The sequence below is a fragment of the Centrocercus urophasianus genome, unplaced genomic scaffold (genome assembly GCF_019232065.1).
Source record: "Centrocercus urophasianus isolate 14NV4802_14NV808 unplaced genomic scaffold, USGS_Curo_1.0 seq_22, whole genome shotgun sequence".
Lineage (NCBI taxonomy): Eukaryota > Metazoa > Chordata > Aves > Galliformes > Phasianidae > Centrocercus > Centrocercus urophasianus.
Window position 1 is genome coordinate 14,005,685 of NW_024884778.1, and position 288,358 is coordinate 14,294,042.

General features: G+C 40.2%; 3 protein-coding genes and 3 long non-coding RNA genes across 16 annotated transcripts in view; 1 reads left to right on the forward strand and 5 right to left on the reverse strand.

The window, feature by feature from the left end:
* The window catches only part of FBLN2 (fibulin 2), a 107,933-nt gene extending 58,430 nt beyond the window's left edge, over positions 1–49,503 (reverse strand). Inside the window, exons 1-4 of one of the 6 annotated variants that reach the window (XM_042823389.1) lie at positions 49,489–49,503; positions 48,734–48,791; positions 46,969–47,099; positions 11,212–12,677 (exon numbers count right to left, since the gene is read on the reverse strand). In XM_042823389.1, the coding sequence (XP_042679323.1) occupies positions 11,212–12,550 (1,339 nt within the window). In that variant the 5' untranslated portion in view covers positions 12,551–12,677; positions 46,969–47,099; positions 48,734–48,791; positions 49,489–49,503. Of the gene's footprint in view, positions 1–11,211; positions 12,678–17,835; positions 17,857–27,098; positions 27,219–36,547; positions 36,569–37,982; positions 38,093–38,309; positions 38,367–46,968; positions 47,100–48,733; positions 48,792–49,488 lie in introns of those variants that run through there. The other 5 variants (XM_042823390.1, XM_042823391.1, XM_042823392.1 and 2 more) reach the window with 5 other exon arrangements.
* Positions 49,504–49,770: 267 nt separating this feature from the next.
* LOC122162765 lies at positions 49,771–62,636 on the reverse strand. Its single transcript, XR_006169692.1, has 3 exons — positions 59,812–62,636; positions 58,055–59,228; positions 49,771–50,119 (listed from the first exon to the last, which is right to left on the reverse strand). It is a non-coding gene; the product is annotated as an uncharacterized LOC122162765 (long non-coding RNA).
* Positions 62,637–80,107: 17,471 nt separating this feature from the next.
* LOC122162763 lies at positions 80,108–96,095 on the reverse strand. 2 transcript variants are annotated; one of them, XR_006169688.1, is made up of 8 exons: positions 94,797–96,095; positions 93,430–93,553; positions 91,421–91,475; positions 86,808–87,020; positions 85,535–86,670; positions 84,452–84,582; positions 83,159–83,248; positions 80,108–80,317 (listed from the first exon to the last, which is right to left on the reverse strand). It is a non-coding gene; the product is annotated as an uncharacterized LOC122162763 (long non-coding RNA). The 2 variants fall into 2 exon arrangements; XR_006169689.1 differs by lacking the exons at positions 91,421–91,475; positions 93,430–93,553; positions 94,797–96,095 and adding an exon at positions 90,010–90,038.
* Positions 96,096–98,022: 1,927 nt separating this feature from the next.
* On the reverse strand, positions 98,023–123,144 carry HDAC11 (histone deacetylase 11). 4 transcript variants are annotated; one of them, XM_042823398.1, is made up of 10 exons: positions 123,071–123,144; positions 122,242–122,390; positions 119,117–119,217; positions 111,934–112,050; positions 108,629–108,671; positions 107,490–107,566; positions 105,761–105,823; positions 103,573–103,669; positions 102,270–102,448; positions 98,023–99,915 (listed from the first exon to the last, which is right to left on the reverse strand). In XM_042823398.1, coding segments are annotated over exons 1-10 (1,071 nt in total). In that variant the 5' UTR covers positions 123,073–123,144; the 3' UTR covers positions 98,023–99,672. The 4 variants fall into 4 exon arrangements, with proteins under 4 accessions (XP_042679332.1, XP_042679333.1, XP_042679331.1 ...); XM_042823399.1 differs by lacking the exon at positions 123,071–123,144 and adding an exon at positions 122,875–122,924; XM_042823397.1 differs by lacking the exon at positions 123,071–123,144 and adding an exon at positions 122,673–122,829 and having other exon boundaries at positions 119,117–119,214.
* A 1,755-nt stretch (positions 123,145–124,899) lies between these two features.
* Positions 124,900–142,855, reverse strand: LOC122162764. Of its 2 annotated transcripts, none has more exons than XR_006169691.1 (3): positions 142,707–142,855; positions 141,954–142,096; positions 124,900–126,262 (listed from the first exon to the last, which is right to left on the reverse strand). It is a non-coding gene; the product is annotated as an uncharacterized LOC122162764 (long non-coding RNA). The 2 variants fall into 2 exon arrangements; XR_006169690.1 differs by lacking the exon at positions 124,900–126,262 and adding an exon at positions 134,405–138,633.
* On the forward strand, positions 142,573–204,175 carry NUP210 (nucleoporin 210). The gene is made up of 40 exons (XM_042823387.1): positions 142,573–142,751; positions 150,317–150,453; positions 151,045–151,176; positions 153,768–153,864; positions 155,299–155,449; positions 158,035–158,167; positions 159,012–159,170; positions 159,637–159,705; positions 159,989–160,095; positions 161,077–161,217; positions 162,441–162,578; positions 165,499–165,654; positions 168,421–168,619; positions 169,825–169,970; positions 171,341–171,562; positions 172,819–172,992; positions 174,226–174,418; positions 174,713–174,819; positions 176,327–176,431; positions 176,557–176,658; positions 180,098–180,226; positions 180,929–181,056; positions 181,969–182,104; positions 182,424–182,486; positions 183,109–183,288; positions 184,646–184,726; positions 185,660–185,791; positions 185,985–186,143; positions 186,982–187,073; positions 188,381–188,555; positions 192,487–192,662; positions 194,329–194,546; positions 195,039–195,175; positions 196,056–196,179; positions 196,975–197,121; positions 198,837–199,087; positions 199,631–199,850; positions 200,396–200,491; positions 200,602–200,685; positions 201,690–204,175. Exons 1-40 carry the CDS (start codon positions 142,597–142,599, stop codon positions 201,788–201,790), a joined length of 5,652 nt encoding a protein of 1,883 aa, XP_042679321.1. The 5' UTR covers positions 142,573–142,596; the 3' UTR covers positions 201,791–204,175.
* The last annotated feature ends 84,183 nt before the right edge of the window (positions 204,176–288,358 follow it).

Consider the following 288,358-nt stretch of genomic DNA (forward strand, 5'->3'; position numbering starts at 1 on the left):
GATAAACTCCTTGAAATCTCAGGGTCAGATTTCAAGACTGCATAAAGCCGCTTCACCACACTACAAAGGGACTTCAGTGTTACCTAATAAAGGTCAGATCTCATAGCCTGTAGTGGTGCAGACAAGCAGCAGTGCAGGTGAAACATCCCACCATCCTGCTGCAGATGAGCAGCGTGCCCCGCCAGGCTGTGCTGGCATGCTGCAAGGTCAGCACTCACCCAAGTGAGAACAGTAACACAGTGCTGAAGGTTAAAGGTGGATCAGTTTCTGCACCAAAGACTTTAATTAATTTAACCTTTGCACTTGAGTGTGAGAATAAATAGTAAACTTAACTGGCATCTGCTGCACCATACCAGAATTTTTCAGGATACCAATCTATTCACACTGAAAGGCAAACATTGGTTGACTCTAAAAGCTTCCACTGACTTGAACGGCTCAGTTATATCCATCAGAAACAACAAAGAAACAAGTTGTATAACTCTTTTTCATCTAGATTGGTCAACTTTCACCTAATGCCAAAGTGGTGGGAGCTTCTGCCTGTCCCACAGTGGATTCCAGGCGTGCTGCAGCACAAGCTGTCTCCTGTTGAGCCTGGGGCCAAGCACAAAGGAGAAGGGGTACATGCAGTCCAGAGAGCATTGCTGCCCACTGCCATACCTGGGCAAGACACAACTCTGTATTTCAAGAATATATTTAAAGCACGTTAATTAGTTTACTGCAACAACCCAAAGTCTGAGACATGTACACAAGATCTTGGAAAGCCTACGCATTTATCTCCAATCTCACTTAAAGATACAAGCAAAACCACAACTTGCTTGTGACTACACATAAGCCAAACCAATTGAAATTAAACATTTATGTAACCTGGTAATGTGAAACAGACTTTGTACCGAACTCTCTTTTGATTTCAATGCCATAAGTTAAGACAATGCTTATCAGCTTTGACTGAGAACCAGTAAAAGTTTTATCATTAATACACGAGACGTTACTTAAGTGTGTGTTATCTTCAACAAAAACAGTTACTCAGAGTAAATATCTTACAAAATCCCTTGGCTAGAATAGTGTAGTTTTGAACCTGGAAATGGCAACTACTGGTAGTTTCATGAAACAAGCAATTCCAACACAAGAAAACTTAATGCAAATTGCAGATGAAAATTCTTGGATAAGGGAAAATTATACTAATCCGGAGCAGCTTATAGGCCATAAACAAGATGTTTTATAGAGGTATCTGAAGAATTGCAATTGTGCCTGCTTGTGCACTGCAGAGAAATAGCCACCAACTTGCTAGTTCCTTGAGCAAGTACCAAGTAGGGCTTTCCGTGCCACCAAACAGATAATTAATTGACTTTATATTCTTATCTACAAGTCTTCCTGCTAGAGATTTCTCAGGACCATTATTTAAAGACTTTTTAAATATCTTTAAACCAATTCAAAAGTTTCTCATTCTGCTTTCAATGCAAACCACCACTTTAACCTTAAGAAAAGAGTTGTAACAAATGACTTTTTTATATAGCAATCTCTGCTTTCATTAAAAAGACACTTTTTCAGTAAGGAGCTATACTTTCTGGAATTCCCTTTGCATGTGTCATGCACTTATTGACTCGCAGGAGGTTTGGTATTATGTATAACACATTCTGTTACAAATCCCCGGCAACGAAAAATGATTGTTTTCTAAGACTCTTTAGGATGATGTCTCAATCAGAACACGAATACAAGAAATATTTTTGATTCTTCACTTCATACAAGGTGCATAACCTTATAATGTTAACCCATTTAATCTGTGCTCGGAAGAGCATTCCAGTAAGTAACACATACAGCACATTTCAAAACTCCAACAGGAAGTAACATACATATAGTGAGAGGTACGACAAAGAACCTGAAGTATCCCCAGAAGTTTTGCTGCAAGAGCTGATTTTTCTCCTCAGTTCTGTTCTCTGCAAATAAGCCAGCTCTCTGGCAGGTGACTAACACAGGTGAAAGGATGCTTCCTTAACCACAAGTCCACAAAAGTTGGCTCTTCCAAGCCTATCGGAAGGGAAAGAACTGACAGGCAGCACAGGTGGAGGGGTGTATAACCAAGATGTTATAGTCACAATATAATTGTGTATAATCAATAGATATCAAGATGTTATAATTGCAATATAATCAAGAGAGTAAGGCAAAACCTACAACGATCACAAAAGAGAATAAGTGGAAGAGCTTACCCTTGGGTTGAGCTCACCAGAAGATACCAAAAGAGGAGATCTCCAGAAGAGATCCTTCCCATCTGGTAGCCAGCTCTTAAATAGGTCCAGGAGGGGTGGAGCCTGGCTCCACCCCTTCCGGCAGCACAGGTGAATTGCCTTCACCTGTGCTCCTCTGGCTGACTCAAGGCTCACCTCAGGTGATTAATCAGAGGTTCAGGCCGTGACTCAGCAGTTCCCATACAAGGGGATAAATCCACTATGATGTTCTGTGATAACCAAGAAAAGTATGAAAGGTAAAGATGCAGCACAGTTGCTCACCAACATAAGGGACAAGATGCACATTTTTCTTGAAATTAAATTTTTACATATTGACATCATACAAAATAAAGTTCATCCTAAAAAACGTATTTATCCATGAGACACATTCACATGCTCAACTTAAATTACCTTAGTGGAAAGGTATATAACACTGTAAACAAACCTAACTCTTGCAATACAGGCTGCCCGAGATGCAAGCAGAAGCTTGCCATAGGGTTGGTAAAAGCAAAAGGGGAGATTTAGGTAAGAAGCTGGGAGGATGTTTTTTTACTCAGAGGACAGTAAGGCTGCCCAGAGAGGTTGTGGGTGCACCAACTCTGGAGGCATTCAGGTCCAGATTGGATGGGGCCCTGGGCAGCCTGATCTAGCGTGTGACAACCCTGCCTAAGGTAGAGGGGTTGGAACTGGATGGGCTTTATAGCTCCACCAACATAAGCCATTCTGTAATTTTGTTAGTAGTTTTTAAACCCAGAACTGCTGGAACCATAAACATGTATTTTAGTATTCAGTAATTCAAAACTACAAATATCTCTGAGCCCTTGTAAATGCAAGCAGCATCCTTATAGCTCACAAAAGCAAAACAAAAGCAGCTAGCACTTGCAACAAGGAAGGAGAAGGAATTACAGTTCCACATTTTTACTTTTTTCCTTTTTGGTATTCAGACTGCACTCAGCATGAGCAGTCTGCCATGGGCAGCTGGACACATCTAACCTCAGCTACATGCACCTATCTGTGCACCTCATTTGCCCCTTGGTGTCCAGACAGATTGCAGTGAGCAGCTGCCTCCCTGTTAACACCCAGAGCTCCTGTGTTAGCCACTGTCCGCCACCTAACGAGGTACATCACCATCAGCAGGGTCCATTGATGGAGTAAATCCCAAGGCTCCATCAGGCAGTGAGCAACTGCAGACCCTCAGGCTCTATAACAACACTGCTTGCAGACCTGTTCCCTGCAATGTGCTTGTAGCAGCAGGGCAAAGGGCTCTGTGAGGCAACACAGCCCCCCTGCCCCAAGTACTGGCAGGGCAACATGCAGCAGGGTGTGCTGATCCAAATGATAGCATGACTGCTTTTTTCCTGTCCTTCCCTCAGACTTGGGCTTGGTGTCTGCAACACCAGTGCTTTGGGGTAGGAGTTTTGGACTTTCTGGTAGATTTAGAAGACAATCAGTCATCTCAGACACAGCACAGACAGATTGGGAATAGTCAATAAAACATAAAACCCACTCACACATAAGGAGATCTTTATAAAATCCCAATTACTGCTGGCTTGTTACCTAAGAATCCCTCAGAGGTAAGAGATATGGCTTGCTGAGAGGCCTGGGGTAATGAAATTACAAATCCTTTCATGAGTAAGCATATGCTATGTTCCTCTGGCCCACATTTTGAAACTGTTCAAAAGGTTATTGTCTGACAAAATTTGGAACAGAAATTACTACTTCTATTTGCTTCCCTCTAACAAGCTATTCTCTGTGTCAATACCTCAGTGATTGATTATAACACCACAAACACTACTCCAAATAAGTCTCATTTTAATTCTGTTTCTTAAGAGAAGTACTCTCAGATACGTACTATAAAGGTGCCATCATCTGAGATATCCAGGAGCCCAGGGTTCTTGTGTTTTCATGAGTTTAATTAAGTGGCACAAGACGACCCCCATCTCAATTCCACAGTTTGTCTCCAGCACATTTTAATTTCATAATTGAGATAAAACGTTCTTGCAAACCACAGATGAAACTAACTTATCACAAAAGATGGATGATGTTTACCTCCACAAAATAGGTACAGAGAGTGAGTTTCCAAAGATATTTTGATGCCCAGGGGTTTTAGGTGATAACATGTTATAATAAATTAGATGCTCAACTCCAGTCACATTTATTATTTCAACATATTGGATTTAAACTGTCTTGGTACCCAAATCCCATGAAGTTAAAGGATGCCTGAGAATACCTGCCTGTGTCCCATGTCACTATGGAAAACCCGTCCCAGGCAAACACTGCCTTTTGAGTTCACATCAGGGCCAGCAGTGAGGCATGCACTCCCTGCTGGAAGCCGAAGTTTCATCCCATTTCACTCCTTCTTCAAACATTGTCTGCGGGTGCCCTTGGTGCCAACACTTAGCACAGTACATTCCCTTATAAGAAAAAGTGCTCCAGTCACCTGAATGAGTAATAAATAGTACTTGTGCTTCAGGAAGAAGAGCACAGTGTATAAAATGTGTGTCAGTGGATGAAAACCTGACCAACCCACTTCATCGCACCAAGTGCTGAGAAAAAGATTCTGCTCTTCAGGCAAGATTAGCAAGACCTGAAGGAAAGTACAACTTCATCCCACCTTGTATCATACTCTGTAGCTGCCAGCCATTGTCCCCAGGAGTTCAGAGCCTTATGAATAAGATCACAGTGAAGTGAGCAGCTGCTCTGTTCAACTTTATGGAAGACAAAAGAAAACAAGAGACCCATCTTCTCCAACAGCTCAACTTGCAAGGTCAACTCGCAACAGCTTGTGACCTTTGGTAGGTATCTCCATTCTATTAAAGGGACAGATGATGACTGGAACAAGGTCTGTGGTGAGAAAGGCTTGGGTGAGGCTCACAAGGGGGATTCTTGCAAAAGAAAAGAAAGAAAAGTAAAAAAAGCAGAAAGAAGAATGCATTAAACTCAGAGCTTTGTGGATCACGTGGAACCTTGCCAGTTGGAAAGCCAGCAACAGCCTGACCTGCAGCAGCTCCCAAAACACACACAGGCGAGCAGCAGTCATGCAGCAACTTGTCTAGAGAAATCAACTAGGCACAAACACAAAAACATCAACACTGACCTAGAAAGCATGCCCCTGGCTAGGGCAAGTCTGGATAGTCACAATTCAGCTGCTGCCGACATGCCCAGGCCGGTAGGTTAGGTCAGCTCCTGGTTTGTGCTCAAATTCCTTAAGAGGAACGTTCAGAGCACTTCACATGAGCTCAGTGGTGCATCCACTGAAAGCAGGAGCTCAGTCACATGTGGCAGAGCAGCACCTGGAGATTTGATACCTTTGGCTACTGTTTATTTCAAAGTCTGCAAACAATTAGTGTGAATGCTCTCCTTTGGCGTGGCTGGGGCAGGGTTTGGTTTACTGTGCTGTGTTCACAGTCCCGTGCCATGAGCAGTGTCAAAAGCACACCAGCCTGAAGTTACTGCTCTCATTAACATAGGAATGTAGCAAGAGATGAGCAAGGGGAGAGGACTAAGAAGAGAAGCCCCTGGTACATGGTAGCATTCAGATACCACCTGATAAGGTGGGAATGACATTTTGGGCAGAACAACAACATCTATTTTGTGGTTCTCTCTTAAAAAGCTTCTCTATTTTATTGCATTTTCATCCCTTTCTTTCTGTAAGTACTCTTGCCTGTCTTACACTCATTGAAGCTATCTTCCTCCATTATCCCTCTCAAAGCTGTGCCTACCCAAGAGACAGCTGAACACTCGCCTGGGGCTGTAGCTCAGCCCAATTCATACTGCTGGCCTGGAGGCTTTTTTCTCCCTACATCCCACTCTCCCCGGGTTTATTTTTATTCTGCAGTTGTCTTAGTTTGAGGTTTCAGAGCTGATTTCTTCCTGCTGCAGAGAGCTGGGACCAAGTATATAATACAGATTTAAGCCTGAGGTACTGCAAGTAAACATGAAAAAACACATCACCTAATATTTAAAAGTACAAAGTAATTGCAGTTTGAGATTGTGCTTCCAAAGCTTCACTCTTTCCCACCCTCTGTGCCTTTTACAGCAGCAGCAGGATGAAGGGGTGAAGAGTTGGTGTGCTCAGGGAAGCCCTCAGTGCAGGTGTGCTCCACAGATCTCTTGTTTCCCATCTGTCCTCAGTTACTAAAAGCGAGGTCTTTTAGCAAACACGCAGTAGGTGGATGGCTAAAAAACCTGCCTACATCCCCAGGAGTTGCACAAGAGCCTCCCAATGCCTCCTTCTGATAAGGATTCACTTGCAATGACTGCTATTTTCCAATCCACTGATCTTGTCTCACGAATTTACTTCAGTTGGAGAGCAATTATCCTTATCTCTGAAAATGACCATGATAAACTCATCCACAACTGGTGATTTTTTTTAAGTGGAAAAACACCTCTGTTCTGAAACACAATAGTTCCAGCTAGACACAAATTGCTATTCAGGCTGCCAAAAGCAGAACGCAAATCATAAAACATTCACATCGAGGCTGCTCGCTACCTGAGCTACATTTATCCAAGGAACAGCACTGCTCTGGCAGTGCATGGGGAAATGGAAACAAGTAGGAAAAAAATAATAAAAACCTGACAGTAAGATCTTTAAATATGTTTTATTAAGCCCTTCCCTATTCAGGGCATTTTTATTATGAGGAAATAGGAAATACAGAAATTAAAACTCCCTCTGTTGCTCCTGCAGTAAATGACAGGATAAGATCAATGTTTGGAAAGAGACTGTATCAAGACTACAGTCTCTATCAATCTCATCCTTTCCCTTGGTAACAGTATTTAATTTACACTTTCTCAGCTGAGTAATTACCTCTACTTTACACTTACTATTCCTTTAGGAGTGGATTAATTAGCATTTGCCACAGCAGCTTCAATAGGTCTGCATGTGGCTGGATCTTCAGTGTACAAATGGGAACTATGACAAGTGCACTCAGTTTGAAGACAGAAGTGTTTCTACAGCAGAGTGGTGCGGGCTGACACAGAGCACAGGATGGTGAACCCCTGTGCAGCAACAGCCACCAGCCCTGCTGGGGCAGGTACCATCTGCTGGGCTCAGCTCCCCAGAGCCACCAGCGTTCCCTTGGGCCTGCTGCAGGGCCACTGGGAATGACCACAGCAGTGCCCTCTCCCTCCCTTGGCACTGTGAGTGCTGGGCTGCCATAGGGAGCCATGGGGCCCAACTCCATGTAGCACCCAGGTAATCAGCAGAACTGCTGCTTGAGGAAAGCTCAGAACATCTTTCCAGTATCTAGAGGGGGGCTGTAAGAAAGAAAGGGACAGACTCTTTAGCAGGGTTTGCTGTGACAGCACAAGGGGAAATCGTTTTAAACTAAAGGATGGGAGATTTAGATTGGATATAAGGAAGAAGTTTTCTACACTAAGGGTGGTGAGGCACTGGCACAGATTGCCTGGAGAGGCAGTGGTGCACCGACCCTGGAGACATTCAAGGTCAGGATGGAGCAGGTTCTGAGCACCTAATAGAACTGTACGTATCCCTGTTCAGTGCAGTGGACTAGATGGCCTTTAAGAGTCCTTCAAGCAATTCTGTGATACTAAAACAGTAATGAGGAAGAAATCCTGAAAGAAACGGCAGTTTGCTGGAGAACATGAGTGAAAATGCTAAATAGATAGCTTTGCAGGAGGTTGTGAAACACAGTGCGATAGCACACCTCATTGTACACACCTGTGTCTGACAGCAGCAGCAGCACGCAGACAGATTTGGCCCAGCCCAGACCTCACAGCCTCCAGCTGACATACAGATGGACAATGAAGCACAAAAGGAGAATGCGCATCAAAAGGCAAAATTAACCCGAGCACCTACTCACGTTGTTTCTATCATAAGACTGCATAAGAGGCAGCAGAGACTTGGCAGATGAAAGCTCAGCTACATGTAATACTGGAGTGAGATACAGAAAATATAAGTCACAAAGCCAAGTGATTAACCAGAGGCACCAGGGATCCAACCACTGATTCCAGGACACAGCCAATAGGAAGGGAAAAAAAATGCAACAGCGATCTACTCTAGGATGAATTTTCAGTGGCAACAAATGTTTCTGTGAAGACCCTTATACTTCTCTAAGCTCCCGGGAGAAAGAAATACTAAAATAAATAACAAAGTACGTAGAAATTCCCCAGAGACACAAAAAAATGTATCACTTGGGGACTTGGGAACCCAAATAAAGACAGGGGGAAAAAAGCAATTAAGATGAAATTTTAGTAAGTATACCGAAGATTTCAAGGAAGGACAACCTAAAATAAAGCAAGTCCACCCCCACACACAGACTGATGAGAAAAGCAGGAGAAGTCAGTTAAGTGCAAAAAGAACCGAAGCAATCCCCTAGGCCAGCTTGCTTTGCAGGGCAGCCAATGCTGGGCACACACAGCCTGGGGGCTCCTGCACCCCCATGCAGCCAGGCTGGAGAAGATCCTCCCCAGGGCTGCAGGCAATGAGGCTCACATTGCAACCCCAGAGCTGGGCCTACCCACACCCCTTGTAGGGCTAACTGTGTGCAGCCCCCAGGGGGAGGCTGAATGCAGCTGGAGGTGTGGCAGCACTTTGTTACGATAGCAGCAGCCCTGCTGGGGAAGAGCAACATGGCCATGCAGGTTTTAAAGATGAGAGGAAAAGATATTTGGCAATTCGAGCAGATTACACCACTTTGTAGTTAGAAATAACATGCACAAAATTTATGCTTTCATTCTACATCTGCAGGCAGAATTAATGTTCCTTTCAAGGCTGACTAATGTCTTCACTTGCCCTCTATCACCAGCTCAGGAATCACCAAAGAGACAGAAGATGTATGTGTTTTATTACATGGAACATATGGATCTGCTCACATGAGTCACAACCACATCAATTAAAAGAACACCGCCACCACAAGTGAAAATCCAGCAGTCCCTAGGCATGAGCACTGCAACTAGTCAGGTCCAGGGAGACTTCTGGTTTTGGGAAAGGTTCTGCAGCTCCCTCATAGCACATGGGCATCACTTTTTGTTACTATCCAGCAAGAACCTCAGCTAGTCCTGTGCCAGCCAAGCAGTTCCTATGGATGACAGATTGAAAGCATCCTAAGGATACTCCAAAATGTGGCAGCTAGTTCTATAGAAGACCTCTTTCACCCCAAAAGCCTTTCTTAAACTCTATTACTGAAAATTTAGGAATGTTTCACCAATGTCTCGTTTTTGAGAAGGGGAAAAAAAACCCAACAATTTAAGTAGACTGGATTAAAATTTCATCAGAAGATAGGTTCTTGGTCAGTGGTACTAACTCAGACCTATGTATAACACAACCTTGATACACAGCTCAGAAGAGATGTTGCGGTAGGCTGCAAGAAACGAGGGAAGAGCTTTAAGCATAGCCTGGCAGTGTAAATCTGAGCACAGGTGAACTCAGTGCACAATCTGGGCACCTACTTTTTGCCACTCACATTTCACAGAGCAGACACAGGTGTTATTCTTTCATTCAGGTTAGACAAACTGGAAGGTTGGAACCAGTTTACCCCTTGGATCATCAGTCAGCCAGGCCTAGGAGATTCATCTTTCACAGAACAAACGTATCTAGATGTGAAATAAAACAGGCATCTATGAAGAGAAGGTAGCACAGAGGTAAGGCTTGAAGCATGTAAACTATCCATCACATCACATTTGACAGCCTCCATCTGTTAATGACATCCCTCTGCATGGTATGTGTGTTCAGCCAATGTTTTCTCATTTCAAGGCACTGGGTTCAAGCTGCCTTCTTGGAAGCTGCCTGGCTTACTGTAATGTGGTAAAGTTCTGCAGGTAGAACTGATCTGTAGAGCATTGTTCTGCTGAAATCAAGACATCAAGGTCTGACTTGGATTATGGCTGCTATCGCTGACTATGAAGTCAACTTTTACAATAAAAACACACGTGAAAGAGAAAGAAGGGGCTATCATCTCCATTCATGGACCTCATACCCCTTTAATTTGGTAAACAAGGCATGCTGCTTACACAGGGACCGAGAGCCTCCGCTCTTTCTCAAACCTACCACCTCCTATCTCGAGTAGATGGACTAACATGTAGAAGGGCTACCTAGGTAACCCAGGAAGAAATATCACTGTCTAGGGAGTAATCAGTATTCTCGACTCAGACTGCAAGTATTATACATTTGAGTTCTCATGAGAACATTTTGTGCCACATCTTGAAAATGGAGATATTACTCTTGATTTGATGAAAAATGAATTGAAAATATGAGCTGTATACGTGCTAATTTATAGCGATGAAGTTTGCATTCATTACTGTAATGAGCACTGCATAAAGCGTATAATCAACATTCACTGAAGATGTCAAGAGGAATCCAGAGGCAGAGAGGAAATGCATACACTTGCCACAGTTGATCATAAACATCATCAACTTCCAGCCCCCAAAAAAATCCAAAGCAGGAGGCAGTCCTTTCTCTGTGCTAGTCCTCAGTGGTGTTTGAATGTGTCTACCAAGTTCTTCTACTAATGAGCTTAGACAGCCTTTCAGCCATAGGATAAATATTACAACAAGTGCTGTAAATGTTTGTGTAGGATGCACGCTGTGGCCTAGAAGCATAACCATCTCACTCCTTCCTCTAGTAAAGGATGAAAGCTACAAATATGATTACATTCAGCTGGTAACTGGAGAATCCAAACAGATAAATAATTAAATCCAATTTCTTTCCTGCACAGTAAAAGATTTCTCTGACCTTGCATTAGAAATGAAGAAGAGAAAATAATGAAAGGTAAAATCATTATCTGAAATAAAGTTAAAACACAGGAAAAAAGCATCCACAGTCTGCAAAATCAAAATAAGGCAAGCAATAGTGAAACAGTAGCAGTGGAGTCATATGAAAGACAAACCACCTTCTGAAAGAACTAAAAGAAGATAACTGGAGATTTGCTTGACTTCATATTCGTGTGGAGTGAAAATAAGGAAAGAGAAATGCCAATGCAAGTAAGTGTTACATAGACATCTACATATCTACATTGGAAATAGTCCTTACCTTCTGGTAATCTGGGGTTAGCGTGAATAGAGTTGGGGTCCCCAACTTCCTCAGGATGGTAACGATAAAGTGTCTGTGACTGCTTTTGGGATGACTGACTACGGTCTTCCTTTAGAGCAACAGGGGGAGAGGTTGTTGCACTGAACTTTACCTTGGGAAAGGCATTTCCCTCATGTGTTTCATGGGAAGATTTTGCTGAACTTGGCTCTGTTAAATTCACCTCTTTCAAGTCTAGATGAATACTGTTCCCTTGTTCTTCTTTTCTGGCATGCTTTTTCATTTTAGAATGGGGTGCTCTTTCATGCTCATTCCTTTCCTTGTCCCCCTGCTTTCCCTTTGGTCTCCTCTCCAGTTTCCCCAGCTGTTTGGGTGTCTCGGTTGTAGCTGTGGTGTGCTCCAGAGGAGCAATGGTTGTTACTGGGGCTTCCTTATACGTTGTTTGCTGGGGAGGTGCTGCAGTAGTGCTGGGCACCCTCTTTCGCTCAGTTCTTTCTGTGGCACTGCGAAATTCAGAGAGGAGCTTTGGTGCTGGTGTGGTGAGCGGAGTGGTTGTTTCCTCAGCATATGTATCAGCCACAGCTGAACTTGAAGGGGCAATGCTGGCTGGTAGGTAGTCGTAATCCTCGCTTTGCTCTTGGCTGATGCTCTCCTGTTCGAAATGGGAAGAATAGCTCCTGTATTTTTTTGGAGATTCCACCTGGGTGTTGTCTCCTTCCGGTGCCTCCTGGTCGTAGCTGTACGGATCATCGTAGTGCCTCTCTGGTTCATTGTCTTCAGCATCCATGGGACTCACGGTGTTTAAGGCGAACGTGTTACAGTCAGGAAGCTGGTAGCACATCAGCTCACCACCAGCATTTGGACAATGGCAGACCTTGCACGGGGGCATGTGGAAGGTATGTCCTGCTACGTATTTCTGCCCCTCGTGGAGGCAGCCTATTCTTCCACACTGAGGGCACCCGTCCGCTGGCACCACTGCATCAATGCAATTTGGGGGCAACTCTGGGCATAGCATGAACTGGCAGCTGATCTTACCCCCTCCCTTGGGGCACGAACACTCAGTGCTTCCAAAGTCCACGAAGTAAGACTGCCCTTCGGGTACTTTGCCATTGACGAAGCCCACGTTGACACAGTCATAGTACTGGTAGCCCTCACATGTGCAGCCGTGCTGCAGACACGTGGCACAGCACTCACCAGGCTCCAGCACATCGTCGATGCAGTTGTCCAGGGGCTGGCACTCCACACCTGTGCAGTCCCTCTGTGCATGGGAAACGCCGCTCCACAGCAGCATGAAGAAGGCAGCATTCAGACAGCTCCGCTGCCAGCTCTGGTGCCTATCCATAGTCTTCCCAAAAACACAGCTCCAGTCCAAAGCTGCACTTCTAAGCGTTGCTGGTTTCTTTCCTAGAAGGCTGTATATTCAGCTCTAATTCTGCAGCGTTTTCCCGAGTTACCTTTTCTCATGGACCCTAGAATTATGAAAGAAAACTCTGTTAAAGACTACACTCAGCACATATCCTGTTAAACATTAGAGGTCTTTAAAAGTTGGGATGAAATCCAACATCTGGAAACCTAAGTATGAAATTAATCATAAAGTCTTCCAAGCATTGTAGGCACTAAGTTTGGAGTTACAAGCTCCCTCCCCCCCCCCCCCCCGCTACTCCAATGCCTATTTCTAAAAAGAAAAAAGGCTTTTGCTATTCTATTTTTAATCTGCTCGGAATATATATGCATATTAAAATAAAAATAAGGTCCTTATACTTCGTGTCCCTTTGTTAAGTCATTCCTTCTAGGAAAAAAAAAATGAGAGAGATTTTTTTGGCAGATAATAAACAAATGGACAGTTGCTCCTCTGTAGATACAAATTTAAGATATTTAATCTTTTTGTTTTAATTAGAAAGATCCAAATCTTAAGGATCTTTCATGGCCAAAACTCAGCCTGAGAATTTGTCTGTTAACACATGTGAACTCGAAATAACAGCAGTTTTGTTCTGCCTCCTTCCTCCATTTAGCAATCATTTGCACTTCAGTTCTCAGCATTAACAGTTATTTTCTTGCCCCAGTGGTGCTAAAATAGAACTTCTTTGTATACTGCCGTTACCGAGTGGTTAAACATCATATTAGTTATCCTGCAATACATATTAGAGGCCGGATCCTCAGCTCAGAGGTTGGCTCAGTTCCACAGCAGGCCTGCAGTGCACGGGGGATTGATTGCATGCACTGGAGTTACAACCAATGCACAACCAACAGGCGTTCACTCCGGTTCAGGATGCACCACCAGTGGGAACCGCTTCTTTTCTTTTTGACAGCACGACTGTTCCTTTATACAGAACTACTACACTGCGAATAGAATGGCTATTTAAAAATCAAACAAATTGGCACGATAAAACTTTGCTAAAATGGGTTGAGGAAAAGAAAGTTGTTGTTATTTAATCATTCAATCCTTTGACTGTGGAAAAGTCCAAGGAAATAATCTGTTGGCCTTTACATCAAAAGCATGCTCAAAATGCTATACTACTAGCATGGAAAAGTAGATAAAACAGAAAAAAAAAAGTTTGTGTATAAGATTCTATAGAATTTACAATCTGATTATTTTTCCAGAACCCCTCCCAAAAAAAAGAAGAAAAAGAAAGACCCTGAAACTTTTATCTAGCGGGTTAAATGTAGACACACCACCAAGAACAATAAACCACACACGCAACAGGAATCCTGCCAGAAAATCCATTCAGAAAGATTACTTCTCCCATTCAAACCGGGCTTCCAACAAGTCTGCTTAGGCACTGCTGGAAAGCAGCCAGGCCGTGGGAAAAGCGTGCCTGTTCTGATAAGATATGGACAAACTGTGCTGAGAATTTCCACAGCTCCGTCCTGGAATCTGAATTACTTCAGTACGTCGTACAGAGATACAGTTCTTATAAATGAAAGGTTTTTACTACTATTTGAGTATATTAGTTCAGCATGCTAACGGACACCAACAATGAGAAATAAAAGCTTCAGAATGTATGCTAATGGCTTGGAAGAAGCTCACTTTTTCAGAACTGTTCCCAGAAGAAGGATATTTTGTCCAAGGGAGTATTTTGCAATAGGTGGTGCTGAAATTAATTTTTCAGGGTGCAGTCTGGGAATCAATAATTTATCCTACTTCCAGCAGCTTCTGCGGGTAATCAAAGTGTGTAATTATTACCTTGCTTTAGCCAGGGAACAAAGAATGGAAGGACAGTTAAAAATAAGCTCCCTCAGTAAGGTTCCCACAGCAGCCTTTTGTCATCGTTCCCTCCCATTGGTACCTCCTGGTGTTAATGCTTTGGCACATGGAAGTCAGTTCTGTTCCTGTGGGATCACTGCTGGTGCAGCTGTGCCCAGCCCTGCCCGCTGTTCTTCCCAGGTGCTTTGGGTGTCACAGCCCCACATTTGGCCATGCATGCAGGCAGGGCACTGGTTGCCCACAGCTTGTATACAACATCCACTTTTTACATCCAAACAGCAACTGTTCACGGTCCAAAACAGAAACTCCAAACAAGAAACCCCCAAATTAGCTCCTGTCTTGAGGTAAGAAGCACAAAGCCATTGATCCAGCCTGCCTAGAAGCTCAAGCACTGCTGAAGATTTACCAAGATAAACCTAGGAATAGCAGATTGTTTCCCCCTCTGCATTCTTCCCATCACCTCACAAATACAGTCCCATTTTCCTGAAGGACGTCCCTGACTGCCCTACGTGGTCCAGCTGCCTCCACCTCCTTGCTGCCCGAGGGTTTGCATGTTTGCCCAGGCACTTCCAGTTTTTCTTCTGTTATTTCCTTGCTTCCTTTCCTCTCACTCACGCAGAGGGCTGGAATGCTCAGGGCCATGATGAGCACCATCTCTGCTCCCCACCTTCCATACTTGCTGCTCAATGCCTTGTTCAGTCACTCAGACACCTTGTATCCTTTCTTGTTTGATACCCTGAATATTCAGTTTTCAAGCTACCAACCTCAAACTGATAAGGTCCAAATCCTTACAAAGCCTTTTTCTGTTGATAACATCACAATTTTCCTTATCCTCAAGCTCATTTTCTTTCATCAGAGACTTTTCGTTTCCGACTCCAACAAAAGCATCTCTTTTTATTCCTCTAAAGCACTGCATTTTCCCTGTACTTTCTCCATCTGTTCTCCACACCCTGGCTCCCCTCCGTGAACCCATAAACTTGCATATCATAGAAACAGCCTCTACGTCAGGCACAGAGAAAAAAATTGGAGTGAAGCAGGCAGACGCAACTGTTGAGCACCATTGAGGAAATGCTCCCACCTGAGCGAGAGAGCCCTGCCCAACCCACACAGCAGATGTGGGACAGCCTCTGGATCCTTGCTGCTGAAAGGGGCTCTGGGGACAGCAGCTAATTACTAGCTAACAGCATCAAAAGCTAGAGCTGTGAAATCGTAATGTCATACAATGATTCCTCAGCTCCTTCTTTCCACTCGATACCTAGGAAAGGCAAAGCACTTTATAGCAGCTTTAAAGAAGTGAGATGAACATGAAGGGCAAGCACATGTCTTAATGGAAAAGGGAATAAGAATGCCTCACGCTGCAGACGAAACCACTACCTGTGCACCACGACCTTGAAGGCTAACATGAGCAGCCACCAGAACTGCAACTAGCACTTTTATTTAGTCTGGGGACAGAAATTTACAAATACTGAGATTTCTGCAAAACAATATCTCAGAAAGTGATTTTCTTGAATCAAAGTCATAACATATAGTCAAAATGAAGAATGTTGACTTGATTAGTTTGGTATTACTTGAAAATGCTGATGAAACCAATGTGTTCCACACAGCATCCAGACATTTCAAATGTGCAAGATCTTTAAATTATGAGGAGTACTTTACTGGGAGATTTTTTTCCAGATGGTTTCATTTCAGTGCTAAACCATAAGGCTCATTGTAAGTAAGTAGAGGTGACAAGAGGTGCTTTGCTTCAAAGCCTTTACAGGAACATGATCTTTCCTGGTGAAGGTTGTTCCTGAGACAGCAGAACAAATGCAGAAGGTGTACATGTGTGAAAGAGATACTGCAGGATCAAGAGCATTCTTTCAAACGTTCATGGGAAAAAAAAAAAAGACAAGTTTATAAACAAAAAGCAATAAGCAGAATAAATTCAACCCACTGCAAAGAACACCTGCATGAGATGTCCAGCTTTGAAGAAGCATCTGTGATTTAGCCAGTCAGAGCTATGACAAACAGTGTATGCAGAATTATTGTTCTCTCTATCCTACCTCTATGTCCCTCACTAATGGGATAGTACTATTCCAGTCTTTGCTGGAATAGTAAAAGCAGCAGTAATGTTCTGCTATGCATTTTCTCCTTTGGAGCAGCATGCGGGGCCAGATGCAACCAAATGAAGGCAGAAAATGGCAGACAACTGCTCAACTTGTCCTGCACTGTGCCAGGGAGCACAGTCCCTGCAGGGAAGAGCTGTAAGATGCTCTGCTTGTCTGTCCATCTATACAATCAGGTCTCATGCATATAGAGAAGGAAGCCCACACGTACACTAATATGGTTAGATAGCAAGAAGGGAATGCAGTAGTGGCACTCACCACCTGTGCACAAATCAAGACAGCAATGCTATCAAGGATTCTCCCGGCCTCCTGGTGCAACCCAGTACAATCTGGCTCAAGTTGCACAAAGCCATGACCAAACACAGGCCCATTCTCTGATGCTGAACCTCTTCCCAACACATTGGTAAGAGTGTTGCAGTAGGTACAGTAGAGGCTGAAGCACAAATGCACACCTATATCGTACACACAACAAGGCATTCTGCTTGTGTATTTAGCACCTCTCCCCAGCCAGACCTCGCTGCTCTGCTGCAGCTGCCAGCAGCTCTTAAATGGCTGCAGTCATAGCTTAGACTACGAGTGGAAGAAGGGAGGGAATGGAAGGAAGTATCAATTTTAAAACAATCCCTTTAAAATGCAGGAGAAAAATGGAAATTTTTGAGAGGTTTTTCTTGTATGAGAAACAGAAAAACCCTAAGCCCAGTAACTCCTGGTTGGGCTGTGCCAGCCCGTGGATTAAACCTTCCTTTCACACCCTTTCAATCCGGAAACTTGTGATCTCACCAGGCACTGGAAGTGATTGCTGCTGGCTGCTCCCAGCCCATCTTGCTAGCAGAGGTAACTACAGCGCTATTCACCAGATGGATGAATGAAAAGCAAAGATTTCCTTTACTGCTCTTATGCAACATACAGTGTGCAGAGCCATTCCCTTCTGCCTAATTAATGAAACCTGAGATGAGCCAACCTCCTCATTTGGGGCAGCTGGGCTGGGTGAAAAGACAAGTACGATAAACCCCAGTGAAAATTCAATTTGAAGGAGCTGCCCTTTTCTTATTGAAAGTAAAGCACAAGATACTTAGTCACTTCAGAGTTGTCAACGCTCCAGTTCTTGGCAAAATCAGACAGTTTTCAAGAGTCATAGCTTTTGCAGGTGGTTTTCCTTAGCTTTATTTTCAATAAGAAATAAGTTACTGCAAACCTTCTTTTCATGGAAAAGCTTAAAAAAATGGACATTGGGGAGCCCAGAGGATCATTACTTAATTCAACAGAGAACTCAAGTGTGAGACAAACAAGAGTGAGAAGCACAAAATCATAACTCACGTGGATTCCTGAGAGCGGTTCCGACAAGACCTCCCTGCCCAGCACAGGCGCCCTGCAGAGATGCTCCTGATGCTCTCCAGGACGCTGCCCGTGCTCAAATCCAAACAGGAACCCAACACGCCAGAGTAATGGAAAATTATCGCCCAAGGTATTTCAGCTGAAGCAGCCAAGCGTTAGGAATAGTGACCAGGCAGCTCTGGGACATATTCCTCCAGAATGTGTAGCTTTCAAATCCATTTTTGAAGAACTGGAGACTAAACGCAGCCTTGTTCCAAGTGAATGACGGGACAAAGCTGTGGAAGGGAGAGTCATGTCTTGGGTGTAGTGCTTCAATGCTCCCCCTTGCTCCAGCCCAGCCCAAAACAACAGGGCAGGTATTTGGCTCACTGAACAGCAAAATTCTATGTCATTGGGAGTCACCACTGCAGTAGATCCAAAGTGACTCAGTGGGAGGATGGCAGCTGCATGGAGTGATAGAGAAACGACTCACATGGGGGAAAGGAGGGGAACGGCAACAGCATCCCGCCCAGCACACGTGGAGGAGCTGGTCCTCGTCCCAGCTCTGACACACTGGCAGTGGATTGCTCAGCAAAGGGGCTGTGTGTGGACGGGGGGCTGGAGCAGCCAAAACACGTGGAGTGCTGCTATGGCTGCAGAAAGCCTGCGCCACACGGAGGAGAGGATCATGGGTCCTGGAGCAGTGCAGACAGGCAGAGACAAGCAGGCTCTTAAGCCAGCCCTATCCACCTTTTTTTTAAACCTATTTCCCCATTGTGGGGCTGCTGGGCTTCCTAAAGCACAAGAGATCGAGTCTCTGTCAGTCCAGTGAAGATTTGGTTTCCTTCAGGACAATGTAAATGCCATGTCTGTGTACAGGAGGATCAGCATGCACTTGCAGCCAGACCAGGGCCATGCAGCTCTGCAGCAGCCTAAGTATTTAACTTTTAGTGAAAAGGTGTTTAATATCAATATACTTTTTTTTTTAAATTATTACTTTAATATCACCAAGTTTCAGCTGACTGTATATGAACCTCCAGAACACAATTAAATAATCCACGTATTTCCATAGCAGCCAAAAAAATCTGGGAACAGATTAAAGCAGAGCCAGCAACAGCCATTCAAAAACATTTCCCAAGGCGCAGCCAACAAAAACGTGTCAAAGCTCATAAGTTATGAACTAATTAGCACAGGGAGAGCTCTTCTGGCAGCACTCAGGCAGAGTGTGTCCCTGGGTTCCCCAGCACCAGGAGCAGCCACACATGGAGACACAGCTCTGCCACTGAAGCATCACCAGCACTGCCTCGGTGCTCCAGGCTCAGGTTAGCACTGTAACTACTGGTAGCTGCTTTGATGAAAGGAGGAAAGAAATTTTTAACATTTACCTAGCGAGTGATACTCTTCAGTTTTCACTCAGGAGAAAAAGTCCCTAGTTTTCACAGTATTCCCCATTATGGAGGACATTCTGATGGAAGCCATGAGTAACCAAAGCAGATCTTGTGCCTGTGTTTGGTCTCATAACCTGACTCCTCAAAAATAATCCTTTCAGGTCATGAGATACACTTCTTCACTTCCCTGACTTTCTCCAGGTTAATCCAGCCCTCTGCCTCTTCTCTCTGCTCACCAGCACTCACACATTTTCAGGGCTGCTGCTCACTGTTACTAAGGAATCATAGATATATTATGGCTGGAAAAGACCACCAAGATCATTGAGTCCGAAGGCCAACCCATCCCCACCATGCCCATGTCACTCAGTGCCAGATCTACATATTTTTTAAACACCTGTGGGGATGGCATCTCTACTACCTCCCTGGGCAACCCTTTCCATGCCCTGAGAAAACCCAGCTGCAGTCTCAATGACAGTAACATGCAAAATCTGAATACCTTGTTTTCACACACATCTCCATCCCCTTTCACCGTATCCAACAGTAGCACGTGATGATATTTAGAACTTTCTTTAAAGAACGGATTCAAGCTTTGGGTTTGTTTCCTTAATCCAGTCTTCTGCCCTGTGGGAGCCCGGCCAGCACTTTGAACGTCACAAGCCTTTGCAGTGAGAGTCAGTACAGACCTTTTATCTGGAACAGCCAAGATGTTTCCCCACCCTAAAACATAAATTAGTCAAAAGAAAACCTACTATTTAACCAACAGCACTGTTTTTTCACATGTACCAATTTGGAAATAATTAACAACTGTTCTCATTGAGAGAAGAGAGAAGGGAATGGCAACACTATTTTCCGTACTTTATCTGTAAGGCAGGACCTCTCACCAGCCTGAACTTTAACTTCAGAACTGAAGAATTTGGTTTGAAGCTCTCCAGAGTAACACAGAGGGGTTTACTTCATCTGCAAATTAATTTCAAATGAATGTCAAAACAAAATACTAATACTATAATTTTGTAGTAAATAATTTTTCAGTACGTGTCTTGGCCTTGTCATTGACATGATTAATAGTGAAACTCTATCTGCTGAGTTGAAAATAACCCTGACTGTAGAGCGAACATTTCATAGTCTCCTACTATTTGGGGTTCACAGTTTCTTCACATCTTCTATACAGAGTTCTGTCAACGTACATCTTTTGGTCCATAACACACACAGTTGCTGTCTGCAATCAGGATTTTCCTAGGAGAAGGCCATGCACGACATCTTCCAGACAAAATGCACAATGATTTTTTGCATTGTACTGAAGTCCCCCAGAAAGGCCTGGGATCAAACCTTTTCCCTTTGTGACTCAACGGGATCCAAATCTGTCCCTCAAGGGAGCAACAGGCTTTCAGTAACAACTGTAGCAACAAACCAACTCCTTTCATTAGCTACATTCAGCTCCACAGCTGAGAAAATACTCCTGCTCTCCCAGCTGCAGCACGCACCTAGCTGAGCCTCACAGGACACAAGGTGAACTTCTGCACACCCACTGTTCTGCCTGTGCTCCAGCTCTTAAATTAATAACACATAAGGACAGCACAGGAGGCCATCACTGACTTTGTTACATACAGAGAGGGCAATATTTGCCCTCTTACTCTGGATAAATGCTGTGGGAGAAAAACTGGGATAGGGAGCGGACGAAAAGCTAGCTCAAATTTACTCATTGAAAGCACACAGTTTGAGATCTTTATCGGGTTTTAGAGGCATTGCTCTTGAAGGCTGCTGTCCTCTTCACCTCACATTTCAAGGAAATGTCTTTGTCTCGAGTCATTGAGATTACAGCAAATTTTCCCAGAATTCTTCATTTCCCACATCTTCACAACCCTGGAACAGCCCTGAGCACATTCTTACAGCTGGAATCACCCCAGATTTGCTAGTTCTGCTCCTGACATTGATCCTGAGAGTTTGCTGCACTCTATTCAGAACAGAGAAGGGACGAGAATAAGCAACACGAGAAAAAACAATTGCCCTCACCATCACTTCTGTGTCCAAGGCTTACCAGGAGCGAGCCCAGAATGAACTACAAGCTCCACAACACAGCACACTGCATGTATCCTTTGGTATGACAAAGATAAATGGGGTTTATTTCAGCACTCACAAACATACCATCTCTCCACCCACATATGAGACGACGGACTGCAGACAGAGCACATCTGTGGTGAATGCATGTACCACGAGCCACATTGCCTATCATAAAATTAATAAAGTCCAGAAAAAGAAACAATGATCAATCCTCCAGCAACAGTTTCCTATCATATGGTGACAAAACAAATCCCAAATCAGTTATTATATACACACCAATTAAATTCTTTTGCTAGAGAAAAAAAAATCATTGTAATGCAGGAAAAACTAGAACATTTGGTTAAAATGTTCTCACAGAAATGTTAATTACCACAGGCATTAAGCAAACGGAAATCAAAGTCTACCATTTGTTGAGTACTTTTCAAAGTTTTAATGCAAAAAATGTGCTTGAAAGAAACCTTCAATTTTTCCTCGTGAATGAAAGCAAATCCCTGCAAATGAAGCCTACATCTATCATGCTGCTAATCAGTCGGCAGCCACAGATGTAATCCATCAAAACTGTTCCTGTGCAAACTTTCCATAGAAGATAATGAAATTAATTTGTTTTGTTGGATATCAAGATGTGAAAAGATGCCCACTCTGTTATGTCATCTTGGAGTCCTTCATTCAGACAACAACAAAGCCATGCATAACTAATAGAAGTTACTCTCACAATATCACCCATCTTCAACCCTGTGTTTATTCTTTGCTGATCCTCTAAGACTGTGAAGAGTTGAGTAAGAGAACTTGAGGACTGCTGTATGATTCTTGGTTTTGGAAAGTAAACCACAGATACATGGGCTGAGCAGGAGGGAGGGAACTTTTGCTTCTCAGAGGGCAACAAATCCTCGAGGTGACACGACAAGCAGGTTTGGGGCCCAGACACCCAACTCACAGACAATGCTTGAGACCTCTTATGGTATCTTCTGCAGCACACAGTGATGGGAAACAAACTGGATGTTGCCCAGTAGATGTCTACTTCCTACAGACACAGCAAACGAGCACCCTGCCAGAGGAGACCTGGGTGGGCAATGCCCTGAGCCATGTTAATCCTCTGGGAGGCACCAAGGCCAGTAATACTGCCTCATTGACTGAAGATTAAGATCTAGAGGTGTTCTAGATGAAATAGCCTCATTAAAACTCACTGACAACCAACCTGACACAGAGTTAAAGCTTTTCAGGGGCTGCCATAAAATTAAAGCAATGTACTTTGAAACTCATGTAAGTAGAATATCTAAGTATTATCTCAGTTTGAAAGGTGACAACATGCAAACACACACACACAAATAAATACACATACTTATTGTACTCCCCTCACATGTAAGGATACTTTCTTGGAGAGAAGAGCAGTGCTTTTTTCAGCAGACTGTACAGAATTTCATGCAGACATACTCAGTCATCACAGATAATTTGTTCTTCATCTAAACACTTTTAGTCAATTTGTGCCCCTGGATGCACCTATTTAGTTCTTGTGATCACAGTGATTTGTGGTTCTGTACACTATTTACCCTACAGACCAGAACAATATTAGAAGAGCAAGTGTTGTTTACTTTGTAAGTTATGAATTACATTTTCCATTACCGCAGGAAGTTAGTATAGATTGCTGTGCAAGTAAGCTACCCATAGACCTGAATATTTATCATCAACAAATACAAGTAAGCCTATCATAACTTGCAACTAAAGGTAGGGTATTCAAAACTAAAAATTTTAAAACAGGTCTTATCACTGAAAGAACCAAGCGGACTTACTATAATGTTTATGCAAGGAAGTCAAATACTTCTACATAAAATAAGAAGTAACATATACCCATCTTCTTGCATAGAATTTTTGGAAAATTAGAACACCGCTGATTTGATTTTCATGTCAGACAGCACCCAGACATTCCTCCTAAGATGGAGAGAGAATCCAGAGCAATCCACTGCTCAGAGATCTATTTTTGCATTAAATCTCATGCGTTCAGCTAACTCTCACTAACACAAAATGCAAACTGATTACTTTTTTTCATATATTACTTGGTAGACGTGCATATGATTTAAATAACAGGAATACTTCTTTTCCTTTGACAACATTTTTGTTGCTGTTTTTGTTCTTGGTACATTAAGATACGTACAAGTACTTTGGTCAGTGTTTCTCTTGTGATGGGAGGAAAGTATTTTATTTTCCAACTGAAGACAGCCTGCAACTCTAATATGATTTATGTATGGGGAAAGAAACTATTAACAGAAGGGAAGAAGAATGAGAAGATAACCACATCCCTGCTCCATGCTCATTATACACAGGCCAGAACAAGACTGGCAAGAGGAATTAAGATAGAAAAGTTGCTAGTACATACAAGACAAAATAAAGTCTCCCAAAATCACAGGACACTTGGTTAAAAGGAAAAAAAAAAAATTTTTTTTTTTAATGTTAACCCAAGTGATTAGGATTCTTCACAGTGCGAGGAGAGGTATTCCAGCTGTCCAGCCTTCCCTCAAATTCCTCTGCTAGAGTTCCACGGACGCCGGCTCTGAGCCTGCGGTAACGTGCAGCCATCCGGCAGAAACGGCACCTGCAGAGAGCCTTCCTGCGGCACGACCCCGCCGCTCCCCACAACGATTTGAAACGCTTTGGCAGCCCAGTCAGACGTTCACAACCATCTGACTGCCTGGGGAGGCGGGGAGAGGGAGGATTTTCATCTGATAGCCAATAGTTGTAAGAGTGCTACAACTTTGGCAGAATCATTTTTAAACACAAGTCGATGATACCGTCTTAGGTACAAAAAGCACAAAGCCAGATGGGTCCATTAATCTAAAGTCTCTACAGATCAATGCTTTAGTTTAACTTCAGTTTTATAGAAGTTACTTCACTGATGAAGCTGCTTCTTCCAGTTTGTAGAGACATGAGCAGAACTTTAGAGAGCAATTAATATTACCGACTATCCATTTTAGAACGGTACTGATCCCCCCCCCCAGATGCGAGCTTGTCTTTACGCACCTTATGGGGACATTTGGTGATTAATTCCCTTATTTTCACGTAGATAAGGCTGAAGAACACATGATTTTTCAATCTACAAAGGAAAACTTTACAAAGAATATGACCAAATTTTACAGAATTGTTAGAAGGAGAAATTCTCACCAAACCCGAACAGCAGAAGTATGTAGGCCAATGTGGAGAAAGGAATAATTCCCCCAAATGCTAGCTGGTAGAATTGCACTCAAGCTATGAAAAAATGGAGGTTCATCATCCCTAAGAGATTCTGGACACTTAGGAGAATAGCAAATGAAACTTCTTGCAGTGTTAGCATTCCAGTGTTTGGCTTCAGGACACACTTTTGCAGGAGGCGCAAGATGTGAATCACGATGGAGATGTTCTACTCAGTTCTTCTGGGATAGCTACATTATACACCAATACGATAAAGACTGTCAGGATTCCATTTTTCCATCACTTCAACAGTATTCTCAGAGAACAGCCAAAGTTCTATAAATCAAATAAGACAGAACTTTATTGCATGGAGACAAGATGAGAAGACATAGCTAATCTGTTTGATTGTAAGCGTAATGTTCTTTTTATAAAGAGACTACTGTCAGTATATATTGCCCATGTTCCATTCTTACCACTGCCTTCCAGATCCTCATATATATGATTTCCCAGTTGGGATATTTAAGTGAAGAAAATGTTCACCTTTAAACTAACATTAAGCAGTAGTTCTCCATGTTACCTCCCAATGCACACTACCACTTTAGATTACACACACTTTTTTTTCATTCATCAGAGAATTTCAAGATGTTTGACGGTACCCTGTTTATTTTACACAAATGTTATTCCTTTCTTACAGATGGATACGATCCATTGAAGACCTGAAACATTTTATCCCATAGCAAAACTCATTCAGTGTACCATCTGTTCTTCCTGCAGGGGCACAGAAATGCCAGAAACTGTTTAACATTCCATAAATTAAGACTATATAATGGATAGCTCATTGCTAAAGTGAAGCAAGGAATCATTTAGAACCTGATGACAGATATTTATTTATCTGGGATTTTGCCCTAAAAATAATGTCCAATATATTGCTTTGTGTTTGGTTCTTTAAAAACACTGCACACAACATCAAGCAGCAAAAGCATGTCACAGCCTAGACCACCTTAATTCTTGACTTTATCTCCACTTTCATCAGGGTCAGTGGGGTCCTTTCTAATGACTCCAGGGGGTTTGTGCTGGTCCAATGGGTTAGAACAACTTCACTGAAAATCCACATTCTGTTCTCATTTACCCTGGGATATGTCTGTTCTACGTGCAAGATGAACTCCCCAAGAGAACAGAATTCAATCCTTGAGTTTAAGAGTTTGTAAAATATGTCTTACTTTGTAGGTGTTGCACTAATATGAAACACTTACAAACACTTACATACATCTTTTCATTTATTTGTAAGAAACACCACTCAAAAACGAACCATTCTTTCTTATTCCTATCTACATCCAAATGCTAAGTGATGCAGAATTTTAATCAATAGAAGGGCTGGACATAAAATCCTGTTACGAATATGCATCATTTTGCCATCCATACAGAGAAATGACAGATTAAATACAAGTCGATAACCAAGAAAATAAAACACGCAGAAGAAATCAATGGTGCCTAATTGGAAAAAAATGGCCCTACGAGGTCCTCCGCCCAAGAGGGGCTCAGTGGCACGCTGCCCAGTGCTGCGGGTTCCTGGGGACACGGCATCCTCCTGAGCATGCAACCCTCGTCCCACGCCAGGAGCTGAGTGCCAGCTCTGCTCCCCCGGCTCAAGGCACAAGTTGCCCTTCTTAAACCACAAAGCTACGATCTATCAGTGTGTTTCAAAACATGTTAGTGAAACGGAGCAACCAGTGACCCTTACACACTCTAAGTGGTAAAAGATAGCTAAAGCTCGAGCTATTCGCCTGCAGAGTCATTAGTTAAGACTCTGTAAGTAAGCATATAGAATTATTGCCATCCCTTTGTGAAGCTCTCACTGTGCTATAATCAAATTCACAGAAAGAAAGCACTTTTAACCCAAGCCTCACCATTTCCAGAGACAATGCATATATATTTCTATCCCATCAGATCCCTGACGGTGGGGGAAGGGCAGAAGTGGTGGGAAGGGGGAAATGCAACTTGAGTAGTGGTAAGTGTGTCAAAAATTTGAATTACTTGGAGATATTTTGCAGCACAATCATCCTTTATGCTTGTGCAGCTCAGCTCATATGGCTCACATTCAGCCTGTCACACCGAATCACTGCTATTTCTTGACTTACATTAACAAAAACAAACCGAAGTTTCGCTTCAGTATGTGAGGTAAAATGCTCTCTGAATTCACAGTCAAAAGGCCAGAAGCAACATTAAAAATAACTGTTTTTGTAAGAAGCTCCCTTCTGAGGAGAGGCAAGAAAAGCCTGTGAAGATGTGACTAATAGCACTAACACACATGTGGTGCTTATGGAGAATTTTGCAGAAAAACGTACTGTAAAAAGCTTTGTCCCTGAGCAGAGTAGGCACAGCTTTAGCAGCCTTAACTAACAAAGCAAACCCGCCTCTACCTACTTAAGTCTTTAAACTCAGTTAAACGAAGGTATTAATCAAGAGTTTCAGAGTCTGACAAGCAGACAGAAAGTAAATCTGGAAAACAAAGTATGAAATCAGAGAGTAAACAGCCAGACACAATCTTTACAACTAGCAGAACGTAAGGCATAAAGCAAAGCCAGCACTCAGACAAAGTTATCTCATGCTTCTCCCAACAAATCTGCAACAAACATCCAGTTAGGAAAAATTTCTGCTGACCTGTGGATGCGCAGCACTGTAGATGCAGAGAGTTTTCCTATCACCTTTTGTTCCCAGCCATGTCAGCTGTGCTCTGCTCCAAGTGCTGCTCACACTCCCAAATCCCCTTTTCCAGCTCTATCTTAGGAACTGCCCAGATTTTGTAGTGTAATCTGAGCAGGGAAGTACCATGTGCCTATGATATGGTCAATTCACGTTTTACCCCCTGCAATGCTAAGGAAGCTGCTTCGCATTTCAAAGCCGTGTGACCGCCTGACCCAGGTATGGCCGGAGCACACAGGGCTGCCTCCTCCACCCAGATGGGGCTGATAAGCAGCTCGTTTCCAAACACCAGTCCCTAGGACAGGGACTTGCCCGGCTGCTGAGGACCACGGCTCCCTTTCCGCAGGGTGCAGTGCGCAGTGGTGGCACAGCCCCTACCTGAAGGAGTCAGCTCCCTGCCCAAGACCACCACCGCAGTGCTTTGGCCACTGCCAACCCCACAGCCAACACAAAGCACTGCACGGAGAGCCTGGTGAGGTCCAGCGAGCCCCAGTGAAGCTCAGGTCTGGGACCTCTGGCAGTGAGGACACTAAATAGGGCATACTGCAAGACCCCAACCACTCCACTCCAGCGTGGCCACCAACTAAATGAGAAGCCATGTCAGTTTCTTCTGTTAATAGAAGAAAGCTTTCCATCACAAACACATACACAAAAATAAAACCACCCTCAAAACTTTCTTCTATTAATTCGCTCATCAGTGTTCTTCTATTTTTATTGATCTATTTTTGTTCCCTGTTCACAGTCATTATCACCTTCAAACCTGCACTGCAAAGGATGAAATCTCTCTTCTTCCCAAATTCTGCACTGAGAAGAGTTAAACCAGTGGTGAAACTGACAAACACGTACAGTGCTGTGGTTCAGAGGTAGAATACTCTTTGAGTCTCATCACTCCCACTCGTCCACACCCAACAACACTGTCAGGTCCTAAAACCCAGGTGGTTTATAAAGACACCAATCTGGTGTAGATTTTGCTTTAGTGTTTAGATCTTGAAAAGCATGAAGCACAAGCAGTCAATGGCTGTGCTAATCCCCAACTTTCTTGAAAGAAAATTCTATGTAATCCCAATGTCAACACTGTCAAAGTTTCAAACATTTCTAAATCAAATTACACTGGGAGGTTGAAAGAGCATCCAGCCTCACTAGGCAAGGGCTTGCCAAAGAAATGAGAGGTTTCTACTGACTTTCTTGGCCAAGCCTCAGCAGATGGAGGGAGAAGCTATAGCTGCATTCAAACAGGTGAGAAAGAGCTCTTAGAAAACATTAAAGGGAAGCAACAATTGGGGATCTTGGAAAAGGAAGGATCTGAGACAGAAAGATGGCTCAAAAGAAGAAAAGCTCTCAGGGAACTTCAACTTTTGGCCAGAAGAATGCCAAACAATATCAGGCAAGGAATCTGCTTTTTAAATGCTCAGCCTTGTGACTAACACCTGCAAATACCTTGTGTGGGATTTTAAGTGCTCCTATAATGAATCTGCAGTTTCCCTTTCTTCTACTGACTATCAGATAAACCACTTTATTCTATAGCAAAGGTGCAAATTCCATCTTCCCTGTTGAATAACATAACTAAAATCAGTTATATTTAAAATCAGAATGTATATAAGTTAAAAATAACATACTATATTGGACTATTTTAGAGAAAAACATACGGTCTTCAATAATGTATTCAAGATCTCAATCAGCTTGGAAATTTGATCTTAATCAGTTGCAATGACTATTGCTTACAGAAATAAAACCAACAACAACAACAAAAAGGAAGTGATCTCAAAGGTTAGGAGTTAGGGCCAACACACTCTCCTTTGCCATCTGTCTGCATTTGTGTTCACATGTAGCTCTGCCAAGCACTGTAATCTCCACTGTGCCATGGGCAGCACTCTCTGGTCCTCACTCCATGAACAGTCCGGACTGATGCCAGTGGCCCCTCCAGTTTCCATACAGCCCAAGGACCCAGGGTCAGTGATGGGTGCTGAGCGCTGTGCAGGTAGGGCAGGTCACAGCTAGCTGCAGAAAGCCAGCTCTTTGCTGCTTCATTCCATTTGTCTGTACAACAGGCTCTAATTTGCTAAAATGACAATTAATCAAATCTTATTTTTGTCTGAGGCAGTTAATGAACAGGCAATTAAGTGTCTCAGTAATTCTGAAATAACAGAAGAATGCTCTCCAATTGACAACTAGCACCTACTTTACCATGATGCTGTCTTGTGTTGTTAACCATGTCTGACTGAAGAGGCTGTAGATACATCACTGAAAGGTCCTTGCACCCACACTATCACTAGGCCACCATTTTTCTTCTGCCTCAGACTGCCTTCAAGCCCTGATGCCTGTTCTGAGCAATGTGCAGACACTAAGTGCAATGTGTGGGTCACTCCTATGCCCCCTGCTGCTACTGCTGCTTCCTCCCAGACCTTTACTCTTCCTGCACCCCAGAGTGCAGACATCCCCTTCCAGCTGCAGCTCCAGCTGCCTACTTACACCAGTCCTTGTGCCCATCACCGCTCCTCATGTCTGTAGGTGGAGGGCAGGGTTAGGGAAAGGGTATGGGGCAGGGGAAAGGGTAGCACAGCCCTGAGCAGCACAGCACACCCACAGCCTGCAAGCCCATGGGGTATCACTGGCATCTGGTGGCCCAGCTCCTATCTTTTCAGACTCCAGACAAATCCAAGAAAGCTTAGTTCTGATCATATAAATCAGGATAAGACTAAGACATATAAACATAACTTAATGCAGTACTAAAGACACAAGGAAAGACATTTTTAAAACAAGCTGTAATCTTTTTTTTTTTTTTTTTTTTTTTTTAAAGCATTTCTTCAGTGGGAATTGTGCTGGAGCAAAGAATGCAAAACGTAGAAGCTTCCAAGAGGGGGTCATGTGAAATTACAGTATTTCAAGATTTTTCCAAATCACTAACATTTTGATTCCGAGTGCATTTATAAGAACCTGCCAACAAGCAATTTTTCATCATCACATCAGGCAACTTTCTGGACAGCTTGTAAATGACCTTCTCTGTTTCAGGTACAAAAAAGAAACCAAAACAACCATCACAACACTGTGGAGAAGTCGTGCCATTTCTGTAGAAACCCTAGTGATCCACAATGACACTGCAGATTTTTTTTGAAATAAAATCCATTTCCCCTCCCACCCCCCCAGATAAGAACAAAGAACATCCTTTGTTTCAGACAAAGAATTTCAGGAGAAACCACAAAATGTTCAAGCAAAACATTCAACGTTTGATTTTCCACCCGTTTTGCCAGCACTGTAAGTTTTCCCATAGTTCTAATATCAGTGTCAGTTAAGGAGGGGAGGGGAAGCAGGTCAGAAGGACTACAGCCACTCTGCAACTTAAAATCCACGCTCATTAAAGAGTAAGAACAGGACATGATTTGCAAAAAAAAAAAAAAAAAAAAAAAAAACACAACATTTTAAATTAGTTTTTGCTTATTTGAAAAAACAAAACATACCTCATTTGCACATCAGGAAATATCTCATTGAAAACCAGCTAGAAAAAGTTAGTAAGCATTGTTACACAAACGCTGCTGCCCAGGTGCTTGTCAGGAACACCCAACCCTGCATCCCATCCTGATGGCCAACCCAAATGTCAGAGGCTTTGTGCTCGCAGGGCGAGGGCCCAAAGAAGTCACTGATGGCAGATGTTATTTAGCCTCTTCAAATGAGTTTTAGAAAAGCAGGCTTAAAAAGAAATGGAAACATTTCATTTTAAACCCAGTGGAGACTGGTTTATTTAAAACACACACATGCTTGCCTGACACACACTTTGCTGCCTGAGTGTTTTTTTCCAGTGCAGAGATGTATCCCACTTAGCAGCACCTGGAACCTTAGCTGCACATTAGGACATCACAGTAGCCAGTAGTGCTCAAGCAAAGAAGAAAAAAAAGGCATTTCCAGCCTCAGAGTCAACCTTAGACCACAGCAGCCAAACCAGGAAATATAATTCACTGTGACACTGTCTAGTCTGGAGGTATGCTTCAGCTTCATGATAAACTGCTAACTTATTTTTTCTACTGTGCTGTACATGAGGATAGCTTTTTGTAAACATAAATCTACCAGTAAATATCCTTTTTGATTACTAGCTCACCTTGTTTGAATATAAGAATAAAAGCAATGCTCTAAAGGTTACCTGCTTGCCCAGACTGAGGGGATGCTATTGCACAGTCGTGTTCTTCTACACATCCTAAATACTCAGACACTTGCAGTACCCCAGGACATAGTGTACTAAAATGACATTTCAAAAAGAATGCAAAAATATTAACAAAAAGGAAGAGAGATCACTTCTTGTGCACTCCTGCTATTCTTGCTTGCATTTTACAAAAGCCTGCACATTATTTCAGACACTTTCCACAGAGCAAATCCTTCTGGCTGAGAGCAAGCAACCATGCCAAAAAACCAAACAGCGTGTCAGAGAGCAGAGTGCAGTTTTGGTTTTCTCTAAAGGCAAGCTGTAATGTTTCAGAGCACGCTGCAGTTCCTCTGAGCACACGGACCCATCTATGCTATTCCCCCAAATCAATCTGCTCTCTCCAGTATCAGATTATATCCTTTCCAAGTGGCCATCCAATTTTAATACATTAATCATACTCAGTCTTTCAAGATAATCAGACAGTGCATTATATTGATTATTCAACAGAGCTCCACGCTTGAGTTAGATTAGTTTAGGAAACTAAAAAGTGAAATAGGAAGAAGATGACCTGCTACCAGATGTAAGTGTTCCAGTAACAAGAATTGAATAAAAGGAAAAAAAAGACCTGTTGGAACCAGTGGGCAAGCTTTGGCAGATGAGGAAGAAAGATCTCTGTGGATGAATGACTTCCTGAAGCCTCAGCTGAGACCATGGTGCCCGCTGTCCCTCAGCTGCAGCTGTGCTGGTGCGAAGCCCTGCGCTGCCCAGCTCCCTTCTCACGTGGCCACTGAGCAGCTCTCACCATCCTCCCCACCGCATTTCAGGAAGAAAAAGACAAACCCAAAAGCCAGCAGGATTATCTTCGATAGTCTAATTAGTGGTTTGACATAATCCACTTGATTTTGCCTAAAGCAAATTAGGCAGCGCTCTCTGGAAGAATGCAGCCAGTAGATAGAAGGCTGCCGCCTCCTGCCAAGAGGCAGTGACAGCAATGGGAAGCAGTGAGCAGGCACTGCTGCTGCCAGGGGAGATGTGGCTGTGCTCAGAGGGGACAGGTAAGATCACCACTCATACGCCCATGCTTGCTCTCAGCTTCAAACCCTTCCACATGTGGAAACCAGGCCCAGCCTCAGTGCAAGAAGAGTAGCCAGCATCTTCTCTACCAACTCTATTAAAGGCCAGCAGTATATTCTGCAAAGCAAAATTGTTTTAAAACTGAAACAAAACTGGGCTTTGGTATCAAGACTAAAATCTGGCAGCCCGTTCTCACGCAAAATCTATCACAAGCAATACATGTGTGGAGGACAGCTGGAACAAATCCATGACATCTAGCGACATAGTAAAAGCAAACCCTGAACAAACAACTTTAAATCATTTGAAATACTGCTGTGAATGGATGAAACCTTACCGTGCTCACATGCTACAATAATTAATCATTTCTAAACAGTTGTTTTTAATTCTTAGAAAAAATCATCATCATTGGCAGAAACATTTGGGTTTTTTGTTGTTGTCATTGTCAGGGTTGGGGCTTTTTTTTTTCCCCCCTTTTCAGTGATATATTTAAGGCAGCATTCATCTGGGAAAAGATCTCAGGTTCTAAATGTATTCTGTCTCCTTTGTATCTCAAGTATTCGTGACATATTAGCAAAACTTCTTTACTAGCTCCCATCATTATATTAGTAACCTGGTATCCAAAGTCCAGTGAGCCATAAGGAAGAGCAGAAGTCCTAGAAGTTGCTTCTATAAAATGCTTAGAATGGGATTGTCACAGAAACATACACACCAAAATGCCTTTAATTTAAACAGCAATTCAAATCTTATAGGCATCCTTTAAATTACTCTATGCATGCATATCCAGTATCATCTTAAATGATTCACAGATCATCAGGTAACTAAGCAGGCCTCTCCTTTCAGGGGTAAATCAGCAAATCAAACACCAAACTATTCCATCTGCACCATGCAGACCCTCTTAAGCAGTGATCCCACCCCTGCTGACTGCTACAGAGCTCTGGTGATCTGTGAAATTTCCCAGAAAGGACTGTTAATGAGACCAGAACTAGGACTAGGGGATATATGCTGAGCTGAAGGTGAAGGACAGCATGAATGTGAGTGTATAGGGCACATTCTTTAAGCTAATTAAACTGATGCTGGGCAAATGGCTCAGCTCTGATTTAAGCGAAGCCCACAGGACACAGACGGCCTCTCCTGGACCTGGCTGCAGCAGGAGTTGGCTGAGGACCAGCAGCTGGCTGGTAGTCCCCCACCACACGTCTGGCAGGAGGGACAGAGCGAACATTCACAGCACTACTGCAGACTCAGCTAATTTAAGTCAAAACAAAGGTGGTTTGAGCTAACCTGGCTGACTTTGCAGCAAGGTAGATTAAGAACACCCAGAAGATCCCTCCCGCCAGCTCTTTTGGGGATATAACTTTTGCTAGTCATATTTTCTGTTTCCAAAAAGTATCCATGCCCCACGAATTGCTTTTTCTCCTTCCATCACCAGTCTAGACAAAATCAGGCTAAGATCCTTCTTTCACCAGACATGTACAGGTGTAGGGGTTAGCAGTTACTAAAAAGTTTTGCTGATACAGGAAAAAGTGAGCTCCTTGTCTCCAGGGTTTGTTCACCAAATAGCATCAAGAGTAAAAACCAGAACTGAACTGAAGGAAGCTTTATTCTAAGAATCCAAGAAAATAAAATCCTACCAAAATCAGCAGGGAAGAAGTCTCTGAAATAGAAGGTACAATTTTTAAACCTTCACTTTGCTGAAGTTACACTTCTCCATGGCTTTCTCTCCCCAGTGTCCCCTGAGCCCAGCCCACCCCACAGCAGCAGTGCAGCCGTATACAGGCATCCCATGGTGGGACCAGAGACTGCCTCCAACAGTGCCTCCACCCAGTCCTCACAACACCAGGCTCCTGGCACCAGTCTGGACAACTCGACACTCATTGCCTGCCTTCATTCATAAAAACGAGACCACACTGAGGAAAGCCACAGGATGCAGTGCACTCAGCAATAAAAGTCAGTGACATCTCCTGGCCACTGGAGGATGCCTGGAGGACACATCTGGACAACGACATGAGAGTGAGCTGCATGCATGGATTGTGACAGCGCTTTAACTTCTGTCTGGGTTTGGATTCAGTCCACAATGTTCATTAGCAAGCAAGTCAGACAGGAATATATGTCTCGCATAAAGCAGAACAGGAGATGTAATTAGCACAACTTAATTTTCATGAATAATACAGTAGGTTTGTAAGAAGAATTGAAAGGTAAGTCAAAAGGTCTGATCTTGCCCTAAGCATGTTCAAAAGAAGGAGCACAAATGGGCCTCGAATGAGCTGCAATTTCATAGACCAATTTCATATTTAAGTCGGATATACGTTTCTTTCAAGAGTTTGATTTCTTAAAGGAAGACCACAGTAATGTAAGCAGGAGAAAACAAACCAGCCGTTGGAAAGCCCCTCTCATAAAACTCTTTCAGCTCCTAATCAATGTGAACATAGAACTGGAAAGGACCCCCTGGGACATTAAATCCAAGCCTCTGTTATTGAAGGCAGCATGTCACGTCCAGCAAAAAGAAAGGTTAATATTGTGCCAATGAGCTGGCAGGAAATCCAAATTTCTAATGCAAGAGAATGAGGGGAAAAGCTAAACAAAAGTGAATACATGAAACCATAAAACTATATCAGAGCCTTATTCTAAACATATGGGCTGCTGGTACCTCTAAGAAGAGATAAGAAGTAGAATAATTAAGAGTCAAGGTTCTTTCTGCCACTAGGGATCTGCATACCATCTAAAAAAGAAACGCGTAGGTACAGTTCAGCCCTGGGACAGGAGAGGAAGGAGAGATCCCAGCAGGCACAGCCCTCTTCCTGGGTAATTTAAGGCACCTGTGACTACGGCCACCTCCAGAAAAGATTGGAGCATTCTCCAAGGCTGCTGGCTCAGAAGGGAGTCAAGCAATCCCAAAACACTCTAGGGCCAGCTAGCCACACTCTGATTCCCTCAGGATATGATGCTGAAAAGCCAGAAGGCAGCTGTAGGAAAGCTTGTGCCCAGTGAAGTCTCAACAACCACAAGAATCTCTGGATAACATAAGGAACTCTTCTGGTTTTGCCAGAAGCAGTTAAATTTCAGCTTTTACCCACAGACCAGGTGAAGAAACTCCAAAGCATGGGAAAATTCCCAAACAGCAGTTTGAAAGAAACTAACATTGTAAATATTTGTCATGTCCCAGAATAAAAGAAAGAAAGCAGCTGTGAAGGGCAGGGCTCAGTTTGATTCACAAAAGATATAAAATCCAAGGGCATGAGGATGACAATCAGGTTACTCTCCATACACAAGAGCCTCCACGTAGGCTTTGAGAACTGTGAGCAGATACCAAACACTACAGCAATGACAACCATGGAAGCCCTTAGAGGTAAAGTGCAAAAAGCAGTATTTCCAACACAGAGAAAGCAGGTCACAGCATGGATTTGGCATGGAGCTACTTTATGCTTTTGCAGATCCTGAGGAATAGGGATCCCCAGGACTAGAGCAGTTCTGGCCACATGGAAGTGCCCCAGCACCTCCCTTTTCATTGTTGAGGAACTATCCAGTAAAACAAAATATTTTATAAACTAACAAACAAACCACAATAACAGGGTTGAATACCAACCAGAGCCACAGCAGGTGGGAAGATGCCATCTCCTTGCACTACTGCTCCAGAGCTATCTGCCATTAGAGACAAAAGCCAGACTGGGGTGCCTGGAGGGCTTTGTGTTGCCCACATACAGAATAAAGCCATTCCCATGAGCACTCCAGTGCAGACTCCTGAATGGTCATGAGTCTTTTCCAGTGGGTCCACAGGTTCCCAGCTATGCACACCCAACCAGCTCTCACGTACACAAGTTACTGCTGCTCTCCAATGCTGCAGGTGTGACCAGGACAGAAGGTACAGATGACACTGAATGTAATTCCTGGTGCTGTTAGGTACCATGAGACTTGCTGTCCATCATCACCCTTGTAAGGCTACCTACCACTCAGTGCACAAGTTCAAATAAACACAGCTTCTGCCAGTTTTATGTAGATCAGATACATTTAGAAGACTATCATGACGTATAACCACCTAATGCAACTGAAAAGATGTTAAAGTGAGTGGACAGGTGGACAGTCAGAAGGAAGGAAAAATGTGAAGGATCTCTCTATTCAAGGAAACACCTGAATTTAAAGAAAAAAAAAACCACATTTTTCCTACTACTTAAATACACTGAGAGACTAGTGTTTGCCTACTCACTATCTTAGTGCAGCCTGCAAAGCAGCTTTGTGCAGCGGTCCCAGTCCAGGAGCTCCACAAGAGTGGAATCACTGAGATGTTACCAAGACTGAAGGGCTCAGCTCCTCTGCCACTGGCTTCTTGTCTTCACTGGAGAAGGTGAAAGGGAAGTAGAGTTCAAACCGGTGGATGTTTAACCTCTCTTCCAACCCAAACCACTCTATGATTCTACAATTTCAGTCGTCACACTGAACTCAACAAATCCTGCCCAGAGCCTTTGCCCATGAGACACAGCACATGATACAGTTACAATAATATGGCTGTTGAAGGGTAAAGCACCACTGGAAAAGGTCTGCCAACACACTAATGCCAATTAAAGGTGTGATTTTTGGATGGTATTTTTATGTCAACACCATCTCTATTGATGCTAGAGTAGCTGCGTCTTCAAAGTGATTGAATTTCACAGGTCCAATTGATAACCCTTGGGAAAATAAGCAGTTTAAAAAGTAGGTAAGACTTCTTTGGCCTCCATAGGCCTCATTCTGCCACTCCAGGAAAAATCTTTTGTATTGAAATTAGTTTCACCCACCCGAATAACAAAGGTGATTTACTACTATAAAGTTGCATCTTTCTCAAATATTTTTACACCTGCAAATTATATTGCCACAATCTATAGCTTCTACTGTTGTTAAATCACAGTTGAGCCAAGCTAAAAGTGAAGCCGTATCCACCACCTGTGCCCAGAGCCTCCCACCCAGCATCAGGGCAAGGATGCCTTTGTTTTAGCAAAGCCTTCCATGAGAAGGAGGTGCATTCAGGTGCTGATGATCCTTTACAAAGCCAGAGGCACAGACACGCCCTCCATCACCACCTCTCTGCTCAACACCTGCGGGCGCAAAAAAAACCCAAGAACTCATCTGCAATAACATCTTTTCCTTTGGTACCAAAGGAAGAAGCCGGTCCCGCTATGGCACCAGTGAGCTCAAGGGACCTTCCTGCAGGCAGCACAAACCACGCACCCAGCCCTACTTCCTCGGCCCCGCTCAGAGCGGACAGCGGGCTCCAGCACAAGGCTTCGTGCAACAGGAGAGCGCTAAGGTGAGGGGAGGCATGGGGAGCATGAGGGCAGAGAGCAGGCTGGCTCTCGCTCGAGTTTCAAGACAATACCGCCTGAGGCTTAATTGCTCCACCAGTGCTTCAAGGCTGCTCCCCATATCTTGACACAGACCCACGCTCTGCTCTCCTTAGGAGGCAGCAAGTGAGTGCTCGCACCCAGCTTCAGGAATCAAAAAACACCAGCAAAACCCGGCAGCGAGCACTTCTCTTAGTCATCCCATGCATTTTCTACTCTTCCTTGCAAACTTCCCGTTGGTTTTCGTTAAGCTCACATGAGGCGAGCGAGCCTGCACGGCTTGCAGACCGCGTTCACAGGGTAATTTTGCCAGATTTCCCCTACCTCCAAGTGACATCTGATTTGCAAACACTCCCACCGAACCGCAAGCTGCTCTCGCCTCCACCCAGGGAGTTGTTTTCCATAAAGCAACAGCTCCAAAACATCTACAGCAACTTTTTGTTACTGTTGTTTGACGATTTGCCACTTTCAGAACAACAAGAAAAAAGAGAGAGACGGAGAGAAACGAAACAGCATAAGGAAATATTTGCATATTTGTCCCGGTAGCCAGGAAACGGCTTTTGGATCGCGTCCCCTGTTCCGAGGGGCTGCAGCCGGCTCCTCTCCGCCCGGCACCGGCGGGCGCCCTGGACGGCAACGCGCCGCACTTACCGTGCTGCTCCGCTCCGCTCCGCCGGGGAAGGGGCGAGGGGACCCCGGGAGGCGGAGGGAGGGGCCGGAAAGCTGCGGCGGGGCTGCCCCTCTCGCCCGGGAGCGGAGCCGCTCCGCAGCGCGGCCAGCCGCAGCCCGAGGAGCCCGCGGAGCGGGGCTGGGCAGCCCGTAACAAGGAGGGAGGCTGTTTTGTAACGCTCACGTGAGGAAAAAGGTCTGCATCCCATTTCCTGGGTTTCCATTAAGAGAAATTAAAAATGAGCTGGGAGTGAAAACCGAGCCCTGCGCCTGCCGAGGGGCAGAGGTGCTTTGCCACCCGGGTTTGCCCACTTTAAGCCCGCTCAGTCAATCAAAGTCGGCTTCAAAATCGTGCTAAGGAGGGCTTTTCACTTCCTTTCTGCCCCACTGCTGCTGACTGAGATCTAAGCCATCCCTCACTTACTTCGCTGCAACCTGTCACAGGAGCATTTTGGTCATTTTGAGCCAAGTTTTTCCATCAGGATGGCCCAGTTGTCATATTATATGACGATAGAGACTAAATGTAAAGACCCAACCTGGTACAAATCAGAGACTAGACTTTGGGAAGAACCAAGTCAGCAGCACTACACACTGAGAAAACATCCCTCAGAGGGTCATAAGAATAACCCCGGTATCTTTCCCTCACCAAGCAGCAGGGCTGTGCCTGCAGGCCTCCCAGAAGCACCCTGGTTGAGCCACAGGCAGCCCGTCCCACCCTGCATGGCACACCAGGCTCGGTCCCCCTGCCCTTATGCTTGTGCAACACAAGCCACTACCAGCTCTTGGTCTGGCTCTAGGGCTGAGCTCAAGCTCCTGTGTGATGTCCTGGGACAGGCAACAGAGGGACACACAGACAGGCTTTCCATCTCCTCCAGCATTTAGCTATGGAAAAAAGGGACTGCCCAAACATCCCAGACATCCAGACCTGACTGCTCATCCTGCCTGAGGCCCGCTGGAGAGGTTGGCAGCCCACTGCTCTGCCCAGTCCTGCACAGGCAGGGCCAGAGAAACCCAGCACTCGGTGCTCCACCAAGACCTTCAGTGAAAGGGTTCTGTCCCAGCAGCCTGGCCTCAGCACAGGTAACTGAGACAGCTATCTGCAGATGGGTGTAGCTGAGCATCCACAGCCTGGCTGCTGGTTTCGGCTTTCCTGGTGACCGAGAGATAGAGCAACAGGTTTGCTGGCTCCTAGCAGCGCTGACTTGCTTCCCCCCATCTCTGCCACAGCAGGGGAAATGCCTCAGCATGCCCTCCCCTCTCATTCTAGCAAACATAGCCCAGCCCACTCTCACTGGCAGTAAAAACAGAACTTTACCTAGCAATTGGAGAAACTTGGGCTGCCTCTGGCCCTCAACAGCTCCCATTCACAGGCAAGTTTGAGATCTGCACTGACAAAATGCGTGTACAATTATGGAAAAGTAGCAGGGTAAGAATTTCCATTTCTGAATAATGTGGTATCCTGTCTCTGACACGGCCAAAGCTTGGGAAAGTGGGACTGCCTTATTGTGCAATGCAGCAATGTGTATGGGGAGAGGGGTTGCTGCCAGTCACTGCTGGACACCCTCAAGGCATGCACAACTGCACAAAACTGTTGTGCAACTTTAGCTAAAGAGAAAAATGCTATTTACTTTGTGAGGAAACAATCAACACTCCAAAAATGATCCTACACAGTCTTGAATTTCATCTGACTGAAGAAGGAATCAGAGAACGAACAGATGAATAACTTGCTGGAGGACTTGCATTTCTCTCCACCTCAGCAAAAACACACCATGAGCACTGCTGCTCTGAAGGTGGCATTTACAGCCTCCCTAAATCTTCTGGTGATAATCTATGTGTGCCACTTGCTGCCACCCTGCTGTGCCACAAGCAGATGGGAGGCAGCAGTCAGATGTTTCATCTGTACTTTGCACCATAGGTTTGTGGCTGAGGTGGGAGAAGCCCACATCTGCTGGCACTGTGTGCCAGGGTTCGAGTCACACTGGTTTGGGAAAGCACACAAAAGTCCACCCTGTGGCTGTGATAGTCTAGAACAGGAATTAAGGGGACTCCTGGAATCGCTCCAGCAGTTTTCACTGTTAGGGCTGTGATGGTTTCAGCAAGACGTAGCCTAGGACTGACATGTATAATCAGACTGATTCATACCTATGGAAAAAATTCAGCAAGCTTTCAGGCACAAAGATTCTTCCTCAGATCCAAGAGGGGATCTGAACCATACCCCTGTCTCCATCAGATCTTCAGCATGAAATTTCCTCACTTTGAAAACGTCCACTGACTGTTACCACCACTTTCGTTCTATCAACACAGACAGAGGCAGCAGGAGACCCTCCTAGCCGGAGGCAGCTAGCCAGACCCATGAAAGACAAAAGTTAAATGTCTTTCTCACCACTTGTGCAACAGCATGCCCAGTGCACTTGCTGTACCCAGAGGTGAACAGGTGAACGTACTGCAGTGAGGGACACCACTCAGTGGTGGAGGAAACAAACATGGACGCAGCACAAGTTGGTGCACCTTCAGGTGGGAGAAGACGCAGAGAATTTGTGCTCAGGATCTCAGGCTGAAACCTTAACTGGAACATGGAGTCCTATGCTGTGGTCCATCCTTAGGCATTGCCATCACTCCATCTTTCTGAGTAAAAATGTGGCTCAGAAATAGAGTAATTATTTTTTCTAAGATCTTCAGATCTTTTCAAATATTCTGCTTTGTATTCAAGTGACACTGAAGAACTGATACATCCAGGACTTAATAAAATGAAGCTAAAAGGAAATATTCATCATCTCCGAATGAAAGAAAACTGACAAAAGACAGTGTTCAGGGACCTAAAGGGTAAGGCAGGCCGTGTGAGTCCGTGCAGGATATAGAGTGGCCTTCACCATGGGTGGGATTAGCACATATCCACTTAGGGACTAGCTTTGGAAAGCTGAGCTAGCTCTTTGGAAGTCTGACTCAGGGAGGAAAAATGTTCTTTTGGACTTTCATTTGTCCATTTTTCACATCCTCAGCAATCCTGCAGCTCTCTCTGCACGGGGCACCAAACGGGAGAGAGCTGGTGTTGCATTTTCCTTCCATGAAACAGTCAGGAAAGGTGGACACAAAAGCCTCTATATGTGGCATTGTTGGGCTTAGAGAACTTGACCCAATAACAAGCAAATGGAGCTTTTCCACAAGAAAACCCCAAAGCAGAGGAATTCTCTCTTCTGACATAGGGGGTTATATTTCAGAATCCAAGACCTTACACACAAACAAAAAAAGCCATAAGCAATGATTTCCTAATTGCAGACCAGTGGGGACCCTACCAGCAGCATTCTCTACCCCTTTTTTCCTGCCTCTGTACATTGTAGGAGCTATTTGGCCACACCGACTCCAGAACTATCTCTTCCACATGGCTATAGCATTCCCACTGCAAAGCAGTGCTACTCTGAACAACCACAGAGCAGGGCTGAAAAACTGTCAAGTGTGGGCAGACTCAGACTGAAATATTTTCTCACAGGTTCTCATCCAACCACAGTTTTTTGTTTTTGGTTTTTTTTTTTTTTTCAGAGTTCAGAAAGATGTCATAAAGCAACAGAAAAACAATGCCTACTTGGACTAAGACAGCCATTTAGCAGCATGCCTTTTATTGCAACATAGAGTTGGGAAACACGAGAAATGCGTAGGTCACATAGGAACAGCTTTAAGCAGATGTGGCTGCTTTGAAATATCAGTGCATCAGTATTCCAACTCATTTCAAATCAGAAGAAAACCGTGCCATTTTAAGACCAGCCCCATCCAAACAAAGCCAATGTACTTCTGCTCTGAACATCCCAGTGGAGTCTCATACTGCTCTGGAGATTTTTATCACCGAGGCTTGCCAAGTCTTGCCATGACCTGCATGGTTGAACTCTTACAGTGGGGAGCTAAAGAAATGGCTTACGAGAGGATTCCTACTGTAGTGGGTGAACATGGTGTGAGAATTGTTTACTCTAACAGTTTATCATAAACTGTTTTTTCTGCAGTTGTTTGGCCAAACCCTTCACTCTCTTACACTTATTCAGTGCTCTTGGAGGAAGCTGCACATGTGAAACAGAGCAATGAAGCATAATTCTTTGAACGAGGAGCAAATGTGCCCTGCTGTGGTGCGCTGTTAATTTAATGAACTGATAAACTAAGAGCACTCACAAGCAGCATTCAGGAAGGCATTCATTCAGATTAATGCAAGTATCTGAAAGTTGTACATAAAGCAAACAAGAAATGGCTCCTCAGGAAAAATGGCAGGAAAACAATCTTTGTCTTGGAACTTGACTGGAAGCTATTCTTTGTTCTCAGCCTTCTGCACCATCAACTAATCCACAAAAGAAGCCATGGCTCTCATGGCAGACATGACTACAGGTACTGCTAACAGATTTTCAGAAGAAAACATGTCTGCGGCTACTGTGCCAGCATGCAGAGCCCCTCTGTGAAGGAGCACCCTAACATCTACAAACATCAGCTGGTCTGTGAACTTTTGGACTACTTGGCTACAGAGACAAACCCTCTGCCAAGATCAGCCTCTTCCTTTGCCCTCTGACCACAGAGGCAGGTATGACATGCTCTCTTCCAGGGCTCATTGCCTTCATTTTCATAATGTATAGTAAAGCTCCCAAGAAACTTTGGCTGAGTGCATCAGACACGCTTCAGTTTGGACTGATTTCTCATTATGCAGTAGTAGACAGACTTAAATCTGACAATAGAGGCATGCAGAGAGCGGGCAGATTTGCATTTTCCCGTTTCCCCCATTGGCCTCTCCTGTTTCCTCCTGGCAATCTTCATTCCTCTCAGAGGATCTCCTGAACATTTTGACAGTGAAGAAATTGAGGATAAAATTGAAACAATGAGCTCCTGCTTTCTTTTCCAAAAATGTTTCAGTATTGACCTTGAAAGTCATGGAAAAAAAAAAAAAAGATGAAGCTTTATCTCCTTTGGTGGTGAATGAGATGATTGATGTCCATTGTTCAAATCCTCTTCAGATTTGCTGCATTGAATTACGTGCAGGTTGTAAACCAAACAAAGCAGATATCCGAGATAAGAATGACCGCCAACATGCTGCATCATGTGCAGTTATCCTCCAAGTAGTTCTTCATGTTTGGATTCTAAAAAAATTAAGAAATGTATTGTATTGAAATGTCAGCAGAACATTACAAACATTGAAGGTTCCCTGCTAGGACCCAGAGCCCACGGGCTCCTCCTGTGTGGGCTCTTTTGATGTGGGTTTCTGCACCCACATCCAGCCCTGCAAACGTCAGTGGGACTCTGTGGGTGCAGAGATCTGTCAACACAGCACCCAGCCTTGCTGGATATAGCAGTAGGTAGGATGCAGGAGAGCAGTCAGTGTGAAAGACAAGATGGCTACAGGTTGCAAGAGGAAAGTAAATGAGCAGAAGCCTGGCAGCTGAACCATGAGCAGGGCTGAAACACCCAGTGAAGCTGCATACACACTGCTGCACTGTGTGACAATAGATGGCACAGTCCAGAATAATTCAGAGGTCAGGAGGAATTAAAAAGCATCTTTCAAAGAGCATCGACTGAGCAACCGACAGGCAGTAAAATCACCGAGGGACTGACAGCAATGGAAACACAGGCAGCAAAGTGCCCCCATTGGGCTACACCAGACCACTGTCTCCTGATCCTGTTAATATCTAAGCCCAGGGTAGGGATACGGGGCTCTGCTGAAGGAGTGGGGCTGCCCAGCTCTGTGCCCTGAGCAGCAGCCCTGCAGCAAGGGGATGGGCAGCAGCTGGGGCTGAGGGGGGATGTACAGCCCACCTGTCAGGGATGGAACTGGAGAGGCTGCAGGGGCAGGCGGGCAGCCAGCCAGCGTGACCAACTTTAAGCTTTCTCTCAAGTTTGTGTGGGGCTTTTTTTTTTTTTTTAAATTCCCTTCACTTTCAGCACAAGTGAGGACTTGCCGAGCTTTCAACCCAAAGTAAATTGTATCTTCTGTCATTCCTTTACTCGTTCCTTTAGTTTACATACTTGCCAACTACTGAATTTTACCTTTTCAACTTCAGCAGCCAGGAGCTTTTCTCTTCACGACAGTATTTCTGCTCTCATCAGTGTGAGGACTCATATTTGTATATCCACCTTCAAATAAATATTTCTTCCATTTGCTTCCATGATGAGCACATATGCACCTCAGGCTGCAGTACCCTCTAACAACTCGATGGAGCTGTTGTTGTTAGAGGCAGTGTCTCTGCCCACGTGTGCAGTGCTCACACCACAAAACTTTACAAAAATAGAGTATGTATGCTTGCCATGGCACAGACTGACCTGCGGACAGATCACAATACACTCATATTTCTGTTCTTGAAAAACCTGTGGTTAACTCCCATGTACACAACGTTAGTTATCTGTGGGCTTTTCACATGCAGCAGCCTCTGTAAGATTCCCTTATTTCCTAAGAATAAATTATTTTTTCAATGTTTAATTGTGGTCCTAAATATTCCCAATCACAAGCTCTTTTCTTCCCCCATCACATGTTTCATTATCAGTACAGGGAAGACTGTAGCCTCACCCCTGAGACAAAGCAATATTTCCATCTGATGTTCTGTGTTTCACGTCCCTGAAGTACCATTTTACCATTTCCCAGGTTTCTGCTTTCCCATATGGAGTTGCCCACTTTTCACACTCCCTGAGTTTTCAGAAAGCTGCTGAAAACATGTGGGTCTTCACAACCAAGCAGAATCATAAATGAAACTACCTCTGTCTCATCTTCAGCGCTCAGAAACACAGAGGGAAATGCTGTTCAAGCCTTCCCCAGTTCTTCACCTTCCATCAGGATCTCAAATCCCCAGCAGCACTTTCTGTCACTTCACTTGTTAAGTGGAGTTGTTGCTTTGTCCCATCTACTCCATTTATGAGGCATTGCTCACTCCTCATACACAACTTGCACTCAGAAGCCTGTTCTAATCAGCATCCAGATTTTCACAAGGAATCTGGTGTAACCTCAGCCACTGTGACCCACCAGACCAGGACAGAGACCACCGCTCTGATGAGAGCTTTCCAGCTCAGCCTATCCAAGCAGAGACTCGCTGCCAATGTGCACAGGAGGGCCCTGTGCATTTTAGAGATACAGCATGGTCTCCTCTGATAAAGAAGCACGTAAACTTTTATAATTACTTCACACAGACTATAGTTTTCCTCCTGTGGGTGAATCAAATAGAAACACTTGCATACTGCCCAAGATACTGGGGTCTATGCCTTGATGTCACCCTGAGCTCCTAATACCTGCTATGCAAATAAACTGATGGCCATTCCCTCAGCTGGTACAATGTTACCCTGCACAGAACTTGTTACCTGATGCTGTCTATTGTTTGGAAAGGGCATGACAGACAATTCCTTGCCATAACACCTTTCAGTAGCTATTGCAAACCATTACCGTTACCAGCTCTAGTCCACCCTAGTCCAGGAGTGGATCCAGCCTTGATGCTGGCAGAGCTGCATCACACCACCTGGCTCTGTTCACCAACAATACACAAAAGTGGAAACAGATGTGGCACAGGCTGCTAGTTGTACTGCTGTCTTCTGATCCCACAAGGAAAGAGCAGGTATCACCAAAGCAATCATTAATTTTCCCCAAAGCTATTCTCTATTAACAGCCTCAGCACTTTTTGCACAAGAAATTAGCATTATGTTGACTTAAACTCACTGTGTTGACAACCAACTCCAGCCTTATTTAACATACAATTGTTATTACTGATTTTCTTGCTTGCTTTAATGTGTAAACGATCCAAAGCAATAACTAAAATTGCATTTTGACAGCCATGTGGACGTGGGCAACTGTCACTAAGGTCTGGTAGACCATATTTCTTGTCCAGCTAGGACCAAGGTCTCACATTAGAGGCTTCCAAAATTGAATAACATGTAAAGCTAATAAAACCTTGAATCAGTGTGGAGGCCTGATGATTCAGTCTTGGAAAACTGAAGGCCATGTGAGCCAGTGAGTACTGACTCCTACCATAATGCATTTATAAAACGTGCAAAAGTTATAATCTACTGAGGCAAAGCATCCTTGCTGTTGTTGGGCAGCACAGACATGCAGCCAGCCAAGTTAGCAAAACTACCTCATGAGACCCACAAGGACTGCTTGGAGATGTCATCCTGCATAAATACACCTAGTTCACACAAAATCAGCTCAGTTAAAGGTTAAGTAGCACAACAGTTACCTGCTCTGGAAAATCCTGCTGAGGTTTTTCCTTTTCTTTTTCTCCTCTGTAGTTAAAACTACAGCTGAAGCTGAATCCATACAACAGATATCCCTTTTACAGCACGTGTTTCTGTGCTGAATTTATGGATGCTGCTGCATAGGGAAGTAACAAGACTATAATACTATGTGGCACTAGTCAGTTCACAACCACAGACCAACTCACAACTGCCTTGGAAAAAGTTCTCCTGTTACCACTGAAGGGAATAGATGACCCCTTAAGACAGACAGCAGCAACACCCCCTTCACAGCTGTCTCCAGTTTCTCTCCTGAAAATTGGCTGGGTGTTTTCTTCGAGATTCAGAGCACAGATGTAAACTATTTAGGGATATCCCCGTTTTTCCTTAACAATGCCAGAGAGAATGAAAATGAAGCCTGTTAGTTTTACAGCCATTAGGGAAAAAAACCTCTACAGTGAGGTCTGACCTGCAGCAGATGGGTCTGTCTTATCAGTGCAGTTTCTGGGGGAACGTTGCTCTGAAGTTTTCAGGCAGCAGTGGGCAGATCCTCAGCTGTGCACAGATCCTATTCTGGTGGTCTCCAGAGTAAGCATGCACCTTCAAAGGAATGCAAAAATAAAGGGTCACAGAAGGTCTTTTCTCTCTATAGATGCATATGTGCATATTCAAGATAAAATCTGTCAACTGAAAACTGGTATTACCAAGATACTATGGCAGCAGCTCATCGGAACAGCCCCACTTACCCATGTGTCACCTGCCGGCCCTCTGGGCTTTTCCAGAAAAGTTACAGCTGGCCCAGGCTTCACTCTTGCGTGAGGAATAGCAGAGAGAAAACCTGGAGCCCACTTGGATTCCAGCCTGTGCCAGCTTCTTCCACCAGGGAAGGACCCAGGCCGCCCCTATTTTCAGCACAAGCCCTGTGTGGGGTTCTGGTGAAGCCGGCCCAAGGCCAGCAGCTGCCTGCAGGACCCATCACAGCCATGGCTCACCCCTCAGCACACCGCTACTGAATTTCACCCTGAGGTGTGTGCTGGGTGCAGACAGTCCCTCCTGTGTCTGACAGGGAGCTGTGACATTTCAGCAGCCTGCAGGCCCCAGGTGACGCCACCAGCTCTGCACCTAAGTGCTGCCTGCCATTTAGAAGTTTCCCAGCAGAACTTTAGTCATCTCTGCACAAGATTCGGCAGGGCTGAATTTAAGCTTGCAAGCTGTTATTTACAACTTTTTTTATATTTTTTTTTTTTTTTTTTTTTTTTTTTTAAGAGAGAAAGAGAGAGAAAGAGATCTGTGCACAAAGCACTTCATGCAAAGTGCATGTGGGTTTGAGGAGTGGGAGAGAACTGCAAATAGATTCAGTTCTTCACCGGTTACCAAAATCCTGCTTGAGACATAAATTCACGCTTAGACCTCAATACAGGTTGTCTTAGAAACATGCAGAGACTTGAACTGATGTCTTCTTTATTTATGTAGACCTTTATCTTCAAATAAACCAATGTCTTGCCTTATGCAACACCGTACTGTAAAGAGAATGTCTTTCATCTCCAGCATTTGCTGTTATGTGGCAATAACAGCGTTTGCTGAAAAGCATCTTGATGTAATAGTAGTTTAAAGTTTATTTTCTAAACAGAGCCGTTGTTTGCCCATAAGAATGAAAATTTGCAATTCTCCTTTACACTTCACATACGATGAGAGACAGAGACTTAAAATCTTCCCGCAGGAGAGAATTAATTGTAAAGTAAAGCACTAAGTATGGCATTTATCTGAGATCGTAAAGGCTACAGTAATTAAAAAAGACTAAAACATATGGTGCACCTCATAAGGATGGATAGTGCGATCTCCCAGACGGAACCTTTTTTGGTTACTGAGAAAAAACAAGAAAAATGCAGCTATTCTCCCCAGTGTTGAAACGTAAAGTGAGCTTTAGTTGTGGTGAAGTAGGAATGGCATTCCCGTTTTAACTCTGCCAATCTGGAGGAGAATGATTTCCTTTCATCTGGTGAGCAAGATATGATCTCCAGTTTGGATCTATTAGTGCCTTTACAATCGGATATGAGGGAAGGAAGTTGTCATTAGTGGCTTGTAGCAGTCTGGCAGCTGATGTCAGCACATGACAGCACCATGCTGCAGCCAAAGGAATGTCACATAACCCTTATATTGCACTTAGAGCACTCTCCCCAGTGCTAGGTTGTATTTCAGTGATGTTATGGATGTAATGTGGAGCACAAACAAACCTTGGTCAGCTGACTGTCTCAGGTTGAAGGAATGCAATCTGATCTCAGAACAACAGACCTGGAAGTTGAAAATAAACAAACAAGAAAACAATTGCAAAACAACAGCAAATACTTGGGTAATCAGATAGTGCGCAGAAGGTGAAAGCCAATACTTCAGCTGGCATTAAAGACCAGTATAGCTCCAGTACATCATCACCCACTTCTCTCCATTCTGGGCTCAGTTCTTGTTTCATAGTTGCTAAGATCTGTATTCTCGCTTCAGAGCGCAGAAAAAAAAAAGACTAAAAACTTTGTGCACAAGTTTAAAAAGATGTTTTGTGAAAATCAATCCCCAGTTAGAGCTCTCAAGTATGCATCGAGTGGGGACACACAGCTTGGGCTGGCAAAGTGTCCCTTTTGAGGGGAAGTCACCTGCTGGCTATTTAAGCCTTCCATTGAGAGGGCACTATTAATTAAATAAACACGATGAATATTCACAGCTTTTAGCCTTTCAGGAAGGTAGTTTAAAAGGAAGTCAATTTAATGAGAATTACTGTGGCAGTGATAAGGAAAGTGAAGTTCTAGCAACTATGAATTTTCCAAGGCATTTCATAGGTGATTTTAAGTGCCCTATGTGAAACCATATGGACAGCATCAACACATTGACAAAGTGCTGCTGCTCAGTGCTTTGCTGCTGCTGGGTAAAGGAATATTTACATTAACCCAGGCATGAAAAGCAGAGCACAAACCTGATAAGATATTCAAATGCATCTTACCCAAGGAGAGGGAAAACAGAAGGCAGGTAAGGAAAAAAAGGGCACTTTTCTTCTTTGCTCTCCCTAAAAACGAAATCAGAAATTTAAGGTTATTAGAAAAAAGCAAGAAAGACTGTGACAAAATATATGAGACATACAAAAAGAAAATCAGATAACAAAACACACCCAACACCACTCAGCCAAGCATTACTTAGTGCCTGGTACATTATATATATATCACTATGTGTGAGGGGTTTCACAAGAAAACTGGGTCTACACACACGCTGCTTCCCAGATCACTTCCCAGTATCACTGGGGAAGTTGGCATCTATTGCAGAAGTATGTGAATATGGCATTGACCAAGAACCATTTTCCTCAACCCAAACAGCCATCATCACATAGAACTTCATCCCATGTTTCCTTTTGCAATGGATCCAAACTTACCATTCAGTTACTTTGTTCTTAACAGTACACATTAGCACCCAGGAGCATGCACTGTATTAACTGCACGCAACATAACTGCAGCCTCCATCCTTGCACCTCAGCTGGAACAGGGAGCTGAGGCCTGATGAGAGGCACGGTTTGGGGCGAAGGGCAGGAAGGTCCATCTCACACAAATTGAGTTTGTAGCTTCATTAATTCAAAGTGGCACCTTCAAAGGGAAGGAGAGGAATTTTGGCATACTTTTTGTTGGAGAGAAGCCTGAAACTCATAGCCCTCAGCGAGAAGTACTTCTAAGATGTAATTTGCCCAATTAAATGACATCACTGGCAGAGAAAAATGGGCTAATCTGTTAGACCTGCAAACCAACAACTATTAGTGACAGCAGCAGCTAAGCAGCTAGAACTGCAACAGTGCAGCTAAAGCCCAAACCTTTAGCAAAGGAACCAAAATTCTTCCCTGAGGAAGAATAAAAATATACAATGTTTCTTTAGAATTTATAGGATTATATACATATTAAACATATCTTTTCAGCAGAAGTAACATCAATCTCATAAGAAAATGAGATTTGTTTTTCCTTTCCTTTTTTCTTCTTCTGGGTAACCTGGAAGCAGTATGATTTCTCTGGTATTAAAGTGCTTTCCGACTACAACTATTTCTGGAGTCCTCAAATCCTACATTTTTAGTTTTATACCAGGAGAAAAATGCGTGTCTTGCATTTTTAGAAAAAGCTTCTCAAATGAATCTTTGTAGATCTGAATATAAATTAAGGCTCAGCTTCCTACATGATGGCAAATCTGTTCTGTAACTCCCCAACTGTCTGCAGTCTCCAGTAACTATAGCAGCCAGTAGGTATTCTCTCAAGTTCAGTTTGCTGCATTCACTCGAGTATGAGCTCAAAGGCAAAACGTGTTTTCTTCCACCAGATGCCTTCTTTAGATTTGATTTACATAAGGGAAAAGTGTGTGAGAAATATCAACATTTGCATTTTAAACGTGATCTTGGGATGTCCGTGGTGGTTCATTCATCTGCTTTTTGGCTCTTCAGTACATTCAGTTCACTTTTATTTGACTATAAAAACATATGGGACTCATTAGCTTAATGGTAAGCTTATTTATTTTTCATCCACTTGCTGGCACTTATTAAACTTCTATCTGTAGCAGGAGACTAGGTGAATTCTGTTCATATTCAATTTTTTCCATATCATAGGGAGTAACTGATCATAGCTAAATACCCAAGAAAAATGATGTTCATCTTGATTTTCAGCTTTTCTGGTAAGATGCTGTATCCTTCTCCTAAGCAGAAGCCTTGGAGAAAGAAGGCCAGCAAGGATAGTTGGAAGTACTTCATGAAGATGCCTGAGGAACTCAGGAATTCATGATCTGAGTGGAATGTCTTGTGCCTGTACAGACCCACAGAAAAAGAGAATGAAGTATTCCTACTGCAAATGGACAGTGAGAGCACACATTCTTGCCTGAGCAACCAGGCAAAATGCCAGAGAGGAGCAGACCCTTTGTAGGGGCTGGACACCCCTAGCTTGGCACAGGCTTTCAGCCTGTGTAGCAGCCCTCAGTGATGCTGGGCTGCTACAGACCCCTCCTTGCAACCCAGGGCAACCTCCACTACGGGAGCACAGTCATTGCGTAGGTCCAGTTCTGGCTTCCAATTTTAGCTCCGCCACAGAGTTCCTTAGAAATGTGTGCAGGTAATCTAACCCCCACAACGAGTTCATTGGGAGCATCCCTTTAAACTGAATAGTGTAATTTGACATCTTTCACCTTTTCGCATCCCTGAAGGAAAAATTTGCATATATGTAAATATATGTAAAATCATTAAACAACTAAGCCAGCTCCTTAGACACTGAAAAGACATTCAGCAGTCTGTGAGCCCCTCAGAGAGACAGTGGGAAGGAAGGCTGGCTGCCTGGAAAAGCTTCTGAGAAAAATGAAGCAGCTGTCTTTGCTAGGGAAGGACTACAGCAGCTATTTAACACTCCTAGCTAAGATCTCATGTCTAGAAAATGCACCACTTACCAAGTGTTACCGCTGCATCAAGCCCGGTAGTTCATAACCACAGACCTGTTATACCATTGCAAAACCACTCCGAGCATATCCCAATTTCCACTCTAGTTCAATTGACAAAAATAACAAAGCAGTTTTTGCCTCCCTAGTGACATTTATGTCACTGCTTCCATCATCATTTGTGCTTCTCCCCACTTCCTCCCACCATGGGCGACGTCTGACTGTTGCAGGACTGTGGTTCCCTTCCTGCACCATGTGGTGCCCACAGTCCAGTTCCAGTGGTGTCGTGCTGAGGCTTTTCTGTATCACGATTCCCCGCAGTGCTAACAACTTGAAAATGCTAACACCCACCTGATGTGCCAGAGATGAGACAATTGTTGAAAAATAAAGCGACTGAATTTCTAGTTTATCAAGCAGCCTTTCCTCTCTTCGGATTTCATAAAGACTCATGCTTTATCTTGCCATTGTTCCATCAACACTGACCAGCTTTAAAAGCGAAGCAGGTAGCAGTGATACAGGGCTTGTTTTCAAGCTCAGGAAGACCCCAGCACTGGAAATCAGCCGGCTCAGCTCACCTGCCTCCAATCTGCTTCCCAGAACTGCATCTCCTCACAGCTCACCTTAGCAAATTTAACCCTACAGTCTGTCAAAAGTACTTTCTTATTTAAAGCCTGCCTTTTGCATTATACACAAGGGTCTAATTTCTGTGCACTACTTTTCACATTGTAGAAAGAGAAATAACATGTGAGAAGGATTAAATAAAAAAATGGTTTTGCTTCAAGAAATCAGTTCTGTGACAAAGAATAATCACCTTCTAAAAGCAAATACAATGTTTCATTTCAAATTTGTGTGTATAGCCAGCATGAATATCTAAAATAATTCCATTAAAATAGAAAAAAAAGTCTTTCCAAGATAAACTACCCTGTATGCAAGAGAAGGGGAAGCTGGTCAACTCTTACATGCAAATTCTGTCTGCTGGAGAATAAATGTCCCCAGGGCCCAGAGATTACCTGGCTTATCCACCTAGCCTTGCTTCTCGTTCCCTCCTGCCTCTGCGTCTTCCAAACCAGAGGCCCCATTGGAGCTCAGGGAGTTGGAGCTGGCAGAAGCTTGTGTCATTCCATGGAAATTAGGAGGATGCTGAGAGAGCAAATTCTATTTAGCTCCAAAAGATAAAGCAGAAATCCAAACATTTCTTTAGAGGGATTTTGGTTTTGCATAAATCAATGTTCCTACAGGGATCCGAGAGGCAGAAGTGCCCTGCTCTCTGTGGGGTGCAGTGGGAGCCAGGCAGTGCTGGGCAGGACACGTGTACCACAAGGCTCCTCCTCCTGCCAGCCTGGGCATCACGCTCCTTGTCGTTACCTGACTTCCTCTAATTGCACACGTGGCCCTTGCCATTTCTGCAGCCTTCCGTGTCCACTTGGGCTGCAATTTCAAACAGTGTCTACATACTTACAAACCATCTGTAAAGGATCGTTAGTGGAGAAAGCCATGAACTACAACACTTAATATACAGTAAAGTAAGAGAGTGAGCTAGTTGCTGTAAGTCAGCCTGTCATCAAAAATGTCACCCTGGCAGCCAGGTCACCCAGTGGAGATTAAGAGCTCAGGAGTAACAGGACGGAGGGTCTGGAGAGTGATAAAAAGGCAGGTGCAGTCTCTGAGCTGCCCATCTATCCTGCCAACATCACGCTCCAGCCCCCAAGCCAAAATTAAAATGCAGGGAACAGCATCGCCTGTCCAGAAAAACTGTTCAAGTTAGTAGTTTGTTGCTGACATGCTGCAAATTTTTCCAATCGCAAAAAGTTGTGCACAACTATTGATTTCACAGGAGCTGGGATACAAGCAGTTAAGTAGTAGGTACAGTAATTATATACCAGTAGAGAGAAGGTCGGAAACAAGGCTCACTCAACATTTTGTTTGTACTTCTGGCATGTCAGTAACAAATGCAGCAAAAATGCCAGGGCAGTGCTAAGTCTGGAACTGAGCAGAATCTGCTGGAATGGCAGAAACTGAAAAACAGATTTAATGATTGCAGCTGCAGTCCCAATACCATCAGTACTAAGGCTGCGTTTTCATCATACTCAGACATGCAGGCAAAGTTAGTAGTGGTCTTAGTTATTAAAGGAATGCCAAATGAAGCTGAAATTAGTCTGCTGTGAGAACAGAAAAGACTGTGTAAAAGTTAAGCAATACAAGCATTCACTATGAGATCTAGCAGTTCTGGAGTAATAAAACATGGACACACCACAGTGTGTAGTAGAAAATCCACGTTTCCTCATGAACTTAGGCCCCACAACTCTTTTCTGCCCCAGCTTTGGTTTCCTGCCTATCCTTATATGGGGGATTGTCTTGGTGTGTGTTGCATCATGGTTCAGATCAAGCAAGATGCTTTGTATCTCTTTAACGGAATAGGGCCCAATACGAATAAATGTTCCCTTAATATTTTGAGAATTAATGATGCATGAGTAATGCTGAAGTCTGATCCAAGAAATGTTCCAGTATACTTGAATATTATCGAGTTTTTCCAAACACCTAATTTCACAAACTGCCCACAGAGCACTGGAAGCAACCAGTAGCCATCCACTGCAGCCCTGGGATCACCAAGCTGCAGACAGGGGGGCTGATGGGGCACCTTTCACACACACACCCTTGCTGCAGGCATCTGAAACACACTCAAACAAGTTATTTGCATTAATGTGGAGTTTGCAAAGAAACACTCCCTACAAGGCAGCCAGAAAGCCATGCACCAGCCTGCTCACATTGTGCCTGCAGCAGACCCCAGCGCCGGCTGACAGCAGCATGGAGCAGAGTTTGCAGCCTTGCTTTCTCCTGCTGACAACCACACGATTTCTGCTAGCTGAAAGTCTCCTCCTAACCAGTGCTTTCTGGAGTTGAAGAGTTCTTGGAACTCAGATGATCATATGGTGTGGCTTAATGAATTGCATGTTTTGTCTTGCTTCTGCAAGTTGATTCTTTCTGACTCGCCCAGTAGCGTTTGTCAGCACTGCCTCTCACCAAAAAGTTAACTGTGGTTGGGTTACTGCGTATGCAAATCTGAAGGTTGTTACCAGGAGAGGGGTGGAAGATGCTTCAGAAGCCCAATATCCCTTCTTTGAAGCAGTAACCAGAAAAGAACTATTACTTAAAGTGTGCTAACACAGATACAGCCAGTAACTGATCCCCTCCAGGTCAGCTGCAGCCTCCTTCCTTCACAGCCATCACCAGTAGCTGCTAAATTTTGTGGCCAGGACAGCAGCAGTGCCTGTACGATCTTGCACGCGTGTTTTCAAGAATGGATAGACTGGAGCCCTTTGAAAGGCGCTAGCAATTTTCTAAGGCTCTTTCCACGCACTACTTCAAATTGATCTCCCTGAGCCTGTTTTGTGGCAGAACTGGAGGTGATGGACACAAGAGGTGTGGTTGGGGCAGGACCAGCTACGTGCCCTCCGTGCTGCTCCACTCCGCAGCTGAAACTCGCCTCGGTGACCTCTCCTTCCCAACATAACTCCACTCTGCAATGCAATGGGAAGCTGGCCTGGCATGGTTTCCTAATGATCTGGAAATCTGTGGGAAATGATAATGTGTCGTGCACAGTTCATGGGGTGAATGTTTTTATTATTTATTTATTGCTAAGGGTATGAAACCAAAGGCAAGACAAGCTGAGCTCCCTCTGTCCTTGTCAAACACTAGCAATAAGGAGCTGTAGAAAAAACTCACTTCATCCTTCTGCCTAATGAAAACCATGCAGAGCTCTGCCTCCTGCAGCTCTTGGGAGTGAGGGGAGGGAAGGCAGGGCTGCAGCACTGCCTGAGGTTGGACCTTCAAAACCGATTTTTTAAAAAATGTGTGTCTCTTAGCGAGGGAAAGAAGTATTTCTAAGTAAAATTCACATTATTTTGGTGGATTTGCAGAATCACTGCTAGATTCTCTGCAGTAACTTGAACTGACTGGACAAAAGCCTTTAACAGAGCAAACTCAGAGCTTCATTCAGTTCCCTCATTTCCCTTCTTTGGTCCCAGTCTCACTTTCCAATCTCTGCAGCACCTCCCAAAACTTTATCTGCCACACAACAACCAGCATTTTGATTTTTGCTTTCTCTGTTTCTAACAAAGTTACCTACAATAAGTCTCTTGGGCACTTACTGCTCTAATCCCCAGCTCCGTATTCTCAGTGCTTCTGACTGTCTCCTCCTGACCGCAGATATTTAATGCACACAGTCATCTTTCAAACCCTTATCATTTACAAAGGTAAATGCTACAGCTGTGCTGGCACCTGCCCTGCTCCAACTGCCAGACTGTCCGAGCAGTAAATAGGCAAATATTTTGCTTGGCTGTACTGGTTGCAATTGGAACAGTTTTGTAAACCGTATGTAAAACCTTGAGCAATTAGCTCCTTTCTGTAAAACAGGAAGAAGTATACAAGAAAGTATACTGACTTTTTCTACCTTTTATGGAAAGAAAACTACTATTAAAAATAATAATTCACTGTATCAGCTGGTGACATTGCTCCCATAGGATAAGGGCCACTCTGGTAGCTGTAGTTTTGAGTATATATGTATGAAAATCACACCTGATTGTATTCATCAATAAGGGGACGAGATTACTTAAATAGATCCCTGAGGTGAAAAAGCAAGATTGTCCCTCCCTCGTTCTAAGAGAAAAGATGACAAATCAGTAAACATTTGTATTTTAAAACTGTGTGTCCAAAAAAAAAAAAAGCTGAATCTGCTACTGTCACCTTGACAGACGGACATAATCATGTCAATGTTTCACATAAATCCACGTGTGATGGGGGAAGTATATGTAGTTTATTCTGTTCCTGTACACCTAAATAAAAAATTGCTCCAGCTCTATCCCATCTCTACCAGCACAGCTCACTGTGCTGTTGTGCAACAGAAAGACATTTCAGCCAAGTGTAAACCTAGAACTGGATTTCAAAAATGTTGGCTTTTTCCCTTCATGCTGTCCTTACACAGGGAAAAATTAATAGTTTGTAGGTACCCGAGATCCTGCTGGCTTCACAGATGGGGATGCTTTGTATAGGCAACACATAGTGTGTCATATCACCCAAACACATGCTCCCCTCATTTACTTTTCACTTGGATGCCAAGAACTGGGAGATTTTGTAAGCTGGAACATGGCATGGAGACACAAACAGCCATGCTACAGACCTGCTTTCCACAGGCAAAAATCATACTGGGCTGCTTCCCTGCAGTGGGGATGTAAAGCCCTGCAGCCATTTGCATCTGCTCCTGGTGTCAGAAATCCCCATGCTCCTGCTGGGCTGAGAAGCTCCTACTGGGGGATGAGATTCAAAGGCACAGCTCTCCTCCCACCCATGTTACTAAGGGAATGTTTTCAGCATTCCCGTAAATGCCAATGGGTTTTCCCAAGTGGCAGCAGTGGTCTCCTTGTCTATCCTTTGGTTGAGCCGCAAAGAATCATAACTTACAGGTGTCTGCTTACAGTTCAGGCAGCCAGAGGAAATGTTTTGTGGCTGCAAAAGATTTAACACAACTTGACTGAGGTCACTGGGCTTGTTCCTGCTTATTTGTTCATGTGGTATATGGGAAGCAAGAGCTAAGAGAAGTATGATATCTCAGAATGATGTTGGCTACAGGAGAAGATTTACCATGCAGCCGATTCTGGAGCCATACTGGCTTCTGGAGGCAGGAAAGAGCTGATGCTTTGCATTCAGTGTGCTCTGAAATTCCTTATCACGTTCCCATCCCCAGGAACAACAGAGGCATTTCTGACACAGCAGCAGCCAACTGGGAGGAGCACAGGAGATCAAAGTTGTCGACTCGCACCCGGCAGCTCAGGCCAATGCTGTGCTGTGAACTATGTGACCCCCCTGAACCTGCTGAACCTCGACCAAAAAGCATTTGTCCTATCCCTGCATCTGTGAAGTCTTCAAAGAGCAAAGCTGGTTTTCATTAATTGCCAACTATTACTTTTTGTGAGCTAGTTTTCCTCCCACTTTTCTTCACTCTAAAAATTACCAAGAGTCCATTCACTCCATCACTACAGTGGGGCTGAGGGGATAACTCCAGCTTCTCTTCCAAATTCCCTGTACTGTCAGATGTTGGCACATGGCAACCCATCCAGCACATTGCCTACCTGAAATCCGAGAGAGCTGTGTTCTGAAAGAGGCTGTTCAGGAGCACTCAGCAGTCAGTGCCATGCCTCAAAATGAGCTGCGAGCCCAGGTGCATTCAGGCCTTGTAGAAATGCAGTCATCCCACCTGTTATCTGCGGCAGGAGAGAGCTTCTGTGATGGCTGTGTTGACACACGGCTGTCTTCCAGTGTTCCTGATGAGCTCATCAGCAGTCAGCTTGAGCCAGGAGCAGCTACTGCCACCATGTTGTAGGTGTGGGGCAGCCACTGCTGCCATGTTGTGGGCACAACGAAACCTCAGCTGCCATGCTGTGGGCACAGGGAAACTGCAGCTGCCATGTTGAGGGCTTGGGGCAGCCCCTGCTGCCATGTCGTGGGTGCACAGCAAACACTATTGTCATGTCGTGTGCATGGAGCAACAGCTGCTGTCATGTTGTGGGCGCAGGGCAGACACTGCTGCCATGATGTGGGCATGGGGCAGTGCAGCGCTGTGCTCTGGAAGGAATGAAGAAGCTGCGTACATGGCCCAAATGGTGACACCAGCAGGCCTCTGGAGATTGGTTGAAACATCTTGATCTTAGTCCATGGATGTCTCTTCAGCCAACACATTCCCTGTGTTGGTGATCTGAACTCTTTTGGCCTCCTCTGTTTTCAGCAAATACCACAGGCAAGGACCCAGCTGAGAGCTCTCCAACAATTTCTTTATCTTGTTTTTCTTTTTCAGTCCAGAAATAGTTTATCAGTCAAAATCAATCCACTTTGTAAAAATGTGCCTGGTTTGATGAACCTTTGATGAATTACAGTCCAAACTCAGTCTTCCCACCAGTTTACCTGCAGAGCTTCAGGACCACAGGCTTCTCGGTGTGCCCAGAATCCAAGTTGTGCAATGCAGACGCGTTTGCACCTGTGGCTTCCTGGGGCCCCGGGGGCCCTGAGGGAGCTGTGTGCTGTGGGTTGACCCTGAGCAGAGGCAGCTGCAGGCCCTGGCATCTGGAGCTCCAACTTTACATTGCCCCTGTGCCCTGCTTCCCACAGACTGCACAGGGTGAGCAGGAAACTCTCAGCTGAGAAACGCTGGGACTGTATTTCAATGAGAGCCCATTCCTGGTACCTACAAACTACCCTCTTCCTTCACAGTTTTCAAGATGAAATGAATTGAGTGTCTCCGGTACTTTCCTGCCAACGCAGAAATAGAAAAAAATAGATCTGTTAATTGTGCTAGAACAGAATTTCAAGTTCTGCAGCTTCCCCTGCAGCGGAAGTGCTGACTCGTGATCGCTTTTAGGCACAGCCCTATATGTTGGCCTGCGACTATGTTTCTGATATAAAATGTAAATATCTTCTTTTCTAAATTTTATGCTAATTTGCCTTTTTGCTTTACATAATTAGTTTCTTCTCAGTGGTATTTAAGAATATAAAATATTTGTTCCATTTTAGTCATCCATTAAATAACTGGTTTGCCTTTATTGGGTGGAAATCAGCACAACCATTTCCTTGTTGCCTAGGAAACTCATCTCAGGGTTTTCATCAAGTTAAAATGTCAGCAAGGTCCTCCTTTAGACGTTACCCAAAAATCACTGAGGACTGTAGCATAAGGACAGCATTTGTCTGAAATCCCCCCTCCCACTGTGAGTCCTCCAGACAAGGGATGAAGAGAAGGCAGATCGACATCAAAAAGTCTAAGCCACAGTATTGTAATCAGAACAGGGACAGCCTAACCCACAATATCTTGCAGATTTTTTTTTCCCCTTTCTCTTACCAGAATATTTAAATCACAGCATGCAGAACAGGTTGGGTGCTGCAGAAGTGATGCCTCCTAATCCTCCCCACTCCTTGAAAAGGGTGGGCTTGCAGCTTCACTGCATTCCATACAACGTACGAGCTTTGTTTTCAATTTATTTCTTTTTATTCAGGAGATAGTTCTTCTTAACATCTTTCACATCTTGAAGAAATGTCATATAAGTACAGCATGCATGGCTGAGTGGTAGTTTCCTCTCCCACATTCACAAGTTGTTCCTGGATTACAGGGCTCTTCGCTTAGCAATCACACCTTCAGCGGTGACAGAATGGGGTTTTCTTTCTCCCAGCATTCAGAGCTGAAGTTCTGATTCTAATTTGGTAGACCTGGGAGAAGCACTTCTATTTTCATTTATAAAAACTTGAGAGGAAAAGAACCAAAAACATTAATTAATAATCACATATTTCAAATCCCTCATGAGGCACATGGTAAACATATCCTCACCGAAGCAGGCAGGCAGAGAGAATTATCCACTCTTTCTTCAGTGGTTGGCTGCTCTTTTCACTGATGTGTCAATTCAAATAAAGGTCACAAAAAAAAACAATGACCCAAGATGAACACATAATTAGAAATAATGTCTGCTTATGAAATGGTATTTGATATTTCTGAGAGACAGATGCAATATAGTCTCTTCTTTAAAAAAAATAGTGCAAATGATCTTCTCATTGCTTGGTAACATTGACGTACTGGTGGGATTCGTGTCTCTCATATTTAATACTATGGTAGGATCCACTAGAAAGAGCAAAACCTCTCTAAATTTTAAGACAACCGTAAAGAGAATTTCCTCAGTATGTGTATTGAATGATTAAAATAATTCAAATAGGATATAGCAAAATACAACACAGAACATAATTATGTAAAAAATACACTAGCAAATAATGCACAGTGTTATTACTACATGTGCCAAAAGCACAGCACAACAATTTTTCAGAGCATATTGTGTGCAAGTGTACCAGCCTGCCCTGAACATGTTGGGGGACATAAAAGGTCTGCCAGAACACAGGACAGCATTCAGCACCAACCTTTGAGCACTTCTGCATGTTGTTGTCTAGTTTTATATTAGATATATTGTACCTGGGGGATGAGAAATATATTAGAGAAAAACCCTTATGATTAAAAAAATAAAAGTTATATGAAATGCCTGCAAGGCCTCTACTTTAATTCTGTGGTACGAAGTTGGAAGTCCATGAAGCTAACACCCCATATAGCCATTAGAGATCCCAAGACAGGCATTAGTAGACAGGGGTGGCTTGGGACTTTTTTTTATTTTTAATTCCTTTAGTTTTCTCCTACAGCCACACGATCTTGTGCCCTTTAGAGCACATTGCTGCAGGGTAACAGGAGCTCCTGCTTGTGTCCCTTCTCACAGCAGTGCTGTCCTGTTTTTGCAAGGCAGCACAAGAGGATTTCTTTAGAGACCTTGACCATCCTTAAAAAATAAAATAACAGTCCACAACCAGACTTTTTCTATCAATTAGATTTGTGAAGACGAACTGGAGGGCAAGGTTCATTCCAAGAAACTCCCAGTGAAACAGGTGGCATCAACACATTTTACCAGTGCACAAGGGAGCTGTTGCTGTTGTGTTTGTAACAACAATTAGAAGGCCTTCGCAGGTTTTTTCCAGTAGTGGGAAAACAGGCAAAGGATACAGAAACATGCCTGGGGATGAAGCTCAGCTTGTTGCATTCCTGATAGTCAAGGGTATGTCCCCAGTACAGGACAAGAGGCTTAGTATCTTTAGGAGCACTATTACTTCTTTTCAATCACCTCCAACCAAGTTACCCAATTAAACTGAATTCGGATTACAGTGCAGGCAAATGCTTTTGTTCCACAACTGGTCTTCAGCCCTTCTCTCCTGTGGTGTCTGCAGCAGCTCAGAGCAGGGAGCCCCACACGCCATGTGTGTGCCTTGAAGTGGTTGTGGTGCTGCCCAGGACAAAGGCATTCTTATCCCTCGGCGCACTACACTGAGGAATTTTGTCTACCAGATGGACTGCAGAGTGAAGAGCCAACAAGAGACAAGCTGTAATTCATAGTTTCCTTGAATTCCTCCCACCAACCACAGTAACTGGCATTTGTCAACAAGGAGTCGATGAACAATTGGTCACGGGAATAAAAAGAGCAGATTCCTGAAATGAAAAGAGGATTGCTACTGTATAAAAATATCAAAATTAGATTGGATCCGTCTTCTGAGAAGCAAGTAAAAAATTTAGAGACCATGATAAATGTTCAAATGTGAACCTGCTTAACTGTGGGAAAAGGCTACAGTGTGTGTCTGTGCTTTGACAGATGCTGTCAGTCTCCTTCTAAAATGAGTCATTCTTCCAAGACTCGAGCTATGAGGAGGCATTGCTTTCAATCCTTATTGCTAAACAGTCATTAATTTGTACGGTTCTACTATGAATGTGAATATAAGAGCAAGATGAAATTTAGGGATAGGCAAGAACCACAGCAGCAGCCCTTCTGTGTTTCTGCATAGCTCAGGTTCCCAAGATTACCACTCAGAAAGGGATGTGTTCAAATTCTGCTACACTTGAAGGCACTTTAATACGGCTCTGCAGATCAGAACACTTACTTTAAACCACTCAGCTCATTCAAAACCTGGTGTCAGCACCCCTCACCTCCCTGCAGCGCTGGGCTTCAAACACACATGTGGTTGTCTCCAGGGCCCTGTTGCTTCACAGATTGTGCTCAGAACACAGGGCTTCCAGGTCAAAGATTATATCTATAGAAACAATTTTGATATGAGAGAAGTATTCCCTGCAGGCTTTAAAAATATACAGTCTTTCCCTGAACTATGGTTCGTATCTTTCTTAATAGAATACAGCTGGCTTAAGGAGTAGATATATTCAAGAACAATTACTTCAGTGAGTGGTGGAAGTACCTCCCAAAAATGTATTTATATTCTATAAAATTGATTTATTAATGAAGGCATTTATTCATAAGAAACATACTCAGTAATGATAGTGACAATTAATCAAACACCCTATTTGGAATTACTATTCCACCAATTCTAATTGAGAGATAAAATGTCCTTTATATTTTTTATATAAAGTGCACAGTGAAGCAATTATTCAGGTACCTGTGCCAGAAATAGTTCAGCAGATTTCAGGGGCAAATGGATGCATCAAACAATATTAATTAAACTCATTTCAGCTAAAAAAAATGCAATGTTCTCCTTGGGGTTTCTGCAACTTTCTAGTTATTTTGCATTATTAATTTGGAGTAATGCTTACACAGAATACCAAGAGGAGTTTGACAGAAAATTAACACAGAGACTCCCCCAGAGATGTGAGATTTTTCTAAGCCAATTTTTCCTTATCCCCCATTAATGAATAATCATCTCTTTGGCAATGGTTCCCAGAGTAAAGGCTTGTACTTTGGATCCTGTTGAATATAGAAAAGCAAGAAGTGTCAGATAACATAGTATCAGGGGGCTTTATCTAAAGAAACTTTAGTGAGTAAATATCCTCCAGTGCACTGAGTCAATTACTTGTTTCAAACTGTTAGGGATATTAATATAGCTAGCTTCACTATAAGGGGAGTTGTACAGAAAGTAACATTAATTCTAGTTCTTCTAAAAATACCTTGATACCTTTTTCACATCCCTGCACATCCCCCACATCCATCCACACACTCTTCTGTCAGCCCTACAACCAATTAGTAAGTTCAGGGAGTTCTTTTGTCCTTCCTTTCTCAAACTGTGGGACAATGACTTCCACAGGGGCTTTCCTTGGATTTCATCACTCCATTTATCACAGGCATGGAAGGTGAGCGCTGGAAGACATTTTCCTGTTGCCCTTGTGCTAACAGGAAGCTGACCCCAGGGCAGCCTCTCATGAAGAGAGATTTCCTTGGGAAAATCTGAAACAGAGCTGCAGCTCAATGCCCTTCAGAGAACTGATGAACTCGCTCCCTTTGCTGATAACAGCAGAGCAGGGGCTGTGGCTCTGGGAGCATGCTCAGCTTGTCCCTCCTCAAGCTGCAAACCCTGCACTGCGTTTCTGCATAGCTGCCCCAGCATGGCCCTGCACAGGAGACCAGAAGCAGTAGGGAAAGGTTCTCAGGACCTGGAATGGTGAGAGACTGAGTCTGACAGCTCCACCAGCACAGCATGGCCAAAGCCATCTCCCAGGAAGCAGGATGTCTGTGCCCATGGCCAAAGGGCTCAGAGCATCCCATGTGAGACTATTAACAATAACCAAGTGCTTTTCAGTAGGTTTTCCTAGATACAAAACACTATTTTTCAATATAGTCACCACGGTTAGCTTTGCATTTTTGCCAGCAATGAAGAAGAGCCTGTATACTGTGCTTGTAACAACATGCACCAGTGGCAGTGTCGCCACCACCAAAACACAGCCCACTGCCTCGCTGTACTCATATCCACTGTTTGGTCTCCATAAATGTTCAGCAAGCATTGATGAAGTCAGTGGGTGCCATTTCAATTCCACTCTTTTGCTTCACCTGCAGTTCCCTATCAAACACCATTGTGTCAGCAAGAAAATGCAATGGAAAACTGGTGGGAACTTCCACTGCCATACCACCAACACCTGCTGCTGATGCTATAGGCCACCCTAATAAAATGGGAGGCAATATTTTTCAAGCAGTTCTCATACTCAAACTCTAGAAACCATAGTATTTTTAGTGCACACCATAAACAGCTTGTTAAAAGTAAACCTCTAGAAAAATTGCCCTGTCATACAGAAAGTTCTGTTTACAACACCTCTATACCCACCATTTACCACACTCAAAGTCATCAGTCTGAGCAAGGATTGCAGCAGTACGTCTGAGAAAACACCATGGAAAGCCAGTGCCAGCCCACACTTCTCACCGGGCACAGCTGGGGCTGGGGGAGAAGACCAAGAAATAATGAAGGCAAATTGTGCCCAGTGACCACTGTTACCCAAACACACATCACCTTTTGTAGGACGCAAACAAGTATGGCTTTGAGGCTCAGCCATTCCTCAAACAGGTGTATCTGTAAATTCAGCATCTTAATTATGAATAACGATAAAAAGACCAATCTGCTGCGGGCAAACCATCAGCTGTGGGCATCACCCAGTGTTTGATAAGCTCTCACTGACATCACTAAGCCCAGGATTCTGTTTGAGCAGTTTTGTCTTCTCCTGGAATAAAAGGCAAACCAAACAGAAGAGGTAAATGTACCGAGGAATCTGGCTCACTACAGGCTCTGGGTGGGCTCTGTATTGCAGAGGGCAGCTCTCCCCAGCTGCCAGCATTTCTCACTCTAGGCACAGGCTGGGGAGCCATCAGCAGGAGATAATACTCTGAATTAGGACAATATTTCCATCCTATCTCAGATTCTCAAAAGTATTAGTAAGTTCAGGGCAAAAATGGCATTTTTTTTCTTTTTTTGCAAGGACTGCAAGATGAGTTTGTTACAGATTGCAGAGATGGAGGATCTAAGTTACAAACTAAAATGGCTCTTTTGAGGGAGCTCCAGCCAAAGTGCAACTGGAGGTGGTATTCAGCCAAAGCTTATCAATCCAATTGCTGGGAGCTTCATAAGAGAGGCTCATGTGTTGCAATATACCTACCACTTCACTTGGGTGTTTCTGTTATCACCATCTTTTTGCCAAAGCAGCCTGGGGTATTAGAAGACAATGAGAGCAAAGAAAGTGCTTTCAAGTACTGCCTGTCTGAATGTAGGTCATTTCTCCTTGATTCAGGTGAAAACAAAGATGTTTTAAATAATATCTGCATCCCATAAAGGCTCCCTTCATGTCTATGCACACCAAGGAAGCAAATGGAGGCTTTGATAAGAGAAGTAATTGCGTGGAAGTAGTGTTGGGAATAGAAGAGGTAGAAAAGCACAGAGTATGCACGATATAGAATTATTGCATTTTTTACTTGATTTAGTACAGGATATTGTTCTAATAGTAAGGGGTAAAAAGAAATAATGATCAGTTAACTTATTATTAATGCTCATTTTCTTTTCCAGAATTGCCAGTGGGTTGAGTCAATTATTAAACATGACAGCAGGGCTTTAATATATCAGCTATAGATTCCAATCACAGCAGTCTAGTTCAATAACTGGTTTTTTTCTGCTTCATTTTAACTAATGGCATACTGCAGAAATTATTAAAATTCATCTTAGCACAAAAACCATTTAAAACCCCATGAAAAAAAATGGCAGCACAGCAGACCTCTGCTCATTATTTACCACAGAATTCAAAACAGCTTCTGAGGAAACATAGAGCAGCTTCTCTGAAAACTTTTCAACAGCCACAACGTGACCATGGAAGTTCAGTCAATGCCAAGAGTGCCTCTGACGAGCTGAGGCCCCATCTGTTGCCAATAAAGAGCATTCAGGCTTTACAGGAAAATAAACTTCCCTCTGACAATGTGAATTCCTATGTGGGCTTTTGCCAACAGATAGCTTGGCTGAGCTGTGGAACATCACGAGCATTGCAGCAGCCTGGCACCGATCCAGTGGGACTGGATCAGGCACTGCGGCCTCGCTGCATGCAAGCTGCCCCTCGGGTAATGCAGGGAGGATGGGCTTCTGTAGACAGGACAGTATCACCAAAACAATAGCAACAGAAGGGAGAACGTTTCCATTGGCACCTTGAAGCCAAGAAAGGGTCATCTTGTGTCCAAATAACATTTTGCCCCTAAACTATTGAGAGCAAAAGCACAAGACATAGTAATTAACCCACTCGCATGTTAATAGTTGAGAAAACTAAAGAATTAAGTAATAGCAAAGACTTTACAAGATCATTTAGGGGAACGCCACTTGAGAACCAAGTCAGAACAAATCACAGAACAACATTTTAACATCATCCTCTGGACACCGTTTAAAAGCCAGTAAGAGAAGATCATGGAAGTGACCGACACCAGTTTGTTAGAAATTTCAGTCCAAATCAAAATGCTTTTGACAAAATTCCTTTTGGCTAGAGGAGGCCAAGTTTTCACTGATGGTGCTTTATCATTCCATGACACTGCTAAAAGCTTTGTTCTGTGTGCTCAGTTGTTGCACAAACCAGCCTTTGGCTAACCAGGCCAAGTTTCAGTGCACAGGAAAACATTACTATAAACAGTGGAAATGATGCTCTAATTGTTGGTTTGCATATCTATCTGGTTAAATGACCATCTGGGGAAAGAAGTAGTACATATGTTAAACTAATCTACTTCATTTTCTTCAAGTAAATTAATCACACGGTATTATAAAATATTCCCTATTCACATATTGAGAAATAAAATTATTCCTCATTATTTTCATTCTAGCCTTATGAGAAATGATAAAGCCAGACTTTGATATCTATCTCTACTGTTATTACCTATTATGCTGCCAAAAGAGTGCTAAGGAAGAGAACTGCAAATTCCCTGTCACAGAGAGCTGATCTTTAGGACTCTGATACACGTGTGCCAGCAAGACAAGCACAGCTTCTTTGGTGCTAAAATCTTGTGTTTGGGGAGCACAGCAGTCACTGCCAGCAAGGAGGTGGGCAGCCAAACAAAGTGACCACAACCACCTGTCTGCATGCTATGAGAGAAGTTAAGGATCCCCTGTCTAGAGCTGCTTTGTTATTTCTGGTTCTTTCAGTTTTCAGGTTGAAGTTTTGCATTGCTGATAGTGGCTGACTGCAAGACTCCTGTAAGCAAGAGTCTTCATGAGGGATGCAAAGGAGACAGTGAAACAACAGGGATGGAGATACTGGTCAGGAAGACCAGGGGATGAGCAAAGTAGAAGCCAGAGCAGCACCAAAGGAGGGAGGTCACGGCCCATGATAATGAGCTGTAATAGTCAAGTCTTACTGGTTCTGAGGGTGGCAAGGTGGACCTGTGTGAAAAACCCTGGTGTCTCTTTTACTCCCCTTGTATTTCTCACCTGCTAAAGGAGCTGAGAAGGAAATAGCACAAAGCATACCAGAACATACTGTGTATCTTGTATAAATACAACACATATGTACATATGGCTCTGCATGTTGACACTTAGTAGATTTCTATTTTAGAATATATTTAGAAAATGATGACCAAACATACTGCACTATGCTGAAAGAAACACCATGAACTGCTAACAGAACTGCAGGCAGTGAAGCCATAAGGGAAATGGAGTTAAAGGAGCAAACGTAATAACACATGTACAGTCAATACATGTGCACAGTATTTTGAATTCCCCATCTGGTGAGACTTAAGTAAACAAGTCCTAAGATCTGCAATAAAAGATGCAAGGCTTGTTTCAAGTACAACTGTTCTTAAGCACAGAGTTTGTGCCAACTACGTGCAAAAACCTGGTCCAGACAACGTTGTGACAAGAGTTTGAGTTCTTCTATAGCAGTGAGCTCTCTAGATGTTCACTAAAATACATGTGGTTTTAGGTGGAAAAAAAAAAAACCCACAAAAAACAATATATATAGCACTCACTTTTGTTTCTTACCACTTGGAGGCAGTTGCTTTCACCCGTGTACTGTTCCTGGCTCCCCAAGAAACATATGCTCTCCACAAACTGTCTGAAAGGAGGTTGTGGTGAGGTGGGAGTGTGCCTATCATCCCAGGTAACAGTGGTAGGACAAGAGAGAATGGCCTCAGGTTGTGCCAAGGGAGGTTCACAGTTGGTTTTAGGAAAAACTTCTTCTCCAAAAGCATTAGGGCACTGGCATGGGCTGCCCAGGCACGTGGTGGGGTCACTGTCCCTGGAGGTGTTCAAGAAACACATAGATGCAGCACTGAAGGATGCGGTTTAGTGGGCTATACTGGCGGTAGGCGGAGGGCAGGACTAGATGATCTCAGCGTTCTTTTTCCAACCTTAATGATTCTGTGATTTTATTCCTGGCTTTCTAAGTCTCTGCTTGGGGTCAAGTGCCCAGTACATGCTGTGAGGACAGCATAGGGCAGCCTGTCCCTACCCACAGTCTGCACAGCCCCGGCAGCACAAGCACCACATGGAGAAGTGCTGCAGCACAGGATTAATAACCTCAACACTGAGCATCTTAAGGCAGGATCAACATCCCTACTCAAATCTCAGTCCTGCACTTAGGGCAAAAGCAGGTATGTTGAGAACCCCATCAAGTTCTGGCTGGCACTAGCACCTTTAATTAGCTGTTTGCATTCAATTTGCAAATTTCAGTTTGAAAAAAAAATTGAATTAATAAAAAGTAATACATTATTCATGAATCTACTCAGGCAATTTTATACCCTGCCATTCTAATTAACAGTAGCAATTAGAAAATAATAAATTGGATTCAGACAGTACTCCAGTCTCGGTTAATGTGAAACTTTCAAACAAAGTTTACAGGTGCTCCTTGTCTTTAATATTAAAATACTATAGAAATTATATGGTGATGCCCAAGGCCAGAACACTGTGGGGGTTGCTGCTGTCTGTTTCCCACCCAGCCATACCACAGGTTGCATATCTGATCTTAAAGGCAAAGCAGCAGTTGAGAAGAATGCCAAAGAAGCCAAGCAGGATGGCATTCGAGACTCAGTTAAGCTTTGAAATACACAGTTTGATTCACATTTCAAAACTGGGCTCATTTCCTCCTCTCACCCTGCAGATTACATACCCACCCGGACACGCTCAACGCATTTGACAGTATCTGACACAACATCCTTGTCTCTAAGTTGGAGAGAAATGGATTTGATGGATGGACCACACTTAGGCAGTTCTTTACTCAGAGGAAATTGAGGCACTGTCACGGCTGCCCAGAGAGCTGTGGGTGCCCCATCCCTGGAGTACCTAATGCCAGGCTGGATGGGGCCCTCTGTAGCCTGGGCTGGTGGGGGTTGGGGATGGACGGGCTTTGAGGACCCTTCCAACTCACACTGTCCTATGATTCTAGGGTTTGGACTTGTTACGATGGCTCTTGCTGTTTTGAGACACCTCTTTCTTGAGAATCTCCACAAATACACTTTTTAATTCCTTTGTTCACATGCTTGGTAATAGATTAGATGTTTGTTGCAGATGTATCACTCCACTGGACTTGTAATATGTTTGTGTGTGTTTGTGGTGTCAACAGTTTGTGTAGCGATGCAGTGCAGAAGTGTAGATATAACCAGAGCTGTCCTTTTGCTCATGTTGATGTCTGGTTCAGCGTTTCCACATCAATCAGAGCATTGAGTAACTAAAAAAACATTGTGAAATAGCTTGCCTTCCAACACTCCAGTGATAAGTGCAACAGGAACAACAAAATGCTTTTAAAAAGGCACATATATTCTTGGATAATTTCAGAATTACTCAATGCTCAAAGGCATTTCAGCTTTGAAATAGCACCTCATCCTTACAAATTCTGCAATGCAAATTGGTTGCTGAATGCCATCTATATATCAATTAGCAACCAATTAGCCAAAAAGCACCCCTTCTTGTCAATAACCCATCTTTAACTACAACTGCACATTTAGGAATTATATGTTAATGAAACATTTTCTCCTCTTTATAGTAATTAGTCAAGATTGCAACAGGCCATTTACATTTTAGTTAAAATCTGTGGTACCTGGGGCTGCTCCAGCAGTACCTGGCTGCTTAAACGGTTCTCAGGTTCCCCTACGCAGACCTGAGCCAGTCCAGGAACATTTTGTAGCCCTGGCAGCAAGAATGCTGTGATTGCCGTGCTCTGAAGCCTGAGGTCCATGCACTGAACAGGGCATTCTCCCCTCTCCCTTTGCTAAAGGCAGTCTTTGGCAGGTAAGAGCTCTGACTTGGGCTTATCTGAAGCTTCTCAATAACAGCTCTACAGAACGGTTTTCATAGAATCACAGAATCATTAAGGTTGGAAAAGGCCTCTAAGCTCATATAGTCCAACCGTTTTGCTTTCTCCCCTTCAGCCCCTCTGTCCCACAGCCACCCAGTCCCTGTCCCGCAGGGTCTTGCCAGGCACCCTGGGGACACCTCCTGGTGCACACACACCTTGTAAAAGCATCACAGACCGCTCGCACGATAGCAGCGTGTTTACATTGCTTGAAAGTTATGTCACTGCTTCCACCATAAAGTTATTTCAGGGGGCTGTAAGTTAGGTGCAAAAACTCACTTTGAGCTGGAACTTGGCGCGCACAGGCATGCAGACACACACAGCCAGATTTCTGGGAAGTGGGCAGAGATTTTGCATTACTTCTGAACTGTGCAGGTGCACAGGGTTTTCTGTGTGAGATTTCCACAGGGAGAAGCTGCAAAGCTCCTGTAGGACAGGGCCTGCAAGGTGGCTGGAGACTAAAACCACTGCCATTGCCTCCTTCCTGCCTCGGGGCTCTGCAAACAAAAGGCAGAAGCAGCCCACCTGCTGGCTGCAGGGGCCCTTAGCTGAGATTTCTCAAGCTCAGTCTAAAACTATGAGGGCATAGGGATGCTTCAGAGGCCCTACCACATACCAGTGCCACACTGGGGACTTTTTGGAAGCCTAAAAATACTAGAGACAGATTGAAGCGATCCTTGAAGCAAGCTTTGCTTCAGATGAGTTTGAATATACCACCCAAATGCTACTCAAACTGCTGTGGAAAAATGCTTTCATGTAGCCAGGACCTGAGTCACACATGGCCACAAACAGTGCAAAACCATTTGGCAGAGGTCCTTCCTGCAGGACACTGCAATTCCCGTGCTGGCACTGCAAGAAGTGCTGGTGGGTCTGCATGGGATTTCTTCCATCTCAGTGGAGAGAGTATAGGAATTTATAAGAAGCATAAGGGAAAAGCTATTCTCTAACAACCTCTTAAAACTTTCTGCAGAACAGAGCACGGATCAACTCTAACCGCAGTAACCTTTAGATCATTTGCTGTTTAAGGTGTTTAGCATACTTGATCTTTTATAATGAAACAATAAGCACATTTTCCTCACTTACTTCACAACCTACAAGTCTGTTGAAGAATAGACCAGAGTCGAAGCAGTTATTTGCCATGACATTTTTTTCCTCGAGTAGCTCCACCTTCATGTCATTTTTCCTGTGCTTTGCTGGGTTGAAAATCCATGTCTAGCCCCTGGGAGGTGAGTCATTTTCTCATGTGCTTCCACTTCTGCTGCAGCTGCAGCCTTCCTAGACTAGAGACAATGAACATATATAAAGGAGAAACACATAGAAAGAACAGTAATCATCTGGTAATAGAAGGAATGTGGTTGACAATAAGGGTATTCTTATCTAATCTCTTGCAACCTTAGTTGGTGATGTTAGTGGTTTAAGCATTACTATCTATCATCCCAACTGGAAATTATCTGAATTCCTGGTTCCACACATTGCTGGAGTTCAGGAACACATCACAGCCACTTCTTCCCACGGCACTATTAGAAGCATAAATACAGCAGGAATTCTGTTGGTTATCATGAGATAATCATCACACATCTGTATTTGTAAGACACAGGGCACAGTTTGGTGCTTCCTGGTCCCGAGTGACATGATCTCATAGCCACACACCCCTGGAGCTGTACTGAGCCCTTTATGGTGGGGAAGTATGCGTTTCTGTGCTGGAAGAACATGCACTTGGCAGCTCCTAGCTGTAGTGCAAAGTTTACGCAAAGCTGTTTGTTTCTTGTAAACAGATTTGTTTTCCTTCGGTGGTAGGGACCCAAGAGAATGCAATCTAGCAGCAAACAGAGAGTGCGTTCTTGCAGAGCATTAGCAGGGGACAAACAGACCTCCCGGCACGGGCAGAGTGCTGCCGTGATGGCTTTTACACGAAGAGGTGTGGTGAGTATGTAAGGCTAGCTAAGGTCAGGAAATCTTCCACTACATGTATGAACTCCCTGATGTTCGTTTTGCAGCATTTTCCAAGTGCCCTGCTCTGAGGCTGGGTGACAAATCCATGCTGCTTATTATTCCCAGAGTCTCTCTGTAACTACCTGGTCATTCTTCACAAGCTACAGCTGTGACCCAGTTCTCTGCCCTCTCATCAGTAGCAGGAAAGATTAAAGTCGTTATTAGTCTCCCCACTCAGGTAGTTCTACTGATACAGACCCAGACTTCACAAGGAACTACGGAAAACATCCATACCCAAAATATCCATCTGATAATACTCAGATCAACACATGCCCCACGCATCAGACCCCAAAAGGAGAAGCAAGGGCTGAGGCCCAAAACCAAACCCTCACAGGACTTCTCAGCGGATGTGGGGCACAGGGAGGTTCTCAGGAAGGAAGGATGGTGCCCACTCACCACCCACACTGTGGTCAGAAGGCAGCTGGAGCCTTGCAGGCATTTCAGCTCTTGCTGCTCCAGTCAGGTCGATGTCTGGGAACAGCATAACCACATCCATAAGTGTAATACTCAGAATGGCCTGCAAAACCTACTGGAAACATATTGAAATACTTAGGCAATTTTTTGCACTGCCTTCAGTTTTTCTCTGATACCCTGGTACCTGCACCAGGTGTCTCAACTCAACCATGTCTGCCCTTTGGCAGGAGCAGAAACAAACCTTTGGGGCCAGCTGCCCAACAGCAAGGGCACAACGAGTCCTTCAGAGCTACAGGTGTCCCCTGCCCACCACCCACCTGCAGGCAGCCACCAGCCATTGACCTCCCCTCTTGGTTCCGCCCCCTCTCCCCACAGCCAACAAACCAGCTCCTCACCCCTTCTTCCATCCCTCACTTCCTCTAAAGTCACAGGCTCCTCTGTCCTCATAGCCCAGGGAATGCCCTGTGGGCTCCTTTGCACACCCACTGTAGCCCTTCCACTTACTGGGGTGCAGTGGACAGTGGAGGTGGAGAACACAGCAGACATCAAGTTAAGCTTTTTACACAAAAGAGAGAAAGTAGAAGGGTAGTTAGTTACTGGGCTTCTTTTCATTCTTGTTTTCCCTCTTCCTTCTCCAGCAGCTGAGGGAGAACTGTGGAGGCTGTGACCCCTTTTTCTTTCACCCACGTAAAACCCCTCCATGCTCCTGAGAGAAGCAAGCAGATCTCTGATCCAGGCTCAAGCACACATGATCCTTCTGAGTCCTCACAAAAGCAGCACAGTGGGACCTCAAAGCAGTGCCACAGCACCTTGTGCCTGCATCCCAGCCCAGCCAAACTGCTGCTGCTTGCGGTGCCACTGCGAAAACTGGGGGCTGCAGAAACCCTGCACCATTCCCCTGGCACAGACCACCCTTCTGTACTGCCACAGCCACCTGGCAGTGTGCCACCAGGAACAAGGCAGAGCACAGTCCTAAGGAGAGAAACCAGCACCAGAGACAGGCAGAGAGACCCAGATGAGAGAGCAGAAAGCTGTGGTGCTGGAGCTGGACAGGGTGCAGAGCTGGCTAACAGCACTGATCTCTTCACGGTGCCCATCTCTAAACACCACTTACAAGCTATTACAAAAGTGTGGTTATGTGATCACTGCTTTGTTTGATTTCATACAGGGAAGAAGCAAATCTGTTTCACACGTCTCAAAACCTTGTTGAGGCTGCCCAGCACACTGGGTGGCCGCTCCTATTGCAGTCAGTAAAAAATCAGCAAACAAACACAATATGCCCAGCAATTCGATGTGGTGCTTCCTGCAGAAAGGATGCCAGCTCCTGATTCATGGGGCACACACACCAGTGCCGATTTTCATCTGGGAGAGCCACAGTGAATTCATAATGCACTTTTCCAGCTGAAATAATATGCAGATCTGTGTGAACCAAATGTTCACAGTGGGTACATTTTTCCTCTTACTGTTTCCAAATAAAAATCAAATATAAATAGCAAGAAACCAGCCCATCTCTAATAATGAATGGCAGCGTGAGAACATCAGCAGCCTTTCAAGTGAACAACTTTCTGGTACAGTGAATTAGGCTTTTCCTGGAGAGGAATAGAAACCTTTGTGTTTGAGAAATTCACTTTTTGACAAATCCATAGGCGATAAAAAGGAGCACATGTATACTTTCTTCTTTAAATCCTGACTCAGCTTTTCATTCAGCCTTCCATTCCTCCTAAAAAGCAAACATTCTGTGAAGCTCTGTAAGCCTGTGGTTGATCACTGATGTGAATCACCCTGCCAGCAAGGAGACACGAGCTGAAGGGGCACATTCACCCTAAGGCCCTCGCTGTCCTCCTTTCCTTCAGTCTGCCCTGCCCCAGGCCTGGCCCCAGCACCTGGAGAGCAGCAGGATGGTCTCTCCCTATCACACTGTGGGCAGTGTGGCCAAAAAAAAAAAACAAACACAGGAAAAGGATGAGTGAGGAGGATGAATGAACTGTGGTATGTTCTGCATAGAAGGAATCCCAAGCATAGCAGCCGCTGTCGTTTACAGGCTGCTGGTGGGTTCAGCAACACATGGGAGCAGCACAGGCCACAGAGAACATCCAGAGATGTCACTCAGTGAGAGACAGCAATGAGAGGACACCTCTACAAGTGGATCTAATAAACCATTCTCACTTCAGAACACCAGTTTTCCTTGCTGGGCCAGCCATCACCGTTTCGGGAGCACAGGACGGGAGGAGGACATGCAGACAAACAAGAGCCCAAAAGTCTTTAAAAAGATGAAGTTAGCTACTATCTTTGTTTCTGTTTTTTGTTTTTGTTTTTTTTTTTCAAAGAAATGACAAAATAAATATTTTTCAAGATAAAAACGAAACCGTTGTCCCACTTTTCCTCACCAGTGTCATTATCAAACTATTTCTACTTTTCTGGAAAATCAAAATTATTCTGAGATTTTCTGCAGAAGATAAAATTGCATCTAATTCAAAATTTCTACTGTAGGACACACTGAGACAGGGTAGTGAGAATTAACCTGCTGGAAATTTGCACCTGGTCACAGCCAAGGAATTTACAATCTTTACAATTCTAGTCACTTTTAAGGATATTTGAGGATATTTGTCACGGATGTGTTTGCAAATTCACCCACTGCGTATTTCTGGCCAGGTAATGCTTTCCAACACAGCATGATTAAGGCTACCCAGGCCGGGGCAGCCCCAGCTCTACCTCCCAGAGGAGGCAGCTGCCCACAGGCACTTCCCAGCTTGCTTTCCCATGGAACTTGCTTTATGCTGTAAAAGACATTACTTCTGCAAAAACAGCTCAGCAGGATTCGAGAAGCTTTATGCCCTTGTTTACATTAGCTTGTTAGATTCTCTGAATAAGGGTTTAGCTTTTGTTGAATGATATATTTCACCTGGCAGAAGAACTGATGCGCCATTTCTTTCAGAGGCTAAACTCCCATTGACTTTAATAGCTGTCTGGCCAGCTTAAGACCTGGAAAACCATTTAATGGAGCCATTTAGCACAGAAAAGGGCCTAATAGATGTAGGAAAAGAAGCTTGTTTGAACGTTGGAGACAATTAGAAGACCCCTTAAATTAGTCAAAGGCAATTTTTTCTCCCTCCCTCCTTTCCACAGCTTGCAAGCAGCAGGTCTGAAGAGTTCTGTTCTCCAGAAATGAAACAATGCTTTTACCCTGGAGAAAAGTAAATGCATTGTATGTTCCGATCGTCGTAAGAATGAGTTACTTAATAAAAATATGCTAACAACTTGAACTGTAGAACTGTTTCCTCAGATTGCAACACTATCTGAAGGATTTTTGTAAACTGCCATCCCTTGAAAGAGAAGCAGCACCATAATCTTTAAAGGCAGCAAGATACAACATCGCAGCCTGTAGATATCACTCTGGAGCCATGCAAAGCCACATGATAACCCTCATTTTTAAGACTTTTGATTAGGTCTAAACTGATATTGCTGTGTGCCTGGCATTCAGAGCCAACCACAAAATGTTCTCAATCTGAACAGGGAAACTACTGATGAAAAAAGCAGCCTGAAGGAAGGCCCTTGCTGCAGATAACCCATCACTTCCAGGATAAATGTACCATGCTGTAATGCAGCTGTGTGCACATAGGGATCAGAAATAACACCTGGCAAGGCACAAGGAGGGCAGCAAGCTCCCTTACAGGCTGAACAAGAACATGCCTTGCAGTGAGGCATTGCCAGCTGGAGCCAGGATTGCTGCTGGTGGGTCAGGACTCATGCAGAGCTGCTGCCTTGTCCATGACTGCAGCAGCCACAATGGTTAAATACAGCAAGTAGCATTTGGCCATCAAGAAGTGGTCAAACTCAGTTGCCTTTCAGCCTTGCTGGTCTGGTCCCTGTCCTGCCTAAAGCCAGTTGCACCCTGCTGTGTTGTAAATTTAGAGGACAAAGTGCTCTTATTTTCTCCATCCAGTCTGCTAGGGTTGTGACACCAGAATTCTTAAGAGAGCAGATCAGAGCAAGCAGAGGGTGGTAGCCCAGCTCTGAGGTGCAGAATACAAAGCTCCTTGTCTTGGGAGATAACCTCAGGGTATTTTGAGAGCACTGAGTAGCAGCCCCAAGCAGCACGAAGCCCAGGGACACAGTCTCTCATCTTATCAAAATATGTTGGACAGGGATGAGGAAGTCGCATGCTTTGCAACCAAAGTGCCCCTGCCTATGAGGGCAGCAGCTTTCTCTTTGTTCCTCAGACAAGTTCTGTACACTGGAAAAGACAAGAGGGATCAAACTCCCTGGGTGATTTCAGGTGGTAACCGAGCTGAGTCAGTTGTGTATGTCCAGTTAACACTAGTTTTCAGGAGGCAATCCTTGACTGTTTTCCTGTATTGCAGAAGACGAGCAGCCCTCATGATGCTGCTATCTGGAATGGAACAAACCTCATACATAGGAATGCTCAACTCTTGTTCTGGGTTGCAAACGCAGACTGAGATAAGTGCTCTGCATATGACTGAAAATAATGCCTAAAGCAAACATAAGACACACTGCTATCCACATTCTTGCAGCATGGTGCTTGTTGCTTACCGAATGCCCTCTATCTTTTTATTCCTACTGTTTAATTTTCTCTACCAAAGAGATGGCAGTATGAGCTGGAAGCCCCAGCACAGCCTCTGCAAAAGGTGTCAGGTACAGAAAATCCTGTATTACCTGCTCAGCTGCGCATGGACTGACTCACATGGTCAAAAGGGGATGTGTGCTTCAGGGCACAACACTGCTGTTCATACATACAGCCTAGCCTTTTTCTTTTCAATATATGTTAAACATCGCTAAAAAGGAAATTCATATTTTAAGGTTGAAATATCCTCCAACTGTCCCAGAGATAAGAAAAATTCCCTTACATATATACAATTAAAAAACTACAAATTTCCAGAAGCAAATGAAACGCTCTGCTCATTAGCCTTTTCTGTAGGGAACATTTCCCTTTCCTTGGACGTTAAAAGCTGAATCATTTCCTTAAGACAAACAAGCAAACCCAAGTCAAGGACAAAGAGAAACCCCCGCCCTACTTGCAGCAGCAAGACCTCTTGCTCACACAGCCCTGTGCAGCACGGGGCTCCTCTGCCTGCCTGAGCAGAGCAGGAGCAAGGGGAGAGGTACCTGTAGCACATCCCAGATGCAACACTGAGGTGGTGCCATGATAATTGCTCAGGACATACTGCACTCTTACCATTGCAGACTACGTATTCTTTGCCATGCCTTTGTTATATCCTTCTTTTGGAAAGCAGATCAGGTCCTATGCTCAGCTCCGGCATCACAGAGGAAGACGCACAACTGATACCATGTGATACAAAAGGGGGAAAGAGAGGTCAAATTTTTGATGCTATGTGTCTCTGTTTTAAAGTTTTTCATGTTATACTTAACATTTCTTCAAAGCTTAGATAGTTTTTTCACTTAGGTGTAAAAAAATTGAAATGTCTGTGACACCTTAACTGGAAAGGAGAGAATCCCCAACATGACCGTGCTGTCCATGCAAGGTCCTAACACAACCCTTGAGCAGATGTGCTCAGTACACCAGTGCTGGGTTCCCTGCCAGTTGCACATCATCCATCCAGGCTAACTCAAAGAATTTCTTCAATAAAAGCAAATCCATAATTCTGATAGAAACCTGCTTAGTTGCAACCAAGGTAAAACATAGACATGGAACAGGAAACAGTGTTGTAGTTGGACTCAACCACATGGTCAAATCACCTGAAACAAATCCCTCCCAGCTATCGTGGGCATTCTGAAACACGTTTGTTAACTTTGAAATGGATAATGAAAAATATCTTTTCCTAAAAGGACAGCTATATTGTTGTGTAATAAAGAACAGATGTCAAAAAGTATTTCAAAGACTTGAAAAAATATATATATGCTAGAAAAACAGTATATAAAGGCAAGAGCTCAGAGCTCTGCAGTGCAGTCCCACAGCACTGTGCCACATGTGCCATCAGGGCTCTGGCTGCCAGACCCCAAGGCTAGCACACATAGCTGGGCAAAGCCCCACTGGAGTGACCACAGCACAGCTGGGAATTGTTTCCCCACTGTAGCAGATTTCTCCTGGTGCCTCTGGTCACATGCAGGGAACTCAGATGTTGAGAGAAGCTTGCCTCAAAATGTGCAATGCGGGGCACGGCCAAGCCCTGGAGGTGTAAAGAAGTGTGGTGCAACCCCAACTGTAGTGCTCAGGAGAGCCAGGGCAGCGGGGCTGAGGAGCACTGCCAGCTTACAGCACCGAGCAACCAGCTCACTGCTTAAGCATGTGCTCAAAGAGCAAAGCTGAGATCCAGTTTCATGTACAGTTTTATTAGAGGCCAGGACTGAGGCCAACTGTTTATCTGGTGTCTGGCCTAAGAGCTGATAAAGACTTGGCTGAAATTTATATAATCTGCCATTAATAAAGGCAATTTATGATAGTCTGAAGCAAACACATGACCACCGCTGGCTTCAGTCATGGTACACTTAGCAGAGGCCAAACATTAGGCAGCACAGAGATGAGACTGAACTCACTTCTTGTCCTTAAGTGCTGATGCCATAGGTCAGCCTGAGACAAAAGATGGCGTAAAAGGTTCTGAGTTGGAATTGCCAGGCTCTGCTCATATAAACTGCTTTAGTACAACCCAGTACTGCACTCCATTCCACCCAGTGCACATCCACAGTGTCGGCTCCAGGAACCACCCTCCCATTGCAGTGATAAACCTGAACCTGAAGTGATAGATGGATGAGTTAAACACTACACACTACAAGTAGTTATGCTGCTGTGCAGCGGGATGAGTCACAGCCCATAAACACCTTTTCAGAATTAGAAACATCCAGATCAGAGACAGAAAAGCTATTGCATTGCTGCTGCATTGTGGTAATTTGTGAACAGGCAGAGAGGCTGTTGTGCTTTACATTTGCACTGCTCTTAGCCCAGGAGCCAGGATCCCAAGGATCCCAGCTCCCTGCAGGAGCCCAGCACTCCCTGTAAGAGTACTGGGTACTGCTGAACCCAGTACAACTGCTGGACACCCCAGTACAAAACACAGGAAAAACAGCAGAAAGGAGCTGACAGAACTGAATGCACAGGAACACTTCTGATTTTTATTCATAACCAAAACAGAATTCAAGGAAATATATTTGCCAAATATTACCCCATATAAACCCAGCTTAATACAAAGGTGCATATTCCATTGCCTGCAAAATATTAAAATTTTCACTTACCTATAACATACAAATCTGATGCTTACATAAGCTCTGCGTATTTAAGGAATACATATTGAAATGTACATGCACATTTATAGTTCAAATGCATCATTTAAAGAGTTCCATGTCCCTTTCTGGAAGCCAAGACATTTCTTTTCAAGATCTGTAATGAATGAGATCCAGATACAGGGTTGTTTCACATCAAGTATCATCAGTGCCAAAAGTTTCATCCAGAGAAAAATTCCAAGAACAATTATGCTGATCTCAATATCAAAGACCTGGTTCTGCTGTATTCCAAGCAAAGAAGGCATCTATGAACGCATGGATAAATCACTTTAAAAGTACATGTCAGAGGATATTAAAGGCAGGCACATAAAATAATCTCTAGAATATTGCTAAATGAGTAATTTTTCAATCGTCTTTTCAGGGCCTAATATAATGTCACCATGATTTAATGCTAAAGGATTCTAATATGTTTACTTATTTAAACATGGAATTTAATCATCAGAGCTTGATCTCTCCAGATCATCTGGCTCTATAGCAAAATTTCACTGAAAAGCATTTTAAAATTCATCTGGGTTCATTCCTCTCACCATCTCCACCTACTTTGAATTACTCCCATACATCAAATCAACGCCAAAATTCTTGGCAGTGGAAGTTACACCACGCTAAGATCTGGCTCCAGGTACGAAGCTGTCAGGAGTGAAATGTCAGCACTTTCTCCAACAGCTCTTCTGAAGCACCTGGCTCAGGTTCTGCTGGTTTGCCCACCCTGCTCCCCTGCTGAGCTCCCCAAGCACCTACAGCCATTGGGGTTGAGGCCAAGCACGTCCAACATGCGGTACTACTGCTGGAGAGAGACAAGAAGTCAAGACTCATGGGTTTGGCTACTTGGCATCTATTCACTCATTGAAGCTCAAGTCCTTCATGAATGGAAGCTTTTATTGATCTCAGGACAAAACAAGAGAGGAGTCAGCAGCAGTGCTGGAAGCTGAGGATGCAGTGTGGCACCAACAAGGGCAGGCACCACGTGTAGCAGGAGGCTCTGCTGTCATTAATGTTCATTTGACAGAGAGTGAAGTTTAAACAGAATCCAGTAGCATATACCCAAACCTGAGTCTCTCATGTGCCCCTTGGTGAGGTTGCATACTCACTGTTGGCCTGGTGCTTACAGAGAACCGAGGGCCATGAATACAGGCAATGCAGGAGCTGGGCCAGGAATGCCTGTGGTTGATTCATGGATTTGAACAAATGCCAAGCATAGAGGCCACAGGGAAGCTGCAGCTCTGACCTCTGGGAGGAAGGGATGTGGTTGAAGGTGGAGCTGGCAGGCAACATCTGAAGCACTTGCAGCACCTGAAGTTCCCACAGTACTGAGAAACCTGGGTTGTCTCCGGGCTCTGTTTTAATCTGCAATTCATGGCAGTTGGCGAGACACTGAGCTGAATTCAGCTTACAGCCACAAGCAGAAAAGAATTTAATTCAGCCTTTGTTGAAACAACGGCTATTAGCCAGTGATGCTATCTGCTTCAAGAACAAAAACATTAAATAGAACTTGGATGATCTGTAATACATATGTCATAATTTAAATTATGAGCACGTAATTTGTGACAACAGGCTTCACCAAGGGAAGATTGGGCCTGACCAATCCAGTGGTCTTCTATGATGGAGTAACAGGATTGGTGGGCAAAGGGAAGGCAACTGATGTCATCCATCTGGAATTTTGCATGGTCTTCGACATGATCCCCCACCAAATCTTGGCTCTATGTGGGACAGATACGGATTTGAAGGAGGGACTTTTCGATGCATAAGGAATTGGTTGGAATATTGCAGTCAGAAGGTAGTGATCGATGGCTCTATCCAGGTGGAAGCCAGTGACAAGCAGTGTATCCAATGGATCTGTCTTGGGACCTTTAAGATCTTTATCAGTGACACAGATGATGGGATTGAGTGCACTCTCAGCAAGTTTGCTGATGACCTCAAGCAGAGTGGTGCAGTTGATGCAGCAGAAGGAGAGGATGCCATTCAGAGGAACCTTCATAAACCTAAAGGTGACCCCACATGAATCTAAAGAGGTTCAAGCAAAGTGCAAGGTTTTGCACACAGGTTGAGATAATCCCAGATATGTATACAAAATGGGAGAAGAACTGGAGAGTAGCCCTGCTGAGAAGGACCAAGGGATCTTAGTTGATGAAAAACTGAACATGAGCCAGCCGTGTGCACTTGCAGCCTGGAAGGCTGATTGTATCCCAGATTCCGTCAGAAGAGGAGAGGGAGGTGATTGCCCCCTTCTACTCTGCCCTCATGAGATTCATCTGGAGTATTACATCCTGATTTGGGGCCCCCAGCTCAGGAAAGATGTGGAGTTTTTGAAAAGGGTCCAGAGCAAGGCTACAAAGATGCTCAGAGGGCTGGAGCACCTCTCCTATACAGATAGGAGAGCTAGACTCTCAGATAGAAGATACAGATAGAAGGAGCTGGGACTGTTCAGCCTGAAGAAGGGAAGGCTGCAGGAAGACCTCATTGCAGCCTTACAATTTTTAAAGAGAGTTTATAAACAGGAGGGAAGTCAACTTTTTATGCTGGTAGATAGAGATAGGACAAGGGGGAATAGTTTTAAACTACAGGAAGGGAGATTTAGATTGGATGTTAGTGGGAAGTTCTTTACTGAGAGTGATGAGGTGCTTAACAGGCTGCCCATAGAGGTTGTGGATACCCCATCCCTGGAGATGTTCAAGGCCAGGTTGGACATTGCCCTGGGCAATCTGATCTAGTGTTGATCTAATGACTAGCAATCCTACCTGTGGCAGGGGGGTTGGAACTTCATGATCCTGAGGTCTCTTCCAACCCAAGCCATTCTATTCTATGAAATGGCTGGTAACAGCAGTTGAAAAAGACATTCCATGATTTCAATAGTGAGTACAATATAAAAATATTCTGCTTCTAAATGACAAGATAATTAAAAATTGCTTTATAACATCTTGCCACGTATAGCATAGCATACCTGGCTTTCACTCACACACTGCATGGATCCGGTTTGCTCCCTGGCAGCACACGGGCATCCCTCAGTTAGACATACAAGACAATCACAGTCCTGGAAAGAATTACAGCTGTCCTTAATCCAAAGGGAAAGAAGAGCCCTCTAAATGATACAGAAAATTAATCACCACGAGCAGCAGAACTGCTTTGACAGCAGAAAGCAACAGATCCCAATGAAGGCCCATCCTTTCTCCACCAGGTGTGTCAGACACCAAGCCAGGGCTCAACTCCCAGCAGCCCAGTCTACCCCAGCCCAGTCCCACAGTGCAGCCAACATCTTCCTTACTGGATGATCTGCTCCAGGTGTGGCATGGTGAGGTCTTACAGCTCATCTACCCAGTTGTACTGAGCTGGGCTGCTTACTGACTTCTTTTCTATTATTATTTTATTATTAATTCTATGAACATACATAGAATCTAACAAACATTCGATTATGGCTGCTTTCACCACAGATTTCACTGAGTTCGCTGCACTCAGGCTCACTCCTTTAACATTAGCCCCACTGAAATGGAAGAAGATACAGCACTACATCAAACTGCAGAGATCGTATTAGCAGCTGGGGGCTGTGCTAACTCCGGAAGCGACACCCCCAGAGAGAAGAGCTGATTCAAGGCAGAAACACCAGTTTGTGTGAGCAGGCCTGGGAGGTATAACTAGAGGTCAAACTGCAGAGAGTACTGACCTCACAACAACAAAAAAAAAACCACCATGTTATTCGATGTAACACAGAAGAGAATTTGATGCAGTCCTATAGCAAGTCTTAGAGACAAACCCAAGTGCTCTCCTAATAATGTGAGCACAAACTATTTACATTTTTCATTGCTTATGCAGCTGGTTTGGATCTCCAGCTGTATAGAACCGATCGAGCTCTGTATGCACATCTGGACTGTAAGAGTCATTTATAGAGGACAAAATTCTATTTTTTTCCTTCTAGGCTCCTCTTTTAGGTTCTTTGCATCACCATTATTAATAAAATACAAGATTTTCCACATGAAGTGAACATTTTGGAGATCTTGTACAGAGGGAGACGCTGAAAATCAGCAAGATGCATTGCAGATAAATGTAAGCAGTTCCTATACAATGCACATGGGCATACCAGTATTGACACAGCATAGGAATTGACTGATGAATACTTCCAGACCATCATATTTCCTCACTGCTATAACACCACTTTATCAGAGCTGAATTCAATCTTAGACATCTCAGTGATTCATGACAACATAACGGAGCCAGCTCTGTAATTTAACCAGCAAATTACCTCTTTCCAATCTGCAGGGGAAGTGATGCACAGTATACAAGAAAATAGGCAGCTCGTGGAGGAGATGCATTTATCTGATTCATGAGGAAAGACGTACAAACTCGGTAAGTTCTTGGTACAACAGGAATGAGCTGTAGGATTGAACACAAGAATATTTACTACTTTTTGAGATATTCCTCATTGTTGGAGCAGTTATTTGAACGTAATCATGGTGTTTGAAGTCTAGATGCAGTCCTGCTGCTACCATGGGATCAGTTTATAATTACTGGAGTCAATGAAAGGAGCAGCAAATTCTGTCAGTTTTCCCTGAAATGTCTCTGTATTCCCATTTGGCTCAAATTCAGGAAAAAAAACAAAACCAAACACTATTTGCCAGACAGCCTAGTTTGGAAGCTGTTAAAGTTGTCTGCGATGAAGACAGAAGAACAAAAATTGTACCTTCTTCCTTCCCAAAGGAAGCAAAGCTGTGCCCCCAAAGACACTTTTTCAGAGACACAGAGCAGTAAGACAAGGCATTTGTTTTCACCTGGGGAAGAGCAGCAGAGCTGCCTTTCTCTGGGCATCGATTCAGCTCTTAAAGTAGAACCTGAGCATATGGCAGCACTGTAAATAGTTAGGGCACAAAACAAATAAATAAATAGTATCTGATAGCATCTGAGATTAACTTAAGCCAGCAGGAGGAAAACCTCTGCAATTTGGCATTAAACATGTAATGATTAATTTCCCCAGTAACAATGAGGCAGTGTCCCCTAGTGGTTATAGCACTGGACAGAGCCATGAGCCCAGCAGGATGCTCCTTGTCACACAGATCCTCATGGCACAACCTCTGGCAGCTCCCTCTGCACGAGTTCCACAACATCACTACGGTGCCTCACACATGACTTAACAGGAACTAAACAGGCCCAAGATGCCCAAACATTAGGTCCCAGTTAACGTTTATTGATGTCCTATTAGCTACGTTTAGGACCTTTTAATATTTTTTAAGAAGCCATGAAGTCAAAAACAATCTCTGAACACTATCGTGAGTGCTTCTATGAGAACAGAACAGGCAGGGTATTGAAAAGAAAACTGATAGCCCTTTACCATATGGGACCACGTGGAGATGATGCTGGGAGGCCCACAATATGAAATATGCCACCTCTGCTTCCCAAGTTTCTCATGAAGAAACAGTACATCAGGTCACTGTGAAGACTCCTGAAATGGTCTTGAAACATGCATCCTAGAATAAGGGTCTAGGAGACTCAGCACATCACAGAGTCAAAAAATACTAAACATACTCTGACTCCAGAGGAAATAACCAGCTCATCTTACTACAGACTTACTATATTAATGACATCTTTAGACCAGAGTGGCAACAAAAGAAGAGTTTCTTGGTTCTTTATGCAAATCACATTGTTCCTTCAGTTGAAAATGATTCCTGAAATAACAACTTGCTAGACCACTTTTAGCAGCTTGCTCGAAAACACTGTACCAAAGCCAGGAAATGTCTGCTGTGAGATTTCAGCTATGCTGTCAGCCAGCTTTAGAGCAGAGAACAGGTGCACCACAAACCTCAAGTAAAGCTTTCTTTATTTTTACCTGGGAAAAGAAAATTAAAAATCACATTCCATAAAAAGATCAGCTTGAAGTGGGTCTTGTAAAAATTAGATGTGCTGAAACAAGCCGGTATCACAGAGTTCCCAATTAGTCTGGTTATAACAAGGTGACTAACACAGGGGTTTTGAAGATCTCCACAGTGTTTTGAATTACACCAAGAGCTTCCCAAAGAATTGTTAACTTGTGATTTAGCTTCGATTTAAATGTTCAGACTGGTTAATTAATAATGTAATTAATTACATATATATATAGCAGATACATACTCATAACTGAATTTGTCTAATCCAAAGCATGTAACATACAGTAAGATAAATGAAACATTCACTCTGAAACTGGGATGTATGGAAATAACTAACCAGATCTCTACTAAGAGAATGCCATCTAGCACTTGCAATAAATATTCTCAGCTCATTGCAGAGCTGGTGGATTTCCAAGCAATCATGATTGTGATACATTGAGACACGTTACCAGGGGAACTTGATGAAATGCTACAGTTGAGAGAAAATTTTTGACCTAGTGGGAGTCCTGGAATTTCTCAGAGCGTTGCATATTTCTCTCTATTTCAGCCAAAACCAGCAGGCCAGCCTTCAACATTTAATGTTTCTCCAGAGCACTAACAGCTTCTACAATGGAGACAGAAAGTTTAATCACATTTTAATTGAGCCAAATCAGATTTCCAAATTCAACACACATTCAATAGACATTTCTTCCAGTTAAAATACAAAACCACTAGGCCTTCTGCAACAAGCAAGTAACTTACCAAAGATAGACTGGAGGGTTAAAATATAACTGCATGCACGTGAAAAAGACATCTTTTAATAGAGCTACCAAAGGGGTAGTTGGTATACGTTCTCTTCAAGGCACAGGATTTTCCTCCGCAGGACTACACAACCCATCTGGGCAGCTGGGTTCCCCATGAGTGTATGGTAGCCACTGGTCATCTCTCCCCTTACCATGCTTTTTCGGACTCTTCCTGTGAAGACAGGTTGAATAAGAGACGGTAGTAGGGCTGCCACTGGGCCAGAGAGGCAATTTACTGGAAGCAAACCAGGCCACACAATTATGGTACCATAATGAGAAGTAGACCAAGAAGCAGCTTATGAAGAGATTTATACAGTAGCTCAAAGCTTGTTGAACTGCATACTTTTAAAAATATTACTGAAGAATGCTTATTTATAAATGCAATAAAGGTTTAAATTTCAATAACACACCTCATGTTTTTTTGCACATTTAAGAGACCTGCCACAAATCTGTTATGAAAGGATACTAATTCAAGACCACACGCCTCTGCCAGACTCCATCAAATAGAATTCTGACTATGCCACAACACATACAAGGACATTCTTGACTTTAATTGCAATGATCATCCCACTGGTGTATAACTTTGTGGAAGCAGGTTTTAAATTGTGTCACTGGAAATAGTACAACTGTACAACTGCTGCAACATCACATAATTACGTCTCCCAAACTCAAACTGAATTCCATTGTGCAATACCATAAGAGAAAGCTGCCAGAAGCCAGCCATGTTCATTCCAGACAGAGTCACAACAAGCATGAATCTTCTTTCAGCTCTCAAACAACTACTTCCATTTCTGAGGAAATCAGCACTGCAGATCCCACTCCTCGCAGTACACTAAGATTAAACCATCTTAGGCATCAGGTAGCTCAGTAACCTACAAATTCAGTTCACTTCTTCCCTACTAAGTTCTGACATCTAATGCAGTTTCAGAAAACCTTCCTGTTCTTAGGATTAAGTAGCAAAAAAATAAACGAGAGAGGCATAAAGGTAGCAATGATTATTATTGATGTTTAGCCACACGTAATTATTGCACCTAGTTATGTTTCAACACTATTTCCCAAGACACACAAAAGCCCTTCCTAGTTCTATCAGTTTTCAATCCTACACTTAGAACTCTAAGAAATACCCAGATGCAGCAAAGAGGTTTTTCTGTCCATGTTTCCCTACAATACACAATTGGAAGCTGTATGAAATACTGAAGAACATACATTGCAGAAAATGTGCTACCAAAGATCATATACCAAAACACAGTCTTACCAAAGCACTGCAATCCTATTATTACTATTATTGTTATTCAACAAACAACCATAGCTTTTCCAAGAAGCAGTAATGCTTACAACTGGTCTGACAGTGTAAATGACCGCAGAATCCCATCTCAAGTTCTGATTAACAGTTCTGTTTATTTTTTAGAGCAGTCTTCTCTAAAAAGAGGGAAAATGTAATCCTCTGATTAATGACTAATATAACCAAGTCCTTCTATTAGCAGGTTATTTTTAAGATACCTAAACTTTTGTCTTAGCTGCTACGAGAGAAATAAGAGGGTATTTATTTCCCTCCTCATATGACTAAAGGAAATTTATCATTTGGTTGAAACAAAGTACTGCTATTTCCTCTATGGAAATGGAAACACTAAATCATACATTTTTCTCACATACCATATTTTGAAAGGTCTGCATTCTTTCACGTTTCAGACTCAAATGTTCCCACAACTAAAGCTTGTTGTAGAAGCATTTGACTCTTAGAGCACTCCCACCTCCAGTAACCAATCAACCCCAAACACTCCCCAGTTTTACATGTAGTCTTGTTCATCCAAAGTAAATAACTTAGTCTGTTCACTGGAGATTTATTATTTTAATGTGCTCGTTTCATTGTTGGCCTTGGCAGAAATGTCCAAGTTCAGGAGGAAAGATAGTGAAAATTGACAAACTTTAAATCCCAGTGTTACAAAATTCTACTAGGTAACAAATGGGAAAGATAATTAGCCACAGCACAAGCCATCACACACTTAATTTGGAGCCCTACCCCTATCAGATATTGTCACAAAGGTGAAATCAAAGAGAAAGTGATGGCCATCATTTTCAACCACAGGTCCTGGAACTCGTAAGAAACAAGGAGAGCTCTTGAAATCTGGGGGAAAAAAAAAGTCTCTATTCTCTAAATTCTGTGGTTTGGTTACACATCAGTGATTTATGGCATAAGCTGGACCAGGGACTGCTGTGAAGGAAATCGCCTTGGTGACAAAATACAATCCTTGTTTGCAGTAAAAACTGGCTGAACAGTCATCACACAGTGCCAAATAATTATATGCACACACACACACCAATAGCAAAGATAAGTTCCTCTACAATTTGTATGCAATCAAAATTGAACCACTGTTTTGTCACTTCTGCTTAGGTTTGTGAAGGGGAAGCTTTGAGACATCTCCATAATTCATGAGAAAATAGTCAAATAAGTATAAATAAATTAAATATCTTTTAACACTGAAGTTTCATCTTGAAATTTGTATTTTATTAGGCATAAAAGGAGTTCTATTTAGATGGGCCAGAACAACTTCCCCCCCTCTAAGGATCATTGGCAAAGCAAATTGTTTCTACAATTTGTGGCCTCACTTTGGCTCCGTATGTTAGTTATTCATGGAAGAAAGCCTCTCTGGTCATCAGACTTCAACTTCTCAATCACTGCAACTCCCTACCTTTTCTGTCATTTTTGTGGTAGCCTTTATAACTGTCAGCTGGACACAAGTTAGCAACATGCCCTTACAACCCAGAAAGCCCACCATATCATCTTGAAAAGAAGCGTGGCCAGCAGAGCAAGGGAGATGGCACTCTGCTCTGCCTTGTGAGAGCTCACCTGGAATACTGTGTACAGACATAGAGTCCTCAGTACAGGAGAGACATAGATCTGTTGGAGTGCGGCCCCAGACAAGGACCACAAAAATGATTTAAGTGATGGAACACCTCCACTACTTGAACAGGCTGAAAAAGCTGGGGCTTTTTTAGAGCCTAGTAGGGAGACTGAGAGTAGCCTGTCAGACTCCAGACAGGGGCTATAAGAAAGAAGGGGGGGGACTCTTTAGCAGGGTCTACTGTGACAGGTCAAGGGGAAATGGTTTCAAACTAAAGGAAGAGAGATTTAGATTGGATATAAGGAAGAAAATTTTTACAGTAAGAGCAGTGAGGCACCGGCACAGGCTGCCCAGAAAGGTGGTGGTTGCCCCTTCCCTGGAGACGCTCAAACTCAGGATGGATGGGGCTCTGAGTTGTAGGTGTCCCTGTCCATTGCGGAGGAGTTGGTCCAGATGTCCTGTAAAGGTCTCTTCCAACTCAATTCTATGATTTCTTCCTGTAAGAAACAGACTCAATGCAATTCAGGAACCCAGTTTCAGTAGAGCAGAATGCTGCATACATTGCAACACACAGATATGTTCAAAGAAACTTTCACGTGCAGTATTCTGTCACCAAAAATAACCCAACTTCTGGTTGATGACAGAGACTGGATCCTCCTGTCTTCTGCTAAAGAATAGCTTGAAAATTACCCATATAGAGTGCAAAAGAGAAGCAAAGTATTTTCATAGAAGCAGTGGAAGTATCATTGTGAAAGCAGCATACATATTTTTCAGATGTACAGTTTTATTCTCAGTAGAATTCTTCCAGATAGTCAAAGGAAGAACTGAGCCAGCCCTTAATTTGCAAAATCTTTTCCACCTCCTTTTAAGTAGATGAACTGCAAAACAGCTACAGCAGATGAAGAAAGATGAAATGTAACCAGAACCACAAGTATCAGATACACCAGGAGTTCAGTTTGGTGAACCTGAGCTACTGCCAACAATAGAAGGGAAAAATGAAAAGCAATCAAAAAACCAGAACATTTCTAAGTATCAGTACAATCAACCTTAAGCCTAAAATAGCCTTTGCTAGCTACCATTTTCTGATGTCCTCTGGGACTTCTCCCTGCCTGTGCCTTAAAGCATGGCTTTTGCCTTCAGACAGCACAGATAACAGTTGCTGCTCAAGAGCGAGCAATGGCATTATTTTTCTCTCCACTGTGAACTCGCAAACTAAAATAAACCTATGAGTCTCTATATACTCTTTAAACCACTGCTAAAACTCAAAAAACAAACAAAAAAGCACACCAACATTTCCAAGTGCCCCCTATCAACCATACCATAGGTCACCAGCAGGATGCCATGCACCTCCAGAACACAGGCTTCTAAAATGCTGTGACCATACTAAGTAGACTGAAAGGTGTACATACATTTTGCTGTCCAGTGTGGAAGCAGATCCTATCAACTCACTACATCTCAAAGATGGTATTTTACTGAGATGCTGAATTTTCCATACTGTGGAAAATTTCAAGGTCTTTGAACATGCCTCAAAATGAAAACAAACTCAAAATATGAGAACTATACCTCTTCTCTGTGACCATTATTGATTTCAGCTCATCCACAGTATGGTAGTTTTATTTTTCCTCTCCTGACAGTACTTTAGTGATAAAAACTAAATCAAATCCAACCCTCCAAACGCTGCCCTTGTAGAAATGCACAATAAATCAGGCCCGACTTTCTAAGCACTGACCTTGCCACCGCTTCGTAGGTGTCCACATTTGAGCTGAAGTTGTCCTTGTCCTTATCTGGGAAAAGATAGTGTGAATTAAAGCTTTTTTTCCCCCCTACTTGTTCTTCTTTTCTTTTTCATCAAACAGTAACTATTACCCTTTGCCATCCCTCTCTCATTCCTTTTTCTTTGGTAAAATTGACCTCAATAACAAATCATTCAAATAGAATTACAACATATATAGTTATTTAAAACAATATTTAGTAAGGCTTAAGTAATGACTGCTTACCCCTAAGGAAGAATAAAAGGTTTGGTCTTGCCTGCATCCTGAAAATATTTCATTTCAGCAAATAATCTGAAGAAGCTTTGGAGTATGAAAGTGAGACAGCATATGTAACTCTGCAGTTGTGAACAACATAAAAGCAGCCACATTAAAACACAGGAATGCCTAATTTCTGTTGTAGCATTTGGAAAAATAAAAAATAAAAAAATCAGCCTTCCAGCTTTAACAGGAAAGGATATAAAAAAACAGATGGCAATTGTTTTGAATGCAGTTCATTGTATTCATTTGCTGACTCAGCTTTATTTCTCATTGTAGACCCATTACATCAAAAACCTCAGGTACTTACAAATAAGATAGAATTACTGCAACTACACAGTTCAGAACATAACCATTATAGCCTGTTAACCTTCAGACAGTCACATTTACTTTTCTGAGGTCAAAATAAGGTAAGCTTTTGGAGTTCTTAATATTGTTCTCAAGCATAAGCAGCCAGCTCTAAAAACATGTCTGCAGTTCATCAGCACTCCTGCTGCCACACTTCATGAAATTCTTTAATTCAATCAGCATGCTGGCATGGAAGGATACACTCTTGCCTTGCACATTCCTGCTTGTGTATGCTGTTCATTTGGGCAAACAGCATTTTTATGAGCAGAAAGAAAGCAACGTGCACATATTAAACAACAAGCTCCAAAGTGAAAAGGCTCACAATGATCATTTATGTTACCTCTTCCTCTGTAAACCAACAGTGTACACACAATGAGGCTTTTCTTTTTGCAAATCAAATAAAGTATCTTAATTGCTAATTCAGACAGTTCACTATTTCTTATAGTACTGTTACTATCTGAATGGTTATTAATAATCATAATGATTTTACTAATGCAGTGCACTGAGACTTTAACAGTAACATGAGAATGGAGCCTTACATTCCCTACACATACAAGCCTTATGAGGAGTAGCTGAAATAACCGGGATTATTCAGTCTGGAGAAGAGGAGGCTCAGGGAGATCTTATCGCTCTCTACAACTGCCTGACCTGAGGAGGTTGTGGTGAGGTGGGGATAGGCCTCTGCTCCTGGGTAACAGCATCAGGATGAGAGGGAATGGCCTGAAATTGTGCCAGGGGAGGTTAAGATTGGATATTAGGAAAAAATTCTTCTTAGAAATCTAGAGCGGCAGTGGAACAGGCTGCCAAGGGAAGTGATGGAGTCACCATCCCCGGAGGTGTTCAAAAAAGGACAGATGTCACAGGCACGGGTTGATGGCTGGGCCAGATGATCTTAATGGTCTTTCCAACCTTAATGATCTATTATTTAACAAGCTAAAACATTCAGAGTGATAGCAACACTCCTGGCAATCCTGTAAGAAAACACCTGTCTATAAATATTGTATAAAACCAGATCAACGCACAAAAAGCTATTGTCAATTGCAAGGCATTCTGACATAACAGTACTCAGTACTCATAACAGTATCAGACTCAACTTTGCAGCTGCCATTTCATTCTAATCATTATTTAAGATATCACAGATCTCAAATTTAATTGTCAATTTGCAGACTGCATGGAAGAGTGGGTCTTACACTTCTTGCCATGTAAAATTTAGCAGAAGTTCTGCTGTAACACTTCAGGAGATGCACTGTAACTTCATAGCCTTGTACATATCCTGTACACAAACATAGCATGCTGCAATTCCTACAGACTCCCAGCTTCTGTTTCCACCATCTAAAATAATTATTTGACTTTCAGTACTTACTGTTGCCAGTTGTGTTTGGAGGTATGCGATGAATCTCTACTCTGGCTTCACAACCTCATTAGAGGGTATCTGAGATGTGAGTACAGAAATCCAATCTGTGTTCGCAGAATTTTGCTCTCTGATCCTAACATGGTATGAATAATTTTAAGTACATTATTTAATTTAAAATGTAAGTACAAATCCTTTAAGGACTATTTTCTCTTAGTTCCACATTTCACGCTGCTAAAACAAAGTCGTACAGAAATTGCGTTCTGTTGTTTTTGCTTTTTAATTAACAAAAGGTGACTCTTAGAAATAATGGGAGAGATCAAGAAATTTCACCTCAAAATTAATCTCAGAGCCAGCATACCATGAAGTTTAAACAATTCCTCCAGAAAAAGTTAATTTCAATATTTCTGTTTGCAAGTCCCAGTAGTTTAAAGACTTCCACTGAAAGCATTTTAGGAAATGGTTACAAACCTGCTTTAAAACATGGATCGTAATAGGCAGTGTACTGTGTAACCTCCTAAGGCTACCTGAAAACTGACATTAAGATATTGCTGAGACAAGGATCACATGCCCAGTGTTCAGAGATGTTATCATCCAGCCGTCAGGCTGCAGCTGGTGCTGCTGAGCTATGCAGAGAAGTGCAGCCCCTCTTACAGAGCAGCTATCATCTCCTTGGGGTGCCTGAGCTGCAGCCCATGCTCAACTGCTCTGCTGGACTGCAGCTAATCCATGGCTTGTGCCCATCTGAGAATTCTTATGAAGGCTACAAAAAAAATAATCCACACTTTTTTTTATTTTTAAGAAAATATCATTTGAATCTCCCGATGTTCAAATAATGAAGTGTTCTGGAAGAAGGGAAAAGCAGGAATTAGGAATTTTAATACAGAATGTCACCCACTTTTTATTCCTACAAGCAATGAGCAGGGCTGCATTTGATACCATTCCTTCCTCTAAGCCCAAGCAGCATTATCATATCAACCTGAGAGTGATTATAGCAGTTGCATCATGTCACCTGCAGCTATTCCTTTTTCTCTCTGCTTTCCATTAATCTGTATTTCTCTGATTATCACAGGATGTAGTCTTGGCAAAGACTAACTCATCTAATCTACAGTGGTACTCCAAGTCCTTGAAATTGAGAACCATCAAGACACACTAGCTTCTGGAAGTACCATAAGAACATCTCCATTTACTTCTGATATTTGTCAATTTGTTTTGCTTTTCAAAGGAATCAAGTTAAAATGGAATCTTCTTTCAATTGCTGAACAAGCTATTATGAATGATTTCTATTCAAGAAGCAAACATCTCATTCTCTACCAAGCTACTTAACCCAAAACAGAAAGCGTTATCAACAGAAGTTGCTGTGCATCCATGCCACTTACTCAGGCACACATGCAGGGTATCTGTATACATCCATTGCTGAGAATCCATACAGTAAGTGACCAGCAGCTGCTGTAACTAAGAAACAAGACAATTAAGCTTAAACTCCACTTAGCCTTCATGTTTACCTCTGTAAAATAGTTAAATGTTCTTGGTTACAATTTTGATGGGTGGTAGTCTCAGGAAAGATTAGTAAAGAATGAAAACAGAAGCTCTGCAAGACATAAAAAAAAAAGTAAAATAAAATATGCTGATATCTGATAACAAACAAACAAAAAAATTGTACCCAATTCATACAAAAAGCAGCTCTCAATGTCACATCCTATGTAAAGAAAGCACACTGCAATTTTTTACTCAAGAAATTTTCAGTTTCCTTGTCTCCTCTCTTCAATTATCCTAAATCCTTTTTACTCTCTTCTGTACTTAAGTAAATACAAGGGCAAAAGCACAGACAAATGACAAGCTACATTTGGCTAGCAGGATTAATTGTAATTTTTCTTACGATGTCAAAACTGAAAGAAAGGAGACATCTTTTCTCTCTTACAAAGCACTGCATTTGTTACAACTCTTCTAAGGACTAACTTGAAGACACTGCATAGATAAGCAGCATCCTTCTATGCTGGCCTCAGATTTATTTCCCTCATTTTTATATAACTCAGACATGGATTTCCAAAATAAAGATAATCTGTTCCAGTCTCTGTTCCAGCCAAGCTCAAAGGAAGTTACATTCAACTGCAAAACACAGAAGTCTGGATCTGATTAATGAGATGCATAACTAGCTCTATATTTGACAACATAGTTTAATTACCTGCAACATTAGTTCTGGAGGGAGGAAAAGGGAAGGAAATACGTGCCACAGCCCATCACCCTGGTCCAACACAATACCACAGGACTGCTATAACAAGGTGTGCCTTACAGCACTGACACTTTCCTCAAAAATTTTGCATTGATTCCATCCCCAGCCAGAAGTTTGGTCTCAGATTTTGGGAGAAATGTCAGAACTGCAGTGAGCAAGCAAGCCAGAGCCACAGCCCCACCACAGTGACCTCCTACTCTATCTCATCAGTTCAGTTAATTTGTTTTATCAGCCCATTTTGAATTCAGAGCCACTCAAATACGCAAGATGTAGCATTTTTGCACATTTGAGATGCAGCAGTAAAGTAAGGCAGCAGTTTACTTTTTCCTAAGCATCATCTAAAGGTGGATACCATATTGCACTGATTTGGGAAATGAACAGAACCAGTCTCCTCTTTTCACTGCTGCAGTAAGCATAGGAGAGAATCCAACACGGTAATAAGACCAAAATGTTATCTCTTTGTGGAAGGAATTAATTCTGTTCCTCTTTGAAGTAAGAAAAAAAATAATTAGCAAAGTTGTCAACACAAAGTATAACAGAAAGCAAAAAAAGTAGATGAGCACTGGATGGGAAATCCAAGAAATTAAAAAAAAACCATCAGGGTCAAATTAAAACTAGAAGCCTGGGAATAACACCTATTTCAAACTCAAGATAAACACGAGTACCTATCAAGCAACTTTGGGCCTTCCTCTAGTTGGGACAGTCTAAATTCAAGGTAAATTCAAGATACAGAACCACTTGGGATTAGGCCTTCTGTTTCTGACATGCTCTGCATTTCAGAATCAACCAGGGATTATAAGATCATTTCCCATTGACTAGAGATAATAAATGAACTTCCTTCTTTTGCAGGGAGATGCAGTTTTCTGGAACACAGAATATTTTCAATTGTTCAGCAACTAGCAGAGTACACAGCACCAAGATCATAGAGCTGCAGCTCCCTGAAGTCCGCCAGCTCTAGCTTTTGGCAGAACAGTGTGAGCAAAGACCATTTCCAAGATTATCAACTTATTAACATCTGGATTTGTCAGAGCATTCTCCCCAAAGTGACTATGCTGTAGGACACAATTACGTAGCATAATTTGTGAAGTACAAGAAATGAGTCACTTCACAGCCCACCAGAAAAGTATGCAGACAGCACTCAAAAGAACTGTATGCGTAAGAGAGGGCTGAGATACTGGTGTGCAGCAGCAAGGAAAGGTCAGATTTCAGAACCATCAGGTTCTTCAAGCTGCAAGGGGTAGGGAATCTGTGTGTCCAAACAGCTATTATTCATTGTAAAATGTCCCTGCCCTGCACACAATAAACTGACTACCAATCCATAGCATTATTATAGCTGACAACAGCGTTTCTCAAATTCTTCCTTGTATTTATGACAGAAGTCTGGGACTTCAGAATCCAAGGTGTTAAAAAAAAAAAAAAAAAAAAAAAAAAAATCAGAAGTCCAAAAAAAATCACATTCAAGTTGAAAGAGATTGATATTACCATCTGTATCTAAAATGCAGTCATTGTGAGATATTAACACAATGCACAGTGCTTTTAACACCAATTTCTACACTGCATATAGACTGTAAAACACAGAGGTGAGGAGATAGGGGTCAAACTCACCAGGCCAACTGTTAGATCAGAGACAACAGCATCAACTCCTCAGGTTTTTCAACACATTTCACATGTGGCTGACTGAAAAAAATTCTTTTGTACTATAAGCTTTTGGATGCATCTATTCTTAATTAAAGAATTTGAGTGAAAACCGATATTAGGAAAGATGAGCAACCAGCCTTTCTTCAGGAGATGTGTTTTGTTACACGTTAAGGCAGCAGTTGTGAAACATTCCTTCCTATTATGGGAAGATTTATAGTAAAAAAACGCAACTCAAAAAAAGGAAGCAAAAACAAAAAGAAAACCCCAAATGAATAGAAGTCCCACCTCTTTTCCCATCATCATCTGCTACTATTCAGCTTTCCAGCAGCCAGTTCTGATGGTTGCAGGTACCTGCAGATGTGTCCGTGACAGTGCTTGGTGCACCTTGTCCACTGGTAACAAGATTTGATATGAATCATAATGCACTAAGTTTAAATTCAACTTAAAAGTTTAGTCACGTCTAGAATGCAATATGGAATTAGAAAGCAACCTGAACACCTTATGATGACCTTATGATTCCTTTAATATTTACAGACGTAACTCCAACTTCACTTGAGAGGCCAACAAGGTAATTGCAAGAGAAGTCCTCCACTGTTGACGAACACTGTACTGCTCATCCTTGAGATATGCTGCAGTTTCAGCTACATTTTAACTGCCAAAAAAAGCACCTTTTTTAATGAAGTGTTTCATCCAAAATATTTACAGACAAAATAAGTGAAAAGCAAAGTCGCCAGCATTATTCAACATTATTTTAATCTTTACTGTGTTAAAGTAAAACAAACAAGTTAACACAAACAGAATATGCACTATTACAGCATTTTAGTTCATAGAAATTTCATTTATAATTTTATAAAAATTATATGAAAGAATACCAACATCTTTCAGTAACACAGTGTAGAAAAAAATAAATCTCCACATTAGTTGTACTCTGACCACCTATAATAAGAAGTTTAAAAGTGCCTTTTAACAATGGTGCTGCAAATCAAGATTAGTGCAATATGCCAAATCTGGTTTAAAGCAGCTATTTATAGCAATTGTGCAAATTCCAACCATTAATAAACATCATACATTTAAAAATGACATTACTGAGGTAAGTATTCTAATCAGAATGAAACATTCCTTAAATAGCTTACACACCAATTCTACTACATGGAAAACATCAAGAGTCCCTTCACAGAAAGGCTCAAACCTGAACAGAAGACCAGTGAATACCTGGAAGTTAAGAAAGCTCTTGCCAAATATAGAATTTAGTACATTTAAGATCCAATGCTACAAGCAGTAATTAATACATAATGTACCAACAAAAACAAACATTACAGTCAATCACCAATAATTTGCATCTGAATGCACTACTTTGTTCTCCTATCATAGTACCTCCTAGAACCTCCCATATAAGGTTATTACATTAGCTTACTGTAGAAGTTTCACAGTCTTTTATTTCTAAACACAAACAATTTGGTTACCAACTACGACTGTAGCTATGACTATCAGTAATCTTCAAGCAAGTGAAAAACGGTACTAGCTGGAAAAAAATTGAAATTTACTCTGCAAGGCTTATATATGACAAGTTGGTGATAAAAAGTATTTCATAATTCTACGTGACATTTTCTGCAACAGTTCTCAGAACACTACAATTAGGTTTAATTTTCTACTAAGTCAGAGTAAACAAACTACAATGCATAGTAACTACTGCCTATAAATGCAGGCCTCATTTCAAGAGGCAAAAATTACACTTATTGCTGATCCCTTACTGCCCATCTGCATACAAAGCCAAAGACATTTCATACTCTATTTTCAGTGTACTTAGAAGCAGAATCTACGTCACTGTAGTAAACAGGAACAAAATACACATTAACAAATGTTCATTCTGATAGGCTATGGCTTAAAAGCCAAGCAACTGAACTGTTCTCCATATTATTGCACTTGAGTGTTAAACTGAAAGTAAAAGACTGCACAGAACTGCTATAACAACCTTTAAAAAAGCAGTAAATACAATGCAGTATCTAAGAATAATACCAATAAGTTTAGTGCAGATTACTCCAGCCACTGTCTGAACCATACCACCAAATGGGCCTGGGAAAGTCCAACCACACAGTTCTTTGAACACAGTGGACAATCCATAACAATAGGAAGCAATTAAAGCTTTCTACAGTAAGATTATAAACTGAAACAAGGTACTCTTGAGTACATGTAAATTAGCACAGAAGGATTTGTTGCCTTCGCTCTAGACAGCTTCAGTAGTTAAACACAGCTAATCTGCAACTGTGTGCTGTCCATACTAGGTTATTTTACAGGCAAGCTCAGTCCTTTGTGAATTTCTTATATTAACCTTGGAAACTTCCTGCTCCTAAAACGCCAAATTTAAGGAAAAAAACTTTTAACCATCACTGCAGTGATAAATTGGTTAAGTCTGTTACAGAGTCCCTAATCATCTGTTCTACCTTAGGATTTTCAGCTTCGCTGGTTGCTAGGTCCTTGTCAATAAGCCCCAGGTTGTGCAAGTTGAGGATAGAATCAGCAATAATGCGGGCAGTCCTCTTCTGGTAGCCTCCAGATGTCACCATCAAAATTGGGATTCCACGGCTTCTGGCAGCCTTGAACACGACTTCATCTCTCTTCACAATTCCCTGCATGTTTACAACAGTTAGAAAAAACTGAAGTGGTACAATATGGTATTTTAGTTCTAACAGACTTAGTTGCTGGCTTATGGATTTGCAGTACGGGATGCTTAACAAGTAATTCAGCCTTGTATTTTGTATTGGGAACACAGAATTATTTTAAAAGCCTTGTTACAGACATTACATTATAAGCCTTTAAAAAAAAAAAAAAAAAAACAACAAAAACAGCAAATCTAAAATCTTTGTCTTAGTTCTAGAGGACACAACAGACAAAAGTTGCTTACTATAAATTCTTATAAGAATTCTTGCCCATGAGATATTAGGAAGTAAAAAAAAAAAAAACAAAACTGTCCACAAGCAAATGGAAAATTCAAAAATGTAGCTGAAAAATATTTTGCAAAACCATGAAATATAGATGCTTTTAGTTTGACACGACTCTGTAAACGAACAGTGGGTGCCAACACTAACAAATGAAAATCAAGCCAGAAAAATAAAGAATTATATCAGGAACAGATCCTGCAAAGAAGTAACAGAATTACAGAACGAGCTGTACACCTCTGGGGAGCAATCAGCAGAGGCAGAAAATGCTATCCTAAAGGAGAACTGGAAGCAGTCACTACTCATGAGAGCAGAACTGCCTCAGCAAATCCTCCAAAATCTCTAGTGGGTGCTCTCAAAAAACAGACATGGGTTTACTCCCAGCTTCTGCATGTTACTGGAAAAGAACACACAAAAATTGAAGATGACTGAAGCCTACTACACTTGCAATTTAGAAACAAGCTAGAGAGAATCCTGCTGCACATCAAACTTTCTGTCTATAGTGGAGGCCCATTTTGAGTACAATTAACACTACAGCGAGACTTCAAAACAAAAACAGCATCCACAACTGAAAACTGGACTATTTAGCTTTGAAGAGGCTCAATGTCTTCAGTTTTGGCAGTTCCACTAGGCTAGGATTTCCAGCTTGGTGAAACACATTAATCATTCCTAAGCCAACAAGATCAGAGAAAAGAAACCCTGCCCTCAGTTCAGAAACTTTTCTCCATCAGATGTCTGAAACAGCAGTCACACAAAGAAATGGCACACATTGCCTTTCACCTCTTCTTGTAAAGATGGAGGGAAGGAAAGGTGTAATAATTTTAGTGACATTTTATATAAACAGCACCCAACTGGCTACAACTCACTGTTCTTAACAATTAAGACATGGCAGAAAAAAAATTGAAAAGGCACATCAGTGTCTTTCATTTATCACTTGATGGCAGTCTCCTCTCCAAACCTCCTCCATTTCTCAGAGGAACTTCTACACAGTCATCAAAGGAAAACCTGGAAATTCCAACCAGTTCCCAAATCTTTTTACCCCAGACTCATTAAGGTATCTGGAGGCAATCAGAAAGCAAGAACACACAGCTTGGTGATGGAGACAATGAGGATGAGGAACTGCATCAGAAAGGCAACAGAAACTAACAAGAAACTAGAGCTTTGTGGAAGACTGAGAACTAAAGTGCTGAAAAACAGAACAGACTGAGTGATGGCTCCTTTAGGAAGGATTCCGAGAGTTCATAAATCAAGAAAGCATTTTCTTCTTCCTGTATTGAACTGGTAGACAAAGAAAGAGAATCAAGCCTGAAAACAGGACAAGGAACTGCCAGGGAAAGAATTATCAAAAAAGAAGAGGAAATGTGAGAGCTATAGAATTTCATATTTTGAGAAAAGCTTATCTGTTATGATATCGAGAAGGTGAAGACCTCTATGCAGGACAAATGAAAATTTAAATCTGAAACTAAGCGAGGGAGAAAAACTAAACTGAACAAGGAAGTGACAGTGCTATAAGAAAGAATGGAGAAAGTGGATAAAAACTCTTCATTTGTTAAGAATAACAAATAGGCTGCACAAGACTGCTAGATATGGGAGACAACAGAGGAGACTTTTAAAATAGACAGAAGTGCTACAGAGGAAATTAAGTGTTAAGATACATACCAAGCACAAGTGACAAAAACATCAAGTGGATTGCATGAGGGGCAAAGGAAACAGACGGAACTAGAGAATGATCATACAGGGAAAAAGCAGTGCAGTGTGATGCATACATCTGTCTGAATGCTATCTGCATGTTCAGTATGGGTATATTTTAGAGAGAAAGTGAATGATATTTAAACAGGCACATGAAGAAACAGTCAGGAAACGAAGAATAAACAAACATACAGTGAGCAATGGATGCATAGTTATAATGGAAAAATGTTCTGATTTACTGCGAAGTACATTCCTTACCTCAGCCTCACAAACTGCCACAAACAATTCACTCTTAGCACCAACTCCAGTATTCGGCGAATAATGAAAATCTCCACATATTTTAGTGTTATACAAACCTGAGGTGAAATAGCAAGTCCTCCCAACGGATCGCCATCCAGAATATCAGTTCCAGCATTGTAAACAATAATGTCAGGTTTTAATTCATTTAATGCTCCTTCCACATGAGTATGTACTTTCTGAAGGTATTCTGTGTCCTCTGTACCCCACTCTAACTCCACCTTCCGTTTTATGGCACCTGAAATGTTTGTGTTATTGAACAAGTAAATGCAGTGTGTTTTCACAAATTCCTCAGTTAAAGAACATTTTTCAAATACTTGTGTTTGTATCAACTGTAAGCACAGTGACCTTGGAAAAATTCCACTGAAGACAGAATTCAATGCAGGAGAAAAAAAAAAAAAATCTCCCTAAATCACAAATGCAAAACGTTGATGAAAAACAACTTATCTACAGCACTATTCACCAATCTGCAAAGAAAAAGAATAAATGTAAGATGTAAGCTAAGTAGAGCATAATAAAAAGAGAACACCAAACTGCTACTGCAGAGAAAAAGAAATCCACAATATAAACATCACTAAGAAATCAAGATGTTTTACTTTTATTGCGACACTAAAAATTTAACAGAAGGAGATCATGAATTTACGTGAATTGCTTTACATATAACAAGATTTAGCTTTGCCCCAAGCATTTTCAATTTAATGTTCTTACCCTGTAATCCTACCAGAAGGAGCAAACATCTATTCTTAATTTAAATCAAATTATTTCAAACACTTATAATAAAGCATTAAAAATAGAAAAGGAGTGTCGGAAAGGTAGTAGAAAGAAATCGAAGGTCGTAAAGCCTAGTTTTGCCTGCTTTTAGGCAGTTATGCTTAACTCTAAATCTGATCCAATCAAATTATGTCAGAGTTGTTTCAATATATGACTTCCACCTCAGCATAACCTATGCCTTAACTTAAGGGACTTGGAGCCCTAAATTCTAAGCATGGATTCAGCACACAGTGTGCATGAATAAATCTAATACACGATGATGCTTATTGCCTAGTGAGTGCTGAGTACTGTTTTTTTTAATGCTTTCCTTGTTCAACATCAGTGAAATAAAGGTATGCTTATGCTTCTCCCCCTGCCCAGTCTAACCAATACCCACAGCTTGCATTCAGTGTAGAAATGAAGGAAGGCACTTCATTCTCAAAGCAAAGTGAAACACTACTCCGACACGCAGCAAAATCATTCAAAGTAGTATGTTCTATGTGAAGTGAAGAAAAGATAACATGGTTGCAAGAAAACTTATCAGTAAATGAAAAAGTTATTAAAAAAAGGCCATTCTTTCACTTTTGGAATATGAACTTCAATTATACTTACGTTTAGCAAATCCATCTCCTGGATAAATAAATCTATTGTACACATCCATGATATATACTCTGTGATCATTCATGAAGTCCCTCTCATGGCCGTTTCCCTGAAGGAATTTTAGAGTTAGTTCTTTCTAGCACACTCACACAGAACCATAATCTGCAGATTCTAACATAATCAAGACTATTTAAAACTCCCACGACATCCCTTACTGATGGCCTTGAAGACTATTTTCAGGTATAGAATCTTGTGGGCTTTGACAGTATGAGTCTGAAGACTGCAGGTATTAAAAAAAAATCAACATCCTACTATCTCCACGAAGGTAATTACAAGATATTTTTTCTCTTGTATGTGAAATAAGAAGTGAAGATTAGAAGATAATTGCTTTTAGCAGCATCACAAATGCAATGTGGCCAAGACTGCAGAACAGGTACATTTTTATACAACTGGAAAGATAACTTCCAATACTTAGAATAGAAGTCTGCTGCAAGGATACTTACATCCTTGTATAAGAATAAAATATCAGACTGCAGTTTTCCTGATAACTCAAGCCTTGGTGAGATAAGCAGCCACTGGAAACATTACAAACACTAAATATGCAATGTAATAGTTTAACTTTTTAATGTTTAACACCACAAATTCCCTACAAAGATGTGTCAGGTGAAAAGGTAGATGCTCAAAAGAAAACAGATTCTGAATACTTTCTCCTTCTCCCATCTCTGAATAGTATTCTTTTATCTCTCATGTAGACTTGTTGCAACTAGTACAGTTACCCTTTCACAGTAATCACCAAGATAATTTCATCTAAATCAATGTATCATAAGGAACCCATTCCCTCACTCTCAATATATTCATTAGAATGATTTAATTTAAACTAGAAACAGAATTCCAGATATGTCCTCAATACTTCAGAAATATAATTTGTGTTCATTTCATAATCTTCCCCAGCAAGTACTTAAAATATAGTTCTGTTATGACTTCCCCCACTGGAAACAAAACAAGAAAAACAAACACAGAAACAATAGGCTAAAGCTAGTCAATACAAGCAATAACAGGAATAGGATACTACAATACTTCATATTTCTTTAGGCTAAAACATGGCAATGCCTACTTACTTCTTCAGCACATTTGGTCCAAAGAAACATTACTGATATAAATCTAGGAATACAAGAGCCTCTGGGTAAACCATTTTCTTATAAACAGTAAAACTCAAACACACCAAGAACTGGGACACTCACAGGATGAGAATGTCTGCACACTTAAAAAGCATCTGCTGAGCTAGTACTCCACACACCTCCTACTTCCCAAGGAAAGAAACAATTACAGAAAGGGGCAATTCAGCATGCTGGCTGAGGTCACAGGCATGACAGCTGAATACAAAAATGCATTCCAAGAAATCTTTTAAAAGAAAAAAAATGAACAAAAATTTAACACTAAACAAACAAAGAAAAAAACAAAACCAAAGGCACCCACACCTTGATGGAAATACCCAGACAGAACGGGAAACACAAAGCATCTTTTTGCTGCATAAGATACGCCTTTGTTTTTTGGCAATTTTAGGATGCCTTAACTTGCAGAAAAGAGAACTGATAGAAGATGGAACACTACTGCAATGGTTTATCCACAAAAATCTTCAATGCTTTAGATGGGATGCAATTTCAGCACATTAGTGCTTTTCTAAAAATACTATTTCCTTCCTTTTAGGATTTATTTTGGAAATCTTCCTAAAGATTAGATTTATTCTCAGCATCCATAGAAATCACTCTACCAGGGAAGAGAGATGCATGATTTACTTCATTAGCTTGAAGTCAATCTTTCTATTATAACACTGAAGGTCAAATTCACCTCCTGAGAAGGCTGCTGCAATGACCATGCAGCTGAACCAGCTGCCATTTCCTTATAAGAGATTTTACTTTCTTCCGAGAACCTGAACTACTTTTCAGACTATTCAATTCAAAAATATTTTTATATCTAACCACATGATGGAGCTGCAACTCAGTTTAATTTTATTGAACGGGCTTAACAGCCCATTGGAACATAAAATAATAAAAACAACTAAAATATTATCAGCTTTACCACCTATGATTAACTTTGGATCCCATGAGTTAATATTTCATGTTAGTAGTACAGAAAGGTGGTCTGTATCACACACTTGTACTTCTAACTAAACGGTACTGAATACAGCAAAATTACTCACCTGGTGAGCATCCAGATCAATAATTGTGGCTTTGGACACCCCTGGTACTCTTTCAAATAGGAACTGGAGGGGTAAACAAACAAACAGCTAAGAAGTTAGGTGATAGATTAACTGAAGGCTTGAAACTTGCACAGTGTATTATTGTTTCAGTTTTAACATCATGCTTGTCATTTCATTCACCAAATAAAGGGTTGAATTATTTCAAAATTTGTGATTATATAGTAAAAACCTATATGTATCCATCATATGAAATGCAAAAACCATGCATTTCATAGTCATCTGTGCAGATATCTACCTACCTGCAGAAGAATTTGGTGAAGAGAGGGAAGACAATTATTTTTACTCATATCCTTTTTCCCCCAGAATGTACCAGGCTCAAAGTAAGATGAAGGACATACCCTACAGCATCACACACTAATTTGCAAAACAGACTTTGCAAATAAGGCTTAAGCTCAATGGCACTGAATAACACAGGAGAGCCCAGGATAAGAAGGGTAGCTGTAGTAGTGCTGGATCTGCATAAGCACAGGTGGCAAGTCTCCACATCCCACTCCAGCCAGGCACAGGACAGGTCCAGCTAGGGATTATAAAGCTGACTGTGGCTCAGAGACAGCAGCAGCAATGACCGTATGTTGGGGCAAAGTGAAGCAAGAGCTGCATAGACCCTGAAATGGTGAGCAGCTTGTTTCCTGAGACATAAACGATAGCACAAGTGAGGCTTAACAGCAGGAAGGGAGAAATACTCCACTGATGGAATACAGCTCTATAAAACTCACCACAGCAGGGGCTGTATGCATTATAGTCACTTTTTAGGCTAGTAAGAGAATTCATCTGTTACTGCATGTCTACAAATAAAAAATACGCTTTTCTAATTCTTTGGGTCTTACAACTTTGCAAAATTACTATTTTAAAATATATATCATAAAAAATGTAAAGGTTTTGTGTCAACTGCTATCTGCTATAATTTCTCAATCTGTATCTTAACAATAGAGAAAACACAACACTGTGGATTGCTTTCTGCAAATTACAGTGTACAGAAATTAGGGTGTTCTGTCATTTAGTGTGCTGCAATCATTAGGTCTTTATGTTTTGATTATTACTGATATTTTATAAATATTCTAGTATACATACTAAAATATACTACTATACTATACATGCACCACAGGGCACTTGATAGAAATAAGCTCTAATTGCAGAAAGCCCCTGCTTCAGCCTTTCAACAGCTAAAGAGCACATGTATTCATCCAAATTCAGTGATTATCTTGGACACATTCATATTTTTATTTGTGAATTTGAGCTACTCTGAGGACCGCATAGAGCAGCCTGATTTGAAGAAAAGATTTTCTCTATTTAAGTCTCCATTACGAGCACCAAAACTCACATGGAATTTGCAGGTTCAACTGCAAGACTGGGATAATTATCAGTGCAGATACTACAAGACAATCTGCTTTAGCTTGCTTTTTTTTTTTTCCTGCAAGAATATATTAATGCAATTAGAGCAGTTTGCATTTCCATTCATAATTCCGACCCTGTATCTCTTTCCTTCCACTTCACAGGTGCCAATGCACTGTGCTGTGTAACATTAAATATCGCATCATTTTCCTATTCCTACCCATCTCTACAACATTTTATTTTTTCTGATATGAGGCATGTTAGTACTTATGAATTTCTGGAACATTTTTCCATTTGCACAAATAGTAGAAAATACTCTCAAAATGGTATTTCTTACCTTAATAGCCAGTGTGATATCAGCATATGCACAAAATCCTCCACCTTTGTCACTTGAACAATGATGGAAACCACCTCCTAAGCATAAAAATGTTGGATGGGGTAAAAACAAGATACCAGGGAACTTTTATAATCTTTATCTTTAAACAAACATGCACTTTCTTTATAACAAAAAAAGTGCTCGGCCCTCCCATAAAATTAAAAACTATACTAACCCAAAAGAGTTTAAGAAACCCGCTACAAACATCTAGGCAAGAAATTTATCAACCCTCATTTATACATCAATAAATCACAGGATTTTTTTAAGATGTGCTTAATTTTTAGTACTGGATTTTTACTTTATAGATAATACTTTAAAATATCATTTGCTACTAAAGGAGAAAAATGATAGCTTTACATTACACGTGTTATACAGCAAGTCTTCCTTCCACTTGGAGCTTATTTAAAACAAAACAAGCTAACTGGAATGTTGCACAAATAACACTATGCAAGATTTATTGCCTTCAGAAATACCCAGAAGTATTTATAAGATAATGGAAAAATCTCAGAATTGACAGGCACCAAAAATGACAAACCATTAGTTCAGTAGCTCACTGGTTTTGCATCACTACTTTGACATGAGGAAGGGTGCAGATTTATGTTCTTCATCATTTCTTCAGTCAAGCCTTTTTCAGGAAGAACCGCACAGCCAAAAGCAGACCAACTGGTATAGTCCAGCTGTACAGCACGTCAACCAAGCTCCTGGTCTGGTGTTATATGTGTACAGCACAGCTAGCAAGATCTATTTAACTTCTGTGTAATTTAAAGGAATATTTTACTGAAATATTTGCACATACTCTGAACACCTTTTTCCTCACTTCATTCTCACTACTACAATCCACACACAGTGTATAAATATCATATCTTTACCTGGTTATCTCCTTCCTATCAACAAATATTTTATCTAGTTATAAAACTGCAGCAAGGATGATAGCATAAGAGAACAAGTACTTAGTTCTCTTTTTTTCCATTTCAAGTTTCTTTTAGTTGAACACAATCCAGTCACTTTATTATAAACAGCATATACATTGTACTGAATGAAAATAGTGACTTTAAAAACACACAAAGTATCATTTAATACAAATTTCCATTTGTACTCACCCACATTGATTGCCCAGCCTCTATCAACAGCAAGTTTTCCTGCCTGAAGGAAATGACAATAAGAACTTGATGAGTGAATGAGGCAGCCACTGAGTGCTGAGTGCTCCCACCCCAAACGCAGCTCTTGGCATTCTAATGCACCCACTGCATTTGCAGATGCTTTACCAATGGAAGTCATTCTGAATCAGATCTCTCAACACAAGCCATACAAAACTATACGCAGTAAAATCAGTAGAAAAAAATATTTGATTTCACATCTGTATTTTACTTTCCTGTAGTTGAGCATATTTTGAACTAACTGGGCTTTGTGGAGATGAACACTGACCCCTAGCAGACAAATGGTAAACTGAAGGTACAAGCATTGGTAGGAATAAAAAGTGAGCAGAAATCTTCCAATACCCTTCCTTCTCATGTAAGAAATAGGAAGAACTTCAGCTCAAAGTTCTGAAAATACTGATTAACACAGCTTCAGCTGTGGGTGGGAACAGAAAAATGCCAAGCATTAAGTGTCCTGTTTTGTTTCTTTAAATAATGTAACACGCACAATATAAATATGACCAATTTTTGCTTTCTGACACCAAATGAAATCTGTGCCTGTTACTCCCCTATGAAATCAAATGACACTGAGGAAATGAAATGTACTGACAGTAGAAAAGATACATGGGGCTAAAGCGATAAAATTTAGTTGGAAAAAAAGGTTATTCTGACCAGTAGGATTCAAGGAAGCGTTTAACTGCAAGATTCCTTAAAGCCATATTAATAAAAGATGCATTTTTATTTTATTAAAAAAGAAAATCACATATAGGATTACACATAAGTATATGCTATATTTTATATTAATGTATTCTATATGTGATAAGATATACAGTACATCATGTCATATATACACATACAATCATACACACGATTTTCAAAAAGCAGCCAATCCTCCGCTGAATTAAATAATAAGCCTGAAATAAAACTCAGCAACAAGAGGTACTTTTCACTTTCTTTCACAGTAACTAATACATCCTCTTACATCTCCAGAACGACAAACCAAAATTTGTATTGGAAACAATAAGATAAATCCATCGTGCTTCCAAAGATGAAGTGAACAAAAGGGGATAGAGAAAAGTAACTTGAGTCCCAATATTTTGTTACACACCTTGACATCAAGTACATCTAGGAATCACAGACACAGATTGCTCAAGAATATGTTCTTAATTATACAAAACCCCACTTGGTACTGCCTACAGAAGGCTTATTCCTATTGACAGCATTCCCATATATATGCAAACAGCCAGGAGAAGATATTTTACTACACATAATTCTGGTTACTGCTGATACAACACTTCTTGAGGAGACTCTCATGGCTCTACTGATTTCTTCTGAGATTAAGGAATTTCCAAAAGTAGCATCAAGATACCATAGAAGCGCAAATGGACACTTAACATTTAACTTTGTGATTTCATCCTTTAAGTTAAAATAATTTTGTTTTCCTAAGTAATTCCCATATAAATTACGCTGTTACAAAACGTTACTTAATAAATATACATAGGCATATATTTTTGGCAACTGTGATGCAAATTCTTGTGTAATTTGCATCATGACCATTAAGCTTTGAAATTTAAGTATATAGCATTATAGCTTCCAGTTATTTATTTATTTATTTACAGATCCAGCAGTTAGACAGGATGCACATTTAAAGTACTAAAATACTGAAAGAAAATGCCATTTTTCCTGATCAAGACACTGAGCTGTTGTACCATTAAAGATACAAATATAACAGAAAAGCTAAGTATTTCATTCTGCTCTTATCTGATCCTAACTAGCTTTCTACTATCATTTCACATAGAAAAAAAACAGAGGACCCAAATGTAGCACTGCCCCAAGTCTGTCTCACATAAGCCCTGTAACGTATTTGGAAAACTTTCATCAAGGCTTTGGGTTGTCTCACATTACTTTCTCAGGTCAGATCCTGACATTCCACATTTTGGTAGATAAAAGGCACAGCACCACCTTTTATGCAGTACTCAAAAAAGAGCTCTTCATTTTTTTTTTTTTTTAATGTCCTTAAGAAATTCTTCATACATTCATGAAGGCACACACTTCAAAATAGGAAATCTCAATTCCATTGTTAAATTGCTAAGTACCTATATTACTCTTAACAGAAATGGGAAGCTACCTAGTAGGCTACTTTTGAAAATAATGTCATTTCTTTGTCATACTATTATGGCTTCCCAGTCTTCTCACTTTAAATATCTAGTGGTTGCAATAAATCATACATTTATATCTGGTATAAACATACTGAGAGGTTGGCCAACCCGCAGAACAATGTTCTTCAATAATTGGCTTCAAATGAATATAAAAGGAGCAATATCTGCTTCTATCCTTTTCACATGCATCCACTCTAACAGCTTCCTTCAGTAGTAGCTAAAATGTAGCAAAGATCCATTTGTATCATAACACTGAGGATTTCAGATAGGACTTTTTTTTCCATTTATGTAATTGTGACAGTTACCCACAAAAAGATTGGCACTGTTACCACCTTATCACAGACAAGGAATGAATAAAGGGAAGAAAGGGTCCCATTAGTTAGTGGTTCACAAACACGAAGACATATTTTCCTCAGTAAGTCCCTGGCTACAGCTATTAACTGCTTTCTTTCCACATCTTCAACATCTCTCATGGAAGTTTCTCAGGCAAAATTAGATTGTGTGGTGACTTGCACATCTCTCCTGCTCACAGCACTCATTTAACTGATCAGAAAGCAATCCTGTCAAGGTGAAACAGGCTGTATCTCACTTCAGCTGAGCTGCTTATGCAGCGTACACAATTGAACAAATGAACTAACTTTCATTAGTCAAATTAGACACAAAGTATTAAAAAACAAACCACATCATCACACTCATCTTTAAGATGAGTGCTTCATACCGAAAGTAACCAAACTACAGCCATTTAGTAAATATGTGTTTTCAAGTATCTTCTATTCTATTAATTTCACAACTATCCATTCCTAGAAATTGCTTGTATTTGAACAGTTACAAATTGTGCAGTTTTTGCATCTGCCATAATTCCTGTCACCTCTCGTTCCCTGCACAGGCTGCCCCTTACTACTTCTTTTGCTTCTGCAAATTACAGACAACAAAAATCAGGTTCATCCTTCATCTCTTTATTTGCTAAGTGCCAGACTTTGCTCATGTTTAGGACTGTACACTAACTTGCTTTCCTCAACAGGGCTTTGGGGTTTGAGGCTTTAAGTTACAAACAGCATTACAACTCTCAGGTCTGTATAAATACATCACAGCAAATCAAGAACTCCTTACCATTATTGTTCCTCCTGTCTGGGTTCGCAGAGGTTTCAAAACTTTTCTCTGAACAAGGAAGTTGGGAAGAAAGAGGACTGGTGGAATTTCTGTGATCGTAGCCACAACGAAGGACCACTAGGAGGGGGAAAAAAAGTTGCAATTAATGTAGCCTGTCTTAATGATGTCCTTTAGATGTCTCATCAATTACTACTCACTGAGAAGGAACCCATAAGGCCTTAGCAAGATTTTTGGTTTGCTTTTTTTTTTTCCCCTCAAGTGAAGGTGACCACAACGTCTACTGGCAACCTCCAAATAGATTCTTCCTGTTACACTGTTAACAATTGAACATTTCAATTAATCACCACCGCTATTTTTCTCCATACTTTAATATCCAATGGTACCAAGTCAAGAATTTTTCAGTCAGGCAGTATTTAAGAAAAAAAAAAAAAAAATCTGTTCCTGGGGTTGGGGAAAAGAATCATCAAATGTCTTTCAGCAGAATTAATAGCAACCTACAGTTAATATCTAAAGTACTTCTCACATCAATTCAATAGAATATACCGAGGAGAAAGGAAAAAAACCAAAACCAAACCACTTGGCTAAGATGTTTGAATACTTACATGCACACAGTGCAAATTTTTGCATGGAGAATCAATTAAAGTTTGTTAAGCATATTAAATACTTCTAAAACATGTTTTGAGGAAACATTTTGTTAAAAAGTCGTATCATCAAGAACGTGACTTGAAGGTTAGAACAAATATTTGCAGTATGTAAATGCTTTCAATGGAAAAATCACAGAATCACAGAATTGTAGGGGTTGGAAGGGACCTCCAGAGATCATCGAGTCCAACCCCCTGCCAAAGCAGGTTCCCTACAGCAGGTCGCACAGGTCGGCATCCAGGCAGGTCTGGAACATCTCCAGAGAAGGAGACTCCACCACCTCCCTGGCAGCCTGTTCCAGTGCTCCGTCACCTCACTGTAAAGAAGTTCTTGCGCACATTTGTGCGGAACTTCCTATGCTGCAGTGTCCAGCCATTTCCCCTTGTCCTGTCTCCACTCACCACTGAAAAGAGTCTGGCCTCGCCATTCTGCCCCCCACACCTTAGATATTTATAGACCTGGATCAGGTCCCCTCTCAGTCTCCTTTTCTCAAGGCTGAACAGACCCAGTTCACTCAGCCTTTCCTCATAGGAGAGATGCTCCAGGCCCTTCACCATCTTCGTGGCCCTCCGCTGGACTCTTTCCAAGAGATCCTTGTCTTTTTTATACTGGGGAGCCCAGAACTGGACGCAGTGCTCCAGATGAGGTCTTACCAGGGCAGAGTAGAGGGGGAGGATCACCTCCTTCGACCTGCTGGACACGCTCTTTTTAATGCACCCCAGGATGCCATTGGCCTTTTTGGCCACAAGGGCACACTGCTGGCTCATGGCCAACCTGTCGTCCACCAGGACACCCAGGTCCCTCTCCGCAGAGCTCCCCTCCAGCAGCTCATCCCCCAACCTGTACTGGTGAAATGCCAACAAACAAAAGATTACTTCAGAGAACTAATGACATTGCTACCAGGGATGAAACTTCTAAATATACTTCACAGCCAAAGTCACAAGCAAGTTTGTACCTTTTCAATCAATACTAAGACATTCAAGTCCTGAGAATTGGAAGCTTCAAAGCCTGTACAAATATTTCATATGGATCCTGTTTTCTTCAACATTAACAAATATAAGCAGACCACATTCTGCAGGCTAGCTGCTGGTCAGCAAAGACAGGATACACAACTGGCCAATTTTGATGAAAAACAATTAAATGCCAACATCAGGGTATTCTGGCACTCAGTAAGTTACTGTGACTTCATAGATATCGCTCTAACTGGTGAGTACTATTTGTGTCTTGGTGAAGCACTGGCATTAGCATCATGTGCACAGGCACTGCTTTCAACAATTCATTATTGTATTACTATAAGTAAACATACAAATACATTTATTGTTATTCACTAATTATAGCATCTGCTCTCAGTCACTAAGAAGGCACTTTATTTTCTAATAACTTGAAAAAATCCTTCTGCAAGATATTTTAGCTTTAAAATAAGCACAATGTAGCAAACTAGATTAAATCTCAGCATTCTGCAATGGAATTGCAAGGGATTACAATTGCATAAAGTATGTTTTTCTCATATCAAATGACAAGCTTGCCATAAAATTTAAACACTTAAACACTCAATCTTAAAACAAACAAATAATAACAATCCCAGTGGGAAGAAGCAGGAATAATAAGGACTCAAATCGACAAGTATTTTCCTGCAGGTTTTCAAGTGATTGCAAGCAATCCATACGTAGTGCAAGCAAACAAGTAGTAAAGCTTCTTATTCAAAGTTAAGGATATTTACAAGAACAGCTCCCAGTCCGAAGACATTCACTGTCTGGGATTTAGTCTTTGGCCATAAGGAAAATGTTGGGATTCAAGAATACAGCTGCTGACATTGATGGTTCTCAAAACAAACCACACTGCAGAATTTAAGAAATACATTGCCTCAAACCATGGGCATTCTTGCTTGTTTCTTCATCTTGCTAATTTTGCTTTCCAACATTATCCAGAATAAATTCTCAGAACAGTTATATATACACCTGGAAAGGGACTTGAAAGAAATTGGTTTTCAATAATTATGCATCTTATGTCATAAAAATTAGAAATGATTTTGAACAGATAAGGACATCAATTTTGCTTTGCATGCTGTCAGTTACCTGCAATAATGTAGATTTTCACACTAGTGATTATTAGCTTCCTTTGATACAGAACCAACTCTTCAAACATTAATTTTAAAAATCACTCCTTTTTGCTTTCAAATGGTACATATTATAGAAGAATAGGAGATGCTGTTTCTTTTGGTAGATATTTGCTCTCACTTAGCCATCAGTTTACCGATTCCCTACTAACGTTCTAGTAAATATGTAATTATACAACCAATTAAAACTGGGCCTGCATTCAGGAAGAAGTAAAAACCACGCAAACACTATTCAATGTTACTTCACTTACTCTTCTCAACTATCAACTCAGTTTAACTTATTTTCTTTATTTTTTAATTATTAGTGATTATTTTCTTCCCTGTGCTTCAGATAAGCAGTTCTATGTACAAATTTAGAACTCAAAAATCATTTATTTTTCTTAAAAGAAGTCAGGTTAACCCTTCACTGCTATATTTTCCTTCCACTCCTCCTCCTCCCAAAGTAAGGACTAAGTCAGCATCACTCAGCCAAACTTTATGTAATAGCCTAAGTGAAACGTGATACACCCCAAAACTAAACAAATTTAAGAGTTTTTAACTGTCCCTGTTTAAACTCAGACTCCATATTTTACAATAAGGTTCTACAAGAATATCCCTCTAAATGTTTAATTAGCATCAATGTGTATACTCCCTAACTCTAAAATCCTCCATTCTTAAGAATGATAAAGAAACTTCCAAGTTGGAATATGTGGCATTAACTATTCAAGCACTAAAAATTAGCATGCAAATTACTAGGAAGATAAAGCTGAGACAGTAGTTTTATGTTGATCATTCTGGACAAAAAACCCACACACAACCAAAACCAACCTCTGATGCACTGCCTTTCATGTTACACATTCACTGCATCCCAGTAATTCAAAACAACCAATAACACGTCATTAAAAGCATTGTTTTGTAAAACTTTTAAAACAAAATTTAAAACTATGTTTGAATGTTTTCCAAGTTTGTGGAGCAGCTCTCAGTTTTATGGGAGAATTCACAGATCCAACACCAAGCACCTAACAAGACTTTAATTCAGAAGCTTGCTGGGGACAATATTGTTTGTGTCACCTTTAAAGGAAGTATGGATAGTAGTAAGTAGGAAGTAAGGATAAAGGATAGTAAGCAGATACTGCACTGGTGATAATCGCACTGGTGATACCTTACGGTGTCCAGGGACTACTCCAAAGAAAGGCAAGCTGCCAAACCTCACCATTTTTGTGTATCACTCTCCCAACTGAAGAGTTAGATGTTGAAAAGAAACAACTCACTGTACACCAAATGTTACTTTCTCCTTTTAAGAGGCCTAATTGTTTTAGCTGCAAATAACGCTCTACTGAGCCTGCAGATCAGTGGACATACCGAAACTTGTCAAATACTGCTCCCTCTAACCAAGCCCTCCTGTACAGTGTTTTATCCAAACATATTCAGCTACCAGCTACCATTATGTTCAAAACAACACAGGCTGAACTGTTTTACAAGGCTGCCTCTACAGCTTCCATTCCCAAGCACACTGCCAGCACCACCAGGTGACAAACAGACACGCACTTCTTGTCCCAGAGCAGATTCACTCAGATGACAGGGTGAGAGTCAAAGCACACAAGCACTTGAGCACTAGAAAACACTCACTGTGATCAGAAGGTCAGAGCCCAGCAGGCTCACGCAAAATTTTTTCTGAAGGACTGATGTACTTCTTCAAAAAGTGACACACTTGTCCTTGATGTTACATATTGATCTTGTACAAAACCAGACTTCCAAACAATTTTATTTGCTCTTGATTTTACTTTTCACTACATGTAAATATTCACAATTCTAAGAAAATGATTTTTTCTTAAAAATACCTACATCATTTGCAAATACATAGAAGCAGATTAAAACATGTGAGTTTGCTTGACTGATCACCTGCTTCAGATCTGTTCCAGAAAAACATGTCTTGCATTTGGCTGACAACAAACACTGTCCATGTCATTTGCATTTCAGTATTCAGTCACATCCTAAAACTCCTGATAGATCAAAAAGTTTCAAGTATAAGACCTACAAGGTCTAAAGACAGGTTTAACCTCATTGCCTAATCCCTTCCACAAATCAGGACACTGATATACGTTAAATCCATTATTTTACCTAGCACTGGAACAAGAGGATGAGCAGGGAAGCACAACAAGCTGATTATCCAAAGTCTCATCACTACCTTATGGACCTAGGTTCATGAAATAGTACTGAAGGAGAAGTAACCTCAATTCAAAATACCACGTTTTGTTGTAAGGATTGTTCATGTTATCTTAAGCAGGCAACCAGATACACTCTTTCTCCTAAGGCAGAACTGACTGACAGTATTCTCTGATCTACTTCGCACTTAACATTTTGTTTCTCTACAATCAACTCTCGGCCCATTCCTAGGACAGCTTCTTCAGCTGCAACTGAGATATCACACACCATCCCCCCTTGCAAGTGTTTCATGTTGAAATTTTAAACGAGGAGTACTCCAATGATTCATTATTTTAAGAGACCCAGATGCTCCCAGAATGCAAGCATCTTTGTAATCTTCAAAAGTGCTAACATGAAATTATATCATTTTATTGGTAAATCCGTATTTGTCTGTATTAAAAAAAAAAAATAGCACAGTGGACTTTACGCAAGGCAGCAAACAGGGAACCCTGGGCCATTTCATGTAAACAAAAAATAATGTTGCTAGATAAGTGAACACTTTGCTGCTTAGTAGGAGTTCATTGACAAGACCAATATGCTATCTTCTAATTGCTACAGCTGTAGGAACTACGGTCTCAAATAAAGGGGAACAAGAGAGAATTAAGATCATCTGAAAGTACAAGACAGCATTAGTTTTGAACCCCAGGAAACAAGTTATCTGCCAATTTTCAGTGAAGAGATCCTACAGGTACTAAAAACACTATGTATTTCAAACTGAGCTACGCACATTACACTGCTTCAAAGAGGTGACTCAGTAAAAAGAGGTGGGTGGTTCATTGAAATTAAAAGCTCAATATCAAGAATAGCAGCAATAAGATCAAATCTACTGATGTATGAAATTACAAATAACTTCATAGCTATGAAGAGGCCTAAGTGAACACTGCAAAGGAATAAAGCAAAAAGAGTCAGACAAATCAAAGATTGTTTACACAGAAAAAAACCATCAACATTTCAGAAATAACAATACAAGTGATTTTACACCATAGGCAGGCAAAGATGACTCAAAGTAACTTATTCTGAATAACAAAATGTAAGATTATTTTTGTAGCAATTGGACAGATCAACACAATGGGAAAGGCATTACAACAGACATGTGATGATGGAAGGACCAGCATGATAGAAAGGTGCTATAAAGGAAGGGAAGAGGATTGCTCACCAGTACCAGAAGATTCCAGGTTCACAGGGGAAAGCTCCACCAAGGAGGGATCTCCAGGAAGAGATCCTTCCCCAGTGGGGGTCAGCCTTTCTATGAGGTCTAAGAGAGGTGCAGCCAGGCTCCACCCCTTCCTGTCACAGCTGAATTGCCTTCACCTGTGCCCCCAGGGCTGACCGGCTCCTTTCCCCAGGTACTCAATCAGTGGTTTAGGCCAGGACTCAACAGTTCTCAGACAATTTTTACAACAAATCTCTTCCCTCCAAGTAGAGAGCTGCCAAATAAAAGCAATCTTAACTGGTACTACTCAATTCCTTTCGTGGACGACTGTATTTTCAAAACTGAAGATCTCTTATGTTTTAGAGTTGAAGCATTCATTTGTTAAACTTGCATTTATGTAGAAACAGCCAATGAATGCTCTTTGTTCTTTGTGAGTATACAACCCTGTACGAGCTGCTACTGCAAGTGTTCTTACACACACAGCATACAAGATTATGCCCTTTGTTGACCTTTCAACTCTCTCTGTACTCCACTGATATAGGCAGTCTTTAGGTACAACTCCATTTCTTTCTTCCCTACCCCTCAGGCTGATGATAGAATTCCTGCATGGATGCTCTTCTAAGATTATATAAGCTTCAAATCCATACAGCAAACTTTACATTAAAGAAAAAATATTGCATAACAATCAATTTCAGGGTTCTTCTACACATTTTCAATTTCAGAACCATACTTCATTAGACTAAAACAAAGCACATTTAAGACCAAAGCCTTGGCAGCAAGGAAAATATTATTTATTATTATTTATTATATTATTCATCTCAAACATTATTATTTTCCTTATGTTCATTAAACTTCACTGAAACATGGCTATGTAAGATGGTAGACTCTCCCTCCCATCCCTCTCCTACACTTTGGCTTGTCTAATATTTTCATTATTCTCTCTCAGTATTCACCATGACAACATTGAATTCAAAATTTGTCACTGCTCTGTAAAAGTTCATTCTGTATTGAATCAAGTGGGCTATCTGCTGCACTTGGTACTAATTCTAGACACTTTGTTTGAAAAGCATATTAGTTTAAGTACACACCTTCAACTTATTAAGGTAGCGCCTTGTGTGAACAACCAAAAGATCTTCATCCGTAGCCTCCCGCGCTTGCACAATCGAGTCATCTCCAATTAGTTTTTCTTCTGAAACAACAGGAGAAAAATTATAACTGTCATTGTATGCCATATAGCATTCCCATATTCCACCTGGTCAAAGAAACTGCTTTGAGCTTAATTCCTACATCTGTTACGGAAATCACTGCAACCATTGTTGCTTACTTGCAAGTTTTGCAAATACATACTCTCTACACAAGCTCTTAAAGAGAAGTTATCAATTTTTTTTCAGATAGTTTTCATAGTGTATTCATGGCAACCTCACATTTCAACTAAAAGAAAAAATAGGTATCAACTGAGGATGGACAGGCAAGAAAACTTACAAGGCTCCTTATAGTCTAAGATTTGATATGCTTGGGAACTCTCAGTGTTCATACCATCAAATATTCCTTTAATATGATTTTTTTGTAAATTTAGTTGATAATAGTATCAAAGCTCTAAATTAAAATGGTACACATAAAATCAAGACTAAAAACAACTCAATTACTTGGATGTTTATGGACAAAAACACTTACTGTTAATTCTGATATTTCTGTCACGTCCTTACTTCATTTAATTTCAAGAAATACCAATAAACAGCCATTAATAATTCTTTCCTTCAGAGACAGTTCATTTTAAAACTGCTTTTAAAGGAGTAACTCACAAAGTATCCCTCCAAGATTTCTATATGCCAACAGCGTGAATGTTTATATCTGGATATACTTGCCAGAAAGTTCCAGTCTGTGTTGACTAAAAAAGTCAAGTAGTGAAGAAAAACAATGTTGCTTTGCACAGGATCACTACAAATAACAAATACCAGGCACCAACGCGGATTTTCCCAGACAAGTTTTAATACTTAATTGCTGCAGGGCTGCAGATTTCCAAGATCAGACCTTTTCTTCAATTTTAAACTTGGCGGAAGGGAAGAACTCAAATGGAAAAGATTTTGTTCTTAGTGTTATACGAGCACAGCACCTGCAATAATATTTATTTTGGCAAGCTTACATTTCCCTGGACTGCACTTAAGAAGCATTTCATTCACTCACGTCAGACATAAAGCCAACATGCTAACAGCTCCATTCTTGAAGAAAGTAAGCGTATGAGGATTTTCACTGGTGATTTTTCTAGAAGATAATAGGAAACAGCACAGATCAGGTGTTCCCAGGAGTTGCTACAGAGCCAGAGAGAAACAGGAATGTCATAAGGTACCCTGTGGCTTTTTTCTTTTACGGTGAAAAGAGGGTGAAATATTTGGGAAAACTGTTTTCCTGTGAAAGACGGGAGTGAAGAGTAGACATTTCACACAGAAAAGAACTGGAAAAAAAAAAGGCTACACAGGGAAGGAGAAAAGAAAGGCAAAGGTTCTGAATAAGAAAATAGTCATGAAATCCAAGACTCTGATAGTAAAGATCATTAGAGGTCAGATCCAAAACACTGCTAATAAATAGTGTTTTAAGTCATGTAACCCAGTTAAACGAATACAAGGGAGCCTAAAGTAGGAAGGGCAACATTTTACTGAGAAAGATCATCAGCTGAAGAAGTCATTAGGTCCACATGAGCCGCAAAGGCCTGCCTCTTGGACAGCCTTCGTTTTGGCAAGGGTTTGTTTGTTTGTTTTCCCCCTTCCAACTTAATGAGAAAACTCAAGTTTCAGATAAAGGCTTTAAAGGCTCTGACCTTAATCTTAGTCCTTACACTTGCATTTCCTTGAGGTATTTGTCTACATTTTTTAAGTTATTTAAGAAGCAATAATGAGCATCAACACAAAGTTCTTCTTGCAAACAGCGGGATTTCAAAGCTCCCCCAGAGATATTATCAAAGTATTATCATGAGGTTGACAAAGATTTAGATAGGTTGCACTTGTATTTCACACTGAAGAGTGCCATTTGCCAGCAGACTGCCTGCACTCTCACGAGCAACTATGTTACAGCCTGCAGCAAGGCAGTCATCAACTGCCTGGTTTTCCCAAGCCAGACAGACTGTCTCCTTCCGTATTACACCACATGTAAAAGCAATGGAAGCACACTGGCTACAGAAAAGTGTACATGGTACTTCCAAAATGTACTGTAAGCTTGCAGTTAATGCAGGAGGGATTTTCCACTTGTTGCCAGAAACCTGAAGTCTGCATTTCATTTCAGATCCATAGTCCTCAAAAAGAAAGAAGAAACTGGAATTGCAAACAGCATCTTCAAGAAAAAACTTAATGGAAATATTCTCACACATTTGTACATACACTGCAAGAAAAGGCAAAATCATCACAACTCTGTTGAACATCAAAAATTGGCACTGTGCTATGCACATATGGCACCTGACTCAGGCTATGCTTCAAGTCAAGACCCTGGTGCCCACCCACTTCAGAGGTGAAAATAGTTCTCATCCTACATGCACCCTTCTTGAAAAGGTCAAACAATAAAATTCTGCACAGTTCACACTTGTCTTCAAACCCCAAAGCCTAGAAATATTTTAAGATTGTCTAACACACTGCTATGCTCATGTTTCTCCTTAATCCTTTTTACTCAGCCTTGTAAAGTTCTAGGCCAGAGTGAAATTCACCAAGCTGGTTACTCTGACTAGCATTATTCATGCCACTGAGAAGAGCAAGTTGTTTAATGAGCTTGAATTTTCAATCACATTTCACGAGTTTCACCCTGCACAGGCACCATGACTGAGACAATTCTGAGCTTTGTTCAGTGGAGCGAGCAAGAAGCGACATTTCCAAAGGACTGTGAAATAAACCTTTGTATTAAAAAGCCCTGGTGTAGGAGGCTTGCTCTAACGATTTCATCCGTTTAATGTGCAACATCTTCAAAAAAGTACAATACAGCATTCAACCCACCTCACAAATTCTGCCATCAGTTTAACTTCTTTAGATTTAAGTCTGCATCTATTTAAACATATTAAAGCACTTCAATGATTAAAGTGCATAGCTAAGATCTATATGAGGAGCAATAATGACATACAGTCATTATTACACTGGCAGTCATTAGCACAAGTCTGCATTAATAACATTGGTTCATTCGAATGTTGGTCTAAGTGGTTGGTTTGTTTGGGTTTTTTTGTTTGTTTGTTTTTTACCTTTCAAGAAGTTGATTACTTTTCCCCATTTCCCTGCATCAAATGGATGTAGTTTCTCCAGTCCCATGAAGGTGATGTTGTAGTCTGGAGAATACACGATAGGCCAGCAAGTTGGTGGAACACCTTCATATAACTCAGTTCTGTGAGGCCTTGAAAAGCAAAAGCCAAACTAATTACATTTTTAGCCAATTGCTTATGCATCTAAATATTTTTTCACTGAATTCCCAAGCTACAGGTTCTTAGCAATCACAGCTTAACATCAGGAATAGCTCCTGAGGATGCCATTCCCCATAGTCACAGATAGGAGCACCTGTTCACTGCTTTGCGGTTCTTTTTACACAACTCACTTCCCAGCAGCACAGTCAAAACACTCAAAAAAAGTGAGGAAAAAGAAAGGACTAAAGAATGTACTGCCTGTGAATTATGCATACATAGTTCTGCCGACATGAATTAACGGACACATTCGCTTCTCTCTGACAGCCTTCCATGTTCATCACGCTCTGCCTTACAACATAACTTCAACCAGAGACGTTTCCAGGCTCACGTGCAAACACAGCGAGCTTTCAGACAGGACACACGCGCAGTCAGGCCCGGTGCTCCCACCCCAACAGCTCCGTGCCGCACAGCGTTCACCTGAGAGAGAAACGGCCCGGACTGCAGGAGCCGCCAGGTGCCGGCTCGCGGCTCCGCCCCTCCCGCCGCCAGGCCCCAAAGCCGAGCAGGCCTCCGCCAGGCCCGCGCGCAGCCCACCCCTCAGAGTCGCCCGCCGCCGGCACAGCCCTGCCACGGCGCCGGGTTCAGCCCGCCCGCAGCCCCCGCCCGTACTCACATCCCAGCGCCGGGCCGGGGCGCGCCACGAGGCCGCGCAGGGGAAGGGTCGCCCCACGGCCCGGCACAGCCAGCCCCGGGCCCCGCCCGCCGCGGGCGGAGACAAAGAGGGGCCGGGCCCGGGAGGGTGGGGCGGCGGGCGGCCGGGCTGGCGTGCTGGGCCTTCCCTCCTGCCTGAACGTGCAGACTGCATTTCTTATGCAATTGTACGGCTACATCGGCGGCACCGTCACGAGAAACTGCCCATCCATAGCGGCAGTATCCGTCAAGCAGCACACAAAGCACAGCAGCGCTCAGGAGGTGCAAGGCGCCTGTGTGAAAGCTGCAGACAAATATCTCGCCTTTCTAAATCTGCCTGCCAGCTTCGGCTGGCCTTCATTTTGATGAATGCCTGCATGTCACCTCAGCACTTATGGAGCAGCAGGAGACCGTCATCCCAACAAAACATTCCATCCCTTTGACATTATCTGTTAATTAACATACTTCGTTCCAGCCCTTTGTGCGTGTGCCTCAATGTCAGTCCGGCATACCTTTTACTCTTTGTCCCTAACCAGCTAATGCTGGATGCTCAATTAGAGTTCTAGTGTCATTTGGCTCATTAGCTCCAAATATGTTATTTCATTTTCATTTAACTCCTAAACTTAAATTAAAAAACACATTTGCAGACAGGTTTCCTCACTTGTTGGTGTGGTAAATTGTTGTTCAGGTGCATTCTGCCATTTAGCAGTCACATCCAAACTTTGACACCCACACTTCTCAAAATGGAACGTTGATTTAACCATTAATTTTTCACCCAAACAACAGCAAATGAAAGAACCTTCTCTTTGTTGGCTCGTGGTGGCATTTGTTGCTCTCATTTTCCTCCTGTGTCCCAGCAGTTAGACAATTCTCACCTGCAGAGCAACCACAGTAAGGTCCTCAAAGAGCTCCCTTTTCTCTCTGCAGCAGTGGCACAGACGTGCTTGCTCTCTTAGAGACACCTTATGGAATTGCTCTGAATGTTCAGAACAACCCTTCACTCTACCTGCAGGATGATTATTTTTGCCATCTACCAGTAACATGCACCTGTTTTGTGCAGGACGCATGATTTAAAATATTCTAAATTAGAAAATACTCCTACAGTTTCTCTGCATTACTGCATGTATTTGAGCATTCAGCAGTTGTTACTGTCAATACTGCAGCAATATTGGCAGCAGCAGAACTGCAGCCGTGGACACAACACCCTGCAAGCACTCCATGGGCACAGCCCTCATTCCAGAGAATGAACCATCCAGCTGTGAAAACAGTTACACTTTATTACTGAAATGAGTGCTGCCACTGTCACTTGAACTAGTAGCAGTTTTTAAACAGTCATACCAGGCATAATATTATTGTTCAGTCTCATCATAAACCTCCTTATGAATTAGCCCCAAAATACACACAGAAATGACCACTCTGAATTTTGGACATGCGTGGAGATCCAGCACTCTACCAGCAGAATTTTCAAGACAAGTGGATTAGGAAACATTATGGCATTGTAAAAAACAAATAAACAAAATAGAGCATAATAAATGATTACATTTTCAGTTCACTCTCAAGAAGTTTCTCATGGAGTTCAAATGTTTGGGGTTTTGCTTGTCTGTTTGTTTTTGTTTTTGTTTTTTTTTTAATGTTGCAATGTTCAAAACAAAGTAAAATTTTAGAAGTCAGCCAATCTTTAAATTGTTTGAAATATGCATAGGTGAAATGCTTTGATCTTAAAAAAAATCACAATCAAACAAGAACCTTTTAAGTTCATATACATTCACAAAACGTACTGAATAGCTGATTCCATGCTTCCTGGTGAAAGATATTTCCTTTAAAAGTTCCCCTGAGTTGTAACCTTCAGTTCTCAGGTTACAAAAGCAAGGCAACAAATAGAAGTCAGCAGAAACTCTGAGGATATGACTGAAATCTCCCAGAATAAAAGCACGTAACTAAAAAATAGTTAGAGATTACACAGACACACAGGCTTCTCTAATTTCATTTTTCAATCCTTCAAAAATTAGGACCCAAATGCATTATAAAAGTGAGAAAATTAAATACAGCCCAGCTTATACAGAGTATTGATGTTATTTTCAGACTGATAGCTCTATTTTTGCATGACAAAGGAAAAGTTTTACCCCTGCTCAGTTCTACTTCTGTAGACACAAAGTACAACTCAAATGGTTTTGACAATATTATGGATAACAGTGGTGTCCTGTGGTAAGGGAGTTTATTAATTACTGCATACTCGAAAGCACAGACATATCATTGTTATAATAAATAACCAGCAACTTATTAACTCAAGGTTGGCCTCTTTAGTTCGCTCTTTGTCACCCAGGAGATCATTCATTTCATGTTAAAAACCATAAAAAACACCTTTGGGAAGGGAAGAGTTCAAAGGGAAAAACTTCATAATGTGGCTTCAGATTGAATTTTTTTTGTTTTTCCCCCGCTCAGATAACAACCCTGGTCTTCCCAGGAACTCTCTTCTATTGATGTGATTGGCCTCTTTGAAGGGATCCCCTTGTGCAGATTCATTTAAAGCAGGGTACTGGAGTCCAACTTACTAGCAAAGCCTTACTTTGGGAAATAAAAAGATGTGTCTGAATAGTGTCCTGTAGGAAAGAGGCTGCCTGGTCAGGCCACCAGTATCTGTATTGGTTTATTACATCTGCCCATGTAATGTGATGCATATTTAGGAGAATGAGGAAAATTGGCAAATGATCTCCTTTTGGAAGTGACAGCAAAAACCCTTCATTAGTTTCTCAACCTCAGGCAGAAGAGGAATTGACTTTAGTTACAATGTTTCATTTTGGTGAAATGACTAATATTGACGAATGGTAAAACGCAATGATTTTTTCCAGATTAAAAAACAATGAAGTTAGAGACAAGAGTGACAGCAAAACCATGATAATGTGAGACTTGGGTCTGCAGATCCAGTTATCCATAATCTGCATGTGATTAATCCTTTGGGTCATTTGCAAATTACTGCACCTTACAGCACTATTTTAGCTTCCTACAAACTGTCCTGTTACTGACTGCAACGTTCAGAGTTGGAATAATGCAAGAGATGGAATAATCCCAGTCGGTTTGACCAGGGCCAGACTCATAGGTGTCCCCCTCCTCTACATGGAGGCATCTTGCCACCTCCAACATCTCTCCCCCATTTCTCGTCATGGCAATGTGAGCTCTGTTGAGGGAAAAAAAAAGAAAAGCAATGTGCCAATCTTCAGTGACTGCTTCAGCTTCAATGCTCAAAAAAAGCATCTGTTCTTTTAGGGGCAAGACACCCTCCAGACAGAAATACGAGACATCACAAATAATACACTGTCAACTATTTTGAGTTTAAGCTTTTGAAACAGGTAGTATAAAAAAAAAAAAAAAGGTGTACTGCAGATAGGATGAAATGGTTGGAAAGAAACAAAAAGAAATGAGAGATTTATTCTCACTGGAACTTTTTTGTTTTTAATAGATATTCGTTAATTAAAATTTCTGAGAAACTCATCTAATGTTTTCCAATGTTGAGAACCTGTGCTTCTTTAATCTCTTTGATCCCGAGGGCTTTGATCGGCCATGTGATGACATGACTGAGATCAGACATTTACTTTCACAGTACGCAGAAAATGTGGAATTATTGATTCCGATAATCCAGCAGAGCAGAAAAAGGCCTGTGCTTTTTATAGCTCAGAAACTGATACAGTTCTCTTTCCTCACTGTGGTACTGAACAGCTGGAAATGCAAGGCCTGAAAGCTCCTTAAAGACAACATTATTCTTCTCACATTCTTATCTTTGCTGTTTGAGTCCTTCTCCCTTGCTGAATTACATCTAACTGAAATCCTCTGGTTTTAAAACAATAGAGTATGATACCACTAGCCACCACTTCATGCCTTCAGAATCATATCTTCATGATGACAGACACAGGCTATTACAATAGAATTCAGACGATACAAATCCCAGCAAAGATTTGTTCCAAGAAGTCCTTAAATTGCATTTTCAAATTCACCGGAGTGACTCAGCTTAGAGCCTTAAACCAACCACTGAAAGAAGCCTGAGGCTTAAGTCACTTTCATGCAGTGTAAACATCAACAAGTCAGTACCAAAATGGAGAAAGCTGTATTGAGTACAGTGAGGTGCTCTCTAAAGCAACAAAAGTTTTCAAAGAAGAAATCAGAGGCCCCTTGAGAGGTGCAGCAAGCTACTTTGCAGGGTGGGCAGGAACACAGAGGAAAAACATGGTGAAGTTAATAATACATTGTCTGTTGTCTCTGAATAATAATTAACATGGTCCACTAAGTGCATTTAGTTGATATTTTTTCTGTACCAGTTTTTAAATGCTTTGATAACATGATTGATATCTAGTCACTGTATAATGTATAACAAAACAAAATTGCTCTGTCGTATTTTCTCGTTTTCCAATTACTCCGAACAGAAATACTTTCAGGCATCTGGTAGTCAGCTAGTGATAGAAGTTTAGCATACATTGACAAAATGCTTAGAAATATAGTTTTTCTGTATTCCACCAAGAAAAGATTGCATTTCAGATTTCAGGACTACTTTGTGTTGTTGATGGCCTCATGTACACTCCTCATTAATCAAGTAACAATTGCTACACCTTCTCAATGCCACTGCTATAATAACTGCCTAGTAACAATGCATTGGTACTTAACCAAATATTAAAAAAAAAAAAAAAAGAAGAAAGGAAATGCAGTTTAAGGAATATTTCTAAAGATATCAGTAAGTAGAAGAGAAACACTGCCACTAGAATAAAGTCTAGGAAGAACTCCTAGTCCAAAAATCACTTGAAAAAACAAACAGAATATTAAAATAAGTCCTTTGCTTACAAATTAAAGCCAAACACATAAAACATAGCCAGGAGCATGGATGTTCTGATACTCATAGCACAACTAATGTCTGGAATGATTAAGAGAACTCTGGAGTCTCAAGAGAAGACAACAGTTCAGTGGAGCACATGAGGTTTGTATCATCAGAACAATCATCACAAGGCATACTGGAAACATTAGTGTTGGACATAGGAAGCAGCAAACCAGCTTCTAGCAAGTTCTTCACAATACAAGGCGAAGGAATATCAGTAATCACACAGAGGAAAAAGCTGACACACCCAACCAACCATAGGGTCCCTAGCTACAGAACACTCCTTCTCCAGCAGTAGCCTTTGTCCAAGAGCCATTCTTTATTCAGAGGCAGGCCCTTCAATGAGCCCAAGGAGGGATGGACTCATGGTCCACCCCTTCCAGTCACGTGGAAAGCACCTGAATGGAAAGCACCTGAACTGCCTGCACCTGTGCTTCCTGAGCCAGCCACCGCCTTCGCCAGGCGCTTTATCATCAGTTCAGCCATACATAATAGTTTCCCTACAATTTCCAAATCCATTAACCACTTCGATATTTTAATACTTCTGTGCTAGCTTTAGATTCATAAATTGCAATGAAGTAATGCCGTAAGAGATATCTTAAAGGAATTTCAATGTCAATATTTACTTGAGCGCAGACAACAAAGTAAAGGAACTACAGAAATAGGAGAAAGTACACAACAACCCTACCAGATACCTTAGCCTTTTTCCAGGCTTCAAAGGCTGTATTAACTCTGAACTATTCAGAAATTCTATTTCAGAGTCAAAGGCCTTCAAATAAAGTCTCCCACAGGCACCATGAAAAGTTTACACATTTGGATAGGAATATCTTGGCATAAGTAGACTGAACCTTTTAAATTTGTTCTCAAGTATCACTGTGTGACTTAGAGATGAATTAACATACAATCAGACTAAAACTATATTAGGCATCATAAATTAATATCAACATTTTGAAGGACTTGTTTTAACAAACAGGTAGCTAATATAGTCCAACACATTAAGGCTGGTAGGAGAAAACAGATGTTTCAGTTGCTGAATGGTTATGATGCAATGCTTCTAAGAATGTAGGAATGGTAAAACATATTGGAATAAGGCAAAGCAGCTTCTCAGTTAATTGTTCCACATCACACCATCCAAGTAAACTGTGGTTATTGATAGAAAAAACTAATCTGTTACACAGTGTTTCAAAAGCAAAGCAGTATATACAGCAGAATGGTAGGGATATTCACTTTACTTTTAAAAAGGTGAAGAACATTCCTGTCACATTGATAACAATCCTTACAGGACTTCTTAAATTCCCTTTTTCAGTCTTCAAGCAACATTTTTATAAAATGAACTCCACTGGTATTGATCCAGAACTGGATATACTGCTCACAGAAATTAGAGAAAGCAGGCAAGGCTCTGCAACAGCTTAATTACTAAAGGAAGCTGGAAATCTTTGAGGCAAGGACAAGCCCAATCAGCAAGGAGATAAAGAGCCAAAGGAGCACCCACATTAGCTCTGCATGCAGGGCATGATTCTGGGGTGCTCTGTGGGTTGGCTGGAGCAGCTGCCAGCCAGAACTTACACAAAATCCAGCTGGGGCAAATTCTACTGCTTCACATTCCCAGAGCTGGGACAAAATCTGCATTTATTTTCCTCAATAAAAGCCAAACAAATAGAAATCCCAGCATTTCCTGGCCGTACTGCAATTAAAATATATATATTATTATATGTATATATATATATAATATAATATATATATATAATATAATATATATAATTATATATATAATAATATATATAATATATATATATAAAATAATATATATATATAATATATATATATGCAAAGGAACACTTATATATACATATTATTCACATATATAAAGAAATGATAGAAGTATAATGGGGACAAATATAGACTTTGCACATCCTGCTCCAGTCCAAGTTTAAGAAACACTTTGCTTTTGGGAAAGTGTCAAAGTCAGGGCTCCTTCATAGCATCCACAAAGAGAAATTCAGAAAAAGACAATCCTCTTCTGTTTTCCACACCATCTGATTAATTATCATAATTGAAGTGAAGCAAAACCATGGTTTTTTAACCATCCCACCAAAATTCTTCTTACTGTGTAGGGAGCAGCTCATTTCTTACTTTTATTCCGCAGGAAGTTATTTTGACAAAGACGTGCTGATCACATAACATAGCAGTAATAAACCTCCCTCATTTCTAACGCTAATAGGCTGCTCATCTGTTGAAGCATGGCAATGACCAGCAATTAGCAGCCTTCTCATTTAGCTGCTGTGATTACACCCATTCTTATATTAGGATGGCATTAATTGCAGCTTATACCATCTTGATTTGTGGCACGTGGTGATTAAATGTAGCAGCAGGGGGTGGTAGTGGTGGCGGCAGTGGCTTTTCTTACTTCTTTCACCACCAGAAATGCTGGGAAAAAGCAAAGTAAGACAATGGCTGAGGCAGTCCAGCTCCCTGACCTGCTGTGTGCTGCAGATTTCCATTTCTTCTTCCTACTCAGTCCCCCTTTTCTCTAATCAGCAAAACTCATGAGAGTATTTGTTGCTCTCTCAAATTTAACAATTATTAATTTGTTCTTAAAAAATAAGGGAGTAACTAAAAAGTAAGTTTTGTATGGTTGCATGGTTCAGTCCTGGCCTGAGCCACTGATTGAGCATGTGGGGAAAGGACCCGGTCAGCCTTAGGAGCACAGGTGAAGGCAATTCAGCTGTGTGTCAGGAAGCCTGGCTGCACCTCTCTGAGATGTCATTGAAGGGCTGACTGCTACTGGGGAAGGATCTCTGGCTGGAGATTCCTTCTTGGTGAAGGGAACCTGCAAACATGGAATCTTCTGCTCCTTCTGTCATTACACTTCTAGTGAAATACCTTTTCCCGTCATGCTGATCTGTCCAATTGCTACAGTGGTCACCTGTGTCTCTTATTGCTTCCGTTAAAATTCTTGATCTCTGTGAAATCCATGCATCCTTTGTCTCTGAGACGGAGAGAAAATCCCTCATTCAAACCTGGCAGAGCAGCTAGATATTTGCAATTCTGTATGTATGAAAAAAACCACCTGTTACAAATACGGTGAATTAAGATATGCAGTGAAGTTTGTTGTTTTTCAGGCTTTCCTCTTGTGAGAGCAGTATCAGCCTTGCCTCTGACACTGAGTTCTCCATGGCTTAAACCAAAGCTTATCATGGATGCTCACTAATAACGTGCTGTTCTAAGGGGTGCCTGAGGCAGGGGCTCCCTTACAGAACTGTTTATGAATAAAATTAATGAGAGCAACATCTAAATCTAGTAATGCTGGAAATTCTCCTGTACGTCCTTAAAACCAGACATGTCAAATAAGTAGTACTTGTGAGTTATTTGTGCAATTGACACTTTCATCAATACTACTACTCCTATAATTATGAGTAGTACAACTCCCCTGGCTTGCAGGAATGTTGGGGAGACAGTTCCCTAGCAGTGGCACCTGGGTAGGCGAGGTGGATATGGCAGAAAAGGAACTTATTTTTCTTCAGGTTATATTTTAGTTGTGCAGCAGAGATAAGGCTTCAGAGTACAAACTTCAATAGTAAGGAGAAAAGAAAATAGAAAACTGTTGCCTGTTCTGTGCTCTTGAGTAAGGTAGCTCGTCAGAAGGGCTTATGCCAATACACCAGCACTACCTGAACAGGTAATTTAAGACTAAAAAACTATGCACATGAAAAAGGACGCGAATTAGTTTCTACAGTTAGTCTAATTTTGGTACTTCATACATTTTGTGTGTAGTTGTTGTTTTCTTGTTTTGATTTCTAGCATATTTTTATTTGAACTTGTATGTTTTGTAACAGCCTGTCTTCTCACAAGCTATTACTGGTTTATTTGAACGTAAGCTTAATGAAACAGGAGGAAGAAAGCAAACCTCATTGCTGGCTTCCTTCCCTTGAACAGATTAGCCTCCTCACGAAACACAGTATTCCCTGCTCACTGTGGAATTTATCCAGAGTAGAAACCATTTTCCCTGTAAGTACAGCTGAACAGTTGCAGTATATCTGATTCACTTGAACTGTGAAGACAAATAAGCCTGTGAGGAGGTACTTTCTTTGTGTTTTCAAATGCATTTTGCTGATGGCTTTTACTTCACTTTAACTGCTCCAATCATCAGGCATGATGCCAGCATACAGAGATGACCATAAAACTTCATAGCACATTTTGGACTTGAGGTGACCTGGCAGACTTTTCAACTTACAGCTAATTAGAAACCTCACTAGGGAATATCTCACTTCAGACAGAAAAGATTGTGAGTTGTTTTCAGTATGAAATAAATTGTACATAATATTTACTCACATTGATCCCTGAAGTGTGATATGCTTTGGGTTTGACAGCACTTCACCTTTCCTCTTCCTGGATCACATGAGGAGTTGATTGACTAGTTGTGATGTAGTCAAAGATAAGTACTGTTTATCCCTTTCTAATTCTGGCACAATACTTGCTAATTTGACCTTTCTAGAAAAGGATCCTACTTTCTGGTTGACTGCCTTGGAACACTAAACTGTTTACCCACTTTGTTAATTATCAGACAATCACATTACCCTACTGTTTGGATAAATAAGGAAGAGGGATGGAAGGGCGGGGGGTGAAGAGCAGCTTAATGTGAAGACAAAACTTTGGACATCTTCTGCTTTTCAGTACCAGATATACAAGCTGTTGGTTCATTAATCAAAACCCAAATACTTACATAACACAGATAGCTAAGTTTCAGTTGTTTGCAAAGTGAATCTGTCCACTTGACTGCACTATCAAATGACGTGTGATCTATTTGTAATAACATAACTAAAATGCAACTAATGTAATTTATTATTGACGTAAGCTACTATGGTAGGGATTTGCTTCTTTAGTGGGCAAAAGGGCAACACTAAGATAAAAGTAAACAACAAGTTGTAACTAAATTCAAGTGCATAATGCATGTAAATATATAACCAGCTATAATCAATAGCCAGGTATAATTTCAGGTCACTAGCCTGAACTAGGTGTGTGGGTCAGACAAGCTGTTTTGGGGAGCGATGTTTTGTCTCTGAGAGTCTCTAACATGTTAAGAAAACTGACTTTATTTTCTAATTTTCATTTAAGTACTGAAAATGTTAAAAACACCTATGCTTTGCTTTTCAATTCATTACATTCCCATCTGAAAGAAAAGTAGGTTTACCCGGTTCAAAATTTGCCTTCCTTGTTGTCTTAAGGGGAAAAACTTGGGGTCTTTTTGTTTGTTTTTTTATCCCTAGCCTTAGACTGAATGTGTACCACCCCAATACCAGTGGAACAAAGTGCAGACTGTAGCAGGATTCAGGGCACTATATGCAAAATGCCAACATTTTGCTATAGCAAATGCAATCATGAATTCCAGACTGGATTTCCACTTTTCAGATACACTTATTTCACATCTCTGGATCAATTTAAAGCAAAATATGTAATTTAAGTATAACAATTCACAGAGCTTGCAGTGTACAAAATAAGCGTGTGCATAAATCTGCTGAGGGGCAAATTGCCCATAATTATAATGATGCAATTTTTTAAAAAGAATGTAGGAAGTCAGTAAAATATTTAGTTCCGTTACAGATGGTTATTGCACTGAAGGAATATTTTGAGCTCTATTTAGTTGGTTTTAATTAAATTATGTCCTTTACAAGAAGATATAGGATTAAGAAGAAGGCACAGTTAAGGGACTGAGATATTGCTTAATATTTGAATTACGAAGCGTTTGTTATTTTTGCAAATATAGCACTTGCACATGCACATAGTTCTGCAGCATAACTGATCTCCTTAGTTCATTGCAAGATGAAATTCAGACATAAATTGGACGGGAAAAAATGGTTATGGGGCTTTCAGTGTAATTTTTCTCAGTAGATTTGCATTACAATCCTTACAACTAAGCAGATGCAAGATCAGATCTGAAAGGAAATTTCTTGAGGGTCAAATGTATTCAGAACTCAGTAAAAGAAAGTACACAGTTTTACAGAGCTACACAAGTGTAGGATTATTTATTTATTTATTTGAATTCTAAATTTAAAAAAAAAACTCCTTCATTATTTATACAGAAAAATCTTCTTTGCTTTTTACCAAGTGTTTTTCAATTTGAAAAGATCATTTCATTCCAATTTAGCCAAATGCTAGTGAATAATTTAGTACCTTTCTCTGCTGTCCTGTCATATTAATTAGTTAGAACCAAACAGTTCAAATATTCAAATAATAACTAATCTTTACTCAAATAATAGCTTTGAGTCTGAATATTACCAATTAAAACAGTCAGTTATGAGCAAAGACAATCACAGAATCATAGAATGGCCTGGGTTGAAAAGGACTACAATGATCATCTAGTATCAAACCCCCTGCTATGTGCAGGGTTGCCAACCATCAGACCAGGCTGCCCAGAGCCACATCCAGCCTGGCCTTGAATGCCTCCAGGGATGGGGCATCCACAGCCTCCTTGGGCATCACTTCTGTGAAATGAAAGTTAATGAAAAATAATCTTTCCATCAACTTAAGGATTGCCAAAAACATAGGCCTTCATACAACATCCTGCTGGGAATCTACCAGTAACCTCATTCGACAAACATAAAATCTAAATTCTCCATTTTTGTAGCTAATTCAGAACAGTGCTGCATAAAAATATGGAGAGAACAATTCACAAATAGTAACTACAAGCTACAGAGTTTAAGACAGCATGGCAATTCTGGGGCTGTTAGCTGGGACACTTACAGGGTTTTACAAATTTTAAGTAGAACGTGACAGTGGTGAGATCAGTTATTATTCATCCACGTTCATCCACTTTTTTTTTTCTTTTTTTTTCCACAAGAGAGAAGCAAGAACAAATGTTCCAAAATACTTTAATTTCACTCTGGAGCAAAGCTCAACCTACAAAAGCATCTAATCTTGTAGAATTACAGTTGCTTATATCGTGAATAACCTTGTCCCTAACCTTAGCATGTGTAATGATAATAAACTCTGTCTCTTTATCCCCTTATTAATACACTTATTATATAAAGAGCTGATCTGAGATAGTGAAAACTTCCTCAAAAGGAATCAAAGCCAATAAAAAAGTTGGGGAGAAAAAAGAGAAAACAAACGTGTCACTGAGGACCCAAGAGAGAGCATTTACAGAGAACTTAAAAAACAGCACCACCAAGATGCCAGCTAGTTAGGAGAAATAAAATGGAAGAGTGATGCTGATATGCGCAGGGTAATCGCATAAGAATAAAAGTGAACTGATGAAATCTTGTAGACAACAGATCTTTTCTTCATCGAGCAACAGGAATCTGTTCAAGGGAATATCACTAAATGGCACTGAGCTTTATTAAATAAAAGCAAAGGAAGAGAAACACTCTTCAGATTGCAAATGTACCCAGCATGCGTTACAATGAAGGGCTTCCAACTTGCATTGGAAAGAAAACAGACTTGAAGATGGACTTCCAAATTATTCAGACATGTCCCTATCTTAACAGGGATGGAATGACCCTAGTGTATTGTGAATTTTTACTTTGAACTGGAACTAATATTTTTCTATCATGTTGGATCAGTTTTATGCTTTTTTTTTTCTGCATCACATTATCTTATGTAGATTTTGACTGCTACTGAGCACTGAGAAGGATTTCTGTACTGTGCTGGATGTTCCTTTTGCCTTTTGCAATGACTGATAAGCTAGAACAGGACCATGCAAACAAGCAGTTCAGAATTTTCATTCTTATGTGCACTAGGCTACGTTTGTCAATGTCTGACTGTCATCAAGCATTATGCTGCCAATTTGTCTACTTCTGTTTCTATGAAGTTCCTCACAGCCTCGTCTTATAAAGACTTACGCTAAATAATTTTGTCATCTGCAAATCCTGCTGACCTCATTTTTTCTTCTACCCTTCATTTCTGCCTCTCCAGATAATTAATGAATACATTAAGTACTATCTATAACACAGATCCTTGGGACAAACTAATATTAACCTCCTGCTGAATTGAAAACTGACAGCCTAATGAATTAAATTCTCCACATAAGAATGGTGCTGCAATAGACATCAGAATGAGTTGAGCTTCATCCCTAACCTGAAGAAGAGGGGGAAAAAAAATCACCAGGAAAACAACTTCAGCAAGTACAAACACCTGCAATTGCTACTGAATGTTATTAGACTTGTAAAAAAAAAAAAAGAGGCTACTGCGTACAGTTTTATGCATCTCTAAGAGCTATTGTCCATACTTAAAGAAGCTGGATATACCTTAATAAATAAGATCACCTGATCTGTGTGTAACTCCTTCACTTGCTGCTGGAAGAATCATTAAGCAATCAGTAATACCTCAAGCATTTTTCACCTGCAAAATTGTTAAAAGTACTTTGACAGAAATATCCTCGCACCCCCAAATTTACTTGGGTATATGAAAGAATCATACAATCATAGACTCAGGAAGGATAATCTGTAGGTTTTAGAGCTAATTTAAACAAGATGGTGCAATCAGACTTCATACTTCGATCCGTACAGATTTTAATGCATACATAACATCCTGTATTCTGGTGTCCATGCAGCATCTCCTGCGTTTTCTTCTATCATTCCACTGCAGTAAGTTAAATCTTCTTTGGAAGAACTCATTATTGAAATAACAGCAATTGTGCTATGTTTCTTCAAGGTCAGCAAGAGTCCCTGATTTTTTTTGTACTTATGTGATCTTAGAGTGGAAAGTAAACTCTAATTTTACATTTGAAATGCATGTTATATACTGCAAGCATGCATGGAAAAATACAGAAGTATCTTGCTGAGTAAGTAGGTACAGAAGCCTTCTAGAGGCATAGCCTCACTCTGAACATTGTGTGCAGTTGTGGGTCCACAATATAAAAAGGATTTTAAGATACATGAATACATTAAGAGGAGGGCAACAAAGGTGATGAAAGGGCTGGAAGGCATGTCCTACGTGAGCAGAGGCTGAACAAAAGGAAAAATTTCTTCACTGTAAGGCTGGTCAAACAATGCTTTAGGCTTCCCAGAAGAGGTTTGTTCCCTGTGCATGTTAGTGTTCAAGAGGCATTTGGATAACACAATCATTACCAGTGCTAGGATAAGCGAAGTCAAGACTTCTGCCCAAAGTACTTCTGCTGGAAGACAGAAGAGATGCTAAAGCGTAATAAATTGTCCCATGTTGGTGTTTAAAGCATAGAAAATAAGAAAACAGTTTGGAACAGTGTTAACATTTAAAAAGACATAGAACTATTGTATTTGATTGCCCACTTAACACTTCTGAGGTGTACATACCATAATATGAAATCAAGTAACCTTGAAAAGATCATAATTCATTTTCCTTATTGCCATTACCTAAGTCATTAAACATATTCATAAGCCTACTTATACATTTGACTAATTATTTTCAAGGTTTAAGACTTCTGTGATTTCCTAAATTTCCCGGATGTATTTAAGGGGAAACAAAGGCTGGGATATTTGTTTGTTTGTTACTCTTCTATTTCTTGTGAATTCTCATCACTCATGCATTCATTCAGTTGCTCAGTGAATAGCTCATTAATATGATTTCCATCTCTGTATAAAGGCACATGGAAAAAACACTATTATGTAACACTTTGAAAAGAGCTATAAATAGGCTTCTTTAATAACCATAAATTTACATTAGAAAGGTAGATAAACTCTGATGTTAAAAGGTTTATTTTTATCTGCTGTTACTGTTTCATAATCTCAGTGTTATCAGACACATCCTGAATAATTGAGTAAGCCCTTGGTGTTTTATACTATCTGGGAAAGTCTTGCACATCAAATGGCTTTATAAAATAAAACTACCCATGGCAGCCAGGGCAGACTAGATAAAGCAACAAATGAGAGATTTGGCTCTGATTTAAGTGATGCTTCTAAACAAAAGTGGTCCCTTCCAAATAATTTGAAAGAAATCAACTTTGCTAGAATTTAACACTCTTTCCTTATTACCATTAACTGGCTGCCTTGATTTTAGTAATTTCCTGAATTTATGCCTTCCTTTGGCCAAACATCTTCTCATGACGCAGCTTGGAAAGAAAATACTGGCAGGAATAACGAAAGTGTTCAGTTTTACAGTTGCTATAAATCCATCATTAGTTTTGCAGAGAATAGTTGTAAGGCTGAGAGTGTTCTCATAAAATCTTCAATATGCGTATGAAGACACAAAAAGTCTAATACAGTAAATTGAACATGATAACTCCACCAGTAGAGAAAGCAATAAAGAAATAATTGAAAAATGAATGTTGTTTTATATACTCTGTTTCTATGATATCCATTTTAAAGTAATGAAAAGTAATGCACTTTCTGGCAATTCAATCTCTGTAGCAGCAGATCAGAGTCCTAGCAGAGGCAGGTACCTGAACCACACATGACAGCAGGATGGATGCAAACTCAGTGAGTTCTGCCAGTCAGACTGAGCAGCTGTGTAGGTTTGCACGTTGCTAAGACTTTTCATACAGTTTTGAAATAATGGCTGATTAAAACTAAACACTCAAGTACAATGATCTGAAACTACTGACTCCCACCACCCCTGTCACAGCAAGAAGGGATGTTTGTTACAATCTACTTTTCTTCTCTTGGCTGTTTAAGTGCATCTTCACGTATAGGACTACTTTACTTCCATGGCTGGTGCTTCTTTGATGCAGATATTTCACAGGGCTCTGCAGATGTAAGGATGGAACCAACAGCAAACTAAGCAGGAAGAAAGCAAAGCAATGAAAGCTATAGAAATAGTCAGCCAGGAAATACACATAAAGCACTGTACTTTGAGAGCATAGATGAGTAAAATAGACACAATGAGGGCAGCTCAAGTGTTATCAGATGTGGCCTGATAAGAAGGAAGGAAACTGACCATTTTTCCCAGCTATTTTGCAGGATATTATTTTACTCTCCTTAAACAAAGAACACCAGAAAAAAAAGGTTCTGATATCTCTGATATTCTCACATATTCTCTGATATTCTACTAACAGCCCACTTTCTTTCTCCAACTCCATTAACCTGCCCTTTTCATTTTCTACTCAGCTTGGTGTATCTTCCTTGGATTCTCAACCACGGAATCCACATTCTAAGAGCAGTCTTTCCATTAAACATACTACAATTACAATTACTTGGTTGCCTTTCTTCAGACCTTAATTTATTTGAAAGGTTCATAAAGGCAACAGCACAGATTTTTTTTCATTGATCTACTATGTGAATTCTGATTTTTTTAGTTTCATGAAACTGTCCATACAATTAGACTGCACACAATGCATTTATCTGCTCATGCAACACAGAGCCCTATATTGTTAACACACATAGACATATCCACGTAGGATATAGTTGAAACTGCTCTATCAGTAATGCTAAGCTTAAACAAGTATACTTCAATAGAATCTTCCAGACCTCATTATGTTACTTGGCTAGAATTTAACTTTTTGAGTTGCAATTGTTCACACTTGGTATTTTGTTTGTTCTGTTTAGAACTACTTTGGAAGATTTAAAATTATTCAGACATTTTAAAATATGAAATGCCTGAAAGTAAAGGCAGGTGATTTTTGGCTAGTTGTTTTTTTGTTTTTTCTTTTCTTTTTAAGTAAGCTTTTTCTTCTGAAGCTGATGTTTTCTTTGATCAGAATTTGGCAGACACTCAGGCCTCAATCCAGGAACGCATACAGATACATGCTTAGTATCCACATCAAGTTGGTTCAGCCTTCCTGAACATAAGCCCTGCAAGCAGCTGAACTGCTAAAACAGGACACCTATTGTACATCCTCGAGATCTGAGGCAGGGGAAGAGCTGATGCAATTCTAAGAGAAGACAAGTGAAAAAGCTGCATAGCACGTGGTGTTTTGTTATTTACTCAGTGTATTTTGATTGCCTCTCAAATTTCTTTAAAACACAGTTCTTCTACTCAGTCTCAGCTGCTTGGAGAATAACAGTTTATTGTTTGCCTTTATCCTTCTCACAGCTAAACAGCTCATTAAAGTACTCTCCATTATCATCCAATAACTGCATTCTTTGTGACCAAAAACATTTCCATTTTTGCTCCTCATTAGGCTTACTTTTACATTCCTACCATTCCTAAACGTCTCACTTTACAAAAAATCTTTCCTGCTCCTATTGTCTAATGTGCCAGCTAACCACCATTCCACGTGAAAATATTTCTACACACTTTGCATTGCCATTTCAGCCTGAGAAAGACGTGCTGACTCCATACTAGTCCCATACCAATACAGAAAAAGAAATCCAAGCACTGCAGCAATTATACTGGCAACCAACAAGTTTAGTAACTTCTCAGAGTGCGCAGCAAGTCTTCCTCCTAAGCTATTCTTTTCCAAAACAGTCTCTAATGATAACGCAGTGCCACTGCATACTTTCAATTTAAGTAAGTAGAATACTCACTTCATAATTTTACTGTCTAATGGAAATTGCAGAGTTGCTCATCAATGTGTCCTCCATAATGCACTTCTTACAATTGTTTTGAAAGCTTCTGAGTATGCACTTATGTCAGATATTTAATTGCTTCAGGTCTTAAGCGCACGTTGATGTTACTTATGAAATATTTTAAGTCATCCAGGTCTAACTATACAAGAACAACAATCTTCCAATAATACAGAATAGTTACTCATCAGGTACTGCAGATTTAAGATACACTCAGATTGCAAAACCAATTTTTAACAGCTAGGAAACACTTTTTTCTCACCTCATTCAAAGCAAAGCACTCGCTATCTACTCCTTAGCCACTCTGCTGTAATTACACTGGAATTGACTGTAAACGTAAGGCATTGATTTGATCATGGGTGATTTTATCTCATCCTTTCCTAATATCTGAGTCTTTTCTGAACTTTTCTCCAGAGCACATCTATGAAAGAAGGTTATGAACTCTGTGACAGAGTACACAAAGAAGTGTCAGTTTTTTGGGGAGCAGTGTAGTGTGTAGTGCCTTGATTTGCCAGAACTTTTAATACCATAAATATTTCTGGGCCCAGTTCCCAGTGATTTACATTGCAGCTGTGAAGTTCAGCCCTTCTCTAAAGTCATGCCATTTCATTATGTGCATTCAGAAAATGAGCAATATACAAACAGAAGCTGCAGTGAGAAGTGAACTGTCCAGCACAACACATCTCCCTAGGGCAGAACAGGGAACAGTCTGACAACTAACACACTATAGCTGAATAAATACTGGAAAAAAAGTATACTCCTAGGTAAATAAGACCTGTGTAAACTTACTTGCTTAGAATAGATGAGAACCAGTGAACTCACTAATGTAAATTGTAAGTGGGCAACATATCAGCTATGCCCCTGGATGGCATCCAAACTCTCTAAACAGAATTCAAATACTTTAAAAACAAAATGATTCTTCCATTCTTTGCGTCCCTTTTCTCACTGAATATCTAACCAACTTCATTCATGACAGAAGTGATTACTTCAAGGAGCTTGACTTTTCTCATGTACTGAATGGTAAAGAGATCATACTGTTAAACATACGGCAAAATAATTATATATGTGAGCAGACATTGTCAACAAGATATGACTGCAATATCAGTCTGGCTTCTGACTTGCAAAATACAATGTTTTTTTCAGAGTACTTTAAGGTGTGTACAAGCATCTAAAAAATCAAATTAATAAATACAGAAATTCCATCATATGAAACCACAGTTATTCCTACGTACATCATTCATTCATTTTAAATTTTCAGCAAAAAATGCCTGCAACAAAGTGAAATGAGCACTACAGTGCTGTCCTCCACTACAAAGTCCAATAAGTACCTTGTGGTAAAGCATATGTTTTGCAAGGTATTTATTTACAAAGAAACAGGGAAAAAAATGCTTAATTGAAATATGTGCTTCTTGGATTCCATTTCAAACTCTAAATTCTTAAATAATTTAAGATCTATCAGTGCTGGTTAAGTCTTCACTCTCTTCTCTTCTTGCCATGTTGTCCTACTTCCCATGCTGTCTGACCGCTCTTCTGAGCACTACAGGAAAAGGTCAAGCCAGCATAAGGCCAGCTGACGAAATCCACCTACTTACTGTGCTTGTTGGAGGGGCTCCAAGCTGCTCACACCACAGTCACCACTGCATTCACCTGGCTTACAGAGTTCACGTCTCACGGAGTTCCCTTTCTGGTTTCCTTAACCTCTTTCTGCACTTTGGTCCATGTACCACTTCTTCACCTATGGCATGAAGAGTACAAAAGAATACGTCTTCCTACTCGAACTACATAGAAAGGATGTAGGATGTATGTGAAGGATGTATCTTTTATTATAAAAGCGCTGTTTAGCCTAGCTGTTAGTAACACAGTAAGTAGCACAACCAGCGCAGTGACAGTGCAATATATAGCGATGCATAATGTAAAATTTGAGAGGTGACACGCACCTCCTCACTGGTGTTTTTGAACTGGGGGGAGGATTCAGGTTGCGTTTTTTATCGGTGAAGTCCATTATAACCAAATTGTCGCACACCCCCGTGCCTCGGACGTTCAACCAGTCCCTTATCGACCTCAACCATGCCAGAGCGACAGGGCAGGGCAGGCCCGGTCCGTCCCCTCTCCTCCCTTCACCCCTCCGCCCCCCCCGGGGCGCCGTCCCGCCCTGCCCCGCCGCTGACGTCCCTCCGCCCGCGGCGCACTGCCGCCCTTTCCCGCCCCCAACGGCGGCGCTCCCCGTGGCGGAGCATGGCTCCCCCCGCGCCTCGGGCGCTGCTCCTCCTGCTCCTTCTCCACCGCCTCGCCGCCTCCTCCAAGCTCAACATCCCCAAAGTGCTGCTGCCCTTCACCCGCGGTACCCGCGTCAACTTCACGCTAGAGGCCAGCGAAGGCTGCTACCGATGGTGAGTGCAGGTGCCGCCGCTCTTTGTCCGCCACTTCTCCCGGCTGCACCTGCGGCGTTCCCTCCCTCAGCCCGGGGGGAGCTCGAGCCCCGACCTCCGGGCACCGCGCCGTGCCGCAGCGGGAGCCGCGCCGCCAGGCCGCCCGCCACGCGGGCTCACGTCGCTTCGGCGCTCCGCCTGCTCCCCGTGCGGAATCCCTGAGGGGAAACACCGTTCCCGCCCCGCTCCCACACGTGTCCTCGCACTGCAGCCTTGTTGCCGCTCACGCCCTGCAGCAGCGCAGGTGTGGGCACGCCGCCCGGGCTGCGCGCTCTGTTCCGCTGTAGAAATGCCCCTTCCTCGCTGAATAACGAGGGACCGCCGGGTCGGGGTTTGGTTACCAAGGCGAGCGAGGGACTGAACGACAATTAGCTGTTGCAGATTTAGAAACTGTGTCGCGGCCTCCGTGTTAAATGAGTGCCATCAGCTCCTTATCTCCCATTTAATATACCTAAACTATAATTTATATGAGCAGGAAGTTTGTGTTGAAGAAGCTGTGGCAGCTGGGATATGTTCAGGAGGAGGCCAAACAGGTGCTGGCAGCTTTCAGCTGTTATTTGGTAGCTGGCAGTTACTGAAGCACGTTGTTTTAGGTCTGTTTTCACTGTATCAGTTTATTTGTGCTATTACCCTTCCCATCCCTGTTTAGTTCCGTGGCTTAGGTCTGTGGTAACTCAGGTGTTATTCCACGTATTGGAGCATCCAGAGTTGGCCGGAAGCAAGTTAGAGCCAGCTGCACGTGGTGATGTAAGTTACTTACATGGACTAGTGGCAAAGTGCAGGGATTTTCCTTTCTGTAGGAAATCTTTGGAGGTAACTGAGTCCTTAAAGGCTTTGTTGTGGGGGGTGAAGTACATTCTAGAAAGTAGGAACAAACTCATCTAAGTACTAGTAAAGTCTGGGAAGTGTGGGCAGCCTTCCCTGTTTTGCCAGTGACCAGCTGGCTGGGCTGGCTGCTGCCCTTCCTGCACATGCCAGACACTGTCAGAAGTATGTGGGCATCTCTATATCACACGAAGGTCTACAGATGGAGGATAAGACTGTGCTCTAGAGAAATGCCATACTTGGTCCATTAGAGAGAGATCAAATGAGAGTGATCTGTAGTCATTACAGAGCACATTATGCTGGTAGTTTGCCATGAGTCACGTACCTTGTGCACATTGGCTTCAGCAGTTTCCATCCTCTATGTCTTTAGAGATAAATTTTGGTTGAGAATTAAGGAACCTATACCAGCTTCATACAGGATGCCATCGCTTTCTGTACTGGGGTTGTAAATGTGTTTTTGCTCACTTCTGCTTTGCAGGGACTGGCAGGATGTGGGTGGTAAAACTCAACATGTGCTTGCAAAACTGTCAGAAGGAAGCAGTAGCTGTGTGTGTGGGACTGAGCAAAAGCAGTAATGCTTGTCATGCTCTGAGTGTGCTTGCTAGACTGCATCTGCATCTCTCTGCATCCTTGCCCTTGCGGGCCTTGAGCTGCAGGATATTAGAAAGAGATAAAGACTGCAGGGGCAAGTCTGTATTGACTTGCTGACAAGTTTCCTGTACTTTATGAAAAGGCTGTTGGTAGTAGCTGCTAACGGAGATAGGCCATTAAGCTGCAGAAGTTTGGAAGTACCAATATAATGAGCTCAGAAGTAGTGATCATGTCTGTAAAATAAGGGTTAGGTTTCCGTGTGTAAAAGCAAAAATTAGACATTTGGGGCTGTTGATGTGTCTGAGGAAGGAAGGAACTGAGGTTGTCTAATGCAGCTGATTGTAGGGTGGGAAGTAGCATATGAAACCTGCTCTCATGTTATCAGCATCTGTCTTCCAGAGTTGTCCTTTGAGTATTTGAAGTGCAGCTTTAGTCATGCCAAGCATCCAGGGTCCATGCCCAATTTCTTATCTATGACATGTTGTGACTTAATTTCTTCTAGTTTCCCTTTGGAGTTTATCTCTCCATGTTTACCTCCGAAAGCAAGATGATCAAAATGATCACTGTGATGCTGAAAATTCCTCAGATGTTTTTTTTTTTTGTTTTTTTTTTTTAAGGTGCTTGTGCTTTCAGGTCTTAGGGTTCCTCTTTCCTTCCCCTCTTTCCTTCCCCTCCTTCCCCTCTTTCCCCTTCTCTTTTTAAAGCTTTATTTTCAAACACAAGGTTTTCCTACCTGTAAGTTTTGTACATAGTACTGTCTTCTTGGATAAGACAGCCTGTGCGGATATATTCAGCACTTAAATCACATTTTTATTTGTTTTTTAATTACCTTGATCCTGAAGTTACACCTGGCAGATTGAAAGCATTGAGAAGGAGAATTCTTTCCTTGAAATCTGCCTCAACATAATAACGACTGGAGAGAATGGACAGCAAAAACATTTTCCCTGAAGGCATACAGCGTGGCAGGATATTTCTAGCAGAAGTTACGTGTAGCATCTATATGTGTTGACATGTTTGTAACAGTATTATTTCATGTCTTCAAAATTGTGGCTTATGGTAAGAATCGATGGAAAGTTGAGCTTCTGAAGTTGGCTTTGAGAAATACAACTGATTAAATTTAGATCGCTATGGTCAGTTTCCTTAAGGAAGGGCTACAGCTATGCAAAGATGATAGTGGCCGTGTAATACTTGTTGCCACTGTGATGATGGTGAGCTGATTTCTCTTGAAAGGTTTTGTATATGCTGCTGAGGATGCTGGTGGCAGAACTGAAGTTCTGCTGAAGCTGCTGCCCTCGTGGCAGGGTGCTGGCTGAGATACAGTGGCTCGGTGCTGTTTGGGCTGTCATGGATGGTGCTTTCTGAGAAACCAAAGCCTACGTGCAACGCTGCTGTTGCAATAGATGGCTGGCAAAGCTCGTTCTCTGACTCCGTATCTTGCATTTCTGTTATTGGTTTGTAAATTTGTCTTATCACTCCGTGAGATATATCTGATGGCTTGCAGCGTTCTGTAATAACACAGCAGGGTTGCTGACCAAGTCTGTAACCTTGTTTTGCTGCTGACAATCTAAAGACATTCGGCTTTTTCATCACTGCTGTTGTTTCCTGGATACCTGTGTTAGCAGGAGTCTACAAAAGCCTTGTCTTAGTTTCTAACTGAAAAGTTCTAGTGTGAGACACTGATTGTCACTTCCTTTGCTATAAAAATATTCGTTATGTAGTGATTGTTACTGCCTGCTGTTCTTACCCCTTCCTTTGGTTTCCACCTGCCCTGCATTTCCTCCTGGCAGGGCCATTGTAGAGGGTGGCAAAGCATTCCCTCTCCTCTGGGAGGTGCCCACCCTTTAGTGGGTGCTTTCTCAGCTCCATTGGGAACTCCTGTGGATGTAGAATCAGCTCAGGATCAGGCTGAGGTTGGGTACAGAGGCAGGCTGTGCTGCTGTGGCCCTGCAGCATCAGTGTTACGGTGGTTTGAAACCAGAGAGGGTGGCATGAGAGCCTGGTATATTTGTTTTGTCAGAACTGAAGAGGTACAATCAGTAGTTGTGCTTTTTCTCTTAGCAGATGTGTTAACCTGCAGTGCAGGTTTACTCCTGGGGAAGCTTCTTCTGAGTCGGAGCACGTCCTGCCCAGGAAGGAGGACAGGGAGAGCAGGCATTCATGTTTCTTGTTAGTTTGGCAGCTGTCACTGCTGGACATCTACGAATCGCTCTACAAGTTTTGCTCTCATGTGGATGTGGATCATCTAAGCTTGAAGGGTGTCTACATATGACAAGGTTTCAGAGGCTGAATAGTCTGAAACAATGCAAAATGCGAAGTCTGTTTCAGAATGAAACTACCATTTTTAACTGAATTTTCTATTTTGAAATCAGGTTAAGGTAATATCAGAAAAACGCATGTAGGGAAACCTTTACTTGTTGCATTCTTTTAGTTGCATGTTTCCAGTTCAAAAACACCAAGCTGACTAGCAGAGGGACAGTGCAGCATGCTATTTCCCCTCCTGCAGGCAAGACACAAAGGTAAGCACTTGCAGTAAAATGCTTTGGGCCACTTGTTGATTTGACAAAGTATGCAAGTTAGCTGGGCTGTGTTGGATTGTGAAAACAATCACCACTGGCTAACTTGGCCTCCTCTGAAGTTAATGTCACGTCAACTGATCATTTTATACATCTCGTGAGTGAAAGCTTCATTCTTGGCTCATTTTGTGGTGTGTGATGTTTCCATTTGCCTTTAAAGCAGAACTGGATGGAGGATTTCTTGCTGCTTTTTGCTTTCCTAGTGCATTTCAAAAATCCTATGAGAGGACTGAGTGAGCAATATAGATAATCTCCCACTGGTAGTTGCAAATCCTTAAGATTTGAGGCGACTCTACCAGATTTCCTCTGTTTGTTTTTTTTTTTTTTTCTTTTTTTTTGGAGTGGGATCAGTTTCCATATCCTCTGTTCTCTAGGAATATAGTTTTTATCATATAACTACAGTTGCCTGTATGCTATTCTGCCTCGTGTTCTTTTTTGTATGCCAGCAGTGTTAGCCTCTAGAGTGGGCTAACGCTGCTGGCATACAAAACGAGCAGAAATAAGGCAGTTACTGCATTGGTCAATCTAGTCCTATGAAACTCCTTAAAACCTTTACTGTCTGCTTTCTCTGGTTGTGCATCTGCCTACATACCTGAATATTCTGAAATATTCAATTTGGTTATGGTACATCTCTGCAAAGGTGGATTTTTGCTCATTTAATCAGTTACATTTAGTCCAAAGAGCTGACAAAGCAATGTAATATGTGGAAGCAATGCAAATCAGTAGTGTTTTCCTGGATGTAGGGAAATAATGTTTGCCTTATCTTTAAACCAGCTGATAAGAAGATTAAATATAATCCTTGAAGTATTCGTATGTGATATCACAGAACAGTAAATAAAAATACAGGAATGGAGCTGGATAGATCCATAGGTGTAATCTTGCCACTCAGCTCTGTGTCCAAGGGAGAAAAGCTTATGAATGAAATGGAAATAAGTGAGAGGGCTGGCTGTAATAATTGCAACTTCCGTCGGTTTTTCCATAAGTAGGGGAAATAAATATTGGCACTTCTCTTTGCTTTTTTTCACCTCCACCTCATCCTTTTTTCTAGTTACCCCCCCCCCCCCCCCGGCACACTCCTCGTAGAGGCTGATATGAGATTGAGAGCTCATGCCAGACATGCTTCCCATTGCTTGCTTCTCAGGATCTAATTTTGACCTCTGACAAGCCTAGCTTTCAGTATATATCACACACTGGTGTGCTGCTGAAGACCTGCTGTAAGTGGAAGATGATATAATTTGCACTCTTTTGTGTCATTTTAAAGTAGAAGTTTCTTGTCTGTCTAGGACACAAGAGCGAGGCCTTTATGTCTTGCGGCAGAGTAGTGCCACTATAATATATAGCCTACTTGATTATGCCTTATGCTTTCTGTGCTTGACCCTGACTCGGACATCTGAAAACACAGTGTGTTTTTTTGATGTTGACAAATGATACAGAGTGTTCATCAAATATTTTGTGGTCTTGGTGTTTGAAAAAACAAGCAAGCAAGCAAGACAGAAATCAGGCAAATTGGTTTGTGGTGTTAATCTCGGTAGGCCCTACGTCACCTACCCAGTTCAGGTACTTGCCTCAGATAAGCAGGCATCCTGTCAGTAATAAAATCAAAAATGTAGTGTCAGCTAAGAGTTAGCCCATATCCAGCCGTAAAAGCTTAGAATTTTCTTTATAATTGTAGAGCTTATCTATGTTTACAGCTAAAATTTAACTCAAACTATTTCTTTGTTCCTTTTTCTAATGTGAAAATTATTCTGTGATTCAGTTTAGTTCTGTAATGCTATTATTAGTGCTAACTGTAGTTGCTATGTACTGAAATAATGATATATTAAAAGAACAAATACAGCGAAACCCCTGTTGTGTAGTAAACAATCAATTTCAGACTGTAAAAAAGCCAGATCTTCAATTAATCAAAAATTCTCATGGCAGAGAATATTAAACAATGTGAAGAACTAAATAATAAAACTCAATTCCATAGGTACATGCTTATTTTAAACTGCCTGAATGCTTATTAAGTCAGGTCTGCAAGCTCAGCTTAAAAAGCCTATAGGAGAAAAGATTGCCTGGTTGTGAATACTAATCTTGTTAGCGAACTTGCTAAATGTTGGCAAACTGTTTTGTGCTTGCTTAGGAAGCTACAGAATAACAGGAAAATAATGAATTGGTGATTCTGAAATAAGTAGCTTTAAAGCAGATGTTATTGTGCTGGTAATATACAAACACGGCATTATTGTAGAGCCACTGTGAAGCCAGTATAAAAATATGTTTATATTTGTGTGCACTGCTTAGGTATCTCAAATCTAACAAAACATTTTGAAAATTCAAAGTTAGCTGTTATGACTGTTTTAAAATCCTTTAAGACTGGTCTTTCTGTAAGCAAAACGTTGCTGGAGGCACACCAATAATATGAAGTAATAATTCATTGAATTAATGGATCTTGCCCTAGATAAGTATATTATAATGCTTTGCGGTGTCTAATGATCCTGTGTGCCTCCAATTAGCAGGCACAATTAAAAATGTTCCAGCTGGGCTTTTGTGCCCTTGGATGACAGGCTTTTGGGGCCTCGCTGCCTGCACAGGTACAACAGGATAAAATCCAGACCCGTGTGCAGGGAATCAGAGAGGTGGCTCAGAGTTATTTTTGTTTCCTGTGAAGTTCCTGTAAGGAAAGCGATGTTCCTGCCTCAGTGGCTGCTTTGAGCTGAATAGATTTTTGAATCAATAGGTATTTTGTTTCGTACACTTGGATTTGTCACCCAAGTTGTGTTTCTGACCTTACTCCAGTGCTTCCAGGCCAAGTGGTCGGTGTTTGCCTGGATTGTGACTGGTATCACTTGGAAAGCTGAGTGTATTGAGATGTTTTATGAAACAGGTACGTTGTTAGTCAACAGGAAAGCTGTCTTCACTCCTTTGGATTGGTTGGTTATACCAGCAACAGGAGTAAGTAAAACCAGCCTCTGAATACGGGCACGTGTGGTACTGCTGTTGGTTTGCAATCTGCCTCCAAATCTTTGCTGATTTATAAGATATTTCCCATAGATCAGAGGTAGATGTTTTTGAACCTCCTTGCAACGAAAAGTCAGAATCCAATTAATGTCATCATCTTAACCAGGTGGGAATCTACTAAATGGTTTAGATTGCATTAATCAGACAGAAAAATGGCTCCATCAGAACTGTAGTAAGTGATCAGGCCAGAGGTTTTGGAACTTTGTAAACAGCTGGAGATAGCTCTAAAGAGGCTGAATTGCCCCACCTGTGAAGTCGTCACAGTAGGGAGGGCACTGCTTTTGTCTGCCTTGGCTCAGGGAGGGTGGTTGGACTAGATGATCTTGCAGGTCGTTTCCAACCTTGTGATTCTGTGATTCTGTGGTCTGTGCTTTTCCCATTCTCAGCCCAAGATTGCTTTTGCTGAAGTCCCTGAGGAGCTGATGCAATTCAGCTCCAGTGAAAGTACAATGTAAAGTATTTTGATGGCTTTATGCTAGCCTTTTGATTTCTCTACGGCTGTAGTTCAAACACTGCTAATACAACTATTTAATCTTGTAGGTCCTCCACCAGGCCAGAGGTTGCGAGCATAGAGCCTGCGGATCAGGGTGAGCGCCAGTGTTCGCAGAAGGCAGTTGTGCAGGCACGGTCCTCACAGCCCACACGTCTGACAAGTATCATCTTTGCTGAAGATACAAGTAAGTTCTAACTTTTGTTAGGTAATTAATTAAAAAATAATAATACATGGAGGTGATAGTTGAAAACAGCTTGTCTTTTAGAAGGCTGGAAATTGCCTTTATGTCTGTCAGACAATGTACCTGCTAAGTTTTTAGAATGATAGATACGCAAAAACAGATGGTTGAATAATTATCTTGCAGTCACTAAATCACAGTGACATAGGATTTTACGGTCTGTGGGTAGCAGTCATTAAGTTCTCTAGGATGTGAGCTGTGTCTGACAGTTGCACTGTACAAACACTTAATATATACTCGGAAAATGTCTGTTACTGTTAGTGTAGTTGGAAATGAAAAATGTTTAAGATTTTTTCTTAGTGAGGAAGGGAACTGTAAAGGAGGGAGCTGCTTCTCTACTCTCTCTACTGCTTGTTTAGCCACAGTCACCATTTGACCGAGCATTTCTTAGCCAAGGTCATGACCTAATTTCACTTCCTTCAATGTCTGTGTCTTGCACCATCAGCTTAAATTTGAAGTGTATTTTGTCTTGTTACTGATGTTGTTTGGATGATGAGCACATCCACTGCTACTGATTTTGTGTGATTTCTCTTGAAGTGACTGGACAGGTTCTTCGTTGTGATGCTATAGTTGATATCATTCATGGCATACAAATTGTATCCACAACAAGAGAGCTCTATCTTGAAGATTCACCTCTGGAGCTAAAAATTCAAGCTTTAGATTCAGAAGGTAAGCGATTTATTAGCGCTGAAGCACTTTGTTGTCTGATATATTGAATATTAAAAGCCGAGCTGACTAATCTAAAGGAAGTTCTCTGGATAACATATTCAATAATCTGTCAATTTTGTTTAGGTATAAAACCTACATACTCAACTACCTGAATAAGAAAATCAAATGCTACTTGATTTCCAATGTCTTTTCCCTGCCTTTTTTCCTTAATTGCCCACAGTAGCGCTAAGAGTAGTTTTGAAAATTAGAATTTGAAGTCAGTAAAATAAAGATGTCAGCTGTTAGCAATTATACCTTCAGGTCAGGACTAAGAATATAATGTAAGAAGTTGTTGCAGTACTTGTTCTGTTTAAATATCATGTTAGGATTTAACTAGGCTGAGGATTTTGAAGCAGTCAGTTCTACTTTTCTTCTCTCTTTTTCCTTTTGACTGTGATAATCTAAAGAATTTTGTGAAGGGACATTTCGAGTCTAACCAAACATGTAGCAGGACATTCAGGGATGATGTTAAGGACCAATCACCAATCCCCTAATCATTATGGAAGCACTCATTATTGGGAAGTGTAATTCAGGCTCATAAACGTCAGTATACGTGGGTTAAATCCATATTTATTAAGAGCATGAAACTTCTGCTCTTTGTTGTCCGCTCCATCAGAACGAACTGTGGTACTGGTTTAAAAAAATATGCTTTTTTCTGCAGTCTATTTTCGTGCACACATGAACACTCTTGCAAACTAAATGATATTTAGGACAGCTAGTGGGAAGGAAATGATAGGTTATAAACAGCTCTAAATGCTTGACTTGTTCATTTAGGGTAGTTAACGAGCCCATCGTGTATCAGTTTATTTGTCAAGCCAACATTACAGGTTATGTGTGGCACTGTGTTAATAGCGTAAGGTTCTTTTTATATTATGTGTAATACCAGATTCTTGGTTTGATATTTCTGCAACTTCTCAAGCGTGCTTGATGGACAAATTTCCCTTGAACACTGCCTAAGTTAGAGTTTGAACAGGAGCAGAGGTTTAACAACCAGAACAAACCTTTACTTTAGAGTGAAAAGATGCTGCAAGAAGCTATTTATTACAAGCCTTAGGAATAAACATCCCAGACTAAGTTTCAGATATTGGAAAACACTCAAAGCTTTGAAAATCAGTTTCTTTTAATCAAAGAAACTTTTTTGATTAAAAGGTTTGCACTTGGGAGAACTTTGGACATCTTGGACAGTGAGTGTATTTCTCTGCTGCCCCTTTTGTTGGAGTAAGAAAAAGTGTAATACAGCTTTGCAAAGCTAGAGTTTGTATAATTAAAATGTTGAACTTAACTACATGTTAAATAATGTAATTCCAAGCAATTTTAATTATATTTTCATGTACATTTGGAGTTCTTTGTTTAAAATCCTATTTATTTGGGATTTATAGCTCTATGGGAGCTGTTGAGTCTTGGCCTGAAACACTGATTGAGCATCTGGGGAAAGGACCCAGTCAGCCTTGGGAGGACAGGTGAAGGCAGTTCAGCTGTGTGTCAGGAATGGGTGGAGCCTGGCTGCACCTCTCTTAGACTTCACTGAAGTGCTGATTGCCACTGGGGAGGGATCTCTGGCTGGAGATTCCTTCTTGCTGGAGCTTTCCCCTGCAATCTCCAGCTACGAGTGAGCAGTCTTCTTCCCTTCCTTTATAAAACCTTTCTGTTGTGCCAATCCTTTGTTGTTACGCTTTGTCACATCATATTGATCTGTCCAGTTGCTGCAATGGCTATCTGTAATAAGTTGTAAAAAATGAAAGGCGGTGTAATATGCAGGTTGTACAATTCTGTCTTAAATTCTTTTTGTGGCTTTATGATATCGTAAACCTTAAAGCACAGTAGTTTGAGAATACATTTTCTTTGATTCTTATTTTATTGTAAATGCAAATACCAGATGGAGGAACACGATTGAAAATATACTTCAAAATCAATGCTGGCATTTATTTGTCCCAGTGGATGCTGCAATTCAGAGCAAGGCCTACACTGAAATTTTAAAATCCTTCAGATTAGCAGCTCATTGTATTGAATTGTAATCATGAAATATCCCTGCTTTGTCTGTTTATTCCATTTTGCTCCTTGTTAATATTTACTTTTTTGCAGTCTTTTGGTTCAGCTTTGTAGAAAAAAGGTGTTAAAAAGCGGAGCGATATATGTGAGGAGTGTAGTTCATCAGTGCAATGATCTCATGTTTCCCAAAAGGCATCTCAGACCCACATTTCTAAGTGAAAGGTGTTGGGTTTTCTTGTTTTCGAGTCCCACCAATATTCAAGAAGCAGTAAGGTTTTTGTAGTTAAAGTGGTGGCTGGTGCTGAGAATATCTTAGGTGCAGCTGTCTGCACCTATCCTTCATTCAGCCCCTGTCTGGTGGCTTCTGTGAAAAACAGAATGATCTTGAATTTGCACACTTCAGTAAAGCAAAATAGAATGTGAATTGCGTAGCTAAGTACTGATAGAATAGTGACAGTGTTCCTCCTAGGGATAAGAGAGAATTCCAGGGGAAACTAACTTTTGTTCCAGGAAGGCTCTATGGGTGTTAGTAATTCTGTTTTATTGTAATTGCTGGTTTGTAGGAAACACTTTCAGCACGTTGGCAGGGTTAGTGTTTGACTGGACGATAGTAAAAGACACAGAGGCTGATGGCTTCTCAGATTCTCACAATGCATTGCGGTAAGTTCATTTATGTTGTTCTCAAATTAAAAAACAAAACAAAAAAACAACAATGAAACTCCTGTCCTTTAAGTTTCTGTGTAAATATTTCCCTATTTCTAGGCAGTTTACCCAGTGAGCACTTAAGATATGCTTACGTGTTGGTTGGAGTATGTGTATATATGTATTTTTGTTTGTCTGAACTGTCCACTCAATAGCCTGGCACTTTCATCTCTATTTAATTTAAAAACTGATAGTGCTAATGAGCAGTCCAGGTGTCTCTAATCTAGTAACTAGAGAATGAGTATTGTGCGAAAAATCCAGAAAGGGGCTCTCTCAACTCAGATTGCTTCAGGTGTCAGTCAACACCCAGTTCTAATGTTGAAATAGCTTTCAAAGTAACTAACCTTTAAATGAGAAACAACCAAAAGGCTGCTTGCAAGTTTGGTACGGCTCACAAGGCCAGATGAAATCACTGAATTCCATCTGTCAAGGCAATGAGTAGAAAGCACTCACTTGATAACTAAGTCATGGTGCTTGCTTCATTACCAGTACTGGCTCTGAAAATAAATTGATTGGAAATTAGTGATTTTTTTCCCCATCTCATTAATGAGTTTAGTGTTTTCCAGTGTCCTTGTATAGTTGGGAAATACTGTTCTGTCCATGCAAAGGAGGTAGAGTTTTTCCTCAGAAGTCGGAGAGCTCATCTGTGGCAGGAGTAGGAATAGAGATCAAGTTTATGATTTTCTTTGCTCCTATGTTTCTGCCCAGATCACTTCATGTCTTGTTTTGTTTTTGGCTTTTTATTTATGTGCTCTGCCATTTTATAGTGTTGATTTTATTATTCTAGTTTTAACTTAGAGTAATGGGACTATAATGGCTTCAAACAGAAATGTCAGTTTCCATCTTTATTAAACTAACTCAAATTAGGGTCTGCTCCACATTTTCTTGTTGTATTCTGCCGGTTTTATCTTTACACTGACACCAACATGTTGGAAATAAAACAGAGTCAGCACACTGGGATCCTGTTTTTTCTTTCTTTTTTTCTTCCTAGTCATTTATTAAATACCCAAGCTTCTTTATAGAGGTCAGAGTTGTGTTCTGGTTTGTTAAGCTGTTGCTTTTATAAACATAAGCTGTGGGGTCTTTCACATCTCCCGTTCCACAGTAATGCAGAGCTTTTGCAGTCTACACCTACTGTAAAAACTGAGGAACTGTTATTGGAAGCGTGCAGTTGTCTGATACCTTTTGAAAGCTGGCAGACAAGCTTCAAACAAACTTATCAGTCACATAAATTAGCTGCAGATATGTTCAAGAATAAGTAAAATCTGGATATCTAGTCCCAGGCAGACATCTTAAGTTTGCAAAAAACCACGGGAATAGCTGGGAATAGATGGTGTTTCTCTACTGGTTTATAAAGATGGTTAATCTTTATGCTCTCTTTCTGCCTTTCAGTATACTCAAGTTTTTAGAATCCACTTATATTCCACCCTCTTACATATCAGAGATGGAAAAAGTTGCCAAGCAAGGAGATACAATTTTGGTGTCTGGAATGAAAACAGGGAGTTCTAAATTAAAAGCAAGAATACAGGAGAGCGTCTATAAGGTAAGAAACTTGCATGCATCCTTCTATTTTTTTAAATTTAGTCTTACAGTTCTGTTACAGTAGTATATTGCTATATTGTTTCCAACATCATCTGTTGCCATTGTGGGTATCAGTGCTGCATCTCAATCTTACTGGATTGACTCCATGATCAGTGTCACAGGAGGTGCTAATTTTGTTCTCTGTGGAAGGGGTTGGAGTTTGATGCAGCCATCTTAACCCAGCACAAGTGCCAGAAATTGTTCCTAAACCAGACTCTGACAGAGGCCCCATGGCTGAGCAGCACTCTTCAAATACTTCTGTGAGATTTTATGACTACTGCCAGCCATTTGTCTTACGTATCTGATGAGGATCATGCTGATAGTAGTAATACATCCAGTAGTACATCAGCTTTTTAAGTCTTTCTGTTTCACTGGGTGTTTGTTTTTGTTTTTTTTTTTTTAAACTAGAACTTTTTAGGTCTTTTTTGAATTAATAAATAACTGGAATGAAAATTGCTGTCTTGGGTGTACTTTTATTTCCTATTGTGCCTGCAATGACCGTCATACAACTTCTTGGTTTGTATTTAATTCCACCTTGTTAGATCTTGGTTTCCAAGATAGGGCTTTAGAATGGAAATGTCTTTGATACAGGAGAGCTCAGCTGCTGTGTTGGCAGTTTTCCCAGCAGTTATAGAACCACAATAGTTCTTTCTTTGTAACAGTGTGACAGTTTTTCATTTAACTCTGGTAACAGTAAGTAAAACCATCTCAGTTGCTGGTAAATTTTAAGGGAAATACTTGGCATTTTGCTGCTATCAACCTTAAGAAATCTTTGTATACAACATCGTGCTTTTTTCTGAAGTTCATCTCATATCTGCAGTCTGGTTTTGAGGTTTTTGTGTTGCTACATGTTTAATGTTTTTGCTTAAGCTGGAATTACCTAACCCATACCTGTAAAAATTGTTCTATGAAAATATTCTAGGTAACGCTAGTAGAAATAATAGAACATGTTAAGAACCCTTTTTTTGGTGAAGTTCTGCCTTTGATAAGTAATTCAGCTGAATATAGTTGCCCTAAAATTATGCAGTATTAAAGACAAACTTCTTATTGATACTTTTTCTTGAATGCTTCTAGCTTGATTTGTTTTGTCTTACATTTTTCTGAATTAATTTTGAGCTGATACAGTAAGTGTAATTGAAATGCCATTACTTGCATTTGCAGTTCTTTGCTTGTGGTTGGTAGTTCATTTAAATCTTTCACTGCTGCCAGACTGCACATTTTCAGTGAGTATCCCTCGAACAACTGCAGTAGAATTTATACAGTTGTCTGCTGTATTTCTAATGTAGTAAATCGGTGAATTTGATACAGACTATGTAATGAAGTTATAAATGATGTTTTATGGAGGCATCTTTCTTTTACAGTAGGGGAAGTAAATTTCAGTGTCTGAATAGTAACTGTGCTGCTGTGTATCTGTCCCAAGCATTTCTGTGTTCTCCCAAAAACTTAACCAATATTATGTCCAACACAGACTTGTTTTTCTTCAGCCTTGCATAACATTACCAAACTGTGCATAGATGGGAATTGTTTCCCACTTTTAGTTGCTGGGGAGACTTGTGGTAAAAAGGGAATGAAGTAAAAGAAATTCTTTCTGGAATGTGTCCAGAAGAATTTCATTTCACTTTTCTTTTTGAACCATGTCCAGATGATTCCTTCTCTGTCTCCATTTCTCTCTTTGAAAGTGAATAGATAGTGAATATTTGAAGTACAAGACATGGTGCATTAATGTTTGTAGATACTTCTGAGACCCGTAGCTTCTAGATGTTGTATTGTTCTAAGTTATCAACCAGCTCCTGCTGCTAAACCAGGAGTTAGGGAGTGGGGAAAAAAAAAAGACTAAAGGGGATAAAAACTTGTGCTCAAAACTGTGGCAGTAGATGAACACAGCTCACCCACTAGTGCTAAAGCAGCTGCACAATGCCACGGAGGGTAAGTTTTCACAGCGGTATCGATGCTGATGCTGGGAAGATATCAGAGCAGATTCATGTATCAGCACTGCTGGCTTCTGCCAAGCAAGTAATGGCCAGGCATCGCTCTGCATGTACCCATCTGGGCTCAAGAATGGTGTCTGGTGGATGTGAAGAATGGGAGGGCTCTGCCATCCCCCTGGCACAAAGCAATTCCAGTTTGTGTTCACTTAATGTTACAGGTTTTCATCACTATGATAATTGAGCAGTCAAAGTCAGCTTTTCTTTGAGTGCTTTGACAATTTTTTTTCCCCTCTTTTAACAGGGAAAAAAAAAACCCTCCTTACACTGAATCCTACTCTCCTAAATATCTTTCTCTTGTCATTTACATGTTAAATTATTAATTCAGTTACTTTTAAGGGCTTGCATAGATTTGAATAAGTTTTCTTGTCTATTTTTCATTAACTTATTTTTGCAGTTGACGTAATCTATGTATATTTCCCTGTCTGTGCAAATCTTAAGATGATAATAAAGAGCTAACTAAAGAAAGAAATGCTTTGAATTTATAGGTTTTAAGTTGTTGCAGTATGGTATGTTTCAAACAAGTGAATTGTTTTTTTTTCTTTTTCTCCTCAATCAATAGCATGTACCTCCAGCAGAAGTCAGATTGCTTATTCTGGAAAACATCCTTTTAAATCCAGCATACGATGTTTATCTTCTAGTAGGAACATCAATAAAGTACAGAGTTCAGAAAATAAGACAAGGGAAGATTACAGGTTTGCCCTGTTTTTCCTTTTCTTTCGTTCTTTTTTTTTTCTTTGAGATGAGGTATGAGTTTTTCACTGCAGATAAATTTTTGATAGGTTTAGATAGCTTTGTTAATATTTAACATTGTTTTTCTGAACCCCAGTGATGCAGTCGTTCAGAATTTCTCTCACAAAAATTACGCTTTTAAGAAGTGTACTCACAGATTTGTTCAGGACACAAAGCTGAGGGCAACTGAAGGGTTGGTGCTGTAGTTCTGATTCTGCATTGACAGAGAAACTGTGTCTGACTTTCTTAGTTAAACTGAATTGAGAGTAGTGCCTTTGCTAACAGGGATTGTTCTCTTGACAAATGAGTTTCTTGCACTACTACAAGAGTTGGTCAGCTGGCTTTACCTGCACTTACAGGTGTGGAAGTTTCTAATTTCCTCCATTGTTACAAAGAGCCTGTGCTGTTAATAATTCCCTTAGACAAAGAAAACTAACAGCTAGATATGAAGTATTTTACTAGGTCTGCCATCAGCTTGTAGCACAGGATGGAGCAGCAGAAATTATCAGTAACTTATAAAAAGTGATGTCACCACTTTTGAAGCTGGGAATGAATTATATGTTAGGTCTGAGCAGTGGGTGACACCAGTTGGAAATTGCACTTCAAAGAAATGCAAACAAAGCAGGCAGCTCACTTTTGTGTGTGCACATGTTGATCACAGAAGCGCTATTTTTACAAGCCATTAAAAATACTAATTTAATGCGTGTTCTAGACATCAATAAAAAATTAATCAGCGATAATTAGCGGCATCCAAACACTGACATATTTGCTTTTATTGTTTCATGTGTTGTCTCGTTTTATGTCCAGAATTAATGATGCCATCTGATCAGTATGAGCTGCAGCTCCAGAACAACGTGCTTGGCCCTGAGGGAGACCCATCCTGGCCGGTCGCCAGGTTGGACCAGGAAACATCCATTGTAACTGCAATGCAGCAGGGACAAACTAATCTCATACTTGGACACAAGAGTATCCTTCCAAGGTGATGCTTTTCCATCCGGATCCTTGTGGCAGGAGACAAACTTTGTTCCCTTTGTAGCACAGAGAGATGAAATGGTGTGTATGTGTACCAACAGCCTTGAAAATCAGGAGCACCTGGTGGGGACATGAAGAGCTGTATACAGCTGTGAATTCCATCTTAAAAGAGCAGCCTAATCCTTAGGATTTTCTAAGAAATTAGGCTACAGAAACATCAATGAAATCATGCCTGTTCTCCTCAGTCAGTGTGGGAATGTGATGGGACTTGATTTAGTTTTTGTGTTTAGAGCACTAGATTCTCTATTGTAATCTCTGAAATGCTCAATGCCTTTTCTGGGTGGCTCGGATGATTTTTGTTGTTAGTGTAGAAGTAGCTTCAAATCTCTCAGGTACAAGGAGCCAAAGGAAGATGCTGATCTTGTATTAAAAATTTTGTGTTCCTTTACTGAGATTTCAGGTATTCGCATGCAAGGTGTTTCCAGGCTACCAAACAGCACTATCTATGTTGTAAATCCTGGTTATTTAGGTTGGTACTGGCATAATTTTTCTCACTGCTTAATGTAATTTGCTTTTGTTCTTCTGTTGGTGTTTTTCTCTTTATGTGCACCCTTTTGTTTCTTGTCTGACTTTATCTTGGAAAAGTGTTTGTGAAATGGATTTAACAGTAAATGTTTTGCTTTCATCTGTAATAAGCAGCTTAAAACAATTAAAGGACGTCTTAAAATGTGGGCTAAAGCTGGAATTTTAGTGTTTGTATTCAATGCATAGAGGATGTTGGTCTGTGCTATTCAATATTTCCTGTTTTATAGGATTTGCAGTTCATCCAGGTGACAGATGGGTCCTAGAAACAGGCAGATTTTATGAAATTACAATTGAAGTGTATGATAAATCAAGCAATAAGGTGTATTTATCTGATGTAAGTGAGATGTTGATATACTTCTGAGTGTCTGTTTCCTAAATCCGTCTTTAAAATTCTCTAAGTGCCACCTTTATACAGAGCTATGACTTTCAAAGCTTGTTGTTTCTTGCTTTTCCTTTCCTTTTTCTTTTTTGATTGAAGTATACCAGTGATTCATGTGAAAGTGACCATTAGAGTGTAAGTGCTGTAGAAAAACTGGAAGAAATGTGCTTCAAATATGCAGTATAGGCTGTGCACTGGAAATTAAATTTGTGGAGAGCAGTACTAATGCTGTACTTGATTACAGCCCAAAATAATTTCCTGCCTTGTAGAGGCAATCTTTCCTATTCTTAATGGAAAAGATGTGAGATAGGCTTATAATACTCTTGAGGAACTTGCAGTTTCCTTGCAATTGATTATGGAAAAAGCGTTGACTAGCTAGCAGTCATTGTTTAGGTAGTCAAGGAGATAAATTGTAGGTATGAGGTACCACGCATATGGCACTCCTGAAAAACTATTAGAAAAATATCGAAATAGTTCATTTGCAAGCAAAATAATTTAATTAAATGATGGCTTAGGATATTGAGTTTCTTTGATTGTTAATTTGTACTTATTTGCTTCTTCAGATGTAGATCTGATTTGCAGCCAAATCTCAGAAGAAATGTGTTAATTGTGGTCTTCCCATTTTGTATTTAAATGTAATTTCTTAATATTGTCATTTTAAAATATGAATTTTTAGTGCTAAATATTGCTACTTCTATGTTAACTTACATTTCCTGTCGTTATCATAAGCAGTAATTATTTTCTGTAGAGTTAGTGCTGTGTCTGAAAAGTATAGTTTTGTTTTCCTATGGAAAAATTCTTAGTTTCGGATGAGCTTCTTTGAACTGTATTAGTGAGCAGTTTTCTCATTGATTTATTGCTATTATATTTATGGCTTTCTGCAAAACATTAATGCTAATTTCACATGGCAATATTTATTTAATGCTATGATTTTAGAATATCCGAATTAATACAAAGCTGCCTGAGGAGTATTTTGAGGTCCTGAAGTCATCTCTGAATGGATCATATCATTATGTGAAAGCAATAAAGAAGGGTCAGACCATTATTGATGCTGCATTGACATCAGTAGTGGATGAGGTATGTCTCTAAAAAAAAAACTGTACTGTTGTTTCCAGTAGGCTTAAAAATAATTTACTTGCACAGTGGAGACTTAGTAGATGGCAGACGTAGAAAAGATAAAAATTTCCTGGGTCTAAGTGGTTGTTAATTAAACAGATTCAGGTTTCAAATTCTAAAATCCTTACTTCAAGAAAACTGTCAACAGAAGATTAGCTTGAATAAACACTGTGGGATTTTGCTACTAAATGGATGGCAAACTCCTGTTACACTAGCAGTGCACAGCACTGATGTATTTTTTCATGCTAGATCCTGTACGTGGGACATACTGTATCCTTGTGTAGGTGCAAAGGTCTTCTCACCATTCTCTGAGTGAATTTCACAATTTATTGTGGTGGGATCATCAGTATCAAACTCTGGCCTTGTTCTGCATTCAGTTACATTTGGGAAGTTTTCTCTCATTTGCTAAGTGATGTTAAACTGGAATGAAAATCTGCCAAACAGATCAGCCTAAAAATTTCTTCAAATTAATACTCATTAACTTTCTGCTAGTTGGGCAGGCTGCTAAATGTATGGCTAACTTAGGGCATGTGGTGTGGAAGTGACTTGCTTTTGCTTGAAACTTGGGAAAACTAAACACTTCAACCCATTTACTCTGAAATCTTAATTATCCTTGAGTAGGATTGGGTTGGTCCTTGTGTATGGTGGGCCATACTCATTTACTGTGTCAGAGGGGGCCAGTAAGAACTTCTGAAATTTTCATTCAGGAATCCAGCAAGAAACAATATGTTGTGCAAGAAGGTTATAGGGTCACAGTTATAGCAAAGTTATGAAGTTACAGGAGCTTGTGTTCCAGGATGGGCTGTGATTCAAGATGAGCTGGATTGTTTAGGCTGAGATTCTTCTTCCACTTTGCAGAGCAGAGTGAGCAAGGACTAAATGGAATTGAGGAGTTAACAAATCAGTTTTCTAGACCATGCCTCGAAAAGCAGTAGTGAGAGCATTTCTAATTGCACTTTGCCTATAAGTGAGTGTGGACACCTGAATCTTCGTAGTAATATTACTCATTTAATACAATAGCAATGCATAACTGGAATGAACTGACTGACTGCTCACAAAAGTTGTTCAGGAAGGATCCTTTACAATTACTTTTGATCTGAGATGTCCTAAATGAGTTGACTGAAGGTTATTTGTAGGATGTGCAATGATGTCATTTGTGATTCTGTGCTGTTCTTTTTTTGTAGGATGGAGGTGTTCATACATTACCAGCTCCAGTGCGAAACCAGCAAGATGTTGAAATTTATGTTCCAATAGTTCTTTCACCCAGCATTTTGACATTTCCTTGGCAGCCAAAAGCAGGAGTCTACCAGTATACGATACAGGTATGCCAAAGAATATCCAAATGCAGAAAGCATTGCTGAAGCAGATGCAGTGAGGCCTGTAACCACTTTAACTACTTATGTAGAACTGCCTTTGGATCCTTCATGCACAGTGATATCCAAAATTTTATTTGGTAGAATTTTGTTGGATGCTCTTTGCAGAAATTAATGTGCATTGTAATTAATAAATATATATCCTTTTACCTCTATCTTTTATTCACTTTCTGTTTCCCCTCACTTGTGCTCAGTGGAGTAGTTTGGAATTGCAGAAAATATCCTAGGTATTAAACTCTATAGTAACAATTGGAGATTGCCATTCTCTGTGTAAAGGGATGGAAGTATGGAGTATGAAGAGACCACAAAAAAAACAAGCAAGATGAATGAGCAGCGTGCTACCAAACTTTGCCATCAGTATCCTTCACTCTCATTGTATCTTGTAATAAAAAGTGTCAGGAAAGGAAAGATGGCTTCATTTACAGTATCCCCTTCTAAAGGACTTTTCTTACAGTTTTTATGTGGTGTCTTTGTTCCCATGTTGCCAAACCTTTCATAGGCTTTGTAAAGCAAGTGTCTTGTCCTCTCTCATGTATTGCAGCAACCCCAAGATCCTGCACTCAGGTGTTTCAGGCGCAGTTCCTGCCTTTGTTTCAGCATGAAGAAGTGCTGAGTTTCAAGTAAAGAGGGTACAAAACCAGACAGTAGGACTGGTGGTGTTTAAAGTAGCAGATTAATCTCCTAAGGATCAAATTGCATTCCCTATTATAAATCTGAAGTTATTGGCATTTAATTGAATGTTCTTCTCATCTGCATTTTTGTTTTGTGGGATCGTTTTTGCTTCATTCATGCTATACCCAACCGTGCCAGCAGAGTGTGGTAAAAATTCTTAGCACAAATACACATTTTCTATACTTCATGATTTGCACTGGAGCCCAGCTGGTGGGAAGCAAATGTGCTTTTTCTGTTTTCCATCTCCTTTACAATACTTTTCTCACCTTATCTATATATAATCAAACTTCTCACAAGAGAGCCTTAGTTCATGTCATTCAGATAAGCTGCATCAATAGTCTTACTTTCCTGTGATGTTTTTCATTTTAAAAGATCTTTCTTTTTCCCTCCCAACATTTAAATTAGTTTGTATTTACCAAAACTGAGAATACTTTCTCAGTCTGCATGTTCAACTGTACTCATGGTTGTTTACAGTAGCACACAGCTTGACTGTTGTTCCAGCCTGTAGGTCAGCTCTTGCCTTCTACTCAATAGTTTTTGAGTCAGGCTGCTTTGAATCGGTGAACAGACTTGCTGGAAAATTAGGTGAAAGGGATTTTAGGATCAAACAAAATTCCATAGCTCCTTCCAGATGGTATCAGAGTGACTTTTTAGCTGTCTGTTATTGGTTGTTTTATTCATATCTGTGCTAATAAGATTGCTTCTATGGCTACTGCTTATTTAAAAATTAATAGTATGAAGATATTTCCTGACCTGCATGGGAGAAGTGAAGTGCCGTCTTGTGAAATTCAACACATGGATTTCCAGGTGTAGGTCATTTTTCCTAGTGAGAGCATTGTCCTTTCCGTTAACAGTTTGTGAAGTTCAGCTGTGGGTAGCAATTAGACTGAAATGGAAGCTGGTTTATTCTCTGTTGGTACAAACATACAGCTAGAAAGAAAATGTAGTAATGCATCTGATCTGTGTGAAAGAGTTAAGAATACAGAATTATTAGGAATTGGGCTTTATTTTTTTATTTGCTCTTTTTCCTGTCATAATTGAAAATATCTTTACACAATGCTGTGAACCTTAAGTAAACATTTCTTGCCACGTCCCATGTGTCTTACCTGTTTTTCTGCTTATCTTCGTGCTCTTTCTGTAATCAGGTTGGGCATGTGCTCGTGGAAAACAAAGAAGGGAAAAGAACTGTTTTGGTTTTTTCCCCTTTTTCCCCCTCTCTGTGTGGAAGCTATTAGCAGGCTGTTCCAAATTAGATGTAGTTTCCACACCTTACTTCTAAGCAAGATTTAATCTTCTCATTTCAACACATTTATTTCAAATTCATTGATTTATGAAATGGGTTAGAGCAAAGGAAGCTAAAGGAATGAAAAAAGCCATATAAACAAAAGATTGTTGCAGTATTCACCCTAGTTTCCATTCTGATTGGAATTTGTAATTTATTTTGGAGTGTGAAAGTCCCTATTTAAAAACAAAACAAAAAAAGAACAAAAACCAACACAGCACAAAAAGCTGTTTAAGAGCAATAGATACGTGTACAAACTTCCTGTGCTTGCCATGAGCACTGTGAGGATCATGACAGTAGTTGCATGGCTGCAGGTAGATGTGCCTCTTTCAGCATAAAACAGAGTAGTAATGCGAAGAAGTGATGTAGATGTATAGGTGTTTTTTCTTTTTTCTCACTGTCCCATTCATTCCCTGCTTATCCCTCTTTCATCTTCCCTTTAGATCCCTAACCATTTCTATTGGCAGAAGCTGATCAGTACAAAGTGTCAGGTTGGCAGCTCTGAGATCCTGAATTGTTGGGTTGGCACTTTGGCTGTCAGCAGCAGGAAAGTAGTGGAGTTTTCAGAAGGGCAGTAATCCCATGTGCCAGGCCTCTGCTGTGGCAGCTTGTGAAATGATGTGCTGAGTCCAAGCAGTATCAGTTACTGAGGGCTGTCAGCATCAGATTTCTGCAGCTGAGAGATATATTTGGGTTAGCAGCACTGGTGAGATAGGCTATGTGCTTAAAGAAATCAGAAATAAATTGAATAAGAGTGGTAATCTTTTCATCTTGTACTTGATCTTGCTTATTTGAAAGTTCTGAGGGGTTATTCTACTTATTTCTGGAGTAATAGCATTGCTGTTCAGTGTGTTCCTCGCTTCTCCTGCAACGTAGTCAAAGCCTTGACAGCCAGGTTTTCTCTTTGTTTTCTAGGCTCATGGTGGAAGTGGAAATTTCAGCTGGTCTTGTTCTAACCAGGCAGTTGCTACAGTGACAGTCAAAGGAGTAATGACAACTGGAAGTGATATTGGCATCAGTATTATTCAGGCAATTGATGTTCAGAATCCATTGCATTATGGTGAAATGAAGGTAAAACTTTATTTTCCCTCATTGCTCTTGAGTACAGCTATTGGAAAGCAATCTAAGCAGACAAGCCAAACAAAAAATGCATTTTGGAGGATAAGAAGTGGACTTAACTGAAATCCATTGGGTAAGAAGTCCTTTAATGAAAATGATGATGGGTATCATCAAGGTGTACAAGGAAATTCCTGCCTGAAAAAGTGTCTGGAATACTATACACCACATAATAACATAGATACCAGAACTGGCCAAGGAAAAATAACCTTACAGATGCATAGGAGAGAATAAGAATGAAAAATACCCATTCTGAGATGGATTTTTCGTCTCTGCGTGTGTCACATTCTATTAGCATTTTGTCATGGTGATAAGTATATGATGTAAGGAAAAGACGTCTACCCACAGGAAAGTGTGTGCAAGGGTAGGTGAGGAAGCTGCTCTTGCTACCCGTTACTCTAAATACAATTTTAAATACCTTTTTTCTCTAAACGAGGAATAACACTTGGGAAATATTTCAGTGTGTCCTTTGGATACAAACCACTTTTGTTAATGAAACTGTGTCAGTGCTTACTCCCATCTAGCTGTTCAGAGTTGTCAGACACTTTAAAATGGCAAAAAGCTAAAATTACCACTGTTTGATAATTACTGCTGTGAAGTGGCATTCAGGCATTATAATTTGTGCTTTAAATGTATACCTTAGCAAAGAGCTAAGCATTAGAATGGAAATTGGACTGAAAAGAGGAACTTTGCTCCTGACCTCTGTAAAACTAAGAGTTGGTGTTCTGAGCACGTGAGACTCATCGGGATCCAGAGACGCTTTGTGTGAACTGTGGTCATAAGTGAGATAGGTTTGTTTATGCCAAGTGGACACCATTGAGGCCAGCAAACAGCCTCCATCTGGCTGTGGCTTTACAAAAGTGGTGTCTTTGTTTGTGATGGAGCGCAGCAGTTCGTTTAGGAAGCACATCTTGCAAGCCCTGATGCAGTGCACCTTCCTTCCAGGATACGTGCTCATCATTTAGCAACTGGTGGGAACAAACTGATTGTATTCAATATTACAGTAAATACTTCATAATTGTAATGTGTTGCTACGTGCTGCACTGCTGTAACTGATAAAACAGAAGCACAACATAACAGTTTTTTACAGACAGTGTTAAATGTTTTTGGTCAGGACTGCAGAATTTGTCCCGTAATGAAGAGTGCTATTTAGGCAGGTACTTTTTTTTTTATTATTTTTTTATTTTTTTTATTTTTTTTATTTTTAGTATGCATGTTTTAGGAAATATATTTCCAAACCAAGTTTTACTTGGAACTACTGCAGCTACCAATGCTGTTTTTGTTGTTACTGTGTTTGTTTTGGTTTGGTTGTAGGGACAAATTTGCACTTATTTCAGTGCGTGGATTAATTATGTCAATTCTGAAAGATGGATTTCAGATAGGTATTGAATTTCATGCTTAAAATGATGACTCTGGTCTTTAAAACTTATTTTTACAAGCTTGCTCCCTGAATAACCCAGGCTTTAGCAGTGCTGTTTGTTAGCAGTTATCAGCTGGAAATGCAGGAATAATGAAGATTTTCAGTTGCAACTTCTTATCCTCGAGCATAAGTCAAAATCTCAGAGTCAGGAAAAAAATACTTCTCTCTCTGTGAGCTTTCAGAGCAGTGTATTGCATAACCTGAATGGGTTATTTTTGAATGCCTTTGTACTTGTGCTCAGAATTGCACTCTTCATAGAACTACTGGCAGGAATTGTATTTACTAACTTCAGTGAGCAAATTTTAGGAATATTTAGCTGTGTTCTGCAAAGGTTACAATTTTAACTCTACCATATGATGCAATATTCCATCTTTCAAGCTGTTTGCAGTTAGGGAGCTAAGACATCACAAATGAAACACTTTGATCATGGTGATTGTTTTGAAATGTGCAGTCAGTCAAAGATATATTCTATAAGATCAATGGAAAAACTTGCAAATTAGAATAACAAATAACGGAGCTAAGAGAGGTTGTCAGCATCAGATATGAACATGAGGATCGATTTCTGCCGGTCTTATTTTAGGAAGTAATCCTTTTGATTTCAAAAGTATCTCTGGCATAAGGATTACTTGCTGATGCAGAAGGTAAGATTAGGCATTAGAAATCTGGTTACTTATTTTATATTCCTGACCTTAGTAGGGGAACTTTAAGTCCTGGAGACTTAAACATTAAAACATTAAAAATGTTTTGCCAACAGAAATGCACGAAAATGAAAAAGGAAATATTATTTTGGAAGAATAGGCCTTTAGCTCTCTGAGCTTCTACAGATGTGTTGCTGTGAGAGGTGCAGGCTGGGGAGCCTTGCTAGCTGCGTTGAGTCTAGCTCAGACGTTGATACTGTGCAAGTCAAGGCTGGATACTAAACCTGACCCAGCTGGGGATGATATCTCTGGCAAATAACACACCTTAAACCTCACTTTACCTTTAATACAGCAGGAGCAAGGATATTACAAGTATTGGTAGAGGGATCACCAAAATGATATGATATTGAAATTTTAAGGGATAAGATCACTAAAATAGCAACAAGCTTTTCATGTTTTTTTTCCCCCAATACCTTTTTGTGTCAGGTAGAAACACAGAAGCAAGTTGGAAACTGGGAGAAATTACTTTTAGCCATCAAAGAGAATTCAGTAGCTGGGAGATGCCTACAAGAGTTAAAATAAGGAGAACATGTTGGAATCTTGTTTTTCCTGGTGCCTTTTTGTAGCTTTTATGCCTTGCTGTCATGTTTCTTTCCTGTTCAGGTCTATGTAACTGAACCTAGCGGGATGGAGTTCGTACCGTGTCAAGTTGAGGCACGGGTTGGCCAAATGTTGGAGCTGCCTCTGAGGATTAATGGTCTAACCAACATTGAAACAGGCGAGATAGTCCCACTAAGTGACTGTTCACACTTTGATCTAGTTGTGGAAGTAGAAAATCGTGGAGTGTTCCGACCACTTCAAGGTGATTTAACCCCTTTTCTCAGGTGCTTCTGTATCTCTTTTAAATCAGTGTTTCAACTGCTGTGTGTTCCTAGATATGTCTATGATATCATAGATCCTATGAGGTCTGGATCGAAATAGATACAGTTTTGTTTTTGAAAATGTTTGTATTGTTATGTGGAGCTTCTCTTTGATATTTTTGACTTCTTAAGAGACTCTGAAAGCATTTTGGCAACCAATTTAGTGGAGAGCGTGCTGTCTATTATCGCTGTACTGATGCAGAATTTTTAATGTGCTTCTGTAACAAAGCTGGTAGTGTTTGAGATACATTAGAAGACCTGCCATGATGCTAAAATTAAAAATTGTTTTCCCCTGTTTGTTCAGAAGTGCTTTCTGTTCTATAAAGATGCTATTGTTTGCTTGCAAGGAATTAAGTTGATCAGCTGATAAATTTTACCAAAGCTCTGTTTGTTAAGCTGATTACTTTAAAAAAAAAAAAAGTGCAGTGAGTATAGAATATGCTTGTTATTTTCAGAGAATGCTGTTAGTATTTCTGGGCTAAGTGGGCACTGAGTTACAGAGCTGTTCCTGTATCTGCTTAATTCAGTATGTAATTCAGATGTACCATTGGATTTTTGCAAGTATCTCTTGTATGGGAGCTCTTTTATTTGCCACCAAGCCAGTAAAACCAGTCTGTGTTGTACCATCTGTTTGTCTGAGAGGCAGCTATTTTAAATATCAGTGCCTAATGTGCTGTTGGGCTGCATGTTGTTTTGTTTTTCAAAAGGGGAAAAAAGATCCCCACGCTCAAAAATGTTCTCTGAGTAAGCATGAAAGTAACTTAACCTCAGCTAGAGAGAACTTGAACTGTAGGCATTGTGTTTTGTGCAGGAAAGCTTTGAAAGCTTGTTTGTGCTTAAACACCAGGCTCATCTTAAAACAACAAAATGAAAGTACTGCAGCAAGAGCAAGTCACGTTAGTTTACACCAGAGAAAGGATTCATGACCTGCTTTGGACAATGGGAAAATAAGTTTTGAGATGCTTCAGTAAATACTGAATTTGAGATGGAAGACAGAAGTGAGCATTTTTCTTATTCAGATGGAAAGCACATCTCTAGTTCACTTCTGGTAGAAATGCTTTTGCTTAGAAAAGCCACGTAGAGCTAAGGTTAGAGTGCTTAGGCATTTATCTCCAAATGTATATTTGTGTTTTAATTTGTTTGATAGGAAGACTTAAGCCAAGTGCTGATTTTTGTAGTGGAGTCAGAGTGAAAGCTGAAACTGAAGGATACACAACACTTGCTGTTAGTTACACCCACGCTCACGTCCGCCTCAGTGCTAGCATCATCATTGCTGCTTATCTACCATTAAAAGTAAGTCTGATCTGTTTCTAAATCAATCCATACCTTAAAATACCTTTAAGTGATGAACTACAATTTGATATTATGTAAGTAGTACATTTAAAAAAAAAAAAAAAAAAAGTGGTGAATGGTTGATTAACAGGAAAAAATCATGTGGTTTGTTTTGGATCATTGTGTTCCAATTTCCCATCTATGGAGACTACATTTATTCTTCTGTGTGCTAGTAAATACTAGCAAGCCCCTTGGGGCATTATAGCTTGACTTTTCACATATAATGTTAAGACATAAAATGATTCTAGATTACTCAATAAAACCAAGGTACATTGGCAGGGAGAGTAGATTAAGTGCAATTTTAAATGTATACTTATGTTTTATGTGCTTAAAAAGTAAAGGTAATGACTTCTAAATCTGGGCTTAGATACAGTGAAGATTTTTTTTCTTTAAAGTAGAGAACAATGGTTACCACATTCTTTTCCCTCTTTTCTATAGAACGAAATATTTGCAGTGCCCAGAAATAGAGGATGTATGCATTTGTCTGTGAGATATCTATCATAAAAGAATTTATAGTGTAAAAAGTAGGGGAAAAATAAGCAGGAGCCAAAGGGCAGGCAGACACTTAAGATGGAATCTTAGTTTTCCATTGGACTTTCACCTTTGCATTGCAAATATAACCAGGGAGTAAATGGAAGAAAAGCAGTACCTTTATGTCAGCTCTTCCCTCTGCCCTCTTCCTTTCTGAAGGCACCCATGGGAAGAATTGAACCATTCTTAGTTAGCTGTTATTTATTTCTTACTAAAATCTTAACTAAAATGAGGTTATGGAATGCAAACTAGAAATTGGCATTGTGTATTAACATGCTAAGTTAATTTCAGTGATGATAAACAGCACAGACTGTCCTGATGATACACATTAATCTGGAATTTCTTGTAGAGGTTTGAAGTAAAAGTTCTGTAGAAAAATAATGTGCTCAGAACTGTGCCAGAGAGCACTATCAACTGGGAGTGCTACTTCACTACACTACTTCATTCATTCAAGTACCATCCATTAAAAAAAAAGTATTATTTCTTGCTCAGAGAAGTATATTCAGGGTCTTACTCTTGTGGTACCTCATCATGAAAGAGATGATGTTGGAATGTAGATAACTTCTTTCTGTATCCTTCACTGAATAGAATCTGAGCAAAAAATTCAAGTAGGTGATAAGTAATTGTTTTGGTGCTGCTTGTTTCTTAAGTAATCAGGTTTACAACCCATTGCATGGCAAAATCATAGTTTAATCAAAATGACAAATAAACGTAGCACTTTGACTAGCAGTTTCTTTTGCAAAGAACAATTGAAATACTCAACCATGACATTATTAATCTTGAACTGTCATTCATTCTAGACTGTTGATCCTCCATCAGTTGCTTTAGTGACTCTGGGTTCCTCTAAAGATATTTTATTTGAGGGAGGACCTAGACCATGGGTCCAAGAGCCTTCAAAGTTCTTTAGGAACGTCACGGCCGAAGATACAGAAAGTATTGGTCTGTCTTTATTTGCACCTCCTATGTCTCGAAATAACATCCAGCATTGGGTTCAAGTATCCTGCAAAAGCCTGGGAGAGCAAGTAAGTACTAGAAGGCGTTTGTATCATCCTCCATCAGACATGGAGCCAAAGCAGCTGAGAACAGGCTTTGACCGGATCTAATACAATATACCTCTGAAATGCTGTGTAGCTCCAGTTTTTATAAAAAGCCAGTATAAAACTCACATAAGTACGTGCTTTATCTGTTTTGTTCATTGTGATGCTGATACAGGCTTCAGAGTATTTCATAATGTTATGTTATAAAGTGGCTTATGATGAGTTTATTGCAGTATAAAGCCAAGTTACAGTAACCTTATGTTTCAGAATGCTTTAGAACAGATCCTAATTACCACAGCTAATTTCAGTTTGCATAAATAGGAATGTAGCAGAAGACTGACTGTTCAGTCTGACCTGCTCACCTGCACCTAGTTACCTGCCAGCGTAATTGTGTTTATTCAGACAAATAACAGTCATGTGAATGGCTGCAGTCATGTTGCACCTGGTCTTTTCTCTATCATGCAGAAGTAATTTGTTCTGCTTTGCTTACATTGGCCAGTTTATAAAGCATTTGGTTTTGATTCCATTTTTTTCCTCCTGTTTGTTTCTCGATTTTGAAACGTGAGCATTTCAGAGTGCTGCCAAATTGATGAAATGTTTTCCTCAGCACATACTGTGTAAAGTGTAGCTATTTCAGTTCATGCAAACTCAGGAAGGTGCAAACATCGTTTTGTTGCCTATGATAGTGGATGTGTTGGCTGTCGGTCCCCAGTGTTGTCCAGAAGAGATCACATCTGTATGGCTCTGGCAGGTGATAGCACAGAGGTGGGTCAGGCAGGTGGCCTGAGTGCCTCAGCCTGCTGTGGTAGCCTTCTCTGCTTACAGCCTGCATTGCTGAGCGCTAAAGAGGGCGTGTGAAATAAAGAATATTTTGGAAATATTTAACTGGCCGTAAATATTGTCTTTTTGCTGTTCTGTTTTCGCATCAACAAGAAAAAAAAGCTCTGCCAGTTGGGTTTTTAGTTTGTGTAAGACTTTTCTCCATCAAGTGAGGTAATAATGAACATTAATTCCTAGGAAAAGTTTCCAGGAACAATACATTGATTATATATATAGATATAGAACTCTTCTTGAAATGCGTTATGCTTTTATATCTTATTGTGTCTTCATTGGTAAAGTCCACAAGGATCATGCTTTGCTTGTTCTGACACCAGGGTATAGCAGTATACATAAAACAGAACATGCCTGAGCCTGGTACTCATCTTCTCTCTCTTCGCTCATCTGTCTTGATGATTTTGTAGGTTATTGCTTTAACAGTTGGAAACAACCCCACTATGACCAACCCTTTTCCAGCAGTTGAGCCTGCTGTTGTGAAATTTATCTGTGCTGTCCCTTCACGACTCACTTTGACTCCTATTTATGGAAGCCCTCAGCTTGATCTCTCCTGTCCTTTGCTGCAACAAAACAAGCAAGTGGTAAGTCTAAGAAATGTAACAGAAAAAGAATGTGTTCTTGTAACTTAAATCAGTGTTTGGACTTCCATGTTAGAAACAAAACAGTTGACTTGAAATTGCGAGGGTAGCAGTAACTACACTTGTATCATTGTCTGCTTTTGCAGAGATCAGTCTGAATGTGAGTTTCCTGCAGTAGTTATTTGAATGTTTATAAGGGGGCCTTATCAGAAAATAGAATATATGCAGAAGCATATGGATAATGGCTTCTCACAAAAGAGTCACTGTGAGAAGCCTTTCTGATCTGTCTGAAAACGTGGGCTGAGCAGAAAGGAATGAGAGAAGGAAAACAGGTTGAACTTTTGTAACAGCAACAAAAAAAAAAAGGGGTGGGGGTATGCATGTTTCCAGCAGATGTTTACAAATAAGTCTTTTTCCTTATTCGTATCATTTCATCCTAATCTGAACATTCCATTTAGTATGTAGAGGCAGGTTTTATGATGCACGTATTATTGCAAGTATGTGTTTTGTGCCTCCTATGTAGAGGGGCAAACACTGACATGCAAGCATCTATATGGTGTATGCAGTGTGTTGTTTGGCATCAGGAGCATTATTTAGCTTTGAAAATTTGGGTTGCAGTACACGGACAACATGTGTAGAATATCAAGCATGAATTTTTTTTCTCCTGTGTCCAAATGAATGCTGTCATTTCTCTGCCATGTGAACTGTTTCATCATGTTCATATTGCTAAGCATACGTGCAAGTCACCCTAGTTTGATAAAGCTGCAATGAATATAGAGCTGATGAATCATTTTTTGTTATTTATTCGATGTAGTAGACATGTTTACTTGTTTTTCTAGCTCTCAGTGTGTCAGGAGTTGAGCTACTTCAGAGCTCTGCTATTGCTAGCACATTTCACTAGGTAAACAATTAGAATGTCTGTCTTCTGACTGACTAATGGCAACACTTCTCATTCTTTTGAATTCCAAAGGCAATATACGTGAGGGGTGTCGTTTGGTTTTATTTTAAAGGATTTCACTGATTAAAAAGAAAAAAAACATGCAAAAAAAAAAACCCAAACCTTTGTATCTGAAGTCCAGTTAAAGACTTAGCAGTGATGGCTCATTTTAGTGAACATAACTCGTGTACTGAGTGATGTAATGAATTTAATGAAACTCAAAGTATAGTTGTTTTTTTCTTTTAGTGATTAAAAATCCTCTTGCATCTTTTCAGATCAAAATATTTATTCTTTTTCAGGTTCCTGTTTCAAATTATCGCAATCCAGTATTGGATTTGGCTGCTTATGACCAGCATGGCAGTAAATTTGATAACTTCAGTTCTCTTAGTGTTATCTGGGAATCAACAAAACCATCTTTAGCTAATATTGAGCCTGATATGCCGATGGAACTAACCCTGAAGGATGATGGAAGTGGTCAAAGGAAAATGCATGGTACAAATTAGTTTAAGTGAGCATTTCATTATTTGAAACAGGCCAGGATTAAATCTATATGGTAATGTTATCTTAATTAAAGAAATTAATGCAATGTGAAATCCTATTTCAACTTGTTCTAAATGTACATTTTTAAAGTATGTTTTAATTAACAAAAACCAGCAGACAAGTCCAAGTGTGTCTTTAGGGAAGAAACTCCTTGTCTTTTGGAATGACAGTGGAAGAGATTGAGTGTACACTTTGTATATTTCTTCCCTCATAATAGGATTTATATCACTTTTCTCTTGGTTCCAGGCTTACAAACTGTTCTAGTTCATCACAAGTCTGGAACTACTGCTATCTCTGCAACTGCAACAGGATACCAACGGTCTCATCTCAAGGCAGCTAAAGTAAAAACACCGGTACACAGAGGTTTTTTTTATCCCTGTTTCCTCTCAATGCTTAAAGTGTTGTTTGTGTATTTGTCTCCTCAGTGCTTAGCCATCTAAAAATTGGACATAACATGAATAGTTCTGAAGGCAGATTAATAACACTAGATCTTACAATGTTCATAGCTTTTCTTGAATTTTTTTTCCCTCTCCATTCTGTTCTACTATCAATATAAAATATCTCCAATTCTTTTTTCTTCACTGTGATGTTTGGGCAAAGTTACAGACTACTGTTTCATCTAGTTTTGGTTTTATTCAGTCTTCAGCAAATCGGTGAAGCTGTGCTGCCTATACTGTAACTCACTGATGGTTACTAGGTTATAGGGATCATATTTTACCACATGAGATACTTGATTTGGTATCTCTTAAGAAGTTATAGGAAGGGTACCAAGTGTTCTTCAATCACTTTTTAATTTTCTGTACTCTGCTTTTCTAAAGCAGTATTCAATATTCTTTTTTTATTCTTAGAGATAACTAAAAACATCTCTTTCAAATACTTTCAAATTTGGGGATGCTTGTTTTATTTCGTTGTGAAATTTATGTGTGCAAAATGGTCCTTAGTTCTCTAATTGTTCTTGTCTAAGAGTTCTCTTAATGTTCTTGTCTTTGTGTTTTGGAGGAATCCTTTCACTGGTTGAAAAGTAGCTGTCAACATAATTTCTACAGCAGTTACTGTGGGCTTATGTGGTGTTTTTGTAAATTAGATGACTGGCTTTTTTTCAGATGTAGAAGTGGTCTTCTGTATTCTGCTTTCAAAACTATCCATGTTTAATGTTTTTTCTTACAAAAAACCTCAAAAATCTATTAGGGGGTATATTAAGATGTCTTAATCACTGTTCCATGTTTAAGTGGAACAGTCATTATCTCATTAGGGAAAGATAACATCCTTTCTACATCAAGGAAATAATTCTACTAATAAGGTGAAATGGGTACGTAATACTAACTTCCTCTAAAAAGCATTTTCCCATTCTAAGCTAATGTTGTTATAAATGAATGATTGGATTTGCATCTGGTCCAGTGTTTATGCATTTATATATGAATTTATTATGGTTGCTTGCTACAAAGAATCCTAGAAAGATATTGAAATAGCAGGAAACGCTATTTCTCTGTGCTTGATTGTCCTATATGAACTTAAAATGTGTTTCTGAGTTAATTTCCTATCAGCACATATCAGACATGGTTAATTGATCCTGCTAGGTCTTGATACATAGGCCTTCATTTGTTGGCATGGACAAAGATGCAGAATTTGACAGCATGTCCTGTAAATGACTTGGGATGTAGAAATCTTGCAGCTGAGAAGAAAGTTAGCAGGTGAACTAATCATCTGATCTTTTGGACATTCCATTAACAAACTTTTCCAGATCTGGCTCTTTGTTCATCTGCATTAAGCATCCTTTCTTGCATGTACAAGATACTTGCACTGTTTTTTAATTTTTTAATGTTTGCTGTAACACATGGTAAAAGGAATTGTTTCTTTCAGTATGAATCTCTTCTACCAGTGTCTGCCACTATTGAACTGATATTAGTGGAAGATGTAAAAGTCAGCCCTACTGATGTCTTCATTTACAATCATCCTGACATTCAAGTAAGCATTTACTCTACTGCTTATTTAATTGAGGGAGGAAAGCATCAAGAATTATGATGTGTAAGTTTTAGCAAAGTGCTAGGAAGATGCACAGTCTTATTTTGGGTGCTTCTTTTTCTTTGCAGGCAGAACTGTTCATCAAAGAAGGTTCTGGATATTTTTTCGTCAATACAAGTGTTGCAAGTGTTGTCAGTGTGGATCTTGAGGAAACTCAAGATATTGCTTTGGTGAGTGAAATAATTCGTCTTTTTGGCAGTCTGAATATTTGATTGTTTCTTTTCCATGTCCTTTTTGATATTGGAAGGGATAACCTCGATAACCTCTAACCCATAATAAAGAGCTTACAATAGTTAAATGGGATTACAAAACTAACAAAGCCTTTCTGATGCTTGCACTAATATATTGACTTAATTCTTTTTATGTTTACATGATTTTATTCTTTTAGTAGAGATGTCAGAAATATCTTGCTTGCACTTGAGGCAAATAAATGTACTGGGGCTTGATTTTTTTCTTAATGCATCCAATTTTTCTTAAGAAGAAAATATAATTAACTGCAACAAAATACTACAGTGGTGCAGTTGTGTATTCTAGAGCAGAAAGAAGACTTGCATATGGAATAAATAAAAATGTGATCACACAGTTAGTTCTTATCCCAACAGTAAGGATATCTGCATGACAGACTTGTATTTCAGCCCACTGGCAACCTACAGAATTTTCACAGCTGTCTGTCCAGTTCAGCTATACTTGCTTTCTGTAAGCATATAAAATAATGATTATGCACCAGTACTATTGTGGTTTTATAAGGTGTATGTGTATAGTACATAATAGATTGTGTGTCTATTTATATATATATATATATATATATATGAACACACACGTATATAATTTGAGCTCTTTATCAGTTCTAGTTGAACTGCATATTTGTGTGAAGTGTCATACGTGTCTCTTGTCACGTCTTGCTGCTCTGGTGAAATAAATTTGATTTGTAATACAGATAGTGTGTGTCTGGCAGTTTCCAAGAAATAATTAACTGCCTTTTCTGTTTTACTGCCTTACATGAGGAGTAGTGAGAGATCTGGGAGAATCCAAACTGACACATATTCACAAAAAATTCGCCTTGATGTGCGTTTGACCTCAAATGCTTCAAAATAATAGTGGAAACTATGAAAGAAATCAGGATCCATCTTTGTGGAAGTGAGATTAGAATCCACAAATCAAGCTTGTGTAAACTTTAATAACTGTCTTTATTTTGATAAACAGATAAATTTGTAGATGCTGGGGATGGAGGTTCTCCCAATAGCTATGAGGGCTGCTCCAGGACCAGTGCCTCCTATTTTTTGCTCACAACATCAGGGCAGATGTGGGTAATTTGGCAGTAGAAGTTGAACCTTCCCAACCATATTCCATTACATTTTGTTGCCATGTGACAGATGGCAGCAGAGGGGCAGTCTGGCAGAATGGCATCTGACATGAAAGTGTGTATGAAGCAAATGGGTGGAATTGAATTCTTCCATGCAAAAAATAAAAAAAGACACCCACTACTGACATGAAGTTGTTTGCTGAACGTTGATGGGGACCAAACAGTGGGTGTGAGCACAGAGGGGGTGGGTGGTGAGTTTTATTGGTAGTGACAGTGGGTTACCTCCACTAATGCAGGTGTTTAAGACCGTGGTGTGCAGGCTCCAGTTCATTGCTGTCAAGAATGCAGAACTAATGGTTGTTACTGTATAAAAAATGGTGTTTTTGTAGCTGGGAGTATGTTCTTTGAAATCATGTTATTGTGCTCTTTTGTCTGTTGCAGTTTGCGTGGAAATAAGGTGTTGCTTTTGGAGCAACCGATGTAGAGATGTCAGCCCTGTACATACATATATGTTTGACAATTATCCAACATTAACTTGAGAGTTTTTCCTGTATCAGATAATTTCATGAACGGTACTCAAATAGAGATCTAAGAAAATAGCAATTGGTTAGGGTGACACGAACTGTAGACTTAAGTTCTACATTGCAATACCATTTGTTTTAGAGAATTCAATATCCTGGTTTCGTTGAAAGAAGTAGTTGCTGAAGTGTGTGATGGAAGCTTACCATGCTGTGTTTAGAAGCAGGATTCTGTATGTTCTGTATCATCAGGCTACTCTGTTACTCCAGTTCTCATTCTGCACCTTCCTCATTATTGGTCACTTTTTAGTCCATGTGGCTTAGATAGGCAGTGAATGAATGCAGGGTATGGATCTGCCACAGCCGAGATCCAGACAGGAATCTTTGCACTGACAGTTGCAGTAGAGGGAAGTGTTCTGGCACAGTAGTGCTATGTATACATGCTTTGTGTTTACAGGACGAAGGGCAGTATCAAGATGTTCTTTACCCATTGCAGTACTGCAATTAGGCATTCCTGATTGCATAAACTCAGAATGGATAATTATGGGACAGAATTATCTAGAACTGTTATCTGAAAAGGTAACTCATATCTACAGTGATACTGGAATATGTGCTGCAGGACAGTGCTTCTGAACCCTTCAAATTATACCAGCTTTCTGTCCAGTTCAGGGTGATTTGCTATCACAGTATGTCATTCTGATTTTGTAATATCTATTAGAGTTATGTTCTGATCTCCCTATTTTGTTTTTCACAAACTTCTCTGCTAGAAGATTCAATTAAAAAGCAGTTACGCTTGACTTAATCTCAGCCCAGGATATGAGATGCACTGTAAAGTGAACAACAATAAAACTGTCTATTTGGATTGTAGAATTCATTAGACAAGAAATGAAAATGGCGCAGATCATTTGAAAGAGAATTCTTCATGAATTTATCAACAACAAATGAATTTGTACTTCACAAGAAAAATTAGTTGTGAAGGGATAAGGGGGATTTTTTCATTGTTTGGAAGTATGGAAAATATTATGAAAATATTTTGATTGTCTCTGGTGTAATGTGGGAATATTTTCAGAAGTCATCTTGGCTTGCAGATGTGGAAAAATGGATGAGATAAACTTATTTTTCTGTATTTTATACGTGGTTTAAATTCTCAGTGCTTTTTCAGTCACCTTTCCCTCACAGGGAGGTGATGCTTTAAGCAGTGCTTTAACTGATGGGTGTGTGATAATTTCAGAACGAAGCCTCTGAGCTTAAGTAAGGGAACAGTTCTGGCAAGTTAGGTTTTGTGAAGTGCAAAATGAGATTGAGTTGTTTTAACTGCCTGTTGGATATGGAGAGAGAACCTCACTTTCTAATAGTCTTAAAATCAAAAAACAAAAAAACCAAGAACCTAGAGTATGACTGAATCTCTTAGGAAGCGCTATTGGTGCTGTACAGGCATGGTCTCTAACCCAATCATTTTGTTTGTCAGTCCTTTAGGATAAAAGTTGCATTGATTGATTTGTTGTGTGTTCTTCTGATGGGGAAGGAGAATAACAGGATGCTATTAGACATCTTTCTAGATGAAAATTCTTTAATTCAATTGCTGCTCAGAGGGCATTTATACTAGCTCAGTAGTATGATACTGGTTAAATACATTCCAGTTCTTCAGTGGAAGAATTATCTCTGTTGAAGGCTTAGGGAGTTCTGCATGAAAGTGCTTCTGCCCTAAAAGGGAAAGAAATCTTGTTCTGTAAATGACAGGCAAATGAAAATAAGAACTGCTATAACAGAATTTTCTTTTGGTTGTAGGTGCATCCTCTGCTTCCGGGGTCAGTGACTGTAATGGTTCATGATTTGTGTTTGGCCTTCCCTGCACCAGCCAAAGCTGAAGTTTATGTCTCTGATATACAGGAACTGTATGTCCGAGTGGTTGACAAGGTCAGTGTCCTTGAACCAGTTGAACAGCTGATCCAGACTGCCGTGATTCCTTGTGCAGATCACGAGCATAAGGCTAAGAAGTGCACAAGGTGACACAGTGTGGTGGTTGGTGTAGTCCTCTGCTACAACTGTATGACCTCAGAGAAATAGCTTTACCTCCCTGTGCTTACTTCTCCCTCCAGATTTATCATTTTATAAGTCTTTCAGAGTATCATGCGTCTCCTACTTCATATTCAGCTCAGCTACAATCTCAACTTTTGCCTTTACACATCAATGTTAATTCATAATTTATATGAACATACTGATTTACATTTCCTGTTGTTTGAAATGCATGAGAGCTGTTCTTTTAGGAGTATGTGTTGCCCCAAGATCATTTTCTGTATGTCACGCCTTGAAAATGAACACCAAAAAAATGTCCACCTCACTTTACTTGCCAGTGTGTCTTATTCAAAATAAGTGCTGGTATTTCTGGATGTTTTAATTACATCTTTGCCAACTGAAAGACCTGAATTCATTTATTTAATCTGACAGTAAGTAAAGCTGACAGGAATTATTCTTTAAAATCAGCAGGAATCTGACCTTTGGGCCTTCTCTCTAATGCTCTACTAATAGTGTACTCTGAAAGAAAAGAACATGTATACATATAAATAAGAATCATTTTCAAAATAGAATGAGAAATGACTGGATTTGCCTGTATTTCAGGTGGAGATTGGAAAAACAGTTAAGGCTTTCATCAGAGTTCTGGATGACTCTAAGAAACCTTTTCTGGCTAAATACTTTGCTGTCATGGATCTAAAACTAAGAGCGGCTTCCCAGATTGTTTCACTGGTGTAAGTTCATGGTTGGTTTGTTTTCCTATTAATCTGCAAGTGTTTACAGGAAGAATAAGCAAAAAATTAGTAAAGATACTGTCTTGGATGTCCAGTAGCATGCAGTTACTGATCAGTGTTTTGATGATGCCGTCATTTCAAAGGTTGTCTTTTTCAGTAGACCTTCAAAGATGTGATTATCTGCTAGATGTCTTTAAAATAATTGTCAAGAAAATTGCCTAAGTTAACCCTCTAAGTCTTGTTGGTTGATGAATAAAGCTGTGCTCTTATGCTATAACATTGCATGGAGCCTCAAGCATCTTGGAAGCAGTGACTTTGCAAATTGTCAAATAAAATACTGTGCTTGTGGAGACTTCTAGTTGTATAGCTCATTCTGCCTGCTTGTTTTGAACAGGTAGGTCAAGTCCTCATTGCCTAGGAGCTTCTTTTCAAGCTCAAAACACAATGATAAAAAATCACAAAAGTTTTCCTGGACAGTTGAATTTTAGTGTTCAAATCAGTAAAATAAGCTTTCCGTTTAGATGGGGAAGTGTATGTGTTTGTGTGTACATCATGCAGCACAGCCTGGCTGTACACATCTCGCTCCATTAAAGAGCTTCAAAGTACGTACTTGAAGCCTGTGTCACTTTTGCCCATACCTATCAGGGGTTCCCTGGCAGAGTTTTGCTCTATGCCATCTAATGATCTTGTTTCACTTTCATTTCAAGTACTTCATTTTAAGAAGAAATACAGGCTATAAAGAGCTGTTTCCTGTAACCGTGACAGTTATAGATGATACATAATTGTCCTAACATACAGTCACATCATAATTCTTATGATAAAGCTGGTATGTAGTAAATTAGTCTCTTGTATTTGTTACTCATCTAATTCATTCAGCGAATGAATATTTATTTTGATATTTCTTTGCTGCAGCCCACTTGCTGAAGCCCTTGATGACCATACTGCAGCTTTCCTAGTGCACGGGATAGCCATAGGTCAGACTAGTCTTACTGCATCTGTTGCTGACAAAAAAGGACAAAGAATCAATTCTGCTCCACAACAGATTGAGGTAAATAATTTCAATTAAATATGTCTGCTTAAAAACAAACAAAGAAACAAAAAACATGTTAGCACAGGAATATTGTCATTGATATATTGTATAATGATTATTTTGCCAGAGTAATCTATTCTGCCCAGAAATCACTTTCTAGTCTGTTTCTGATTTTGGTGCTTTTCTACTGCAAGTGATGGGTGTAGTTTGCATGCTCAATTTACTGTAATTAAGCTAATAGAGAGACAGTTTTACACTAGTGACTATATGATGTTTTGTGAAATAATTTCATCAAAAGAGCACAAGCACATGCACTCATTTTCTTCTTCTTTTTGAGGTCTTTCCGCCATTTAGACTACTGCCAAGGAAAGTGACCCTAATAATAGGAGCCGTGATTCAGGTAAAGCATCTTCTAGATCTTTTTTTTCCTTTTGTTATTTCTATTTTAAAATAAATGTATACCATTTATTTTTCAGGAGTAGCTATTTAACTTTGCATTTACGCTGCATATTTGCATTGAGTGTTCTTCCCAAGCAGAAAACAGTTTTATTTGTGAGCTGCCATCCATTTGACTGTATTACCGGGTCAGAGGCTTTGTATTTGTTTGTGTCATGAGAGTATAGGCTCTTTCAGTATTGAATACCAGGAGGGTGTTAGTGAATCTATCACCTGCATGAAATTAAGCTTAGTGGGATAGTTATTCAAACAGAAACACAGAGCAGAGCTATAGCATATGGTGTGGAGAGAAAGTGAAGTCTGTTTTTTTCTTGACTTGTCTGGAATGTGTCATTATACAGAGCATCCAGCCTGTTTTTATCACTTAGCTTCATGTGCTTCCCAGTCCAACATCATGGATGAACCAGTGGGCAGAGAAAATGAGCCAGAGATTCTCTGGGGATGTTTGGACTGCCTTTTACTGAAGGCTTTGTGGTGCTGAGCAGGAAAAGATGGTGCGTTGTGATGTTTATCAGAATAAATATCAGATGATTAAATTTATTTGGTTTGTGTGCTTTTATTTGTAGATCACTTCAGAAGGAGGCCCTCAGCCTCAATCCAACATCATTTTCTCCATCACCAATGAGAAGATTGCATCAGTGAACAGCACTGGACTCATCAGAGGAGTGGCAGCAGGGAATGGGACAGTAACGGGAGTGGTGCAAGCTGTTGATGCAGAGACAGGGAAGCTGGTTGTGGTGTCACAGGTGATGTTTTTTCGATGCTGTTTGGGGCTGGAAAAGTCTCTAACTCCTTAATCTGGTTGAAAAGGGGCCACTTGGTCTTTTTGCATCAGTATTGTCATCTTCTGTATTTTCCTGAAATTTCATCTCCCTAAGGAAACTGCTGTTTCTTACTCCCTGACGTGTGAACTTATGCATTTGCTGACACAAGGGGTACCTGTACTTTAAATCTAGATTTTACCAACATCCCAAGGAGATGTCGTCAGTGGTATGTTTGATATGTGTGGGCTTGAAAAGCTCATCTAAATAAACCTTTCTAAAACGGCAGAATGCTTCTCTGCAGTCCTTCCCTGCATTGCCTTACATTTTAGGTGCACATCTTGTTAGTAGATGTCAGAAGGTGACTGTTTCCTGGAATTTGTTGTCTCTTAAGCTTATAGGCTGTGGAAAATGTTACCATCTTGCATTGCGGTTTAAATCCATCTACAGAGTTGGAGTATTGAATCCCTGAATTCCAGCTATGTCTGTCCGTGCAATTTGCTGCTACCTGAGTGTGCAGGGGCTGCCAAGCAGGCCTGTAAGGAGTGCAAGTCCCTTGGACTAGCATGACATTCAGAAGGCTATCTGGGACAGCTCGTGGCTCTTTATTTGAGGTCTAGTGTAGAGGGGTGCTGCTGCTGCAAAGCTCTGCTGCTTGAAAGATGTTGCCTGGAGGAGGTAAAGTAACTTTACAAAAAAACGAAAGGCATCCATGCATGCATACACACATGCCCTCTGTTGTGTAGGATCAGCAGTCTGCCTTGATGTTTGTCCAGAAGTGAAATGAACTTAAAAGTTAAATCTGTTATTTAGTGAGGGCCGGACCTGACTTTTCTTCCACAGCTTACTGTAGGACTAAAAGTTTACCAGGAATATCAGGATATGTGAAGAGAAGACATCAGAATACCACATATATCATACTTCTATTTTTTATTATCCTCACTGCTGTTTTTTGTTTTCATTTGCTTCTCATTCTGCTGATGTCATCTTATTTGTTTGGCTTTGTTTACCTTCTGTGATTGTAAATCCTTCTCCCAGTAACGACTGTAGTCACTGCCTGTCTGCCACCTCTCAGCTCCATCATTCATCATGGCAGGAGCTTTGAGCAGAGTGGTGACTCTGTTTTGGTTGACTTAGGTGGAATTTTTAAGTACTTCTCAATTTAGCAAGGAGATAATTCTTTTATAATCCTACTGACTTGTGTTCTGTTTTTTGTTTTTTGTTTTTTTTTGCAATAAATCATGTGATGAGAGTGGTTAGATAATAACAAATCAGCAATTAGATCTTGAAATCTCGTTCACATTTAATAAATGCTTAAAATGCCTCCGTTCTTCCTTTGTAGGACAAAGTGGAAGTTGAAGTAGTGCAGTTGACAGCTGTTAGAATTCGAGCACCAATTACACGTATGAAAACTGGAACGCAGGTGAGTTGATTTATGGTTAGCTTGTATTGCCTTAAAAACTTGACCTGCAAGTTGTGACTATTCATGATTAGATCATCTGATAATATCATCAGAGCTCTGAGCTGCCTCCTGCTTTGAGCGTTACCACTGCTGATACAGGAAACAATGTGATTTCAGTGGCAGTGCTCCAGAGCTGAACGCAGTAAAGAAAACAAATCAGGACAAGTTTGTCTTGTGTACCAGGTAATTTTCAGAAATTCACACCCAGCTAAGGAAGTGCTATTTCATCAGTTAGTGGTTCTTTCATCTTCATTCTGTGTGCAATGAAGGCTTTCCTCCTTTGTATGTTAAGAATCTCTGATGTATCTGTAAATCCACTACAGATAACATTCAGATTATTTTTAAACAAGTTGTGTTCTCAGTCTTTGTTTTTTCTATTAGTTACTTATCCAAAAATTGCCAGTGATGTGTTAAGTCTCAGGCAACTTAATTGAGTTGGGGATTAAAACCCATAAGTTGTTAAAATCTCTGTTTAGAGTTAATACGTTGACTTAATTTGGGGAGAAGGGAAAAGAAGGTTGTTGTCCAGAGCAAATTGTTAATAGGAGAGAGCATCTGGTCAAAGAATTAGAAAACATGAGTGTATAACTTAACTAAGATGAAGTGATTTGGTGCTACAAATGGAACAAATAAATGAACAAATCTTTTCTGAAGGAAAATTAGTACTTGTGTTTTGCAGAGCAGGTAGCAAATGAGAGAATCAGAACATCTTACAAGATGGTGGTCATTCAAATTTTCTGCATGGTACACCCTTGCGATGTATATATAGCCAAAAAATTCTCTTTATAAGGAGTACCGTATCTTCATCAATTAATTTTAAGTTTAATGATTTGCTCTGTGCAGGTTTAATTATCATCTTAGAATTACCTAAGAAAGTGGTTTCTCTGTTTCCAGATGCCAGTTTACGTGATGGGCATCACCAGTAGTCAGACACCTTTTTCATTTGGCAATGCAGTACCAGGATTAACATTCCACTGGTCTGTCACAAAGAGGGATACTCTGGACATAAAGACAAGGCACAGTGAGGTAATGCGTGCGTGTGTCTGTCCACAGTTGTATGCCTGTGTATCTTGGGAGAAGGAAACGCTGCACAATGGGGATTGAGAAAATACTGCTGCTCAAAACAAAGGGCCGTTGTCAGTACTGGGTGTGATCCTTCCTCTATATCAACATCAACTCTTTCCATGAGTGAAATTTTAATCACTTTCTCCTGTCCAAGGCTTCTTTTCAGCTTCCTGCAAAATATAACTTTGCAATGGATGTTTATGGCAGAGTAAAGGGAAGAACAGGCCTGAAAGTTGTTGTGAAAGCCCTCGACCCTGCAGCCAACCAGTTTTACAACATGGCAAGAGAACTATCTGATGAAATTCAAATTCAGGTACGATGATGTGATATGATTCTTTAATGCACATTTCAGAGCTGAATTAAAGTCTGTATTTGAAGCCAGGAATTTGAAATAGAGATGTAGTTTTGGCTTTGTTTTATCTTTGAGCCCTTACTGTTGTTTTATACTTTGCCTCTATTTAGGAAACTGCAAATTCCTCAACTGCTGGCAGGTTTCTGCACTGAACTGCCACATACCAGCTTATTGCCTAAATGAAATTCACAAGTTAGTTTCTGGTGTCAAATACCTGAAATTGAGATGATTTGTGTTTTGCAGTTAAGCAGTGTTACTAGAGCTGTATGAAAACCTTGGTTCTGTAGTACCTCTGTACATGTTAGTACCATTTGTGTGTAGTGCTTGCTTGTATGTCTGTGTAAGAATGTTAATTTGAATCAGGAATTGTTTCCTGAAGTGAATCTCCTGGTTGTCCCTGCTTAAGATGCTTTGAAGAGCAGTTTCAGACTATATGAAGTGGGTTCCTTGAGAAAAGCTGGAGGATGCGTTTGAGAAGGCCTTGTGCCTCTGTGGACATTGCATCCATGAGATCAGATTAGGGTGAATGTGGGATCTCCAACACAGCTTCACTTGACAAATATGCTTCATTGTTCGTACTGCTTGATAGTGCCAGTAGAACCATAGAAATGAATGCTCTTCAGAATAACATGCAGAAGATACTGTGTATCCCATTCTCAAATATTCATATCCTATGTGTAAGGTTATAAAGGTTGGTGAGTTTTTGTTTTGTTGTATTTTTGTTGTTCTGAAGATGAAATAAATGGAACTAATGACTTGCTATGTACAGCAGTAGGATAAAGTGCTTTTTATTTTCCAGGTATTTGAAAAACTTCATTTAGTCACTCCCGATGTAGAAACGGAACAGATCTTAATGTCACCAAATTCCTTTATTAAACTTCAAACAAACAGGTGAAAGACCATTTTTCACACTCTGACTTGTGTCATCAGTTTATCAAAACTAGCAATTCCGTTCAAAATAAGTTCTGCTCTTTCAATCTATTAAAAAAGGCACTGCAGTATGTCCAAATAATACACAACCATTCTGACGATGAACAAAATATTTCTGTACTCTCGGTCTTTGTCAAATCTTGTTAGATTGTAGTTCGATTTTTTTTTTTTTTTTTTTTTTTTTCCCCCCAATATGTAGGACTTCTAGAAGCTTATTTTAAAAGATGCTGAGCCAGGAAGCAGTAGCGTGCTTCCACTAGAGTTTTTATGGGCAATCAAGGCCTTATGGAAAATAGTTTTATGTATTTCTTTCACTGAGGCTGTGATTGGATTTTTGAGATGAAAATCTCTTTTTCAAATGAGATGCCATTTTTTGTAGTTCATTTTCAGGCTCGTTTCAGGCTTAATATTTGGTTACTTTTCGAAGCAATTTTCTGATTAATTCGTGATTAAGTTGCTAGGCAGCAGTTCTTAAATTTTTCTCCTATTATCTTCATTATTTATTGTTACAGCCCCTATGTCTAAATTCTGCCATCAAAAGGAATTGCGCTTTTGCCAAGAAAAGGGCAACTGAAAGTTTGAATGCTGGGCTTCTTAGGATAGAGTATTTCTATCCGAATGGAGGAGTTTGGGAGTAAGATGAAAATAATTATTACAGCATTCCGGAACTTGTGATGTTACACTCAAATGCAGCTAGTGTCTCAGGATGCCAGCTGTTGAGTTTTTGTATGAGCTCACTTTATTAATATGCAAATCCCATGTTGAAAGTTATTCCAGAAATTAACTTTGTTGGCAAAACCGTTTCCTGGAAGCTGATGAGATCTACTTAATCCTGTCCCTGACTTTACCTCTAATACCAGCATTGACCCTGCCTCTCAATATTGTTTGTAGAAGTTGACTGATGGAGCTGCACACTGCAGCCTTAGCCAATATTATTTGGGATCATGTTTGCATCAGGGAATGATGATACTGCACGGCAGTGGGCAGCAACTAGATTTCAGTACACTCCTAAACCCAGATGAGACTTCTGTCGACTGAGCTTGAGTCAGAGCTGGAAGTTTTCTTTCTTTGATTAGGGCACAGTGTTCTCAGCTCTTATTGTGAGGATATGGAAAAACAGGTATCAATTAGGTCTGTCTTAAATTTGCGTAACATATTGATGTGATTTGGGGTTTTGTTTACTTGTGGAAGTTTTGTTTTTGTTGTTATTTTCTCTTGCCTTTTGCATCTTTGTAAGTCTGATTAATTTGTGTTTTCTTTTCTTCAAGGGATCGAGTGGCTTCACTGAATTACCGTGTCCTGGATGGTCCAGATAAAGTGCCTGTTGTAAAAATTGATGACAGAGGTTTTCTTAACTCTGGGTCTTTAATAGGTTCATCAACAATTGAAGTAATCTCACAGGAATCATTTGGAATTAATCAGACCATTGTAGCTGCTGTTAAGGTATTGTTTTTCTCTTTTTCTTTGCTAGAGTCAAACTGATTTAGTTTTCTGTTACAGTGTTTATTACTGCAGCAGAGTCAGTTAACTGTACTTTAGATTTCAATTCTGAAAAATGAGGAGGAATTAATGGTCAGTTGTGGGCTTTGAAAAGAGTTTACAAGCTAGATAAGTAAAGATGGAATCCTAGCAAATTTACAAATACAGTATATGTTACAAGAAGGCCTTTGTTTACATATGCCTTCAAGGTTTGTCTTTAAAAAATAATATATATTTATCTTACAAGGTTGATCACTATAGAAGATTCTTCTGAAAGAAAAAATGCTACTGTTATAGGCTTGCGTTTGGTATTACACAAAAAAGGTAGATATCTGGGTGATGAATACAACATCTCTTAGAAAACATGATACCTCAATTTTCTAGATATCAGATGTAACTGTGCAGCTCCAAAATATGGCTTTCACCTCTCCTTCCCACCAATTCAGATTTTGTACAATGAGAGCTTCTGCATGAGAAGGCATGCCTTATCAGATGCCACAAGTTAGCTGATGTTCCCTGTGTTTGGTGGGCTAGCAAGGAGTGTGTCCAGATTGCGCCAAAATATGAATCCTTAGGGAAATACAGATATGTAGCAAAACTCAACAATTCATTTTCAGGCAAATTAAATGTCTTTCTTACCCAAAACTTCATCTTTTAAACTGAATGCCGTTAGACTAAGTATACTGCATCCTACTGATGGGGCATTTAAGACTGAGGGGACATATGGGTCTGTTCAACCTGAGAGAACGAAGACTGAAGGAGGATCTGACAAATGTTAATGAACATCTGAAGGGAGGTGGGGAGGTAAAAGAATGAGGCTGGAATATTCTTGGTGCTGCATAGCAGTAGGACAAGGAGCAGTGGCCTAAAATTTGAACGTAGGAAATTCCATACTGAAATGCTGAAGAACTTCTTTATGGTAAGGATGGCAGAGCACTGGAACAGGCTGCCAGCGAGGTTATGGAGTCTCCTACAGTGATATTCAAGGCCTGTCTGGATACCTACCTGTATGTCTTAGTGTAAGGCACCTGCTGTAGCAGGGGAGTTGATGAACTCGTTGATCTCTTGAAGTCCCTTCCAACCTCTGCAATTCTGTCATCAGTCCTTTATTTCTGTTTGAAAGTCCTTGTCCCAGGAACTTTATTCATCTGGCAGCGTGAGCCTTGAGATACCCACTGCTCCACTTCCTCATATCCCTTTTTACACTGTCAGCATGTTTCCAGTATGTCCCAGCTAAAAGAGAAACACAGTTAAAGTGCTGACTTCAAATTATTTGTGAGTTAGTTATCATAATCACTGGGAAATGGCTTGATTGTGTCTTTTATTATTAATCTTCTTTTACCATAATGTTCAGATTTGTCTGTAGAACAACACATCCTGGGAAGAGAATGAAAAAAGAAATGATGGCTTGGTTTCACTAATGCTACTCCTGCTGCTAGGTGGTGGCAAATGAATACGTACCGCTCTGTAATAGATGACCTTGTTTTCTCCCTTCACGGCTGGATCTAGCCAGTGAAAGACATCTAATGACTTGGGAGATGGCTCAAATGACATTTAGTCAGCATACGGAGGTACTGAAGTTGAATTCTCCCTTTGTGCATTCTTTCCATGTAAAGTTATGATATTGCAGATTTGTGGAGTCAGTGCAGTACAGTTTTAAGTCTTCAATCTTTCTAGTAAAAACATCTCTGTTCAGCATCTTGTACAACAGAATTGTTTTCCTGTACTTACTAGAACCATCCTAGTTTTTATGGAAATAGCATTTTTAACCCCAAAAAACCTCATAAGTTCAGAAATTACTGTTGTCTTCTGCTTATATACGAAGGACTTGTGTGGTTTGAGTGGTTTTGCTGAAGGTCACATATAAAAACTTGTGACAGAGCAGCAGATAAGTCTGAATCTTGTGTTACTGTAAGGCAGAGTTTTCTCCTTCATGCTGTCCTTCCTTACCATAAGTTCTTGTTTTGTCTATGTTTCTGTTTGCAATTAAGACCCAACCTGCTGTAGCAGCATCACCTTATGCTTAGACCTTCAGCTTTGCTCAAAAACAGATTCACATAAGTCAGGGAGGACAGTGGAAGTAGAGAGTGACAGTATGCAAAGCCTTAGCATAGAAGCAAGCTATGTGCAGCCTTACTGGTAGTGCTCGGTTGAATATATATATTTATATTTAAATAGCAAGTACTTTAAAAACACAGATGTTTTAACAGTAAATAGCTGTTTTCATCAATATTACATCTAGAACTTGTCCCTTGTGGGTTAGTTTCTGAAATCTTAAAGTAAAGCCAGCTGAAAATCTGCCAGGGAAATAGCGTTTTTGTTTGCTCGTTGCTTCAGCTCTTGTTGGGCAGATGTCTGTGCACTGATATTTTAACTCTGTATATCAGTTTGTGGAGTAGACAGTTGTGTGTGCTGATATTTTAGCCACTTTTTTTTTTTTTTTTTTTTGAAGTGCACCAGAGATGTGATTTGCTTGAGGCCAAATTTGTTCTTTCCCTTTTTAAGTTTTGACATGTACATCTTCAGATTGCAGGATTGTACATTTTAGCTTGAGCCTCTTAGGTCAGAATAAAGGGAATTTCCTACAAGATATGCTCGAGGGCTTCATTTAAAATAGTTTTATATATATATATTTGAGTGTTTTGGCTTCTCTTTCCTTCCATTACTTGTTTCCCAAAAGCTGTAACATAAAGAATAGGTAACTTTCTCTCTTTTGTTGTGCATTTTTGTTAGTTAACTCAGCTAAGTTAATCAAGAATAGCGGTGCATTTAAATAAATAGAAAGTTTTAAGGTCTTTATCTGGAGATGTACTTCCTTCAAAGGAGTGATGGTACAAAAATACAGGGGGGTGCACGTGTGTCTGTCAGATCTCTCCAGAGAACTTAAGAGTAGAAGTCCCGAACTTCGGTCTTGTTTGAGGAGAGGTAGCAAAATGCAGCCTGCTGACCAGCTAGGATCTGTCAGATGCTAGCCCTGACTGCTCTCATCTCTTACACTTCTATCAGTCTGAGCTGTGTTAGACCACAGCAGGCCTGGCTGAGTGGCAGCGGTTCGTAGTCTGTGGTGCTATTCCACTGGGATCATGGGAGCAGCTTTGCACTTATGGCTCCTGTGTTCTCCTCTGAGCAAACCTTCTCCCAGGCAGAGCCAAGGCTGTTAGAATTTGCCCACATCATCTCAGTTGTCTCACCCAGCTCAGGGGAATTGGGCAAGCAGCCACTGTTTCATCCCCTTACTCTCACAAACACTGCAAGTTATTCCTGGTAACCGAGGATTGAATTATTGGAGACCTACTTAGAGAGAAGTCTTGGGAAATATTGTTCCCTTGTGAACCCAGGAAGGCTTAACAGTTTTTCCTTATATGATAACAGTGTATTTTCTGAGGTCTGCGTTAGTATTCTCTTCTTCAGTTCCCAGTCCTATTTCAGAAAAACAACAAGAAACGTCTGGTTGGAGGGTGCAAAGAAGACACGCTCCTTGTGGTGGTGGACAGTGTCAAGACAAGATGGAATGCACACACAAATTGAAGCACATAAAACTCTGTGAATGCAGGGTAGCACTGAGAGGGCTGTCAAACGATGACACCAGTTGCCCAGAGAGATTGTTGGCTCTGTCTTACAGGTTTTTGAAATCTTACTTCTGGGTGTCTGGCTGTAGGTAACTCTGCCTGACTGGAGTGGCTTAGCTTAGGCAGCCTCCAGAGGCCCATATTAACCACAGCCATTCTGTGAAATATGTGTATGAGTAATAAAAGTTACATGTCTCAGTACTGTTAGATGGTTAAACATACAGGAAGTGATTGCTGAAGGAGGCTTTGCATGGTAAGAATGCTTTTAGATCTGTTTTTATAGAGGCATCAGAAAAAGGAAAATCTTTCACTCGATGTTTTTACAGGTCTACCCCATCTCATACCTAAGAATCTCCATGAGTCCTATTCTGCGTACACAAACCAAAGAGGCATTACTGGCTCTACCCCTGGGTGTGACACTGACGTTTACAGTCCATTTTCATGACAATTCTGGAGATACTTTTCATTCACATAACTCTGTGCTCAACTTTGCAACAAACAGGTAGGCATCTGCTGTTGGATTTAATTACAGAGAGCACATAATGCCAAATGCACATAGGCAAGGCAAGGAACAAAAATTGCTCCAAAGATACCAGTTGAAGATACAGCTTCGACTGGGATTACAAAAGAAAGTTTCATCTCTGAGGTCTTCAGAGGCAGTGTGGAAGAAAGAAGAGTTTCAGTTTGTAATCGATATTGTCTGGCAAATGGAAAGTTGCTCAGATAAGTGTGCTCCCTAGTGGGGCCTGCTGGGGTACATTTCTGCTTTAAGTGACTCTGAATCATCAGACTGCATACATCAGCAGCCTATATAAACAATTGATCTCATTAACATTTGTTTCCTCTTGCCTCTGCTCCTCTCCTTTTCTTTTAGAGCCTTGTTACACTGACTCATGTCTTATATAAGATTTTCTGGTTCAGGGGCTGTCTCTTCAGATAAGCTTGTACAGTCTTCATATGGCAAAGCCAAGCCTCACGCAGACTTCTTTTTGCCTCAAAAACTAATAAATATCACAAAACAACCTTCTCTGGTCAGAAGTAAACTGTCATTAATTTCATTACTGTAACAATGAGTTTTTTGCACAGCATGTCGTGGTTACAGCAGGACAAGGAGAAATGTTTTTAAGTTGGGGGAAGGAGGATTTAGGTTGGATGTCAGGGGGAAGTTCTTTACTATGAGAGTGGTGAGGTGCTGGAACAGGCTGCCCAGAGAGGTTGTGGATGCCCCATCCCTGAAGGTGTTCAAGGCCAGATTGGATGGGGAATGGGGCAGCCTGGTCTAGTATTAAATGGGGAGGTTGGAGGCCCTGCATGTGGCAGGGAGGTTGGAGATTCATGATCCTTGAGGTCCCTTCCAACCCTGGCCATTCTGTTACAACTCAGATCATGATTCAGAAAAACGGGGTTGAGGTCAGAGAGGGGAAGGAAGTTGAATGCAAGATTTTCTGTCTTTCTAAATGAACCTAAATGATCTGCAGAAATTTCTGATGCTTACAGAGGTCTGTGAGTTAGCAATACCATTGCTTACCAGCTTGTTGTGCCAGAGCTGCATCGGCACAGGACTGATAATTAGCCCTAAACACAGAAGCATTGCTCATTAACCTCAGGTGCAGCACTCCAGTGACCCAGCTGTATTCATCTCAAGACTTTGACTGCTGTCTTTGTGGTGCTGCCAGGGTTGGAAGTCTTTGTGCTGTGTATGCTTAAGTTCTTTGTGTTAGTTCACTGGGGAGTGCTGAATGTTAGGAAATATCAGATCTTGTAATCAAATTTGATTTAACTTTGTAAAGACGTGGTTGGAAAGCTGCATGTTGCTGCTATAATTTGTTTCCTTATTGGCTCCCTGAGAAGAAAGAAAAGAAACAACCTAATTTCTAAAATTCTACTCTTCTTAAAATTAGGGGAAGAGTTTTCATACATTGCTATAACATTAGTATTTCTTCAGCATAACCACATAGGAATGGTTATGAAATTTACCTCACTAACACCTAAATCATCTTTCCATTTTCCTTATTCTGTCCCTGTTCATTAGAAGATAACCATCAGAGGAACGCAATATGCACCGTATGAAAACAGTGTTTGTGCATGCTATCTGTGGTAGAAATGAAGACATTAGCAAACTTACCTTTTTTAAGAAAAACAGTACTTTCTTTTGTGCGTTTATGTAGAGATGACTTTGTACAGATTGGGAAAGGAGCCACAAACAACACATTTGTGATCCGGACTGTAAACGTAGGCTTGACCTTGCTTAAAGTCTGGGATGCTGAACACAGTGGAATTGCAGACTACATCCCCCTTCCTGTGCAGCACGCCATTTTTCCTGAACTCACTGATGTGGTTGTAGGTGATGTCCTCTGCTTCAGTACTTCATTCACAAACCAAGAAGGTAAGTGGCATTTCAGTCATTCTGTTTATGCAGCTATAAAATTGACATCAGTCTGACTCCTTCTCAGGAAAACTAGATGCATAATTTATGATGTTTTCTCAGAATCAAATGTCACTGTTCTTGTTAATGATAAAAATAGCTTTGATCAGCTCTTCTAATTTTAATTGTATCGTGCAGTATGTTGGCTGTATGGAATCTATGAGCGTCAGACTTCAGAGTTTTCCATTCTGTTGGCTTGAAAGGCTGTTATTTTTTTTTAAATGGGAATGGTGCAAAGAAGCTATCAGGATGGTTTAACTTCACTCTCTGTTTGTAATTCTTAGTGTTAACAGATTTTTGTCCAGGTACTTGCAAATTACATGTCTGAGTTTGTGACAAAGCAGATCAGTGCTGCCCATACAATGGGTGTGCGCACAAAGACACCACGTAAGTTTATGTCACTGGGGCAATTCACTCTTTCTTGTGCAGTGTACAAACTGTGTGTCTTTACAGGCCTGCCAGGGATATGGAGCTCTTCATCAAACAGTGTGCTTCAAATCGACTCCAAGACTGGTGTAGCTGTCGCAAGGGATTCTGGTGTTGCCACGGTCTATTATGAGATTCCTGAATTACTTAAAACGTACAGAGAGGTAAGATATTGCTAAATCTTACCAGAACTACTGGAGTTTGTTTGCTTCAGCATGTGCCCTATGAGTTTTTTGTTATATGTAGAAATAAGTATACTATGTATATATTTATGTGGTTTATTATTTATATGGTTTATCTAGTTAAATGAAAAATAAATATAGAAATTTAAATTATTCATTTCAAAAGAGAAAACCTTAGAAATGCATAAGTATGCTTTCTAACTGCTAGGCAGAAACATGTATGTCAAAAAATATCTTGGTTTTTTTTAAATCACCTATGTTAGAATAATCTGAGATCAGTGGTTCCTGCTTTTAGCTCATACTGTTCCTATACTGTACATTTGATTGCTTAGCTATGGTGTTTCTAGATTCTAGACAACTTTTTAAGTTCAGGCAGAAATGTCAGCAAGAAGTTTTAAGTAATGTACTGTATTATGAAGTATTGCTGATCAGAACTATTTGATTAATTTTTTTCTACATTGCAGTTGTACTTTTGATGCAATTCACTGCATCATCCTGACATAAGCACCTTTATTTATTTATTTAATTATTAATTACTAAATTAATTATTATTTATTAATAATTATTTATTTAATTTTTAAAAATTGAATTCACACTTAAAACTTTATGCCTGTTGTGTGGGGTAGATAAAAAAAATAAAAATGTTTTACTAACTTAAATTGCCTCAGGAGGCAATTAGTAAAATCAGCGAAATTCTGTTTATTTTATGAAGACCAACGCAAACTCCTGGAGCTTTATCTGTTTTGTGTAAAAGGGTGAGTGCTCCACAATCAGTCCAATCTCGTTTTGCCTCAATTTCTTCTGCTGGTATTTTGTTTTTTAATACAGTTTTTGTTAAAAATGTACTTCATCCTTTATTCAGGTATTGATTAACATACCTCAGAGGACTACAGCAATGCATGTAAGTGGAGCGAAAACCAGCTTACGAGGAGTTGCAGCCTCAAAAGTAATAGTTTTGATTGGAGAAAGAAATAAAAATTTGCAAGGTATGATTTGAAAAAATATATATATATATACACACATTAAAATTTATTGCATAGTATGTTTGTATATTCATGATAGGTGTGGTTTTGAAGGGCCTGTGAAGCTGGTGTAGGAATTTCTCCATGAACCTGTAGTGCATATCCAGGCTCCCGGGAGCTCTGAGAAGCTTAGGGCCAGGTTCTGAGCCTGTTATGATCTCACGATTGATACAGTAAGCAGATAATGGAAGGGTTGCTTTTGATCATATAAAAAAATAGTTAAGAGGCAATTGGCTGAATATTAGCTTCTATATTTAATTCCGTTTGCCTTCTCAGTAAGGTAAGCATGCTCACTAAGGTTGACAACTTCATTAATATTTTTTAATTTTTTTATTTTCATTATTATTTTAATTATAAACATCTTGCCAGAAACTGAAATATGAATCAAGGCTCCATGATCACATAAGCTATCCAGCAGGCACATCTGAGCTGAAAATCCTCTCTACTTCATTCTTTCCTGTAATCAAATTATTCCTGTCACATACGTGTGCATATGAATTTGTTTTGTATCCATATATATGTAGATGTACGTGTGTTTGATAGATATATGCATATATATAACTGTAAAATCTTCATTTATTCTCTCTTTTGAGATTAGATATAAGATAATTTAAGGTTATCATAACCTTGTGAAACTAGCTGGAAATAACAGACAGCAGTTCTGTTTTGGAAGGTAGGAGAACACCTTGCTATTTCAGGCTGTTTGCTTTTTTTTTCATAGGGAAGTCCCATATTTACTTTTTTTTTTCTTTCCCTTAGGGGAGTGCTTGCCTGCTCAGATTGAAGCCATTGCTGAATTGCAACCACAATCCATTATCAGTTGTCATGTAAAATTTGACAGCGATGCATTTGACTTTCCAGCACATGATGTATTTATAGCAGAACCTGGATTTGATGCAGTTTCAGGTAAGATAAGAGAAGGTGCCATGCTGTAAGCAGACACTTGGAATTCTGCTGCAGTGTAGTCCAAATGCAAAAACAGATTTTCTTCTGAAGCCTCTGAGGTTTGTTGTTTTGGATCTCAGCTTCAGTGAGTCCCTAATGTGCATTCTCCTTGTTTAGTTCAAGAGTTTTCTGCATTTGATAATGACACTGATATGTTTTCTGGAAACCAGTGGTGGCCCATTCTGTATTTTTATTCCACACTTACTACTATAACTCAAAAAAACCTCTGCTTTATACAATGCTGAGGAAGTCTTTTGTGCAGAGGGACAACAACAAACTTTGATGAACTTTTCAATTGTAGTGACAACAAATTTAGGTCAGAATTTTGTAAATTACCATTATTTTTTATAGACATGTGGGCAGTCTAATGGTGCTTTGATACAGAAGTGACAGTATTGCAAAATGTAGGCATTATACACCAGTTGCACGCTTTTTTATAACCGGGTTGCACACTTTAGAAAGCCAGTAGCTGTGATATTGTACTCCAGCTGAGTAGTTTAAAAATAGAAATTAAATAAGAAGTACCTTGCATGTGGCTTAACTCAGAAAAGTGTCAGGCCCCATATTTGTTAAGTGATACAAAGTTTAGTTTGAGTATACTTGCTTGGTTTCTTAGACTAAGCAAAACACTTCCTTCTTCAGCTGCTTCAAATGAGCACTCCAGTGACAAACGTTCCAAAGTTGGAAAGCTTTGCAGTAAGAAAGAGCTTGTAGGTAAATGTATGTAGATGTGTTCTTGCTAGACATCAATAGCTTTGCTATATACTGAAGTGTGGTAGAAGACTGGGGTAAGAAAAGTAATCACGAGTTTTTGTCATCTGGATGTCAAGGATCATTAAATCTCACTGAATTATCCTTGCAGTCAAAAACCATTTGTATTGGTTGTTGACCTTTTAGAAGTGCTGCCACTGTTATTGAGGTATAACTAACCTTAATTATTAAAATGAGAAAAAAAATAGTTTAAAAGCGAAAATCTGTTGAAAATGATGCGTTTTGAATTCCGCAGTCTAAACATTTCTAGAACTTACAAAGCTTTCATGCTTCTTTGCAACCCAAGTGCTATTTCTTTTTTAAGAAAGCTAGAATTCTTACATACTTCCAAAACAACATGAACTGAGACTTGAAAGGGGGGGAAAATTACCAGGTACTGTGGAAATAGAATTAATATTGTGAAAGTTGTCTGCAGCGTGTGGTTCATTACTACAGGATGACTTTTAGAAGAACCATGAACTGTATGGAAGTGACATAAATTGTCCAGTGAGTTAGTCCTTAACCCATTGTTTAAAACACTACTGCACACTGCATAATAGTGGCTGTCACTGGTACTTTGTAAGGGAAAGAAAATAAGGGTATAAAATAGTTAGTTAGCCAAGCTCTGCTTGTTACTTGTGCTTTGAATCTTCCATACTGCAGGAGGGTTTTTTACTACAGTTACCTCAATGCTTAGTGTAGGGCAAAAATTGTGTTGCTTTAGTGCCAGGATTGTGATGCTTGGGTGAGTGATGCACTGTGTCCAGTTCACCCACCTGTTCCTAATTCCATTTGAATCTTTTAGTTCTTCTCCAAAGATGTCACAAAGATCCTGTTCTGTGTGGAGGGAGGGGAAAAAAAAAAGCAAAACAGCTCCAAATCACCAAAAAGAGCAATTAACAGTCACACCTTCTTTGTTTTTGTAGGACATTACACATGTTCCATCACAATGCACAGGCTTACTGACAAGCAACTGAAGCATCTCAGTATGAGTAAAACAGCGCTCAGGGTTACGGCTTCAATCCGAGGCAGTCGTTTCTCTGGAGAACAGATTGGCACTGAGGTGCCATTCAATCCTGGGTTTTATGCTGACCAAACAGAAATGCTTTTAAGTAATCATTATACAAGCGCTGATGTGAAAATATTTGGTGCTACTGAAATTCTTGATACCCTGGAGGTAAGTGTATTGCTGGAAAATATTAATCACTGTTGGAAAGCATTTTGAACTGTTACATGCAACTTTCTAACCAAATAGACTGTGCCACATTTGCCATCTCAAGATTGTTTTTGAGATGATTTGGAAATGTTTATCTTTATTGTATTGCTCCCTAGCTTTCATTTCTGCTTCAGTCTAAAAGAATTGTTAGGCTTACCTTTGTGCTAGCTGGGATGCATTAAGTAGAACAGACTGGGGAGTAGAAAATCTGCTTGATCCCTAGTGGCAGGGGTAGCTGTTTGCCCACCATTCACATAGCCCAATAGAAGATGCTTTCATGTGTTTGGCTGATGCGCAGAAATAGCAGTTCCTAGGTCAGTCTTAAAAATCAGGAGTGAAATGATGCAAGTATGAGTGTAATATTACAATCAAGTCTAGTTCCTGCTGAGAGGTGAGTTGCCCTAGGTTTGTGGAACAACATTTTTCTGAAGCACAGCCTGGGAGTTGGATGTGTGCTGTGTTTCTTCAAGTGGTCTTTTCAGGTTGTTTTTTTTTCCTTGGCAGGTGAAATGCGGGTCACCAGTGGTGAAGGCGTTCGAGAAGGAGAAATCCTATGGGCTGCCTAGTTACATAGTCTACACTGTTAGTCTGTCTGACCCAAGGGTTTCAAGCCAGGGATCCTTATCAACTGCTCTAACTGTCTCTAGTCCTGTGACTGACCAGACTATCACTATTCCAGTGACAGTGATTTATTTGACTGACAGAACCAGCGCACCAGTGAGACGTAAGCTTATCTCTGGACTTCATGTGCCGGAATAAAAGTATAAATTACATTAGTGTTTGAGATGATAAAATCTGGTGTGTTAAAATCTGAACTGACAGCTCACGTTATCATTGACATTCAAACAGCTCGCTGTGACCAGAAGACTTCAATGCTATTGCTCATTAAAACCAAAGCAGAATATATTTTCCTCCTGGGCCAGCCCAAAATAATCTGACGTCAGCATAAATATCCCAGTGTTAAAGTATCCAACAGTGTTTATTTGCTTTGCTTCTATTTACTCTTAGAACAAAAATGATTAGCAAATTGGGCCTGAGGAGAATAAAAAAAGACTGCATATCAATGTCTTAATTTATTATTGGTAAATTTGAAGAGTGCATTATAGATGGTCGTTAGTATTGAAATCATGCTAAGTTGATTAAGTTTGTTTAGAATAGCTACTCAAACTGAAGGAGCCAAAAGAGAGTGAAGAAATAACTAGTAAAGCAGATTGGAGAGACAAGGTGCTCTTGTAACTTTATATTGTTCTTTCTTAATTGGTTCTACAGATGGAGCAAGTCTATTCCAGCACTTTCTTGATTCCTATCAAGTAATGTTCTTCACACTTTTTGCACTATTAGCAGGGACAGCTGTTATGATCATAGGTAAGAGAATAAAAGATCACCAATTTTTATATAACTCCATGCAATACTTTAGTAGTGAGATATAATGGAAAAATGTCAGTACTAAGTCATGTTTTCTAACTGTCTTGCAGTCTATCATGCAGTTTTCTCACAAAAAGAGCAGCACACTCATCCAGCGTTTATCCCAAGGACACCTCCTCAACACAGCCATAACAGTAAGCAGATGTTGTCCAGTTACAAATGAAGTAATTGATTAGTCTAGATACTGCATTTGAATTGAATGCAGGGATGTATGCCTACTAGTCTATATTCTGAGTTAAATGACAAGAGGCACTGTGTCAGTTCCTGGAAAATTTGTTGTTACTCTCCCCTCCTGGTTCCCCCAGCTGCCCTTTTCTCCATCACTAATCCTTTTGAAACTCCTGTCACATGTAGCAACATTGGAAATGAGCATGCTAAAAGCCTGAGAATTAATGAAAATCACCAGGTGGCTAGAGGAGAGATCCACAAGGATCCAAGGGCAAGTAAAGCAGCAATCAGTTGCTGATACAGTATGCTTGGCAGCAGCTGACTGGTTGCTCCATTCATGTGACATCAGCTGAGCTGCAGCATGGCTGCTTTTCTTTTGCTATCAGCAAGCTGTGAGGTTCTGGGAGCTGGAGCTCCTGTAAGAGGCGGGAAAGGGCAAATATTAGGGGGATGAAGGGCACAAATCTATGGAAGACTTAGTTATGTTGCTCAGGAAATAATTTGTTACTTCATTAGAAGTAGAATGTAGAATCAAACTTTCAGAAGCATGTAAAAAAAAAAAAAAAAGCCTGTTTGTTGCAGAAGTCCATGATGAACAGTAGCAAATAATGTACACATTATTACAAATGTAGTTAAGATGTTAGTCCTACAGTCCTACTTGTAAAAATATCTGATACTTCAGATAAAATATGACAAGTTCAACCTGAAAGCTGTTTGCTGAAGTGAAATGTATTGTGCCCTCCTCAGAAAGCTTTGTTAATTCTTTCATTTCTTAATGAAAGACCTACTAGGTTTTGATACGTGTAGGATCTCTCCTCAACAGGCAGTAGGCTAAATTCAACTCAGAATGGATTGTTAGACTCGCTTGCCAGGTGTTCCAGCAGATGATGAGTGGCAGTTATTTTTTTTTTCCTACTTCCTCCACCAATCCTAAGTATGATTGTTTTTCTCATTTTCCCCTTCTTTTTAGGTTTCTCTGTATCACCTGTGCTTTCCTTCAGCCCTCAGACCTCAAGCAGGAGAACAAGCCCATCAACCACACTCTGGAGCACTGATTATGGTTCACGTTAGGGAAAGAGCACTTTTCATCATGAACTAGGACTGAGGTGGACTAGAGGGAAATAGTGCCTTTGAGGATAAAGCTTTTGCAGTTTGATGCAACTCACGTAATCTCTTGAAAATAACCAGTTTCTTTTTTCCTTTTTTCTAATATTTAGAGCTCTTTGCATTTTTTTATGTACTTCATTTCTCTACAGTTTATTTTACCTGCTGCTTTACGCAAAGTTGATGAGGATGAATGGACAAAAAGCAGTGTTCATGCTAAGCTAGCTATCTTGCGATTCAAGCAGTTAGAAATTGTCTAAGTGACAGTGACCCAAGTTTATTTACTCTTGCAAAAATTAACTTTCTGTTTTACTAGGATTTTAAAAAAGGGAAATAGAAAAGCAGGTTAAATGTGAGCCAAAAATATGAAGGATTGTGTATTTCAAGTTACTTAATTTTGATTTGGACTCAGGAATGTACTGCACTGATAATTGTTCTTATGTTTAGCCTTACAATGTGATTCATCATCATAATTTGCTGTTTAAACATCAGGAATGCTGGAACAACTGTGAACAGATTTTGAAGTGTTTTTTTTTGCTTTGTTTTTTAACCAAAAAAAACTTAAAAAAAAAAAAAAAGTCTTACGAGTGTGGCTTCTGTGGGGTACAGCTGCAGTGTTCCTGTCTTGTTACTGTGTAAGCACTTTTTTGGATTGGGAATGTGAAAGCATGTGCCTTCTAAGAGGATTTTCTTCTAGTAGTAAATGGTTTTAATTGGAGGCAATTATTTTACCTGTTGATGATTAAAAATACATTTTATATTAGTTATTTTACACATGGAAGTACCTCAATAAAAACTGAGCCACCTCTTGTTACCACTAGTTACCTGTTGCACTGGAAAGTAAGTGGTTTATTTCATACTTAGAATGAGTGACCTTTTCAGTTGGCTCAATCTGCTTATCTCTAGTGTGTTTGTGTACATAATAATACAGTCACATCCAGAATTAATTTAAACTATACCGTGAAACGTGACTGGTATGACCAGACTGAGGAATATTTGTACTTGAATATCCTATCATTAAGAGTACATTTATAGATCTTTTAAGTACAGCATAGCATTTCAGTGCATAAGAATTATTTTTTTTAATTGGTTTATTATAGCTTTTTTCCCTGTCTGTGAGGACGCACAGAGTTAAAATGCACAATTCAGGGTACATCAGAAAGTATTTTGCTATATTAGGCAGCTGATCACTGTGTATGTGCAGATAAATTTTGCCTTCTAAGCAAGATGGCAATGAGGTCTGGTGACTAGAAATTCTTTTTAAGTTGATTTTGAAAAGGATTGGATGGGGACTTGTTGTAATACTTGGTCCTTATACTTCCCTGAGGACAGAAATTATTACCTCAGTTGGAATTCTTCATTTGGGAAATTATCATCATAATCACAGTAACTTTAATATGCAGACAGTATTTCATAGCTGACAGGTGAGGAATTGTTTACATATCAGTAATATCAGTGTCAATTGTGAATAATATTCTGGGTGTGCAAACTCCCCTAAGGACCATAATGAAAGTGATCTCATGCAAAGTGTGAAGAATTAGGTGGAAAAAAAATTTGAAGGAATGGATTGCAAACAGTCTATGGTATATATTTTTGGTTTCATACAATATTACAGAAAAAAAACACTGTTACGTTCTGAGTATTGTATAATTTATTTTCTAGTTTTGGAAAATGTGTGCCTTACATGCTACTACTAAAAATGGACAATTTGGTTGTAAATAATCATTTGTATCTGTATTATTTAATAAAGTTTGTAAGAATCCTTCAGTATACTGCTGACAAACTTTCCTTTTTGTGGCTACTCAGAATTTGGCATGTAATTCTACTAGCTGTACTTCCTCTTCTGTGTTTCGTGCCCAGCTTTTGTGAGTATACCTCTCCTTCCACAACACCAGTGCAGTAATAAGCCATTCTCTCATGAATGTTTTTGTGTTGGCTTTTTTTTTTTTTTTTTTTTAAACAATACAATTGCCTCTGCTCCTGGTATGAGAGGAAGATGTCTAGCTGTGAAGCCACGTGTATGTCTTAATGGTTGAAACAGAGAAGATGGGGAAAGTCATACAGGATAGCATCAAAACAACTTTTGCATTAACATGGATCACTAGAAGAAGTGCTACTCTTACACTGTTACTGTTGTGTTAATGTGGTAATTGCATTGATTAACAGAGTAGTCTTGTTAATGTGTTATTGTGCATGTTGTATGAACTGTAGAGGTAAAATGCTTATATATAGAACATAGCTGGAGAATGAATGAGGTAAAGCTTTTGGATATATGGCCTTAATGAGAATGGAGGTGAGTGGAAGCTAGTTGTCTCATCTTAAATCTTAAATAAAAAACATGGTGTGATGTTATATTTTGTAGTGATAGATACATATATATATATATATATATTTAAAAAGTCTGTTAGGAAGTGGCTGAGAACCACTGTCTCGAGTAGGTGTCCATGGTATATATCAACTCAGTCATTTCATATTCTTGCAGCCCCTCAATATCTGCGTGATTTTTTAGTCATACTTTTTCACATTTATCAGTAATGTAATGATTTTAAAGTATGCTGACAATTTTTTCATCTACTGTTTCTTATCAGAAGCTTTTTTCATTTCCACTAAGTGTTGTCAGTTCTTACTGAAGTCAGTGATGGTGGCTGAGGAAGCAGCTCTCGCCCCTTTCAGAGACAAATGAAAGGGCTGTGGACATATTAATGCCAATGTGATAAACTTTTTGGAGATGCTCCCAGGAAAGGTTTTATTCCCCTTTTCCTTTCACTTCCCATTCAGCCTCCCAGTTCAGTGCTGAATGTCCTGACACACGTTGCTCCAAGTGCTGGGGATACTTTGGCGAATGACCACTGTCTATTTCAACTTTTTAGGCAAGTAATTGCAGTCTCCTGGCATACATCTTTATGAAGTGCCATTTGCCACAAGCAAGAATCAGAGGGGGATGTTGAGAAGGAAAAAAGCGGGAAATGAAGAACTGGAATGGGTCGGGTGGGAGCCAATCTACTCCAAGAAGTGATGAGGCTTTTGACTTCAGAACACTCTTCTGGTCTGTCGGAGGGTGGGATCTGGTGAGATGCCGATGTAAATATTGGCATTTCTAAAAAAGTTCACCTGCTGCTCTTTCCTTGCCTGAGCATTTTGCTGGAAATACGGACAAATGGTACATTCTAAACTTACGTGAGTTGATCTGCCTTCTTGAGTTCATCGGTTAACAAAAAAATCAGGGCTGTATTCATTTTTAACTTAACTGATCAACTCCAGCAGAGTAGGGCCTGTCTTCACTTTTGGTAGGAATTAATGTAAAGAAGCAAGCCGATCTGCAAGCACTGTATTTAAGCCCTCCTCAGCTGCACATCCCATCCTGAGCTGCTCAGCAAATCATGCAGCGAAGCACTTGTAGCAGCTGGGCGCCATTTTGCAGACACTGCGCCTCGCCTTCCCGCCACAGTTTGCTCTCAGCCAATCACAGCAGCTGCGACAGACGGTGCTGCCAGAGCTTGGGCTGTGCTGAGGAGAGCCTGAGGGAGCTGCCTGAGAGAGCGCTGGCTGCACAGAAGTTCCTCTCAGCCCCTTTTCATACTTATCTTTTTGGTTTTTTGTTGTTTTTTGTTGTGTATTTTTTTGTTTGTTTTTGAAGTTCTATCTGGAAGGAGGCTTGCTATATACTTCGTTAGTCGAAAAAATTGGAGCGGATGTGAAAAGTCATCTAAGAGGTACAGTTGTGCTCAGCGTCCACAGGGTTTAGAAAAAGGAGGAGCTAACTTTGTTGGAAAGCAGTTATGGTGAAATCCCGGTCAAGCTGCGCTATCTGTGTGGAGGAAAGGAAATCCCGTGCCAGCAAAGCAGGCAGTTCTGGCTGAATTGCTGTTGGCAAATGTTCAAGTGCTCAGAAGGAAAGAAGTGCCAGGAAAGCAGTTAAATTAACAGTCTGAGGATTGTACCAAAACATCACAAAATAATAAGAGTACTCGTTAGAATTATGGAGTACAATTGCTGTTTCAGAAATACATGTATAGCTGATTAAAGCTAGCCCCAGGTCTCCTGCGCCTCTCAGAGGCAGAAGGACTGAGTGAGGGTCAGCCTAATGCTCTTTGCTGAAGTGACAGTTATTTCTCCTACATTCAGTAACCAGGTCGCGGTTAGTTGGAGGATGTTTGCTTGTGACAGCAGACGTGCCGTTCTGGTGACAATGCGATTGGCTGCAACCTGCGCAGTTCCCTGGTGTGCTTCCTGTGAGCAGGGGTGCATGGAGATGGGGTGTCTTCTGTGTGTGTGAACAGAAGTGTTTTAGAGACACCGCAACCAGCAGGACGTGCTGGGCAGCTGAGCACTGCCACACGGTCACAGGTTATACCTCAGCCTTTTGAGGTACTGAGAACCTGTTTGCAATTCATCCAGAAAATTCCTGCTCATCAACAGCTGCATTGCAAAGGAATATTTGTATATTAACTTGTTACCTCCCCCTCTCCCGCCTTAAAAAGCACAGCAGGGTACTGAGTAAAATGTTGAAGCAACCTCTTTAGTTAAAGGTCGTCCTGATAAGGAATCAGAGTTATTGTGTGGAGTTTTAGGAGAAGGTTCTCCTAGTAGCTTGTTTTATCAGCTCATTTGCTGACTTTTGTTTTTCTACTTGAGGAGGTTATGTTTTACAGGTATTAATCTGGCATCTTCTCCAATTATTGCATTTTCTTTAAGAGAATGTCCCAATTTTTTCCTCTATTTGGATGTTAACATGTATCCTCAAGGTACCTGCCTGGAAGTCATTCATACTGTAAAAAACAAAATGCCTCTTCCTTCCGGTTTCCCCAGTTAGAGATAAAACTGGAATGGAGCAGGGACCAGCTGGGGTATGTTGCTTGAGCTCTCATCTCTGACAGAGTCTCCTAAGAGAAAGCAGTCAGGTAAAATCTAATGAAAGCACTTCTGATGCTGTAGACACAATCCATGTGTACCAATCGCTTTTGGCAATTTCTTTAGACAGTTTTTTTTTAGTGCATATACAAGCCTGCCATTATATTGTAACAAGCTGAATGTAGGTGAGATTCTTGAATGAATGCTGGTGTAAGCCTTTAGGAAAAAATAACCAAAAAAACTCTCACACAATAGTGAATATTGAAGGCAAAGTCTGTCCTCATTGTTTTGAGGAAGCGGTAGCACCTGGGAAGTCCCTTCTATTCCACAAGTGCAACAGACTTACTCATAAGTACTTATGACCTCTCAATCCTTACCTACAACAGTAAGTGCAGTAAGTGAACAGTAAGGTTGCATAAATTTGCATGGATATGAAGTAGTTGTTGCTTGCCTATTTGTAAACTACTGCTACCTGTGTCTAGGCTTAGATCTGCATACCACTTATGCCTAAATATGGCCTGCAGCTTACACTACCAGAGAGTACCACGCAGTTCACTTCTATAGAAGCAGAAAGGTGTGTATAGCAGAATGCGCCTTCCCCTGGTTTTCCTAAACCCTGGCCTTTCCTTGTAGGACATCCCAGACAAGAGATCCTCTGCCAACAGTACAGCTTCTGTATAGCTGCTTACTTGAGAGACTTTGAAATCATGACGTTCACCAGTAACTTTCCTGGCCTTATCTGCACCTTGCTGCCTGCTCTCCTCATCATGCTGTGTCTCATCACTTCACTGTAATTGTACAGAAGCACCCTGATTTATCGGCTGTAAGCAGGGAAGCCCATTTGGTAGACAGGCAAGGTATGTGAATGCAGATGAATTCTGTTTCTTTTAAGTATTTGTTGTTACTCTTGGGAAGGCAACTCGACCTTTTGTTTAGACATTAACTTTATATAGCTATGTTAGTCTGTGTAACATTTGTGATGTGATCAAACCCATTCCTTTTCAGCTCTTTCTTCGTTGTCTCAGTTACAGGTTTGAGGTTTTAGCTGGCTTGAAAAGCCAATCACACTTTCTCCATGATACAGATACTCTACTTTTACCTTGTAAGAACTATGTAAACTTTAAATTGCAAAGAAAAGTCATTTAGTAAGTAAAAAGTATCAGGCTCAAGATCTTTATGCAACATTAGATATTCTGTATGCTATATTTTATTGGTTTATTACCCATACTTCAAAAATGTGTGTTATTTTTAGTTTCAGTGAATCTGGGCTCACTTCTTAGCTGTTAACTTCAACAGGAAAACTTCATGGTGTAACTGGGCACAAGATTCAGATACGTAATTTCTAAGATTCTTCTCTTGAAGCTTGCCAAATTAATTTCTCCCTGATTCATATTTATCATCGCTGTTTGAGCTGTGAATTTACTAACAGGAAGTCTGATCCTGCTTTCCGTATTTTCCCTCATGTCACTTGTCCTCTCTGTTTTCAGAGCTATTTTTATCCCAGCTACTGTGTTTACAACTGCAGGTGGTCTGCTCCAGAGCTTTTTGTATTAATAAACCATTTCCTGCAATTTATGTCTTCACAGTTCTGCACGGTATCTTGTTTCTCTGTTTAGTGCACTAAACTATTTCAAACCTTAAGGGTCTGTTTCACCGTTATTGCTAAATGGGTTGCAAGATGCAGTTGGTATTTTCCATTTACAGACATAGTGTGTGTGTTCATTATTCACCCAGTCATATGTTTTTGAGTTCTCTTCTTAGTTGCTACATCAGGTTTAAAGTGCTGTTTCCATTTTGCCTAGTTCAAATGACTGTTTTGCACCTCTTACTTCTGCAGTTAGCATAAACAAGTGTATTTTGAAGGACTTGTATGTAAAAAATGTGTAACTTTTATGCAATTTTATTCATTTTTCTTCAGTTTATCATAAGGAATACTTTTTCACTGAGTAAAAATGAGGTAATATGAATAAAGGCCAGGATTCAAAATTGTAGCCATAATCCTGCACCTTTAATGTTAAAACTTATTTCTAGGAGTCGCTTGCATTGCTGTTGAGGTAAGGCAACCATCTTCCACTTGAGCAGTGGAAAAATGTTAAGCATCTTAATGTTAAATAGCTTTATTGCTAAATACAGACTGCTCCGATTCAGATGCTCCGGTAGTGAGAGGCTGCTTTATGTGCACCAGATATCAAACCCTCAATAAATGCCTGGGATTTTAGGAGGCATTTCTCATGTACCATCCTTCACAAAGGAAAAGAAACAAACTTCATCAGAGACAGTATGGAGTTTCTCTATATGTGCTACTGAGCTCACATAACCGATGTCATTTAGCAGGTGTTCAGCTGCTGCAGTGTCATCAGGCTGGGTCTGTTTTGGAACCTGGCCTGTAATAACCAAATGTGGAATGGGGTTGGGAACAGCACAGTAGATTTTAGTGTCACTTGCTGAGCAACATTTTGGATTTCCTAGGGTAAATAGCAGAATGAATGAAGGAAAATCAAATGGTTTGAATATAGCAGAAACAGAATATAGAAAACAAATCTGTAAAGAAAAATCAGTGCAATTACTTGAATTCTGAGTTACTTGTTTCTACTAAGGATGAATACAAAAATAGTTAAGAAATATTAGAATATTTTAGAGGAAAAGTAATAAGCAACAAAACAGTGGAATTGACTGTATTTTCTGTGACCGTAAGAAGACTTCAGAGGCAGAAAGTGTGATGGATTTAAAGGAGAAAAGGCTTTGAAGCAAGGTTTATGATGAGTGTAATGGGAAGAACAGTTCTCTGCATGTTGCTTTTGGCAGAGAATCTGTTTGAGAAAATTGAGCAGGAGGCCTAGAAATAGAGTTCAGTGATGGGGTCTAAATTGCAGCAATTTGAAAAAGAACATCCTGATGTGGGAGATATCTAAGCCAAAGAACTGCTTGTTTAGTTTCTAAAGCCCCTGATCAGCGTTTAGATGGCAATGTAGGGTCAACTTGACAGTGCCCAGAAATTGCATGGCAGTGTGTCCTACTAGGGTCTATTTTTTTCCTTTCTATCTATGACACATCAGGAAAATCCACCTGCATTTCTGAAGGTTTCAGAATACAGATGTCATCCACTGCGATCCACGAAGGGGGTGAGGGGTGGCCAAACAGGGCTGAAAGGGAGATGAGGGAGGAATAAGTAATTCTTTGTTAAAGAAAATAAAAGAATGTTCCTGCAGTTATTTCAATACCAAAGTTAAGCAGGCACTAACCATTACAATACTGGGCTTCTGGGATAGTAATTGGAGAAAATGATCAGAGTGCTGCAGTTCCCTCACATGAAAACAAGGTCAGGTGGACTTTGAGGACTTAAAGCATCAGTAAATGTATCTGCAGTAAGAGAACAATGTGAGATTACAGTATGCACAGTAGTACAGAAATTATTTAGGTACTTTTCTGTATGAGTACTTATGTACTTTTCCATGAGTTCATCATAGGAAAAATGAAGTTGTGGGGGTGAGAAAACCTGAAGGACTGTCTGAGAAAACCAAAAACTATGCAACCATGTATAGAATAGAATAAGTTGAGGAAAAGTGAAGATTCAATGAGACAAATAAAGCTCTATGAATGGTACATATTTAACCAACAGAATCAAGTCAGTAATTTATTCAGTGTTTTCTGACCCACTGAATATTCTGTTCCCACTTCCTCAAGGTAACTGCTGTATGAGAACATCATTTTATGTATGGAAGCAGGGTGTAACGTTAGCAGAGAGGCAGGCCAGTGGTCACGGCAAATGGGGCTTGAATGGGGCTTGAGACTTTGGCTGTAACATTAGCATCTATAGTAACTAATCTTAAGCCAGTGCATGCTAATGGCTTGCAGTGACTGCGAATTGTCAGGAGAAAGTCCAATAACTGAAGTACAGCATACTGGTAAACAACCTCTGAAGTTCTGTAAACGGTTTTAAATCATTATCAAGTTTGTTTATCTTTGAAAGAGACAAGAGGTGGGAGATATTTTGTGGCATATGTCTTACTTAGGTTCTCAGAATTCTGTTTTCTGTTAAGTAAGAAACTGCCCTCTGAAAAACTAAATAGTGAAAATTGTCATATTTTACCCAAAAGGAAGGGAAAAAACTCATTTCATAAAGTAAGAGCTTGTAATTTGACAGCATGCGTCATTTGGGTTATTATGAGTGAGTCATAAATAAGAGGCACTAGAAGAGTTATTTTTCAAAATGTTTCAAGGTAACAAAGAAATTACCTCTGAAGAAATGTTGATAACAAGATAACAATCCATTAAATAGTCTACAGCAAAACTTAGCTTAAATGTTTAATGAAATTTATTCATTAAGAGTGCTATTTTTGTGAAATTTTATAAATGAGGTGTAAAGGCTGATTTCACTTCATTTTTGTTCCTGTAAGAGCCAATTAAACTACCTTTAATGGAAGTAGAATCAGCTTTGTAACTACAAAAATACTCAGAAGCCTTGAGTTTCTGTACTACGACCTGACTTGTGCCAGTAATGTTTGACACTCAGCCACCTCTGCCCTCTCGATTCTGATTCACGTCACCATGGGCCCAAAAGTAGCTGTTAACAATAGTTTAGTTTCATTATTTTGTGATAGTTTTTATTTATAATGAAGCTTTTCCCAGGTGTGGGGATAAATTAGATCTGGGGGGGGGGAGCTGAAAACTTCAGAATAATAGCAGTGATATTTTTAGCCTGGATCTCTAAAGAAAGGAGTTGTTCTCAGCTGCGCTGTTCCACTGTCTGTTTGCTCCCACTTAATGTTTTAATTTTTACTCTGATTCCCACCAGATCAGATCATAGAAGACACTGATTAGACATCCAAACAATAATTAAGTCCTCATGAATTTTCAAAAGTTAATTCCTACATAAAGGAAACATAGTTCTACTTTTAGCACTGTGAGCTTATAATTTGTGAACTTGTAGGAAAAAAAACCCCAAAACGCAGATCTATATGAATGCCCAATGTTAGTGAGAGTTTGGAACATCAATCAAATCTGCAGGAAACCAGGAATCAAACAGAATTCTTCATTCCTAGAATAGAATATAGAATTTTGGTTATATGGCAGAAGTGCTATCTAATAGAATTCTCTTATAAGATTCTGAATACAAAAAAAAGGGAGCAGCATGGCAGAATAAAGCAGCAGTAACCATTGTGACAGCAGCCATGCATAGGAATAGAATAAGTTGAGGAAAACTGAAGATTGAAAGAGACAAAGCTCTGAATGGTACATATTTAACCAACAGAATCGAGTCAGTAATTTGCATCTTACTGTTCTGAATTATTGAATGGGCTTCATTGTTTCTTTCAGTGTTTACTCATTATTAATAGTAAAATCTGCAATAACAGCAGGAACAAAACCAATATCAAGTGGGAAAGAATGAAGTTGAACAAAATAAGTAGAACAAAATAAACCAAGTAACTGAAAACAAGTTTGAGCTAGAGGAGGGGGAAAAAGCAATTATTTGTGGAAGAAACCATGATGTTGTTACACAGATGCAATCATTTGAATTGGTATTGCTACTCAGCAGTGAATAATGCATTATAGCACCTATCCTGCATTTCTGAACATGGGAGTTCTTCACTCTGCAGATTTTTCTCTAGGACATTTCTCATGAATACACACTTATGAAATGAAATTCCCTTGCTTATCAGATGGCTAAACCAGTAAATCTGTACACTCGCCATGGCTGCTCTGAGAGAACAGTCATTTACAAACTTCTCTTTCCTAAGGATCTGGCACAGTAGAAGCAGCTTGGCTGTAATTGATGAACTCGTTGAAGAACCAGAATATTGAAGTACTATCTCAACCTTTATTACAGATTTCCAGGCTGAAGCGTGCTTCACCATTCAGTTGTTTGTTCTTTCTTTAGCCCTCCAGTCACCTGACGTGATTCTCACTTCTGTATTTGTACACTGGCTAACGCTGTAGAAAGCAGGAGGAGGAATGTGCTGGTCTCTGACAAGGTCTGTGTGCGCTTTCCTGATAGCCCTAGCTGCAGCATTTCCATGGCTTCTGATAGTTCTGAAAAATTCACACGCAGGCTCATCTGTGCTGTGTGATTGTAAGTGATTGTTGTGTTCTGTTCTGATGAGTATTTTGAAATAATTTAGTTGGATTATTTTCGGTTCTTTATTCATCATTTCTTTATGTTACATGGATGTAGAAAAATTATTTATTAAAGATAGCAGGCAAATGAATTTTCTGTGTTCTATGTTTTCTATGTTCTATGGATTTTCTTCTGGTATCTTAACTGTGCACAGTCATCAGACTGGTCTTGTGTGTGAAATAATTACCTATCTGCTACATGACAAAAGATGGGTTGTTAAGACCGTTGTATCTGGCTATCTTGGAACTGGGGGAATTATCACAAGTAGACAATGTGTGTTTTTCCTGTTCTTTGCATTTTGAGATATTAGTCCCCATAACAAGGGAATTAAAATGTGAATATGGTTGTAGTGAGGTAGAACCTGACACCTTGAGCTGTAGCTGTCTGGACAAGCTCTGTAACACTTGTTCGTTTTTGTGGTAGTAAAGGTGTATTAGAGAGAGCCTTACATTACAGCCTGAAGAAAGACTGCAGGACACTTGTGCTGGAATTCACAATGTAATTGGAGCCACTGAACATACTTCATTCTCTGCGTAATTTTTTCTTCACATCTGTCTTGTCATAACTCATTAATTGTCTTTGAATTTTAAGTTCATGGCCATGTTCTGATAAAATTTGCAAGATTAATATTTCGTTTTATGCTGTTTTAGAATTTGTCAGTGAAAATAAATGGCCTTGGTTCTAGCACACTAAGCATCTCTTAGCATGAAAAAAACTTGTCTTGAGCATCTGACCTCAGCAGGTCCTGTCTCACTGCCAGCTGGTTCTTTCTAGGAGAGGAAAATGAATGAAACAACCAAACAAAAAATATTTTCAGCAAGCACCCAAACATTTAAGGCTGAACATCCTGCTTGGAATGTCTGGATTTAATTCCAAATCAGCGCCTGAACTGAAGGAGATTAATACAAGAACGTGATAGAAATACTAATTAATTAGGTATGTTTAAAGGTTAACTACAGTGGGTTTTGTACTTACTGGTGTTTCTTGTTTTTGTTGTTGTTGCTTTTGCCACTGACTGTGTAGTTGTGCATCCATCATGCTGGGACTTGCATTCTGTATGTCACATAGGTCATTACCTTTGCTATAGTTTTATTTTATACTTCTCCCTTAATACAAAGATTTTTATATGGGTGGTTTTCCTTGCCTCTCCGATAGAAGAGTCTTTCTTCTCCAAAAAGAAATAGATAAATGAGATGTTGATGATGCGGATAGTAGTCACTACCACTCTAATAATAATTTTATTAAAACAATTAATTTACGTAGAGCTACCTTGTGTGAAAAATGTAATGCAGCCATAAAGAACAATAGAGAAACTTCATTTGTCTTCCAGTTTCATTCATATCCTTTTAAAGGCAGTGGCATACAGATTACTGGGAATTCTACCCATGGTACCAGAGCGTTTGAATTAGGGATTAAACATTAGTGACTTAATTTAAAAAAATTTTGGAGCAACCTGGATTTGCCAAGACCTTTCTCATATGTTTTCACTTAACTTCAGAGAATTTTGCTTATAGGTTGTTGACGTTCAAGAATAATATTGCCATTATATTTGAGTTCTGATTGCTGCATCCTTTCTAAATTATGCTTTCCAGAATTTTATTCAGTCTGATTTGGCTTTGCCAGCCACCTGAATTGGTGGCGTGGGTTTTTGTTTTTTTTTTTTGTTTGTTTTCTGTATATACTGATTGTAAAATGTTAAGATTTATTTCCAATTTCAAAAAGAAATTTTGCAAAATCTGAACTTGCATTGGTTGATATGTTTGTTTACTAGCCAGTCTATCTCTGGACAGGTTAATGTGAAGAGAATCCTCTCAATGACAAGTCTCTAATATACCTAAAGGGTGAAGGCCTGTAAGATGATGGTTCTCACTTTCACTGCAAATCTCAATAAGTGCAGAAGTATATAAAACTCAAGTTCTTCCTGGGTTGTATTTCATACTCCATGCATTTTTAAAGCAGCTATGTTGCATTTGAAAATCATATTAAAGGACTGTGTAATTCAAATATAGCTTACAATTCTGTTTGCAGCAAGTAGGATGCAAATTGACTTACCTAATCACATCTGCACAGGCCCCAAGAGTTAATGGTAATATCATCAGGCATTCAATTGCAACATCCTCGGTACTAAAATCAACAAAAATGACTCTTCAGCATGAAAGTGATTGAAATTTTTGAACAATTGTTAGTACTATGTATGCTAAATATATATTTATGATATTGCTCTTACCTATATAAGTGTTATTTCAAACTATCCAGATCTTACAACTGCCAGCTACTTCATATCACTACTTCATACATCAGTTCCTCTCCAAGCAACGTTCACAGTGTAATGACTGTACAAGTTTGCATCTGAAGTAATAGGGTTGAGGCAAGGGAAGCTATAGTTCCCAAAGACACGTTAAAAGCAGAATGAAAACACATCAGGTGTTTTCCAACTACTACTGACATGTTCCCAAGATACATAACAAGTAGAAAAAATCTCAGTTCCACCACTGGACATAATATGTATAGAAAGCATTGGAGAAAGAAGTTTTTCTCCTAAATTTGAGGGGGGAACCAAGGGGGAGGTGTTTTGATGTTTAGAAAATTACACAACACCATAGTTTTGAAGGTATATTTCGAACAGCAACATCTGTGGACTTCAGATATATTACTTAGATGAAAACGACGCTGTTTTGACAAGGCTTTAAAGTGTACTGTATTCCTTCAAAAATAAACTGCAGGTTTTCTGCACCCACTGTAAGTATGTCTGGCTTCCAACCTGAAGTCAGCGTCTTTGTATGCAGGTGCGCCTCACTGCTCTTCATGTATCTGTCAGCAGCACTTTTCCCTCTGACTTAACTTGGGACTTGATCTGATGATATACAAGTACCTCACTTCCAACCCTGTAAATTCAGGGTTTCCTGACAAGTAATGTTTAATTTGGGTAATAATACTCTTACAGACCAGGAGTGGTTGGTTTGTATTCTTCAGACTTACTCACATACTCTGCAACCTTGTTCACCAACATCTTTGTCATTTAGACACCAGTGAATGAGCACAACATCTTGTCGGAGGAAGTTTTCCATGTGATTTGGCTGTTGTCTTTCTGCTGATTCACCCATTATGTTTAAATATCATTACTTTGATATAGTTGGACTGTGTATGCTTTACACATATTTTCAGGAAATCTGTCAAATGTCATTTTCAAGTCATTAAGCATGCTCTGCAACAAAGGCAGAATTATAGAGCAGTGTGGCTTTTCAGAACACTATTGTAAAAGTGTCAGAATTTATTCTAGCTTTTGAATGTAGGTTTATCTTTGAGCAGCATCCTGCTGTTATGATTAGCGATTGCTATCGTGAATAAAATCTCTTTGGTTTCAGCAAGAAAATAAACCAGTTTATATATAGAACCCACCATTGAATAGAACCTTAAATATTTATTTCCTGTACTTCTTGTGAAATGATCTTCAAGGTGAAGCCTTTCATCTAATGAAACAATTCCAGCAGTCAACCCCAGGTCTTCAGGCAGTTGCGGTTTTACAAATGGAAGTCAGTAGCAGATAGGAAGTAATGAATGTTTCTTGTCTAAGTAAAAAATTGCTGCAATTCTTTGACTTTAAAATGTAATTTTGTGTCTTACTATGATGAGCTTTGTGGTGGTCCCAGTGGCAAGCAACGTCAACTGCTGTTCCAGGCTGCCAGGAAACCCCGTGCCAAGTGGTTTGACTGGGGTGTTACAAATGTACCACCTGCTGTGCTTACACGTAAATTTAAGTCTTGGGATTTCTAAAAACAACAGTATTGAGGTGGAAAGTTTTGCGTTGGTGAACCAATAGCTTCTCCACAGAATTTGAGAAACTAGTATGTTAAATGTGAAGGTCTAGTTGTGCGGTTTTGTAAATGGAAGTCAGCGTTACTTTTACCTCTGGAAGTAAATTATCAGTTTCTCAAAAGTAGCCTCGAGTGCATCAGGAAAGGTGCTGGGCACTGTGTCAAAAGGAAATAGAGATAAAGGAGGCAGCTTTTACTTTTTAAGTAGTTTCATATAGTAGAAGGAAACTAGTGAAGAGAACAATGTTAACAGTCTTCATCTTTCATTTTTATGCCTGGACACATGGAATATATAGGAATACATATAGATATGGAATGCAGGGAGGTGAAGCACTTTAGTTTGGAAATTGTGAGTTTTCTGATACTCTGGGTCAACTTCCCTTCAGGTTAATACGACATGTTTGCGTGAGCCAAGAATATTTTCTGCTGGATTTTGGCTATAAAATTCCTTTGACACTTCTCATATTGCACTATTCGTTTGTGCTTCAGGAGTTCAGTTGTTACAAATTCCTCTCATGACAACTGTATGTGTAGGTGAGACTGTAATAAGTCTGCTCTTTAAGTTGTTTGATTGCAAGTAACTGAAATATTTTAACTGAACACATGTTCCAGTACCTTCAGCTACACAGAAACACGACGCAGGATATGCAGCTGAGGCACAGCCTTTCCCTGACCCTCCCCTGACAGCTCCGTGCCATTCCCTCGGGTCCTGTCGCTGTTCCCAGAGAGCAGAGCTCAGTGCTGCCCCTCCGCTCTCTGTGAGGAGCTGCAGGGCCCTGAGGCCTCCCCTCTGCTCCTCTGATCTGTGCTGAACAAACCCAGGGATCTCAGCTGCTCCTCATACATGTTGTGCTCCTAATCATTCACCATCTTCATAGCCCCCCTTTGGAAACTCTCTAATAGTTTTATGTCCTTCTAATATTGTGTGCACAACTGCACCCTCTGCTCAAGGTGAGGCTGCCCCAGCACGGAGCCAAGCAGGGCAATCTCTTCCCTTGCCCGGCTGACAAGGCTGGGCACCCAAAAAAAGACATTCTAGCTGTCTACCAAGATTGATGATTCCTTAAAGCTCCAACGTTTTAATTTCAGACATGCATTCATTTGTAATAGATACAGTAATGATTTCATTAGTATCTTCTCCTGAATTTGTTTATTTAATTTACATGTGTTGATTTTCATTAAGTGAATGTGGCTTTATGTATATATTTGCTACAGCAAGAATAAACACAAAGCTGTGTGTGCTTGTAAAGAATGGTTGTTTTAAATAATATCATTTCTAACACAGGCATATACATGAATAACATCAAATTCTGATCTATCAGCTCATCAAGTTAGATAACTCTAAACCCATTCATAATTAGGCAAGTTCAAATCTCTGTAAATTGGTATTAGTGAGGTTTTTAAGTATCACATTTTCTTTTTAGGCATATTTAAATACTGAGTAACATAACACATTAACCTCCTAATAGATCTGTGAAGCCTATAGTCGTTTGTTGCAGTACTCTTTGTTTCTGTATACAAAAAAGAAAAAAAAATTGCCATGTAAATGACCAAAAACTCAGTGATGCTTTCCTTTAATACCAACTTCTGTCTTAGCACAGTCAAAAAGAATTCATGGTTTTCTTGCACAGCGAAATACTTGAGATGGATTAATGCTTTTCTGTAAAAAGGTGCTTGTTATGTTTGTTAAAGCTGGATGTCAGTATGAATTATACAGCCTACTTGCCTAAACTTTTCTAAGATAAATTCCTTCTAAAGTGGTCATATTGCTGTGCAATTTCTTTTTTCATTTTTAGAAAAGAGCAAGAGGAAATATCTTGAGACATGAGGAAATGTTCTGGAGAACAGTTCATTTCTGGGAACTGTTCTTGAGAACATTTAATTATGAAAATGTTAGTGTTTCAAGTTAACCTGTTCCTGAGCTCGTTTCTAGCTTTCTTTTCAACATGCTATCTAACCTCAAATCTATCCTGCAAGCAAATTAATGTAATTTTATTACTGTCCAACCCTTGGAGAAACGTCACTATGTTTTATCACTCTAAATGCAGAAAGCTCACTTCTCTCACTCTTTTACTTTCCTCTTGAGTTTTCTCTCCCAGATGAAGTGGTCTGTGATTTCTTTTTGTACAATTGCTTTTTCTAAACTGCGTGATTTTCAACAATTATTAATTGAATCTTATCTTCCTTAACAGAATACAATTTCTCACGTACGTTAGTGTGCCACAGAATACCACTGTAAGGAAGAAGAGTATTATTCTCTCTTACAAAAAGACTGGAAATAAAGCTGTGTGCAAGACACTGCAAATCCAGAAAGCAAATTCGTGGTAGATCAAGGAAGAGAGATGAAGTCTCTAGAGTCTCAATACAGCACTATAACTGGATTACGTCTTTTACTGCATTTTAAACAGTATCCTCAGATTGATGCAAAGTTCTAAAGTAGCTTTCCTTAAGCTGCATATTCCAACATCTAAATCATTTCCTGAGACACTGAACCCAGGAAAAACTGAAGTTTACAATTCCGGAACTCATACTTCAGAGCTCCAGTTTCTTGAGAGTATTCCTAAATTAGGACTACGTGTCACTGTAGGATAGTTGGCTGTTTTCCTGTCACCTGCTCCTTCAAAAAGTGGCAGCATATATTATAAAACTTCTTGGAAGTGACTAATCAACCACCTATTTATGTGAATTAATTTGTCTGTCTGCCTTTTTCATACTCAAGTTTTTAATTCATATATTTCAGTTGACTTAATGCCATTGGATTTAGATAAGGTTTTAGCATGGTAAAGTTATACCTGTATTTTTCAGTCACTACCTGCCATACAAAATTTTTAGCAGCAATTTTCCAGTGTTTTTCTAAGGGCTGGAAGTGGAGCTCCAGTGTTAAAAACAATTGCTAAGGCACATCAAGAAATCTGTACTTTATTTATGAGTTGATGGAATTAGGAGAAGAGCTGTATTTGGAGTAGCTAATGAACTTGTGACTCCAACAGAAGAAGCAAGGCCTTCTGCATCCTCCAGTTTTGTGTCTTTACAAATACTCATTTACAATTTCTTATGAATTAACATTTTATGTTTACACATTTATGTTTATACATTTATTTAGTATGACTGCAAATCCGTGGATACATTTTGGTACTATATTATGGTACTATATTATGGTACTATACCATATTTCATTATATGGATTTGTATGTGCAAAAAACACTGTCTTGTTCCTGGCATAGTAGTGATTTGATTGCCTGCAGCTGCTGAATTTGCATTGTGGTGATTTGTTTTAAAAAACAAAACAAAACTTAAAAATGCGGGAGCATTTATTCAAAGTTCATAAATAGCTTCTCGTTTTCCATTTAATGGAAAATAATTATAGATGGAACTATGAGACTTCATTGGATAGGAATTTCTGAAGATCCACATTTTAGGTACTATAGCAGATTTCATTTGCCTCCATTACAGCATGTCTCTTGAAATCCCTTCAGTTGGTTTATGGCATTTATAAACTACTGTATGATGTGCAGTTCCCTCTGATTAAGTTTGTAGGAACGTGTTTCCATGATGGAGATGAATTCATTTTGCCTCCTGATCCTTTAGGAAAACCTTTCTCTCTTTCCCTTATCATTGTTTCTTGTTATACTTTACTGGCCACCATTTCACTAGAGTTTTATACTATTTTTTTTTTCCCTTTCATTAGTGTAAGTTTAACACCTTTGTGTACTGTTTGCAAACTTTTAAACTATAAATACATTGCTAGGAAAAAAAAAAAAGTTATTTGCATTCCACAAAAAAAAAATTGTCTAAGTGTTCAAATTCTAGAGCTGGAGAAATTTTGCTGCAAGTCAGCAGTCAATAAAGCAGTGCTTGTTTTAAATGTTAAAATCATAACTTCTCAGCACATCAGAATATTTGTGTATATTTCCAAGAATCAGCCAATAGGTGCTTAGCAAATGGTTAGTTATACGTCACAAGTTCAGTGTAGGGCTCAAAAAAGAAGAAAAATTCTGACTTTGGACAATCTGCATTGAGAAGCTTTCTTAGCATCTGCTAATTACATTGCAGATAACGAATCGCTTAGTGGAGCTCAGCTGGACATGTTTGGTCGGGCAATCCCACGAGTCCAACGCTAATATTACTGAAGCTGACTTCTTGGAGTTGAATCTGGAAGTCAATGTTTTGAAAGAGAAGTTTTAATTTGCATCTCATTAGAAGTATTTTACTGTCAATAAAGTTTAGTTCATTACCCAATAAATGGGAATCTGATTCTAATTTGTACATCACAGCTGCATTATATATTTCAGATGAAAATGTTTCTTGCAAGATGCCCAACAAAATTTGAAAATTGAGCTGCCGAATATCAAAATGTATGTGGAGCGAGTCTGGGTTAAATCCTTGGTATATACTTCTACTTTCTTCTTCCATGTTGCTTTAGCTTTTTTCAGAGAAGAACGAAAATGTTATGTTTGATTCATCAAAGTACTTAAATATGTAACTAAAATTAGACCTAGTTAATTAGTTGCATTTGAGACTGTTCTACTCAAATTCATCAACTTTTTAGCAAGCCAGTGTTATGTTGCTGAACTGGGGCTTTGAGCAGAGAAAGAAATCCGTATGGAAATTATTTAACTGCATAAAATTTTTGTTTGTAATTCAGAAGCCTCCTGCTATGTTCAAAGCCAAACAACCAAGCTCTTTGAAATAATTAGTTGGGACGCACACATTCCTGAAGGAGTTTAAGATGTTTAATCCTGCAGAAAATTGCTATCTGGTGGACAACAGGGAAAAAGCACAACAAATACTTACTATTTAAAAAATGCAGGCAATTACAGCTAGACAAAAATAAAGCAATATAGTTAACTAATGAGAGGAGCAGAGCTACTTTCTGTCTTGCACTAAAAAGCCTAGCGTTTAGCTTGTGTAAACATTACCTAAAATATTTTCCTGTTAGATTTAGGCAGTAAAATGTTTTTTTTAAATGGCAGTTTTTCAATCATCTTGTTTTTAATGTATTCTGTCTGTAAATAGTGAAGTGCTATGGCTTGGTAATAAGGTGGTGGGCACGTTAAATGGGCAGTGTTCTGCAAAGTGAGTCTGTGCAAAAGTTTGCTGCAAATGCTGTTTCTCTGACTGGTAGGGAAGATGCTGTCTAGAAGGTCCTAGTGCAGACTCTCTCAGGAGTTTGCCTCTCAATTACTTGTATTACTTGTCTTGTTTGTACCACAGTGCATTCATATATTCATATGTATACACATGCATCAGGAGAATGAAGGAAGCCTTCCAGATGGAGATTACTTCGGGCCACTGTATGGCCCAGAAAATCAGGATGAGCACTGCAAAGTGCTGCAGTTATATAACAGTTCCTTGTCCTGATGTTATTTTATTGTTGCAACAGTCTGCAACAAGAAAGGATGAGCTGTGTGGATTTTTGTTTTGTTTGTGGCGGGTTTTTTTCCCTACTAGGATGAAACGTTAACAAAAGAACATTAAAATATTTATTTAAACCTTGGAATGTTACCAACATCAAGACTTCAGCAGCACTGTCAGAACAATAAAATATCTTCCTGGAGCAGAGAAAAAGACTGAAAATGAAATTCAAAGTGTAGGGTGAGCTATGCTTGAGTTCACTATTAAATTTGTTAAGGATGTAGTTAGAGTTTTCCCCAATTTGTTTGATTAAAAAAGGAGATGCAGGACTTCCCTTTATAGTCAGTGTGAACAGTTCTTACCTGCAATTGTTGTATCTCTGTTGACCTTGAGAATAATTCCAACAGTAGGGAGAGCTGTTCAAATAGACTCTGACAGAAATTATTTGCTTCCAACATGGAAATTGTAAATGCACATGCACAGATAAAGTCACCTTAAGTGAAGGGTAAAATTCTGGCTTATGGTTATGCAGTGATAAAGCTTTCAGGTTTTAATCTTACAGTATAGGCCTTTGAGCGTTGTATGAAAAGATAATGTGAAGACAAAAATAACATTTCTGGAGTGGTTAATGGGAAATACAGGCCATGCCCTGTGTTCTAGAAAATGCAGCATTCTGTAAATCGAATTTGGCAAACGGGTGAGGTATAAGAGTGCATTATAGCAATTAAAAGATTGAATCCATGAAGGCATTGATGTGGATGCTGTAATACAGGCTTAGGCAAGTAATTCAAAGGTGTGTGACAAGTCTATCTTGTTTTCCTGTACAATGATAGGACAGCTGAGGTCCTCACTGGAAACAGGGGAGGAATGGTGTTAACCAGCCTTATTTACAGACGTCATCTAAAAAATAGAGATTCTTTTTTCCAGGTGGCACTACCTTTTGGAATTCCACGGGAATACTTTTTTTTCCTGTACTTCAACTCCATTGGCGAGATAGCAAACAAATTAATAGTTTGTAAATAAAGATGTCTGTGGAGCTGTTAAACTGCAGTGTAACTTGGCATCTTTTTTTTTGTTCTGCCTGAAAATTTACAGGCCATCAGGTGATAACTTTCTTTAGACTTGTGGTGAGCTATTCATAATGAGGACATTTCATGCAATGCCGTTCAAGCACGTGATGGCAGTCATCTATGTAAGGAAACATTCATTATTGTTATGGTATGGCTCATGGCAGTAAAATCTGGTTCTTGTGTTAATCAGCTTTGCATACTACGCAGAAAGTATCCCCTGCTTCTTCCTGATTAGGTTTCAGATTAACCATGTAAACACACGAAGAACAAATCATCCTAATTACAATGTATTTAGAAGGCTAGGGAGATGCATTGGTATTTGCTTTTCTTCTACTTTAGAATTACTCTGATAAACTTTTTTTTAAGGATAGGGAAAGTTCAGACTGCAGATGCATCTGGATGCAAATATCTAAGCGCTGTAAAAGCCAGGTGCTGCTTATTGCATGAAGAGACTACATGGCATCTTTTAATTACATTTCAGGAAGGGTTTGTGTCTTCTTCGGAATGTTAAAGCCAACGTATGTTGACAGTCCCTGGTCTTCACTGTGCTGCTACATCAAATTTTCATTTTAAATGGCATTTCCTCTGTTTATCTAGGATTATTGTTATAATACAACCTTCATTATTTTTTCTACTTGATTTGCATTTATTTTTCTTTTCATGAATGATGAATTTCTGCAAGGTGTCCCAAAATCATAATTATAGATAAACTAGGTGTAAAATTAGGACTAGTTTGAAGGTGAATCACAGGTGTTTCACAAGCTGTGCTCTAGCTTGCTCCCATACTGCAAACTGTGGAATGCATGCAGTGAGTCAGAATTCACTGGGCAAGATGCATGTACAATGTTTGAGGTTTCCCTGAATTCTTGAAGCATCCCCATCTCTGCACATTTCTTGGTTTAGACACGTGGAAGAAGAGGTAGGTTTTGGTTGTGGAGGTTTTCTTGCCATTTTAACTTGTGTTTTCGATTCTACAGTTAAACCTAAATTCTTGCATTCTCAGCTGTGATGCAGTGATCAATATCGCCTTTGCTTGAAAGGCTTGCTTTCTTGTTCTCTTCCTTTTCTATCATAAACTGATCTGTTTTCCTTGGTTAAGATTCTAAGTAGTTTTTTTCCACCACTCAACACTTCCCTTTCTCATCTTTACTTACTTTCAAAGAACGAGTCCAAAACTAGATGTATTACTCCAAAGGACATCTTACATCTTCAAAGTAAATATGGAATAAGTCTGTCCTCTTTCTTGTATACAGATCTCTTAGCAGTCTGCAGTCAGAAGGTTCACTCTGAGCTGCTGGAAACTGTAGATTATTTTTTCCATAGCATTCAGTAAACACTTGCTTATAATTTGTTATTTCTTGGGTACAGCATTTTTGATATTGTGAGAATCTTAGTTTATTAACAATAAAACATCATCCGTTTTTATCAAAATTACATTAAATATTAACCTTTTGTTCCAAACAATATGCCAGTTCCTCCAAATTCCCTGCAAAGTTTAAGCATAACTGTTCCCATCAGTCAAGATTCTGCTAAATGTATTAGCCAGACACAGCCTAGAACAGGACGTTAGAAGTCTTACCAAGATTGCTTTGCTTGACAGAACAAAGAATTTGGAGTGTGTCTTTCCAAAGTGATGTTTTTAACCAGCTGCATGTTCATATTGTGGAATGATTTAATCTAGAATATATTTTCTTCATTTGTTTAGAAGTGTAGTTTGCAAGACTGTGACAAATCCTTCCTGAATTTGTGTTGCATCTTTTTCTTTCAGAAACATGTTATATGTTGGAACGTACAAGAAGGATGTTAGACTTGGCTGAAAGCAAACTGGTTCTCAGTAATCAAAGTTGGATTTTTTTTCTTACCTATAAATTGAATAGGTGTAAATTGGTTTTGATAACTATTAGTGTCTTCTAGTACTTAAGTTAATCTTACTGGTATTCAACTCCAGCCAGTATTTCTTCCTCTGTTCAACAATTTTTGGTCTTTGGTTTTCTTAGGTTCTCCTCCAGGAATTCCTGAGGGGGATTGGTAATACTGAGAGACAGCTTGACTACTTCCTGAAGTATCATAGTGACATTTCTTCTATGACTTTTCTGTTTAAAAAAATTATCTAGCCTGATGCTAACATAAATTACATCAAGCATCTAGTCATCACAAATCAATTTTGTAAAAAAAGTAGCATTGAATATTATTTCAAGAACTTCAGCATTTTGTGCATTGCCTCTGTTCCTCTGCTACCTAAGTCTCTATTTCTGATCTGTGAATTTAGTAATTAATAAACTTTGCATTTTTGCATGCCACACTACCACTGACTGCAACTGCTCCCAGCTGCTCTGTAGCAAACCCCCTATGTGCAAACAAAAAGATGTACCTGCAGTTTTCTCCTTTTTGTTGTACAGAGTTGGCAGTATGAGACTCAAGCACTTGTTCTCTTTGTTCTATGTCTTCTATAGGGGAAAGATGGTAAGCCAAAGTACTTTCATGTTCAATAAAACTGTGAAGTAAGTTGTGCATCCTTAGTGTCAGCCTCTCATGTGGTCTTCCTCATCAACCTTTTCCTTTTATTTGTAGAAGTCCATAATATTACCATGTTTTCATAATATTACCATTGTTCTTCTGCCACTCTCACTTTATCATCTTCCTTGCAACTTAAATGTTCAGAAGTTGGTTAACTTGCTCTAGATTATTTTTCATCATTTGATTTTCATATGATTTTTCTGTTTCTTGATTTAGGAGAATACATTGCACTAACTCATCCTGTTGGAATTAAGACAGTGTTTTAGCAGCTTCTGATTGACAGATTGGGTTTTTAGACCAACGTGACAAAGAGAAATGTGTTGTTTTTCTTAGCCCAGGCATCTATCAGGCTGCATGTGTGGAATCTTACCTCAGTATCAATCTCCCTTCAACACTGGAAGGCATACTTGTGTTTATTATTGTTTTAACTAAAGCAGTTATCAGAAAAAGTTAATTGCACTTGTTTTATATTTTCAGTTACAATTCTGAGCCAGCTTGCCATAACAATTAATGCACTGTACTTCAGGAGTGTTGTTTCTGGCTGCAGCAAACAATGCAGCACTGGTGTATGTCCTTTTAGCAGGTTAACTCTGTAGCCATGGAAGTCTGTGTGTGTTAACTCAGTGTTGGACTTTGGGCTTCCAAGAGGAGATTCACTGTTGTGTCGTAAGGAATTGGCAGCACAGGGTCCCTGCTTCAGTCTTGCTCTTGAAATAGAAGTGCTCCAGTTCAGAACTGTGCCTTCTCTTTCCTGCATTGTACTGTAGCAGAGTATTTACAAGTCAGCAAGGGGACGCGGTGCAGCTTCTCAATATGATATTGGCCAATACTGGCTCTGTCTTGTTAATGTAATCCTACGTTTTAGTGAGATTGATGTTATTTTATCTGACATACAAGAAATTTCACTGTTTTGGATCATGTTTATTCTACTTCTCTTTGCTTACATCATGTATACCTAAATGTATGCGTGTAAACAAAATAACACCTGGGGTCACTGCTGTGGTAATAGTTCACATAATACCTTTTCAGGAGGGAATATAAAGCAAGTGTAGGGAAGAGTTGGCAGTTGTCCTAACATAAGAGTATGACTTCAGTAACACAACTAATCATAAAACACTGCCTCTTTGAGTTTGAGTGATGAGGCAGTCAAAAGTCATAGATATCAGTAACACTCCTTACTGTGTGTGTATGAATACTTTTCCACTGAAAAAGGCAATTTCTCTAATGAGTCATGAAATCATAGCAAGTCTAGAATCGAAATGCAATTGCAAGGGGATCTGGCAATCATTTTGTATATCTTCTCTTTCTTTCTTCTTGCTGTGCATCCTCACTGTTTTCAGTTGCAACTGAAGATTTTTGTTCATGGTTCTAGCTTGCATCCCTCAAAACCCCTCCCTTCATATTTTAATTTCAGTGTAGGTAATAACACCATATCACTGACTGTTCCTTAACAGTGACATTTTAACTTGTCACATTAAAAAAAAAAAACCAACAAAAACTACTAGTGACTCTTTGAGAATCCAGGATTCAAAAATAATTCTTTCAGGTACAAAAAGCATAAATACTGGTCATGCACTAAGACATTTAGTTTAAATTATTAAAACGTCATGTCTCTTTTCAGTTTTTAGAGCATGGCATTTGAAAGCATTGGAATCAAGAACCCAGGTTTAGTTTTTTTTTCTTACAGTTGAGACTTAGTAAATGAATGATCCCCACTTTCATGCTCAGTGAGCCTTCTTGGCTGTGTGCAGACTGCAAGGAGCCATAGTTTTTCAGGAGTGCTGAGAGAGACCATTGCAGTTAAGAGTACTGAGAGGGAGTGGTTTGATTCACAAACTGTAAATTTCTGTTCTCTGAAGCGTCCTCAACATTGCTCATAGCCTTTCCCCTGGCTGCGTGCCCAATTCTATTTTCTGGCTCAGTCAAATTGCAGTTCCATATCGTGACTTGGATTTGCTGCTCCTGCACGTTTGATTGCTGCTGATCTAGATCAGTAGACCAATACTAAAAAAATCCACCATCGAGGTTCTCACTGAGCCTTTGCCTAGAGACTTGGAATTCACCAATACATTCCCAGGTACATATCTTGGCAATAAAATCAATGCCATCAACCAGTAATTAAGTTCCTTCTTAATTTTTAATCTCATGAAGAAGTTCCAGTGAAATGAGGCTCATACCCCAGGAAACACTTATTCTTTCAACTCTCTTCTACTACTTGGTGCACTGTAGAATCTAGTAATTTTTTCTGAGCTGGAAGTGGTTTTCGTGTCCACATACGCACTACGATATTGAATATACAACCCTAAGTAGTAATAATATATATGTAATGCATAATTCTGTATGTTTCTACACAGGGTGTTAATAAATTGGCCTGAATTACCCGTACTACTGATGAAAGTTGCTGGAGTTCTAATCTAGCTCTCATTGAAAGAAATGAATCTGAATTCACTGGTTCAGATTTAGTCATTCTAAATAAAAGTGTTGTCTTTTCCATGCTCATTTGCAGGTATTTACCCTGATATTTCTTTAATACACTCAGGAGGGAAGGTGTCTTATAATTCCTCAGTTTTGTTTTGGGGTGTCAGTGTTCTTTGGTTTTGAATCATTTTTTGTGTGTCAGAATTATGGAAGGTTCTTATTAATCTCACCTTCTCACTGATAAACACTGGAAAGAAACCAAAACAACACAGTATCTTCTGAATTATATGACTTGACTTGATAGCTGCATATCAGAGAATGTAAAGAACATTAAAAATAGTGCCACAGTGCTGTTCCTTTGCAAGTCAAGCAATCTACTGTGAAATAAATAGCCAAAAGGAATTTAAATAGAATTCTTCAATGTGGCAGTTCAGACAGAAAATATTAAGAGGATGGGAAATCCATTCTGACTGGTAGAATCTTCCTTAATGAAAATTGCTGATTCACATTCAGTGAGCAGACATCTGTGAAGATTTAGGACATCACATCTTACCAACTGTTAATCATTCTTCAGCTGGTGCTCGTTGCCTGTGGAGTGGAGTTGGCACAAAGTAATAAATGCCTAGGCTTCAGGGACTCACAGGACAGTTTTTTAACTTTTTAAAGCAAATCCACTGTTGCCAGAGTTTTGAATGAATATTCTGCACAGAAAGAAGTATAACTTCTAATCTTTAGGGAGAAATCAGAACTAGGGGAAAAGAGCAGGACAGATGACCAGGGTTGTATAGTACCTTACAGTATTGTGGCAAAAATTAGATAAAACTCATTTCTCAAGTGGCACTTTTTTTTTTTGAAGAAGGACACTATTTCTAAACTAGGGAATCTGAGACTGCATCCCAAGACTGGTTGTGTTCCCCTCTCCTGAGCTGCAGATAACTACCCCAGCACATCTTATTTCTCACTTGTTTTTGTACTCCTGTTATAAAAAGGGAGTAAAGCACTACTGAATGCCAGGGAAAGGAATTTCTGTCTTTAGCTCTTTAAGAAGTCTTAAAACGCAACACAAGCACAGACTTATTACTTTTTTTTTTACCTGTTTCCCTGATTCTTAGCTTTCTTTAGAAGCAAAAGTAGAGGTAAATACATTCTGAGTATTGAATCTCAAGTGAGAATCAGTCATACATTGAAGAAAAGGAAAGAAACTGATCAAGTAGCATTTCTTGCAAGGGTCAAAATATGCAGCTGTTGCAAACTGTTGTAAGTTCATTAAACCTTTTTCAGTGAAGCTAGACCTCTTGCTAGCTGATAATCTGTTTCTTTTCACAGCACAGTCACTTCATTAATAAAGCAACCTTAATGTTCTTGCTAGGAACAAACCTTCTTAGGAAACATCGATAACATTTGTTTTGCATCCTTCCTGAATTCAGTGGAACCTCACATAGCCTACAGTGTACAAAAGATGATACACTTTCCAAAAGCATCAGACAGGATTGTGAGCCAAAGGTCAGTTTTTCAAATATGACTTGTTAATATTGGGAATAATCAAATCTAAAAAGCAAGTGTCATTGAGAGTTGGGTCATGACAGTGGAAACATGGTGTCAGGCACAATTCTTTCAAACCACTTTGAGCAGAAATAGAATAACAGAGAAAAGTGTTACATTCTTCTGCCTTCAAATGTGAGCTTGGTGAAAGTTTTTATAAAATAAGTTTACCATGAGACATTCAAGTTCTTTAGGAACTGAATCTTCAAGAACAAACTGAAGAAAAGATTCCTGTTATAAAGGAGAACAGACAGAGAAAGCTCTGTTAGGGAGAACTTGAGGATATAGCCTTTCTGACCTGCGCTGCTGTCCCACTAACATCAGAAGGTCCAAGGACACTTGAAATGATGGAATATTCTATAAATACCCAACCTGATTCACTGCGTGTCCTTCTAAAATGATAGTTCCTGTCTTGTGCTGCTCATTTGCAAGTTGCTTCTGAAAATAGGAGGCAGTAACAACTACCAGTCACTTGCCAAAAGGCATCATGAATAGGCTAGGAACAACTTGTAAAAATTAGGACAAAACAGGGACTACATTTTAAAACACATTGTCTCTGTTTTATTTGTATCTGTGACTGCAACATCTGACTTGCAGCTTGAGAATTTTGCTGTGATGAAAATGTCTGCCTATGATGAAGAAGAGTTCAGAGGTTTTTGTTTGTTGTTTTCTGCTGAGAGAGCTGGCAGCTGGCCACACTTCTCTCTTACTGTAAAGAGCCAAGAGAGAAAGCTGAAATTGTGCCAGTTCCTGTTTTTCTTTTGTGTTGGTTTTTTTTTTTTTTCCTCTTCAAGTGCTGGGCTAAGCTTATTTTAAGCTATCTTTGTATTGTATATAAAAATATGCTGGAGTTATGGAGATTATCCTGAACACCTGCTTCTGAACACAAGCTTTCAGAATAGCCATGTTTATGTAAAAAGATCCAAAGCATTTCACAAAGTGAGTGCCTTGTCCTAAACCCTCAATCATATGAGTACTCGATATGGAGCTTGTCTTCTCCAATCTCTGACTAGTCCTATGCTGAAAGCCTGTGAGGGCAAGCCTACCTTGAGAAGAATTGCTTCACCAAAGCCTAACAAAACTGCCTACAGTACAGAGAAAGGCCAGGTGGCACTACAGATCTCTCATGGGACTGTAAATATGACAGAAGGAGATTCAGGTGGGCTGCAGTTTACGTTTGTATACAGTGGGAGCAAACGTATGTTCATGTAGGATGTACTGGAGCCCTATGAGAAAAAGAAAAAAAAAAAAGTAAAACGTGCCATCTTTATGCTCCTTTCTTGCTCTGAAGTAGGATTTTCAACTATGGAATGATTCAGTAACTTTTTATTGTAGGCCAAGTAGAAAACTGTCAGAGGGTTTGCCCTTGAATAGTTTATACTCCTTTTAGGAAAAAAACACTGGTCTGTTTTCAAATATGCATGTGCATATCCTAGTTTAAATTGGTGAACTGCAGATGTAAATATATGTTGTATATAAATAACTGGTTGTATATAAAAAAATGGTATAGTGGTACTTTAAGGAAGCTGTGACAAGGTAGACAGAGGCTTAATACTTTGAGGATCAGGGAAAGTTTTCCAGAGCTTTATTGAGAATTGTTTCTCCAACCATTACTATTACAGATTTTTTTTTAAAATATTTATACTTTAACACAGTACTCTATTAAAGGATTGTAGAATGGAAAGCATAAGATAGGGATTTCAAACAGTTCTTTCAAATCTAGGTTTTGCAGAGGTTATACTGCTGATAGCCAGTCTGCATTGCACTGATGTGACTGTGAGCTCTGATAGAGTGGTGTAAGGAAGAGTAGCTTTTAAAAAAAGGCTATAAAAGATAACTGGAGCTACAAATTAATCCAGACATTGTGATACTCAGAGTTGCTCTGTTAAATTCCTAGTTATTTGTCTCCACAAAACAAAATGTTGGCGTTCTGTTTCAGATACTGGGAGAGTTCTGCCTTATAGCAGACAGAATGGTGAGAGTGAGATATCTGAGCTACACATTAGGGCATGACAATGATGTTAAATCCTATCTGTCACTAGGATTTAGTGTCAAGTTTTTCTGTGTCTGTCAGTGGTTTCACAGACCTTCCCCTCTCAGAAAGGAAAAGGCCTGACTATAGCACAATAAGCAGAATTCAAAGACAATTTAGGATGGAAGGAGCCTCAGCAGGTGTTCTAGAGATAGTTCCTGACAGGCAGTTTTTGGCTATGTTTACTAGTGGGCACTGGCCAAGGAAAGGAAGAGAACGGTCAAAAAAAAAAATAAAATCCAAACACAGGCTGTCATTCCATAGATGATCATTTAGTGTATTATGAGTCACAGCACAAGTAATACTGGCACAAATCTCACGTTTAATTTGAGAGAGTCCAAGAGGTAGGAACATCAAACATGTACATGCTTCCTGTACACAAGAGGCTATTCTGAGGCAAAATTTTTGCTCTATCATCCATTCATAGAAGTGCAACTCTTCCATAAAGGAGTTCAGTTTCGATGAGATGAAGAAGATAGTACTGAATCACCACTGTGTGGATCAGGCCAGTAACTTTTTTCTGGTCTCTATTTCCAACTATTGACTCTAATGTGTTCTCAGTTTTTCTTAGTTGTGCAATGGATGTTTGAGTTGTATTGTACTGCAATATTAGGACATTTCTGGGTCAGCAGTGGAGGCAGAATTTTAGCTAATGGGAGAATGTTACTGTCACAAAGCAAAAGAACAGTTGATTAGTGAGACAAAGTATGAAGATCATATTCCTGGAAATACGTATTTAAATTGTGCTTAAGCTATTTACTTTTTCCTGGCCTAAAGCAAAGGGTTTGAGCCAAAGTTAATTCCTGAAACCATTGTCCCCTTGGACTTTGCCCAGGAATGGGAACAAGCAGAACTTTGACGTGAAATTATGATGAGGAACCTGGAACTACAGAAAATATGTCATTGCATGTTGGTTTGTGGGCTCCACAGAAAGTTAAGCTGCATAAGGAGACTGTGAGGAAAAACCCTGTTGTCTTATGTTTTGAGTCAGTGTGGAAAAGGAAGGACAGCGGGATGGAAATGACAGACCAAAAAGCTTCTCCTGACACTCGTGTTGCATTTTCACACAGCTGTCAGAAAGTTGACCTTAAGCACACTTCACCTTTCAGCACTGTTTTCTATTTTCTTTATCCACAATGAGTTTGGATGGCACAGCAGCTCTGCTTGCAATGTCTACCAAAATACATTACAAATTAAAAGCAAGATACTTTGTCATATGATCTCATGGTTAGTTTTTAATGCTTGATGGTAATTAATGGTAATTAACTAATTCCTAGTATCAATACGTTCTCTACACTAATGTGTAAATCCTTCTGCCTATCCTTTTCTCTGGTAGCAGCTCCACTGTTCTTAAATCGATAGTTTATGAAACAGAGAACACTAGTAAACTCTTGCCAGAAATGTAAATTCATCCACAACAAGTTCTAGCAATTTCATAGCAAAACACCTCCAAAATCTTTATTTTAAGAGTATAAGAGCCAGATTGTGTTCAGGATGTATAAGCTTAAATTCATTTATTGTCAGTGATAATATAGGAATTGGAGGATATATTAACTATCTAAAATTCAGGATGTTATTAAATAGAGGAAATGAAAAGTTCCCTCCTCTTTTTGGATTCTTTGAAAAGCCCGCAGTGTAAAATTCATGTTTGATTTAAACATTATTTCCACTCAAGTGCTTAATGTGAAACTAAGTCGCACTTAATGACTTCAGGTACATACAGGAATTTAAAATTTAAATAAAAATTAACTTAACAGATTTTTTCTGCCTAAAGCCATAAAAAGTGCAAAGGTTAATGATATGAGAAACAAAGGTCTTCACATCCTGATTAAACCTAACCGTCTCCCAGTCTGTTTCCTGTTCTCTACAGGGCATCATCACTTTTATTCTGATGTGCCAAGGTTATGTACTTTTGTTTCTTACTGTGCCTTGGGACAAAAATTATAAATCTGTTCTTGTATATGCAAAGCTGATGATAAATGCTTTGTGAATGTTTGGTGTAGAAAGAGTGGAGATTTAGGGTTTCAGTCCTTGAAGTCACAGATAGCAAAACCTTTGTAGCTTTTTTACCAAACGACTTTGGTTAATGTGTCAGCGTGTTACTATTACCTTCATGATGGATTGTGCATGCTACTGTCATAATTCATTATAAAAATCTTTAGAAATAGAGACATGATGACTCACCTTGCCAATAAAAATCTCAAAATATGAAGATTTCTGTGCCTTTCCCAGTTCTGGTTAGTGGGAAGGTTGTGGGGTTTTTGTTTTGTTTTTTGTTTGTTTTTTTTTTGTTTTTTGTTTTTTTTTTAGCTCTCTGAGCAATTTGATGTCAGATTTTAAACAGTGAATAAAAATGGTAGTTACCAGACATCTCTACTGCTGTATTATTTAAATAGAATTGATAATACAATCTACTTGTACGTTTTCCACTTTTTTCAAGTTCTTCTTTAGTTGTTCACTGCATCCTTCTAGAAACCAGAATATCTGAAGCAGAATATAATGGACTTATACTACAAGATGTTGGGAATCCTGAATAAAATGATACATTATATATTGCTAACATTATATATTGCTAACAGCAGGCTAGGCACACAGGAAGATTAGAGCTATTTTTTTGATTAATGTGGTGAACTAATTTTACTGTCTTTGAGGAGAATTATTCCTGACCACAAAAGCAGGGAAACTGGCCTCTACAGTAAGAAAAGGACTTACTTGAGGATACCCATTAATTTATTTACTGACATTTCTATACGAATGAAGCCTGGATAATGTAAGTAATCCAGTAAAAATATTGTTTAAACCAGCTTCTTCTTGTTTTCTGATAGGATTTATTAAGTAAATGTAGAAATCTGAAGGCATCTTCTTCGTATGTAGAAAAGAATATCTACCAGACTCAATTCAGGAAGTGGTGGAAATGAAGGGAATTTTCATGGAGTAAAAAATCACATTTATAGTGCACTTTCAATCAAAGAATTTATAATTTCCTCGTAGGAATTGAGTGAGAAGTCTCAATCTTTAAGTGAGAAATTCAAAACGTTTGTTACCAAATTATAGATAAGAGTACAAGTAGGGATGAATGTTGATTAGTTGAAGAAACAATCTTTTAGCTATTATTTTTGACTAGTCACATGCATTTTATTAATCTTTCGTAAACCAGGTATGAAATGCATCCTTCTTTACTATTTCTTCAAGATATCCTTTTTCTTTGGATTATAGAAGCCTATTGCTATTATTGGTAATTAGAGATCTGAATTCTGATAAGGGTTCACGTGCTGGAGAACCACATGTTTTGGGAGATAATTCACAATAAAGGGTTGTATTTCTGTCCTTTCAAAAGCCTTTCCAAATTAGTTTCTGATGCAGTGGTGAATGAGCTGAGGAGAAAACAAACTCTCAGAGCTTTTCTACATAGAAAATCAGTTTCTCATGATTTTGTGTATGAAGTGTAGAGACAGGTACCAAACATAACATATTGTCTTTCTGCAAGATTATAGTGAGACAGAGAGAAAGAGATTTATTTCTCTTACAGCATCAAAGCATCCTCAGTATCTGTAGCTACTTGATGCAGAAGAAAGAATTTGAGAATACTTTCCAACCCTTTGAGGTCTGTATCTCTATTTAACTGTGTTTTTTGAATGTTGCAATAATGTTGTCTGCCAGATTCCTTTCTAGAAGGCATCACTCTGTCTCTTTAGTTTTATTTAAGCTTACTTATAAATAAAACTTACTTGTCCTCTGTGACAGAAATCTTTCATTTTGTAGTGTTTGTACGGCACGGTGCACAATGGGGTCTGATTTGTGAGCAGGATTCCCAGGCATGTGGTAATACAAAGAAGAAAAATAAAGGTAGCAGTCCCTGCCCAGCTGTTAGTTTCTTCACTAATCTCCTCTAGCAGCTTTATTTGCACTTCCTGGGAGAGGAAGCTCTCAGCCAAATTCCTGGTCAAGAAGAAAAATGAGATATTAATAAAAATCAGAATATGGAGACTTTAATCTTCAGTGATTTCTAAGATGATGTGATCCATGAATTCAAACTAAAGATTCATGTCCCTTGTATGCATCTTATGTGCAGTTCTCAAGTAAATAACTGTCCTTTGCTATGAGAAGATAGGTAAATGTTCATTGTGCAGTTAATCCACAATTTTATTGGAAGCAGGGAAACTATATTTATACATAAGTATAATGTGGTTACAGCCATGTAGAAGATCTTGCTTCAGCACAGAGTGTAGATAAGTTGAATTTTTGTTTATTTTTTAAAGAATGACATAAATCTGATGGCATTTATTGGGAATGTTCCCATTCTCTTCCACTCTGTTTGCCATGAAAAATATTAAAAGTTTCTATTTCGTCCTGCTATGAAAAAAGAGGTTTAGGATAGGAGAAAAGTAGTGGATTTGGAACATGGGTACAGAGAAGAATTGTCATCAGTTCCACGTAGAATTCAGATAGCAGTACCTGAGTAAAAAGTTTACGTGACCTCCAGAGAAAGCCAAGATCCATAGTGAACAAAGCAACAGCTATGATAGAAAACCTGCATCCCATAAATACACCAACCATAGATCTAGAATGTTTCCAAGATTTCTAATCAAGTCTGAGTGCCATCGCTCCTTACATGTGGAGCTCTCCAAGACAGCTATCCAGGAACATTGTTGCTGTGTGTCAGGAAGCAAGACAGAGTTTGGCATTATTGCAGCCCATGGGCACATCATGAAGACTCGGCCCCACCAGATAATCTCTATTTAGCTGTAACTTCCATGCTTCCAAGTGCCCCACTCCACACAGAAAGTAATCATTTTATTCATTTACTCATCGCTCAGAAGATTTGAAACCAGGCATCCTGAGATTCAGAACATCCTTCCTTTCCAGATTATGTAGTTCAAATGTAGTGCCAAAGACAGGGAGGAAAGCAAAATTCCACCTTCTTTAAAAAACAGGAACCATAGGCTTCCCTATGTCGTACTTTGTTATACTCTGTGCTCCTTGTCTTACTGGAGGGTGAATTAGCTTTTCTGTGTTGGTTTTATTTCACCTCCTCATACTACAGCCGGAAATCCTGTAAAAGCTGCCCTAAACCTGTACAGAAAGAACAGATAAACAGTTGGGCTCACTTTTAACAGATATGAGTAGTTTCACTGTTTCATGGAATGCAGCTAGATTATCAGCGGAAAATGTATGCGTTGGCAGGCAGGATCTGAATTATCTTCATGTGGAGTCTGGCATGAATTTCCAAAACACGTCTAGTCCATAATAACACTTCTTTTTTTTCTATTTTACTTCCTTCCATTGTTGTATAGAAGGGTGATCTGATGAATAGCTACAAAGCACATCATTAGAAATTCTCAGAAATACTTTTAGTTATGCACAGGTCAGAAAAAATGAGTGAGTTGCCTAGTGTGTGGTATACCCAGCTTGTTCACACTTCAGCAGCGTGGTGTGCATGCGGTAGGGGAACCAAAAATCACTGAGTGCTCTTTCAGTTCCTTGCTTTGAGAGCTGAAAAGTTCTAATTTAAAAAAGAGAATAAAAGATGAAGAATGAACTAATTAATGCCATTTAAATTAATCCGGAGAACCTCGCTGTAGAAAAAAGAAGACGAAAAATTTTTAAAAAAAAAGCCCCACAGCAAAAGAAGTATCTGAATTCTCAGCATTTTAATTGCCATAGAGGTATTTATGGTGACACTGAGACTTCAGATTTCTGAGGACAGAGCAGTAGGATATTCTAAAGAAATACTTCCCATTCACTGTGTTGTTTCAGAATTGCAGAGAAAAATCCTCAGAAACCAAGAAAAAGTAGAAATTAATATGTATAAATCATTAAAAAAAAACACATAATGCCTTACATTGAGTTCTTGGGTGTAAGTAAAACTTCCCATACTTGCAGCACTCAAAACTCTTTTATTTATATTACATTTTCCCAGCCAAGCTTGGAAGTTGGGATAACAGAAGAAAATACAGTGTATAAGCAACCTGGAAGCCAAGCATTCTTTAAGCTGACAGTTTGAACATTTTGATTGAAATAGACTGCAGATATCAGGATGTGTCATTACCTTAGCAAAGAAAGCTGGTTTTGGCAGCAGTCCGTTAACTATATGGAGATTGATGATTGTTTTCTGCTCCTTAATAGGAAAAAATGTAGAGGATCAGTAGGTCAAATTGCCATCTTTCTGTTGGAATGAAGGTTTTAGAAATAGCCCTGTTACAGCATTTTCAGAGAACACATTTATAATAAGGAAAAATAAAAGCTGACTTTACAGTTAATAGACAAAAGAACTCAGAAAACAATAGTAGCTCTAACATTGACCATGATAAGCAATGTGAAACATGAAGTTCAATCACTGAGTCCTAAGTGAAATTCTTTTTGAATTCATGGACATCGGTGTTTGGTAAAAATGGATAATTGTAATGCCAAGTTCAATAGCACTTGTTGTATTATCTGCTGCATTAAATCCCTGACAAATATTCAATGGGATTAAATCCCTCTTCTTCCCTAGATGCATCTAGCACTGTAAGGGCATAAACTCCGTCAAAGCTCTGTGTAATAGGTCTTTGGATCCAATTAAAGGAAAAAAATTATTTTTAAATACCAGAACAGCTTTAAATTTTCCATTTTTCCCTATTTCTTCATCACTTGCCAAAATACAATCCCATCAATTTAATATTTTTAGTTTGTTCCCTTATCTTTCACAACATCTAAGCTACTTCTTTCAACACTTCTACACTCACACTGAAATCACTTCCTTTAAATTTTAGAGATTCCACGCATAGCAAGGAGCTGTGCATGCTCAGGAAGTGGGCATTTCAGTGCAAAAGTGGGATTCTCTTTCTTTGAGTCTTATATTCAAATGCACGTGTGCCTGGCTTTACGTCTGGTAAGAGTACACACAGATTTTCCTGTAGAAACAAAAAAAAAAAGAAAAAGGATCTCCACCATTTTCTGCCTTAGTCAGCAAAACACACTGTTCATTTATGAAGAAACAGCTTTCCCTTCTCTTTATTTTGTTCTACAAAAGCAGTGGGCAGCCACTACACACATTTACAGTGATTCTTGTCTAATGGCAGCATAACAAGGCTTCTTCTCTCCCTTAGGCCACTCTGTAACTGAATGTACTTTGCAGGATACAGTATGACTGCATGGCTTGTTGCAAACAGATATTAATCTCCTTGCCATGCTTTGAGCCAGAAAAAAATGAACTAGCTCAGATTCAGAAGCTGGATGCAAATATTCAGTAGATGCTTTTGGGGTCCAAATTCACAGTTTTGCATTTTTTGAGCTAGCTAGCATGGTAAAATCAATGTATAATTAACTGATTTTCTAACTAAAACCTTAAGTGCTGATCTGGATAAGCCACAGTTTTCAATTTTCAATTTTTTACTACCAGCTGTGGCAGTAAATGGCATCAGCTTGCATATAATAACATATATTATGTATAGTTGGTCCGATGCTGCACTGTGCATTCATCTGCAAACAATTAATAACCTTTGCACCGTTTTTTCTTCTGAAATAAAAGAGAGGGCATGATTCTTTCTTCAATACAGCCTTCTCTCAACTACTTTTAGTAATTTATTCTTGTGCTTTCCTATAGATAAATTCTTGATTCTTGCTGGCACTTTTTTAGTGGATGGAATATACGGTTTTCCTGTAGGTATGATAAGCATATTGGGCATTTTTATGGTTATACTGGAATAGCTTCTAAACTATTTTCTGAACAAAGAGAACATCTTAATTTGTTGGATCTCCTTAATGAGAGTGCTGCTGCTGTAACAGACCCGTTACATTACACCTCTGTGTACACACACAGCTTTGCATTGTATAAATTCTGCCATCCGTACCGTGAATAGAAGTTTGCATTATGCTTTTGTGAATGAATTGGTGCACATTCAGTTTAAATAGGTTACCAGGCTTTCTTAACAATAATTTCTTTGTATCAAATTGCCATTGTGTTTTATTATCTTTTAAAAAGCATATTATGTGAGCAGTATTAGTATGTATCAACCTGTAACATCAGCATTTCTTTTGCAGTTGAACCCTTGGAAAAAACTCAATTCAAAAAACATACATTGTTAAAGAATTTCTGCTCTATGAAATTCTAAAAGGGCTGTTTAATGGAAATGCCTTTACCTTCATATGAAGCTGCACTATGCAAAGTGTTCTCCACACCAGTGGTGGGACATATCCAATTACTCTACACACAAAATTTAATGAATTTCATAACCTTGCATGTTTCCCTACTAACACACAGAAAGAGTTCATTTCCCACGTTAAGATGTTTCCTGCTTGCAGCAGGTGGAGGAATTGTTCTGCAGAAAGTCAAATTTTCATGCTTTCTCTAAGTGCAAGAGCTCCTTCATAAATAATGTAAGAATAGGAATTAACATACAATTGCAAATGCTATAGACATAGTAATTCATCCATATAGCACATATTGATGGTGGAAGGAGGGTAAGGTCAGTTTTTAAAATATTTATGCAGAACTGAGAAATTATGTGTTGGCCCAAGTGTTGAAAGGCACTTTACAAAGGCAGCTGTGGCTGCTTACAGAGTGACAATTGCAGCCTGAGATGAAAGATGGATGACAAATTATTTTAATACTGACACAAATAGATAGATCTTGAAGGAAGAACGGTGTGACAGGATCAGTGACTCTCTGGGACTCAACAGCTTCAGGGTCTGAAGTTACAAAATCACAATGTCATACTAAACACAAACTTCATTTCACTACAGCAAAGATTGCTGATTTTTGGTTCTGTTTGTTTGTTTGTTTGTTTGTTTGTTTGTTTTTTACATGTGTGAGAGAGAGGGGGATTTTCAAGATGCTAAGATGCTAATGATAAACAGGGGAAGCAGAAGGGAAAGTAACTTGAATCCTTAGACTCTAATCAGTCTGAAATGTTCTCAGGATGTGTCTAAACAGTTATGGTTGTTGAACTCTCTGTATCAACAGTTCCGCTCAGTGGTTAAAATACTCCCAGGGAACTACTTCAGAATTAATTGGTGAGGTGTCCCTCCTAATAGTAGGCAAGAGCTGAAGAACAACAGCACTTGTAAAGCCTTTATTCAGGTGCTGGAATACTACTCTTTGTTCCCTGTTCTCAGGCATCAAAATGGGTTTAGGCTGCCCATGTGCCAGTGCCACGTTTGCTTCAGTCCTAGCCTGAACTCCGAGGTGGATGTAACCTCAGGTTCTTGACATGCTCACCAAAGACCTTTTCTTGTGTTTTCAGTAGATACTGCTAAAGAAACACAGGAGCAATGATTATCTCTAAGAACCCCCAGAGCACACTGCATAGACACAAGAATCCCATCTGTGTGCTTGTGTCAGCATGGGACATGAACTGCAGACTGAGCAGTGAACTGTTACCAGACAGACAGGTTTGCACCTCAGTGGTCTGCTAGAATGTCAGATCTGAGGCTCCTTATTTTCCCCTGTTGAAAGCTCAAATTTCTGCAAAAAAGCTCGGGACCGTGTTGCAATTTCTATGTGTTGTCCCAGGAACTCATTTTATTATTTTCTGTGCATTGGAGGTTCTGCTCCCTGCTGCTCTCCAGCCCTCAACATTATTGCTTGTGTTGCTGTTTGTAGACAGTCTCATTAGCACAATGCAAATCCTGTACTTCCTGTTTTTGACTTTCTTAGCTTAGAAAATCAGTACAACACTGCAAATGAGCTATTGCTGTACTTCATTACTACTACAGAGGAAAAGCAATAAGAAGGAGAAAGGGAGAACTACACGGATGAATTTATCCTCCAGTCTTTTTTTTTCCCCTCTCCCTTTTTTTATTTTTCATTTAACTTCTGAACCTAAATGTAGGCTCATTTTGTTAAGTATTTCGCTAATTGGTACTGACTGTATTTTTATTTTATAACTATCCTGCTTGGAAAATGTCTATTTTTCACTTGGACAGCTGGGGAGACATTTTGCAGCTCTGCAATTAGGAGCTCTCTGTCAGCTTCCTGTTTCAGGACTGTTTTTCTCTCACAGCATAGCCAATGTTTCAGAGCTGACCATACCAAAGAAATAGACCACAATGAGCCTTTTTGGAGATTCCTTCATCTTACTAACGTAATTAGTGTTACTGCTTTTTCACCTTTTTAATGCTTCCCTTTAAAATCTTTTTCATTTTCTTTCACTCAGTGGCTGAGCAGAAAAGGCTCCATGTTACATCGGTGGCTCTTGGATCACAGTTTCTGAGCCATGGTGACACACAGCCAGTTTTAACCAAGCCCAAATCTGCTTCCATGCCATTTTCCTTAACCTTCACAGCCCCACGTACCCTAGATGTGGTGGCATTTGGATTTGAGTTGTTGAAGCTGTTGCCAGGCACCAGGTCTGTTAAAGTACTGTGGATGCAGCAGTTAGAGTGTGATGGATTATAGCTCTACCTGTCACCTCTCTCTCTGACTCAGACTGCATTTTCTGCTGTTACATGGTGGCCTCATGTCTCCCCTTATGTCTGAGGGGATGGTTGCCAGCCTGACAGCCCTCTAATGGTTCACCCTGTTTGGCTAAATCGCTGGTACCAAGCAACAGAGAGTAGAGCTGGGCAGACCACTGGCTGTTTTCTGTCCTGGGTGTTCTACCAAAAGACCCTCCTCAAACAAAGCTCTGCTGTATAGCTGACTCACATCCTTTTTGTTCGACAGTACCTGCCGATACTTATGTATGCAAATGATTCAACTGAATGTGTTCTCCTCCCTCTCGTTTATCACTGCATTCAAATTGGACATTCTGCATATAAAAATTACAGGTTACTGTGAGCTGCATTTAAAGGGTGATTCACAGAGGAGTATAACGGGCAATTGTTGCTGGCATCTAGTGATGACTTCATCTCTTGCTGTTGTTTCTGCAACAGAGAGAAGCTTTATCTGGAAAGAGTTTATGACCGTTTGCAGAGATGTTTTACCCTTTATTTCATACTTGTCCACAAACAATTCTTTTCTGAATATTTTCAACCCTTGAAACTATGAGACTGAAGAGTAGTTTTGTGTCCCACTTTTCCACCAAATTCTGCAGGTCCCTTTTCTGGCACTCTCTTTGATGTCCTTGGGCCAGAGATCAGAGCACTGGATGCTTTTGCAGACATTTTGTATCACTGTCTGTCAAGTCTGGAGATAATATCACTTAGGAGTGAGGACCTCCATGCAGCTGAAGAAAAGAGTGGGCAAGCAATGCATTGTCTTAAGTAGTCGGCAACCAGAGAGAGACAAACTGCACTGGTAAATCTTGCAATTGAAGGATGATTCTCTCTACTACAGCACAACAGCAGGAAAAATTGTGCTCATACACTCAGCACTAGAAACAGGTGGTTTAAGAGAACCAGCCACTTGGCTTTCACCCATATTCAGTTCCAAGACTGAGATGTTTGCAGCTGGAATGGGACTATTTCAGTTCAAAGTCAGATTGACTTCTAGTGGGGAATAGACTACTGTCCTGAAGTTAGAAAATTTGCAGGGATCATTCATACAGGTATGAAGCAACTGAAGTTTTCATGGCCTTTCAAGAAGAAAATTTGAGAACTTTAACCTAACGCTGAGCTCTGATTCTTAGTCAGCTTTAAAAACATTAATTCTCCGCTTTAAGAACATCTGGAGACAAGGATAGAAAGAAAATCCAACTTATTGTTCTCTTCTCTCTTCTCAGAAGGATTTTGTAACAGATGCAATGCTGCCATACAGCATCTGTCTTCCCAAGACTGAACATTTCCCTATATAGTAAGAAAAGAACATGGAGCCTGTGTTTAAGATCCATATGGGTAATCCTGGTGATAATATACATCACTGTAGAACTGCATTTCCAGAAATGAATATTTTTATTACAGGAGAAAATACCCCAAGAAAACTTCTAATAAAAGGGACTCCATAATCTTGCCTTGAATAGGTGAATCTCAGATAGTTTTCCCAAAGGATTTTCACCTTTGCACAAATGTCTTAGTGATAATAGTTCAAGCATGAAATCTATTAGAGACCAGGCTACCAAAGCTAAAGATTTAGGGTAACTTAATAAATCGTGTATTCCAAACTAGATCATATACAGAGGTGTGAAGTTCTTTTCAATGTGGAAGTCATATCCCTTTAGTGAAGAAAAGACATTTAAAATAAGGTATCTCAGTACATTAGTGACAATTCCCAAATAGGGGCAGCTAATAGCTCAGGAACATGACAAGTGTCTGCGTTTCCTTTTTCGAGGGGTGGGAGGGTGGGAATTATTGCAGCCTAATGCCTGTACAAAGATGACTTTTATCCTGGTATGGCAGCCTATCATGGACTAAATTAGATTTTAACTCCAAGTTATTCTGTCTTTGTGGGAATTTTTAAAACCTTATCTGAAGCATATCTTCCATGTTTCATAATGTGAGCTCAATAGCATATATCTCCTAATGCAATTTGCATAGTCATATCCCTTCACATTCTGCTGAAAGTTTACCCTTTAATGATTCCATACAACGCTTTGTGCAGATTTAATTTAGTTCTGCCACCAGATGGCACTTGGAGTGGGTTTATGTTGGGAAAATAAGTGCATTATCTACTGCATTCTAAGGTAAAGCATTAAATCAGTTTAAAGACAGGACACTGTTTACAAGCAAGGATTTTGCATAACATGGGACTGGATCCTTTGCCCGTTCGATTTTGTAAGAACTCCTAGGCAGTTTTTCATCAAGCAGCAAACTTGTTTCCTTTTTTTTAGAAAGAGTATTTGTACAAACCTTGTAAAGAATTCTTCATAGTCTTGCAACAAATTAAAGTAAGATGAAAAGCAGAGTGTCTGAATTATACTTTTGGTGACCTTGAGTTCACAATGTGATGCTATAAATGCTCTGAAATGGAATCTGGTTGATAAGTGATTTCATCAGCATCTTTCTGCAGAAAAAAAAAAGGGGGGGGGGTGGGGCAGAATAAAGGAGGGGAAGGAAGTAAAAATAGGGGGGAGAAAAAAGAAAAATGAAAAAAAAAAAGAAGGAGAAAAGAAAAAGAGAAAATCATAGCTTACAGCTGTGGTTGCAGCAAGCAGAACAAGGGTTTTGTCTGTCTGCTGCAGGTTTTGACATTGAATATCATGGAGATAAAACCCTTTTTGTCAGGGATTCTCTTAAATAATAAGACATAAAGCAAAGGCCCGCATGACTTCGCAAGCTGTGCTTTTGCTTTGGGGAGGGCAGTCTATCTTCGAGGAGAATGCTTATATTCAGTAAATGTTCCATCCTTGCCCTTCTAGCACGTATGGCAAATGTAGGCAGAATATCTGGGAGCTTAAAGGAGGAAAAATCCTGACTGACCGCAGAAGAACAATATTCTGTTACAATGAAACTGCTGAGAACAGACTAGCAGTACAGGAAGTGCCTTACGTGGTGGGGCACTGAAGAATTGCCGTGCGCGTATTTCGTTGTCGAAGAACAAAACCCTACTTCTTTCTATCAATAAAAACATTAGAAAGTTTCTGGGAAATAGAGACTTAAGAACAAAGACAAGAGAGAAGATAGTAGATACTAAAACTAAAAAACATAAAGGCACAGTGCCAACATGTCATTTCTAGAACATCCCCTGCTTTTACATTTAATGCGGGGTAAAGGCTACGACTTCTGATTCTTGTTCTTTGCAAGTTAAGGACACGCTGAAGGAAAATACCTCTCAGTATACATACAAACTACAGCCAACGCTGAATAGAAAAGAAATGGAGACAAAATAGCTGAGAAGCTAAAAAAGACTGCTTACTGTTGTACCTAGTGGTTATAAGAGCATTAGAGTGTATCCAAGATAGAGAGGACTGCTCTTGGTTAAATGGGTTAAACGTGAGCTACAGCACTCCATGCGTTTAAAAGCTTCATACAGAAATCTTTGCTTTTCCATGTGGGAAATGGACCAGATTTATTGCATAATTCACATTGTTCCTTCCCTACCAAAACCCAGCAGCGTTTCCAATGGTAGGAATTGACAATGTCAATGTCAAGAAAATAAATTCTCCCAAACATACTGAGCATCGAAACACCTGAAGAAAGTTGCATTCATTCCCATGCCCATTCCAGAGCATAGGGGAGAGATTTAAAGAGCTCACACACTTCTCCAGTCCTTTTCCAAAGTTCTTCCTTTGTGATTGAAACTTTATGTGTGTACAGCACTGATTCTCCCGAAGAAGAAAGGAAGACTCTACCATGCCAGATCCTTCAGATTCTGCTAGGCTTGGATCTAACTCCATACACAGATAAGAAACGGTTTACTTCTTTCCTCTTACTTGGGTCTTTATAAACCTTTGCAGCAACATAATCAGTCTCAGGAGTGAAATCAGTGCACCTGCACTGTCTGCACAGACCTCACAGAACCTGATGGCTGAGGAGCCTGAGCACAGCAATTCATCTTTGGGTAGCTGCTGTCCTTTTGGAAATGAAGCAAGTTACTTCAGAGGGTATCTGAGTTCAGAGGCTTGTCCCAGGAGTTCGTCACAATCTCCCAATTAGTTCATTCCATATTCTGAAGTTTAAGTTTTCAATCCTTCTTGAGGGACTGGGAATAAACTACATTTGTCATTTGTACTATTAACTTCTTTTTATGTGGTGTTTCTCCTCGTGTTCTAAGAACCTTCCCAGTGGGAAAACTCTAAAGATCTGCTTAACACTTTGATGGAGATCTCAGAGATTATTCAGATTATTCTTCTCCTCTTGAGATAATAGCCAGTATAATTTTGACAAAGTAATATGTAAAAGCAGACGTATCAAGAAAAATTGGCTAGTTTTTCATTTTGCATTTCTGGAATTTAAGTATCCATAATGATTTTTTCGTAGAAGCAACACATTTCTCTTCATACTTTTCCTTTTAGTACAATTGCAATCCAAAAAACTTCAAAGATCTTCAGACTGAATCAAGTTATGTTTGCCTTCAGATTGTTATTGGCAGGGTCAGTTCTGGAGTTTCCTTTGCCCTAGAAAAGCTGTTCTCTTTACCATTCTGTGGTACTCCAGAATGGAATTCCACATAAGCACCCACTGAACATTTTACTGCCACAATATATTGCCATTCCAAATTACAGATTTTTGGTCTGTGATGGAGTCTCCTCTTGAGAGACGATTCAGATATGAAAGATTTCCCTTCCAAAAGCAAGTACATCACTCCCTTTTAAATTCAAACAGGAAAGGACCTAGCTGGAAAATATTGCAGAAATTCATGCATTTTTCTCAGTTCTTTAGAGAGAGGGCAGGGTGGATGCTTTCAGTTGGGCTGCTCCAAATGAAGACTTTACACTAATAGTTCCCACCCACTCGCATGTGAAGAGCCCGGCTTGTATGACCAGTTAAAAGACTGAGGATGCACTGTGTCTATGCATTGTAAGCATTTTAATTGTTAGTTATTATTAGTAACAGAAAACATACAGCCAAAGCCACACATTCCAAAAAGGGCAAAATGCCCTTGAGACTGGAGTCCCAAGGCTTGTCCTTTGTTTGCTTATACAAGAATATGTTCCAAATGCAAGAGTAGATAAAAGGACATAATGAAATAAAGCTTCTTTGCCACTGTTTGTCAACTATGAAACATTTTTTCTTCATGTTAGCTTTGACAGAAATAATTCCCTTATCTTTATACCTCCATAGAGTTCAATAGAGCTTAACTACATTGCTGTAAGGCTTCTCAATGCAGTTCCAGTTCAAATACTCATAATATGGAGAGAGGCCAACACTGGTTTGAAGATCAAGTGATAAAATACTTTCTGAGGCTTCTAGGTTGAAATTATAAATAACAGACTGTTACTAATGATACAGTCCAGCATCGACACAATTCACTCCGCTCTTTGTATGCTCCACAACAGTCTGAAAGGGAAGGGATAAGAAAAGATTGATCCTGTTGGACCTTAGTATTTCATTGTTCAGCTTTTCATTTCCTGCTTTCGAATCCTTGCCTAAGACATTTTGAGGGTTAGCACTATGTAAAAAGCAATGGAAATTGACTTATCTGAGTTGTGATGTATTTTAGTTTTTGAAAAAGGTTCTAGTTTGAATTTGCAAATCTACTTTTAACTGTCATTGCAAACAAAAATAAACTTAAATTGCTCTCAGCTCTTCTCAGTGATACAAGTAAAATATGATTTCTACACCTTTTTTATAAATGAAAACTTATTTCTCCTTCTCTTTACGTAAATATATTCTCTTTTTACATGGTTCTTCACCAATCCCTAGGTCATCTTTTCATCAGCGGTAGGGGGGAGAGAGAGGGGAAAGTACACTCTGAATAAACACTGTAGCATAAGCACTTCCAGTAAAAGTGCCCCTTCTCTTCCTGCTGTTCGCATTTAATGGTGAAAAACAATCATGTCTTTGCTATACTTCAGATTTTCAATAGATCCCTTTTTTCTCTATGATGTACACAGTTAAATTTGTAATAGAAGTTCATGTTAAATCTCAATATACACGACCATGTAGAGATCCATGAACTAGATGGGACTTAGAGCGACCCCAGGACGTAAATCGTCAGCCCAGTGCTGTACCTGTGCTGGTTAGTCCAGGCTGCAGGGCTCCAGCTGGAGCAAAGAACTCCACCGATGCTGATGTCTCACCTCCGGAGCCAGTTCTCTGCAGAGCATTTCTCTGTGTAAACACAAAGTCATTCTTTGGGATCTTTGCCTTGCACCATTTGGCTAAGGAAAAGCCACCTGTAGCACCAGAACACTCTTCAGAGTGTCTTGCACATATGCTGCGTTACAATGCCCACTGTACAGACAGAAAGATGGAAATTTGTTGCTTATTACGACAGAATTTTGAGATAAACTGGGGAGCAGTGATTGTGACCAGCAATCTGTAATTATCTGCTACAGACCTGCTTAGTTAATGACAGCATGCATTAACATTGCCCATTTCTACCTGCTGAACTACATCCATAGCAAGACAGTATACTTTCCTGTTATGCTATTCTTGACAGTAAGTGGTGTAGCTACTCTATGGATGCTGTAGAACCAGAAAAAAACAGGTGAAGTGTTTCACAGCACTATTAAAAGATGGTCAGATGTGCATTAATATACTCAGCCAAAAGACAGTCTGGACTGCATTGAAAGGATCTTGAGCATAGGCCTTCAAGATCTTTATGCTGTTGGAACTGATGCAAAATAAGTTGTTTGGCTATTTTCCCCTGAGCCTCTGCCATAAGCTTCCTTTTCAGTCACCTATGTGCTTCCTGACTGATCTGTAGATCTTACTTTGAATACTGTTTTAAACCACTTATAGTGATAAAATATCTCAAATGAGATTGAACACATAATGGCTAGAAGATACAGAGATGTAAAGTTCTTAAAAAAATTATCAAGGGTGAATTTTCTAGCATTCAAGATGTATTAAGTGCCAAAACAAGAATTATCCATTAGTTTTGATCATAGACACACGATGGTATAGAGTGCATACAAATTATTTGCAATTTGCATTTTCTCCATAGGAGAAAGTTTTCATTTAGAGCAGACCTCAAGAAAACTTTATTATACTATTTTATGGAAATATTTCTATTGTACTGTATATGATACTTTATGGCTTTATATCCTTGAAACAGAAAAATGTTGCAGTAAATTCATGGCATCACAACTTAGCATTTGGTATTTCTTCCTTCTTTCAGTGAATTCATGAGTTGTAATTTAGAGAGTGTTTATTTGCTTTCCTCTTTTAGCGTTCAGCTTCTTAATCTGATTTCTAAGGTTTTTGTCCCTGCCAATATGCCTGTGTTGTTCATCTTTAACACGAAGCATTTTCCCCTGGCAATTATCTGCTATTGGCACTAGATATCTGATACTGCAGTATATATTTTTCTCCTTCACTTACTGTTTATCCTTTAAGTGAAAATATTATTCTTTAATGAAAGTTGTCCCTCATTCCAGCTCTGGTTTGTCTTGAATCTCAACTACAGTACCTAGAATTTTTTTTTTTCTACACCATTTATAAAATAAGTTTAATCATTTTATCATGCTTGGCTTGTCTGGATAGAAACATAGGCTAATTGTTCAAATGCTTTCATGGCATAGCTGTACAAATTCTACACAGCAATGCAAGAAGTATGCTAGAATAAAGTACAGAATGCTTCTGGATTGACTGATCATTCTTCTAGAAGAGTGGCTGACTTGAGTAAATGTGCTGTTTGTCTACGGAGCTGTTAAAAGGCAACTTGGTCAGATTTTCAAGGGATCATTGCCAGAAAAACATGTGGTAGGAAAAGGTGTAAAGAAGCTCAGTGCTTGAAAGAGGTCAGACATACAGGTAATAAATTGTCATTTTTAAAAGTGGGTTACACCTGAGCAGGGGAGGGAAGAGAACAAGCCTCAAACACTACAGTTCCTAAAAGACTTCAAGTCTTTAACGCTGCACTTTTTCTTTTCTTTTTTTTTTTCAATAGTTAATCAGTACCTTGGAGTCAGACAGCAGTCCCACAGCAAACATGTGGCCTACTGGGACAACAGTACAAGTCAGCAGAGTAATTTCTATTGCCTTCTTTCTCCAGGGAGCCAGGAGCATGCAGCAAACAGGCTACAAACAACGCTGATTTTTCTCACATCACTCAGAAGATTTCCCACTGTCAGCCCACAGAGCATGAAGAAGCACTTCTGGCTGTGTGGTGAGTATGCCGTTATGGATAAGGAACATATCTGTCCTGTGTTATTAGGACAAATGAAGAGGGTAGGCATTAAGGGCATGGTGGGAACAAGGTCTGGACCTACATTTAAAATATAACAGCCCTACTAACACTGACATTACATTAAATCTCCAAATACAACACAGGAAAAACAAGGAGGGGTGAGGGAAGTGGCACAGTAAAATAAGTGAACAAGAAAGAAGCAGTTTTCAATAGAATTTTTTAAGACAGATCAAAGAGAGAGTTAAGATCAAGTGCAAATAATTGCATGACTTCTGGGTCCCTGTTTTTTGTGTTACACTGGCCTAATTAATTTCACATGAAAAATATATTAGAAATGCTTTTTGCTGGAAATATCTTACTTGGATGAAATTGTTATCTGGCTTTATGTTCACTGATCACATTATTAGCCATACCAAAAAACTTCTGAAATAATAACAACGTACCTTAATTTTAATGCAGTACAATAAGCCTGAAACTGACAAAACATCTAATTTAGACATGTAGAAAGTGCCAATAAGAGCCAGATTTTTTAAAGTGGACAGGCAAACAAATGTACCTGTTCTAAGACATATGGAGGACATTAAGCCAGGCGCCTTTAAGTTCTGCAGGCAAGGTTCTTTTTGAACTGCAGTCAGACTTTGGACCAGATGCTGGCACTGATGGTCCAACAGCCACAAATTGTGCTCTGCGGGGTATCAATTCACCAGGCAGCAAGACCTGAAACAGTCTAAAATTATGATCATCTTAAGGATTCACTGAAGTGGGATGGGATATTTATTTATTGCTAATAATAAATCAGTAAGAGGATTCTACCTACTGAATGAGCAACATTTCCTTTAATATTAAAATATTCCTCCACACTTTCTCTGGTAAAAATTAACCATGTATTATTTACCTTATAAAATTAGACAGTCTAATATAAAATGCTAGCAATTAATAAAAACACTATTTCGGTAATTTCCTACTCAAAAAGGTTACGCTTGATATCAATTTTCTGAGCAAATCTGAACAAGCTGGATCTGTTTTCATAATCTGTCTCACAGAAATTGAACATATTACTGATTTTATGAATATGCTTGTTTTCTAAGTTTACACTCTTTTTGCTAATTTATGAAGGGTGATAAAACGTGTTTGGAGGCTCACAGAAATAATCCCCTTGGACACAGAGTACTCCATTGTCTTTCTTGAGCTACATGCAAAACACACCAGTAACATGACCCAGGAAAAGCCAGGTGCCAGCCCAAAGATGTCTCTGAGGACTTACTGTACACAATTTTCAGTCTAACCTACAGTTCCCTAGTGGAACATATCCAGTAGGTTTGATTCTTTCTACATTATTTATGGGAAAGCATAAGTAGTTGGGCTACTTGTGATGGCTTGAATCAGTTATGGAGCCCCTGGTGGGAAGGCAGGACCAACCCAGGGAAGCTCAGGTGCATGCAGTGCAATGCATCTGAGTGACCAGAAGGGGTGGAGCCAGGATCCACCTCTTCCCATACCTCATTTAAGGGTTGGCAGTGGAGGCAAGAGTATCTTGCTGGAGGTCCCTGCATATCTCAGGTTTTCTAAAGGTAAGCAGTTTTTTTTCCTTATTTCTGAGTCCAAGATGCTGCCGGATTTGAACGAACCTTTGCTTTCTGTGTTATGGAATCTTGCTGCTCTGCTGTCATTGTTAAACTTTCCATTGTGTTGCACAGGCGAAATTCATTAATTTGTTGTTACTGAGCTCCTGAGAAAAAGAAAATCTAGTGGTATCCTCTCAAAAGAACCCTCTAAAATCAACCAAAATAAGCCAGACAAAAAAAATCCAGAAGATGAAACTAGACACTTTACAAGTTACATAGATTGCTCTGAAAGTAATGTTCCCTATTTATTTCTGTGTAAGCTACAATAGACATAAACAGAACAATAAATGCTATTTGATAGAGCAGATTATCAGGTAAAAAGACACTATTTTTCAACATAGTCATCACCATAAACTCTGCACTTTTGCTAGTGATGACTAAGAGCCTGCATGCCATGTTTGTAAATATCTGCATTAGCATAGGCAACCCACTGTGATCACTGTAACTGTACCAGCCACCACCTCACTGTGTCAACATCCAGTTTGGTCTTTATAAATGTTCAGAAAGCATGGATGAGTGACCATGGGTGCCATCTTCCTCATGGAGAAATTCAGTCACGTCTCTTTGCTTCATAGGCACTTCCACATCAGATACTGTTTTGTCAGACTGTCCTCTGCTGCCATCTGTCACATGACAACAAAATGTGATGGAATACTGGTGGGAAGGTTTGACCTATACTGCCACCCCACCAACATCCACCTCTGACATAGTGTGTTAAAATAGTAAAATAGAAGGCATTACTTTAAGAGCGCCCCATGTATTATTGCTCAGCTCATCTAGCAAGACTGTAAGTGACTGAACAAGATACAGTTATTCCATGTGGGAACTGAAGTATTTGCTTAAGAAAATTTGCTTAAAAAAAGAAGTAAGAACTTTCAATGACCTGTACCTCTTCAGCAGTGTTCCATGATTACCATGAACTCAGGGTTGCCTACCCAAGATCTCTTTGAAAGACAAGCTAGCTGTACTTACTGCTGCACACTTCAGCATTCCTTTTTGTGAAGTGCTTTATAAGCTTCTTGTGTACATTGAGTTTTGAGTGTCTTACTTTGCATTTATTTTGCATATAAAAAATAAGTTCTCTCGCTCTACTTATTTACACCTGACAAGCATCCTGGTCTGCACAAAGAAAATGATGTGGGGTGCCTCAGTGAGATGTTGTGATAAGCGTTTCCTTCCAAAATGGGCAGGCCATTCTTCTGTTACATTCTGTAGAAGTAATTACTCATAAATTCAATAATTCTGGTGAGATTTATAAAAAAAGCTTGGCTTCTGAAAAGAGTAGCTAAAGATTTTTCTGTGAATTTGCAGTCCCCAGCAGGAGTGTAATTAGCCCTTTGTGCTTCAGTCATGTTAATACAGACAGCAGGCCTTGGTTGCAGCATGTGTGGCCAGAACAAAAGTAACAGTTCTGAGGATAACTTCTTTCTACCTTAAGAGCAGAATACACATTCAAATGACTAGATGGGGTCTCCTCACCTCTTCAGTAAGCTGTTGGGGTAGGGATTGTGACAAATATCTTCTTCTAGAATTCCATTCCAAGAACTTCAGCCCCTCCCTCCAAGGAGGGATGGGGGGAGCCCAGTCTCCAGCCTCCCCGTAGGCTGCTGTGATTCCCCCACTCCTTCAGCCTGCTGCACCAGCTGTACTCCCAAAGCAATGCATCCTGGCTGTACAGGGAGGGCTGACTTTCCAAGACTGTACCAGTGCCATTTGTGACAGCAGCAACAACTGCTGTGAGGAAATCATACTAATTGGAAGCTTGAAAACTTTAAAGGTGGAGAAAAGAGAAAACAAGAAAAATATTAAGGAGATAAGGAGAGGAAGGGGGGAGAAAAGCACTTATTCACCTTATCTTTTTCCTGCAATATCTCCTTCTGTTTCCCTTTCCTATTCCGTTTTCTTAAGTGTTTCCATCTGTACATGTGTGGATGATATAGGACTCCAATCTCAGCAACTTTTCTTGGCCTGATGCAACCTTAACTGGAAGCAGCATCTCACCGACAGAGGTCTCAGATGTCGGAGCCGCTGACGGAAAGGCAGCGGTCTCTGCTACGCAGCGGTTAGCTCGAGTGTGACTCCGAGCGTAGTGCTGGAGAGCTCCCGGCTGTGAGGGAGCCGGCACCCCGGTGCCACTTCCGCAATAAATCACCGTTTCCTAGGTGGGCCAGGGAAAATCTTTGCTCTTACATCAGGTCTTGCAGAGCGGATTCCCCGCATGGCTGCCCTACCCTGCCTGCCTTACCCTGCCTGCCTTCCCTCACAGCGCGCTTTTTCCCGAGTCCAGGGGGCAGAGCGCGCCCGTAGAGCAGGGTGGCACGGACTAAAAGCTCCCCTGCCCGCGCCGTTCCCGGAGCTCTTCCCCCACCGAGCTCCGGCATCGGCCCCCCCCAACGCGGGGACGGGTGGCGGCGCCCGCGGAAGGCTGCAGCGGGCCGCCCAGGGATGCGCCCCTCCGCTAAGCCGCTCAGCCCCCGGCCCCCCGCAGGAGGCAGCTCGGCTACTTAAAGCGCATCCCCGACAGCGGCGGCCCCCGCGGCTGTGACGGGCGGGCGGCGGGCTTCGGCGCGAGAGCGACCGGAGCCGGCAGGGAGCCGCAGCACCGAGCGGGTTGCGGGTTCCCATGCTGGGCTGCGAGCTCCGCGGGGGCGCGGGCGCTGCCAGGCGACGGGCTGACCCGGCTGCGGCTCCGGCGGGGCGGGACAGCGCCCGTGCGCCAGCGGCAGCGCGGCGGCGGCGGGGCTCCGCGCAGCTCCGGCGGTGGCTCTCGCCGGCGGCTCGGCGTCCGCGGTCCCCGCCGGCTCTGCCCTCGCTCGGTAGTGGGAAGCCGAACGCCAGCAATGGCGGCTCGGACTAGGAGCCGCTGCGCGCCGCTCCTACGCTCGCCTGGGCAGCGACTGCTCTAGGAGGGGAAGAGCGGAGCTAGCAGGGGGGCTGGTTTCCGGCGGGTTATTTATTTCTTCCCTCTCGCTTAAGTTCCCGGCGGAGCGGGCTGGTCGGCACCTGCGCCCCCCACCTGCTTCTCCGAGGGTGAGAGGTGTGGGGAGGCCATGGAGAGCCCGGCGGAAAACCCTAGCAAGGCGGCGGAGTACCTGAAGGAGCTGAACAAGATTATTGAGACGCAGCAGGAGCTGCTGGAGAAGCAGAAGCGGAGGATAGACGAGCTAGAGCAGCAAGTGGCCAAGTTGTACCATGAAAATGCCTGTCTCCAGGATGAGCATCACCGGCACCTGGCCACATGCAGGCTCCAGCAGGGCGTCCCCCCCGCGTACCCGGGGGTGCTGAGCGCCATCCAGGAAAACGCAAAGCACGAAAAGTAAGCGGCTCCCGCGTTTGCGTGCCCTTTTCGAGGAGGGTGTTTCTCTGGTGGGGCTTTCCTTCTCGTTCGTCTCCTGCCATCGGTTTCTTAAGGCCATCCCGCGTACAAGCTCTGAGAAGAGCGCAACTCCCCTCCAGTGTGCGCCTAGGAGGGAGCCCTGGGCGGCTCGGCTCAGCGGGCAGCTCGCCGCGAAGGAGGGGGTCCTCGCCAGGCAGGGGCGGCCTCAGCCCGGTCCCCCGGCTCCTTTCCCATTTGGAAGCCAGCGCTTCACCGGCGCTCCGGTCAGGATTCCGAGGAGAGCTTCTCCCCGGGGTCTGAGCGGCGGCAGCACGCCCGGGGCTCCCCCAGGCAGGTTTCTCTGCCTGCTGCGCCTGTAGTTTTCTCTACGCTATCTCCGCCGCTCGTGCCCCGGCAGCCCCGCGTGCTTCTAGGGATGCCCCTGGGCACTCCACCTTCGCAGCGCTAACGGGGCGCTGGCAGAAACGGGGCGAGCCTTCTCCCTAGGGCCTGTTCCCGGCCGTTCCAGCATCGGGGCCCCTCGGGAAGCCGCTGCCCCCCGGGGGTACGGGCGGGAGCACCCGGAGCCGCCTGCGCTTCCCGGGCAAGTGGTGTCGGTTCCCCGCCGGCCGGACACGGGTCCGCCGCTCCTCCCAGCGCTTCGGGCAGCGCGCAGCGGCCGCGCTCTCGCCGCTAACGAAAGTGACCCAGAGAAGGGGTCAGCAGACCCTGGCAGCTCGCCACAGCGCGAACTGACTCATCCAAACGCGGGCTCGCCGCTTTCGGAGACACGTTTGTTCCAAATCTTTGCGTCTACTTGCAGACTCAGTCTGTAATTAATCGTGGCTCCTTTGCAGTGTGCAGAAAGCTGCTTAATTGTGCGCGATTCATAGTAACAGAAATTCGAGAATAGCAATAACTGAAGTCGGAGCGTTTACCCGCCTCGTTTCTACTGACGGACAAGTAATTTAAGACTTAGTTTTACTTGAATTGAATGGGAAAAGCATGCATAGTATTAAGAGCCCACTTCACTGCTCTGCTACAGCACAAAGAGCTGCTTGTGCTCTGGTACACTGGAGTTTCCCGTGTTTACAAATAAGCTCTCGGGCTCAGGCCGGGGTTGTGCCGGAGCCGCCCCGCAGCGCTGCGCGCCCTCTCCCGGCTCCCAGCGCCGCGCCGGACAGGCCCCGCTGCCCCCCGAGTCCACCCGCCCGCTGCTCCGAGGGGTGAGGTGTGGCTCCTCGGGGAGATGCCCGGCTCGGGGCCTCCCGTCTGCTTTCCGCCGCTGCCCGAGGTAGGCAGGGCGCGGAACGCGGCTCGGCTGCCCGCAGGCATCCCTCAGGAGGCCCGGCCGGGAGGTGCCTCTCGGAGAGCTGGGATCTGCCCCAAGCCCGCTGATGGGCTTGTTATGATCTGGGAGGAAGTGTCGCTGCGTAGTCCCGAAATTGCGGTGCCCTGAACTTATGTTTTTTTATTGTACTGCTGGGGGAGTTGAAGGAAGTGGAGAAAGGGTCGCTGGTCACCCACTGCCCCTTCTGCGTGCTCCTGTTCCCGAATGGCTTTCACCCCCTCGGTGTGGCAGAGAGGGAAGGAAGCAACCCCACCCCCAGCTCCCTCCCTGCTGTCTGTGCTAACAGCGCAGGGTGTTCTAGCGGCACTGGAGTGGTCCTTTCAGACTTCTTTTTCATAGAGATGTCTCCAGGCAAGCTAAGCAAATAGCTCCTTAAACACGCTAGAGAGCATATGCTGTCGTTTAACAACCAGTCCTCATTATAAGCAGGAAGAGCTATTTCCAGGAAATATATATGAAGTACAAATTTACAGAACATGGAAATGTACAGAAAGTATTTACCCAAATCCTACCCCATGCACTCATTCCCAGTTTCGAGGATTTCCTGTGGCCGTGCAGTTAGTACAAGATGTCAGCTCAGCTATCTGGTCCCATTTGTCTCTCACAAACGACATTACTAAAATTGTACAAATGGCTTGCCTTGTTTGATAACATCTCATCTCCACCAGCCCAAGACTCATTTGCAGAGCCCTTTTTGGGCAGGCAGCTCTGAGGACTTGAAGGCTTTTAAGTCTCTTAAGTGGATTTGATGCTGGGATCAGAATTAATCTGGGATATTTATGGCAGAGATGTATCGCTGTGAGGCATACCCTGCGGGGCTTAGTGGGGAAGCTGGGAGACAGCCCGCTATGTCTGGTCCTGGGCTCTCTGGCCTGCATGTATATCCAGGGGAGTCAGATCTTCAGAGCCTCTTTCACATAAAAAATACTGTCCTCTCTTCCCCCTGATTTATCATCTTACCTCTTTGTTTTGTATGGAATGAGCCTGGGCCCCTCTCCAGGTCACCACGCATCATCGCTGTGTGGGGGGGTCACAGCTGTGGGCTCCCCAGCTGCGGTGTTGGGGCTGTGGCAGCAGCTGCTGTGGCTCCAACTACCTGGCAGCAGGTGCGACAAGCCAGCTTCAGATCAGTTTAATGTCTGGATGCAGAAACTGGAGGAAGTCTCCAACTCAGAAGACAGAACATGCCTTTGTTTTAAGGCCTTCTTCCAGTCCTGCGGTTACTTTTGCTTTCTGAAAGCTTAACCTGAAGATTATGGCTGTCTGTAGCTTCCCATTCAAGGAGGAAAAATCTCAGTTTCTTCACAGTTAAATGTTATGTGCACCTTGCATATGTTTAATTGGGGAATAAGGATTCCTTCTTTGCAGAAGTTCTGTAACAGCTCAATATCAAGTGTAGATAATGCTTGCTTTAGATATCTGCAGTGTCAGGAGGAAGGCGGCTTGTGAGATGCTGTGTCCTCCTTGTTCCCTCATGAACGGACCCACCTTCATCCCAGCGCAGCAGGGCTGCTCTGTGCCCAGGTGCTGGCAGTGATTACTGCTTCAAAACTGGAGCGAATGGAAACCTTTGTAAAGGAAACTGGGATTCTCTTTGCCAAATGCTTCATAAAATCAGTACTTTTAGGAAGAAATCTATGCTTCTGGGAAGTCATCAATGGAATTTGTACCTTAGGGCTTAAGTAGTTTTTCCTTGAAAGTTTAGACTCCTGTCTTCAGACTTCAACCTGTGTAAAGCAGGTGCTGCTCACTGGCACTGCAGTGTCAAGACAGTGTCACATTACCAAATGGTAGCTTACTTGCAATAGCATAGAAGTGTTATACAAGCTCTGAAACTTTCAATTTATATCAGTAGGAATAATATAGCTGAAGTCTGACTAAATAATTTGGAGAAGTTGGCAGATTTGTTTGAGGAATTGCTGTGTTCTATTACTGTTAGTGAGCACAGTAATAGATTTCTGCAAGAAAAAAAGAGTCCAAAAAAGAAAGTAAAAGTAGTCATAGAATCATAGAATCATAGAATCATAGAATCACCAAGGTTGGAAAAGACCTAAAAGATCACCCAGTCCAACCGTTCACCTATTCCCAATAGCTCCTACTAAACCATGTCCCTCAACACAACATCCAGTCTTTCCTTGAACACCCCCAGGCTCGGTGACTCCACCACCTCCCTGTGCATCCGTTCCAGTGCCTGACCACCCCTTCTGAAAAGTAATACTTCCTCACGTCCAGCCTGAATCTCCCCTGCCGTAGCTTGAAGCCATTCCCCCTGGTCCTATCACTAATGACACGAGAGAAGAGGCCGACCCCCAGCTCACTACAACCTCCCTTCAGGAAGTTATAGAGAGCAATGAGGTCTCCCCTGAGCCTCCTCTTCTCCAGGCTGAACATTCCCAGCTCCTTCAGCCTCTCCTCATATGGCCTGTGTTCCAGACCCCTCACCAGCTTTGTTGCCCTCCTTTGAACATGTTCCAGGGCCTCAATATCTTTCTTGCAGTGAGGGGCCCAAAACTGGACACAGTACTCGAGGTGCGGCCTCACCAGTGCTGAATACAGGGGAACAATCACCTCTCTGCTCCTGCTTGCAACACTGTTTCTGATGCAAGCCAAGATGCCATTGGCCTTCTTGGCCACCTGGGCACACTGTCAGCTCATGTTCAGCCGAGCATCAATCAATACCCCCAGGTCCATTTCCTCTATGCAGTCCTCCAGCCACACCGCCCCAAGCCTGTAGCGTCGCCTGGGGTTGTTGTGGCCGAAGTGCAGGACCCGGCATTTGGCCTTGTTGAAACTCATCCCATTGGCTTCAGCCCAGCTCTCCAGCCTGTCCAGATCCCTCTGTAGGGCCTCGCTACCCCCAGGCAGATCCACACTTCCAGCCAATTTGGTGTCATCTGCAAACTTACTGAGGGTGCACTCGATGCCCTCATCGAGGTCATCAATAAAGATATTGAAGAGGACAGGCCCCAGCACCGACCCCTGGGGAACACCACTCACAACTGGTCGCCGGCTGGATTTGTCTCCATTTACCACCACTCTCTGTGCCCGGCCCTCCAACCAACTCCTTACCCAGCCAAGAGTGTATCCATCCAAGCCTCTGGCTGCCAGCTTCTGCAGGAGAATGCTGTGGGAGACAGTGTCAAAGGCTTTGCTGAAGTCTAGGTAGACCACATCAACAGCCTTTCCCTCATCCACCAGATGGGTCACTAGATCATAGAAGGAGATCAGGTTGGTCAAGCAGGACCTGCCCTTCATGAACCCATGCTGGCTAGGCCTGATCCCCCGGTCACCCTGCACATGCTGTATGATCTCCCTCAAGACGATCTGCTCCATAACCTTTCCTGGCAAGTTGTCAGTTGTTCCCATAAAAAAAGAGCCAGAGTAGAAAGGATGTCTGTGTAGTGCAGGTTGCTGAGTGCAGAAGGCGAGTGCATGGGATGGGTTAGTAGGTGCACTCGCTGTCTTACAAGGAAGACAGTGTACCAAAAAAAGTTTGGGTGGTGTTTCACTTAATTTTGTACTAATTTGCTGAGTGTGAATCAAACAAAATCTACAAGTATAATTGAGGATAATTAGTTGATTGCAAAGCTTTGTTAAATGTAGTGAATCAGCATGTTAAGTATAACAGTAGATATTTAGATATTTAGTCTTGAGAAAAGAAGACTGAGAGGGGACCTGATCCAGGTCCGTAAATATCTAAGGTGTGGGGGGCAGAATGGTGAGGCAGACTGTTTTCAGCAGTGTGTGGAGACAGGACAAGGGGAAATGGCCAGAAACTGCAGCATAGGAAGTTCTGCATAAATGCATGCAAGAACTTCTTTACAGTGAGGTGACGGAGCACTGGAACAGGCTGCCAGGGAGGTGGTGGAGTCTCCTTCTCTGGAGATGTTCCAGACCTGCCTGGATGCCGACCTGTGCGACCTGCTGTAGGGAACCTGCTTTGGCAGGGGGTTGGACTCGATGATCTCTGGAGGTCCCTTCCAACCCCTACAATTCTGTGATTCTGTGAATTAACTATTTAAGTTGCATAAGCCTAACTTGCAATTAGTTCATTTCATTTAATATTTGATAAAACACCAAAAACTTCTAAAATTCAGATGTTCAGTGTAAGGAAGAAATGTTCAATACACCAACTTTTGTAAAGCACCTCCTAATGTAAATATGGGCAAACCAGCTGGCATGTTACCAGCCTGGGGAGTGATGTTTTTGCTAAACCTAACCAAGCTAACTTCTTTTCTGCTTTTTACCGTGAGAAATCTCTTTTTGTTTGGGGAGGAGGTATAGAAGGAATTGTTTGTTAAGATGGAACAATCTCAGAGCTCTGTTATTTGCAGCTCAGTCTAAATTCTGTACCTGTCCTGACTGATTTGTTTTTAAATGAATTTAAAAATGGCTTTGTTCTCTGGGGAGAAAAAGTCACAGTCAAGAGCATTACGAAGTCTCCAGCATTTAGAAGACGCTCTCAATCTGAGCTGAGGTGTGCTCAGTGCGATCTAGTGAGTGGCACTGTCTCTGTGGTGCTTTGTGAAGGCTGCTTTATGGCTTACATAAAATGAGCTTGTGACTTTGCATGTCGCTGTTGGCAGTGAGTGCTACCCTTGCACACAGTCTCAGCAGGAAGCCAAAGATTGCATTAGTGTAGAGACCAGCCTGACTTTTTTGCCTCCAGAGATGTTCTCTGCTGAGACAGACTGTTCATATGACGTAAATGATGTTTCAGGATTTGTGCTGCTTTTGGATGGAAGCTTGTTTTTGTTTGCCTTAATTAAAGTAGAGTTATCTGACATCTGTTAAAGAGTGCTCGTGTTTGGGCAAGATCTTGCTTTTTCTGCCTTCTTGTCAGAAGGAAATGTACACCAGATACTTTTGTTCAGCTCTTTTTCAATCAGCTACGGGAAGTGTGATTTGTGACTGATAGTCTGCTGAAAGAAGCCTACAGCAGAAGTGCAGATCACTACTAAATTCTCACTTCTACTTCCACTTCCACTTCTCTTTCATGAGCTTATTTTGCTCATAAAAATTATCTTACTTTTAAGTGGAAAGCACAGTCTGTATCCAAAGCAAACACTTTGCTGTGACTAAATGCTATTTATTCTTTATCATTCCTATGTCAGATAGGGATGATATAAGACTGAGGTTGGGCAAAACTTAAACTTACATTTTGAAATAAACGAAAACTGTTTTGTGCATTTTATCTTTGGTATGTGATTGAACAGACCACTAAGTTATGAGAATAAGGATTTGATGCCGAGGGCAGTGCTTTTTCTCTTGAAGCATGTGTTTCAACATTAGTGTTATTTGTACGCAGCAGATGAGTGAGTATCTCTTAAAACAGGCATTTGTTGTTCTGGCAGACAGTGGGAAATCGATACTGTGAAGGTGTGTAATAAGACAAGAACTTGCTAACATAACTCAACTAAATTATTTTGCTTCTGCTGAAAAATGGGCAAATTCTTTTGCTGAACATCTGCTAAATGGGTAAGAAAAATGAAAAAAAAATTAATTTGACTGTGTTTGTGTACTATGTAACTAAAAAGTTAGAAAGAAGGGGAGGGGGAGCAAAAAGCACAGTGATGACAAAACAGTGTGCTGGTATCAAGAAAAATCCTGGAAATCAGAGGAGAGAGTGAAAATATGGTGTGTGGATAAAACAGTAAAAAGGCATGCTATTTTAACAGAGCAAATTTTACTTTGACAAATGCAGCAGGAGGTAACCCACCCTATTGAGTCCTGAGTTTGAATACGATTTCAAAACTTGAAGTGAATTGTCTTGCTTGAAGCAGATCAGACCTAAACAATTCGTTCCCAGTGAATCTGAAAATATTCTCTAATGAGCCCTTCTTTCCTGCTGACACAGAACACAACTTGTGAGCTTCCTAATTTTAGTATTCTTGTTTGGAACTTCAAGAACCAAGCACTCTTTCATGCTGGTCAGTGCTCTGATGTTCTTCCTTAACAATTCATTGCCAAGGAAATAGAAATGCATTTCCAAACATATATTTGTGGAAAATATTGGGATATGGTTATGGATCCTATTTTTTCAGCAAGCAAAGGAGAGCTGCTATAACTATTGTGAGTGAAGTACAAGGATCAAGATCCTCTTCCCCCTCTTCCAAAATATCTGACTCCAAAACAAGCCTACACATGTGTCTGTATATGTGTATGTACATGTATGTGTTTGTGTAACTATACATACCAGCAGCATACTGATTACTCTGAATTTCTAAGGTGAGGTATGAGATGGAAGACCCAATTCTTAATCTTCTAGATCCTACCAAAAATATCTGTGTGTACAGTATGTGTGAAACAGAGGCACTTAAAGGCCCTATTGCTCAAATCTAACATCTGAAAAGCTGGTAGCAGTGTATTGTTGTCCTAAAATGGCAGGCAATGTCTTTTAGATGAATCCTAGAATATACCACAATCTCCAGTCTAGTAATTCTTACTTGTCAGCAAAGTAGATTTTAATATTTTTAAAAGATATTAGGGAGATTAAGCACTGAACAGTTACATAAGAACGTGAAGGATGGGGGGAGCAGGAACAGAGCTGTTCTTTGAAGAACTCAACTTCCTCCTGAGTGAGGGATGTTCAAGTTCGTCCTTTTCCACTTAAAATAATACACCTGTGGGAGAATGTGAAGCATCGACTTACCCATTTTAGAATCTGTTCTGCAGTCTTGTTGGCCTGGTTATTTACATAGGAAGACAAATTTCCATAAAACCTCTGGGAAGGTGTCTTCTGCAAGAGGGTGAGTTGCAGCTTTTTTGAGAACGTGAAGCAAAATACGTAATGCTCAAAGGAAGAGCTCTGTAGCAAGAGCCTTTTTAATGGCAGGTTGTAGAAGCTATGAGGAAAGAATGAAGTATTTCAAGACGTTTTCTTGCAGCATACTGATAGTATAGTAAATAATTAGATGCTTCTTGCAAATAGCATCTCAAAAAAATTAGTCTTACTGGATTTAAAATTAAATTAGATGGGTCTTATGTACAGGCCAATGGCACTGAACTGAAACTGCTGTGCGAGATTCAATGCTGTACGTCAGGCCATGGCCTCTAAACAGAGTTTCTGCCTTGAATGATTACAGAAGTACATGTGTTCCCTCAGGACATCTTTAAAGAGCATGAGAGCATTTGGGAATGGCCATAGTAGCTGCTTCCTCCGCACTTCCAATTCTGACACTATTTAATTTTGTGGGCACCTGAACAGCACAACTGTGCAGACCTTCAAAACATTGCAACACACTGAGGTTCCCCTGAGTTTATGGCTTAACGGGAATTCCAGTCCCTGGTGTGGGAAGAGTTGCATATGAAGTAGGCAGCTTATATCAAGACTGATGTTTGTGTCTGTACCCTGTGTGTCGGAGGGCTCCTGTCCTCCACCTGCAGGTGGCAAGGAGGTCATCTCATGCTACTCACTGGGGGTGTGTGGGAAGCTGCTTAGGTAAGTGGATTTTGCAGACCAGAAGCACTTCCTGATGTGCAGCCCACACTTGCATTATTCTAGTTTGATCCTATCACTCCTACTCATACCCTCTCTGCTGTGTTAATTCCTTCTTTTTTTCTGCCTGTGTTTTGCCGTCTGCGGGTACTTTCAGGCTGTTTTTGCCAATGCTCATTTCTTTCATCTTAGCTCAGTGAGACTGTGAATGAGGTTGCCACCATTTCATTCTGCCTGCATCCTTGCCTAATTGTACTATTTTTCTCTGCGGAATTGTTGAATTAGATATTTGAACAGTCTGAACAGGCTTTGATATAGCAGGGCAGCATGGTTTGAAGGAATAGTGTATGATGTGCATTCTGGCTGGGTTTTAGGTGATGAGGACTGCTTGCTTACACCCCCTCCCCCTTTGCTATGGGGTTTCTCTGCAAATTCCTAACAGTATTTCTTTGAGATACTGGATTTCTCATTTGTTGTAGTTTATCGCATTACAGATAGTGGAAGAAATGTTGGTTTGTGCAAGCTAGAAATCTTTATAAGAATTTTTGCCTTTCCACAGTCATTACCATGGTATTGTAATTAAGGACAGAAGTGAGAAAAATATGTATTTCTTTATTCCCTGTTGTTTGCCCTTAGCTAAACTAAGCACAGATAATGATTCTTATTATACAAATGAATGTGTCAATGTTAAGGTTTCGAATCATCTCTTAATAATTTGTTCAGATTTAGGTGAAAAAATATTGCATAAATTATCTTTTTTTTTTTTTTTTTTTTTTTTTTTTTTTTTAATCTCGTGTTCCTTAATAGCCAGATGTTAACTTATTTGGTTTAATTGTTATTTGCACAGTTAGTATAATGGAAAAATATTTACTGCAATGCAGTAAAATATAACAGTTTTCACAAAAGAATCTTGAAACCTAATACTTAGTTCTTCGAATGGCAAATTCCATAAATGAATCTCTTCTTTTTGTTTAGTTCTGGATGGACTAACAGCTCTCCCGATCCTAAAGTACCAGCATTTCAGAGTCTCAGTGACTTGTGCTCCCTCTGCTGGGCTCCTGGTAATAGTTCAGTGTTCACTAGTTTAGGAAGAATACGTACAGATATGTATGTATATGCATTAGTGTAGTGTAGAATCTTCTTTTGAATGGCTGCATCTCTACTACTTTGGCATCTCTGCTGGAAAGCCTTACAAATGTGACAAAAGATTTCTCAAGTTTTTTATTCTAGTGTCTTGAAGTGCAGAGGCAAACTTTTAAAGTACTGTTAAGATCACATAGAATCACAGAATGGCCTGGGTTGGAAGGGACCTCAAGGATCATGAATCTCCAACCCCCCTGTCACAGGCAGGGCCACCAACTTCCCCATTTAATACTAAACCAGGTTGCCCTAGGCAGATATTAGTCTGCTCTAAGAAATCTGGATTGTTCCCACTGCTGTGCTAGATAAGAAAAATACTGCTGTTGAATAGTTCTCTACAGCGATTCATTAAAATCTAATTATTTGAATGACGATAACATTTCCAGCCATGTTTTCCTGACAGCTGTGATTGGAACACACACATGCTCTAGTGCTATAAGAAACAAACATAACAAATAAACAAACAAAAAACCAATAAACAACACCACCACATGTAGTTCAGATGTACTAGGTACAAAGAGTTCTTTACTCTGAATAATTGAATAAATGCAACAGAGAAAAGAAGGTGGGATGCCATAATCCTGTCCTTTTCCAAAAACTTAAGGTGTACTTTGGACCTAAGGTTTGTCTGAACTTCTCCATCTTTGCTAGATTTCTCTTAGCTGAAAAAAACTGCAGCTTATGTGTTTGGTTAGAAGCTTTGAATTTTGGGGGCCGTTGAAACATACAGCTATCTGGTACATAAACTGCAAGCTTTATTACAACCTGAGTCTGCCAAATAACAAGCTCTTTTCCCAGGTTATGGGAACTGGTCATGCCCACCTCTGAAAAACTGATTTCTGCTAGAAGAGAATTTTAACTGACAACGAAGTTGGACTTCCAAATAGTACAATATAATAATTCTGAAAGGAATAAACTCTGAGCTATGGAGGGTACAGGCCTGGAAGACATATTTAAAAGCATTAACATAATGCTTTATTGGTCATATCTAAAATTTAGTTGTAAATTTGAGTAACGTAAGGTCTATGAATGTTGAAATGAGTATTGAATAAGGTGAGATTTGACCCTCTTTCTGAACTCTGTACTTAGATTTTTGCATTACCATTTGAAACAATCATTTTTGGAGTCTCTGAAATTTCATGATTTGATATTGTCAACCTCTGTTTAGAATTTGCAAAACTACTTTTAGTGGGTGGATGATGTTTTACAATATTTCTAACAAGCATTAACTATTTCTACCATTACCGTGCTGAATGGTAAATGAATGCCTAGCCAACTTCCTGGCTGCTGGTGTTGAACCAGTATGCACCAAGCTGTGCATTCAAAGAAATTTCAAATACTTGCAAACTAACACAGCTGTTTTTGCATCCTTTCTGTTTACTGAGTGTGATGCTATAACCACTATTTGCAGAACCCTCTGTTTCTCCTATCTCTAAGTTTCAAGCTCTTTGTTTTATAAAATAGATTTTGCTTATCTTATGAGCAAATTCTCCAGAGAGTGGTTTCCTCCTGTATTTTTCCATTGTGGAATTGTGAACATATCTAATCATCGAGGGAGCATTTTTTCCTTTATTGCTCCACAGTTTTCCTCCAAATGGAATGTCTATTAAAAGAGGAGCTTAGAGGGTATGGTCTCAAATGCTCTGCGTTCAACGCTGTACATTACAGAGTGCCATGGATATCATTGAAAGTTTCAGGGTGTGTGAAAGCACTTTCATGAAGTCACAGACCAGATTTGATTTTGCAGTTACTCAGTAAGTAAACATTTGAATTTGAGAACTTAATCAGCTGGTCATATGAGGGGATCAACATGCACTGCATCCCCCAAAATTACAGTGGCTTCTCTATGCTTTGTAAAGCCTTGGAAAACAGGAGGAGTAACCCAGCTTGGGTCTCCTGCAAAGTATAGAAGACTTCCAACTCTTCTTGCCCCAGTCATCATACTCTTGAAATAGTCTTTAAAAAAGAAAAGAAAGCATCTTCAACCCTCAGTGAACACTATAAAGATTCCTATATAACCACTAAGTTGTTCAGGAGCTTGGCTTTTGCTACTATGAAATGTGGTTAAGAGTACCCAGATGATAATTGCTTATGCCAAGAAAGTGCCAGTGTAACTAAAGAAGAAACTTTCAGAAGTTCTAACTGCATTTAAATTAGGAGAGTAGTGACTTATTGAAATAATAGGATGACAAGGTGTATTGGAAAGGTGACTACTTCATGAATGTATTAAGAGTAAGTATCAGCCTGACAGTCTACAAACTTGGACTCAGTTATCCCCAACAGTTAGAGGAATAAGCTGAAGAGAATTTCTTGCCCACTGGCAGTTGTGACCTCCTGCTCAAGAGAAATACTGGGTTGTGGCAGTTGGCAGTGATAGGTTGCACACTCTTGGACTGGTAGACTTCAATATATAGTTGGAGCTGTTTACACATAAGAAATAGGATGCTGTAATAAGATGAGCTAAGACCGCTATTTGCCCTGTTAATACTTTCTTTCTATTTCAAAAGAGCAGACTACAGCAACATTTTATTTTTTATTACCTTCCCATAGATGCAGTGGTTTTCTGCTCATGTTTGGGGAATGCGAATGCTTTGTCCTTTCTATTCTATGAATGACACTGGAAATGAAGTAAAATGCCAGTAAAGTGTGAGATCCTAGTGAGATGGTATCTCTCAGTTTGGGTTCAAGTGTGTCATATCTCTTCAATTTTGATCACTTAGCTAGCTCAGTTCTACCTGAATTTAGCTACTTTGTAAGACTGAAGAATTTCTGACAAACCAAAAGCAAATAAAATCATTTGTGATGAATTATAATGTATGCTAGTATTCTTTTAATAGTTTGTTGGTAAGACATACAGTCAGCTTTGAAACTTAAAGGGCTTCTATGAATTTCGCATGCGCTCATGCCTGTAGCAAAGGTATCTGCTCTATCACATCCAGGAGTACAGTCTTTGACATGAGCATTAAAATCTAAATGGAGTAGGTTCCATTTGTACCCTTTGCCAATACTTTGAACTAAAAGTCCTGAGTCCTGGTGTTCCAGGTCATGTATAGTTGCCGTGCATAGAGTATCCAGGGGAGTTGCAAACAGGCATTAATCTTCCTTACTGCAATGCAGCCAGGATGCTGTAATCGTACTAAAACCAGAAGAACTTCTTTGCAATTCTCATCATGACGGCTGCAGTGGAAGGACTGCAGAGAGTTAAGCCATCATTCTTCATTGTTCTTGCTGCTTACCTTTCTACATCCATACATCTTCCTTCTACCAAAGATTTTGAAATAGAAACAGCTTTGGAATGCATTCTGCTTGATGGTGTTTTGTTCCTTCAGCAGTTTCCTTGGTGAGGAAGCTATGTATTTACCTGAGAAAGTGTAAGCATTAATTACATTCAAATTTATTTGCATTAAATGGTTTTTTGTTTTTACCTGAGCAGCAGGATCTACAAGCACTACGGGCACTGAGGTGCTTGTGTGTTGTACACACCACTCTTAATATTGACTTTCTTTAGGTTGTATGGCGGTGTCATTTGTTAATGAGTAGGGCTGCTTATGTTGAAGGTCCTTATGGTGATAATAAAGCAAGATTTCACAGTAGTAGGAGTGTTCTTTTAGGTATTCACTCTCTACTAGGAGTTAAGATTAATGGTTCCTTCTTGTGGATAATAGATGTAGTTTGGGTTTTTCCTAGACTTCCATTTTTTACAAATAGACCCAGAGCAGAAACATTGAGTTTATTCTCATGCTAGGTACAATTGTAAGGTTAGGCAGTAGCAAATCTAATTGCTTTAAATCTAAGAAAGGTAGCAGTCACAATCCAGTAATAAAGAAAGAACTGCTTATCCCTTTCTGAGGGTCAGGACTCACCCAACTCCAAAGGAGGTGATCTCCAGGTAGAGATTCTTCCTTTCAGCTGCCAACACTTAAATGAGGTTAGGGTCACAAGGTGAATTGCTTCTGCCTGTGCTCTCAGGTTTGGCTATGCCCCTTCACCAGGTGCTCTCACTGGTTCAGGCCGTGACCTAGCAGTTCCCATACAAAAATTCAAAGAACTTCTGTTTTAATCTGTTGTTCTTCTACGTAGCTTTTTGTTTGATGGTTCTTGAACAGTAAGCATTACATTTGTACTGCTAGTAAAATTTACTATTACCACTGAGATTTAGAAAGATAAAAAATGGCCTTGTATCATCTCAGTGGTATAGAAGTTATCAGGCTCTCTTTACAGAAAAATAAAATGGTTGTCTGACCCTTATCTTTGGTATGCTTACCTTTATGAAGTGAATAGTTGGGAGGAGTTTCTCTCTTCATGTATCAATGTTGTTTCTTATATTAATTTCCCCTATAACTGTATACATATGTAAGTATGTGGGGGTAGGACTCTGATCTAGTGTAGATTAACTAGATCTTTTTGAATAAAGTAAAATCTGTATTCACCTTTCAGATATGATTCTATTTTAAGCTTTTAATTGAGTTCACTAGCTCTTGAGTGCTTGAGGTTATTATGTGTTGAGAGAATGACACTGTCTTGCAGAATATAACTTTTTTTCTAGTTTGACTAAGTTCACAACAGCGGTGCTGGTAAAATGTTAGCACGGAACACAGTGCACTGCCTTGTGTGTATCTATTTGGGATTAGCTAGGGTGTTAATCAAGAACTTAGAAATGTAAGCATCAGTGAAGGAAGTAAGGGAGTTAGTACCTACAAAATGAGAGAACAGAATTTACCTGTGAATGTCTTCCAAAACTGCTTGGGAAGAAAACTTGGCAGTGGTTTGAATCTCAGCCTGCAGCAGTAAATTCAATAGCTACTCTTGGTATTTCGAAGAGAACTCTAAAAGGCTTGTGAAAGCCACCTCATATTGGGTATGCAGAATTTTTAAATTTGAGCTGAAACTTATGGCCTTTGATTTAACTACAGTGACAGAAAATTTGGTAGACTGTGCCTGTGAATATCCTGTCCATTGTTCCTTTAGATGGAGCGTATTTCAGTGTGCTTCTTTCAATATTTAAATAGAAGATTATTTGCAGGCAACAGTAAATTTGGATACATGAGGAAGGGGAAGCATGGCAAGCAGTTTTTGCTCCTCCTTTTCCTTAATTGCCTGTGTGGTATCCTCTAGTTTTTCTGGTTGTTGCTGCTTAATGAAAGGGACGGGTGAATTTAAATATAGATTCTCTATTATTCAGAAAAGGCAACTTTAATTCTCCAAAAGGCAAATTCTGTGCTGAAATATCTTCACAACAGTATGATTAAAGGGGGTGGTGGTAATATGGGATACAGTTCAGTTGTGCACAAGTGTTGAAGCAGTACAGTCGTCTGCATTGTATTAACTTGAGTAATACGTGAAATCTCATGTTAACGTGGAACAATTCTTAGTTATTGTATTCTCTAATGAGGTTCCACTTCAATCTGTACTTGTACCTAGGGCAGAAACATCCTCTGAGAGTAGAAACATTATATACATCAAATCAGACAGCAGTTCAAATGTGAATGAAAACATTTTTTTAAGTTGAATTTGTTGTATTGAAGTCTGATCTGAGCAGTAGACTGTAAGAGTCTAAATGACAGAAGTATCTTCAGTCAGATCTCAAACCTTAAAGAAAATCAAGAATCTTATAACATAAAAGGAGAATAAATTTCATGTCTTTTTTTCCACCTTCTCTATTCTATTTCAATACGGTGTCAATTTCTTTAAAATGGTATAAATTGGCCTTACTCAGAACTTATCACTGATCAAGTGCTGCTGATATTGTTACTTAAAGATAGGTATCAGGCTTTCATCTCAGAAGGTTTTATGTGCTGGTCAGGGTTGTATTTCCTCAACCATCCCATGACTGACCGTGGCAATTGTACATTTATCTAAAGGTACCTGATAAGAGCAGTTTCTAATCAGAAGACTGAGAGATGCCTGCCTCATTTTTCCCTCTGTGAAGGCCAAGAAAGAAATTTTTTTTAACACGTTATAGAGGCAGGTAAATTTTTCACCATGAAAGTGGTCTGTAGAACTGAGTTTTACTTGTTACGTTGCATAGGAATTGCTAGGTCATGGACTGAACCAGTGATTGAACACCAGGTGAGAAGGTGTGGCTAACGCAGGGTGCACAGGTGCAAGCAATGCACCCAGGTGACCAGAAGGGGTAGACTCTGGGTCCACCACTCCTCACTCTCATTTAATGGTTAGCAGAGGAGGGAGTGTGATTTCTATTTGGAGATTGCCATTTGGCGATCTGGAGACTTCACCAACCATTCAAAAAGGTAAGGTACTTTTCTCTGAGTTGTCTTCTGAACTGTATCTTGATGAATACCTTTACAGGCGTGTTTTTATCCTTGTAGAAATCAATATTATTGCCTTCCTTTGCTCCATGTGAGATATCCTCAGAATTTGCCAAAATGAACCTTTGATATTCGCATCTAGTTGTTCATGAAAAACATTATTACTGTTTTGACCTTATTTACCTCTATGACCTCTATTTACCTCTATGAGTGTCTAAGCAGGTGCAGTAATAAAAGCTGTTAGAAAAATAGTTTGTATGTTTTACTGAGAGTAAGGAAAGCAGTAAATTAGTAAATTAGGTACTAATCTGGTTTATCTACTGACTGACAAGTATGTATCTTGGAATTGTACTTTTACTCTTGAGACTGTTATTGTTTCAAGCAATTTTCTGCTGTGCAAGCATATTTGAAAGGGATTTGTTCCCATTTTTTAAGGAATCCTTTGAAATGCTTTTGTTGAAAATGTGGCATGACGTGACTCTTAGCTCTTTCATGAATCATCTTGCTGTGAGTGAAGGAAATTAAGCCTCTTAGGCTAGATGAAGGTTCCCCTTGAAAAATGTTATTTAATTGAGGATATACTTCACTTGTGATAAGCTATGCAATGAACCTTGATATTTAAATATCCTTACCAATAAATTTAATTAACTTTACAAAGGTAACTGATATTCCCAGAGGTCACTGCATCTTTATTTAATTTTGTAGCTTGTTCAGATTTGTGATTTGGTCAATCTCCATACGTTGTGGTCGAGTAAGATTTTGTATCCTGGCTGATTGAACGCATTGTGTGAAAGAGACTGTTCAATAGCTTGCTGTTTTAATAATAAATCTTAAGTAAAGCAGGTTGGATATGCTTTTTAATTTTAGGGGCAAATCTAGAATACCTAGCGGACAGAGGAATTGCCAAATGGGGTGTTTTTCTCCTCCTTTAATTTAGAGTTATAAACTGTAGCTTGCTTAATGTTAAATACCTGTTGAACCTAAGCTCTAGAAATGTACATCTGTGTTGCTGAGTTTATCGCTCAGTTCTGACTTCAGGAAACTTTATGAAACAACTCATTTCTCTTTTGTTAGATTTGGTTGCCAGCGCAGAATGTGAAAGCTAGAGACTTTCCTTTCTAAACTCTTTTATGAAAGGAACTAAAAAGACCATTTAGAGACATGTAGCCAATTTGTAAGTCACCATACTCTGTGGTATCTGAAATGCCAACACGATGTCTCAAATTTGTCACCTGCTCAGCTAAGCACAGGACTTTTATTTTACTCCTTGTGCTTAGCTGGATAGGTATCTCTATTGGTGGAGAGATAACTAGATAAAATTTTCATTTAGGTAGAAACCATTGTTAGCAGTGATCTCTTAACTATTATGGATCTGCTCCTTTTCTAAGCTATGGGTTTCATTCAGTACATCTGTGTTTGTAATTCTGTCCTTATAGTATGCTATCATCAGCAATTACATTTTTTTTTTCCCCTCCACTTGGGCAGGCTGGTTCTGCTTCTAAAGAGTAAGGACAATGTAGGGGGAGGTAGGAAAAACTTTTGATTTCCAGCTGGTAGTCTGACTTCTTCCTAATAGAAGGCTGTTATAATAAGTACTAATGCCTGGGATGTGGTGATAATAGCTAAAATAAACCGTAATGCCTTGAGGATTATGCAGCTTGTGATGCTGTCAAAGCAGATAACTGGTTCTCTCCTCTCTTGACTAATTTCCTACTTGCTTGTTTAAATATAATGTGCAGAGGTACTCACTCCTCTACTGCGCCTGAGAAAATATAATAAAGAATAGTTGAGCACATTAGCTGCAGCTTTGGAATTTAAGACATCCTGTGTGATGGTTTTCCTTTAAATTGAAAAATCTTCTTTTACAGTTGATGAACTTTATTTTCTAGACACAGGTGAATGAATTGGGCATAAGTGTTTTTGAAAATATATGTATTTTTAATGTCAGAGATACTGCCTCCTAGACAAGACTAAATGTATATGGAAAATAATATAGTTTCATCAAACTGGGGATCATGGTAGCAGGATGACTTCTCGGTGTGTGCTTATGTATCCTAGCTGGTTTCCTGTGCAGACATGACACAGATCAGAAGGTTAAGCACAGGAGTGTCAAATCTAAAAGAATCGCTCAGGTGTATGTTTGGAAAGGAATTCTGATCTCACTACAGAACTACCAAAGTAGATACAGTATTGAAGAGTTTTCACTGACTTTACTAAAATTCATAGCTCTTGTTGACTTACGTAAGCTTGCTAACTGAAGAGAACTAATTGCAGAGATGTTTCAAATGCACGTGTTGTTCTTGCACTACTTGTGTGCTAGCAAAGGAAAATTAAGTATTAGTCCTTCTACTGGAGATGTTTTATCAACATACCTAGCACTGCATTTGCCTGATGTTTCAGGTATCCATATGAGGAATACAAATACCCTCACACGCAAGGTTTGATCTCTTATACAGCTGGTGTTAATTTCCTGTTTTGGTGATTGTAAAGAAGAAAATTTTTCCCCTGTTCTAGGTTAGCATGTTCAGATAACATGCTAAGACTTAGCGTATTTTGGTTAGCGAATATCAGCTCTGATATTCGTTGTTTGATCTTTCTGAGGCCTCCTATTGAGGCTGGTCTCTAGTATATCGGTGAGGAGAGTATTCTGTAAGTTCAGTGTAGTTCTAATAAGCATCTAAGTGCTAATGAAGTTCTGCAATTATCTTTAGAGAAATAGGATGGAGTTGGCAAGCAAGCTCTCTTTTGTCTTGCTGATACCCTGCCATGTGTTTATCTGTCAAAGCAAGAGGAGGGGTTAGACACTTATTTATGCAGTATTTGAACATTCTTGGCATATTTATACATAATGAAAGCAGGCTTTTCTGATATTCCTCAGCATTTTTTTAAAAAAAGTGTTTGAAAACACTAGCTCCACAGACTGTGCAGGTAGGATACTAGATTATTTATCAGTTTATGTTGTGATCCCTCCCGAGATGCTATGTTTAGACAACAAGTGATATGATTATCTTGCATTTTGCTTTCTACTGGCCAACCTCTATCTCATTTGGAAGATTAAGGCTATTTCTTTTAAATCCTTGTGCTTTTCTGAAGCATAATTCCTCAGAAAAGAGGAAAGCTTATTCTTCATGCTGCGTTGTCATTAGAAAGCAGTGCTTCTAGGAAGCTTACTACTGTGCTTACTCTATTTAGCCCTTCTAAAAGCACTGCAGCTTTCCCCCTCAATTTTAACTTTCTGAATTTCCTTAGCTTTCCTAAATTCCCAGGAGTGTGTATCTGGGGGCACTCTGTTATCTTGGCTTTGCATGCAATTTGATACAAACTTGTTTCTGACTTTCTTTGTGTGGACATCAGCTGTTTGGTTTTATCTTTAAACTTAACACATATATCTAATCCTTTGATGTTATACAACCCTGAGAGCTGCAGGTAATTTTATCTGGATGTGACCAGTAATCCACTGGTAGGCATCAAAGTCAGTGCTGAAGATTTTTTTCTATTGGTAAAACAGATTATGAACATCAAAAGATAACTATGCAGTATAGAATTATTAACAATTAATTATTTCTGTGTACAGTAGTTGCTTTTGGGTTTGCTCTTTCAGTAGCTTTGAGAAAAGAGCTCTCAATTGAAGTGGTTATCTTCTGCAATTTTGAAAATGTAATTCTTCATAATGGTGACTTTGAACTGAATTAATATGTCGTTGCAGTAAAAAGGCAGACTGAAAAATGTAGTCCTGTTCACTAACTTGCTTTGATGGGAAGAAAAATTTGATGTTTCCCTCCATGAAAACACTATGAACCATAAATCAAACTAATTGTTCTTTAGAATAATTCTACTTACTTGCTTGATCAATAAATACATTTTAAAAACTCACAAAAATCACAAAAGCAACTAAAAAACTCCAAATCCAACAACCAAATAAAACTATCACCTTTTCTGTCTGGTTTCACTGAAATTTACACAATATGCTTTATTCTGCCTTACCAAGCAAACATGGTAAAACTGCCACTGATTTCCTGTTGTCCTCCACCAGCAAGATATTCTGTGGCTGTTGCATGTTCGAAGTACTAAATACAGCTTAGTGCTGACGAAAGAGTAAGACACCATTCTCTCACAATACCTCTGCCTCCCTCTGTTTTCAGAGAGCATTACTTTTTCCCATCTTACCACTCCTAATATAACTTATCTGCTTGCTCAGGAAGAGGCTCATTGAGTGAAACTGCGTGGGTGATGAAACTGTGGAGACGTTAGTCTGTCTTTCTATTGCATCTTAAAATGAGCTTAAAATGCATCTTTATTCTGATTCTGATGCTTCTCACTATAAAGAAGAAAAAGATGTTATTTCCATCCTGCCTTCATGTATTGCGAAATGCCTGACTTAATCAGTAGTGATCATGTAGCTGTTGCTAAGTATAGTAACTATGGGGAGCACAGAGACTTTCCCATCTGCTATTTGAAACAGCAGTAATTTTCCCTCCTTCAAAATATATTTTTAGAGGTTTACAAGTAAAAGCAAAATGGCGTAGCTTCTAAGTAGAAGTAGTGAAAAAGAGACGTGAGATTTAATGTTGATAATTTTTATTTTAATAAAATAATTTTTATTTTAAAAGATCTTTTAATGTAATGTCTACAGTGTGTTTGAATAAGCATTCCGTGGTACCTTTTTTCATGTGGAAGGAATAGAAGGCAGCCTTTTCACTTTTCTAGAGTGATTTCACTTTTCTACGTTTTGACTTCAGATACCCCAGTGTTCTTCTGTATGTTCTTAGAATCAGATTTTCTTGATTTGAATCTGGAAATCACATGACAGTTGTGGACAGCCATGAAGCTTGTCGCAGCTCAGAAATATTCTGCCAGTACAGGACATTTGAAGCACACGATCAACTTAAGTTCACAATTACACTGGTAGCACTGTAGTAGAAAAAGGCATAGTAAGAAGTTTGCTGTTATTTGAACTTTTTTGAATTGAAATAATTGAAACAAAACAACCACAACACACGTGCACACACACCAAAACAATTTAGGAAGCTTGATCTCTTACATATGTAATTAAGTAAATAAATCAATCAGGAGTTGAGAGACCAGAAGTGCTATTAGTTATGACATTTTTTTCCTTACATTTCTCAGTAGCTGGTACTGCTGATAAAATAAATCTATATTTCATTCATTCCTTGATCCCCCAACAGAGGGGAGTTATTGAGGAGCTAACAGTGACATCCGACATGCTCTTCTGACTTAGTGCTTGCTATGCTGTGTACTTTTTGCAACCATTTTCCAAGGCGTGTGTTGGAGATCGAAGCCTCAGATGGTAATGGATTTCATCATGAATGCATGTAAATGCAGCTAGGAGGGTCTTGACACAGCTTCGTGTGGAGTTGTGCCATTTATCTGTCAAGTATTCACAAAATTCAGACTTTGAAGAGTATGCACAGAATGCCTAGCTATGATGTTAGTGTCTTTTCTTGAAACCATCTGGTGTTGGATCTTTGGCATTAATGAAAAAAATTCTTAAGAGAAGAAAGAAAATCTTTCCAGAAGAGTCAGCCTAGAAAATACAAGGATTCACATTTTTCTTCTTGTTCTCTCAAGAAAAGTTCAGAGAATCTAACCACAAATACTGCATGAAATGCAATTAAAAGGCATCTGTGACAAAATGTCTCCTCTTGCGTATAAAACAATTGTTGATATTTTTAAACCAAAGTCAGAAATCACTACTGATTTCAATACTGAAAAGTATGTTTCAAAAAGAGGATTTAAGATCAGCTGGTCTGTCTACAGTTATTTCAGGAGTAGCTCCTGACATTTACAGACTCTGAGGAATGCAAATCTTTCTTATTTTGTATCCACCTCAGTAAAATCTGAGGGTGTGGGTAAAACTTCATGAATTCCAGGAGGGATGAAGTCGGTTTGTCTAAAAGTGCTTTTTCTTTCCTGGCCAACTGATACAGCAAGTGTTCCAGTGAATGCTACTCTTCTATCCTTAGTGCTTACATAATAAGAAACTGAAGAGGTGAATATTTACAATTAAAAACATTTTATAAGAACTGTGAATAAAAAGGGTAGGTTTGGTGTTTCAGAAAATATAAGGCATCTTTCCCAAACAAATTAAAACTTTGCCTAGTTGAGCTGAGAGCGGGACAGGGGAGACAAAAGGATGGAGTTCAGACCAGAGATGATAGAATACAGGAGTCTTTGAAGAGCGAGGAATGCTCTGAGTAAGAATGTTTTTATATCTCCATTATTGCATGGAGCGCTTCAGTGATGGAAAACAGACACAGCAGAAGTGAGTAAGCATAAACACAGTGACTCAAAATTTCCAATATGTGGACTTTTCTTCGCTTACTGACACTACTTTGACTGGGTTGTAATTTCAAAGCCATTATTGGGTGTTCTGTTTCTCCTGCATGAACCCCAACTTTCCAAGCAAGTTAGTGAGATAACTTCAGCTTTACCTAGATGTTGTAGCTTTTCAACTGAAACGTTCTTTACAGTAGACAGACTTTACCTGTTCACGTAGTATGGCCTTTTTCTTGATGGGAATAAAAAAATTAAACCTATTTTTAAAGATAAAATAAAGGAGCAATTTGCAATTCAGTCAGCTTTAATGACTTTCCAAATGTGACTTCATTATTCTGACAATTTCATGCTGAGTTTGAAGTTAGGCAGTAGTTATCAGAAGCTTTTCAGAATTCCTAACTATTTTTCCTTCTTTGTTGTTGTTTTCTGCTCACGTAATAAGGATTGGCACACTGAGAATACCTAAAACAAGTAGTATAAATACTAAAGCTGTTGTCTGGAATGTTAATCCATGCATTTCTATTCCAGAACTCTGTTTATTTCCTGAGGATAAATTGTGTATAATTGCCTCCCATGCACGTTGCTTGGTGTTTTTATCAAGTTAATTGTGATTATTTTTTTTTTTTTCTTCTGTAGGGGAAAATACTTCTCCCAGCTTCCAGTTCACCTTTCTCTATGCAATGTCTCTGCTTGTTTGTTACTTCTACTGAATGCAATCAAATGACTATTACATAAGTATGCTTTTGTGCACACAAAAAGGAAAAGCAGGTACATATGCACAGAGAAGAATTAAATGCTCATTAGCAGCAGCAAACTTGCAAGCATGAATTTTAAACTTTGCCTTTGTGTGTAGATGTAGTGCCCTTATTAATCTTTATTCCTCATCCTTTTATTATCAGTTCTGTGGCTCAGTGTCTGATGCTTTGTTGACACTGATGCATATATAAGTCCAACTTCGGACTTATATTGTACTCTGGATGCCTAATTGTAGCTATAATGAAGAAATACGTGTAGGAGCTTGAGTTTGTACAAAAGTTCACTTAGTTTTATTCAGAATGGATTCTGGTTACTTTATCTCATAAAATCGAAATACAATTTTGATACTGTACTGATGATTTTGTCCTCTTGTTTGTTCCAGGACATTATGAACTCATGATTTTACATGTCTGTTTATAGGTAAGCTTCCTGTTTCTAGATCACGTGTTTTGCAGCCATGTCATGTACCCTGTCATGGTAAATCACTTGAACTGGAGTCTAGCTTGGAAGACACACAGTGAAAATAGATTTCCAATTTAATGATGCTAAATGACTTAGTCCTGGCAAACTTCTAACCATCACCCCTTGCAAATGATTTTACTGCATTTGCCACTCCTGTTAGAGATAATTAGTGTGTAGTATGAAATAGTGTGCTACTTAAATTTTCTGCATAGATTAACTGATGTAAAGTTAGCATCAAAGAATGGTTGTGAAGATTCAGAAATACCGTAAGTAAATCTTGGAGATCTGCAGTAATTTATATTTAATAGAAATCAGAAATGCATATTTTTTCTCGCAGGGGAATTTTAGGAGTAGTGTCGTGATTGAGTTGTTTGTCACTTTTTGCAAGAACTACAGATGGGGAACTGAAAAGAGCTGTTTGTTAATATAACAGGCATTTATTTTTTATATCAAAGTACATCTAGCTATACTAGAATCCCCCAGTAGATGTTTGAGTGATCCAATATTAACACTTGCATATGAAGAACATGTAGGAACCTGCTTCATTTTTGAAATTGAGATGGTTCTTATCCATTTTAGCGTAAGCAATTTGGGGCTGTTCTACTGGAGTTGGTCTCACGCAGAGTAAAATACTCAATATGAGTATGAACTTACAACCAGTCTGCCTTTATTTTAATGCGGACTAAAACTGCTTTTAGCTGAGACTTATGAAGACAGGCTGCAATCTCAAGTGCAGGTTGTTCAGCATAAATACTTCTGTATGGTTACTTTAACAGATTCTTAATAGTGCTCAGTTTCTCTCAATAAATTCAGTTGAAGAAGCTTAGCATCGAGCAGCACTAAGCCTTGCTAATCCTTAAAATGTGCTAACTTCCAGCACAGAAGTTGTTAATGAAGCCAGTGGGACTTCCAGTAGCTATAAACATTAGGATTCTGCTGATTTAGAATGTAGGGATAACCAAGAAACGCTGGTGTTGTCACTGTTTGTGCTCATGTCTAAGGGTTCATATAAAGACTACTCCAGTATTATTTTCTTTCCTACAGAGAGCACTCTTCATATATGAGGCATGGCAGTGCCATTCAAAAACCTGCATTCCAGGTTTTTGATTCCAGAAAAACTAATAAATAAAATTTTAAAGAGCTTCAAATGTTTGTTTTGTTCCAAACACAATTTCCAGCCTCTGGCTGGAACTTAGCTGTAGCCAGGAGAGAAGCCAGTCTTTGGCCAACAGGGAAGGCAAAACCAGCTGTTAAGAGGAGAAGCTGGCAGCTGAGTGAAGTGTTCTAAAATAATTGTGTGGGGATAATTGCATAAAAGTTCTCGTAGATTTTCCTAGCCATATTTATGATTTCAGTGCATTGTTATTTTAAGGAAGAGAAAAACAGATGAAATGAAGGTAGGGAATTGTCACTTGTTAAAATGGAAGTGAAGGATTAAGGTGGAGCATAGTGTAAAAAGAGGATAAAGAATTGCTTTTATTTAATGATACCCTTTGCCAAATGCCCTAATATTTAGCATTTGAACTCTCACCTGCAATGGTTATAATTTGGAATTCTTATTTAAAGAGATTATGATCTTTTTAAGTGGTCTCTTTGATAGATTTTAGCCACGGCACGTAATAACTTTTAATATTGCTATTTGTTAAAGAGCAGAAGCAGTGGACTGGACTGTTCATTTTGAAAGAGAATATATATATATTATATATATAATATATTATATATATATATATAATATTATATATATATATAAATAAATATACTTTAAGTCTTTGCCAAAAAACTGTCAAGAGCAGGAGAAAGGTCTCACTATAATCAACTGGTAGAGAGGCTACTAATTTCCTCACTGTGAACTTCAAGTTTAAATTGATAACACTTTAAATTTTGACCCAATAGGTGCATTTTGCAGATGTTTTGCAGTTAGTGTGGTTTTTGTCATCAGTAAATCCTTAACAGCAGTATGAGCAACAACTTAATTTACAAATGAAGTCTAAATAAGCCATAATGGGGCAGCATTAGTTTTCCTGTTCTTGTTTAACATGATGGAATTTTGTTCAATAATTAGCTACTATTCCTCATGAGATGCAAATATTTAATTTGTATCTTCTCTTTCTCAATCCCCCCCAACCCTGATAAAAAGCACACGATAGAACTTGGTAGGCTATGGGCAGACCTGGGCTGCCCCATGTTCAATGATCTCCAAGCGTTTTTAAAAGTAGGTCTTATCTGTCTTGTGTCAGCCAATGTTTTTCAGCCCTCTCAGTTGCAGTGTAGAGATGAGCTACTCCTGTTATGTCACTGGAGTGACCTACTTCTAATGCTCTCCTTTTAGCTTACCAGCAAGACTCAGGGTACCAGTCTAAAGTTACTTTACAAAAACTTTTTTACAAATTGTATTTAACACTGAGAATGTGCTTTTTATCAGGTGAGATCAATTATAATTTTAATTAAAGTAAATCAGAGGCGATTTAATTTTATACCACTTTGCTTAATAGTGAGCCTAACATGATTCCTTGGATGTTAATATTCCAATTACATTTTGTAACACTCTTTGTACATTTATATATATTATTTTGTCACGGAGATGTCTAAATTGTGATCTTATTTATTGCTGAACTTTCTATTCACCAGTTTACTTGAAGTATACAATTTCATGTGCAGAAATTGAGAGGTAAGCCAGCAAAACACAGTGTATTTGTTGGTAGATGAAACACTAAGCCTTGAAATTATGGGACAGTTACGGGTTCTCTACATAGCTTAGCTACTGGATGCTGTAATTGCCACCTTAATATTAACATTCACACCACTCAACTCAAAGGAATGTTTGGTCTCATCATGAGCATCACTTGTGGACAACCGAAAAAGAATAAAATTTGTTATTCTGAGAACTTAAGGGCTGTTTTGTTCTGTTGTTGAAGTGGAAGAGTAGATAAACTGCGGAGAGGGAGAACCAAAAGAAATAGCAGAAAACGTACAGAAGCAATTATTTTGAAATTGGTTTCTGTTTCTATGCTTTTAAAAAGTGCTGTGGTTGTAATCTTAATCTATCCAGGACATTTAAAGTCTAGGAAACAGTAGGAATGAATCTTCTGATTTAGACTTCTTGTCACAGCATGTAAGTACAATGAGCCTCAGCTCTGGGTTTCTTTCAGTGCTGTGGGCATGCTCTGCCTGGCCTCTGGAGTAGAGCCATCTTGTTCAGTTGTGTGCTGTGTTGCTATGTTCTATTTGCTTCTCTTCATTATTAAAAACAAACAAACAAAGAAACAATAATAAAAACCCCCAAATACTACAACAACGAACAGAACAACATCAACTTCACAGGATATAAACCTTGCTTAAATCTTCAAATCCATTAATAAAATCTTTGCATTAACCAGGACTGTTTACAAAATTATCAGTGCTGTCTGTAGTTTCTTTAGCTGATTCCTTGTAGGTGCCAGTACTTACCAAAAGATGCAAGTTCTCTGATAAACTAAACAAAGTTAACTTTGCAATATGGATTCTTAGTTTGAAGGGGGAAGGGAAGAATAAATTATTTTTGTGGTTTAAATGCCTTGTGATTTACTATTTCATGTATAATTTTAGCACAACTTGTATAAAGTAGAACTTGCATCCAATTTTAAGTCTAAAATAATTTGGAAGCAGTATAGATTTATCATTAAAAGTAGAGACTATTAAGAAAAATGTATTGATAAGACAATGGCAGTAGAAATAACTATATGTTCTGTAACTCCTGAACAGCTTTGTGTGCTATATGTGGGTATATATAATGTGTGTGTGTGTGTATATGTATGTATATGTATACCTGCAGGGAGGAAAAACAGCCACTTTCAGAGGCACTACTTTTATGAACAAATGGGAAAACTCCGCATCCAGAATGTGCAGATACCCCTTCCAGTTCAGATCTTGTGTGTTATTTTCTTAGGAAGTGGTTTTCTTTATCTGTGTAGGACTCCATCTCCATGGGAACAGAATGTCTTTGAAATATTTTTCTGAAAGAAAAAGACATTTTACAGTAGTATCTTCTCTGCTGTTAGTTTGGGAGAAATTGCTTGATTTGTTTTGCTTCATTGTACATGAATGTACAACGCCTGTATGGCAGGAGGCACTGAGAAATAATTTAGAAAGGAGCTGAAGATGAGAGTTTGCTGTTAAATTCTCAGAGCCGCTGGTTTTGTGGCTCATTCTTATTGTTGGGTGAATTTTGCCTCAGATCAGTTGGTCTGAAAGCCGTCTGTGTTCACAGGATGCAGTTCTTTGTATGACAGCTAAATTGCTCTGATGCAGCTATTGCGTGTGAGTGTTTCCTGCAGAAAAGGGTAAAGTACCTACCATGATCTTTGGATCCTTCCCTGGGTCTAATTTTGATTTACTGTAGGGAACAAAATCTGAAACGTGAAGGGCTCCTGAAACTGTCTGAGAGGAATGAACACATCTGTGACAATTAACCTGTGTATTCTGCCAGAAATTGAATCTTTTCTTTTGTCAGTAAAAGCCTGCATGCCCTCCACCCCTGTTTGCTGGTACTGAGTAGTTGAGGAAACCCAAGCCTGCCAAGTGAATTTACTACTTGCAGAGTGCACTTAAAAATACAAGTTGTTTGCAGCATACTCTACTAGCTCTTCATTCAGCTGCTGGTTTGAGCTGAACTGTGGGAGGTGAGCAATACTGTATCTTCACTGTGTGCATCTAAACTGCAGCTTCAGATCAATTTTGACTTCATATGTGGGATTTATAAGGGCTGTGATCGTGAATAAACTTTGCGTGCCTGATAAAGTTTTCGGTTTTGTTGTCCTTGGTAGGTACAGACAACTGCCTCAAACGATCGTCTGTCTTGAATGATGTGCAAAATTAGTTTCATCCTCCTTACACTATGTCTCTAAAAGTTCTGTGTTTCCTTTGGAAGTAGGAAGTGAAATGCATGTAGGATTGTGATTATGAAATTCAGTCAGTTGTAGGTGTGTAGTTGGGCGCAAAAGGAATATGTTAGCATCTGGTTTAACTTTAGACATCCATTGAGCGTTCATCTTTCCTCTCCTGTGTGTGACTGGCAGCATATAATATGCCAATGAACTACATGTCCCAGAGTTGGTTGTCAACTAAGAATCTAATTCTGCAGTTTGGCGCAGTGGCTGGGGCTATTTGGGGAGGCACGCACTTCTTCACATTCTCCTTGAAGTCAGAAATATTGTTTCATTCCTTCTTTGAGGAATCTTCATTTGACAGCTGGTGCCAGCTCACTGCTATGCCAAGTTGTTTCACAACTTGGCTGTAGATGAGGTGAATAACAATCTATTGCCTCTATTTACCATATTGCTTTTTTTGTGTGTGTGAGATTTGCCCTTATTTTCAGCAGTATTGCTATACTTATGCCATCGCTAGCAGTGACCACCATTTATCTCCTTACACTATTTGTCAGAATAGTCTGTGTAAATATTGCTCTCAAGTTGAAGGAAATGTGACTTTAAAACTGGTCTTTACTGAGAATGAAATTAAGAAGAATAATATTTGCCTTATATAAGTTGGACCATGAAATCCAATCTATTCCCTGGGGAAAGTCCCTCAGTCTGCGTGAGCAGGCATTTGTCCATGTTAATACCTGGACAGGAACATAAGCAATTAAGCTATCTCGTGTTAAAAATGGTAGCTTGATTTTCTTAATACCTGGGTAGAATTCCTGCTACAGCATTCTGGCCAGCATGCTGGTGCCGAGGCTGAGAGAAGATCACTGTTAGCAGCTCAGAGCTGGATTAACTTCAAACGGCTAAAAATAGCCTGCAAGCCATCAAAACAAAAGATGCTTTTTTTCCTCTAGTAAATCATGTATTCCAAAGGGAGGCCTTATAAAAAAAAAAACCAAATCTGTCTTCTCTGTGGAGTCTTGAGGAGAGCTGTCTAACCATTAGAGCCCAATGCTACTGTACACTTTGAATAGGTGCTAATGCTGCAGCAGTGATAAAGCATAACATGTGGCAAATGAATTTTTAAATCTGATTATCATAAAAAGAAATTTTATGAGAAATTCTACTTCTAAATGCTGTTTCTAAAGGTGGCAACTGAGAGGCAGTAATGTCCTAATATTGCACCATCTGAATTATTGTGAATAGCCTGAATTGCTCTTCCTGCTTCGATCATTCTATTACGCCTCAGCATTTGTATTAACACCTTCTGTAGAGCTAGTTATTAGTAATCTCCAGTATTGATCTGGTAAAGTTCAGTAGCTTCTGGAGCTTTGCAGGCTGTTTCATCAAAAACAGTGTTGCAAGCAGGAGCAGAGAGGTGATTGTTCCCCTATATTTCAGCACTAGTAAGGCTGCACCTCGAGTGCTGTGTCCAGTTTTGGGCCCCTCACTGCAAGAAAGATATTGAGGCCCTGGAACGTGTTCAAAGGAGGGCAACAAAGCTGGTGAGGGGTCTGGAACACAGGCCATATGAGGAGAGGCTGAAGGAGCTGGGAATGTTCAGCCTGGAGAAGAGGAGGCTCAGGGGAGACCTCATTGCTCTCTATAACTTTCTGAAGGGAGGTTGTAGTGAGCTGGGGGTCGGCCTCTTCTCTCGTGTCATTAGTGATAGGACCGGGGGAATGGCTTCAAGCTACGGCAGGGGAGATTCAGGCTGGACGTGAGGAAGTATTACTTTTCAGAAAGGGTGGTCAGGCACTGGAACGGACTGCCCAGGGAGGTGGTGGAGTCACCGAGCCTGGGGGTGTTCAAGGAAAGACTGGATGTTGTGTTGAGGGACATGGTTTAGTAGGAGCTATTGGGAATAGGTGAACGGTTGGACTGGGTGATCTTTTAGGTCTTTTCCAACCTTGGTGATTCTATGATTAAGGTCTGTTTTCACTGACATGTAGTAGGAAGAGCTATTAATTTTCTCAAATGAGGTTAATTGACTCTTTTTTCCTTTAACTTCTACAGTTAAGTTGTTTTTCCTACAACTTCTACAGAAGAAGTCTAGCTTGGTGTTTCTGGCAGCATCAGCTTTTCAGCAGTATTTCTCCTACTGATTATTATCTCTGAAAATACGAATTGGAGTTCTTGGGTAGTGTTACACTTTGTGCTTTTTGTCGGTAAAGTAGTAATGGAATACAAATATTCTTCATGGGTACTCAGTTGTACTGAAGTGGTGTTCAAAGTAGCTTAATAAGCTATAGTATAACATGTGAATGGAATAAACTAGTGATTCATATCCTGGAGGTTTTGCTTTTATTTCTAGGATCTATAGAGGAAACCAAATGAGAATTATCTGCACTAACAAAAATACAAATGTGCAACAATAGTCTAAATACTACTGTTTTGCTGGCTTGAAAGATGGTTTATTACTTGTCAGACCAAAACAATTGAAATTGGCATCTAAGAAGGTTTTCGGTAGCATGAAGAACAGCAGAAGAACAATTAGTATTTGAAAGAAATGAAGTTGATCGTATGGGTAGAATTAAACTGGATGTTATCTTATAATGTCCTAAATAGTAGAGGGGTGGCTTTAATGGTTCAACCACTATCCTTCTCAACAATGATGTGCAAGTTTGTGGACTCTGCATTTGAAAAATCAAATGTTGCTATTAGCAGGTTGGAAGGTCCTTGTTCTTTCTATGCTGGTTAAGACCCAATGACTCTGCTAGAGTCTGTGAAAAGAACTGCTATACTGAGCAAACAGGAATACTATGACAAAGAACCAACTCCTCTGAAATGTATTTTCATTTAATGGGGGGTGAGAGCAGCTACTACCTGTTGAGACGAGGGCTGTGACAGCACCCTGCTGTCTGCTGGAAGAAATAATTGCCATAAGTCATTGTAAACTTAAGCATACATATGGATAGACAGTATTTTGTCATGCTTTTTTTTTTCCTGACATGTTATATCTGAGGAAACAGAAATGGTAATACTAAAATCCAGTTTTTGAGTATTATTACTGCAAAGCCTCTTTTAGCACTATCGGGACTACTTTGTGTGATGTGACCAAAGAGTGCAGCAACAAGCAGGAGTTAGGGTTTGTCGGGGCAATGTACTTCCTTATGGCTGCTCTCACCACACTTACTCAGTGAGCCTGGTTCCTTTCCCCTTTAGCTGACCTGGTCTATCTTAAAAAAAAAAATCTACAAGTGACATTGGGAACTGAAACCCAGTGATGCTGTCACGTGACAAGTAAGATAGTTCAGCATTAATGATGAATTGGTGCTGTTAGCTACTGGCCTGCTTATTGACTAGCTAGTATATGCTGTGCTGTACTGAAGTCATAAGAAGATCTTGTAATCTTGGAAATGGCTTATTCAGTTACACTTAAAGTTACACTACTGAGTCTTAAATGGAGAACAGAATTTTTTTTTTTCAGAGAAGACATGATATGTCAGGTGTCAGTTGTAAATATCAGTTTGGGTCGGTTTGGATGTATAAAACTGGGGAAAAGTAAACAATTTATACAGCTTTCCCAGATTCTACAGCCCACACAGCTCTTCACAGCATTTGGATTCTCAGAAGAGTTCTTGCTGGTTCTTAACCAACCTTTGCCTTGCTAAACTATGGGATTTTTATGGGGCAGGTCTTTAAGTTATTTGCACAGTTCATCAGTCAGTTAAAATAGAATAGTTACATACACTTCTGTGTTTGTCACTGCATTTTTAGCTCTTCCCTCTTCATGAGAAAGATAGACTTTACTCACCAGGTAAGCTGAGAATATATAACTGCAATTGAGCAATCTTAGTTTCACTGTATAAGCTTGCATTTCAAACTATTGATGTATCTGCTGAGCTGCTGGTAAATGTTCCCAAAATGACCTTCTGTGAAATCTTACCGACTGTGTGCATTTGGTTCATAGGACAAGACCTTTCACTGGAACAAGCTGCTTTGTGTAGTCTCCTTTTCTGGAGCTATTCAAAATGCATCTATGTAACCTACTGTAGGAACCTGTGTTAGCAGGGAAGGTTGGACTTGATGATCTTCAGAGATTCCTTCCAACGATTCTGTGATTTTGTTCATCCCTGTTTTGTTTGGGTTTTTTTTTTTGATAAAACAAAAGTAACTTTAGAAGGATGGGAATAAAAGGAAACTGAAGGGCAGAACTATTAGTGGCACCATTAAAGAGCACATGAAAACTTCCCAGAGATAGGAGGAAGACAGATTTAACTGTAATCACTGACTTGTGAGAGTTAATTTAACCATTAGTAATACTGAAATAGCAAGTCTTAGCTGAATTAGCCATCTGGAGGCAGCAACCTGATGTCATTTATATATATGGAGATAAATACTACTTTGTATAATTAATACTAAATTATAATATAGTAATAAATGATATCATATGATTTATATAATAATTTGTATAATTAGTAACAATTTCTATAATTAATATAAATGTTAACACAAAATTCAGAAGACAAAATTTAGATACTTAATAACAGTGATAACAAACCCTGTGAATACCATTCCATGGAGTTATCCTGCAGTAGTAAGTAGAAGATGAATGAAGTCTGATCGAGCAAATGTACTGCAGACTTGTGAGACCTTGGGCTTTGTACAGTCTTGTTTCTTTAACATCACTTGTTTGTCTGGCTGGACCTCAGAAGTCTGAGGTACTTATA

What these genes read in the sequence shown, in the direction of transcription:
- NUP210 (XM_042823387.1), top strand. Translation starts at nt 142,597, where the DNA reads ATGGCTCCCCCCGCGCCTCGGGCGCTGCTCCTCCTGCTCCTTCTCCAC. An exon ending in AAACTCAAGATATTGCTTTG is followed by an intron (nt 176,659 to 180,097) that starts GTGAGTGAAATA and finishes TTTTGGTTGTAG; the next exon opens with GTGCATCCTCTGCTTCCGGG. An exon ending in AACCAGCGCACCAGTGAGAC is followed by an intron (nt 199,851 to 200,395) that starts GTAAGCTTATCT and finishes TTGGTTCTACAG; the next exon opens with ATGGAGCAAGTCTATTCCAG.
- HDAC11 (XM_042823396.1), bottom strand. Translation starts at nt 122,704, where the DNA reads ATGTGTCCGTTAATTCATGTCGGCAGAACTAT. An exon ending in AGTAATCAACTTCTTGAAAG is followed by an intron (nt 119,218 to 122,241) that starts GTAAAAAACAAA and finishes CTGTTGTTTCAG; the next exon opens with AAGAAAAACTAATTGGAGAT. An exon ending in AGACAGGAGGAACAATAATG is followed by an intron (nt 108,672 to 111,933) that starts GTAAGGAGTTCT and finishes CATTTCCTTCAG; the next exon opens with GCAGGAAAACTTGCTGTTGA.